Source organism: Rhinatrema bivittatum, chromosome 1, assembly GCF_901001135.1.
Source record: "Rhinatrema bivittatum chromosome 1, aRhiBiv1.1, whole genome shotgun sequence".
Classification (NCBI taxonomy): Eukaryota; Metazoa; Chordata; class Amphibia; order Gymnophiona; family Rhinatrematidae; genus Rhinatrema; species Rhinatrema bivittatum.
In genome coordinates, this window is record NC_042615.1 from 662213668 (window position 1) to 662443971 (window position 230304).

General features: G+C 45.0%; 3 protein-coding genes and 1 long non-coding RNA gene across 11 annotated transcripts; 3 read left to right on the plus strand and 1 right to left on the minus strand.

Annotated features, from left to right (window-relative positions):
* The first annotated feature begins 26019 nt into the window (after positions 1–26019).
* On the plus strand, positions 26020–30337 carry LOC115081909. Its single transcript, XM_029586179.1, has 2 exons — positions 26020–26192; positions 29734–30337. Exons 1-2 carry the CDS (start codon positions 26114–26116, stop codon positions 30306–30308), a joined length of 654 nt encoding a protein of 217 aa, XP_029442039.1. The 5' UTR covers positions 26020–26113; the 3' UTR covers positions 30309–30337.
* Positions 30338–35277: 4940 nt separating this feature from the next.
* On the minus strand, positions 35278–162250 carry POLR3G (RNA polymerase III subunit G). Of its 7 annotated transcripts, none has more exons than XM_029573464.1 (8): positions 161985–162250; positions 102111–102269; positions 82804–82933; positions 68459–68527; positions 66596–66649; positions 55278–55342; positions 44483–44602; positions 35278–36702 (listed from the first exon to the last, which is right to left on the minus strand). In XM_029573464.1, the coding sequence occupies exons 2-8, from the start codon at positions 102228–102230 to the stop codon at positions 36619–36621; spliced, it is 642 nt and encodes a 213-aa protein (XP_029429324.1). In that variant the 5' UTR covers positions 102231–102269; positions 161985–162250; the 3' UTR covers positions 35278–36618. The 7 variants fall into 7 exon arrangements, with proteins under 7 accessions (XP_029429324.1, XP_029429300.1, XP_029429316.1 ...); XM_029573440.1 differs by lacking the exon at positions 161985–162250 and adding an exon at positions 104325–104373; XM_029573456.1 differs by lacking the exon at positions 161985–162250 and adding an exon at positions 104217–104320.
* Positions 143621–145595, plus strand: LOC115074213. Its single transcript, XR_003852210.1, has 3 exons — positions 143621–143794; positions 144473–144938; positions 145239–145595. It is a non-coding gene; the product is annotated as an uncharacterized LOC115074213 (long non-coding RNA).
* Positions 162251–162322: 72 nt separating the features above from the next.
* On the plus strand, positions 162323–197769 carry MBLAC2 (metallo-beta-lactamase domain containing 2). 2 transcript variants are annotated; one of them, XM_029573413.1, is made up of 3 exons: positions 162323–162879; positions 177288–177589; positions 197205–197769. In XM_029573413.1, the coding sequence occupies exons 1-3, from the start codon at positions 162429–162431 to the stop codon at positions 197217–197219; spliced, it is 768 nt and encodes a 255-aa protein (XP_029429273.1). In that variant the 5' UTR covers positions 162323–162428; the 3' UTR covers positions 197220–197769. The 2 variants fall into 2 exon arrangements, with proteins under 2 accessions (XP_029429273.1, XP_029429265.1); XM_029573405.1 differs by lacking the exon at positions 197205–197769 and having other exon boundaries at positions 177288–178498.
* Positions 197770–230304: the final 32535 nt, after the last annotated feature.

A 230304-nucleotide genomic window follows, 5' to 3' on the forward strand; every position in this document is an offset into this window, starting at 1 on the left:
CTCCTTGCCCTGAAACATGAAAGGGTTGTTCCATATAGAACCCTCAAGGTCATGCTGCTTTGTGACCCCTGTTTCTGGAGGGAGATTTTAGGAAAGTGCTAGTGTGGGAAATATGCATTGTGGTATTTGTAGTCCTGCTTCTTCAATTGGAAAAGAACACTCTCTACCAAGATGCTTTTGGAGGGGTGTCAGAAAGCTAAGGCAGGTCTAAAATCTCCCTCCTGAAATGTAGACTTGAGTGCTGCACGGAAGTACTCTTCAATCATTTTTTTTCAATATATGTAGTTCCTTAGCATTATTCACGGTTGCTAAAACAAATCCCTCTGCATAAATGAATCCTATATTTAAAAAGCCATTAAATGTACTTCTGGTAAAGAAGAGCTTGAATGCATTATTAGAACTTTTCTGAATCTGAAATGCAATAATGCAACAAGCCATCTTTTCTCAAAACCTTATGCTTGTTTAATTACCTTCAGGAATGCTTAATCACTGTAACTGTCAGTAATTTTGTGACAATTTTAGATAGCTAGCTTGCATTGGCTCTACATACCCCAACTTTCAAACCTATCCATAGTACATCATTTGCACGTATAAGTGGATGCACATAGATTGATGCTAGTATTTTATAAACTCTGCAGTGGAAGCTGCACAGCTTATAAAATAACACACATTTCTGCTCAAAAAATGTGCATGTTTCCAATGCAAGAAAAAGCATACTTTCTTTTCCCATTTTATAAATGTGTATATATTTTATATGCAAGATAATTGAGACTGCACAAATAAACACCCAAAATTAAATGCAGAGGCAGAAATTTTGTGTGCAGGGTGGGACTTCAATGATCTCTACCTAGATTAAGATCGAGACAACCTGGGATGCCCCGTCTGACCCCAGTCCCACCGCAGAACCCTGCCACTGGGTTTTGACTGGTGGCCAGGGAACATAAGCCAGCCCTTTCTGCAATGTGTGGACTCCATGCTGGGGGGTCAGCTATAGCTATTTGCAGACTGATGGACTTCGATTACAGCGGACCTCTAGGTCCTGTCCATCGTGCATCAGTGCTACAAGTTGCATTTCCAACGTGTTCCACCCTGTTTGTCTCCGTCTCCTCCGTGGAGAGCAGCAGGGAGCTTACAGATACTTCAGGTAGAGCTCTCTGCCCTAGTACTGGCTCAGGCAGTTGAGCCACTTCCGCCAAGTGAACAGGGCAAAGTGTTCTACTCCAGGTATTTCCTGATTCCCAAGAAAATTGGTGACCTGTGGCCATCGAACCGATTTCTGGTCAGAGAAAAGTTCAAAATGGTCTCGTTGGGCACCTTGATTCCCCTTTTCAAAGTGAGTGACTGACTCTGCTCCCTTGATCTAAAAGCCGTGTACGCTGATATCCCCATTTCTCAGGCGGATCGACACTACCTGCAGTTCCTGGTCAATGGGAAACACTATCATTATTGGGTGCTGCCCTTCAGCTTTGCATTCACACCTCATGCTTTCAGCAAGTGCCTGGAACTAGTTATCTTCAGAGACGAGGGGTTAATGTTTTCCCGTACCTTGACGATTGGCTTATCAAGCTCGACTCCAGACAAGGGGCACAGAGTGCCCTGCGAGTCACGGTCCAAGTCTTGGAAACTCTGGGGTTTCTGATCAACTATCTGAAATCCCATCCCCAACTGTCCTTGTAACTGGAATTCATTGGGGCTCGGCTGGATACTGTCCAAGCAAGGGCTTTTCTGCCTTGAGACAGAGCAGAGACCCCTCACAGCTCTCAATCAAGTAGTCTCTGATTGCTCTCATCTCTTGGTGCACCAGTTTCTCCGGTTACTGGGCCATATGGCAGTGACGGTGCATGTCACACCATTTGCTTGGCGACATATATATAGGGCTTGGACATTACGTTCCCACTGCTGTCTGCCTACCCAGGACCTACGAGCTCGTGTTCTAATCACCATGCTGCTGTGCCAGTCCCTTGGGCAGTGGGTGACCCTCCTCAAATCTGAAGCTGCGGATGCCCTTCTGGAGACCACAGCCCTAAGTTATCCTTACCACAGACAGGTCTTGGACAGGTTGGGGAGCCCATATTGCAGGCCTCCACACCCAGGGGCTTTGGTCCTTGCAGGAATCGCAGACCCAGATCAGCTTCCTGGAGTTGCAAGTGATTTGGTACACCTTACAGGTATTCAGAGGACAACTTCTCAATGAAGTTGTCCTTGTTTAGACTGACAATCAGGTAGCGATTTGGTATCTGAACAAGCAGGGGGCAACAGGGTCGTTCGCCCTCTGGCAGGAGCCAGTTCAAATCTGGTTGTGGGCCATTGAGAACGGCATCCTCCTCAGGTCAGTGTTCCTCCCCGGGATGGACCATGCCCTGGCAGACTCCTTGAGTCATGCCTTCTGACCTCGAGTGGTCCCTCAGTCCAAGATATAGTGAACCAGATCTTTTGCTCATGGGGGATCCCAAATATAGACCTTTCCTCGCGTATAGCAGATGGACTCAGGACCAATGGGTATAGTGTACTGATAGCAACTGGAGATGGATCAGATTTCAATCTGACGTCAGCCCTAGTACATATACCCTTGCAGGAAGTGCAGCTCTTCAGTATTTTCCTTCTCCATAGCAGTTCGGGACTCTATGCACACTAGCACAGCATTAGAGTAATTTAGCAAAGAAAACCAAAACAAGAAGAAACCTTACCACTACAGACGAGCCCCGCTCTCCTGCAGTGACAGCCATTGGGTCCCTCCCCCAGTTCAGAATTCCCAAGGTGATTTCTGCGATCGCTTGGAGGTAAGCCTCGATCCGGCGTGTGACCCTCAGTGGGGACCTAGCCCCTGATATCGGGTGAGGCTGAGAGGCAGCGAGTGCAACTTTGAGCGTGGTGGTGAAGGTATTTTCCCTCTTCCCCCCACCCCCCTCCCAGCCGGAGACCGACCAGAATGAGACCAGGAAACACCGAGACAAGGTAAGGTAGAAATCTATTTAAAAGTCTCCGGTCTCCGAAGTTTGAGGAGTCGCACAAGTCACCAGCCAGGACCAGTGCCACCGGGTTGATCTGCCCTAGCAGGGCTAGACCCCGGTCAGATTCGAGGGTTCTCCCACATGGAGACCCTCTGAGGTGGTCGCCATATTGTCCGCAAGGTCGCCGTCCCAATCCGTGGGTACAGAGGGCGAGCCATGTGCACAAATACCTTGTGCGCACAACGACGCGTACCCAAGCACCGTGCGCACAATGACGCGCTTACTGGGCTGGGCGCATAACTTCAATCTGAGCGCACAACAGCGCACACATCTCCCTAAGCGCGTACCAAGCCTACGTGCACAACGTCGACATACCGGAGCGCACAACTAAGCCACCCAGGCCCTGTATTTTACGCGCACAAGCCATGGCAACACCTGAAAAGAAGTTCGGCCTCTGCACAACATGAGGCTACGGCCCTGTGTATACAGTATGAGGAGGCCTGGGGGGATCCAGCCCATGGCCCTCCCGAGTCAGTACTGTGCTCCAGCTTCTAGAACAGTATGCCAGACCTAGTGTCTCCCAGCGGGACCCTCCCTCAAACGGCGCTCCCCAGGGACACTGTGCCTCTTAATTTAGACCCAACATCTATCTCCTGGGTGGAATTCTTCAAAGGCCTGCATACCTTTGTCCACATGTAACCGATAATAGGGCCACAACCTCTGCCAGAGGACCCCAGCATCCCGGGACCCTCTATGCCCAGGGAAGTGATTCCAACGCCCAGAAGCCCCACCTTTGGGGTCACGGATAACTCAGATGAGGAATCAGAACCACTGGAGGAAGGGGAGCTCCCTCCAGGGACAGAGCACCACCGAACGATGAGGCGCTTCTTCACCAAAGACGAGCTTCCAGACCTGGTCACACTCAGCTTGAAAGAGCTCGCTATCCCAGGCACAAGTGCCTCAGGGGAACCTAAGACGAATCCCCTACTAGAGGGACTCCAACAGCCCTCCCATCATTTCCCACTATTACAAACCATCCAGCAGCTAATTGACATAGGATGCCCCGGAGACTAGGTTCAAAGGGGGGTGTGCCCTGGCAGCCATGTACCCTCTGGACCCAACTGCCAAAGATCTGGCATGTCTGAAAGTGGATGCCATGGTCTGTGTGGTCTCGAAGCGCACTACTGTCCTGTTTGAAGGAGGAGCAGCAAAGGGCAGAACTAGCTGCAGTCATTCTCGCTTTGCAATGTTTTATGAATGCTGATTTAAACATTATTCTGATAGCCAGTATGTTTGTAATGTTGCTTCTTCTCTTCTGGAGCATATGTAACCCCCTCGTTAGACAAGAATCTGCTCTCCCTTTTTCTGACGCTGCAGTCAGCCCTCCAACACTGCCTTTATATTGCCCATATCAGAAGCCACCAGCCTTTCCCTGGATTGATTTCTGAGGGCAAGGCAGTTGCAGATGCGGCCACTAAACAAGCAGTCCTTACTGTGACACCTTGGAATAGTCATACCATGTTTCATCAAAATGCTAAGTCTATCGCAAAACAATTTAATATCCCACTAGAACAAGCCCGAGCCATTGTGCAACAATGCCCCCAATGTTCACAAGTCACCTCTGCCCCTTCCATGGGCGTGAACCCAAGAGGCTTACGTGCTAATGAAATCTGGCAGATGGATGTTACCCAATACCCCTCCTTCGCCCCCTGGAAGTTTTTGCATGTAACCATATATCCTCTCTCACATTTTCTATGGGCCACACCCCAAAAAGGGGAAGCTACCAAACATGTCATTAATCACTGTATTAAAACTTTCTCTATAATGGGATTACCCTCTGTTCTGAAAACTGATAATGGCCCTGCCTACAGCAGCCATTCCTTTGCTGAATTTTGCCAACAATGGAACATTAAGCACATATTTGGCATACCCTACAATTCCACCAGACAAGCAATTGTGGAACGAGCCCATCACACTCTTAAAATGGCCCTTGACAAACAAACAAACAGCAGGGAATGCCATTGGACTTCCCCCTAAGCAGGACTGGCTGAACAAAGTATTGTTTACTTTAAATCATCTAAACATATCAAATTCAAATCAGACCACAGCCATGGATAATCATTATGGGAAAAGGGTCAGTCACCCACAGCCATCAGTTTTGTATAGAATGTTACCTAATCCTGTCTGGCATGGTCCCATTCCTTTGCTAACATGGGGACATTGATATGCAGCTATGCTTGCTCCCACAGGTCGACTTTGGGTACCGAGCCTTTGTATCAAGCCTTGGAAAGATGGCGTGGCATCAAGACCCACAGAACCCGATCCCAAACTTCTCCCTGAACCTCCACAACCCTCAGAAGGACAGAGACCGGACTCCCCACAAAAAGCAGCACCAGATGACCTGGTGACCGGTCAAAGCCCTATCCCACCAATCTGCACAGCTTCTGGAACAGCAAGTCTCTGAGAAAACTCCAGAGAACTTCTTATTAGCTGCCTTTTCTTGCCTGAATGCCAACTCATTAACAATTGTGTTCTGTATCCTCCTATTTAGCTTTATTTCTCCAGCTATGGCAATATCCGAACAAGGACTCTGGCGGGACAACATGTACATTATCGATGCACAGAACTTTTCACACCTCTTGAATCGAACAGTCTGTTGGATCTGCACACACATGCCGACTCATACCCGCAGAGGACTACTGATGCATGCCGTGCCATTTAATCTTACAGGATGGACTACTTACCCTTGGCCGAGAGGAAGGTATCCCCTTAACTCGCCAGTTGATAATACCATATTACCCATCGGTAGCCGTATTCAAGAGACTGCCGCTCTGTGTTGGGAGTATGATCCAGGGGATGGGGAGGGGCTTCAGGTGGGAAAATATCCATATTGTAGCCAAACCATTGTATTAAAAGAGGTCATGATCAGATCGTACTCTAATGTAACAGCACACCCAGAATTCTCACAAAATATCACAGAATACTTGCATAGCTTTACCCACTATATGTGCAATTGGCTGATCTCAGGATGTTCAGTGGGAGAGACAAAAAGGTGTGAAAGAGGAGAAAAATTCTCAGATGGGCAATTTAGCTTGTGTGAATATGTATCCACAATGGTACAACAAGTCAAACAGCCCCATGACTGGTCCACTAACCAGATAGGGAACATTTGGATGTTATGTGGGCGTAGAGCATATATGCACATTCCCCCCAGATGGAGAGGCAGATGCACTCTAGGCTACATCCTCCCCTCATACTATGCAGTCAACAATTTACCTAAAGCAAGACTCCGTAACAAAAGGGAGGCGATCAAGAGTCCCATAGATAAGTATACAGAAACTCAGGTAGCTAGAAGTCTGTTTCCCCCAATGGGAACAGCTATGAATTACAGAGACTTACACATCCTTGCTAACTGGATGACTGCCCTATTTAATCAGACAGTCCATGCATTAAAACTGCTCACGACAGAAGTTTCTCAGATTAGAGAGGTAGCATTACAGAACCGCTATGTTTTAGATACAGTTTTAGCTTCAAAGGGTGGGGTCTGTGCATTAATTGGATCTCATTGCTGTGTATACATATCAGATTATAAAGCAAATCTCACACATACCATAGAGCAGATAGAGACCATGATTGCTGACGCACCGCTCTCAGACAGGACATCAATATCTCCCTGAAACTGGCTATGGTTCTGGCTTCCTGATATCGGTGGTCTCAAACGAATCATTCCTATTGTAATAATTGTAATTGTCTTTCTTATTTGCTTGTGCTGCTGCATCCAGTGCAAACCCAATCTCGTGTCCATGCTGAAACCTCGCTTTCCACCTGGATACAAAGATGTCTTGTATGCTGCTTAATAGAGGATCATGAGCCCTGCAGTAGCTGGCACAACACGCTGCATAAGCTCTAGGTGATGTGGAGAATCAAGAGCTCTGCAGTAGCTGGCATACCACGCTGACTCAACTCTTCTCTCCATATCTCCCCTTGCCTATCTCCAGCCTACATGCAAAGCACAGCAGGTTCCAGTATGGGTCTCAAGCCTGGATACAGAGATATTCTTTATGCTGTTTAAATAAAAACAGAAAAGGTGAGTTGTGAGGATTATGAGCTTTGCTCCTGCTAGCTGATAGACCATGTCAGGGGTTAACTCTATCAACACATCTAACTTCCCTTTTCTTGGGCCTACGCTGAGCGCAGCAGAATTGCCACATACCAACCGCCGTGAAGCTCTAGCCTGCAAAGACAGGAAACCTGTCTGCACGTAGACGAGCTGCACCAGAAATACACATATATAGAACAAGCTGTAGCAGCCCCACTGCTCCTGGCCTACTTCCTCTTATGTGGCTGTCACACTTTAGTCAGTTAGGTTAACACATCTCAACTGCCTCATGTCCAGCTTGTGACCTTTCCCCTCCCTGCCTGAATACACTGCCAGCTTGCACACAGTCAGCAAAAGGCCAGGAAGGGGACATTTATGGTAGAAACGCTGTAACAGCCAATAATGTGCTGTATGTATTTGCAAGAGCCAATGATGTTATGGCACATCTGTATGCTATGTATTATGCACACTAAAAGGAGAGGCCCCCCCCCCCCCTCGGGGGAGCCTCAGAACACGCTTCACCACGAATCCTGCCTGATGTGTCTTCATTGCCGCAACACTATCCCTAACTAATTAAGCTAGATATGCAGTTCCAACACTGCTCTCTGCATTATGGCAGGGGTGGAAGGGATACAGAACCAAAAGGTTACTAAGGGCCAAGAGTAACAGATAAGTATGAGAGAGGAGAAAAAAAAAAAGAATGTGAAGGCTTGCTGAGCAGACTGGATAGGCCGTTTGGTCTTCTTCTGTCGTCATTTCTATGTTTCATTTCTATTTGCTGTTCCCTGAACCTTTTCCAGTTCTACTCCATCTTTTTTTTTTTAGATGCGATGACCAGAATTGCACTCTAGATGTGGTCACATTACCCAGCTATTCAGAGAGATTATGAGTAGAGGATTTCAGTGATTCTTCCACGATAACACTTATATGCTTTTCCTGGATGGTGATTCCCAGTATGGAACTTATCACGTAACTACAGTTAGGAAAAATTAAGCCAATGTGTATCATTTTGCACTTGTCCACATTACATTTCATCTGCCATTTGGATGCCCAGTTTTGTAAGATTGTCCTGCAATTTTTTGCAGTCCGCTTGTGATTTAACAACTTTGAATAATATTTTGTTGTCTGCAAATTTAATCACCTCATTTGGTCCCTTTTCCAGATCATTTATAAATATATTAAAAGGCACCAGTCCCAGTACAGATCATTGGGATCCTTCCCTCTTTACCACCTTCTTCTACTGAGAAAATTGACCATTTAGTCCTACACTGGTTCCGGTCTTTTAACCAGTTAACAATCCACAATAGAATATTGTCTCCTATCTCCTGACTTTATAATTTTCCAAAAAATGTCTTTCATGAGAGACTTTGTCAAATGCCTTCTGAAAATCCAAATACACTGTATCCACCAGCTCACCAGTATCCACTTCTTTATTAACTCTTTCAAAAAATGTAGCAGACTGGTGATGTAAGACTGCCCTTGGATAAATTCATCCTGGCTATTCTGCTAAAGCTAATAGTTCATATTGGATTCCAAACAAAGGGGTAGATTTTATAAATCTGCACCCGCGCGTACTTTTGTTCGCACACAAGGCGCAAACAAGATTACACGGGATTTTAATAGATACGCGCGTAGCCACGCGTATCCATTAAAATCCGGGGTCGGCGCGCGCAATGCTGCCCAAAATCGGCAGCCTGCGCACGCCGAGCCGCGGAGCCTGCCTCCATTCCCTCCGAGGCCGCTCTGAAATCAGAGCGGCCTCAGAGGAAACTTTCCTTCCACTCCCCCGCACCTTCCCCTCCCTTCCCCTAACTAACCCACCCCTCCACCCCGGCCCTATCTAAACTCCCCCTACCTTTGTTGTACAAGTTATGCCTGCTCGAAGCAGGCGTAACTTGCGCGCGTTGGGCCGGCCACCGGAGCATCATGGTCCAGTTCGGGGGCTGGTCCGGAGGCCTCGGCCACACCCCTGGAACGCCCCCGATGACACGCCGGCCGTGACACGCCCCCCAGGAAAGCTCTGGGACTTACGTGCATCCCAGGGCTTGCTCGCGCCACCAAGCCTACTCAACATAGGCTCAGCACGCAGGGGGTGTTTGGGCCAGGTTTTTGGGGGTACTCGTGTATCTTACGTGCATACCCCTTTGAAAATCTGACCCAAAATGTTCATAATAAATTTGATCAACATCATGATTAACATAGTAAAACATAATCACATATAAATCCAGAAATAAAATATAAATGTGCAAAATATGAAGTTAAAACACAACTATAAGTTAAGACATATTTAACAGCATATATGCACCTTCCCATAGATTTAAGAAACAGCTGTCATCATGTGGCCCTTCCCGCTAAGCCCTCTGGAAGATAACTTTTTAAAGCAGTCATGAACATTTTGAATCTGACATCAAACATAGTTGTTCTGGGAGAGAATTCCAAAAGGTGGGAGCTGGAAAAAAATGTAACTTGCTTCAGTTCGAATTTGGAAAAAAGGCAAGTAATTAAATTCTGTAATTTCTTCTGTCAAAGTATGTTCTACTTGGAGCTGGGAGTTGACCTCGATGAAATAACGGTTGCCGTGCTTGTCCACTAGGAACTCCACTGTGCCAGCATTTTCATAGTCAACCTCTTTGGCCAGCTTGAATGAGTCATGGGTGAGATGGCTGTTTAGAATAGTTTCTACTATTTTTCCCAGCACTGAGCTCATGCTCACTGGTCATTTGGTTCCCAGATCACCTTTGGAGCCCTTTTTAAAGATTGGTGTTACATTGACCACTCTCCAGTCTTTAGGTAGAATACATAATTTGTAATGTATTAGTAGCAGGTCTACAACTTCACTTTTTAGTTTTCAGAACTTTGGTCCGGATGATTTGGTACTCTTTAGTTTGTCATTTTGCCCTTTTACAGCTTCCAGGTTCACTGTGATTTGTTTCACTTCCTCTGAATCAACACTATTAAATACATTCCCAGCACAGCCTGAAGAAGAGAAGGCTGAGGGGAGATATTATAGAAGTCTATAAAATCTTGAGAGGACTAGAATATGTAAATGTGAATCTGTTATTTTCTCTTTCAGATAATAATAAGACTAGGGGGCACTCTATGAAGTTAGCAAGTAGCACATTTCAAGCAAACGAGAGACAATTCTCACTCAACACAAAATTAAACTCTAGAATTCATTGTCAGAGGATATGGTTAGGGTAGTTAGTGTAGCTGTGTTTAAAAAAAGGTTTGGATGAATTCCTGGAGGAAAAGTCCATGAACTATTAATCAAGTTGACTTAGGGAATAGCCACTGTTATTACTGGCATTAGTAATGTGGGATTTAGTTAATATTTGGGTAAGTGCCACATACTTGTAACTTGTATTGGCCACCATTGGAAACAGGATGCTGAGATTGATGGACCCTTGCTCTGCCTCAGTATGGTAACTTATGTTCTTTTGGTCCTTCTCCGTAAACACTTTTAACCATGCCAGCAGTTGTGGGCCTTCATACTGCCTTTTTTAATGCATGGACTATAGCAGATCTGGGTTCCAAGAAGGTATTTTTAAACAATGTCCTCACTGATGTAACCTGTTAACCATTGCAGTTGCACCTTTTAGTTTAACCCACTTGCTCACCCATCCCCTACTCCTTTTAGTTATTCCCCCCTCCCCCCCCATATCGCAGTAATAATCAGAGAAGAACACCACCTGCACTAGATGAACTCTTTAAATACAATAGAATATAATACACTTTGGTCTGATAATAAAGACTATCTAAACAGAGAAGGAATTTCTTAATAGGGATGATGAATATCAAAATCAGAGAGAAAACAAAACACATCAAATCTACAGGAGAAGAAAAAAATTCTTACTCCCTTTTGTTCTCTCTCAAGACTGCTGAAGCTTGCAAGAATGAAACAATGTCGAAAAACATTCATTACTTTGATATGCAAATTTTAGGTCATCCGTTTATTAATAAAATGTAAGGTAACTAATGCATGACAGACATCAATCACTGGTCAATACATCTCAATGGGAAAGATTTTTATTGAAGAGACATCAGTGGCGTACATTGAAAAAATGTCATGGTTTATAATGTAAATACAGGGACCCCGACACGGCTGTGTTCCGCGTTATGGGGACTGGATATTGAGAAAGTCTGTAAACAAAAAGACAAACATATGTAAAGTATTGAGCAGGATGGCTAGCACTAGAATTGAAAACTGTTCAAAAAAACAAACTGAAGGAGGAAAGACTGTTAAAAGCAAAAGGATTTTAGGAGTGAAAAAACATTTTAACAGGTAAATGTAAAGAGCAGAAGGCATCAATTCAGGCAACAAAGCAGGCACAAAACTAATTAACAACTGAAAAGCACTTATGGGGAGGAAGGGAAGTAAGGGAAAGGGTTGGGGGAATTTATGTATCTATATCCATACCTTAAAATGGATACTCATCAGATGTAGATAAGGAGGACTGTAAATGGTCTAGGGGAACAAAAAAAAAAAGGGGGGGAGGATTGAGAAAGGTTGCATGGCAAAAAAAAGGTTCTGAGGTGCTAGTAACCAGGGAGAGGTCTTCACTGTACTTGTGTAATTCGTAACAGTGTCAAGGAAGGAACAGGTGTGTAAATACTGAAATGCAAACATGAAAGTAAAAAAAAAGAGAAACAACATAGAACCAAAACAAATATGCTAGGAGAGTAAAGTTATCTTTTTGAAGCGAAGGAACGTTTTTTAAATAAATAAATAAATAAATAAATAAATAAGGCGGGTCGGGTTAGTGACTAATCCCAAAGATTAGAAGGAGGTGAAAGACACAATGATTAGCCGATACCCAACAGGAAAAAAATAAAAGCGGATGAGATTACCTTTGATCGGCAATTTTCTTTGAAGAACATAGGAGGTTTAAGGAAGATTTTTAGAAATGCCAACCCGATTGACAGAGCAAGATGTGTTTTTAGATCTTTGAATTGTCGAAAAAGAGCATATATAAGAAAGCATACATAGAAAGTCAGAAGACCGAAGCAACAAACTTTATGGAAACCGATGCTTACAAAAGTCTGATCAACCATTCATGAGGTAACAAAGTAACAGGCAGGGCTGTACAGTGAGATGAAAGATAAAGGAGAAAACCGCGCCAAAAGTGTTGTCTTTTTACTAGAGCAGGGCAAATCAGGGAGAAGGTGCAGTGATGGGAAGTGGGAAAAGAGGAAAAAGGGGGAGGAGAAGGTGGGGGAAGGGGTATAAAGGAAAGAAGAGAGGGGAGAGAGGGAGAGGGCAAAAAAATGTAGATGGGAACAGGGAAGGAGGAGAGAAGGGGGAAGGGGTGGGGATCTGGGGAAGAAAAGGAGGAATGGGGAGGGGGAGGGAACAGGGGAGGAGAGAAGGGGGAAGGGGTGGGGATCTGGGGAAGAAAAGGAGGAATGGGGGAGGGGGAGGAGGGATGAGAAGGGACAGGGGATGGGATACTACAAGCAGACAGCTAGGAAGGGTAAATGAGGGGACAAGGTAGTTGGGGAAGGGAAAGAAGGGGAGGGGAAGAGGTGGGGAAGGGGAAAGAGGAAATCGAAGGGGAGGGGAGGGGGAAGGAAGAAGGGGGTGGGTAGGTAGGAATAATGAAAATGGGGGAAGGGGGGATGAAGAGAAAGAAAAAATGTGAAAAGCCTGAAAAAGCAAAGTAGCTGAAAGGAAAATGTGGGCAAAAAACAATAAATAAAAAGAATGAATAAAAAGAAGACCATTCGATCTCAAGGTTGAGACCATGGGGAGTCAAAGAATCTAATTTGTAAATCCAGCATTGCTCTTTCTGGATAAGAGCCAATGAAAAGTCTCCACCATGCATGAAGAGCAGGGGCTGTTCAAGAGCAAAGAATTTGAGGGCAGTAATATCATGGTTGCAAGACCGCCAATATTCAACTAAAGGTGCTTCGGAGCAACCAGATCATAAACACAAATGATGTTCAATAATTCTGGCTCTCAACTGATGATGGGTTTTGCCTACATATATCAGTGGACATAGGCACAGAATAGCGTAAATAAATCTCTTGAATCTCCTCCAGGCCGCCCAGTCGTTTCAGGAATAGGTTCACTTTTAGAACCCCTTTTTAACACTGTTTTCTCTTCAGAACAGGTTCCATTTACCATCACATATTGCCTTCTATCCCTCAACCAGTTTGTAATCCATGCCACCACCTTGGTGCTCACTCCCAAGCTTCTCATTTTATTCATGTTTCTCTTATGTGGGACTGTATCATAAACTTTACTAAAATCCAAGTAAATCACATCGAGTGTTCTTCCCTGATCCAATTCTCTAGTCACCCAATCAAAAAATATCAATCAGATTTGTCTGACAGGACCTTCCCCTGGTGAATCCATACTGTCTCAGATCGAGCAACTTACCAAATTGTAGATAGTTCACTATCCTTTCCTTTGGCAGAGTCTCAATTAATTATCCCACCATCGAGGTGGTGGCTAACTGGTCTGTAGTTTCCAGCCTCCTCTCTGCTCCCACTCTTGTGAAGCAAGACCACTATCACTCTTCTCCTATCACTCAGTACCACTCCCATTTCCAAGGATCTATTGAACAGGTCACATAGTGGACCCGCCAGCACATCTCTGAGTTCCCTCAGTATCCTGGGATGAAACTCATCAGGCCCCATGGCTTTGTCCACTTTCAGTTTTCTTAGCTATTCCCATACATTTTCTTCTGTAAACAGAGTTTCGTCTGCTCCATCTCCTTCCACAGTCTTGTTAACTAGTGATGGTCCTCCTCCAGGGTCTTCTTTATTGAATACCAAACTGAAGTATTTGTTTAATATTTATGCTATTTCTTTGTCTCTGTCCACACATTGATCCTGCTCACCTTTCAATTTCACTATACCTCTTTGGACCTTTCTCCTTTCCCTGATGTATCTGAAGAATGTTTTGTCACCTCGCTTTACCTCTTTGGCAATCCTTTCTTCTGTTAGACTTTTTGCTTTCTTGATTACTTTCTTCATCTCCCTAAATTTTACCAGGTATTCTTCCCTGTTTTCCTCTTTTTGGGATCCTTTATAATTCTTGAATGCTGCATTTTTTGCTTTTATTGTCAGCCACCACCTTTGAGACACAGATTGGTTTCGTACTTCTCTTACTTTTGTTTACTTTTCTAACATATAGATTTGTTGCTTTTGTGATTGCTCCCTTTAGTTTGGTCCACTGTTGTTCCACCTCTCCCATTTTCTCTCAGTTTTCTAGTTCTACCTCCAGATATATCCCCATTTCGACAGTCTGTATTTTTGAAAGTCAAAACTCGGGTCTTCGTATGACTTCTCCATATTCTATTTGCAATGTTAAACCATACTGTTTGATCACTGGTGCTGAGGTGGGCACCTACTCAGACATTTGAGACATTACCCCATTACTGAGCACTAGATTGAGTATAACTCCCTCCCTCTTGGGTTCCATTACCAATTGTTTGAAGACAGCTCTTTGCAGGGCATCCACTATCTCTCTACTTTTAGTTGATTCTGCAGAAGGGATTTTCCAGTCTACATCTGGCATATTAAAGTCTCCAACAATCAACACTTATCACTTCTTTCCCACCTTTTGGATGTTTTCAACCAGATCTCTGTCTAGTTTTTCCATTTGAGTCGGAGGCCTGTAAACCACACCAATGAAAATGGATGCACCATCATCTTTTTTTAGGATGGCCCATAATGCTTCTTCCCTATCCCACATTCTTTGTAGCTCAGTAGTTTAGATATTGTTTTTGATATAAAGAGCTATTCCTCCCTCTTTTCTGTCCTCTCTGTCCTTCCTTAACAAGTTATAGCTCAGTATGGCCATATCCCAATCATGAAGGTGTCGCCTTAGCTAAGACCCTGCTGGAGCCTGACTTTTTTCCTTTTTTTATATATTGAGGACTTTAAATTTTCTGAAGCTTTGTGACTGATGGGGGGCTGGAGACATTTACTTAGGAACCCCACTGGTTCTGGAGCCCCTGCTTGGTAGTGGGGCTCCAGTGAAGAGAAAAGGATCCATCTCTTTGCCAGTTTCTTTTTTTGGGGGGTGCTCCTCCTGATTGAGGGATTGAGAGTTATGGGTGTTTATCATGTTGGGGGGTTTGTTTAGTGTGTGTGACTGATGCGTGTGAATAGGTGTGAATGAGGTTGTATGAATGTTGTGTGTGGAGTGGTGGTTGTGTGGATTATGAGTGTGTGTTTCTATGGGTGTGCATGGTGGTTGGTCTGTTGGGGTTTTCAAGGTTTGAAAGCTGAGTCATTTTGCTACTATCTTTACCAATAAGTGTGCTGTGGTTATTTTTCATTGATGATGTTTATTGTTCCTCTTGCATTTGACTCAATAAAAATGAATTAAAAAAAAATACAAGGAGGACACTTAAACAGAGACCTTAAAAGGGATGAAAGGAGAAATAGCAGTACAAAGCATTAAATCATTGAAATCAGCATCTATAAGACCAGTTATTAAAGAAATCTCAACCCTCTTAATTTAAAGAAATACTGCCCAGTGTCAAATCTTCCATTTCTTACTAAGGTATTAGAAAAAAATCTTAAGCAGTTTTAGGGTTTCCTGGACAAATATTCAGTTGTAGACATCCATTAATACAGATTTGCTATAATACTAGGACACTTTTGCTATCTATTTTTTACATTTTCAGAAAGGGGTTTGACAGTGGGACCGAATTTATATTGATACTTCTGGACCTAAGAGAAGCTTTTGATATGGTCGGCCATGGAATTCTATTGGAATGTCTAAAAAAATATTGGGATTAGAAATACTATTCATAAGTGGTTTGAGTCATTTCTATTGAGAAGAACACAGAGAATAGTGGTAAGAGGAAAAAGATCTATGTTTAATGTCAACACAGGAGTGCCCCAGGGTTCAGCGATGTCTGAATCTCTTTTTAATGTATATATTGTTCCCATTTGTAAGATTTTTAGCAGACTGGGATGTCAGGTATCATGTTTTTGCTGAAGACATTCAGTTTTTTTATACCCATTAAAGAGTCACATACTGAGGCTTTAATTAGGATTGCCAATTGTATTTCTACTTTGAAAGTATAGTTCCTAGACAATACATTGTTAAACATAAGCAAAATGGAAATTTTGTATTTAGTATGAATCCCCAGTAAGCTACTGGTGGATGGGGTTTTCATATTCATTTCAAAAGAAGCTCGGAACCTGGGCGTGATGATGGATACAAAGCTTACACTTTGACCACATGTAAAACAAGTGGTTAAAAATTCCTACTTTAAACTCCAGATACTATGTAGTTTACGTCTCTATCTAAGTGAATAGGATCTAAAATCTACTGTACACTCATTGGTGATCTCATCTATTAACTACTAAAATGCACTTTATCTTGGTCTGCTCTATAATACAATGAGTAACTAAATACACATAAAATAGAGAGATAACACATAACCAATGTGTATAACATTTATTTTGACAACAAAACACACACACACCTGTATAGACACTCTAAAAGCTAAGCTAACACAGCCACATCTTGTTAAAAAACATATTGCACAATACATGAATTATAATAATTCACAAACCTTATGTATTCAAATTTAAACTGCAAATCTCCATTAATTACAGATGTAATTCCAGTTAATAAACTTGTGCATATGAATTCAAAATATTTCAATTTTTTTTAAACATGAGTCCTAGGTCCAAAAAGCTGAACTATTTCTCAACAGGGGTCCAATAAAAGATATCTTCGTTTCATCTTCGCAGTCATATAACGACTTTTTTTCAATTTTGTTCACAGACGTGCGCTTTTTGAATATATTGGTATACATTTTTGACTGGTGTGTACTTATGAGAAGTTCTCTGCTAGTGTTATAAAAGTAACAGATTGGACCCTGTGTTATTTTGTATCTACATGAGGTAGGTTTAATGTACATTTTTGTGTATTTTCCAAAGAACATTGATACATTTTTAATTATGTAAGTAACTTTGTTACTTCATGATTCTAGTGAATGGACATGGAAGTGAAACAGCTTTGATAATATTGAGTCCCTGAGGAAGCCTTCTTGGAAGGTGAAACGAAGATATCTTTTGTTGGACCCATGTTGAGAAATAGTTCAGCTTTTTGGACCTAGGACTCATGTTTAGAAAAAATTGAAATATTTTGAAGTCATATGCACAAGTTTATTAACTGGATTTACATCTGTAATTAATGGAGATTTGCAGTTTAAATTTGAATACATAAAGTTTGTGAATTATTATAATTCATGTATTGTGCAATATGTTTTTTAACAAGATGTGGATGAATGGTGTGCATGTGTTAGCTTAGCTTTTAGAGTGTCTATACAGGTGTGTATGTTTTGTTGTCAAAATAAACGTTATACACATTGGTTATGTGTTCTCTCTCTATTTTATGTGTATTTAGTAAGGTGATTAATAGGGAGTTATTTACAAATTGTTTTCCCTCTGTATTATTTTACTATAATACAATGAGGGCATTGCAGTCCATTCAGAATTTGGCTGCACGAATAGTGCCAGGAGTACCTTTACACCACTGGCTTCCTGTATTTGGAGGGTTGAATTTAAAACCATCATGTTAGTTTTTAAAGGAATTAATAGCTTTGCCCTTCCAAGTTTTAATGCTGCTCTTAAATTATACCAACCAACTAGCACTTTAAGGTCTGCTTCTCAGACTTTGTTGGATGTTCTGTCCTTTAAAATTGTGTGGTTTGATGTACAAGGCCCTATGTTATGGACTGCATTGCCCGAAGCACTTCAAGAATGAGGTTTTAACCACTAAATTCAGTGAAGGCTATTTTATTTAAGCAACCTTTTAATCTTTAGGTGCAATTTATGTCTAAAAGATTGTCATTTTATGGATTATGAGTGCTATGTTGGATACCGCCTAGAAATGTCAATAGGTGGTTTATAAATGTTTAATAAATAAATATATAGTACTAGAAAAGTATCAGAATTTGAAGTCCTAGCATACCTCATGGATAGAGGGAAGGACTGAATAGCTGAGGTGAATAGTCACATCATTATAGAGCTTTTTACCTCTTACTATGCTGGTTTGAATCCTAGTCTATGACTGATGTGAACCTATCCAGGTCCAGGGCCATAGCAGAAGCATTCGCATCACAGCTCCTGTCACATTCCTATGACTTCTACTGCATACCTCATCACTTTCCTATGATGAGGACAGGAGAGAGCTCACTTATGTATGTAAATATCTGCACATACCTAGGAACCACTACCCAGATGAATTAAGCAGAATTACTAACTCTGAACATGTTTTCCCTAACTGGATCCTATCTCCTTAAAAGAAAATTAGGCTGCCTTGGATCACTGCAGTGGGATTCAGCTTTTTAAAGTGAATTGTAGTGTTATGAACATATGCTTCGATCTCCTGCTGGTCCAACATGCAGCAGTAGAAGTGATGCATAGGACAGGGTCTGTAGACCCAGGAAGGACAACCTTCTGTTATAACTTGTGTTTGGTAATTAAGTAAATGTTCCCTTCTATATTTTAATTTTATGTGCAGAAATACAGTTGTGTGCCTAAGTTTACATACCCCTAGCAGAATTTGTAAGATATGTAGCATTTTAAGAAAAGATGAGTGATCAGACAAAACACATGTATGTTATTTTTAATGTGTTTCAAATTAAACTATTATGCATCACAAAATATCACAATCATTAAACAAACCAGAGCAATAAGGGAAATAATAAAGTGGTCCTTTTTACATACCTTTGAATGTTTGGATTGATAATATATACTCAAATTGACCCACACAGGTTAAGATGTTAATGAAGGGTAGGTATCCACACCTGGGCCTTGTTTGATTGTAATTAGTGTCTGTGTATAAATAGTCAATTAATTTCTTAGCTCTTAAGAACTCCTCATACATGTCATCCAGGGATGCACTGATTTTGGTGGTTACTGAAGCATGGGGAAAGCAAAAGAATTGTCAAAGGATATGTGAGCAAAAGTAGTTCAACTTTATAAAATCAGGAAAAAGATATAAAAAGATATCCAAAGATTTGCAAATTCCAGTCAGTACTGTTCAAATGCTGATCAAGACGTGGATAATTATGGATACTGTTAATACCAACCTATGGTCAGAAAGATTTCAGATTTAACTGCCACAAAAATTTGTAGAGAAGCAAAGAAAACCCCACAAGCAACTTCTACTGAAATACAGGCTTCTCTGAAACAAAGTGGTGTGGGTGTTTCAGCATGCACAATAATGAGATACTTGAAAAAAATTGGGCTGAATGGTAGAGCTGCCAGAAATAAGCCATTGCTGCATCAATGCCACACAACAGCCCACTTACAATATGCCAAACAGTACCTAGAGAAGCCTCAGAACATCTGAAACAAAATAATTTGGAGTGATAAGACCAAAATTGAACTTTATGGTCACAACCATAAATGCTATGAAGAGAAGCAAACCATCCCCTACTGTGAACACTGAAGGTAGATCTCTACTATTTTTTTTTTTTTTTTTGGGGGTATGCAAACTTTTGAACAGGACCATTTCATTATTTCCTTTATTTCTATTGTTTGCTTAATGATTGTGTTATACTGTGATACTTAATAGTTTAATTTGAAACACAGAAATAATAGATGTGTTTTGTCTGATCACTCAATTTTTCTTAAAATGCTACATATCTTACAAATTTTGCCAGGAGTATGTAAATTTATGAGCGAACTGTAGCATTATATATATATATTTATTTATTTATTTATTTAACACTTTTTTATACCGACCTTCATAGTAAATAAACCTTATCGGATCGGTTTACATAAAACAAGGGTATAACAGAAGCAATAAATAAAAGTAATTAACAAGAAAAGAGAATAAGATAAAGTTACATTTAACAAGGAGTAAAAAACTTGGGAAGCTTAAGAGCTGGAAGGAAGTTAAAGGCCAAAAAATAATTAAAGAAGCATAGTCCAAAAGGAATTTGGATTAATGCAAAAGATGCTTTATTCAGTAAGTGCCAGAGTTCTTCGTTTGAATGGATGTAGGACTTTAATCTTCTACGTCCAAGTGAGGAAAAAGAAGACTAAGGGTTGTCTGGAGGATCATCGAAGGCTTGGTGGAATAGCCACGTCTTAAGTTTTTTTCTGAACGTAGTGAGACAGGGTTCTAGTCGGAGGCTTGAAGGAATGTTGTTCCAAATAGAAGGACCTGCTATTGAAAAAGCTCGGTCTTTGGTCGAGGAAAGGCGTGAGGCTTTAGTTGGGGGGTAATTCAAAGTACCTTTGTGATTATCTCTAATTGGCCTATTGGAGGAATGAAGTTTGAAGGGTATTTCAAGGCTGAGATGGAGTTGGTGATGGATGGATTTATGTATTAGGGTAATTGCTTTGTAAAGGATTCTTATATTATATATATATATATATATATATATATATATGAAAGAGAGAGAGAGAGAGAGAGATAAATAAATATGGCTTTCTTTTTATCTTATTAGAACCAAATGCACATTTTTGTACACATACAATATTTAAAGTTTGCACAATCAGGTACCAATTATCACAGAGGACTGAATCTCCTTGACTATTCATCATTTTTGAGAACCATCAGTTTCAAATTATTTGCCCTTCCCAGCCCCTTTAGTTTTTCTCTAAATACTGAAACACCCTAGAACTGCTGAGTGCACATTTTTGTGCATGTGACCTTGTATTTTACTATTTACTGTACTGAGCTGAAATCTAGTTTCAGTTTGTAATATCATATGACTTAAATTCTTTGCTACATTTACTTTTTATGATTGTCCTTGTGTTTTTGAGCTACTTATCTTCTTTTTTTTCCCTTTATGTCTTCTCATTGTTCCCTCGCACAAAAGAATTTCAGTGTGTTTAACATTCTGCTGAGAAACTGAGAGTTGATAAGTTTACTCTTATTTTCAGATATGGAACAGACTTATTAGAAACATACAAATATGCTACAAAGCTGGCCCAAAATTCTTTTTCTTTATGGTACAGTAGATGAACAACTGTTCCTGATAAAAACCAGGTGCCAAATTTTGCAGTTCATGGCTCCTAAGCCAGGTAAGTATGACAGAAATAGAAGTAGAAAGAGTGCAGATAGAATTCAAAGCACCTCAGAAGCTGAATCAGGTTGCATGGAAAGAGGGAAACATTCACTGGTTCACATATTCTAGGGCAGAGCTTTCCAAACTGTGTGTCGGGACACGTTAGTGTGTCGCCTGCAGTGTGCAGGTGTGTCGCGCAAGCCCGGTCAAATCTGATGCGAGTTTGGGCTTTTTTTTTTCTAGAGATTCACTTTTTTTTTTCAGTTTATGGGTTGCTTATTATTGGGTGATTTTTGCTGTCAATCGCGTTTTTTTTGGGGGGCTTGGTGGGTGGAACGAGCCCAGCCATCCTTGCATTGGCTGCTGCTGCCGATGAGGCCTGGCCATGAGGAGTGCTGACTGCAAGCAGCAGTGTCTGGTGATCATGGAAGGGAGTGAAGCACTTAACTGGCAACAATCAAAAAGACGAGGTACATGAGTGTGGGGGCCAGACATGTGCTGGGGGGAGAGAGATGAGTGAGTGGGGGGCAAACGTGCTGGGGGGACAGACATGTGCTTGAGGGGGAGAGATATGAGTGTGTGGGGGCCAGACATGTGCTGGGGGGAGGAGAGAGATGAGTGTGTGGGGGACAGACAATTTGTTTTATTATTGTTTCTCATAAATTATAACAATAACATGAATCTTGGAATATATATTTTTAATATAAATTTAAGGTTTTCATGAGATAGGTTGTGTCGTGAAACATTTTATTTATGTATATATTTAAGGAAACATACATAAATTGTCGAAATATGTTTCGTTCGTTTAACCTTTAACCTCTGGTTTACTAGTAGACTGAATTACCGTGTCGTGAAATTATGTTTGTCTAAAAAGTGTGTCACCAACATGAAAAGTTTGGAAAGCTCTGTTCTAGGGTGTGACCATATGTGCAGCAAAAACTGAATGGGGTGGGGGATTAAATTTTCATAAATTGAAGGTTTTCATATATTATTAGTGATGACATGCAATGTCCTGATTTCATGTTCCTGGGCAGTATTATTGAATATAAACAAAGGCAGGTATTTGTATAATAAAAATATTTTATATGAGGAATGCACGCCTATTAAAGTTATATTTCAGACAGAAAAGGAGGAATGTGTGATGAGTCAGAGGTGAGAAAGGTCTGTAAAGGTTTGAAAAGACTGCCTGTATCTGCCTTCTTGTTTACTGATTGTTCTTGATGGCTTTAGCTTTTTTTAGACAAAGGCTGTAATCAGGTTATTTAGTGTTTCCTTGTATTGTTTGAGATGATTGCATCAGTCTGACAGATAGTCAGATCAATAAAACTTTAGAATTTGTTCAGTGTCTTATCAAAGAAATACTTGCACCTCTACCAAGATCTTCTTTCTTGTGCAATAAATTTTCAGAAGTATCTGTTCAGGCCTGATTAGATCAAGTTAAGTATATGTGCACTATATCATACAGTACATGTAGGCCAACTTGAATCATATTATGGATATGTACAATACTGACAGTCATTTTTTTTTTTACTTTTATGGATCTGCAACCTGGTGTGATCATGTACACTGATTGTGTGAGTCTTTACACTTCTCAATTGTATAACAATGTGCCTATGGCAGTTCTAGTGAAATTGTACTTTAATATGAAAAATGTCATCAAATCCCTCTAAAAACACCTGTTGAAGTGTGAAAGATATTTTAATTTGTATTGTAATTCTTAAATTTTCTTTCAATTACAGAGTCTAAAACATAGTTGCATGTTTTCATGCACATAGCTGTTCTAGAATGTTAGCCATTCCCTGCAGTTTGTGGTATATTTTTAGATTTTACTGGTCATGCAGTGTTATTTTAACTTTTGTTTTTAAAGGTTTTGTTGGTTATTACATCTAATTTTATGTTCATTTTAAAAACATTTACTATCAACAAACCAAAGCCGTACAATGAGTTCCTTTATTGTAAGTCATATGATACTAACAGTAAAAAAAACCAGTATTATCACAGACTGTACCATCAAAATTTTGAATTTGACAAAATATTGAATTCTTGTCTGTACTTATTACAGAGCAATTTTTACATAAATATTTTTTCTTTCAATTATAGAGCCTAAAACTTGCATGTGGTGGTTCCAGGGTGTAGCCATTCTCACGGTGTTGGCATATCTTGACTGTCTATGTTTTAGTGCATAAGATATTGTGAATATCATGCTCTCTAATTTGTACAAGTTCACATCTTGTAATGTTTACAAAGGGCTTTTGATAACTCAGTTATCGGCTCCTCAAAATGCCTTTAAAGTCACTTTTTAAAACTAAGGCCTTTAATTGCCAGTGTAGTGATATTTTATAACAGGCATTCTCAAACCCATCCTTAGAGCATACTTAGCCAGTCACGTTTTCAGATATCTACAATGAATATGCAAGAGACAGATTTGATTACAATGGAGGTAGTGCATGCAGATATGTCTCATGTATATTCATTGTAGATATCCCAAAATCTTGCCTGGTTAAGTATGTCTCAATGAAATCGGAGTGGCCTCAAAGGGAACTTTCCTTTCACTTCCCCCCACCTTTCCCTCCCTTCCCTTATCTAACTCACCCCCCTACCTTTGTTCTCTAAGTTATGCCTGCCTGAGGCAGGCGTAACTTGCATTCGCCAGCCAGCTGCCAGCGCGCCATCCCCCAGCACGGCCGCTGTGCTGGAGAACTCGGGACCGCCCCTGGACCACCGCCATGCCTACGGCCCCACCCTCTTTTCAAAGCCCTGGGACATTTGCGTGTCCCGGGGCTTGCATGCGCTGCCGAGCCTATGCAAAATAGACTCAGCGCGCGCAGGGGGGGGGGGGGTTAAAGGGTTATGCGCGTAACCCTTTGAAAATCTACCCCACTGCCCGCACATCGTGCGTGGATTATAAAATCCGGCGCGCATGTGCACAAGGCCAACAGATTTTATAACATGCGAGTACCGGCACTCACCTGTTATAAAAATCAGCACGTCCTTGTGTGCGCGCTGGGTACCGTGTGCACATGGACGCATGAGCATATGTTTTAAAATCTACTCCTAAGAATACAAATATAAAAGCAGATAAACAAGAATCTAAATAATCTAAAATATATAAAACAGAAAAGAATCATCACAAAAACATAAAATCAACATGATTACATTCCCAAAAATGCCCATATCAAGTAATCCAGCAAATAGCACAGCTAACAAATCTAAAACCTATAGATCACTAGGATCTACAAATTAAAAACCTGTTTTAAAAAATGTCTTGATACATCTCCTGAATTTATCTTGCTTCTAAAAGAATTGCGTTCCACAAAGGAGAATGATATTTAAAGCCACACATCAAGTATTTTCTAATCTTATCTCAGATGGCAGTGGGAGACTTACTAAATCCAGCTGGGAAGAATTCAGAGTCCTAGTCTATCTATAGAAAGAAAGAAGATCTGCCAAGTATAAAGCTTGTCCCTCGTACAATGCTTTAAATGTCAAGTAGAGGATTTTAACTTTTTAGGAAGCAGCGCAAGCTTGTCTTGCGCTGCGTATTTTAACATGGGAGTAAGGGGCAGGGAGCATAGTCAGGGAAGGGATAGACGGAGGGGGGGGGGGGGGGATGGGGGGGATGACAACCAGGGCAATGGTAACAATTTTGAATTGGTGCATTGCGATTGGTTGTCAGGTTTTCAAAGTTGTGGGTAAGCGGGGAACGCTGGCAGTTGAGCAGCAACTACGAAGCGAGCAGCTGAATTTTGCTTCGCTGTGGGTGCTGATCAACTCCAGTGGCAGGTAGTGCGGTGGTACGGGTTTTCAAAAAAAAAAAAAGAAAATTATGAGCGGTTCGAGGAGAAGCAAGGCTGGGAGGCCCGCGGACGCGGCGATGTCGTTGGTGCCCCTGCTGTCCGGGGCGAGTGGTGAGTTTACCCGGGGCACGGGTTATCATTCCCTCCCGGACTTACCCTCGGCTGATGGCGCCGCTGGGGCACGTTCCGATGTCGTTGCGGCCGTTGGGGGTCCTATGCCAGCCTCCGCGAGGCGCAAGCCCTCCCCTGCGGGCTCCCCGCTGTTGGTATCGGAGTCCGGGGCGGAGCCTGATTTTGAGGCGGCTGCCCCGGCGAATTTTTCTAACATTCGTGCCCAGGGTTTCGTCCCCCGATCGCCACAGGCCCCGGCTCGCCCGGGTGTTTCAGGTTTCGGGGCTCTTGGGTGGACGGGGAGAGCGTGTTTCGGCGCCGAGTTCCCCGCGGCGGCGGATTTTACCTCAGCGGTGGGCAGGGTGAGGGAGGAGGTCGGCCCTGTCAGTCCGGGTGTTGGTGCGTATTCCAGGAGGCCCAGAGCGCGTGGCAGCGCCGCGCGGACTGTTGGTTCCCCTCAGCCTGCGGCGGTGCGGCGCGCGCGAGCTGTTAGGGGGAGGAGCCCAGAGCCTCTGCGTGGTGTCAGCAGGGCCAAGGGTCGAGCGGGCGGGAGGGCGGGGGGCTAGCAGAGCAGGGGCTCGAGCAGGAGTCAGTCGGGGTAGGAGCGGGCAGGCGGCGATCAAGTACCAGCACGCAGGGTTGGGTCAGCCTGGTGTTCCAGGGTCCTCGGCGCCTGTCTCGATCCACCCGAGAGCCGGTAGAGAGGGTGTGGGGTTCAGCAACCTCGCAGAGATGCCGACTGGGGTGGAAGGGGGGGAGGAGGTCTTCATCCCCATATCAGCTGTGGCGGACCTAATTAAAAAATGTATAGGCAGGGGCTTGGACGGTGCAGGGTTGCCCAGGTTCGAGCCCATTAAGGGTTCCTATGGGCCTGGCGGGTGGTCAGCTAGAGATCGTACGGGCCTTGGGGCAGGTAGGGGTCCTGCGGGGGGGGCAGAGCACGAGGTTGAGCTATATCATGAATTAGTCAGGGGCTTGGGCGCAGGGGGGAGAGGCATGGGGTATAGGGCGCAGAGGCAGGAAGGGGAGTGGGGGGGTTTTGGGTCTGTTTCAGGTGCAGAGGGAGACGAGGCAGCAGGACCTTCGCGGCGTGAATCATGGAGAGAGCGTGAGGTGGAGGCGAGGCGCGAGGTGCGCAAGAGAGGACAGGAGGAGATGCGGTCGAAGGGAGAGCCTGAACCCTGCGGGGGATCCCTGTTTAGTGGCGAGGCGGGAACAGCGCGAGCGCAAAGAGGTAAGCAAGGAAGGTTTACAGATGGTAAAGATCAGGGGCCAGTTAAGAAAATGAAAAGGGTGCGGAGCCCTAGTTCTTCTAGTTCTTCGACATCGTCCACTAGTTTAAGTAGTGGGCGCAGGGTAATTAGATCGGTGCTGGGAGATGGTCCCGGGCAGGATATGGGGCATCCAGCGTTGGCCTCGCTAACTGAATTGTGGGAGGAAGTGCCCAAGCGTTTACTAAAAAGGATACGGAGAAGAAAATTTGTGGATATCTTTAAATTGCTGGAAGGGCGTCGTGGGGGGCGTAGAAAAAACAGGAAAGGTAAGAAAAAAGGCAAGGGAGCCAAGAAAGGTCCAAAAATCTCAAAAAATATAGTTAATTGGGTGCGAGGTTTTTTGAGATTGGCGAGTGTAGTGAGCCACTTTGACTGCACGCAATACGGTGCTTTGCTGTCTTATGCGGACAGCATATTGGGTGCCTTCAGGGATTATGACGGTTGGGCTTGGCTCAACTATGATGAGAAATTCAGGGATAAGATGGCGGGTAATAAATTTATGTCTTGGGGTACGCAGGACATTCATTTGTGGTTAACACAGATGACCAATAAGGGGGAATGTCAGATGCAGCTGAGGTGACGGAGGCGATGGGTGTACCGATAGCTCACGATAAGACAGAGGGGCTGGTTACGAAACTCACCTTCCTGGGCATTGAATTAGATTCGGTAGACATGGTCTGCAGGTTAGCGGTAAAAGCGGAGTGTCAAGCGGCGTGGGGGGGTTGGGAGGCGGAGGAGCAGCGGTAGCTGGGGTCAAAGGGAATTCCTTTTGTAGCACCGGGGTTCCTCGACGAAGTGAAGGAGGTAGTCAAGCAGTGGGGACCATTACGGACGTGTGCTGGCGTTTCAACAAGCTCACTTGTTTGTTCCCGGAGTGTAAGTTTAGGCACGCGTGCTCCGCATGCGGTGGAGCCCACCCTGCCACAAAATGTGGGCAAGGCCAGAAACCAGCCGTTAGCAAGGGTGTTAAACAGTGAAGCGATACATCAAAAAGCGGACTCACCCATTGTGGTAAGGGTATTGTTAGAATATTTGCAAGATTACCCCAATATAAATGCAAGGATGTTGCTAGGAAAAGGTTTTATGGAAGGCTTTAAAATTCCATATGTGGGCCCGGGCTATGGGGGGAGGGCAAGGAACGCCAGATCGGCGTATAGGTTAGCGGACGTGGCAAGGGACAAGTTGAGGGAGGAAATAAAATTGGGCAGAATTATCGGGCCTTTTGGGGACAAGCCTTTTGAGGCAATGCATTTGTCACCGTTGGCAGTCATTCCGAAAAAAGCTATGGGTAAATACAGGTTGATATTGAATTTATCACACCCAAAAGGGTCGGCGGTTAATGATTTTATTCCTAGGGAGGAGTGCACGGTGAAATATGCGTTGTTCGAAGAGGCCATTGATTTAGTAAGAAAAGCGGGGGTGGGTGCGCTCATGGCTAAGGCTGATGTAGAGGCGGCTTTTCGATTGCTCCCAATTCATCCATCGTGTTTTCCGTTGCTGGGCTTTTATTTCGATAAAGGTTATTTCATTGATCGTTGTGCTGTCTCTTGCGCGTTTTTTGAGGCGTTTAGCACTTTTTTGCAGTGGGTCACAGCACAGCACAATCATTGTGCCAGATTGTTGCATTACTTGGATGATTTTTTGTTTGTTGGGTCCAGGGATTCTGAGGAATGTCAGATGCAGCTGAAGGGTTTTTTTGGAGGTGACGGAGGCGATGGGTGTACCGATAGCTCACGATAAGACAGAGGGGCCGGTTACGAAACTCACCTTCCTGGGCATTGAATTAGATTCGGTAGACATGGTCTGCAGGTTACCGGAGGACAAAGTATGCAAGTTGCATGAGTTAGTTAAAACGGTGCAAGGAGCAAGAAAGGTGACGTTAAAACAGTTGCAGTCCTTGATAGGCTCGTTAAATTTTGCATGCAGGGTTATCCCAATGGGAAGGGCTTTCCTTCGTAGATTGTCATATAGAACGGTGGGTGTCAAAGCAGGGCATCACTACATTAGAGTCACAAAGGACGTAAAAAATGAATTGGCGGTGTGGGACAGATTTTTAGAAGAGTTTAACGGGGTGCGGGTGATGCAGGCTGAGGAAATTTCAAATGAAGAATTAGAGTTATTTTCTGATGCAGCAGGTTCCTGCGGTTTTGGATTATATTTCCAGGGGAGGTGGTGTGCTGAAGCGTGGCCTGAGGCATGGGTTCAAGAAGGTGTAATAACGAACATCACCTTCCTAGAACTTTTTCCCATAGTGGTGGCTTTGACGATCTGGGGTAAGGAGCTGCAGAATAGGAGATTGATTTGGTGGTGTGATAATTTAGGTGTGGTGCAGGTAGTGAACAAGTTGGCGGCGAAATGTCTAAGGGTTTCAGGATTGTTGAGGGAAATGGTTTTTCTGTGTCTTTATTGGAATGTGACGATACGAGCGCGGCATGTACCTGGGAATGTGAACTTGATTGCGGATGCTCTTTCTCGTTTCAAGTGGGACGTCTTCAGGGCCGAGGCGCCCCATGCTTTGTTACGGGGAGAGATCTTTCTGGAACAACTGTGGCAGATCATCAAGACGACTCCTGGGAGATGATTCGTCGATCGTTGGCTCCGTCCACGTGGAATTCTTACATGTCTGGCAGAGGAGTAGTGGTTAGGTTTTTGCGGGGGAGAGGATGGAGGAGGGGGGCAGTGAAGGATACGGAGGTTGGGCAGTACATATTATGGGCTAGGAGAGCAGGATACACGTTGGGGTCTGTGCGTTGCCATTTGACAGGTTTCGCGTTTTTTCAGAAGCTGGCGGGAGAACAGGATCCTACTGGGAGCTTCCTAGTCAGGAGGATTTTAAAAGGGTGGGGGAGGGGGTATAGGCAGCGAAGAGACCGACGGCAGCCGATCCGATATGAGGATTTGGTTACTCTGGCGGAGTGTTTAGGTGAGGTCTGTCATTCGAAGTATGAGGTTTTATTGTTTCGTGTTGCCTTTTCATTTGCCTTCTTTGGAGCGTTGAGGGTTAGCGAATTGGCGGCTCGGTCAAAAACGACGGGTGGACATGGTTTAGGAGTTCAAGACGTGGGGGTGTATGAGGAACGGGTCCGGCTACGGATTTGGCATTCCAAGACGGACCAATGGGGTAGGGGGGTCTGGGTTTCGTTAGTTAAAGCGCGTGACTGGATCGTGTGCCCTGTGCGGACGGCAGTGGCTTTTCTCAGAGTCAGGCCGGGTAGGAAGGGGCAGTTTTTAATGCATGCCAATGGTGAAGCATTAACGATTTTTCAGTTTGCGCGAGTGTTGTATAAAATAGTGGAAAGGTTAGGGTGGGATACGAAGCGATACACAACGCATTCGTTTAGAATAGGGGCGGCGACAACGGCTGCAGAATTAGGTTGGTCGGATGGTAGTATCAAAAGGTTGGGACGTTGGAAATCGGAAGTTTTTCGGGCTTACGTGCGGACCTAAGGTTGTTAGGAGTGGCAAGTATCTGGGCGATTAATGCTGGTTTTTGCATTACAGACGCGGATGGGGTGGAGCGGCTCCGTGACTGTGCCTGGATCGTGGGCCACTCCGTGCACCAAGCGAAACGGAGAGCAGCAAAGCGACCTTACGGGGAGAACTTGAATCTGAATACAGATCGTTGGAGGGTGCAGTGGTTTGGAAAAGGGGGAATGGGATGGGAAGACTTGCTGCCTTTTCTTCAGGCAAAAGTGGGAATTATGGGACCTCCAAGTATCTTAATTATACACTTAGGGGGTAATGACATCGGCAAGTTGTCTTGTCGTAAGCTGATTGGAATTATGCGAAAAGATTTGGCGCGCATTATGAGTCTCTGGCCTGAGATGAAAGTTGGATGGTCTGAGATTATCATTCGCATCAAACATCGCACAGAGCGGGTGTGGAAGAACGGGGTGAAAAAATTGAATAGACAAATTGGGAAATGGGTGGTGCAGCAAGGGGGGTTTTGGATCCGACATGAGTGGTCTTGGGGTATGTTGGAGGGATTCTTTTTGGGGGATGGGGTACATCTGTCGGACGTAGGCATGGACCTATACAATAATGCCTTGGAGGAAGGGCTGGAGCAGCAAGTTTAGAAGAAAGGCCGCAGTTGGGGGGGAACAAAGGCAAAGCATTTTGCCTTTGTTAGTGGCGGAAAACCCGAGCCAATAGTTGATTTGTATTGTGGGTATGGGTGGGGGGGGGGAGCAGATGGAGGGGGGAGGGGAAATGCCTGTGTAGTTTTGGGGCTGCTACGCGGGAAGGCCTAAAGAGCAAGATGGGGCCGATGCTCAGGCCGAATGCTTACCCTCGCTGGAGACGAGGCGGGGTGAGCTGGGGGTGGGGGGTGGGAACAAAGTCTTACCATTCTGGCAAGGTGGTAAGTGAAGAGGGAAAGGTGGGGGTGTGGGGGGGGGGGGGGGGGGAGGATGGGGTAGGTTTTTGGTTGATTGTATTAATATTTAGTGGCTCGGGTTATTATTGTGTTGTTTAATAAACTGCGGCCTAAATTTCATGCCATTAAATTGTCAGAGTGGTTTGTACGGGGTATGTAGGAGGGGGAGAAGCGAAGGGCCATCTTGCTTCCTCATGTTATAGGAAGCAGCGCAAGCTTGTCTTGCGCTGCTTATTTTAACATGGGAGTAAGGGGCAGGGAGCATAGTCAGGGAAGGGATAGACGGAGGGGGGGGGGGATGGGGGGGATGACAACCAGGGCAATGGTAACAATTTTGAATTGGTGCATTGCGACTGGTTGTCAGGTTTTCAAAGTTGTGGGTAAGCGGGGAACGCTGGCAGTTGAGCAGCAACTACGAAGCGAGCAGCTGAATTTTGCTTCCCTCCCTCCCACCCGATTGAACGGAGTGTGTTTCCTGGTGCTACTGTTAATTGTCGCAGTTTGGCGGAAAACCCGAGCCAATAGTTGATTTGTATTGTGGGTATGGGTGGGGGGGGGGGAGCAGATGGAGGGGGGAGGGGAAATGCCTGTGTAGTTTTGGGGCTGCTACGCGGGAAGGCCTAAAGAGCAAGATAGGGCCGATGCTCAGGCCGAATGCTTACCCTCGCTGGAGACGAGGCGGGGTGAGCTGGGGGTGGGGGGTGGGAACAAAGTCTTACCATTCTGGCAAGGTGGTAAGTGAAGAGGGAAAGGTGGGGGGTGTGGGGGGGGGGGGGAGGATGGGGTAGGTTTTTGGTTGATTGTATTAATATTTAGTGGCTCGGGTTATTATTGTGTTGTTTAATAAACTGCGGCCTAAATTTCATGCCATTAAATTGTCAGAGTGGTTTGTACGGGGTATGTAGGAGGGGGAGAAGCGAAGGGCCATCTTGCTTCCTCATGTTATATCTTGTAACATAGCAGCCAGTGTACTTCTTGCAAGAGAGGGGTTACATATTTGGATTTAGACACTCAAAAATACAGTAGCTGTTGTACTTTGAAGGAGCAGAAGTTGTCGCAAAGAAATTTCTGGGCAGCCATTGTACAAGGCATTACAATAATCCAGTCATGACCCAACTAAATTATGCACCAATCTAAATAAATCTGATTTCTCTAAAAATGTTTTCAAATGGAAAATAAAATATCATTCTGTAAGCCTGAAATTTGGTTGGACATAGTTAAATTACAGTCCAAAGCCAAAACATCTTCATTCAAAAATTGGAAGAAGGATCCAACAGAAGAAAATAGGATAAAGCATAAGCGTTGGCAAGTTAAATATAAGACATTGATAAGACCGGCTAAGAGAGAATTTGAAAAAAAGTTGGCCGTAGAGACAAAAACTCACAATAAAAACTTTTTAAAATATATCCAAAGCAGAAAGCCTGCAAGGGAGTCAGTTGGATCGTTAGATGATTGAGGGGTTAAAGGGGCACTTAGAGAAGACAAGGCCCTCGTGGAAAGATTAAACAATTTCTTTGCTTCGGTGTTTACTGAAGAAGATGTTGGGGAGATACTCGTTCTGGAGAAGGTTTTCATGGGTAATGATTCAGATGGACTTAACCAAATCACGGTAAACCTAGAAGATGTGGTATGCCTGACTGACAAACTGAAGAGTAGTAAATCACCTGGACTGAATGGTATACACCCCAGGGTTCTGAAGGAACTCAAAAAGGAAATTTCAGATCTATTAGTAAAAATTTGTAACCTATCATTAAAATCATCTATTGTACCTGAAGACTGGAGGGAGGCTAATGTAACCCCAATATTTAAAAAGGGCTCCAGGGGCGATCCGGGAAACTAAGGACCAGTTAGCCTGACTTCAGTGTCAGGAAAAATAGTGGAAAGTATTCTAAAGATCAAAATCACAGAACAAATAGAAAGACATGGTTTAATGGAACAAAGTCAGCATGGCTTTACCCAAGGCTTGTCTCACAAATCTGCTTCACTTTTTTGAAGGGGTTAATAAACATGTAGATAAAGGTGAACCAGTAGATGTAGTGCATTTGGATTTTCAGAAGTCATCTGACAAAATTCCTCATGAGAGGCTTCTAGGAAAAGTAAAAAGTCATGGGATAGGTGGCAATGTCCTTTCGTGGATTACAAACTGATTAAAAGACAGAAAACAGAGTGTAGGATTAAATGGACAGTTTTCTCAGTAGAGGGGAGTGGGCAGTGGAGTGCCTCAGGGATCTGTACTGGAACCCGTGCTTTTCAATATATTTATAAATGATCTGGAAAGGAATACGAGTGAGGTAATCAAATTTGCAGATGATACAAAGTTGAGTAATTAAATCACAAGCGGATTGTGATAAATTGCAGGAAGACCTTGTGAGACTGGAAAATTGTGTTTCCAAATGACAGAATGAAATTTAATGTGGATAAGTGCAAGGTGATGCATATAGGGAAAAATAACCCATGCTATAGTTACACAATGTTAGGTCCCATATTAGGAGCTACCACCCAGGAAAGAGATCTAGGTGACATGGTGGATAATACATTGAAATAGCTCAGTGTGCTGTGGCAGTCAAAAACGTAAACAGAATGTTGGGAATTATTAGGATGGGAATGGTGAATAAAACAGAAAATGTCATAATGCCTCTGTATCGTTCTATGGTGAGACTGCACCTTGAATACTGTGTACAATTCTGGTCGCTGCATCTCATAAAAATATATAGTTGCAATGAAGAAGGTACAGAGAAGGGCTACCAAAATGATGTGGGGCATGGAACAGCTCGCCTATGAGGAAAGGCTAAAGAGGTTAGGACTGTTCAGCTTGGAGAAGAGACGGCTGAGGGGGGATATGATAGAGGTGTTTAAAATCATGAGAGGTCTAGAATGGGTAAATATGAATCAGTTATTTACTCTTTTGGATAACAGAAGGACTAGGGGGCACTCTATGAAGTTAGCATGTGGCACATTTAAAACTAATTGGAGAAAGTTCTTTTTCACACAACGCACAATTAAACTCTGGAATTTGTTCCTAGGGAATGTGGTTAGTGCAGTTAGTGTAACTGGATTTAAAAAAAGGTTTGGATAAGTTCTTGGAGGAGAAGTCCATTACCTGCTATTAATCAAGTTGAATTAGAAAAGAGTCATTGATATTATTAGTATCAGTAGCATGGAATATACTTAGGTTTTGGGCACTTGCCAGGTACTTCTAGCCTGGATTTTCCACTGTTGGAAACAGGATACTGAGCTTGATGGACGCTTGGGTCTGACCCAGTATGGCATGTTCTTATGTTCACACCCAGGATAGAGACCACATCTGCCAGGGAGATCTTGATCTCTGCCATCTATAGAGCTGATTTAAGGCTTCCATTCCTTCTATGAAACCTGATGGCCTCAGATTTAAGAGCATTGACTTACAGTTTATGTATTGAGATCCATTCTGCTGCTCTTTCCAGGCACTGAATTAACTCCTCAGTTACATCAGAGTTCAGATAAGCCAGCATCTGGATGTCACAGAGAGAGCAACTATATCTTAAAACCTTGGATACTAATGGTGTCATAAACAGAATAGGAGTGATCCTTGAGGAATGTCACATGTTACTAATCTAGGATTTGACAACTCTAAACTCCAACTCATTTGTGAAGAATGATCCAAGAGAAAAAGACTTAAACCAAGCTAGTACTGTCCTCCCTAAACCTATAGCACCAATTACTGAATAAGCAGACCATAATCTAGCTCAGTTATGGCGAACTCCAGTCCTCGAGTGTCACAAACAGGCCAGGTTTTCAGGATATCTACAATGAATATGCATGAGGTAGATCTGCATTTTCTATGCTATGATTTTTCCAGAACCCTGATTGTCTCAGATACAGTGCCTTGGACTTCTCTTAAAATAAAAAAAAAATCATCTAACTGAAGGACTTTCTCTAAACCTTCATAGCAAAAGGAAAGCTTAATATAGGGTGATATAAAGCTTAATTTCTATAGGATCAAGTTGCTCTTTATTTAGCAATGGCTGAACCGTAAATATCTTTAAATCAACAGCAATATTTTTTCTTAATCAAATTGTGGTTTTTTAGGTCCACCTAAAACTCATGCTCCCTCAGAGGGTAACGGAGAGATCACAGCTTCCAATGTACTATAAACATCTGGGATGCCTAAATACCAGGACAAAACCAGAACTACCTCCTGATATCAATATGTACCGTGTCAGCAAGTGATTTAAAAAGACTGCATTAATATAGGTCGGGTCACTAAAGTGCAGAACTGTATTATTATTAGTGAACTGCACATTATTATTAGTGAATCAGTCCATATTGTCCTATAAAGGTAAAAAAAAAAATACTGTTCTAGAAGTATAATACCTTTGTACACAAGATTTCTATAGTCACAGGTCTGTGTATAATTTTGTCAAATGAGGAAAAGAGACTAAGATACAAGCTGTAGCATGACATCAGCTGTAATGCTATTAGGCAAAAAAGAAAAGGATTTGTTGGTTGGTTGTTTTTACATGTGAAAAATCCAGACACAATTAGAATAGTAATAATATTAACGAATACCAATTAATGAAACTGAATATATCAGCAACTCAGTTCCTGTACTAGGGGTGCTGCAATAGAATATGCAAATATCAGCTGTAGCAAAATTAAAGCAAAAAACCCACTGTTCAACATTACTATTAGGTATAAGGGAAAACTTTATTGATACCGAAGCTTTTGGCAAAATTAGCATCAAAAGGAGTGCAATATAATAAAGAAGGAACACACAAATTACTATGCATATGTGGTTCATTCTATATTTTAACAGAAGTTGTCTATTATACATTCTTCACCTTAACAAAATAATTTATTCTGAATAAATTACACTAGCAGGCATTGTTGCTCCTGATAGCCATGAATGTAAAAAAAGACTTAAAACAAAATTTAAGAAATACCCGTTGTCCTCTGCATTAACAGTACATAATGTAAACTGGATAAGATTTGACACCATTACTGAGGTAAGTTTTCAGGCAAGTCTGTCTTGTGTTGCGAAACAAGTCATAAAGTAAGACATTTAAATCCACAGTGTAAAATACCTTTTCACACTGAATGTCTATTTTACATACTTGAAACCCACAATCAAGTAGATAACTAGCAAACTATGAGCAGCAAAGTCAGTGGCCAAAGAACTCACTGTGTTCTTCCTCTGTATACCTGTGTTTCTCTTATGTTGGTACAGCTTTTACATTTTTGCCCCATTTTGATTCCTTCCAACTTTTCACCCTGACAGTGTGAGGCTTTTCTGCATTAGTCAGCAGGCAGCTGCTATTAAGATTTAGACAGGACTACTAACAATGCCCCAGACGACTTGCTATAGAGTAGAAAGCAAGCTGTACCTATCATGCACCACTCTGGTTTCACAAAGAAACACATTCTGGTAACTGATTGGTCCACATTGTATGTGTGAAATCCACAAGCAAAATCATTGGTTCAGTGCGCCAACAAGTCATAGTCCATCTTGACCAATCCAATCTAGATGACACTGTCATCAGGGCTCCCTGTGAATGACAGCATAGTTGACTACATGCTGAGCACTGCTACTTACCATGTTTACTTTCAAAATAGGTCAGAAACACACTATATGGGTGCTCTCTTGTAGGCACAAAATTGTTTCTCTTTTGGTATATCCTGGGAAGTATGTGCTTTGGAAAATGATTCAAACATGATTAACAGGTAGCCTTTAAGAAACTTCAGTATGTTTTCTAAAGTGCCACGTTTCCCATCATACAAGGAACCAGTGATCACAGTTTTCCTGCATTTCTTGTAATTGTCAGGAGACTAGCAGCTTATTCTGTATGCATACATAGACTAAAGAGAGGCACACCACCTCCTACTTAGGCACTTTTCAGCTGTAGTGGCTATACACCCTTTGTCAAGTTTTGCCCTACTTAAAAAGAGCAAATTAAAAAAAAATAAAAAATAGTGAGCAGAATTTTTTTCCACCTAAAATATGAAATAACCAAAGCAATATCAAATTGAAAGCCCTAGTAGGTAGCTTCGTCCATGTTGTCATCACTGCCTTCAAATTCATCTCCGTCTTCAAAGTATGAAGCAATGTAGTCATTTTCCTACAAGAAGAAAACACAAATTAGAACAGGTAGAACTTAGCTTTCTCATTTATCCTGAGAACGGCACGAGTCCAGGCCTGCTACCAGTACCTGCAGGCATTAACCAATGCAAGATGTGGGGAAACCATAGCAATGCAACTAGTAAGATTATTCAGCATGCTTGATGAATAGACTATAAAGAAAAGGAAACATTCTCTCATAAATGCTACTAGTCCAGTCAGTATCTCTACTTTATCCCCATTACATTTGACTCTGCCAAGTCTTAGGCCTGATCTCTTCCAAGATAACTAAATGCATGCATGGATGCTGGCACTTCTGCTGCAGAAAGATAGGGCTTGATTTCCCTAAAGTTTGTTTTTCTACATGCATAATAAGAGTGGCCTCCAGAAAGCCTCCGTGGGCACCTCCAACTTCACCCTGAATGAATTTGAGACATTCTGCTAAATTGCCAGCAGGAATTTACAAAGCTGAGCTTAAGACCGCAGTAAATCCGGTCAGCTCCCCATGGACATCTATGGGAAAGGCATTGCTCTTCTTTCCTTCTTAAGGAAATAAAAATATGATGGGGAGTAAGGACCGCAAGGCCCATCTAGGCTATCCAATTGACTGCCTTTCACCATGCCATAGTCCCCCCTTCCTTCCTTGATCTTTTGTTTTCCCTTTACTGCTTTACAAGAAAGGTTTCCCTGTGCTTATCCCAGGCCTTCTTGAATTGTTATTGTTTTTGCTTCCAACACATCCACTGGGAGATTGTTCCATTCATTCACTGCCCTTTCTGGAAAGAAATATTTTCTAAATGTTACTCCCAATTCTACTTCTTTGTTCCCCCTATCATGGTCTACAACTTCTTTTCTTCTGAAAATTGTTTCTTGTGCATTATGGGCATGCCCCTCCTATCCTTTTTTGACACAGTCCAATCAGGCATGTCCCCCAAACCTTATGTGCCTCTCCCACCCACCCCCATTACTACCATCCTCCTCTTACACATCTCTTTTAAAAGTCAAAGGAGGAAAACAGAAGAGTGAGGAGAACGGATATAAAGTCATCAACCAGATGGGGAGTGACCTCTCATGTGTCCTCTAAAGCTGTTTCCCTCTTTCCTCATCTCCTTTTACCCCTCCCTCCTTTTCTTTGCTTTGTTTTCCTCCCCTTCCTAATTACCCTACCTAGATGATGCCCTTTCACCCTGTTCCTATCTGTCCCCCACCTCATCCTTTTCCTCTTTATCCACACCCACTGATCCCCTTCCCCCCAGAACCGGTCTTACCGATTATCCCCCTACCCCCTCAGACTCTCAGCATCATTACATCTCCCATGCCTATTTAATCACCCACTATTCCTTTGGGCTCTTCCATACATGACTCCTTTACTGTGTTTTCCTTTTGCTATTCTGTAAAGACTGCCATGCCTGTTTCACAAACACACACACTTCTCCTCAAAAGTTCCCATCATAGAATTCCTTTCTAGCCCTAACAGCTCTCCAATATCCACACACAGTGCCCTTATATAACACCACATTTGTACAACATAAACACAAAAAATATTTTGATTTAAAAACAAGAAGTTCCACCCAGGCCCGAGAGCAGACCCGCCGATCCCGCCCATCGCTGGCCTTCTTTGGACTCCGCCCACCTACGATCTCATGGCAGCGACGTGGGACCGGACTCTTTAAAAGCAGCGCCAGTGAGCTTTTCTCCCTCTTTTCGCCCGATTCACCGTTTCTGCCGCCGACCCGATCAGGCCACCTCCTCGCCAACTCTCCAACGAGGCCACATTTGGGACCAAGCCCAGCCCTGCCACCGCAGTGAAGCCTTTCTTCGCCACCTGCCTCTCTGACCAGCTGAGACCGAGAACCGCCGGCCCTTCTGTCGCCCTCATAAGGCCACAAACTCATCCCTCTGCCGCCTTCCTACCTTGCCAAGAGTTAGCCCTGCATCACAGTGCAATCGAGCTGGGGAGGTCCTCCGACAACACCTACAGGCCCGAGAGCGGACCCGCCGATTCTGTCCATCGCCGGCCTTCTTTGGACTCCGCCCACCTACGATCTCACAGCAGCGACGTGGGACCGTGGCAACGTGGGACAGGACTCTTTAAAAGCAGTGCCGGTGAGCCTTTGGCGCCACCATGCCAAAGGAGCGCGACAAAGGGGGCCTGCCCCTTAGCGTGCCCCTTTGCGCTTCCCCTTCAGCTACCACCTTCTCCCCTTCACCCTTTTCACTGCCCCCTGCCTACACTTCCTCAGCCATCATACCTCCCTCCGCCATTCCGCTTTTACGCTTCACAGTCCTGTTAATCCATCCCCCACCCACCCAGCTACTACCAACGCACTCTTCCATTTCATCCTCTGTGCTCTCAACCCACACACTGCTATAAAAAGATTCTATCTACCTCTTGCTTTTGCGATCTTCCTATACCACCCACCCTTACCCCCTGCTCTCATCAGCTCCATTATTCCACTGCTTATCCCCCCTCCTCCCTCATCTTAGACTCCCTTCACACTCCATAATATACCACACACACACACCCCCACAGCAATCAATATGCTGACTCACCCCATCCCTATGCTCAAATACCACTCTCATAACCTCAGGAAGCCTCTATCTAACATACCTACACCACGTCCCAGAGCCCTGCTACCTATCATGCTCTTCCCTTTCACACAGCTTCTTGGCCTTACTGCCTTAACACTCTTACTCTGCAACTCACAATCTATTTAAAAAAAAAAAAGCCCATTCTCAATTATATCCTACTAGATTCTAACCTTGACATATGTGCCCTAACAGAAACTTGGCTCAAGGACACGGACACTGTCCTCCTGTACCAACTGCCCCTTCACAGCTACGACATTTTTTCACCACCACGACCAAAAAGAAGAGGAGGAGGTCTCCTACTAGCAGTTAAGAAAGAACTCAAATTTTCTTCACACCCTGCGAATACAATACCCAAACTTTGAAATTGGCCTTTTCAAGTCAACACACCTACAAATCTGCTTAATCTATGCTCCCCCAGGCCTCCTTGAGAACAATCCCTCACCGAATTTCTAACACAAAACATAGATTTGGATAGCCCTTCCATTATCCTCGGGGATTTCAACCTCCACGTTGATGCCATCCCCCGCACATCCACATGCGATGCCTTCCTCTCCTCTCTTAAAACTATGGGTTTCAACCAAATTATTATTAACCCCACCCACAAAGCTGGCCACACCCTTGATTTAATATTTATAAACTCCCACATCCACTCCACTGAAGTCCCCTTCTGCACCCCTGTACCCTGGTCCAACCATGCACTTCTAGCAACCTCCCTCTCGATAATCAGCAAACACCCTACTCACCACACTAACAAAAAAACTATTCAATTCAGAAAACCATGCAGTAGAGACGATCTTATCACCACCCTTTCCAACGCCCTGGAAAAACTTGACATCACTAATACTGAAGCAGCAATCTCATCTTGGATTGAGAACACCTCTAACATTGTCAATTCCCTATGCCCCCAAACTACAAAAATTCTAAACACTTCCAGGAACCCAAAAAAACCCTGGTACACTATCGAACTCAAGAAACTTAAGCATGTCTTGAGACACCTGGAAAAGAAATGGCGCCAAGATCCCACCTCATCCTTCTTGGCTAACTACAAATCCGCCCTACACAAATATCGCACCACCATCCTTAAAACTAAAAAAGACTTCTACGCCATTAGAATTCATGACCTACAATTCAATGCTAAAACACTCTTCACATATGTCTCCGAGCTCACCAAGACTCCCACACCCACTCTGACAGATTATGACACACAATCCAAATGTGATAACCTCGCTCTCCACTTCAGCGACAACATTTCTAAACTCATACAGCGCTTTCTGTCCACATCCCAGTCCACCATACCCACTACAACCCCCACACCCCCTTTAACACCTTTGAACTGACCTCATCCACTGAAACGGAAGCTATACCTGCTCGACACCCCTCTGACACCATCCCCACTAAAGCCCTCCTGCCAATCCCCAGTACCATAGCAAAACCTATCACTGATATCATTAACTGTTCCCTTTCCTTGGGAAATGTACCTGATCCTTTAAAGCAAGCCACCATCAAATCCCTACTCAAGAAACCCAATCTCGACCCTAATGACCTCTCTAATTTCCGACCCATCTCTAACCTACCATTCCTAGCCAAAGTACTTGAAAAAGTAGTCAACACCCAGCTCTCAGACCACCTTGAAAAACATAACATCCTCTTCCCTTCTCATTTTGGCTTCCGTAGATTCTTCAATACTGAGACTCTCCTAATCTCCCTCACCGACACCATTCTAAAAAGTTTCGACAAAGGTCATTCATACTTACTCGCACTACTTGACATTTCCTCCACCTTTGACACGGTAAACCATAACATACTCCTAACCCGTCTCAAGGAAATCGGTATATCTGGAACCCCACTCCATTGGTTTAAATCATATCTCACTAATAGACTTTATAAGGTCAGAATAGATGATTCTGAATCTAAACCTATACACCTCCAGAGGTGTTCCCCAAGGATCCTCACTCTCCTCCACTCTCTTCAATATCTATCTACTGCCACTCTGCTAACTTCTCTATGATCTTGACCACTTTATTTATGTGAATGATGTCCAAATATTCATCCCCATTACTGACTCTTTAGCCACCACCCTTAAAACCTGGGAAAATGCCCTATCATCGATCAATAGCCTCCTCACCAGCCTAAACCTTGCCCTCAACACCTCCAAAATGGAACTGATTATCATCTCACCACTGCATAACCCATTAAGTACCCTCCCCCAAACCATTACTTTCTTACAGCAAGTACAAGACCTAGGCATCATTATAAATAATCGCCTCAACTTTCAAAGATTTATTGGCTCGACAATGAAAGAGTGCTATTTTAAACTTAACACCTTAAAAAAACTCAGATCGCTCTTCCACCTTAAAGATTTCCATACTGTCCTGCAATCCACTATACTCTCCAAAATAGATTATTGTAACTCCCTACTACTTGGCCTACCCAAAGCCACTATTAAACCTCTTCAAATGCTTCAAAATGCCACTGCCAGAATACTCACTAACTCTTGCAAAGTAGACCACATTACCCCCATCCTCAAAGATCTTCATTGGCTCCCCATCTCCCACTGCATAATCTACAAAACCCTCACTATCTTACATAAAACCCTTCAAAACCAGAACATGCATTGGTTGAATGACTCCATTCATTTCCACACCTCTGATAGACCTACCAGATCCTCTTATAAAGGCACTCTATACACCCCTTCTCCAAAACATTCCCACTTTCACTCCACAAAAGAACGTGCCATATCCATTGCAGGCCCTCACTCCTGGAATACCATGCCTCCTGATCTTAGACAGGAGCAATGCACTCAGAAATTTAAGAAAAAACTCAAAACATGGCTATTTAAACAAGCCTACCCTTAACCTCAGTGAAACCTAGTCCGTCACTCCTTTCGCACAATCATCAGCTAATCCCTCTCCATTGTATATGCCCTTTTCTATGTCGTCAGCCCATCACACTCCTCATGCTCGTTTGTTTTTAAACTGCTCATTTTACTCCACCACCCCTTTGTCCCCCCATTTTCCATATGAACATATTGTTACTTTCTTGCATTCTCCATATATCTTGAAATATCATTGTTATTTACTGATTTCTTACATATATATTGATATGCCTGTTTCTCTTTAACTCCCTTTGTTTCCCCGCCCTAGTTTTATGTAACTTCATTTCGTCTGTTAACTATGTTCGATGTAAACCGGCATGATGTTCCTATGAATGTCGGTAGATAAAACCTTAAAATAAATAAATGATCTGCACATATGCATGGATCTGAAAAAAAAACCCAAAAATACCCGTGTCAGATTCCTTATGACAAATCCTGACAAATCCTGAAAATTTGATGTGGATAGGACACCAAACACAGAAGTTATTATGGACACAGAACACAGCCATCTCGCAACCTTCTTTTCCTTTGGAAAATGGGCAGAAAAAGAGTTTTGATTACAAAAATCTGTTTGGTTTTGGGTGGAGGGCTTGGGAGGTTAGTATTTTATGGACCTACTTAAAATGAAAAAAGCATTTGTGGGCCAGATAAGAACATGTGACATAGTTTCCAATCGGAAAGTCAGGATGATGAATTGTGAGAGTTTTTCATAAAGTATATTCTGATGATGTAGTACAAGATGCAAGAGGCCCAAGATGCATGTTGTATGTCCCTTACATGCACAGACATGTTATAGAAATGGAACCGAATCAGTGGGTTGTGTCTTATTTTCAGATTTCATGCAAAAATTCTTGTAGAGCCATACATGTATGTGGTAACTTCAACAATATAATTTTGTAGCAAAAGGAGACATTTGTATAAGAAATTGAAAAGCCTGGCTGCTACCCTTTTTCAGTAATGTATGCTCCTTAAACTATAAACAGAAAATAAGAAAACAATCCCAATTTCTACTAAGCTTGGGCAGCCATTTTTAGCTTTGTGCTCTTCCTTGCCATTAGCAGTAGGGGAACACTCAGTAGCATCCTTTTACCCTAGTCCAAATATGCAGGAGGTGGGGAGCAGCTTAGAGGTCCATATTCAAAATCCATTTAGACAGATGAATTAATAGTTATCCACCTGACTTACCCGGCTATATTCAGCCTTTATCCAGCTAAATTCTATCTGGCTAATATGTTAGGTGGCTAGAATTTAGCTGGATAAGTTAGGGGCAGATCAGGGGTGTAACTGGGAGGAATTGAGTTAGTAGGTTAAATTAACTGGCTAACTGATATTCAGAATTAGCTGGATGACTTAGCCAGCTAAGTCTGGTCAAGTTAAAGAGCTGTCCTAAAGTTAGCTGGCTAACTAATTAAGACAGCTGGTAATATTCAATAGTTTGGCTGCACCTTTGAATATGCCTCCAAAGTTAGCCGAATAAGTTTATCTGGCTAACTTTGCTATCCAGACTGTGTCTGAATATAGACTTCACAGTGCCTCAAGAAAGCCAGGAGTTCAAATCCTGCTTTTCCCACTGACATTCCTGCTAACCTTGTCAAGTCACTTCACCCTCTACTGCATCAAGTAAAAACTTAGGGACTCATTTACTAAGCATTTTTCCCAATAGACACGGAATAGGAGAAAAGCTTTAGTAAATCAGGCCCTTGGATTGTAAGCCCTCAGAGGCAGGGAAATACCTACTGTATCTGAAATGTAACTCACCCTGAGCTCTGCCTGAAGTCACTAGTTACTGCATTTAAATCCAAAAAAATTAAAATGATATCATAAGGTGTGACAAAAAACATATTTAAATCAGGGATAGTGGATTGAGAGAGTGAAAGGAGGCCAATTTATTTGGCAGCCTGAAGGAGGGTGATGTGCCATATAAAAAGGAAGCTTCCATGAATATCACTGCATGTCATTTTTCACAAACCACTACAATCACACAATCACAAACCACTACAATCACACAAACCACTACAATCACAGGTTAAAGCACATTATGCTCTAACCTAAATTCCTTTTGTATCATGTTATATTTCCTCCTGCCTTTCTTTCTTCCAGCTTTAAGCTTCCCAAGTTTTTTCTCCTTGTTAAATGTAACTTTGCCTTATTCACCTCTCTGGTTAATTACTATTTTATTTATTTCTTCAGTTATACCCTTGTTATATGTAAACCGATCCGATATGGTTATTACTATGAAGGTCGGTATAAAAAAGTGTTAAATAAATAAATAAATAAAATTGCAGAGTTGAGGCCATAAGAAGCAAAGTGCTACCTCTTCTTGCTCCTCTTCATTGTACACCTCTGCTTCTTCCTCAGCTTCCTCCTCCTCTTTTTTCTCTTTCCCCTCTGTTTCCCCATCTGATTTTTCTTCATCGCCTTTCTTTTCCAGCTCCTGAAACAAAATGCATTCATTCATGCCTCTCCTTCTAGCTGTCCTTTTACTATTGTGTTTCCACCGTGAACCAGTAACTGTATCAGAGGATATCAGCATGCTGGTCCTCCTTCCTTCCCATGTTAAAAGCACAAAAAATGAAGGGGGAAGCAGGTATTCAACCAGCAGTTCAGTGGAGGTTTATGTTTTATCTTCTCCATGCCCTTGATCGCCAAATGTATGGCATCTCAACTATGATAAAAGCTGTCTCCTATAGATAAGGTTGCAGAGGATTGGCCTGTTTCAACAGAAGATTCCAGCAGAGCTAAAACCACAGAAAAGATTTTGAGGGTTCTCATGCCAAAACTGCACCAAAAGCCCTACGAGAATAAGATTTATGGATCCAAATATTTGTATGCCGTGAAAGTGGAGAGATAGGGGAGACAGGATACAGATATTCAAATACCGCAAAGGTATAAATAATGCACAAGATGCAAACTATTTTTTAGTGGAAAAAGGAACTTTTAAACAAAGGACATCATCATAGTATGAAGCCCCAAAGAGATACACTCGGGAGATAACATTAGGAAATGTCTTCACTCAGAGGGCAACAGATGCAGAACAACTTCCCAGAGGCACTGGTGGATGTAAAAACAGTAACAGAATTCACAAAAGCTTGGGCTAGGCATAGGGGATTCCTTCTTGTGAAGTGACAGGAAAACCAAAGATCAACTGTAGGCTATGGCACTGAAACAGGAAGTAAAATGGGAGAAACTAGAAGGGCCTTATGCTCCTTATTTGCTATCATATTCTAAGATAAATAGAAGAATTTGAGTCCAAATCCAATTGGTCAGCATACAAGGCAATAAACCTTTAGATTAGTAAATTATGTCTTAACTATGAACTTGACAAACAGCTCCCCCCCCCCCACCCCTCGACCTGAAAATGCTTAAAAAAAAACAAACAAACCAGAATCATTTTAGCTTAATTGCTTTCTCTTTGAAATTTTTTCTACTACATTTAGTGGTATTGAAAGGCTCTGGACTGACAATACTAGCAGCCAAAGTCCTCCATTTATCCACAGGCAGCAGCAATGCAAGCTCTCTCCCCATCCCCTGTCCAGTCCTGTCGATGTGCCATAATCCTACTCTGGAAGGATTATGGCGAGAGGGCAATAAGGATGCCAGACATGACAGGGGCTCTTAGTTCACAAGACAACACTAAAGCAAAACGTTTGGCTAGTACAGATATGAAACAATCACCTACAAGTGAGCGATTTTGTATTCCTGTGCCAATCCCTTACGCTATCCAAATCCTCCATCTTTGGCTTTTAATGGACGTGTTCTATCTAGACAGAGCATTTACTGGTAGTACACTGCTTCTCTTGATGACTAATTGCCAGTTAATGTCCCATCCATTAAGGGAGACTCCTTATATGAGGAGTTTATGATATTACTGGAGCCTTACGGTACAGGATCCTGGAATCAAAATGCTTTAGAGAGGGTCACAATCAAGTCCACTTTCCAACTCTCTGCATTATTTCTTGGACATTGTAATGGGAGGTATATCCCAGTGTCCCGGGAAAGGAGAGGCAAGGGCTTGTCTGAACTCAGTAAAGGACCCTCTCTAGGCAAGAAGAAGAATAGCAGAGACTGCAAACTAGAAATCATAGGAAGCCAAGGGGCTCTGGAAGGGGAGGCCCCCTGAGAGTAGGGAAGGCAGGGACCTCTCAAGCTGAGGCCATGTGCAAATAAGGGAAAGCAAGGCTACAAGAGCAAAGCAAGAGGAAGGGAAAAGAAGACATCTAAGGAATAGAGCCTGATCTATGGAAGCAATCAAACAACAAAAGGTAAAAGACTGCCAGTGGGTGGCTGTGGGGAGGATGTGAGGTTCTTACTCTAATTCAGTCCTTATCTACAAGCAGGAGGTGGCATGTTTCCTCCAAATTGCTTATTTGGAGTAACAGGCTGTGCCAAACTGTGCCTGAAGCCTGATTGCTTGAGGAGAGCTGCCTCGGAAACCAAGCTTGATTGAACTGGATTTTTGGACTGAAGTGCTAGCAATTATTGTGTAAAATTCCCAGGGACCTTGCAAAGAGTACCTGACTAGGGAAGTCCAGACTGTGGAATCAGACGGAAGTGAACACAAAATGTTTCAACATAAATCCATAACGGTCAGAAAAGAAAACTAGTCGCTGCAGGGATACATTACCCATCGCCGACCCTGGTCATGCTGCTTCTTCAAGATGATACCCTGTCACTCCCTGGTCTTTCTTTTTTCACACTCATATTACTTTTAACAGTCCCATTCCTCAAGACTGGGCACCGGCCTTCTGGCTCTGCTGAGGTCAGCCCTTCGATTATGGCACTAGAAGCCAAGTTCTGTATATTATTCATCACAGAGCTAAAGAAAAACAATTCTGCCACTGGAGAAGCTTTCAGAAAGTGAAAAGACAGTGTTTCTCTGCTTGAAAATTTGTGTGGTATAGGGACAGTGCCAAGTAAAATAAATTTAATACTATGCAAACATATTCTTGTTTAAACTACCAGGATATATTTTTTTATAATTTAAATTTTGTGTTATATAAGTGGAATACAAACAAACCAAAACATTCATGCAATTACATAAACTTCATAACACAGAACAGAAATTTTCACTTATTGCTCCCACCCAACCTTCCTCAGTAAGGGCCAATAAAGGCCAATAGATAGAAACCATCGCTATTAGGCAGTGGAAATGAATTTTAAGAAATTTATCAATCCAAAATTCAAGCAAAAATTCTGTTTTTAACACATGTATTCATAATAGATTCAATCCCAATAAGCAAACAGACTAGTACTTTTCAACTGTGACCAGCTGTTTGTAAGGTTTTCCAATGCACATATGGAGAACAAAGCTTCTCAAATTTGGAGATAGAGTGTCTCTTAAAAGCAGTAATCTTACTCAATCTGTATACACAGTCTAGACATCTAAGAACTTCCAACACAGGAGGACCTACAGGGTTCTTCCAGTAATAAGCTATATCACATCTAGCAGTCAGCAATATCTGGTGTAACAATATATGCAAGTGCTGATCACTCTGCAAAATTTGCATATGTAATAGAGACGTTTAGGAGAAAGGGCCAATTCTAAAACTATAATATTTTTTTTTATTAAGCCCAGATCTTGACCCAATACTCAGTTATAATAGGGCAAGTCCATTATATATGATAAAACAATCCAGCTATTCCACATCCTTTCCTGCATTTATCATCCACGTGTGGAAAAGCCAAATTATGTTTGTGAACTCGCTCTAAGGATGATATTCTATTTAACAAGGTTGCCCTCATGTTTTTTCCTCTCCACTTTATGTAAGACGCCCTTGAGATCAGCTTCCCACGGACCACAGCCTTCAAACACTCCCAGAGAGTCATCGATGATATATTCTCTACATTAATATGAAGATATTCAGATATTTCTCCCTGTAACTGTGTTCAATAACCATCATTAGACAATAAAGAATCATTTAATCTCCAGTTACGTTTCCCCTGTCTGAGAGAAAAAGAGATCAATTCAGATATGAGTGTTGTTGGACCAAGTTAAAGAGCCAATGTCAGAGCTCATCACTTGACTGACAATTGTTTTCTCTACCCAAATACAATCTATTCGGGAGCAGGAATTATGAGGTCTGGAGAAGAAAGTATAGTTCCTGACCTTAGGAAAACGCTGCCTTCAAATGTCAATGAGATTCCATCTGTTCATAAGAGCTTTAAAACTTACTCTGTTGTTTTGGACATTTTACTCCCTCCTGAAGAATTATCCAGCTCTGGAGATTTTGTAATATTAAAGTCCCCTCACAGAATTACTGTCAATATCCTCCCACCCAAAGCACTAACATTTCTGCCACCTTATCAAAAAAGCTACCCTGATCTTTATTTGAAGCATATAGGTTAACCAAAGTGTACAATTTACCACCCACATCTATTTGGACAATAATAAACCATCCAGAGGGGTCCTCATAAGTCTTTTTAAAATTAATAGATTTAAAGGTGAATTTTAAAAGCCAGACATGCACCAAATCTGGGTGATGCACGAATGTTGGACTGGTGCACGCCAAGCGGAATTTAAAGGTCGCTTGTGTGGAGGGCCTGAGGCCCCTTCATGCCACATGTCTATGGCGGTTCCCCAGGTACCTATATATGGATTCCCGCTTTCAGAACTTTCTACAGCAAAAGTGGGATGAATTCCTAGACCACAATACCAAACACCAAGACTCACATATTTTATTCTGGGAGACGGCAAAAGCCGTACTACAAGGAGAGATCATTTCCTTTGTAAACGCTCACAATAACTTATGTCTAATGAGATTTTGCACTTGGAAACGCAGATGAGAGCTGCCCACCAAGCCTATGTAGCTCATCCATCCCGGGCTACTAAAGACAGTTAATCTTATGACTCAAACTACCCTCAATGAGCTTTTACACCAAAGAGCCAAAAAATCTCTGACCTATTACAAAAGTTTTTTCATTTTGGCAATGTCAGGTAAATTCTTAGTTCAATTAGTAAGGTCATGCAAGGGACAGAACTACATACCCACCATGAAAGATACTGGGGGTAGGGTTTGTAAATTCCCCAGCAGATATCACTAATATTTTTCGCAGTTTTTAATCAAACATTATATACTGCTGAGGTGGTGGAATAACCAGCCATCGCACAGTACCTAAATACGGTCGGCCTACCAGGCTTAACAGAGAGCCAACAGGAGCTTCAAGAGATCCAAATTGGTATCCACCATTCCAACTTCTTAAAGATCCCAAGCCCTGATGGCTTCTTAGCGGATTTCTATAAATTACTGGGGGATAAGGCCTTACACCTGCTGCGGGAAATCTACAAGGCTTTAATTAAAGCGAGCGGATTTCCCCTTTCTCCCAATGAAGCCCTGATAACAGTAATACCAAAGATAGGAAAGGATCTCTTCTCACCCAGTGCTTATAGACCTATTTCTCTTTTAAATTTTGATACAAAGCTTCTGGTGAATATTTTTGTTGACAGATTGGCAAAGGTTCTTCCTGAGTTAATTGGGCCTGACCAATTTGGCTTTGTAAAAGGGCGGTACTCGGTGGTCACTTCCATGGAACTGAGTAAATGGCAGAACACTCCCTCTCTACTCCTAAGCCTAGATGCAGAGAAAACCTTCGTGTAAATTGGCTTTTATGTTTGCTGTATTGCGGAAGATGGGATTATTTGGGGGCCATTTCCTAAAGGCAGTGCAAACATTATACAACAACCCGACCTCCTCCATTCTGGTCAATGGAGTCAGATCAGAAAGCTTCCCCTTAACCAGGGGTACTCGACAAAGGTGCCCCCTTTCACCCCTTCTCTTTCTAATTTCCCTGGAGCCATTGCTGCAAGAGATAAGAAGTAATACTTCTATCCATGAAATCCCTTCCAGTGTCACAAAAGACTCTGTATTTAAGGTGGTGGCTTTTGCTGATGAACTTCTCATTCATATTAGTGAGCCAGAGTCTTCCCTACCCCTCACTTCTTCAAGAGTTTGCAGACTATGGCTTATTAGCAGGTTTAAAACTAAATCTGGACAAGTCGGAGGCCCTGCCCATGCATAATTCTGTGATCCAGAAATACGGACCCTATTTTCCGATGCACTGGGCAGGAGATTCGTTCAAATATTTGAGGATTCAATTATATCGAGACCCGTCTAAATTGAAAGATATCAATTATAGACTGCTTCTTGAGCATACTAGGCGTAGTCTGCAGACATGGAAGGATATTCCACTCTCTCTATCTGTTAGAATTGTGCTCTTCCAAATGATATTAATGCCTAAGTGGCTTTACCTTTTTCAAACCTTACCTATCTATTTCACTAAACAAGAAATTATCAATGTAGAAATATCGATAAGCTTATTCATCTGGCGAGGGAAAAAGCCAAGAATTGCCTTGACTAAATTGATAAGGAAGGGGAAACAGGGAGGTCTTGATCTCGCCAGTCTTCATGGTTATAATATGGCATGTAATCTTCGCCATATGGGAGATTGGGTGATGGGGACATCTTTCTATACTCCTTTGAACATTGAAAAGGAATTGGTAGCTCCCTATGACCTTAGATATATACTGCATGTTACCAAAGGCTTTTTTCCCCCACAAGCAAAAGAAAGTGTGATTGTTGTGTCAATTTGGTAGACATGGAAATGGTTTTGTTCCAGATTTGGGCTTAATTGGAAGATTGCACCTTATCTTTCCTTTCAGGGAAATAAGGCATTTACCCCAGGGATCCAAAACCCAATTTATAGGACTTGGGTTAGAAAGGGAATCCAGATTCTAGCGCACTTATTTAGTGATAAAGGTATGATTTTTATCCTTTCAACAATTACGAGACTTCCATGAGACAGACCATAAACATTTTTATGCATATCTTCAGGCCAGACATTACTGAAATCTTTAGACTAACAGGAATTAACCCAAGTATTTCAATCTGAAATAGCTGAGATCTTTGAGTGGGATGACCCCAGTAGGCATTTTGTTTCTTTTTTTTTTTTTTTATCAGAAAATACTGTTATGAACTGTGCTGCCCGTGGGTTCCCCCACAAGCAGACTCACTCACCATGCTGCCGCTGTTTCACCCGACGCAACGCCGCCGTCGGGCCTTCCCACGTGGCTGGAGCCACAGACTGTGATCTTTCTCGCGACCCGGAGGCTGCCCGTGCTGCTTGTCTTCACCGCGGCAGGAGCCGTGGACTTTGTTTCATCTCTTCGTGGGGCCGGGACCGCCCCTGACACTGATGCCATCTTCACGGCGTAGGCCGCAAGCCCCGGGATCCTCCTGGTGGCTGGAGCCACCCTTGGGGCTTCCTGTAGTGGCAGGAGCTGCTGCTGACATCAGGGCCTGCATCTAGGCCCAGCCCTGCCTCTTCCCACGTTGACATCAGTGCAGGCCGCTGTCCGCGGTCCTGCACAGCTCTCTTGCCTTCTCTTAGGCGCCGGCGCGCGCCTCTTCACTGAATTTAAAGGGCCAGGCATAGGAAGTGTGCTGGCCCCACTTAGGAAGTGAACTTCCTGCTTCAGCCCTATAAAGGGCTGCTCCTTCAGTCTGTCTGTGCCTTGGATCGGAGTTGCTTCTCTCTGGAAGCGCCTGCCTGCCAGAGCTCCATCAGGTCTTCCTTGTCTTCTCCATGGAGTTCTTGTTGCTTCGTCTAGTCATCCCAAGTCATGTTCGTGCCTGAGGTCCCTGTCCAGGTGTCCTCGTCTTGATCTTCTGTTCCTGTTGTTCCTGGTTCCTTGATGTCCTGTTCCTGCGTCTTCATCTTCAGCACTCTTGAGCCTTCCAGTACCTGTTAGGCCGGGGGTCCCTCGGATGATGTGTGCCCGAGCGTGGACTAGCCTACAGGTGGACAAGTGTCCTGTGCTCCTGAGCCGTCATGTCCTGCCAGCCGCTGGTGGAGCTTCAGACGACATCGGCTCCGTCGTGGAGTTCTGCTTCGACTGGATCCTTCCCTGGGCTCGTCCCGTTCTCAGCGTGGTCCGCGACCAGCCTTCTCGGGCTGTGTAGGGTGCGCAATGGGACAGGGTTGGTCCGTGACTCAGTCCCGCGGGTGGGCTGAGTAGGGTGCCCTGAGATACAGTGCCAATGTCCTTCCGCCCAGCTTCTCATCTGGACTTCGTCAGCTCCTCGTCTCGTCCTGGAAGCCGTTGCATCACTCTTGGCGTCATGTTTGTTCCTGATGTCGTTGCATCGACCCTGGTCCGGGATGCTGTCACATCGACCACTGGTCCGTGATGTCTTCGCATCAGCCTTGGTGTCAAGTCTTCGTCTGCGATGCCGTTGCATCGATCCTGCTGTCATGTCTTCGTCTGCGATGCCGTTGCTTCAATCCTGCTGTCATGTCTACATGTCAAGGTTTCCGTCTGCCCTCAACCTCAGGCCAGGCCTGCTGCTCCATGCCGTTCGCAGCAGGTCCAAAAGGGCTTGGAATGGCCGGACGACCATTCACATTCCAACATCATCTGTTGTTGGCCATGGGAGTTGCCGGCCTGGCAGAGGGTAAGACCGTCAGCCATGCGGGAGCATGCAGTCAACCCTCGGCTCGGCCCTGAAGATCTGAGCCTGGGCTGAGGCCCAAGGGCACACTAAAACACCCTGAACTCGACAAATACTACTGAAATCCCTGCCTATAAGTTTGGATAACATATCGTCAGGTTGGTTTCAGGAGCTGGGAGTTACCTTTTTCACTGATCTTTATACTAAATTTACTTCCAGGACTCACTCGATCACTACAAATATAGGCCTTCATGAGAGCCGATATGAGTTTCTCATGCGTGCCTATATCTCCCCAGAGCGAACTGCTAAAATGAAAATTTCAAACACAGACCAATGTCTCAAATGTAATGTTCCTAGAAGCACCTTGGGGCACCTATTTTGGAGTTGTCCAAGCATACAAAAGCTCTGGAACCTTGTTCAACAAATATACAGGACATCACAAAAGTCCATATCTCCTTAGAAGAAAGGACCATGCTTTTTGATGATCTGAGGAGTATCCAGTTTCCCAATCCACACCTTTGATTATGGGTCTGCAAAGCTCTGCTTTTAGTTAAAAAAGCCATTCTGCAGCACTGGCTTTTGCCAGAAGCTCCCACCCTTACACAATTGAAAATCACTCTTCTCAATCTCTGTACTATGGAATTTTATATTGAAAAAGTAGACCAGGTGATTAAGTACAAATCATTTCTTGTAGTCTGGCAGTCATATCTACAAACGTAGCTCATAGAACTTGAAGTTTCTATCTGAATTCTCTTTCATGAAAGATAACTTATTTTGCCCATGTGTACAGCTTATACTTTAATTCCCTCTTATGACAAGTAACCACAATTATACCTGTGCTTGGGTAGAAAGGGGGAGGGGGGATAGTTTGTGCTATTGGGGTTGTTCTGTATTATTATGGTTTGTTTGCTCTGTCTGTGGGTGAGGGCGTGCAGAGCAACCGCCCCCCTACATCTATTTCTGAATGTAAACTGTTTATTTTTGTAAAAATTCAATAAAAGTTTTGAAACAAAGGTTGCTCATGTAAGTGCTTTTCTCTTGCTGCACACATTAAAAAAAAAAAGATAAATAGATAGATTGGTGGGGTTGCAAGGATTGAGGCTAACAGGAGAGAAGGGAAGCTTTTAAGCTAGGAGGGGGTTGGAAGTCCTGTCTTTTACCTGGTGAACTGAGAATGAACTGGGAAAACTGGTAATGGCTTCAGCATGCGTGTCTATGAAAATCCATAAACTTACACGGTAGAAGCGGGATTTGTGTGCATAGGTGCACACACATTCAGGCTATTTTATAACATATGCAAATATATGCATGTACATTATAAAATGGCCGCATCCCTGGGCATGGGCAAATGAACGTGTGCATATGTACGCCTGTTTAAAAAACAAGATTCCTACTCCCATATATTTCTCCTTCCTGGAGGTGGCGACGAAATATCTATTTGGAAAATAGCATGATTCCATCACATGCTCATAATGTCTCTAAAAATGTGTTTCTTGAATAAACGCTATAGGACATTTATAGACAAAATTTCTCTATACAGCTGCCTCTTTTTATGTATATTCAACCCCTTCACATTGATTGAATATACCCAATATTTCTTGTTGCCTAGTCCTGGGGATAAGTGGTGTCTTTTCCCAAGTCTACCTAGCTAATTGTTTATGAATTTTTGTTATAGTAACTTGACCAAACTTTAACCCAGCTATGCTAGAAGCCTTGACCAAATTTGATTGTGCATTGAGTGAAAAAATACTTTCTCCAATTCGTTTTAAATCTGCTATCAGTTAGTTTCATGGAGTGTCTCCTAGTCCTAGTATTATTGGGAAGAATAAATAACCAATCCCTACTTTACCTGTTCCACTCCACTCATGATTTATAAACCTCTATCATATCCCCTCTCAGATATCTCTTCTCCAGGCTGAAGAGCCCTAACATTTTTAGCTTCTCTTTTATGAAGAAGTTATTCTATCACCTTTATCACTTTTTCTAGTTCCACTATATCTTTCTTAAGATGGAGCAACCAGAGCTGCACACAATGCTCAAGGTGCCAACACACCATAGATTCACATAGAGGAATTATGATATTCACAGCTTTGTTCTTCAGTCCTTTCCAAATAATTCTTAACATTCTATTTGCCTTTTATGTTTGCCACCACACACTGAGTCGAGGATTTCAATGACTCCAAGATCCTTTTTCTGGGTGATGACTCCTACTACTAAACCCAGCATTGTGTACGTAAAAGAAAGGATTATTTTTCCCTATGTGCATCACTTTGCACTTATTCACACTAAATTTCATCTGACATTTAGATGCTTAGTTCCCTAGTCTATGCAAAAAAACTGGGTATAACTGTGGTAAAAATATAACAACTTTTAAGAAAAAAAAAACACACATCATATGAAATGCCAATATTATTGAAAAGATGACAAAACCTTTGTTGAAGAGCCAATGTCCAGAAACGAAAAACGCATTGTCGTTTCTGGACATTGGCTCTTCAATGAGGATTTTGTCATCTTTCCATTAATACTGGCATTTCATATGATGTGGTTTGTTCCTTAAAAGTAGTTCCCTAGTCTAGCAATTAGTAGTTGAGTATGAGGTATCACAAAAGCTCTGGTCAAAATACAAATTCATCCAGTGAAACAAGAAAAATAGATGAAGCTTACCTCTATTTTTTTCATTATGTCCACATTAGTGTTTGGTGTTGGGATGCTTGCCTTTTTCTTTGCAACTGTGAAGACAACATGCATTTTAAATGATAACAATTTAACAGTCTATTTTATTTCTGGTGACAATTATTAAATGAGCTGGGGAGTTTTGGTAACTTATGATGGTACAATGATAGAAGAAGGCAGAAATTTAAAAAAACACAACCCAAAATCTATAATGAACAAGTCTATGAAGTGTGCCTCTGGTGTAAAATAATGGTGAATTAAGCCCAAAGAAACAAAAAAGCGTCAGAACTTACAAAATTACACTTGTTTGTTGTAAGTTATAGGCAGGGGCACCTTCAACTGATGTCCCATGAGAATTAGAAATGGATGGCTAAACTAATTTCAGCAGAAAGAAAACATTCAAATTATTTAACAGAAGTTGATAACCACCAACTAAGAGAAGGGCCACCTTTATGGTGCAGAATTTGCAACACAAATCTAATTGCATAAAACTTAAGCACGTAAATATGTATACTTTAGATATTTTTGCAGCTATTGTGGATTAAGGAATCAGCTAATATTAACTGAGTATTTTATGGAAAAATTGTCAGTTTGGCTACCAGCAAGTGTTGGTAACCATATTCCGCGGCCTCCAAAATATTTGTTGCAAGAATTCCTGTTCTAGAAGAGAGAACAACAGCTATTCAAATACCTCAAAATGTATAAATAATGCAGAAGAAAACTAGCAGCAGAAAGAAAATTCTAGAAAAAAAGGTCATATGAGGTTTCAAGGAAGAAGATACAGAAGTAACATTAGAAAACATTTCTTCATGAAAGGATGGTGGATACATGGAATAGTGTCCCAGTGAAGATCAAAATAGTGGCATAATTCAGACAAGCATTCAGTATAAGCACAGAAGCTCAGAAGATTAGAGAGTAAAGCTTGAGATGGAGTAGACTCGGCAATATTGCATCTGAAATGGGCAGACTAGGTAGACCTTGCTGTCCTTATCTGCTGAAACACTACGAGAGAATACCTCAGATCCCCCAATTGTTATACTAATACCTCAATAATGGGAATCAGCAACCATAAACACCATCTGGTTCTGAATTATAGCATTAATTGTATACAGTATCATATATAAAAATTTCATATACATACAAGCAAAAGATCTATTTTGCATACATTTTATATTTTATTTGTTCTATTGCACTTTTTCCTTCCCTACATAATGCATTTAAATAGTACACAACTTTATCAAAAAGGTACCTTGTTGGGGTGAACATCGTTGGAGTAAAGGGGGTAAACATCGTTGGAGTAAAGGAATGGAAACATCGAATTAGATGGAATGGAGTTATTACACTTAGGGGTAGATTTTTAAAAAATGCGCGTTCGTGTACTTTTGTTGGCGCACCAGTCGCAAACAAAAGTACGCTGGATTTTATAAGATACGCGCGTAGCCGCGCGTATCTTATAAAATCCTGGATCGGCGCGCGCAAGGCTGCCGATTTTGGGCAGCCGGCGCGCGCCGAGCCGCGCAGCCTGCCTCCATTCCCTCCGAGGCCACTCCGAAATTGGAGCGGCCTCGGAGGGAACTCTCTTTCGCCCTCCCCTCACCTTCCCCTCCCTTCCTCTACCTAACCCACCCCCCCGGCCCTATCTAAACCCCCCCCCCACCTTTGTCCATGGATTTACGCCTCCCGGAGGGAGAAGTAAATCCACGCGTGCCATCGGGCCGCTGGCGCGCCGAGACGCAACCCGGGGGCGGTTCCGGAGGGCGTGGCCACGCCCCCGGACCGCCCCGGGCCGAAACCACGCCCCCGGGCCCACCCCCGAAATGCCGCGCCCCGCCCCCAAAACGCCGCGATCGGCCCCGCCCCCGACAAAAAACCCCGGGACTTACGCGAGTCCCGGGGCTCTGCGCGCGCCGGCAGGCCTATGGAAAATAGGCGCGCTGGCGCGCAAGGCCCTGCTCGCGTAAATCCAGGCGGATTTACGCGAGCAGGGCTTTTAAAATCCGCCCCTAAATGTTCAATTGACAGCGAGCAATGATATATAATCCTGTATTTTATGTGGTATAGGTTTTATGAGTATGAATGATGTGTGAATGAATATGTAGTATTATTGGGGTAAAGGGTTAGGATATGTCCGTATGACAATATGGGGTAGATTTGTAAAGTTATATGTGGGTGTAGATTTGTTTCGCAACCTGGCGCGAACAAATCTACGCCCAATTTTATAACATGCACATGCTGCCACGCGCATGTTATAAAATCCAGGGTTGGCGCGCGCAGAGGGTGCACAATTGTGCAACCTGCGCGCGCCGAGCCAAGAAGCCTGCCTCCGTTCCCTCCAAGGCCGCTCCAAAATCGGAGCAGCCTCGGGAGGGAATTTTTTTCCAGCCCCTCCCACCTTCCCCTACCTAACCCACCCCCCAGCCCTAAATAAATCCTTCCCTACCTTTGTTAAGAAATTACACCTGCCTGAGGCAGGCGTAACTTGCGTGCGCCAGCGGGCTGCTGGCGCGCCATTCCCCGGCCCGGGGGCTGGTTCCGAGGCCTCGGCCACGCCCTCAGAATGCCCCCGAATGCCATGCCGCCCCCAACATGCCCGCTGACACTCCCCCGACCCACCCCCAAGCAAAGCCCTGGGACTTACGCGTGGTCCTGGGGCTTTCTGTCATTTCTGGAAGAATGGTTGCCAATACAATTGAAACTTTTGAGCTTGGAAGGTAATCTTATTATTGAAAGAGCGCACAGAGTCGAGCCTAAGACGGTGAGGTGGGTGGAGGGGGGCTCTGTCCGAGAATAGTGATCGCTTGTTTCTTAAATTTGGTTTAAAAATCACAAATTTATACTCATATAAGAAATCCAAAGATCTTAAATATAAAGATCAGAAAGTCTTGATGTTTCAAGATTTTTCAGCCCAGGTCTCGGCTCAGTGGAGAGCCTTCTCAGCGATATGTTGACCTGATTAATAAGAATATAAGATTTGCAATGCTATTTCCAGCAAAACTAAAGGTATGGAAGGAGGGCAAAACCTTTACTTTTGACTCGCCAGAAAAAGTCAAAAGAATTCTCCCACCTTAAGTTATAACTTGGAGTTTGGATATACGCTGGAAGCAAGTTGAAAATGCAGCTGGGAATTTAAGAAACCCACTATAGAGTTTTGCTTTTCGTTTGAACATTAGACCAGGAGTAGTTTTTACATTGCCAAATTGGATCGTTTTTTAGTTTGTTTCATTATATTTGCAAAACTCAATTGCAAATGTTGCTCTGAATGGAAATGAAGGTCTGTGCAGATCAGATAGAGATGGAGATTTTTTTTTTTTTTTTTAAGTTGAAAATGATGTACCAGAGTGATTAACGGCATCAACACAGATTGCACATTCAACTATGGCAAACGATTATATAAATTATCCCCATCGAGGGAACAAGATAGTCAGACTATGGGGATTATAAACATTTGAGCTCTAGTCTTTGTGTTAGTCACAAGCTCACCTCTCTGAAGTTGGGAGGAGTGCTTAAAATTTCATATCAGATGATTCATATTTCCCTAGGACTGTCTATAATTTTTTGAAGGAAAAATGGCTTGATGTATTTAACACTTATAATTGTGATTTTCTACTTTGTTGAATTGTTCTTGGTTGGAGATAAAGGTTGCGATGGGGGGGGGGGGGGGGGGTAGGGTGGCATCCAAACGCACAGTTCACAGATCTACTTACCCAACTAAGGGTAGTAGGAAATATGTTATTCTGGGGTATAGGAGGTAGAACTTGGAACGGGGGAGGTGATAATACAAATGATACCAGTACGGTATATCGGGGCAGGTGTAGAACATAGGGAAACGATAGGCTTAGAATGGTTTGGAACTCTCCAAGGAACAAAGAGGGATCAAAAGGAACGACGACTGAGGGGCCAGACTGGGAAATCCTCAGTCTTGATAATTTGGACAGGTGCTAGTTTTAAAGCTGACTCTATGAATGTTATTGATGGGTGATAATCGGTGTATATCATGGAATGTTGATGGCTTAGGATCCCCAATTAAACGAAAAAAATCTTGGCAGCAACAAAGAGACATAAAGGGCTCATAGTGGGACTTCAGGAAACCCACTTATCAGAAACCAAAAGTAAAAAACTTAAAAGGAGTTGGGTAGGGCAGTGCTTCTTTGCACCTGCTGTTGGGAGAAAAGCAGAGGTAGCAGTCCTGATTCATAGAAAAATAACTGTTCAATTAAGTCACCAGGTCAGTGATCAATGTGGTAATCTAATCTAAGTTGGTAAAATTCAAGGCCAAGAAGTCTCTATTTGTAATATTTATGGCCCTAATGATTATAGACATGATTATTTCACAAGAGTGTCTGCGAGTTTATTACCGATTATGAGAGGGCCTTTAATTTTACTTGGAGATTTTAACTGTGTACACAATCCTTTCCCTGGATAGATCTGGTCTTTACAGCAAATGGCAGCAAATAGAGATAAGGAGATAAAAATTTATATGTAAGGAATTGAATCGTATGGATATCTGGTATACATTGAACCCTACATCTCATGAATATACTCATGTATCTAGGGCCCACTTGTTGATGCCTAGAATTGAATACATCTTAATTTCTGATACCTTCTTCCTGAAAATTTTTAGGGTGGAAATTGGCCCCACAGAAATTTCAGATCATGCAATGATCTGGATTGATTTCCAAATTTCCTGGGAGAGTAAGGGGGATAAAATATGGAGATTCCCTAGTTATTTGTTAGAAGATAAAGAATTTAAATTATTTTTACAGAATAAATGGGAAGAGTTTGAAATTAATAATGCCAATGATAAGGACAATTCAGCTTTATTGTAGCCTTATTTGTTTTCTGTTATGGAATGATATGGTCTTAAGGGAGAAATCATTTAAAATATTTCTTTTCTATATCAGAAGCCTAAATCTGTGATTCTAGCCAATGGTCATGTCTCTGAAGACTTCAGACTTCACAGAGGGACAAGACAAGGTTGCCCACTCTCCCTCCTTCTTTATATTCATTCAATAGATCCCTTATTAGGGAAAATCAAATCTGACAAACAGGTGACGGGGTTCCACTTGCGATCTCAAGACTTTAAATTGGCTGCCTTTGCGGATATCGTCTTAGTTTTCTTATGCTCCCACAGGATTCATTAACAGGAGTATTGAAACATCAGGAAGCATTCAGAGTCTTCTTAGGGCTAAAAATTAATTTAGAGAAATTGGATGCATTGGAAATATATGGAAAGCTGCAGGAGAATTGGAAAGGAATATTTCCACTAAAATGGATGGAACATAAGATGAAATATCTGGGGTTTGCTTACCAGTGTCTTAGGACATATTTATGAGGTCAATATTGGGCCACTGATTAAGAAAATTAAATGGTTGGTCCTCTTTACCATTATCCCTTAAAGGGAGGATACAATTAATAAACATGATGGAACTGCCGAGATGGCTACATGTTTTACATCAACTCCCATTATAGTTAACTAAGCCAGATATTGTCAATATTCATAAAATCCTGAGAACATTTCTGTGGGGAAAACATAAGGCTAAGGTCCCTTTAACTATCTTGCTGGTTGATAAGAGTCAGGGAGGTATGGGTTGCCCCATCTGGAGACATTATGATTTAGCATGTGTATTGAGGCACGTAAAGGATTGGTTGCTGGGTACTAGTTATTTCTCCCCATGTGACTATGCAAAAAACTGGGGAATTTAGTTCAAGCATAGCTTTCAGAAGTTCCTGTGCAGTATAGGCAAAGTTTATTAATACAGTCAGGATGAAGGGCACAAGTTATCTATGTAAGCAGAAATTGCATATATCAAGTTTCTACACTCTTTGGGGTAGATTTTCAAAGGGTTATGTGTGTAACCCTGAAAACATACCCCTGCGCGTGCCGTGCCTATTTTGCATAGGCTCGGTGGTTCGCGCAAGCCCCAGGACGCGCGTATGTCCTGAGGCTTTGAAAAAGGGGCGGGAAGGGGGCGGGGTCATGGGCATGGCACCTATCCGGGGGCGGTCCAGGGGCGGGACCAAGGCCTCCGGCACAGCAGCTGTGCCAGGGGTTGGCACAAGATACACCTGACAGAGGCAGGCGTAAAAGTTAAAGAAGGTAGGGGGGAGTGGAAGAAAAGTTCCCTCCGAGGCCGCTCCGATTTCAGAGTGGCCTTGGAGGGAACAGGAAAAGCCACTGGGCCTCCCCTAGGGCTCAGCACACACAAGGTGCACAAGTGTGCACCTTGTGTGTGCTGGATTTTATACCATGTGTGAAGCAGTGCGCGCATGTTATAAAATCGGGTGTACATTTATGCGCGCCAGGTAACGCGTACAAATGTACCCCATGCGTGCTTCTCTTAAAATCTACTCCTTTATGACTTTGAGAGAGAATCCTCAATATTTATTCCAGCATTGGGAAAATAAAGGTCTTATAAATGTATTCAGCAATTTCTTATGGGCCAAACGAATATGATCAAGAGTTTCATGGAACTGAAGGAAAGTTATAATTTGGAGTTTAAAGACTTTTTTGCCTTTCTACAAGCACGACACTACGTGCACTCTTTGGGGTAGATTTTAAAAGCCCTGCGCACGTAAATCCTGCCGGATTTATGCGAGCAGGGCACTCGTGCGTCGGCGCGCCTATTTTGCATAAGCCGCCGGCGCGCACAAAGCCCCGGGACGCGCGTAAGTCCCGGGGGTTGCTAAAATGGGTGGTCCGGGGGCATGTCTGTGGTCCGGGGGCATGGCTGAGTGGCCTGTGTCGGGGTCTGGCCAGCCTGCGTGCACGAGTTACGCCTGCCAGCGGGAGGCGTAACTCCATTGAACAAGGTTGGGGGGGGGATTTAGGTAGGGCCGGGGGGTGGGACAAAAAAAAAGTTCCCTCCGAGGCCGCTCCAATTTCGGAGCGGCCTCGGAGGAAATGGAGGCAGGCTGCGTGGCTCAGCGTGCTCAGGCTGCCGATTTTGCACAGCCTTGCACATGCCAACCCCGGACTTTAAAAGATATGTGTGGCTACGTGCGTATCTTTTAAAATCCGAAGTACTTTTGTTCGTGCAACTGGCGCACTTTTTTAAAATCTACCCCTTTGTGCCTACATAATGAGGACTTCCATAATTATGCAGAGGTGAAAGAAGTTCTCTAATGGAAAGGAGGAAAACCTAATTAATGTTCTTCTTTTAGGAGGGCAATCCAAAATATAAGGGATGATAAAGTAGTAGACAGTACTGTGGTCAAATGGGAAAAACAGGCTGCTATTAAGTTGAATAAATCAGAAATATTAGCTTTTCTACATGATAATCTTAATGGTTTCAGAAAATGTCAATCTAAAGGAAATGAGATACAAATTACTTTATTGCATGTACATGTCTAGAACATGGTTATATGCTGCACTGTATTTTGATTATAACCAATGTGCAGGCCCGGGAGGATGCAGCCTTTGCACGTGTGGTGTTGACTGGACCGTGGGCAGCCTCCTATCCTGTTGGAGAGTAGCTTTGGTACATTCCACTAGTCCTGAGTCCATCTGTCTACATGCTAGGAAATGGAGAAATTACTTACTTGATAATTTTGTTTTCCTTAGTGTAGACAGATGGACTCAGCTTCCTGCCCTCAGCTGCCGCATGAGTGTTTCAATAGTCCTCCTGTGGGGCTCTGGGTCCCACCCAGTCCCTAGCTTGGGGTACCTGAAATCTTACATTAATTCAGTTTATGTTTGGTTGAGTAGTTCTGTTTACCTGTTGGGTTTTTTTTTTAATTCTTTATTAATTTTCTAATAAATCACAATAAATGATTTACAATAGAAACACAAAATTAAATGGCTTGATAGTTAGAAATTTCTCTCTTTAACTTACATTTCAAGAAATATATGTTAGCATCAATCAAAACCATTTTTTCAATTCAGTCTTGAGAGGAATGCGGAATAACTCAAAAATTAAGGGAGTATTTAAACACATATTATCCAACAATACCAGGGCTATTACAGAAACCTGCATTTCCATATATTTAATTAACATTGGACACAGGGGATGAAGTTGTTATTTTCCGTTGTTCTAAGAAATTCTTTAAATGTTCAGGTGTGGAAAAAATAAAAACTTCATCTTGCTTTACTATAAGACATTTACATGGAATCTCAAATTAAAAGAGAATCCCAAAGCAATTACCTCCTGTCGGTAGCCTAAAAAGGCTTTCCGTCTTATCTGCGTAGAAGCAGCTAAGTCTGGGAAAATTTTAACAGATTGGCCAAAGTGATTGATGGGGTATTTGGCAAAATACCTTTTCATAAGTGTATTTACATCATTAATTGAGGAAAAAATTGCCAACAACATCCCCCTATCAATCACTTGTGCTTGAGAGTCTTCCAGGAAGTTTGTCAAATTTCCTTGAAACATTTGATTAGCTTCTTGTGTTACTATATTTTTAGGTTTGGGTAAGAAATAACAATTAGATATGGTAGGAGACTCCTCAGCAGCAAATCCAAGGTTCTCAATTAGAAACTTTTTTAAGGAAATTAAGGGAGCTTCCCCTATTATCCTGGGGAAGTTCAAGACTCTTAAATTTAAACGCTTGGAATTGTTTTCAATGGCCTCAATTCTCTTAGCAATATTTTCTCTGTCCTTGACCACAGCTATATGAAAGTCTTGATGTTTCTTATCATTAAATTCAAGTACTTTAATTTTATCAGAAGATTCTCTAATTTGTTTCTGCATTTGAAAAATTTCCTGTTGATGTCCCATACTTAGTAAGTCCACTTTATTTTCAAAACCTTTAATATTTTCTAGCATCCCGGCCATCATCTCCCATAGATTGTCCAGTGTAACCACCGCTGGACGAGGAAATGAGATGGGGGGTGTCCTGCTGGTCAGTTGTGTCTCTAACCCCATAGGGGGAGGCAGCAATTCTATTCCTCCTTCTGCTCCATCAACACCCTCTGCTGATTGGGATGTCTGTCCTTGAATGCGGGTTTCATCCTTCCCCGCTTCCGGACTAGACAAACTAATCTCCACCTCAGCTTCTCCCATTGTCCCATTTCCTTCCCTCCGTGCTGGTGGAAGTCCTGTATTAGGACTGAGGGAGGTCTCCTCTGCAGGCACAATCAGTCCTCCCTGACTAATTGGCACACCAGATTCCTCGTAACCTGCCTTATTGAACGCAGGCGAGATCATAAAGCGACTGATTTCAGCTTGTATATGTGATGGTAATGGGAGGGAGGGAAAAACCTTCACCTTCCCCTTCCTTTTAGGAGGCATAGCTCAAACAAATTGTCCCACAAGGAGATCAGTCAGAGTCTAACTGTATAGCCAAATGTTCCGCAAAGTTTAACCCGTAGGAATGAGTTGAAGGAGAAACAAGAATTTTACCTTGAGAACTTCGCTTAGTCCAGTTCTTCCGGTGAAACCATGCGAATCCAGGCTAAGCCAGGCAAAGCCTAGCATGCGTGTGCCCCTTGGGTGACCGCGGCTTAGGCGGCGTGCCGGTGTCTGCTGCGCGCCGCTTTCTGCCGGATTTTATAGGGCTTCCTGCTTCCGCTTTCTGGTTCCGCCTTGTGATGTCAGCGGGGTCTCAGCTGTTTACCTGTTTTTAATCGTTTTGTAATCAAGATTTTTGCTAGTCTGTCCACAGTTGCTTTTGAAGAGAATATTGGCAGGCTAGGGTCACTGCAGGGTTATATAAACTGAGACATCAGCTTGTTCCATCTCCATCTACTAGCAGGGGAGCTTAAACCCACTGGTCCTGAGTCCATCTGTCTATATGCTAAGAAATTCATTATTTGGCTGAGTCTGCTTTGGTGGCCCCTCCTATCTCCTCTTCTGCTCTCTACTTGTTGACTGCTATTCCCACTTCCCTCTACTATCATCTCCCCACTCCTCTCTTGCTCTCCACTTGACCCCAATCTCTTATCTGCCAGTTAGAATGTATATGTTCTGTGGTCTAACTTCTACCTTTCCTGCACTGAATTTACAGTTACAACTCTGCAAATGCAGGATGTGCCAGTCCAACACTACTGCCCTTGAATTCTGCAAACCAGAAGACTGTATGTGCCACAGTGTTGGCGAGTATATGCAGAGACAAAAAGTACACGTAAGGCATTCCATATTACTTTGCAGAAGAATACCTAAAAGTGACTATTTTACACATTTGTGTATTTCCATTTTCAATGTGTTGAAACCAAGTCAGGATGTAACTACTTATTGCTAACATCAATCCACTTATGCTATCCAATTCTCCCATGGTGACATCAGTTAGCAGAAATACCTTCAAAGACCTGCAGGCAATCTTTATTGTGCAAGTTTAACATAACTGAAAGAACACTGTTCCAAATAAAAGAAAATCAATGAACTAGGGTCAATAGGAGCTAGATGTCTCAAAGCAGTCATATCTACATCACCTAAAGCCATTAGTTTTACACATTAACTTTATGGCAATGGAACACTAAAACAACTGAAAATAATTAATATACCAGAGAAAGAAATTAATTGTCCTAAAGGGGTCACTGGCCCAGTTCTACTATTTCTGTCTGCTGAATACATTTGGAAAAGAGTAATTGATGAAGCAATTCACAATATAGCATTACTATGCTTATCGCATGTACCAAATACTCTGCTTTTAGTACTGTATTATCCCCCTCTTGTGCTGCTAGACAACAATTAAGATAGCCTTGGAATGGACTACTGGAAACACATTCTATTCAGAAATTAAAATGATCATTCACGTGCCGAACTCTCTGGTTTCACCATGCTCGCCACTCCTAGCAGACAGAAAAGAACCGATACAAAATCTTATGCAAGTGCCTGAAGGCACTTGCATAAGAAGAAAACATTGATACCATAAGAAAAAAAATCTGAAAAAGTTGGGCCAGACAAAAAGGTTTATCGAGCCTTGCTTCACATCTGACAGTGGATGCTTAAAGAAAGTGTACAAGACATGGGGCACGTGCTGAGTTGTCAATCTTCTGTCACACCTTCCAATTTCGAGCAGTCATGGTTTAAGGCTGACCAGAACCCAGTGTGACATTGCTGACTGTTAAAGTTGCATAGCTTTATGCACACCAAATGGGGGAGAAAGCAGGAAACTAAATATCTGATTTTAGCTTGCCGCCTTCTTCTGAAAATGTGTTAGGAGGTTCCTGTCAAACAGCCCAACATCCATTTTCAGATCCTGTCATGGATAATGCAGGAATGTTTTAAGCAATTATCTGCACTTACCTTTGTTTCCTCTGTTATGTCTCCTGAAACCAGCACTTCTCTTTCTCAGTATGTGCACAAGTGTTAGCACTGAGGGGTTTTCACCTCAGGAATATATTAAGATACAGGTCAGAAGATAAACACTACCTTTCAATCTGGTCTTTTTCCTTGGCTTCATCTCTTTTGGAAGTTGACGCCAATCTACAGCAGAACATTATAGAAATAATATAAACTGCATTTTTTTCTCTAATAATCATACTACGCAATAAAACCTTTTAAGAAAAACAAATATGAGATTCTTCATGGATATATTTACAGTAATCATGAACTTGCCCCTTTTATAGGGAAACTTTGTTAAAGCACTTCCTTTTGCCCTTCTGACATGGTTAATTGCAGAAAAACAGTTTCTGATGGTATTAAAAAATTACTTTTTCTTCCAAAAAAAAAAAGTGACAGACAAGTCACTATGGAATGGACCATCACAGTCAGCAGCCAGTATGACATTCATTCAAGAACAGGAAATCTAGAGGAGTTGAGAGGATCCCTTTTCCTGTGGCCTTGAGAAAGGAGGAGAGAGAGAGAGAGAAAGCCAGATTCCCTTTCTGTGGCCTGATCACTCGCCCATTGTGCAGGCCTACCACTTCCACCCTCCATTCATGTGGCCCAAGTAGCTGGTGGTTAGAGGGGAGGGAGGGAGGGTTGAACAGTATTGTGGTTTAAACACAATGACTCCTTTCTATTGCACGGTGTACTCAAAGTTACAAAACCGAGCTGTGAGATATAGAGGAATTTAATATATTCATCATCTTCACTGAAACCATGCTTCCTCCATGCCTACTGAGCCAGGCAGTTACATTTATGGGTGCAACTAACTTAAGCTTTTATGTGCTAAAAATTGTATTAAAACGGGAAGTTTACCAGGAATAACCTTCCAAATTTAACATAATCCTAAACTGTCCTTCAGCATACTGTATACTAAGAATAATATGCATAATATGACACACAACATTTTGCTTGCCAGTACATATCAAGACCACATTAATACTTTATCAGTATGTTAATTATATAACATGGATATAGATGGAGAGGTGCAGACCAGAAGATAAAGCAAGCAGAGAGAATGAGAGGAGTAGTCAGCAGTAGATAAAGATCAGGACAGGAAGTTGAATTGGAGGAGAAGATAGAGAAAGCAGGTGTGGAGGACCAAGGAGATTACAGGAGAGAAGGGGGTCAGTTAGCAGTGGGTAGAGAGCAGAGGTAGTGGGAGGGGCCAGCCAAAGCAGAATATTGAGATGTACTAGAAATACATGACCACCAGGCAACCAAAGAATAAAGCATTAACTGCCCTTCCCCACCCAGAATCAACATGCTAATAGTAAGAGTAGAAATGTAGCCATCGTGTATATGGCCCTGACTGACTGGTGAAGAGGGGTTTGGGTAAGGCATAAAGTGGGAGAAGGGAGGGGATAAAAAGGGAGGTGATTTAAAAAAATGGTTTGGAGGGAGCAGAAGATGAAAAAGGAAAACATGGCAGAAAGCCAGAAGAGTAGAGCAAGGGAGATATGGAGGATGCCAACTGTGATGCAGGGAAAGAGGATATCTGGTAAGGCATAAGATCTACAACCAGATGATGGCGACTTGGTGTAGGACAAGAGATGGAGGTGTAGATTGAGTCTTGGGAGGTGGAGTACTGGGAAGGGAATGGTAGATAATTATAGAGAAATTGAAGAAGTGGTAAGGGCCAGCTGGAGATAAGAGGAGCTACAGTAATACTTTCTGCAAATTTTTGCAGGTTCTCACTTCTTCAATTATTAGTAAAGGCCACACCCTGTTTGCATGGACCCTTAGGGCATATCATTTTGCTACATACACAGTTGAGGTGTCTTTGAAAAGAGCAAAAGCCACAGATGTTCCAAAAAATTTGGTTTTTAATTTTAAAAAAGTGGCACGTGGTCTAATGAAGCAAAATTTCTATATATTACTTTTCTTTTTTTTTTTTTTAACTTTTACCTGGGATCCAGTCTGTGCTCAGTTTCTTCTGTTTCTCAATTTGATACTTGCTACTGTATTTTTCAGGTGCTGAAGAAAACAGAAAAATGAAGTTAGTGAATTTAATCTCCATTGCATACTATGAATAGAGTAGATACAAAATAGCACCAGCAATTCTGGCTTTGTGACACAGAAACTGATTTTGGCAGACAATTATTTTTTACACCCAGTCTGCCAATCTGTGCTTGTTTACTATGCTGTCACAGATCTTACTTGATCTGTGGTCTTTTCCCTTCCTCCACTACTAAGGTCCCTTCTCGCTATCCCATGCAAATTGAATTCTGCCACCGTTTTGGTTCCTATCACCTTCAATTTAAGTCTGTTCCTAGTACCACTCACACAGCATAAATATATTTTCTCACATTCCTTTTGAGCTTCCCTCTCTTCAGCTCCTTTAGTTTTTTGTTCTATGGAAATTACTACCTTCTGGTACCTTGTTGAACCCTGCTAGATATGTTTGCAGGCTCCTCTGTACGCAGCTTCATGTGTGCTTTCTGCTACCTGTTTCTTTTCCTTTGTGCTTGGGGCTCTGGGTACTGGATGTGATTTGTGATTCACCTCATCCTGTGTTTTTTCCACCTATTCAAACAACATAATTGTCTTGTTTTATTATGTCTATTGCAGATGAATTCTACTATTTGTATCAGTGTTTTTAGTTTTAGTTTATTTTATTATGGTTTAGGCATTTGCCCTTATGCTTTCTGTTAGACCTTCCACAGCCATTCCTGTTCTTTCATGTACAGGCAGATATGGGGACCTGATATTTAAGCAGCGAGCAAGATTTGGCATGGACCATGATTGATTCATATTCAAATTGTTTGCTCTCAGCTGTACACAGCCTCTGTCTTTTACTGACTTACAAATTTGCATGGTTAATAGGTTGGTCAGGACAAGTCAACTCATATGTTTGAATTAGTTGTTGCCCACTCTCCTGATATTTTTGGTGTGACAGAAACTTGGCTTTTGGAAACAGATCTGGTTGATTTGAACCAGTTATGCCCTCCTGATTATAAACTCTATTTTAAACTGCGGCTAAATAAGAGAGGAGGTGTCTTGCTAGTCATTAAATCTTCAGTAATTTTATATTTGACACCATCAATATAGAAATTGACCTCCAATATGAATGTTTGTTTTTATTTGGCTCTTCGTGATCAATTGGTATTTGCTATTGCCCTCCTGGTCTTATGTCCTGGAATTACTCTCCAATTGTTAAAGCACTAACTGCTTCGGATATCATTTTAAAACATATGATTTTGATGGGCAATTTTAACCTACTTTGTGACGAGTCCCCACTTTCATCTGCATATGAGGGAGGACTTTGCATCTTGTATGCAAAGTCTAGGCTTTACTCAACTTTTAGATACGCCTATTCACAGAGCTGGTCACTTATTGGATTTGTTTTTTGTAGAAGATCAGCTGTTAGAAAATGGTCAGGTGTTTTGATCCTTGGAAGAGGTTTTATGGTTAGATTATTTAGTTTTAAATGTTCATTTTAATTTTTTAGTATTGATGTGAACTAGACAGTCTGAGACCTCTATTAGAAGAACCAGAGACCATTTTGACTCTGAAGTTCTTTGCACTGAAAAGGTCCCCAAATTTATCCATGGTGTGACTAGTTCCGCCTCTTTAGAGTCTATGGTTTCAATTTGGCAAAAAACTCTAATACCGCCTCTTGATATTATGCACCCATGAAAGACAAACCCATGTTGCGAGCATGGTTAACAACTTGGTTTAATGAAGCTACTAGGGAGAAAAAGCATCAACTGCACATTGCAGAATGCTGATGGAGAAAGACACATTCTGATAGTGATGCTTTGATTTAGTCATCAAAGATTACTGATTACCAAGAGACCATGACAGCAGCAATGTTGAGATTACTTACCTGATAATAGGGATGTGCAGACCAAAAGTTTATGTTCATAAGTCCATAAGTCGAAAGGGGGGGTCATTTGCGGTCAATATGGACATATGGAGAATTCCATAAGTTGAGTCTATGTCCATATGTGCAAATAAAAATTTAAACCCCTCACCCTCCTTAATCCACTCCCCCCCCCCCAAGACTTACCAAAACTCCCTGGTGGTCCAGCGGGGTCAGGACGCCATTTCTGAACTCCTTTGCAAGGAGCACGTGACGTCGGCGCCACGTCGGAGTGACGCGGCGTCACGTGATTCCCCCCGGGTTCGCTCCGGGACCCTCGTTCGACCCAAAAGGAACTTTTGGCCAGCTTGGGGGGGTCAGCTATGTTGAATAAGTTGGAAATCCGATCGTTTTTGCCTCATCACTTTTTTAAGTTAAAAAAAAAAAAAAGTAGTGTTTTACATTTAAGTTCAAAACGAATGCACACCCCTACCTGATAATCTCCTTTTCCTTAGTGTAGACAGATGGACTCAGAACGAATGGGTATAGTATGCTCGTGCTAGCAGTTGGAGACGGATCTGACGTCAGCACGGGTATATATACCCCCACAGGAAGCATAGCAACTTAGTAATCTTCCTTGCAAAAGCTGTTATGGATGTGTGTACTGACGCTCAGTGAAATAGTGGAAATAGGATTCCCCTGACCGATTGATAGTAGCTGGAGACCGCCAGCATTCACAACCGGAAGGCGTTGACACCTGGTAGAGTGTACGCTCCTATGTAAACAAATGACATGGCTTACCTTGAATCGGTAAAACCCATGTACACAGGCAGCTGGGCGGGATGCTGAGTCCATCTGTCTACACTAAGGAAAAGGAGATTATCAGGTAAGTAATCTCAACATTTCCTGGCGTGTAGCCAGATGGACTCAGAACAAATGGGATGTACAAAAGCTTTACTCCCAGCCTGGGCGGGAGGCTGCCTGAGGACCATGTAGTACCGCCCTCGCAAATGCTTTGTCCTCCCTGGCCTGGACATCCAGACGATAGAACCTGGAGAAGGTATGGAGGGAGGACCATGTCGCCGCTTTACATATTTCTGCAGGCGACAGCATCCTGGATTCTGCCCAAGATGCCGCTTGTGCTCTGGTAGAATGAGCCTTAACTTGCAGAGGCGGAGACTTCCCGGCCTCCACGTAAGCTGCTCTGATAACTTCTTTAATCCAGCGGGCGATGGTGGGCCGAGAGGCCGCTTCCCCTTGTCTTTTCCCGCTGTGCAGGACGAACAGATGGTCCGTCTTTCGTACTTCTTGTGTCACTTCCAGATATCTGGGCAGCAATCTGCCAATGTCGAGATGGCGTAGTAAACGCCCTTCTTCAGATTTCTTCAAACCCGCCGTGGTAGGCAAGGATATGGTTTGGTTAAGATGAAACCACTTTAGGTAGAAAGGAGGGAACCATCCGAAGATGGATAGCCTCAGGAGTGATTCTGAGAAAGGGATCACGGCAGGACAGTGCTTGTAGCTCTGAGATACGGCGTGCGGAACATAGAGCCAGCAAGAATACCATCTTCAAAGTCAGAGAACATAGAGACAGGCCCCGAAGGGGTCTGAAGGTAGACATGTGGTTCGTTTATCTGCAGAATTTGAAAATCACAACGAAATTTCCTATTTCGTTGTGGTTTCGGCGACCCCGAAACCCGAAAAGAATTTTCCCCGAATTTCGGGGAAATTTCGTTTTTCGGGTTTGCATGGGGAGAGGGACACTTTTTTTTTTTTTAAAATTAAAAACCACCCCAAACATTAAAATAAGCTATAATACAACACCCCCCCCCCCGATCCCGATCCCTCCCCAAGACTTACTAAGTACATCCCTGGTGGTCCAGCGCGGTCCCCGGGTTCCATTTGCCGTGCCGTGCCCGTGATAATTCAAGCCGTGCTCTGTAAAATGGTGCCGAATAGCCTCTGTGACATAGTATGGGCAAAGGCTATCGGCGCCATTTTGATTACTGGCAGCCGACAGCGAAATCGCTTTCGGACCCCTGCTGGACCCCCAGGGATTATTGGCAAGCCTTGGGGGGGGTCAGGAGGGGGCTCTTGACCCCCCCAAGGCTTGCCAATAATCCCTGGGGGTCCAGCAGGGGTCCGAAAGCGATTTCGCTGTCGGCTGCCAGTAATCAAAATGGCGCCGATAGCCTTTGCCCATACTATGTCACAGAGGCTTTCGGCGCCATTGGTCAGCTCCAGTCACATGACAGGAGCACAAGATGGCGCCGATGGCCATGTGACAGGGGCTGACCAATGGCGCCGGTAGCCCCTGTGACATGGTAGTTCAGAGGCTATTCGGCACCATTTTACAGAGCACAGCTTGAATTATCACGGGCACGGCACGGCAAATGGAACCCGGGGACCGCGCTGGACCACCAGGGATGTACTTAGTAAGTCTTGGGGAGGGATCGGGATCGGGGGGTAGTTTGTATTTACGTAGAAAACGGATTTTAAATGCTTGGGGTGGGTTTTTTTTAAGTTTTCTTTGCCGTTTCGTTTTTTGGCCTGATATCGGGTTTCCTCGTTCCGGTTTTCAAAAACCGGAACGAGAAAACCCGAAATTTACCACGAGGTATCCGAGTCAAAAAACGACCCGGCAAAAAAACCGAACCACATCTCTATCTGAAGGTGGATCCCGCGAGGAAAACCAAAACAAGGTTGAGGTTCCATAAGGGCACAGGCCACTTCAGTGGCGGGCGAATATGCTTGACTCCTTTCAGGAAGCGAGAGACATCTGGGTGCTTGGCAATGGTCTTGCCATCCCTCCTGGGACCGTAGCAAGACAGCGCAGCCACCTGAACCTTGATGGAGCTGAGGGAGAGACCCTTCTGAAGTCCATCTTGCAGGAAATCCAACACAATAGGGATTGTGGTCGCATGTGGATTGGTGCCATGAGTGTCGCACCATGCTTCAAATACTCTCCAGATCCTTACGTAGGTGAGGGATGTGGAAAACTTGCGAGCTCGGAGGAGTGTATCTATCATGGGTTCCGAGTAACCTCTTTTCTTCAGTCTAGCCCTCTCAATGGCCAGACTGTAAGAGAGAATTGAGCCGGATCCTCGTGATTGATGGGACCTTGACATAGAAGGTCCCTGAGAGGAGGCAGGGGGAGAGGCTCCCCTGCCAGTAGTCTTCTCATGTCCGCGTACCAGGGTCTTCTTGGCCAGTCTGGTGCCACTAGAAGAACTAGGCCCCGGTGTTTCTGAATCTTGTGGATGATGGCACCCAGCAGAGGCCACGGAGGAAAGGCGTATAGCAGAGTCCCTGGAGGCCATGACTGAACCAGGGCATCGATTCCATGTGAGAACGGGTCGCGCTTGCGGCTGAAGTATCTGGGTACCTGAGCATTGGATTTGTCCGCCAATAAATCCATGTCCGGAATCCCCCAGTGATCCACAATCATCTGGAAGGCTGTGGGTGACAGCTGCCACTCTCCCAGATTTAGGCTTTCTCTGCTGAGGAAGTCTGCCGTGGTGTTGTCCTTCCCGGCAATGTGGACGGCGGAGATGTCCTGAAGATTCGCCTCTGCCCAAGCCATCAGTGGGGCGATCTCTAGAGATACTTGTCGGCTTCTGGTTCCGCCCTGACGGTTGATGTATGCCACCGTGGTGGCGTTGTCGGACATCACTCTGACTGCTCTGTTCTTCAGTCTGTGAGCAAATCGAAGGCATGCCAAATCGGACTGCCCGAGCCTCTAGACGGTTGATGTTCCACGCTGACTCTTCTCTGTTCCACCGCCCTTATGCGGTAAGTCCTTCGCAGTGTGCTCCCCAGCCGCTCAGGCTGGCATCTGTGGTGAGCAGAGTCCACGTGGGGGAGGACATCCTCAACCCCCTGCTCATGTGGTTGGACTGCAACCACCACCGTAACTGGGTCCATACTCTGGCCTGCAGAGGTAGGTGCGTGGAATAGTTCCGTAGACGGGGGCTCCAGCGGGAGAGCAGGGAGTGTTGTAGAGGTCTCATATGGGCCCTTGCCCAAGGTACCACTTCCAGGGTGGATGCCATGAGACCGAGAACCTGCAGATAATCCCAAGCTATGGGCCGACCGGCTCCTATCAAGTACTGAATACGCGTCTGAAGCTTCAACCTTCTCTTGGTAGTGAGACTGACTGTGTCTGCCTGGGTGTCGAACTGTACTCCCAGGTATTCCAGTGACTGGGAAGGCTGTAGGCAACTCTTGCTGAGGTTGATTACCCAGCCCAAGCTTTCCAGAAGGGCGATCACTCTGTCGGTTGTCCGATGGCTCTCTTCTCGTGATTTCGCCCTGATCAGCCAGTCGTCTAGGTAGGGATGGACCAGAATTCCTTCCCGTCTGAGTGCCGCTGCTACCACTACGACCACCTTGGTGAAGGTCCGCGGTGACGTGGCCAACCCGAAGGGCAGAGCCCGGAATTGGAAGTGGCGTCCTAGAACCTTGAAGCGTAGGTAGCGCTGATGATCCGGATGGATCGGGATATGCAGGTAGGCTTCCGACAAGTCTAAGGCCGTGAGGAATTCTCCTGGCTGTACTGCGGTCTTGACGGAGCGCAGAGTTTCCATGCGAAACCTCGGGACCCTTAAGTATCGATTGACTGACTTGAGATCCAGTACGGGCCGAAAGGTGCCTCCTTTCTTGGGTACCATGAAATAAATGGAATAGTGTCCAGAATTCACTTCCCAGGCAGGTACTGGGATGATGGCTTTCAAGGACAGGAGCCTCGCCAGGGTAGCTTCCAATGCTGCCTTCTTGTGTGTGGGACAGGAAGATTCCACAAACTTGTCCGGAGGGAGGTGATGAAAGTCCAGATAATACCCCTCTCGGATGATGGCGAGGACCCACTGGTCCGATGTAATCTCGACCCATCTGGGGTAGAAGAGGGTTAACCTGCCCCCTATGGCTCCGTCCCCCAGATGAATCGGCGGATTCTCATTGGGAGGCGCGGCCGGGACCTGAGCCCGGGCCTGCACCCCTCTTGCGCTGCTTGGTCCAAAAGGACTGATTCCGGGCCTGAGGACGTGGTGCCTGGTAGCGACTTCTGTAGGGAATGAAGCGCTGGGAGCTTCTACCCCTGGAGGGCCTTGGAAAGGCGCGCTGGTTCCTTCTGAACCGATCTTCCAGCAGTTGAGGTACTGGAGAGGCGCCCCATGTGCTGGCCAGTTTATCAAGATCGCTGCCAAACAGGAAAGAGCCCTTAAAGGGCAATCTGGTGAGGCGTGTCTTGGAAGGCGCATCGGCTGACCATTTCCGGATCCAGAGCTGCCTCCTGGCGTCTACGGAGGATGAGATCCCCTTGGCTGTTGTCCGGACTAGGTCTGATGCAGCATCCGTGAGAAACGAGAGAGCTGACTCCATGTCTCCTGCTGGAGAGTTGTTCCTGACCTGTGACAAACAGGAACGCGTCACCACTGTGCAGCAGGTTGCGATCCGCAAAGATAGAGCTGCCACCTCAAAAGTCTGTTTCAGAATGGCGCCCAGTCGCCGGTCATGAGGCTCCATGAGGGCCGCCCCCCCTCAACTGGAATGGTAGTGCGCTTGACCACAGCGCTAATCAAGGTGTCCACCTGAGGGCACGCCAGCAGGTCCTGGATAGCCGGTGCCAGTGGGTACATGCCTGTCAGGGCCCGACCCCCTTTGAATGAAGCCGCTGGTGTAGCCCATTCTAAATCTATCAGTTGTTGTGCCGCTTGCAAGAATGGAAAATGGCGGGCTGTAGGGCAAAGACCTTCCAGCAGGGGGTTCTGCGCAGAGGGTACCGTAGCGCTGGGACCTGTAATATCCAACTCCGCCAGGCACTGAGACACCAGGTCCGAGAGATCCTCCTTGGGGAAGAACCGCCTCATGGTTCTATATGGCTCAATCCCTGAGGGAAGTTCCCCTTCATCCGGGAGTTCGGACTCGTCTGGTGAAACCTCCTGGTCCGACTGATCCGGACTGTCCAGCGGCGGGAGGACCCGCTCACGATAAGTGCGTGAGGGTCCAGGAACAGGATCCGCTGGAGCCGCAACCGCAGCAGCAGCCGCCACAGTCGCAGCCACAGCAGGAACAGCAGAAACAGCAGGAACAACAGGAACAACAGGAACAGCAGGAACAGCAGGAACCGCAGGGCCTGGACGGGAAGCCGTTTGCATCTGTACAAAGGCATGAATCCCCTTAAAGAGATCCACCCAGGAAATGGAAGCGGTCTCTAATCGCCGGGGTACAAGATCCCCCGGGATTCCAGATTGGTCGAGACTGACCGCTAAATCCGGGGTAGCCCCTGGGGAACTGTCAGCAAATCGTGGCTGAGACTGATCCTAGCCAGAGGGTCCCACGGCCTCCTCACATTGGGCACATAGGGAGTCTGGCTCTTCACTGTGCGTGGCTCGAAGCTGGCATGCAGAGCAGAGGCCGAGGGCTTTAATGCCGGAGGCAGGAGGCGCCCCCGCTGAAGACGCTGAGGTGTTCTGTGCCATTGAAAAGTATGCGCTGAATGATATGCGGCAGCAATACAACAGGCGCACAATAATATGCGGCAGCAATATACGCTTAGTAGAACAGGCGCGCAATAATATGCGGCAGCAATATACGCTTAATAGAGCAGGTGCACAATAATATGCGGTAGCAATATGCGCTGAATACAACAGGCGCACAATAATAAGCGGCAGCAATATACTCTTAGTAGAACAGGCGCACAATAATATGCGGTAGCAATATGCGCTGAATACAACAGGCGCACAATAATAAGCGGCAGCAATATACTCTTAGTAGAACAGGCGCACAATAATAAGCGGCAGCAATATACGCTTAATATAACAGGCGCTTAATAATATGCGGGCAGCAATATACGCTCAATGATATTCAATATGCTCTCAGCAAAATGCGGTCAGCAATACACGCTCAATAGTATACAATATGCTCTCAGCAATAAGCGGTCAGCAATACACGCTCAATAGTATACAATATGCTCTCAGCAATATGCGGTCAGCAATATACACTCAATGGTATTCAATATGCTCTCAGCAATAGGCGGTCAGCAATATATGCACAGTGATGTATATAATATGCGCTTAGTCATAGACATGCGCCTATCACGGGTGCTCAATACCTGAACAAGGCCACAAAATGGCGCCCTCCACGGCGTGCCACGCCGCCGATCCTCGGAGACCAAAAGTAGGAGATGTACATCTTACCTGATCCACGGCGCTTCCCGGCTGGAACCCGGGCGGTCTCCGGCTGCGGGGGGAGAGGGCAAGTACCTTCACCGCCGCGTTTGAGGATATGCACCCGCTGCCTCGTCCACGCCGGGACCGAGGCGCCTCGCTCGCCACGCCCGGGGGCTACGTCCCTGCTGCGATTCGGCCACTGGACCGAGGTCTTAAACCTCCGGGGGATCACGGAAATCACCCTGGGAAACTCTACTGGGGGAGGGACCGTAGGGTATCACCGCAGGAGTGCGGGGCTCGATGGTGCTGTAGAAGTTTTAGTAAAAGAAAGTAGAAAGTAGAAAATTAGAAAGTAGATTTGGAAAACACGCTCAGCGAGCGTGCAGGCTCTCCAAACTGCTTTGGAGACGGAAATTACTAAGTTGCTACGCTTCCTGTGGGGGTATATATACCCGTGCTGACGTCAGATCCGTCTCCAACTGCTAGGACGAGCATACTATACCCATTCGTTCTGAGTCCATCTGGCTACACGCCAGGAAAAGAAGAATTTTTTTACTGTCAAAATAAAGACAGTTGATGGAGGTTTGATAGAACTTTTTTATATTAGTCATAATTTAACCTAGTCTCTCTAGTAAGTTTCATCACCATTCATCTTCTGCTGCTAGATATGAAATATTCATTACATTTTTGAGAGGAAGTTAACACTATTAGGTCGATTTTAAAAGGAGCATGCACACGGTTCCTGGCACATGTACATGGCCACGTGCACATGTGGGCCAGATTTTAAAATCCACGCACGCATGTGCAGGCGGCGCGAATTTTAGTAAACTATGCGTGGCGACTCAATCGGGCTTCCCCCACTTCCTCCCAGTCCGCTCCAATTAAGGAGCGGACTGGGAGGGATCTTTCCTATCCCTAACCTACACTTCCTACCTCTTCTCCTCTCCTCCTTAACCCAACCCTACTAACTATCCCCATTTTTTTGTGTTTTTTTTCTTACTGCTCTGTTGGAGCAGAAGCAACTTCCGTGCGCCGGCAGCCGGCCAACGCACGCTTCCCCGGGACAGCAACTAATGGTGCTGTTCCGGCCCTCTCGCTACCCTCCGGCCTGCCCCTTCTGACAGGCCTGGCATTTGTGCGTGTATTGGGGTTTACACGTGTGGCCAGGCCTGTTGTAAAATGCGTGTGGCGCGCATAAACCCCAAAATTTATGCGCACAGGACTTTGAAAATTTACCTGTATTATTGCTAGATTCTCCTCTACTGCACCAATTGATTATGGTCTAGAGTGCAAGTGGGATGAGCTTGTGAATGTTTCTAAACCTAAGCTACTACAAAACTATTTCTCACCTCAATAACTTCTGTCTGCTAAATCCTTACTCTATACTTACATTAAAAATGTTGGGAATTATTAGAAAAGGAATGGTGAATAAAACGTAACATGTCATAATGCCTCTGTATTGCTCCATGGTGAGACCGCACCTGGAATACTGTGTGTTTAACTGTACCATCCCTTAAGGACCTGTGCCTTAGAAGTATGAGAGAAAGGACCTTCTCAGGTTTAGTTACAACCTTGTGGAACTCACATCTTTCAGATTCTTCGCTAATCTAATGAATTTTTAGATAACTATTGAAAATATGGCTCTTTGAAATAATTCTCTCATGTGTTGTAATATTTGCTGTAATTCTTACACATGCAGCATGCTTTGAGGTCTTTGTTGGAAAAGTGTGAAATAAATAAACAATGTTGATGATGAATAAAAATAAACTGACTCTGCCTCCAAACCATAACAACCATTTTCTAACACACAGTAAAAATGTGGTCCAGGCAGGCCAGCCATTAAGCCTCCCCCTGACTCACACATGATAAAAATTAGGTGGGCTATGCAAGCCTGATGATGACATCCCCCCCACTCCATACATACACAAAAAGCCTCAACACTACAAACCTTCTCACTGAAACCTAGTTTAACTCTGGCATTCCCACACTAAATCTACATCCACAGTGCCCCCTCATTAAACCTCCTGCATACAAGACTCTTTCAGTGAAAGCCCCCTTCCATTGAAGCTCACCCTCACCCAGATTATTTTTAATTTATTTAATTTAATTATTTTTTTATATACCGATATTCGTGGGACATCATACCGGTTCACATAATTTAAGTGCATAAATAACAAAATTCATTAAAATATATCAGTTTAAATATAAAACATGATCACATAATACATAAAATATACAACAATAAAATAACAAAATTAATCAAATTAAAAAGATAATAAAAAAAAGAACATCAAATTAGACAAACAGAAATATGGCTGAGGGAATAACCAAGATTTCATGTGTGCTCACCAAATGCCTGCCGAAATAACCAAGTTTTTAGCTTCTTCTTAAATGTCTGAAAATTATACTTGAGCCTTAAATCAGATGGTAAGGAATTCCATAATTTGGGTCTGGCCAAAAACAGGGCCTCTCTCTCTCTCACACTGTTTAAATATGCTAATCTAGGAGACGGTATTGAAAGTAAACTTTTGTTAGCAGAACGCAAATTCCATTGTGGTGTGTGAAAATGGAATGCTGCGCTGAACCTGTCATTAAATAACGATTTGTGAATCAAAGATAAAACTTTGAATTTGATTCTATAAGTGATCGGTAGCCAGTGCAAGTCTTTTAAAATGGGTGTAATATGGTCATATTTTTTGGAGCTGGTTAAAACTCTCACAACTGCATTTTGGAGGGCCCTGAAAGTAGCTAGTGGAAGGCCCAACAAGAGAGCATTACAGTAGTCCATTTTTGAGAAGATCAAAGCTTGTAAAACTGTTCTAAAATCATTGGGGTAAAAGTACGGTTTTAGTTTCTTTAAAATTTGAAGCTTTAAAAAAACATCTTTAATCAGCTTATTTAAATTGAGTTCGCTATCTAAAGTAACCCCTAAATCCTTTACTTCTTTAACTATAGCATATATGTAAACTACTCTGAAGTACCAAAAAGCAGAACATAAAATCAAATAAATAAAAATGAAATAAACTTATCTCGTTAAATAGTGCTGAATGCGCTTTGAATATTGACCTCAGTGTTACTATATAATGTTGCCAAAACCCTGATGAAGATAAGCATGTGTAATTCACTCTTTGCCCTTTAAGTGTGGGTTGCCAGAGGCAGTGCACATTCAGTTAGCAAATTTTATCACACGCTGTCCCTGCCTGAAAGCCCTTCCCCAGCTTCCTGAGCACTCCTGTGGCCTGCAGACACCAGAGCAAATATTACAAGACCCAACTCAACAGACAGGCCGAAAAGGGACCAAACCATGGTTGGAAAGATCCCACGACAATTTTCAAAGAAGCACCAAGGAGACTAATGATGTTCTGCTGACTGAGTCTCTGTAATGCACAGTTTATTTTCACCCAGACTCTGAAGAAAAGATGAGGCCTCATTACAAACAAAGCATTCAAACACCGAGAGCACTTTGTACACATTTCTTCCATAGCCAGATGGATAAAGCCACATTTCCCTCTTCATCTCCTAAGCAACCGTGTCATTAAGCCTTAATCTGACTCAGTACCTGTCTCAAAACAGCTTTACAGACAGAGGGGAGCTGGGCATGATCTCTGGAAAGGCAGAAAAAGAGCCATTAACAGAGAGCATAAAAATCCAGTCTCCTTCTACCAAGCCAATTCACGAGAAATCTCCGCAGCTGCAGATGAGTCACAGGCAGCAGCAGGAAACAACTAAAGAACTACTGGGAATAAGCACTCAGTACAGGAGTCGAACAGCATACATCATTTGCACTCCTTGAACTTACTGGACGAGGTTGATATGCCAACTTTAGAAACATAATTGTTTAAACTTCTTATTTCCACAACTTTGAACACTTAATAATAATACACATCCATTACTTCTGTAAAGGGCTTTTCTTACAGCCAAGTGCACCAATTAATCTGAAGCACATCACTGGGATATCAGCATCCCTCTGTTTGGTTTTGTGCCGTTGCATTACAGAGCTTTAATGAAGGAGAACCTCCACTTAATTTTATTGTAATAATAATATTTTGACGCTGACATTTATAGCGTGAAGACAAGCATGGGGGGAAACTAGGTCCCTATTCTGACCACCAGCACTAATTCCTCCTGTAAGGAGAGAATTTGGATATTAATTTCTAGGGTGGGGGAGGGGGTTGGCAACATTTATTGTCTGAGTGCCAAAACTGATGCATCCTCTCTTTAGTGTTTCAACAAAAGCCTGCATCCTACCATCTTCAGGGCCATCCTGCAGCTTCTGATGGGGAGAGGGCCCCCTGATGAAATCCTGCAGGCTCTTTCCTCCAATCCCACTAAAGAGATCCTGCTGACTATAAGCCCTGCCCATTATACCATTTCTCCTGCTAGCCCTTTTGGTACCACAACCATTTTTAGGTTTTGCAGGCTGGCTGCACTGATTTCACGTATGGTAACATCAGTGCAACTGGTCCATAAACTTTTACTGTATTCAGATATTTTTATCAAATTCACAAACTTTTTTTTTTTCCCCCACACATAATATTTTACAGACCACCAGTCTGGGGTATGAGAATAATTGGAAAGTAAATTTCTCTTGTCAAGTACTTTCATATGGTGACCTTGTCATATAACATCTCGACCAAATCTCAGCAAGCTGACCACTAGTATTAAAATATGAAAGGAAGGAAGGAAGAAAAATTCATATTGACCACACTTTACCCGGGATAAAATGGTGCCCAACTAGGGCTAATGACAGTGGTAAAAAGAATCATTTGTCCTTCTAAGTAACACCTTTTGGACTTATCTGGCAATGTAAAATAGCCAGATAAGTCTAAAAAAAAAAAAAAGCACTACTTAGATGGATAAGTCTTAAAACACTATTTATCCAGCTATCTGATTTAACCAGATATGTAGCGCCTTTTAGACTTATCCAATTAAATATTGATTTTTTAGACTTATTCGGCTATCTTACATAGCTAGTTAAGTCCAAAAAGTGGACAAGTAGCACTTTTCAGACTTATCTGGGTAAGTAGGTGCTTTGCCACTACTTAGCCTGATAAATCAGAACTTATCTGGATAAGTCCAAACTTGGGCAGCATGTGGTTTTATATATGCGAGAATGCATATGTACTCATTTTATAACCTGTGCAAATCATTTACATGCAAGTTATAAAATATTGTAGCAACTTTGTGCATAACCATGTACGTTCATATATGGATGTGCGTACAGCTGTTTGAAAGTTATCCTCTAAGTTTTGAAATTTTGCTCCAATACACACACTTACTTTGTAGTTTTGCATCTTTTCCAATGAAGTATGGCATTCTTTTCATGGTTCCTCTCAGCTCTTGCTTTAAGGCCAACATGTAATCTTCATCTTCTCCTGTCTTCAATGGCACAGGCTTGAAGTCTGTGCTCTTTTTTTAAGACATACAAAAGCAGAGTTATAATCAGTGCAACTTCTGAAACAGAAACACAAGCACAATCATCCTTGCCTGCCTTTGTGCAGGCATTACTTTTAGATACCACCTGGTTGAACTATTGACTGCACAATAACAAATTATTTATTTAATAGATTTATAAATTGCCTATCAACCAATTTCTATGCAATGTACATAAAAACAAACATAATAAATAATAGTATTAAACAACAAGCAACCAAACCATAAAATAAAACCTAATAAATAATGCTATCATAAAATTAATTTATAACATCAATAAAATAACAGCCCCATGTAAAATAGTATTTGCTTTGTCACCTCATTGGGCAGCTTCTATACTAAGGACTGGGAAAATGATTTATAAACATACTAAAATAAAAGTACACAAAGGAAGTGTCTGATCAAATGGCCACATTGCACATATACTCTAGCTACCGGTACACTTAGTTTTTCTTAAATTGTCCAATTTCTATATACATGCAAACCCCTGAAAGGCTGCCTACACTAAGACTCTTCCTACTTGATCTGTCACGCCTATGCTTGCTGGACAAGCAAGGAGGTAACTGCATACATAAGGCGTGAATCTTTGCTATGGAAGCTAAGGAGAATGACCAAAATCCGGAGAAATGCTAGTAATAACTTGAGTTAGTTAAATGTGATATTCCTGTGAAAACCCACTGTTTGGCACTTAAAGAGGCCGATGCAATAAGCAGTGTGGTAAAATGGGCACTCCAATTGAGCGCCTGTTTTTTTAAATGCACACACCACCACGTCTCCTGGATGTGTGATGGCAAATTTTAACAAGCTGCCGCATTAAAAGGGATGCACTAGGGACAAATTGTGCATCCCTAGTGCGTCCATGGCACTGGGCACCCAGTAGACATGGCTGTGCGTGGGTTTGAAAAACAGATGCTCGTAAATTGAATGTCCATTTTCCTAATCTGACCGCCATCGAGAGGTTTTTTTTTTTCATGATGCTGTTTTCTGTGGTTCCTCCTACATAGTGGCTCTTCTCTGTGATGTAATGGAGAGATTTAGAGGAAGAGAAGAAATGAAAGAAAATTAGATGAAAAGGAAAGCAAGGTAGATTACCTGTAAACAAGGTTCTTCATAAACAGTAGGATGGATCAGCTATTGTGTGTGGGTAACACAATGATAATAAGTAGGAGGAACACAGAAAACAAGTATTTTTTTGCTTTTTTGTTGAGGCTTGGGGCGTGTCAAGAACTAATGCCAGCTCCGGGACTGGCATTAATTTTTGTGTGTTAAAACATGCACTTCGGGTGCACAGTGATTTTTTGCATCGAGGGTAATAGCCTCATCTACATGGCATTTACATATGATGAACTCTATTAGCTACAAGCTGGTTTGGATGGGCTAATCCCATTATTATATCAGAAGTTATTCTAGCATATCCAACTGCGTGTCAAGCTGTGCGCTAGGTTGAGCGTATTATATTGCATCAGCCTGAAAGTGTTAAGCAGTAGGGTGGTGAGAGGTAGTGACTGGGAGGAGAGATAGAGAGAAGTAATGTGGGGTTTGTGTGCGACAGCCATAACATGTGATGCGGAGAGAGAGAAAATATATTGGGGGAAGGGAATATATGCAAGGGGACAACTGGTGGTGAGAGTATATAAGAGAAGATTATGAGGAGAAGCGAGGGCTGAGGGAGTCACAGTGAGGATGGAAGAATGTGAGAGGAAGCGAGTGGAATGAAATGGTTTACAGAAGGCGACTGTGGTAACTTGGGTGATAGTGGCTTGGAAACAGTCAGAAGGAATAAAGAGGCAGACTCTGGCTGTTTCCCTTTTGTACAATGTATTTACAGTGAAAAACAAACTGCAAAGCAAAACAAATGATTCTGCTCACCTTAAAGTTGGGGTATCACAGAGACATCAGACATAACAGGTTTTCTCACACAGTGGCTTCTTGCATGCTTCCTGGGGCATGTTTAATCTGTATAGGCCCTGAGTTCTTATTCTCTGGTGAGGGGCTCCTCCCGTCACCCAGGATTCATTATGGGTCTGGATCCTAAGTAAGTCTGTGCCGGATCCCTTAAAGTAGTCTGAGGGAGTTTTCTATAGACTCCCTCACAATGATCAAAATGATAAAGGGGATAGAATGGCTCCCCTGTGAAGAAAGGTTAAAGACGTTAGGGCTGTTCAGCTTGGAAAAGAGATGGCTGAGGGGGGATATTATGGAGATCTACAAAATCAGAATAGGACTAGAATGGGTAAATGTGAATCAGTTGTTTTCTTCTTTCGGGTCATAGAGCTCCCTCTAGCCCTTCTATTAAGTTAGCAAGTAGCACATTTAAAAGTAATTGGAGAAAATAATTTTTCACTCACTGCACAAATAAGCACTGGAATTCATTGCCAGAAGATGTGGTTAAGGCAGTTAGCTTAGCTGGGTTTAAAAAATGTTTTGACAAATTGCTGGAGAAGAAGTCCATAAATTGCTATTAGTCAGGTTGACAGAGAGAATAGCACCTGCTTATTACCAACATTAGTAGCATGGGATCTATTTAATATTTGAGTACTTGCAAGGACCTGTATCTTGGATTGGCCACTGCTGGAAACAGGATTCTGGGCTTGATGGACCTTTAGTCTGACCCAGTATGGCAACTTCTCATGTTTTTAAAGTCAGCATGGAGATGATAGGGAATGACTGATGGGGGTGGGGTGACTATTGGAGGAAGAAGGAAGTAGATAGCAGAAGATGGGGGAGCATAAGAGCCATCTCTGTGGGTATAGTGGTTGCTTGAGCACCCCAATATTAAGCAAACTCCTTCACTGTATCCAAAGAGGGGCACTTGGTTAAGGGTGCTAAATTCAACATTTTGAAATGTTGGCTCCTATGCAAGTGAAAACAACTCAGAGGGTGAGAGAAACAATGAAGGAAAGAGTTGCAGAAATCCACTGCTTATTCTTGGGATAAACAGCTTGGAATCTATCTACTCCTTGGGATCCTGCTAGGTACTTGTGACCTTGCTTGGCTACTGTTGGAAACAGGATACTGAGCTTGATGGACCCTTGGTCTGACCCAGTATGGCAAGCCTTATGTTCTTATGACCTGGATAAATCAAATGTTGGAACAGAGAGAACTGGAGGCTAAGAGATGAAGCATAAAAAAAAGTGAAGAACTAGAAATGATAAGATCCAGATATGAAGTGATTGTGATGTAAGGGAGAGATATAGAGGCAGAGAAGAAATGAAGGAAAATTAGATGAAAAGGAAAGCAAGGTAGATTACCTGTAAACAGGGTTCTTCGTAAACAGTAGGATGGATCAGCTATTGTGTGTGGTTATCGTCATCTGATGGCATCGACATGGACCCAGCCTTCAGAAAAAGGGTCACTGAGCATGCACAGGAGTTTTTGCATGCACTGACTTGTGAACCCCTCCAGAACTTAAGGCTTTATGTGAGTATTAAGTATGGTGATTCATCCAGCTGTCTAACAAAAACCCAGTTTACAGGTAAACTAACTTGCTTTATTTGTGGAGAAGGTGGCATGAATCAGTCTTTTACGCGAGGGGAGTCCCAGGCTGAAGGCTGCATTGTAGAGCAACTTCTGAAAACAAGCAACTCAGACCCCACTAATGGAGAGTGAACTACTCTGAACAGGCTGCACAAAACTGCTTGCCAAGGTTAGTATCTTTTCGGGACATATTGTCCAGACAGTAGTGGGACATAAAGGGGTGAACTGACAACCAAGTAGCAGCTTTGCATATGTCCTCAGTGGAAGTGGCCCGGAGATGAGCCACGGAAGTTGCCATGGCCCTCACTTGATGAGCCTTAACAGAATCTGCAATCTGCAAGCCAGCCAGTGCATACTTGTGCTCTAAACAGTCTGCTAGGCAATTAGAAAAAGTTAGTTTGGCAACTGTTTTTCCCAGCTAATTAGGATCAAAGGATATGAACAGTTGAAAAGCTTGATGAAGAGCTTGAGTCCTTTTCAAGCAGTATGCCAGAGCTCTTACAGTCCAAGGAGTGAAGAATCCGTTCTCCTTTGTGTGCATGAAGTCTTGGAAAGATATCTGACAATAGTTTGATTGAGATATGAAGCAGTCAGCACTTTCAGAAGTAATTTAGGATGAGTAGACAGAACAATACTGTTGCGAAGAACTGCAAGTATGGCAAGTAAAACACCATAGCCTGTAATTTGCTTATTCTTTGAGCTGAAAAGATGGCTACAAGAAACAACATTTTTCAAGTGAGAAACTTCAAGTTGACAGATTCTAGATACTTGAAGGAAGGTTTCATGAGTTCAGAAAGACTGGGCATTTACAGACAAGGCAATGGAAATTTACAGGTCAGAGCTTGGAATGCCAGAGTCCATTCATGAAATGTAATACTAAAGGGTGGTAAGAGATCGGAGCCCCTGCCAAGTGCTGGTAATATACTGCAATGATGCCAAGATGAATTTTAACTGACGGGGTCCAAGGCCTGAGAACAAGGAAGAATAGATATTTAAGCAAGTCCTTTGGGCCAAAAAAGAAGGGATACAGTTGGCTGGTCAGTTTCAAATGAAAACCGCTTCCATTTGAAACTGTAGATCTTCTGGTTGAAGGCTTTCTAGCTGAAATCAGCACATTCTCCACCTCCTTTGGAAGAAGCAAGGAGAAAATTACTGCATGTTCAAAATCCATGCTGTGAGGGTTAGCAATGATAGGTCCATATATTCAGATGGTGGAGCCTGCCATCTTCCAGTGGGATCGGAGTCAGAGATATACCTAATGGAATCATCACTGAATTGACAGACAAATGAGCTAATGATAACACACTCATCATGGACGTGTTGGTGCTATCTGTGCCTTGACTCAAAGGACCTTCTAGATAATGAAATGAGAGCAACTTGCAGGTATGCATAAGTAGACCGATGCTCTAGTCTAGCATGAAAGCACTGGGAGCTGATCTGTAGTTGCTTGGATGCATGGAACAGATCTTCTCAACCTTCCTATTGTCTGTTTGCTCCTTGAATGACTAAGTCATCCACAACCCCTTAATCGAGAGACCACTTGTTAGGCTGCAGCACTCTGCTGACTGCTGAGACAGTCCACCAACATATTCTGGATTCCTGGTAGATATGCTGCCTGTAGATAAGTGTTGTGATGACTGGCCCATGACCATATCCTGAGGGTTTCTTCACAGAGGGCATATGAGTCAGTGTTTTCCCATTTATTCACACAGAACATGGCTATCTGGTTGTCTGACTGGATCAAGATTTTCTTTCCTGAGAGAAGGTGAGAGAAAGCCCTTAGAGTATAATGGGTGGCTTGTAACTCTAGAAGGTTGATTTGCAGGCAAATCTCATAGAAACATAGAAATGATGGCAGAAGAAGACCAAACGGCCCATCCAGTCTGCCCAGCAAGCTACGCACTTTATCCATTATTATTTCCCTTTTTCTCTCTCCCACCTGTTACTATTGGCTTCCAGTACCCTCCAGCCCTAATTCCCCTCCACCCCACCACCAATTTAGAGAGCAGCGCCGTATCTGCATCCAAGTGACATCCAGCTCAATTAGGGGTAGCAACTGCTGTAACAAGCAGGCCACACCCTTGCCCCATACTCTTACCCACCCCTGTTATTATTTTTTGTTTGTTTTTCTAATTTTTTTTTTGGAGATAGCAGCCCTCCATCCTTCCGCTCCGTGAAGATGGAACAATAACTACTGGCCACTGGCATTCCGCTCCGTGAATGCCTCTGTGGCTACTGCCGCTCCTTGCAGTGTTTGAATGCCTCTGTGGCTACTGCCGCTCCGTGCAGTGTTTTGCTGCCTCCACTTTATTCACGCCCTCTAGACTTGATGGATCCACAGTGTTTATCCCACGCCCCTTTGAAGTCCTTCACAGTTTTGGACTTCACCACTTCCTCCGGAAGGGCATTCCAAGCATCCACCACCCTTTCCGTGAAGAAATACTTCCTGACATTGGTTCTTAGTCTTCCTCCCTGGAGCCTCAGCTCGTGACCCCTGGTTCTGCTGATTTTTTTCTGGCGGAAAAGGTTTGTCGTTGTCTTTGGATCGTTAAAGTTTTTCAAGTATCTGAAGGTCTGAATCATATCACCCCTGCTCCTCCTTTCCTCCAGGGTGTACATATTCAGATTCTTCAATCTCTCCTTGTATGACATCCGATGAAGACCCTCCACCTTTCTGGTCGCCCTTCTCTGTACCGCTTCCATCTTGTCTCTGTCTCTTTGTAGATACGGTCTCCAGAACTGAACACAGTACTCCAGGTGAGGCCTAACCAAGGACCTGTACAAGGGGATAATCACTTCCCTTTTCTTACTCGATATTCCTCTCTCTATGCAGCCCAGCATTCTTCTGGCTTTTGCTAGAAGAGGAGCCACTTTCCTTGGGTCCATGTGATGTCTGAGTCTGCTCCCAACTGCCTGGTGGAGGCAAAGATAAAATGGGTTACTTGATGTGCCGAGATGCATAGCAAAAGACCCATCATTAGAACCTCTGGATTCATCTGCCAGGAAGAGATGTTCTCATTTCAGAAGCTACAGAGATTTGGAAAGATAATGGCTCAGAGCCAATCCTACTGGCCTTGAATGGGCCAATGAACACCCCGCATGCACAGAAGAGTCAGAGAACTTCATGATTCTCCACAGCTATTTGACCAAGAAGAACCAGGACCAACCATGCTGACATTCGGTCCTGCTGCAGAAGGGACCTCACCAGACCCATAAACTCTCTGGCAGGAAGAAATGCCTTCTCCTGAAATGTCTATCCAAGATCCTGTGAACTGAATCCTTTGAACCGGGACCAAATTGGGCTTGGAGAAATTGACCAGGAATTCCATAAATTAGAGAAACCAGATGGCCACTTTGAGGGACTTCAGGACTTCTGCTAGAAATGGACCCTGTCAACCAATTGTCCAGCTACAGAAACACACAGATACTCTGCCAACAAAGCTGTGCAGCTACAACTGCTAGACATTTTGTGACACTCTCAGGCTGCCAAGATGCCAAAAGAGAGTGCCTTATACTAGTAGCGTTTGTCCTTTACCACAAATCTGAGGAACTTCTGATGGGCGATGTGAATAGGAATGTATGCCTAAGCAATTTTGAGATCAAGGACACACATCCAATCATTCAGCATAAGTGAAAAGCAGAATTGTCTGGAGAGAGAGTTTATCTTGAAACTCTCCTGAACCAACAGTTTGTTTAATTTCTGAACATCCAAATCAGCTTCAATCCCTCTGACTTCTTGGGGAATAGGAAATACCAGTAATAGAATCCATAGTCACATTCCTGGGAAGGAACAAATTTGATTGCCTTCTGATGAAGAAGAGACTCCACTTTCAGCTGCAGTTGAGCACATTGAGAGGGGTCTGAGCTAAAGACTGATATCCATTGGGTTGAAGGAAGGTGAGAAAAGTGGAAGCAGTAGCCATATCCTACTATTTTCAGGACTTACTTGTCCTTGGTGATGTGGACCCACTCCAAAAAGGTCAGGTCGCAAGTACCTGGCAGATGCAGTAAAGTAAATCTAATACCTCTTACTCTTAGGGAGAGCAATAGCTTTCTTTAGTCTACCTGGCTGCCTGCTAATGTGTTATGAACATTTCCTCCAGGAACTTGTCCAAACCTCTTTTAAACCTTGCTATGCTAGTCGCCTTGATCATATCCTCTGTCAACAGATTCCACATCTTGAAAGTATGCTGAGTGAAAAAGTACTTTCTATGATTTGTTTTTATTCTGCTGGTTGTTAGTTTCATGGAGCCTCCCCTTGTTTTAGTATTATTTGAAAGGTAAATAACCATTCTTTATTTACCCAATCCATCCCACTCATGATTTTACAAGCTTCATGTTCTCTCTCAGCTGTCTTTTTTGCAAGCTGAAGAACTCTAGCTTGCATAGCTTCTCATTATAGGAGTGTAGTTCCATCCCCTTTATCAATTTTGTCTTCCTCCTCTGCACCTTTTCTAGTTCTGCTATATTTTTCTTCAGATGGGGTGACCAGAACTGTACACAATACTCAAGGTGCAGTCATACCATGGCTCAATAAAGATGCAATGATATTTTCTGTTTTATTCTTCATTCTTTTTTTCCCCCAAAAGTGTCCATGAGCCAAGACTCCTTCCCCGGGGCACTGAGGAATGAGTCTTCTGCCTCTTGGTTCTCTCCCAAGCAGATTTGGCCACTATAGACTGGTGTAGAAGCGGTCTAGCTCTGAATCTGGGAGCCTTCTGGATGAGGTAAATCATGTCCACCTTCTTGTTAATGGGAGCCACAGAGAAGGGGGTTCTCCCACATCCTCATCTGCACGCCCTGAAAGATTTCATGGAATGGGACTGCCACAACCTCCTTAGGTGGCTCCACAAACTGGAAGATGTCCAGCATCTTGGTCCTGGTTTTACCTTCTGTCTGCAAAGTAAAGGGAATGGGCTCTGCCATCCTCCAGACCCGTAAAGAAGAGGGAACTTCCTGCTCTCTAGGAGAGGAGTGCGGCAAGAGGGGAAACCCATCCACTCTCCTTCAGAGACATCCTTTGATCCAAAGCCATACCTCCACAAATACTCAGTCTGACAAATACTCAAAGTCTGACTTCCTATGGACTTTGGCGGTGCCCAGCCCTTAGCCAAGGCCTCAGAGAAGGGGGATGCTTGGCTGTTTTGGTTCAGACCCCAAGAACTCTGATGCACCAGAGAAGCTTCCTTCTCTGATGGGCTGGAGATCACCAACAGGGCAGCAAGCATGGATCCCAATCCTTTTCCAGGAATCAGCATCAATTCTGGCATCAGTGCCAGGTCACTGGGCAGTCGAAGGGACTTGAGCAGCAACTTAAAGATGGGCAGTGCTGGTCCTGGTGCCCTTTATACCAAGGCACTGAGGTCCTGTGGAGCCTATTCCAAGGCCTGCTGGATCTTCTTGTCCAACTGTTCCTCAAAAATAGCCAATGCCAACACTTGAGTGGAAAGCGGGAAGGGTGGCCACATCCTACTCAGAACTAAGTGGTATATTAGTGGTTGACACCAGGACCTGTGGAGGCTGTCATGAATCCCGGGATTGTTGAGAGGATGAGCTCTCCTTACTGTGGGATCCCTTTTTTTTTTTTTTTTTTTTATTTAGAGGGGGAATTCTCGGCAGGCTTCACTCGATCCCTGGCTTTGGAACTCCATGATGCCAGTGTTGAAGAGGTGTAACCCCCCTTGCCATTTTCATTTGGGAAGAGTCAGGTGATGGGTCTGTCTCTGGGTTCCCTAGCGGCACTGATGGTTTCCCCAATAACAATGATGCGTCCTCCATTGGTGCAGCTCCAAGATCCCTCAATGTTGATGCTGCTTGATGCGGGTGGATCAGATTTCCAGTGCCCGATGTACTTCTCCCTCAGTTCCATTTGAGACTGGCATCCTTTAGGGTTAAGATCATGCAATCATGACACTCCAGGACATCATGCAATGGCCCTAGGCAAAGGATGCATCTGTGACAGACATGAACCTGGCGTACAAGAGACATTGCAGGAACCCTCTAGACATGCTCTACTGAAAAACTAGAGAAGCAAAATCAAACTCGTTGGCAGCCACAATTGATGCCTGCCAGGAATAGATCACATGCTGACCCAACACCAGTGACAGAAACTTAAAAAAAAAACCACCAAAAAACCCTGCACAACAACCCTACCTAAGGAAATTATAGGGCTAGATGAAAAGAACTATACCATGGGGGCCCCCCAAGACAAATGATCCTGCTTCAAAACACTGCAGCAGAGGCCTATAGCAGGACAGTGAATCAAAACTGCAACCAAAGGCTCCACAGTAAAAGAGAGACTGAAGAGACCCTGCAAGGATGCGTGATATGTTAGCATGCGTGGGCATGCTTAGTGAAGCATTGTCACGTTCTAGAATCTCTGGAGTCAAATTTCTGTGCCAGGCTCCATTGAATGATGTCACCTTGCATGAGGACTGCCATTCTGCTTGTCTATGAAGAAAATAGAAATGACTTCCTGGAAAAGACTGACCAAGACCACAGCAAACAAAAAAAATACATACAAGGATAACAAAATGTAGAAAAAAAGCATTTTATTTTCATTTTAGTGATTGGAATACATAATGCAGTGATCTAGTATCTGTATTGCTTTGGAATAAACTGAATACTCTGCCTGCTGTAACGGCTTTTATTGGATCAATGTAGTATTACCCAAAAATGCTATAAATGTTCTGTCAAGACTTGATCTATTCCACTTACTCTGTAAGTTCTTTAGGAAAAGGATTTATTACACCCGAATCCTTAGCACCACTGTATAGCACTGCATATGTCCAATAGCACTATAAAAATAAGAATAATATATTTCTTGTGTTAAGTTATTGTATGTTCTATGTACAATTTTTTTTTATTGTTATATGGAGAGAAGTGGTGGAGGGTTCAATAATTTTGTGAAAACAAGGACTGCCTTACCTAGGAGTGCTTCACTGCACAGTTTTGAACTAAACTGTCTGGTTTTCAGTGGATTTATGCAGTGTTCAGTCAGAAGTACTAACTGGACTCTAAAAGCCCCATTCCTATAGCAGGTAACTCCTTTCCCCAACACAATTTCCTGTATACAGCTGAGTAAGGCACAAACTGTAGCTCATCAGCATGAGAGCTGGGGCCCCCCTCTCCCCATGCTGCGACTGGCAGCTGTAAGGAATGAGGATGGGACATCAAGCACACACTCCGTAACAGCTGTCCTATGGCCCTTCCCTTGCCTCCTCTCTCTGCTGCGATTGGAAACTGTAGGGAATTCAGTCTTCCACTCCCCGCCCCGCAGTAGCTCCCAACTGCTCTAACAGCTCTTCCTGCACATCTCATTCGAGGGGCTGATCATAATAATTGGGTGGGGGGTGGAGAGACTGTATGGCTTCCAGCACCCAAGCCTTAAGTACCTAGCAAAATCTCTGCCTGCAAATTCTCTTAAGTTTCTAGTGGCTACTATTTGCCATTTACAGTTAAATTATTATGATGTAGTTTACATATTTTATAGTGGAACTGCTTGTACCTCCCGAGGATGAGAAAAGAGTGAGATCTGTGCTAAGTCATCAGATATAGTGCTGCTGAAGCCTGTGACCCTATGTTGTTGGACCTCCCATCACCAAATCAACTCAGTGTGAACTTTCCAAGGATCTGCCAGGATCAGAGACAGAGATGTGCACCAACAATTGCAGAGTGAGTATAAATTCTCTGTTTTGCCAGATAGCCTGCAGGGATTTGAATTTAACTCTGTCTTAACTAAGGGGATTCTCCGACTCTGGGATCTGAGTTTAAAAAACACAAAAGGTAGTCTGAACCAATATTTCCCAACCAGTGAGCCACACAGAGTGGAAGAGGAGGCATACATGATTACACCTGTTCTCAGAAAGGAACTCCTACAGGTTTAAAAGCCACCACTGGTGATTCCTGTTGCTGTGAAGTGCTAAGGTCAGATCCCAGGTGCTGATCTCTTGATATAATTTGTCAACAATGCTTTGGAAAACCTTCCTTTTTGTGATACTCAACCAGCACTATAATTGCTGCTGTCCAAGACGCCGATGTTGACTTTTCGCCAATGCTGCATATAGTCCTGTTTTAGAACAGAGTTTTAGGGCTTGCTTCCAACATTGGTTCCCAGGCTTCCCATCAGATGATGATTCAGACAACCCAAAACTCTGTTCTAAAGCAGGACTATATTGCCCTGACGCAGCACTGGCAAAACATTGTCATCGTCGGCATCTTGGACAGCAGCTGTTATAGTGCTGGTTGAGTATCACAAAAAGGAAGGTTTTCCAAAGCATTGTTGACAAATTCTATCAAGAGATCATCACAATAAGATAAGTTTGAAAAGCAGTTTCTATCGGGCGATTACGTTGCTTATACCATAAGGCAGTGAATCTGGTTTTGTGTTTTAAGCTATGACCAATGAGAGATAAGGTACATAGCTATGTATAAACAGACAATACAGAAACCAGTCTAAGAAGAATTTTAATAAAATTAAAAAAATACAACTTTTTTTCAGAATTAAACAATAAAAAAAAGAGAGGTTTTTTTTTATGACACATGATTGCAACTACTGATTTCCATAAAATCTGATGGCACAAATTCAGTCGGTACCAGTGTTGAGGTCTTTTTCCTCTCTGATACAAAGTATTAATGTTAAAGATCAATAGTAAATAACCATTAGCAACTATTCATTGTTGCACCAGCTAGCTTTTTTTTTTTTACACATTTTTAATAAGATACTGGTGTTCCCTTTGTTTTGAGTTGATTATTCATTCTGTAATGATCTTGACCAACCTCCAATAAAAAAGAGAGAGGCAACCTCCTATCTCCTATTCATGGAAGTGGGTTGGCACACCTTCATTGGGAGGCTCGGGGTGGTCAACTTCCTGAGCCTGCTCCCTGTCTGGGCTGCCTGGGACAAAAGGACTGAGATCTACCCAAAAGTCGAGTCTTCTGAAAGGCTGTACCTCGGTAGGGCCAAAAAAGTCTGAACCCCCTAATATGACATCTCTAGCTGAAGGATCCCGGCACTTGTTTCTTATCTCTGGCAATCGAGGAGCTGGGGACTCACCCCACTTATTGCCATTTTCTGCAGCTCTCTCCCAAAGAAGATCAAACCTTTAAAGGACAACTTTTTAAGGTTAGACTTCAAGGTTGTATTGGCCGACCGATTTGTAGACTATAGCTGATGCCTAGCCACAAACTACCAAAGCCACCCCTTGGCCAAAGTGCAGACCAAATTGCAGCTTGCATCTGCCAAAAAAGCAGCTACTGGTTTCATCACTGCCCTGGAATTTACACCAGACTCACTGACCTCCTGAAAGAGCAGCAAACAAGAGCGAGCCACCAGGGAACAACAAGAAGCTATCTGCAAGGTCACTGCCATTGCCTCAAAAGCCTGCTTAAGGATAGCCTCAATTCTTTTATCTTGTGCATACTTCAAAAGTTACTCCCCCTTCAATGGGAATAGTCGCCCGCTTGGTAACGGCACAGATGAGGGCATCCACCTTCGGAAAATGCAATTGCTCTCTTGCAATCGGATCCAAGGGATATATAGTCCATCCAAGACTCCCTTTTTTAAATTTCATTCCAGGGCACCCCATTCAAGATCAATTAATTCTTGAATAGCCTCTATAATAAGAAAGAAACATAAGGCTTATGCAAGGAAACCAAAATGGGATTTTTCTTTGACTCAGTCATGGATTCAGCCCCAGGAACTCCCAGCATCTTCAATATCTGGGAAATGAGATCTGGTAACTCATCTCTATGAAAGAATTGCAACATAGTTCTATATGGTTCCAATCCCAGAGGAATCTCCAGGGAGTAAGGGTCGGTCTCAACATCCATGCCATCTGGCTTCCTATTGGGAAAACCGGTTCAGGCATACTCCGATGCTTACCCACAGCACCAGGCATGTTGGATTTCACTGTCTGTGACTGGATAAGATGGCCAGGGCCGAGGACTGTGCCTGAAGAAAAAAAATGCAGTCCTTGAAAAAATTCCAGCCAAAAAAAGGCTGAAGGATCCATGCCAAAGCCCGGGGGCAGGTGTCCTGTGCCCACTGAAACTATCTTCCTCTGCTGACAAACCAGATAGTGGAGCCCCCAAGATCGGGATACTCTTCTGGCAGCTCTTTCTTCATTTGTGTACCAGGCTGGGAAGAACCGGGCATAGTAAAATCATAGGGGGGCAATTCCCCAAGCCTCCAAACAGCGCCGGCACAAGTTAGAAGAAACACCAGGCTGAGATGCCCGAATATGACACGTCACATATAGGGCAAGGCACTTAGGTTTCTTCGCTATAGGCGCCATCAGATAAAGCGCGCAACACTGTGCTGAAATAAGCACCCAACTTGAGCTCTGACAGTATGCTCAGGGAAGGCATGTAAAAACAAGCACATGCATGCGAATGCATGTAAAATAGGTATGTGCACAAATGGGTGTCCTCGTAGGCACTCCTATGCACCCAACTAGGCGCCCAGCTATGCGCTCAACTAGGCAACCTAACGCACAACAGGCTGTACAGCCAGGTGCACAAGGCATCATCCGAAGGAATTGAAGAGGGCAGTATATGATGCACTAAAAGTGCATGAAGGCGCCACTGTGGCCTACCACTTGGCGAACCAGCTGAGTCTCAGAGTGGGGCCTAGCTGCAAGGGCTTTCTCAACACGCCAGGCTTCCCCGACTCTCAAACACCACTGGAGGCAGGAACGGCAAGTCAGATCGCTCACCCAGCATGGAGACCGGGGGGGAGGGGGGGGGCGGCGGAAGGAATCCACTGAACTCCCTTCTCATCTCAAAACATTTTTTTTTAACTTTACCTGAGTAAAGCCCATCCCAACTGAGTACAAGCATGGTTTCCGTTGCAGGGGCAGAGTATAAACCTTCACTGCCACATTTGGCTTCCTGCACCTGTTTGCCTTTCAGCTGGTTTTTTTTTGGGTTGTGTTTTTTTTTTTTTTAATAGCTGGTTCGCCACACACCAGCTAAAAAAGCCAGCTACTGGACCAAGGCACTCCTCTGAAGGACCATGGTAATCATGTCAGGAATTCTCAACTGAGAGAGGGAACCTTAAGGTATCACCACAATGAGCGGGGAAATTAATTCCTTCTTTTCTCCTAAACTTTAAAGCAATCCCCAGTAGGGAGATGCATGTCCACCATCTGCTGGAGACAGGCTGATGTCACTGCAGGGGTATATGTACTGTGATGTCAGCTTTGCTCTGTCTCCATCTGCTGGTAGAGGTGCATAACCCACTGGGTTCTGGATTCATCTGTCTAGATGCTAATAAAAATAAAAATATCCATCGCTGGTCCAGGCCTCTCCAAGAAATCCTGCCGGAGCCCAAAACTGCCACAGACCCCTCCAACCCCCTATTGAAAAACAAATTGCTGGGGCCTGGCTCTCTCTGACCACCCCCCCCCCCCGCTTCCCATCCTGAAATAGTTGCCATGACCAGGGACTGCCCCAGCTCCCACTTACCCCTTCTGTGAATTAATGAAAATGGCAGGAGAGATGTCCACTCACCTCCTGTCCTCAGATTTCCCTTTAAAAATAGTGCCAGTCAGCCCTGAGACTAGCACTATAGTGGTCTTAAAAATGGTGCCAGTTTTCAAGATCAGCTGATGACATTTTTGTTATACAACTGTACAAACATACAGCTGTACAACAAAATGGTGCTGGCTGGCCCTGAGACTGGTGCTAGATGTCACTGGTCTCAGGGCTAGCCTGTTCCATTTTCAAGTGACATACAAGGACAAGAGGCAAGTGGGGATCCCTCCTCCCCTTTCATTGGAAAGGATAAGTGGGAGCCAGGACAGTATCCAGCCCTGGCAACATTTTCAATGGGGTGCGGGAGGGTTTTGTAGGGGCCCAGAGAGGCCTTGTTTCTTTTTTTGGGGAGGGGGGATGGGTAAACATTAAATGAACTGAAACTCCACTGGCTCCCAACATCCTACCACACCATATTCAAATCTTGTTTCTGGATTTCAAAGTACTTAAGAGGCTGGCATCATTCTACCTCACAACCAACTCTCCTTGTACACACTTTCCCATCCATTGTATTCAGTGCCTTATTTTTGCCTGTTAGTACCAGCCCCCAAAGAAATATGCCTCTCCAACATGAGGAAGTACCTTTCGGGATCAGTTCACACTCTCTGGATCTCTCTACCTCTGAACATCAGCCTTGCACCTGACCTCCTCATCTTCAGAAAGAAAGTAAGAATCTGCTTATCTGTAAAAGACTTTTGCCCACTGCTGGATCCCTCATCTGCAGAACTGACTTCCTCAACTTAAATCTCACTCCACCCTACACTGTAATACACGCCACTATTTCACTTCCTAAATCTACTTCAACCTATTCCACTGTACTTTGTACTAGTTCTGCTCCATACTTACTACTTTCTTTCTATCCTCCATATAATTACTACTCCCTCCTATTTATTATAATCTGATATTTTACTACTGAGGTTCCCTTCACCTATCCCCAATTCTTACTGATTTGACATTATATTACTGATGTACTTTATGTCTATTTATATAAGCCTAGAAGTTATTCTATAGATAAATAAACAGATATAACAGCAGAAAAAGACAATTATGGCTTATCTAGTCAGCCAATCCACACTAAATATTCACTTTTAAAATCTCTACCACTTCTTCAAAGATCCCTGTTTATCTCCACCACCTCTACAGGGAAGCTGTTCCATGAATTCACTACCGTCTCTATAAATAAATACTTCCTTAGTTTACTCCTGAATCTACCCCATTTCACCCCTCATTCTAGAGTCTTCTTTTCCTTGAAAGAGGCCTGCCTCCTCTGCATGGAAAGCTTGGAGGTTATTTTAAATGTCTCTATCATATCTCCTCATGCCACCTTTCGTCTAGAATATATGTTTAGATCTTTAAGTCTGTCTCCATATGCTTTAGAACAAAGACCACTGACCATTTTTTTTAGCCACCCTCTGGACTGACTCCAATTGGTTTATATCCTTTAGAAGATGTGGCCCCCAGTATTATATACAGCGTTCCAAGTGAGGTCTCACCAGAGACTTATCAAGGGCACCTCCTTTTTCCTGCTGACCATTCCTCTCCCTGTGCACCTAAGCATCTTTCTGACTTTTGCTGTCACCTTATCTACCTATTTGGCCTCTCTGCTTTGCAATATCCACACTATACTGTAATATGCTGTATTGCTGATGTACTTTATGACAAATGTAGCCCTCTCTACATGTTGTAACATGCTCTGAACTTATCTGCTGGAAGAGCATGAGATAAATACACGATAAGGATGATAATGTGTCCCACACGCACCAGTATAACTTGCTTGGGTGAGTGGTCTGGACTGTGGAGGATACTCATGAAATGTGAAAACAGAGTGTTAGAAGGCCTCCTTTGAAGAAGGTGAAGTGATAGACAGTTGACACCATCAGCCAGAAAAGGTCTGCTGGAGCAGATGACACAGTATGTCATCCCAGTTCGGCAATCACACGTCCTCCAGAACCAATCAGAACAGCATACAAAGGTACCCTTTATGCATCTCCCTCCAAGTCCTCGCTTAGGAAACGCCGCCATTCTCCACCACCACAAGGTCCGCACAATGGAACGCTCTTCCCCCTGACCTTCGCCAAAAACCCTGCCAGCGGACGTTCAAGAAAAAGCTTAAGACGTAGCTTTTCAAACAAGCATTTCCCTAAAGAACTGATGTTTCTCACGGACACTATATGCTACATGACACTTTTCCTATCACAGTTATGAATGCTCATTACTCAATGGTTTTCTGATTATGTGCTGGCTTTAACCTCTTCTACCTTTGTTTCATGACTATCCTTTGTGGTTGATGTAACCCTCGTTCGAAATAACCCTGTTCGATGTAATTCTAACCTGGTTCTGTGTAAACCGATGTGATACGTCTTTTCATGAACATGGGTATAGAAAAAAGTTTAAATAAATAAATGTCCAAAATCAATTAAGAAGAATTAGAGAAACCCGCTGGAAAATCCCTAGTGCACAAGTAAACAAAGCATTTCCCAAAAAATAGTCACACCAAGGCCTTGATCTGCTACTAACCATCATTGGGGCCTCTACTATCACCTCCTCTTCCTAGCCACTTCCTCATCCCAGCTACAATGTTCCTTTTTCAGCTGCTAGCTGCTCTGGGTGCTCTTGCCTGCCCCACAATGCATGTCTCCTCCCACCTATTACCTGTCCTGTGCAGGATGATGGCCAGGGACCCCAATGTTTTCTATCAATGCTGTCAAAGGAAATGGACTTTTTTTTTTCTATTTTACTTTTTGTGACATTTTAAAATCCCTCTGCTCTCCTCTCTCCCCTGTGTCTCTCCTCCTGTCATGTTTTCACTCCTCTGCCCTGTGTGCAGGACCAAACGACTCTTGGCCAGCTTTTCTTCAGAATCCTCTGGAAATATAAGGGGTGGGAAGAGACTTAACAGATATATATATTGATGACTCTTCCTTCTGTTTTTCTGGCCAGCTTCACCACAAGTAGGCACCTCACTGACACAAACCATGCCATCTTAATTATTATTCCTGGATCAGAATCTCTGTCCCTCATCCTCCTTAACAATGGGAATATTTTTTTTTTGCTTTTTTCTATTAACAAGGTAAACTGTGTTCCCCCACATTACCCTCAATGTCAAGACTTAATTTCAGGTGTCATGCAATCTCCACAATAGTGCTGTTCATAGGAAGACACTAATTTCCAAATAATTAAGAAATGCTGCTAGTTTTGTAGAAACTGTATTTTAAGGGGAGCAGCATTGAGAGCAAGCATGGAAAAAACAAGCATTTTCTCGGGGGGGTTTTTGTGATGTGGAAAGGAAAACCACCACAAAATAAAAAGGATTGTAATGACTGTTTCAACTGCCAATGTTAAGCATGTAAATAAGGAATATATTAGTATTGCTGTTTTAAACTGGAAGAACTAATTATCAAAAGTAACTAACATTTTTAAAACTGCCAACTCCAATTCTTAGATATTTGAAATACTGATGCTGGGGTAAACATCCCATGAGTTAATTAGAGGCTGAGCAATAGTAAATGTCCTGGGTAAACCGAACAATGTGTCTTTCAGATGATTCAATTGCTATTCAAAATGATCAGATCACTTATTTTCCTTAAGATCTACAAATCATCCTTGAGATATGGTGGTACTTTTTTTTTTTTTTTTTTTTTTTTAAACAGTCCTACTTAGACACTCCCACAATCAAGAATCTAGCTATATATCTCTATCTACATAATTCATCTCCCTTCCCCTGTATCACTGCATCCCAACAGCTACAGCCCCTTCTGAGCCTAAGCATTTCCTCATATCTTTTCAGCCTGTAAACTGGCTGGGAGCTTGGGGGTGGCAGAACTCATTTCAGCAACTGTTCTCCTAATGATAAAAAAAAGCCAGAGCTGCAGCGTCCTTTTCTGTAATGGAGACATAATTTAACACCACCAGAACTCGATTTTCTTGCCTCCCAGCCCCACACATGGGAACCCGATTAAAACTAATAGCAAACACTCACAGCATCTCAAGGCAATAAAGGCAACGTGAAACGGTATTTTCCCCAAGAGTTGCTGGAGGTTTTCTTTTTGCGGTTTCTTATGAGCATGCAAGGAGGAAATGTGTATGATGCAAACATGCTTGGTTAGCCTGAAATCAGAAGAAGAAGCGTTCAGCTACTTACAGGAAAGAGTGGTGATGGCTGAAATGCCGACTCAGGCAGCGCATCGCCTCGGGAAAAGCCAATTTCCCCAATGTCAAAGGTGAAAGCAGCTCGGCCTCTTCCTTTACCCTTCGCTGACATTTCAAATTACTGCAGAGGTGGTGAATCTCATCACTTACACTTGAATAAAAAAAAAAAAGCAAGAAAATATATACATTAAATGAAGATCTGGAAAAAAAAAGGGCAAATCACTATGAAATCACACAGATCCTCACTCTCCAGCTCAAGAAAATAAATTGAACAAAGTAAAAAGCTTGGATGTTGAACCAGAACATCTACAGAAAAAAAAAGACAAGGGGCCATGGGACACAGGGTCATAAGCCCCAACTCTACCAATGCTTGTAGTTATGGTCCAGCCCACATCGAGGAAGCAGGCAGGGACAGATGCTAATGCACACTCAGTGACATCACTCCCCCAGGCAGAGGAGGCTAATGCACATTCAGTGACATCATTCCTCCATGTGGGACAGACACTAATGCTCACACAGTGACATCATTCCTCCAGGCAGGGACAGACACTAATGCTCACACAGTGACATCATTCCTCCAGGCTGGGACGGCAGCAAATGCGCACTCAGTGATATCATTCCTCCAGGCTGGGACGGCAGCAAATGCGCACTCAGTGATATCATTTCTCCAGGCAGGGACGGCAGCTAATGTGCACTTAATTAAATCTCCCGGCAGGGACAGACTAATTTACAGTCAGTGCCATCATTCCTCCATGTGAGTACAGACACTAATGTGCACTCAGTAACATCATTTCTCTAGGCAGGGATAGATGCTACTGCACACACAGTGACATCATTCCTCCAGGTGGGGACAGGCACTAATGACAGGCACTAATGTGAATATGAATACATTATAGACCCCGATCCCTTCTCCTGCTGTACATATGTTTCTTAATAGTTCTACTTTGCAGTTTAATCAGGCCTTTGTTTGTTTTCTGTAAATTCTTTAAATTCTTTTTTGTTATGTGTTTCAATGTAAGCTGCCCCCGAGGCAACAGTTATTTCCTTGTAAACCGGTGTGTATGTTTTTATACAGGAACCTCGATATATAAAAATTAAAAATAAATAGTAAATAAATAAATAAATAATGGTGCGTCCGTGACATCATTCCTCTGGGTAGAATTAGGCCTCAGGCTGATGTCACCTGGTGGTAGCATCAGAGCAGTATATCAAAACTAGTATCCCATAAGAACCAAGAGAAAAAGACCAATTTAAACTAAAATTCAACATAAATCAGTAACATGTGCCTGTACCGGGTGGAAGCAGGACCCAGAAAAAACTATATAAAAACATAAGACTTGCCATACTGCATCAGACCAAAAGGTCCATTAAATAGTGGCCAATCCAGGTCACAAGTACCTGGCAGGATCCCGGACAGTTAATAGAGTGCATGCTGCTTACCCCAGGGATAAGCAGTGAATTTCCCAAAAGACCATAATAGTTTATGGACTTTTGTTCCAGGAATTTGTCCAAATCTTTTTTACTCCTCAGTTATACTAAAAGCCAGCTAGCTCCCTGCGTCCCCCTTCCTTATGCCTTTCCTACCCTCTTCACTTGGGAAGCCCTTTCTTTTAGTAGTTTCTTCTTCTATTTTTTGACTTTTTGCTTTCCCTGTTTCCACCACCACCTCCTCAAGCAGGCAAACATTACCGTCTGCTGCTTCCTTCTCATCCTGCAGCCTTCTCCCAGGTGTGGGGCCTTTTGCTGTCTGGATTCCTGCTGCTCCAGGACAGAAAAGTAACAGGGTTTTTTTTTCCATTCTTTGCCCCACCTAGGCAGCTTTTCTGGGAGGCAGCAGGGATAGCTATGGGCCCCTTCTCATCTGGCAGAAGGGGGAGCAACAGTTGAGATGTTCTTACCCCTAGGAAAAGTTTGTAGGTTTTTCCTTACCAGCAGCTTCCCTCCTCTTCTTGTTCAGGTTATTGCTATCAGCCACTACTAAGCTACTCCAGCCCAACTCCTGTTGTTTCTTACCTCCCAAGCAAGCTCTGCTTATAGGACTTTCCTTTTGGCAGAACTTTTTTTTTTTTCTTGTGACTGCTTCTGTGCCTGACCTCACCTGTTTTTTCTCCACTTTTTAAGCCAGCTCTCTTTCTAAAAGAAGACTTTTACCTCTGGGTGTGTGAGTGGAGGATTTGTGAGTCTGACCCCACCTGGCTCTCCTTACCTCTTAAACAAGCCCTGTTGGTGGAAGTTTGTTTTTTCTGGCAGAAGGGTGGTTTTTTTGTTCCTGCCTGTGAATGTGTATTTGTTTGATCCCACCCATCCTTCCTGGCCACCACGTTTATTCCCCATCCCTCCCCACTGCACTGTTACCTGGCTGAAGTCTAAATCAAGGTTGGTAAGATTTTTTTTTCTCAACCTTTTTTGTGCTGCCTGTCTGTAATAAGACTGGACTAGCTTTTTCTTTGCTTTTTCACAACTTGTTCCCCCCCCCCCCCCACTCCCTGAATAAGCCAGGATTAACCTTTTTCATTTTTTCCAGCCCACACCCTCAGTGTGTGCCCTTCGGCGTATGTCCTATCTCAATAAATGGTGCATGGCGTTCCCGAATTTCAGTATGGGAATCCTTTAGATCCCCACTATCCATTTAAAGCTAAGATTAGCTGGGAGGTAGGAGTTTGCAGACCATCCCATGCAGGCACCTCCTGTGAGGTATAAAAGCAAGCAAAGCATGAGGAGCAATGTGGCAGTTTCAGTTGGCATTTTTGGTAGAGTTTTCAGGAAGCAGAAGAGTACTGTAGGCTAGGGATGTGCATTTGTTTTCAATGAATGTGCAATCCACAACAAATAGGTCCCTGTTCGTTTGATTTGTGGGTTCGTGAAACACATGGCGATCCCCCACGAATGAAACATACCATATTAGTTTCATTCTTTTGGTTCGCAGTGCTTTCTTAGCGGCCGTTTGAAATAGGAGAAGGCCATGTGGGAGTATCCATAGCAACAACCAGCCCTTTCCTGTGAGTCATAAGTGACCTCACAGCCCTGTCATAGAGCGGGCACGGGGAAAGGCGCTAGGTACCTGTAACTCGTGGAGGGACAGGTGCTCTGCTGGATGGCTCCGCATCCCGTGCGGCGGGGCGAGGAGAAAGGTGGTGCCTGCCTGCCGATTTCCCTGCCCTGTGGTCGTCGATCTGTCTGGGGCGCCAGGCGACCCACCCGCCCTCTTTCTCCCTTTCGGGGTAGCCGGTGTTCCCTCAGCTCCTGGCTCCCCAATGGGATGAGAAAAGGAGGAGGCGGGCTCGCTGGTTGAACACGCCATGCGTCCGGACATGCGCGGCGGTCGCCGGTGCGAGTTTGTCCCGGCGCCGTGGAAACATGAGGACGGCGGACTCCTTCTCTCATGCCCTGCGCTCACGAAGGGTGGCATCGAGGCGAGGTCTTGTGGTGTTCTTGCCACTATCATGGTTCCTCAGTGTGTTGGTGCTAGTCTTTCTGCTGCTTTGTCCCTTTATCCGCGCCTTGTGTTTTTTTCTGACACTCTTTCTGCTTGCTATGTTCCCCCTTCATTGTGCTGTAGGATGTTGATGCCACTTGTCTTGCCACTTTGCCTGTCGTGCTGCCTTCGAGGGTTCATGCTACTGTTATCGGTGCTCTCTTTTGAAGCTGTGGTGTGTTTTTGACATTCTCAGTGCTGCTTTGCACCTCTGTTAAAGCACTCTTGCCACTCCTGGTACCCCTTTGCCCCTTTATAGTGCCTTAGGCTATTCATGCCACTTTGGTGCCACTTTGCTACAGTCTAAGTATCTTGGAGCTCTTTTCTCGTTCTGATGATTGCTCCCCAGAAGTTTCATCAGAATTGATAAGAAAACCCCAATTCTGCAGCCAAAATTAGGCTGCAAATACTTCCCCCATTGACTTTAATGGCAAGTGAAAATGAATGAAACTAATGAACACATTTGTTTTTTCCCCTATGAAACTAATGAAACAAATTTGAGTCCCAGCGAAACGAAAAACAAAATGAAACAAATTATTTCCTTCTGCACGTCCCTATTGTAGTCCCCACGGCCTGATATAACCGGCCTTGGTATATTTCTGACCAATACATCCTTGGTCTGTCAGGAAATGCCTCTGGGAGTGAAAGAAGAGTTTTTGATAGTCTGTTTTTATGTGGAGTCTGGTCCTGCCTCAAGAAGTTTTCCTTCTGCCTGGAGGAGGTCAGAACTTATTCTGTGGTTCCCTGCCTCCAGTACAAAGGCAGTGATCATCAAACGGTATGGTTTAATATCACTAAAAGAATAGGGAAAAGAACCACAAAGACCCGAGTTTTACAGTTCAAAAACACAGACTTTGAGGAAATGGGGAAGTACCTGGAGGAAGAACTTAAAGGATGGGAGAACGAGAGAGATGTGGATCAGCAGTGGACCAATCTAAAAGGAGCAATCACCAAGGCAACTGCTCTATATGTTAGAAATGTAAAGAAAAGCAAAAGAAAATTGAAACCTATCTGGTTCTCAAGGAGGTGGCTGACAAAATTAAAGCTAAAAGAACAGCATTCAAGACATATAAAAGATCCCAAAGGGAGGAACACAAGAAGAATATTTGTATCAACTGAGGGAGACAAAGAAATTAATCAAGTTGGCAAAAGTCAAGCGGAAGAGAGGATTGCCAAGGAGATAAAGAATGGTGACAAAACATTTTTCAGATACATCAGCGAAAAGAGAAGATCCAAAGTGGTATAGTGAAATTGAAAGGTGGTAATGATCAATGTGTGGAGGGAGATGAAGAAATGGCAGAAATATTAAACGAATACTTCAGCTCTGTGTTCACTAAAGAAGACCCTGGAGAAGGACCATCTCTACACAACAAAAAACTGGTGGGAAGTGGAATAGATGAAAATCCTTTTACAGTAGAAAATGTGTGGGAAGAGCTAAAGAACCTGAAAGTGGACAAAGCCATGGGGCCTGATGGGATTCATCCAAGGATATTGAGAGAGCTCAGAGATGTTCTGGCAGCTCCGCTGTGTGACCTGTTCAATAGATCCCTAGAAACGGGAGTGGTGCCGAGTGATTGGAGAAGAGCGGTGGTGGTCCCGCTTCACAAGAGTGGGAACAGGGAGGAGGCTGGCAACTACAGACCGGTCAGCCTCACTTCGGTGGTGGGAAAAGTAATGGAGTCACTACTGAAAGAGAGAATAGTGAACTATCTACAGTCCGGAGAATTGATGGACCAGAGGCAACATGGATTCACCAGGGGAAGATCCTGTCAGACAAATCTGATTGACTTTTTTGACTGGGTAACCAAGGAATTGGATCAAGGAAGAGCACTCGATATCATATACTTGGATTTCAGCAAAGCTTTTGACACGGTTCCGCACAGGAGACTGGTGAATAAAACGAGAAGCTTGGGAGTGAGTGCCGAGGTGGTGACCTGGATTGCAAATTGGTTGACGGACAGAAGACAATGTGTGATGGTAAATGGAACCTTCTCTGAAGAGAGAGCGGTTTTTAAGTGGTGTACCGCAAGGATCGGTGTTGGGACCGGTCCTGTTCAATATCTTTGTGAGCGACATTGCGGACGGGATAGAAGGCAAGGTTTGTCTTTTCGCGGATGACACTAAGATCTGCAACAGAGTGGACACGCCGGAAGGAGTGGAGAGAATGAGACGGGATCTAAGGAAACTGGAAGAGTGGTCGAAGATATGGCAGCTGAGATTCAATGCCAAGAAGTGCAAAGTCATGCATATGGGGAGTGGAAACCCGAATGAACTGTATTCGATGGGGGGGGGAAAGGCTGATGTGTACGGAGCAGGAGAGGGACCTTGGGGTGATAGTGTCTAATGATATGAAGTCTGCGAAACAATGCGACAAGGCGATAGCAAAAGCCAGAAGAATGCTGGGCTGCATAGAGAGAGGAATATCGAGTAAGAAAAGGGAAGTGATTATTCCCTTGTACAGGTCCTTGGTGAGGCCTCACCTGGAGTACTGTGTTCAGTTCTGGAGACCGTATCTACAAAAAGACAAAGACAAGATGGAAGCGGTACAGAGAAGGGCGACCAGGAAGGTGGAGGATCTTCATCGGATGACGTACGAGGAGAGATTGAAGAATCTAAATATGTACACCCTGGAGGAAAGGAGGAGCAGAAGCGATATGATACAGACTTTCAGATACTTGAAAGGTTTTAATGATCCAAAGACAACGACAAACCTTTTCTGTAGGAAAAAAATCAGCAGAACCAGGGGTCACGATTTGAAGCTCCAGGGAGGAAGATTCAGAACCAATGGTAGGAAGTATTTCTTCACGGAGAGGGTGGTGGATGCCTGGAATGCCCTTCCGGAGGATGTGGTGAAGACCAGAACTGTGAAGGACTTCAAAGGGGCGTGGGATAAACACTGTGGATCCATAAAGTCAAGAGGCCGCCAATGAAGAGTGGGTGACTCGCCAGAATGATGGCTACTGCCTGGAGACAATACCCTTATTCAATAAATGTACACATGCTTACTGTGACTCCAACATCATTCTAGCTTCAACAGCAAGAGGAAATGTGGAATAAAGGATCTGCACTCACAAAGGGGGGAGTAGCTGGCTTGTTACGGCGGTTACTACCCCAAACCAAATAAGCCTGTTACTTCAATTTCTATGCATATACAGCAGAGCTCTCTGCTTCAACGGCAGGAGAGAAGAAAAAAGAGTTCACACTCATAAAGCAGGGAGTAGCTGGCTTGTTACGGCGGTTACTACCCGAAACCAAATGTGCCTGATACTTCACTTTCAATGCATATCCAGCATGGCTATCTGCTTCAACAGCATGGGAGAAGAATAAACTGATACTTCAAGCATATCCAGCATAGCTCCCTGCTTCAACGGCAGGGGAGAAGAAAAACAACCAATAAGGGCTGTATAACATAGTCTGAGTAAAACAAATAAGCATGGGTGTAGCTTGCTTATTGCGGCGGTTACTACCCCTACTACCCCTAACTAATCAAGCTAGATATTTCACTTGGATGCAGCTCCATCACTGCTTTCTACAATAATGGTGGGGGTGGAAGGGAAATAGAACCAAGAGCTAAGAGAACAGATAAGTATGAAAGAAAAAAGTGTGTGAAGCTTGCTGGGCAGACTGGATGGGCCGTTTGGTCTTCTTCTGCCGTCATTTCTATGTTTCTATGTGACAGCACTGTCTTGCCAGAGGAAAGTGAATTGTAATTTTTTAGATTTGAAGTTACTGTTCAGTTGTGAGGAGAAAGATTTTGATTTTTGTAGTTTTGGGACTTTCTAACTCAGAGGACTGAGAAATATCAGGAGATCTCAATCCCCACTAGGGGCCCACTCTGTCACTCAGGAGTGCTGGGTTTGTTTTCCTAGTGTTTGCCCTCTGAAGAGACACTTACTCAGCTGTGCAGCGCTGAGACAAGCAGTACTTTTGGAATTTTGTTGAAAAGATCAGTTGTAGAATTTTTGTTGCTAATTGGATTGAAGATATATTTGGTTGCAGTAAAATTTTGTTAGCACACAGCCTGTCCAGTGTCATTTGTGAGAATACAAGGTGCCTCTAAAGCAAGGGTATCCCAACTGTGAGTATATCTGTAGAGAAACAAACAGAGAGACTGTGTTTTTCTCCCTGGTTTGCCTTGGAGGTTTATGCTTCTCTGCGCCCCCCGCCTTCCATGCTGGAAAGTTCTGTGGCACCCAGTGCCTGTGGACTGTGTGAGGAGAGAGAGAGAAGAGTTTGTGGCCTTAAGATAACCATGTACCTCACTGTGGGGGATACATCAAGCTCTTTCATGCCCTCCCCCCCCCCCCCCCCCCGGAAGCATGGCCCACAAGGGCAAAGACAGGGAAGTCTCTGATGCCTCAAAATTCTGCCCTATATTGCCACCCTGCTCCTCATGCTCTGCCAGCTTTTATACCTCACAGAAAGTCTCTGCATGGGATGGTCTAGAAACTTCTACCTCCTACCTAATCCTAACTTAGGCTCTAAGTTAAAGGCACAAATGGATAGTGGAGACCTGAAGAGCTCCCATACTAAGGTTCGGGAGCTCTATGCATCATTTATTGAGATTTGCCAAACATAGATGGGCACAAAGAGGTTGGGGTGCTGGACACCTGCGGCTTTGGTGTTGACACCCCGCAAAACATCACTGGTGGATGCTTATTCACCACAGAGGCCCAGGCCACTATCTCTCAGACCAGAAACTCCACTCCATTCTCCAGAAGAGCCTCTCCAGTCTCCAGAAGAGCCTCGACCATGCCAGCTGTCCAAAGAGTGACTGGCATTTCAGAGGACCCTCAACATGTTGTCACTGGGAACTTAACTGGTCCTTTTACCTTAGGTGAAACTACAGTTGCCAACTTGGTATATACTGTATCTGCCCCAGGAAGAACCCCCAATAATTGCAAGGGTCCCGATGTTCCAGAAAAGCCATATCTTCACACATGAGGGAACCCCTTACATCATAGTCTTCATGAGGGAGACTGCCTCCAACCCCCAAGGAACATCCTGCCCGCCCAATTAGTCACAATGACACCAGAGGGAACCATCATGAAATACCCAGAAAGTGCTATATTTACTTAAGTCTTTGCTTATGTCAAAAGCCCAAGGTGTACCATTATGTGTTCGAAAGAGAGCAATGTAAGTACCCAGGGAGGGAACCTAGTTGCCCCACTGGCCCTGGGAGGGACTATTCAGATTCCCCCAAGCACCAGACCTGCCCTTGTAGAGACTATTGTTGCCCCAATCACTCATGGGTGCACCGTACCTGTCCAAGGAAGGACCTTAGCGTCCCCAGAAGGGGCTGCTGTATTCACCCACGGATGTGACAGACCCGTTTAGGGAGAGAACTTAGCTGCCACAGTGGCACTGGGAGGGACTGATGTGTTCACTCAGGGATATGCAGGACCTGTCCTGGGAGGGAACACAAGTACCCCAACAGCCCCAGGAAGGTCTGTATTCTTCCCCAAAGGAACACTGTACTTACCCAGGAAGGGATTGCTGTATTCACCTAGGGATCTGCTGTACCTGCCTTGTGACAGAACATAGTTGTCCAACTGGCCCAGACAGGGACTGCTATGATTCCCCTAAGAAGAGTGGGACCTGCCCTGGAAGGTTTCTAGTTGCTCCAGTAGGCTCTGGAGGATCTGCTGTGTGATGAAACGTACCTGGGAGGGACTGGGGATTGCAGCTGATCTGCATACTTCTCCCAGCTGCCTCAGTGGTCAACTTTGTAAGTCACCACAACCCACCTCAGGCCTGACCTGCTTCCACTCCGTACTCCTTGAGCATCCAGCCAGGTAGTGGGGAGATTGCAGCTTATTAACATACTTCTTCCTTGGGTTTCCACCAGCTGGCCAGAAGGTGCACACCACAGCATTACTTCAAGTCAGTACATGTTTTCCCTCTCTTTATTTCCTACTAGCGGTACCCGGCCACGCGTTGCAGTGGCAGAGTCAGGTTCTTTACCCTTCCTCCCCCTTCCCCATTTACCTCAGTCACTCATCCTCCTCCCCCTTGGTCACTCACCCCACCTTCCCTCCCCTGTCCCCACTCCAACTCTCTCCCCTCACACTCACCTCCCCCCTCATTCTCCCTCCCCTCACTGTCACCTCTCCCGCCTACTGCCTACCCTTCAGAAAGGCTGAAGAGGTTAGGGCTGTTCAGCTTGGAGAAGAGACGGCTGAGGGGGGATATGATAGAGGACTTTACAATCATGAGAGGTTTTGAATGAGTAGATGTGAATCAGTTATTTACACTTTCGAATAATAGAAGGACTAGGCGGCACTCCATGAAGTTAGCAAGTAGCACATATAAGCAGAGAAAATTCTTTTTCACTCAACGCACAATTAAGCTCTGGAATTTGTTGCCAGACAATGTGGTTAGTGTAGTTAGTGTAGCTGGGTTTAAAAAAGGTTTGGATAAGTTCTTGGAGGAGAAGACTATTAACTGCTATTAATCAAATTGACTTAGGGAATAGCCTCTATTATTAGTGGCATCAGTAGCATGGGATCTTCTTAATGTTTGGGTAATTGTTAGGTTCTTGTGGCCTGGTTTGCCCTCTGTTGGAAACAGGATGCTGGGCTTGATGGACCCTTGATCTGACCCAGCATGGCAATTTCTTATTTTCTTATGTTCTTATTGAGTCATAGAAACAGCTTTTGAGACCTTGGGATACTTTACGAATCGGGTAATCTGACAGATCTATCAAATTTATAAGGGAATTTAAAGCAAGCATCTCAGTTTTATGCCAATTAACCTTATAACTGGAAAGTAAAGAATAAGATGAGATAAGAGCAAACAAATGGGGAAGGGATGTAGTAGGGTTCATAAGGAATAATAACACATCAGTACATGCAGACAATTTATACAATTCAGATCCAATGGGGACACCTTCAGTGTTGGAATTCTATCTGATAGCTAGCAATAAGGGTTCCAAAGCCAGGTTAAACATAAAAGGGGAGAGAGGACACCCCTGTCGAGTACCTCTATGCAAAGGAAAGCAGGGGGTGGTCCAATTATTAAGAAACAAAAGGCAGTCGGAGAATGGTAAAGGAAATGTACCCATGCTAAAAAGGTAGGGTCAAAATCAAACCAGTGGAGCATGTCAAATAAATACCTCCATTCCACATGATCGAAAGCTTTTTCAGCATCTAAAGAGAGGGCCACAACTGGAGAAGAGAAGGAGGAGGCCTGTTCCTGCATATGAAGGAAGAGGCGAGCACTGTTGGTAATGAACCTATTTTTAATAAACCCAGATTGATCAGAGTGTATGAGAACATAAGAACATAAGAAAATGCCATACTGGGTCAGACCAAGAGTCCATCAAGCCCAGCATCCTGCTTCCAACAGTGGCCAGTCCAGGCCACAAGAACCTGGCAAGTACCCAAAAACTAAGTCTATTCCATGTTACCATTGCTAATGGCAGTGGCTATTCTGAAAGTATTTGTTGAACCTGTACATAGCGTTTTCTCGTTGTTACTGTTATTTATTTATCCTCCTCTCCCAACTTATTGTTACCCCCATTTCAAACCCAACAACCATTTATTCAGTTTTCTGCTTGTTATTTTGACTGTTCTATGTTCTTTGTAAAGGCTATGCCTAATTATACCGTGTTTTAAGTTATCTGTAAACCGACACGATGTGCAAACGGTTGTCGGTATATAAAACCTTTTAACTAAATAAATAAATAAATTTTTAAATAAATAAATGTTCTCTAGGTGAACTTAATAGCAGGTAATGGACTTCTCCTCCAAGAACTTATCCAATCCTTTTTTAAACACAGCTATACTAACTGCACGAACCACATCCTCTGGCAACAAATTCCAGAGTTTAATTGTGCGTTGAGTAAAAAAGAACTTTCTCCGATTAGTTTTAAATGTGCCCCATGCTAACTTCATGGAGTGCCCCCTAGTCTTTCTACTATCCGAAAGAGTAAATAACCGATTCACATCTACCCGTTCTAGACCTCTCATGATTTTAAACACCTCTATCATATCCCCCCTCAGTCGTCTCTTCTCCAAGCTGAAAAGTCCTAACCTCTTTAGTCTTTCCTCATAGGGGAGCTGTTCCATTCCCCTTATCATTTTTGTAGCCCTTCTCTGTACCTTCTCCATCGCAATTATACCTTTTTTGAGATGCGGCGACCAGAATTGTACACAGTATTCAAGGTGCGGTCTCACCATGGAGCGATACAGAGGCATTATGACATTTTCCGTTTTATTCACCATTCCCTTTCTAATAATTCCCAACATTCTGTTTGCTTTTTTGACTGCCGCAGCACACTGAACCGACGATTTCAATGTGTTATCCACTATGACACCTAGATCTCTTTCTTGGGTTGTAGCACCTAATATGGAACCCAACATTGTGTAATTATAGCATGGGTTATATTTCCCTATATGCATCACCTTGCACTTATCCACATTAAATTTCATCTGCCATTTGGATGCCCAATTTTCCAGTCTCCCAAGGTCTTCCTGCAATTTATCACAATCTGCTTGTGATTTAACTACTCTGAACAATTTTGTGTCATCTGCAAATTTGATTATCTCACTCGTATTTCTTTCCAGATCATTTATAAATATATTGAAAAGTAAGGGTCCCAATACAAATCCCTGAGGCACTCCACTGTCCACTCCCTTCCACTGAGAAAATTGTCCATTTAATCCTACTCTCTGTTTCCTGTCTTTTAGCCAGTTTGCAATCCATGAAAGGACATCACCACCTATCCCATGACTTTTTACTTTTCCTAGAAGCCTCTCATGAGGAACTTTGTCAAACGCCTGAAAATCCAAGTATACTATATCTACCAGTTCACCTTTATCCACATGTTTATTAACTCCTTCAAAAAAGTGAAGCAGATTTGTGAGGCAAGACTTGCCCTGGGTAAAGCCATGCTGACTTTGTTCCATTAAACCATGTCTTTCTATATGTTCTGTGATTTTGATGTTTAGAACACTTTCCACTATTTTTCCTGGCACTGAAGACAGGATAACCGGTCTGTAGTTTCCCGGATCGCCCCTGAGCCCTTTTTAAATATTGGGGTTACATTTGCTATCCTCCAGTCTTCAGGTACAATGGATGATTTTAATGATAAATTACAAATTTTTACTAATAGGTCTGAAATTTCATCTCTTAGTTCCTTCAGAACTCTGGGGTGTTTACCATCCGGTCCAGGTGATTTACTACTCTTCAGTTTGTCAATCAGGCCTACCACATCTTCTAGGTTCACCGTGATTTGATTCAGTCCATCTGAATCATTACCCATGAAAACCTTCTCCATTACGGGTACCTCCCCAACATCCTCTTCAGTAAACACCGAAGCAAAGAAATCATTTAATCTTTCCGCGATGGCCTTATCTTCTCTAAGTGCCCCTTTAACCCCTCGATCATCTAACGGTCCAACTGACTCCCTCACAGGCTTTCTGCTTCGGATATATTTAAAAAAGAAAACACATGACATCTGTCAGCCTAAGAGCCAGGATCTTAGCAAAAATTTTATAATCTGTATTTAAAAGAGATATCAGTCAGTAATTAGAAATCAGCTTAGTGTCCCGCCCTGGCTTTGGAAGAACCACTATACAGGCTTCAGAGAAAAAGGAATCAGATAAAGGATGAGACACCATATCAGAAAAAAAGGAATGTGAATGAGGTAGAAGTGCATCCTGAAAAGCCTGATAGAAGTCCACGGTGAAGCTATCAGGTCAGGGTGCTTTTCCACAGGAAAGATGAGATAAAGACACTGCGACTTACTCTGGAGTGATTCGTCCATTCAGGGATATTCATTGCTCTGCAGTGAGAGAGGGATGAGATACCTGCAAAAGAAACTGATTAATATCCACTGTGGAAACAGTGGGTTCCGACTGGTACAAATTAGAATAGAAATCACAGAAAGCACATAAGATATCATTATCCAAGAGAAGTGTATCATCTGATGGAGTCTTAATCATGGAGATACGTTTCTTATCTTTCCGATGCTTAAGATATGCAGCAAGCAGGTGGCCACACTTGTTATTTTCAGCATAATAGTGAGCATGCTGAGTAACTTAGGAGATTATTATAAACATAGTGAGCTTTTAATAACTGCAGTAAAGTGGTAGAGGTTGGTGATGAGACGTGGGACTTTTCTAAAGTGGCCACCTCAGCATGAAGAGACTCAAGGGCAGCCTTCTGTTCCTTCCTGTGTCAAATGCTATAACTAAAAATCTCGTCACGAATAGGGGTGATATTATACAAAAAATAATCAGTAATCTTCTTTTTAAGAAAAGCTAAAAAAGAAGAATTTGCTAGCAAAGCCGGATTAAATCTCTATTGGTGATCTTCAATGAAAGGAGAGGACAAAGTATATCTAAATGAGGTTGCTGCATGATCAATCACCATGATAGGGTAAATAGTTGCAGAATGAATGCGAGGCATCATAGACCCAGAAACCAGAAAATAATCAATACGAGAATTGGTGGAGTGAGGAGGTGAGAAAAAGGTATAATCTTTATCAGTAGGATACAATAAATGCCAAGGGTCAGCCAAACCAAAAGAAGCAATAAAATCATGTAAAACCTTATGTGACTTGGTGAGAGATATTCTAGCTGTAGACCTTTTGTCTAAAAAAGGTTTCTAACGGTTAGTTGAAATCCCCCCATAACAAGATTCACAGAACCGATTCCTAAAAGCTGAGAAAAAACAGCATGAAAAAAAAACAGGATCAACTGAGTTAGGAACATATAAATTAAAAAAACCGAAAGAGTCATTGTGAATAGAAGACTTAGAGACCCAACGGCCATCAGGGTCAGATATGTGGTGTGAGATTTGCACCCCTTGTTTCTTGCAAAATAAAATGGCCACCCCTCTCTTATGCTGAGCAGGACCAAAATACACCTCGCCTACCCAAGCTTGCTTCAATTTGAGAGATTCAGAGGGAGAAAGATGAGTCTCCTGTAGCAGGGCAACATCAGCATGTAGAGATTGCAAATGCAAGAGAATCTTGGGTATGAAAGCCCATTAACGTTCAATGAAACCACTTAGAGTATAGAGATTGTAGAAACCATAGCAAAAATCTAACAGTGAAAACCAAGCACAACTGGTGTCTCAAAAATGGCATTGCTGAAAAACCAGTTAAAAAAACACAGAAGAGCCACATCCCTGGAAAATAAAAAAAAAAGCAAGAAAAAGCAAAAAAAACCCAACCCCAAACAAGGACAAAAATACAAGTGAGATGACAAGAGGATCAATCAAATCCATAAAATGTTGGCATAAGAAAAATGAGCCTCAGGGCAGACCAGTGGTATAGCAAGATCCCGCTAGAAAGAAAAAAAATATGGAGAAATGTATATAGAGCCTACGCCCACAGGAAATAAATTAAAAAAAGAAGGCCCATCGTTAACCAATGAGTCCAAAATGAGCAAAATAAATCTCTCGAAGAGTACCTGCAAAGGTTCCAAAAACTAGAAATGTCGAAAGATAGGTAGCCATCATCCAAGGGAGATGTTAGGAATGACTCCTGGCAGAGAAAAAAACCTTGATAAACCAGTAGGACCATTCCTCAAGTGAACATGCTTTGAGAATGCTCAAGGGAGATAAGAAATGTGTCCAAGTCTTCTGGGAGATCGAAAAGCTTGGTTTGATTATGACAGGTTACCTTCATTTTCACCAGATATAGAAGGCCATAGAGAGTGTCCAATGCCGGCAGACATGGGTGCATAGCAAGAAAGGCCTAGTGCTTGGCCGCGGTGGTTTTTGCCAGATCAGGTATAAACAAAAGTGAGTTATCTTGAGGGGTGACTGGCGATTGGAGCATGCCGTTGCCAATATCAACAGAGCCTGCAGATAGCGAAGAACCTTAAAAATATTAGGCCTGGGAAATTTGGAGTTCCGTAGTGGCTTATATGAAATCCTATGGACACACTCAATCTCAAAAGGATGGCCGAAAGAGATTAGAAGGCATGCAGGAATCAAGGTAGTTAGATATCCGATTATATCAGAGCCCTTGGCCCCCTCTAGAATGCCGAGAATACTGATGTTATTTCGGCGGTTTCGATTAGCGAGATCCTCCAAGTCATGCTGCTAGCATTCAACCTTGTGAGTTAGCTGGGGAGAGGGCCGGTAACTAGAAGTAGAGATGACATTTGCAATTCCAGATCCTCAAGCCTTGCTTGAAAAAAAGACAATTGTTGAGACATAACTGAAAGATCTCCCCAAATCGCCGAAGTCGCATATCATCTCTTTAAGCTATTTGAGTTCGTGAGAACCAAATCGGCCGACACCATTGATTTAGCAGGAGTCTCCTTCTCCGGGGTTGGTGGGTTTTGTTTTGCACTCTTTGAGCCAGAAACAACTGCGAATGCGGCTTCTATCTTTCCTGGTTAAGGGCCAGACATTACCGAGAAAGGAACGAGAGAGAAAAAGCCAGTCACTGCAGTAAATTGCAGGAATAGGAGAAATTAAGCAAAGGGATCTTGCAGAGGAGTGGGATCAAGTGGTCATCTTGGTCGCTGTTCAAGAGAGCCCCCTCCCCTCTTTCCAACTTTTTTAATGCATGGGATACATCTGTTCTGGGCTTCCAATGAGGGCGAGACTTCTGACTGTCACCTCAGCAATGGGTCTCCTACTTTGCCGTGCAGTACGTGTTGCCTCATTGTGTTTCTGCTTCTTGCCTTGCTTCATCCAGCTTACCCTACCTCATCCAGTCCACCTTGCTCTGGCCAACCTCTCCAGCCTCTTTGCCCTGTCTACTCTACTTTGCTACCCACATTACTTCTGCTTGCCTACTCGTTTCTGGCCTTTGCTTCGGACATAGACCTCTCTCTCGCCTGCCACTGACCATTGCTAAGGACCTGAAATATGCCTTGCTCGTTGCCTGCCCTGACCCTTGGCCTGAACCTCAGCCTGAACCCAGAGATTGCCTGACTGCTGTCTGCCCTGACCTCAGCTTGCCCTTTGACTCTCTCTTTCTGTTTGCCCTGTGGGACTATCACCTAAGCCCTGTCAGCTCCTGCAACTCAAGGGCTCAACTTGCGGGGAACAGGGCTGGTATAGGTGAAGCTCCAGTTCTGTTCTGGCCCATGGCGAGTTTGCCAGCTGTCGGTGTGGGCCTAGTGAGTTTGCCTACTAGACTGGGCCTAGTGAGTTTGCCTACTAGACTGTGCCAACTATGCACAGTATAAGAGTCCACTCTCCTTACGAGTTTGCTCAGGCCATAGCCTTGGCCACTCGTCAAGCTATTCCAGGGTTGACGCAGCAGCAATAAGGAATCCTAGACCAAGTAATCGGGTTGCTTGAGGGATTGGCAGTAAGGATGAAAGCCATGCAAGCTCAGCTCCCAGCACTGGCCCTGGCCCCTTTGGCTCTGCCTCCACGCGAGTTGGCACATCTCCTGGGACCCATGCTGTACCTGCCACTGCCTCCCAGATACTTTGGAGTGCCTAAGGATTGCAGGGGATTTATAAATGTGTCAGATGCACTTTGAGTGACAGTCAGCCCTGTTTCCTACCGACCATGCTAAGGTGATGTATATGCTCTCCTTGATGGGTGGTGCTGCTCTTGCTTGGGCTTCCCCGTTATGGGAACATGATGACCCTGTCATGCAGAACCTGGAGCTTTCTCCAACAGTTTTGCATGTTTTTTGACGAGCCTGACTGTGCTGCCTCCACTCCTGTGGAACTACTATGAATCTGCCAGGGCACACATACAGTTGGAGAATATGCGATACAGTTTCATATCCTGGCTTCAGAACTCTGATGAAATGTAGACAGCTAGATAGCCATCTTCTGGCAGGGGTTGTCTGGTCAGATTAAGGACAAGCTGGCTGACCATGATATTCCTCCCACCTTAGATGGTCTGATTACCTGGCCATTCAGGTAGACCTGAATGCATCGATTTGTTGGACTTCAAAGGTTTGTGATTTGAGTGCCTCAGTCATTTGAGCCTCATTGAAGTATGCATTGACTTAGTTGCCTCATCTTGCTTTGATCCTCTCAATGCATCCTGCGTTGATGCCCTTATTATTGTTTGTATAAAACTCCCTGAACAGCTTGTATTGAGCTTCCCAATGTATCGTGTCAACTGTATCTTGTATAACCTGTATCTTGTATAACCTGTACAACTCACCATGTGTTGATCCTGTTGATGCATCATGCGTCGATACTTTCGATGCATCTCACGTTGGTCTCACCAACGCAACATGTTTGGATGACTTGCACCTTGTGTGTCAAGGGCTGCATCGACCACATTGGTAGGCTCAATGAATCTCCAGAAGGATGTATCTCTGCATCAATTTCTTCTTTTACATATAGATACATAGAAATGACACAGAAAAAGACCAAACGGCCCATCTAGTCTGCCCAGCAAGCTCCCACACTTATTTTCCCATACTTATCTGTTTCAGTGATTCAAATTTCCTGCCACCCCCTGCCATTGATACAGAGAGTAATGTTGGAGTTGCATCAAAGGTGAATCATAAGGCTACATGGTTAAGGGTAGTAACTGCCACATCAAGCAAGTTATCCCAATGCTTGTTTATCCAGACTGCACAGATCAATGCCTTGTTGGATGTTGTCTGAATGTAAATCCTCTTTTCCACATTTCCCCCTGCCGTTGAAGCAGAGAGCAACGCTGTATATGCATTCAAAGTGAAGTATCAGGCTTAATTGGTTTATGGTAGTAACCGCTGCAATAAGCAAGCTACCCCCACGCTTATTTGTTTACCCAGACTGTGTAGTTCAGTCCTTGTTGGTTGTTGTCTGAATGCAAATCCTCTTTTCCACACTTCTTCTTGCCGTTCAAGCAGAGAGCAATGTTGGAGTTGCATTAACCGTGTGAAGGCTTATTGAGTAAGGGTAGTAATCACCAGGTAGTAGCCACCATTCCAGCAAGTCACCCCAATGGCTCTTCTCTTCATTCCCATACTCTAGACTTTATGGATCCACAGTGTTTATCCCATGCTCCTTTGAAATCCTTCACAGTTTTAGTCTTCACCACTTCCTCCGGAGGCATTCCAGGCATCTCCGTGAAGAAATACTTCCTGACATTGGTTCTGAGTCTTCTTCCCTGGAGTTTCAAATCTTGACCCCTAGTTTTACTGATTTTTTTCCAACGGAAAAGGTTTGTTATTGTCCATGGATCATTAAAACCTTTCAAGTATCTGAAAGTCTGTATCATATCACCCCTGCTCCTCCTCTCCTCCAGGGTATACATATTTAGGTTCTTCAATCTCTCCTCATAAGTCATTTTATGAAGATCATCCACCTTTTTAGTCGCCCTTCTCTGAACCGCCTCCATCCTGTCTCTGTCCCTTTGGAGACACGGTCTCCAGAACTGAACACAGTACTCCAGGTGAGGCCTCACCAAAGCCTGTACAAGGGGATCATCACTTCCTTTCTCTTACTAGATATTCTTCTCTCTATGCAGCCAAGCATTCTTCTGGCTTTAGCTATCGCCTTGTCACATTGTTTCACCGACTTCAGATTGTTAGACACTATCATCCCAAGGTCTCTTTCCTGCTCCATGCACATCAGCCCTTCACTCCCCATCAAATACAGTTCTTTCGGTTTTCCACACCCCATATGCATGACTCTGCATTTCTTGGCATTGAATCTCAGCTGTGATATCTTCAACCACTCTTCCAGCTTCCATAAGCCCGTCTCATTCTCTCCACTCCTTCCAGCGTGTCCACTCTGTTGCAGATCTTAGTATCATCCGCAAAAAGACAAACCTTACCTTCTATCCCGTCCGCAATGTTGCTCACAAAGATATTGAACAGGACCGGTCCCAACACCGATCCTTGCGGCACTCCGCTTAACACTGCTCTCTCTTCAGAGTAAGTTCCATTTACAATCACACATTGTCTTCTGTCCTTCAACCAGTTTGCAATCCAGGCCACCACCTTGGCACTCACTCCTAAGCTTCTCATTTTATTCACCAGCCTCCTGTGCGGGACCGTATCAAAAGCTTTGCTGAAATCCAAGTAGATGACATTGAGCGCTCTTCCTCGATCCAATTCCCTAGTCACCCAATCAATCAAGTCAATCAGATTTGTCTGAATCTGATTGACTGGTGAATCCATGCTGCCTCTGGTCCAGCAATTCTTCTGACTGTAGATAATTCACTATTCTTTCTTTCAGCGATGGCTCCATTACTTTTCTCACCACCGAGGTGAGGCAGTAGTTTCCAGCCTCTTCTCTGCTCCCACTCTTGTGAAGCGGGACCACCACCACTCTTCTCCAATCACTCAGCACCACTCCCATTTCTAGGGATCTATTGAACAGGTCATGAACGGACCCGCCAGCACATTTCTGAGCTCCCTCATCAGGCCCCATGGCTTTGTCCACTTTTAGTTTTCCTAGCTCTTCCCATACATTCTCTTCTGTAAACGGAGTAACATCTACTCCCCTCCCCTCTAGTTTCTTGTTAACTAGCAACTGTCCTTCTACAGGATCCTCTTTATTGAAAACCGAACTGAAGTATTTGTTTAATATTTCTGCCATTTCTTTGTCTCTTTCCACACCTTGATCCTTTTCACCTTTCAATTTCACTATACCACTTTGTACTTTTCTCATTTCTCTGATGTATCTGAAAAATGTTTTGTCACCTCGCTTTGCCTCTTTGGCAATCCTTTCTTCTGCTTGATTTTTTGCTTTCTTGATTACTGTCTTCGTCTCCCTCACTTTTATCAGATATTCTTCCTTGTGATTCTCCCTTTGGGATCCTTTATATTTCTTAAATGCTGTTCTTTTAGCTTTTATTTTATCAGCTACCTCCTTTGAGAATCAGAAAGGTTTAATTTTTCTCTTGCTTTTCTTTACTTTTCTAACATATAGATTAGTTGCCTTGGTAATTGCTCCTTTTAGTTTGGCCCACTGTTGTTCCACATCTCTCTTGTTCTCCCAGCCTTCTAGTTCTTCCTCCAGGTACGTCCCATTTCAACAAAGTCCGTGTTTTTGAACTGCAAAACTTGGGTCTTCGTGCGACTTCTCCGTATCCTATTTGTGATATGAAACCATACTGTTTGATGATCTCTGGTGCTGAGGTGGGCACCCACCTGGACATTAGAGACATTATCTCAGTTAGTGAGCACTAAATTGAGTATAGCTCCCTCCCTCGTGGGTTCCATTACCATTTGTTTGAACAGAGCCCCTTGCAGGGCATCCACTATCTCTCTACTACTATTAGATTCTGCAGAAGGGAATCTCCAGTCTACATCCGGCAAATTAAAATCTCCAACAATCACCACTTCCCCTTTCTTTCCCATCTTTTGGATGTCTTCAACCAGATCTCTGTCAAGTTCTTCCATTTGATTTGGAAGCCTGTAAACCACTCCAATAAAAATGGATGCCCCTTCATCTTTTTTTAGGTCGGCCCATAGTGCTTCTTCTTTGCCCCATTTTCCTTGCAGCTCAGATGCTTGAATATTGTTTTTGACATAAAGAGCCACTCCTCCCCCTTTTCTGTCCTTCCTTAACAAGTTATAGCCCGGTATGGCCGTAACCCAATCATGATATTCCGTGAACCATGTCTCCGTGACAGCAACAATGTCCAAGTCCGCCTCCACCATTAGGGCTTGCAGATCTGAGATTTTATTGCCCAAACTACAAGCATTTGTGCTAATAACTTTCCAGCTTTTCTCGTTCAGGTTACTGCTTTTCTTGGATTCCTTTTGTGACTTATTTAGCTGTCTTTTGTTATCCACTTCACCCTTTTCCATTGCATTTGTTTTTAGGGGGTGACATTCTAATTTCCTTCTGTCACCCCTGGCATCTAGTTTAAATGTGTTATGGCCGCCAGTTGTGGCAAGCCGCAACCGGGGCCAGTCACTCACCGGCGCGGTGGGCCGAACCGCCGACGTTGAGGTCCGGCGTCGGCGGGCTTTTCCTGCGGCAGTGACTGCTGCTTACCAGCATGGCCGCGGCGTCCTCTCCGCGCGGCTAGCTCCACCCCCTGGGGTTCCCTAGGGCCGCGCGCGCAGCAGTAGCCTGGAATTAAAGGAGCCTCTACAGCAGGGGTTGGGAACCCATGGCTTGCGAGCCAGATATGGCTCTTTTGAGGGCTGCATCTGGCTCGCAGACAAGTGTCGCCACACTTTCCCGCTGACCCAGCTGCTCCCCGGTCCTCCTCCGCCCGGCCTTAAAATGCTGTCAGCCCGGGCAGAACGCGGCAGGACAGCTGGAGTCAGCGGCACCGGCGTGCTCTCTTCTTCCCGACCCCCCCTCCCCCCCGTGGCCCGGAAGAGGAAGTGGAGAGTATCGGGTGCGTGCGCGGCAAGAAGAGGCCACGCTAGTGCGCTCGGCATCGGCCCGAAGAAAAGAAGACTGCAGCGCGGCTCGGAGGAAAATGAAGAGGTTCAGCCGCGGTCGATGGGACTCCGCCTCCGCGAGGGCTGAAAATGAAGAGGTTAGCGTTGGGAGGAGGCTGCTGCTGCCGCGAGTTCCCGGGGTGGGGGAGAGAGAGAGAGTGAATGAGCGATGTTTGCTCGCTCATTCACTCACTCTCTCCCCCACCCAGGGAACTCGCGGCAGCAGCAGCCTCCTCCCCCCAACGCTAACCTCTTCATTTTCAGCCCTCGCGGAGGCGGAGTCCCATCGGCCGCGGTTGAAGCTCTTCATTTTCCTCCGAGCAGTCTTCTTTTCTTCGGGCCGATGCCGAGCGCACTAGCGTGGCCTCTTCTTGCCGCGCACGCACCCGATACTCTCCACTTCCTCTTCCAGGCCGCGGGGGGGGGGGGGCTGTGTGTGTGAGTGAGAGATTGCATGTATGTGAATGATTGAGAGCCTGTACATGTGAAAGAGAGTATGTCTGTGATTGAGAGCCTGCCTGTGAGAGAGAGAGCATGAATGTAAGTTTACCATTGGGAACCTGTATGTGTAAGTTTGTGATTGAAAACCTGTTTGTGTGAAAGAGTATGTGTGTATGATTGAGATCCTTTGTGTGTGAGAGAAATCATGTGTATGTATGATTAAGAGCCTGTGTGTATAAGTAAGAGAGAGATCGTGTGTGTCTGTGTGTGATTGAGAGCTGGTTTAGGTGATGGAGCATGTGAGTATGTGATTGAGAGCCTGTGTGCAAATGAGAGAAAGAGAGGACATGTTTGTAAGCATGTGAATGAGAGTCTGTGTGTGAGAGAAAAAGACAGCATGTATTAATGTGATTGAAAGCCTGTGTGTGTGTGTAAGCGTGAAAAAATAGACAGCATGTGTGTAAATGTGTAATTAAGAGCCTATATAAGTGAGAGAGAGAAAACATGTGTATATGTGAGTGACTGAGAGCATGTGTGTATAGGTGTGTCATTGAGAGCCAGTGTGAGAGAGAGCGCTGGTATGTGACTGAGAGAGGAGAAAGTTCCAGGCAAACCACCCCGCCTCCTGCTAATTCAGAACAATCTCAGGACACCTGGATATCAAACGTTCCCAGGTATGCAGAGCAAAAAAAGTTTTGTATCCTTATTATTTTTCATTACTGGTCTTTGTGTCTGCTATTTTGAAATATTTTGTTGGTATCTGGAAATGTTTTATATGAGTTTTTAATTATTGGATATTCCACTCATCAGCTGTTTCGAAATAGGTTCTTTTTGTTAGTACAGTTTTACTGCTGATGATTTTATATTTCTTGATTTGTTTTATAAGGATGGGTGATGTTTCTTTTTCCTTTGTTACACTGCATACAGAGACTCTGGCTTGTTGCAGTTTCCAATTCAGTTTTTTCTGCATGCTTCTTGTTATGCGTTTTGGTCTCTTTATTCTATGTTAGGTGAGGGACAGCATGTGATTCAGGTGAGGTTTTCTGCTGGCGTGTAGTTTGTGTAGGACTCTATAGCAGCCTGACTTGGTCCGTTTTCCTAATAGGAGATGTATTGGTGTCTTAAGGCCTGGTGTAATATTTTCAGAGACTTATTGTACTTTAAAAGTGTGATCTTACATAAAATGCACACATTTACTTGTATTTAGTTTTAAACATATTGTATGGCTCTCATGGAATTAAATTTTAAAATATGTGGCGTTTATGGCTCTCTCAGCCAAAAAGGTTCCTGACCCCTGCTCTACAGGAAATAGGTTGGGCTCCTTCCTGTAGGCTCCATCTTCAGGAAACTATTTAAGGCAAGGTCTGTGCCTTCAGACCTTGCCTTGGCTTCTTGGTTCCTGTGGTCTTATGCCTGTACTCCGTTCCTGTGATTGACCTCCCATGCTTGACTCCCGGACTGGCTGCTGTTCTTCCTTGGTACCTGATCCTGGACTGGCTTCTGACTTTGTTTGGTTCCTGATCCCTGGACTGGCTGCGGAGTATCTTCTGATTCTTGATCCCTGGACTGGCTGAGGAGTATCTTCTGGTTCTTGATCCCTGGACTGGCTGCGGAGTATCCTTTGGTTCCCGATCCCTGGACTGGCTGCGGAATATACTTTGGTTCTTGATTCCTGGACTGGCTGCGGAGTATCCTTGGGTTCTTGTTCCCCTGGCCAACCCTGGACCACCTGTATCGACCTGCTGGAGGCGCCAGCTCAGCCTTTGAATCGTATGACCTGCAGGAGGCATCAGCTACCCGAATCACACGACCTGCTGGAGGCGCCAGATCAGCCTTTTGAATCGTCGACCTGTTGGAGGCGCCAGCTATCTGGACCACACGACCTGTAGGAGGCGCCTGCATCCAGATTGCCCTCGTCCGCCTCTCGAGATCTTCTGAGTTGACCTCGCCTTCCGACGATAGAACATTGACACACTACATCGGATCAAGGGTCCACCTCCCGAGTCATAACAGTAAGCCAAGGCCATGGACCCGGCAGAGGCTTCAGCAGTAAGAGCAATTCCTGGCCTAGCTCAGAAGATAATGGAGCAACAGAGTATGTTGGAATCCATGGCAGCCTCCATGGAGCGACTCAATGCTCGGCTGGACGCCGTAGTTGCTACGCACTCTGGCACTCCAACCGCAAACCCTCCGCCGGCACCAGTTCCGCCAGCAACCTCAGGCTACATTCGACCAGTTCTTCCATTACCAGCTCCACCCCGATACACCGGGGATCCTCGCTCATGTCTGGGATTTCTAGACGAGTGCAGTATGCATTTCCGACTACAAGCATGCAATTCCCGGATGATATAACCAAAACTACATACATCCTATCTCTACTGGAAGGCAAAGTGCTGGCCTGGGCTTCTCCGCTGTGGCAGCGCTCGGACCTGGTATTGCAAGACTTTCCACGATTTCTGGAATTGTTTCGGACGATCTTTGAGGAACCTGGGAAACAAGCAGCTGCCGGCTCTGACCTCCTTCACCTCCGTCAAGGAGGGCGATCCCTCTCGGATTATAATATTGAGTTCTGTACTCTCGCTACAGAACTTCATTGGGAGGAATGTGTCCTGAGAACCATATACCTGGAGGGACTATCGGCCAGAATTAAGGATGAGTTGGCCACTCGGGAACTTCCGTCATCTTTAAATTCTCTCATTGAATTAGCAACCAGAATTGATCGACAGTTACAAGAAAGAGCTCGCGAGGGCTTAGGATCCAGGAGACGTCCGACAATTTCCCATGTTCCATCTTCCACCTCCACGACCCCTCGAGTATCCTCTACCAACGAAGGGACGACAGAGGAACCCATGCAACTAGGCCGAGGTCCTTTATCACCCGAAGAACGTCAGAGACGCCGAAAGGCAGGCCTTTGTTTATACTGTGGAGGTTCCGGCCATCGCATAGCCGGCTGCCCTATCCGTCCGGGAAACTACAAAGCCTAGGGTCCATGGGGGGAGTCTCCCTAGGCCTCACATCTCCAGCTCCCCCACTCACCTTACCCGTTACTCTCCATATTGAAGGACAGGAATTTTCAACTTTGGTGTTAGTGGACTCCGGAGCAGAAGACTTCATATTACAAGAAATCGTGGATAAACTCCAGATCCCTACCAGTCCCTGCCCTAAGCCCTTGATCATCTCTTCTATTCACGGCAAACCCTTACCTGGAAGAATAACTCACCACACGGAACATCTGGATTGCCGCATTGCACCTGACCACACGGAACAAATCACCTTTTACGTCCTCAGCAGAGCCATTCACCCAGTGGCCCTTGGCATTCCCTGGTTGCAACGCCACAATCCACAGTTTGATTGGACTTCTTTACGACTTACTCACTGGGGACGAGAATGCCGTGAGACTTGCTTGAAAAGTACGAATCCTGCTTCTGGTTTCATCTGCACCTCAGTCCTGAAGGATTTACCTTTTCAGTACAAACAATTTGCGGATGTATTCTCCAAGAAGGCCGCAGACACACTGCCCCCGCATCGAGATTTTGACTGCACCAGTAAGCTGATTCCAGGATCCATCCCACCGCGAGGGCGAGTCTACCCTTTATCTGCCGCAGAGACTCGGGCGATGTCCGAGTACATCCAGGACAATCTACAGAAAGGGTTTATTCGACGATCCACCTCTCCAGAGGGGGCTGGATTTTTCTTTGTCGGGAAAAAAGATGGGACATTACGGCCTTGCATTGATTACCGCGGACTCAACGCTATCACCATCAAAGACTGATACCCTCTGCCCCTTATTGCAGAATTGTTTGATCGCCTGCAAGGAGCCTGAGTATTCTCCAAGCTAGACCTGCGAGGAGCTTATAACTTGGTCCAGATTCGGGAGGGGGACAATGTTAAAAGACCGCTTTTAACACCAGAGATGGACATTATGAATACCTTGTTATGCCATTCAGGTTAACTAACGCTCCTGCTGTTTTCCAACACTTTATTAATGAAATCTTTAGAGACTTGTTTTATATCTGTGTGGTGGTTTATCTTGACGATATTTTGATTTTTTCCAAGGATTTACTAACGCATCGCCAACATGTTATGCAAGTTTTGCAACGTTTAAGGGAGCACCGATTATATGCCAAACTAGAGAAATGCATTTTTGAAACAGAATCCTTACCTTTCTTGGGATATATTATCTCTAAACAAGGTTTCCAAATGGACCCGACCAAAGTAAAATGCATACAGGAATGGCCTCAACCCAACGGATTACGTGCACTTCAGAGGTTTCTTGGATTTGCTAATTACTACCGTCATTTCATCAAGAAATTTTCCAAACTGGCTGCACCACTTACTGCACTCACATGAAAAGGAGTTAATATCAAAACCTGGCCTGCAGTAGCGATAGAAGTGTTTCAAGCCCTCAAAGACTCCTTTCTCCAGCAACCTTGCCTTCGCCACCCGGATCCTAGACGCCCATTTATAGTGGAGGTCGATGCGTCCACTGAGGGAGTTGGAGCGGTGCTGAGCCAGAATGATGTAAGAGGAACATCCCATCCCTGCTCCTACTTTTCGAGGACATTTTCACCCGCAGAACGCAACTATTCCATTGGCGACAAAGAATTGTTAGCCACTAAACTCACCTTTGAGGAATGGCGACAGTGGTTAGAAGGGGCTCAACACCGTATTACAGTTTTTACGGACCATAAAAATTTAATATACGTACAGCAACCTCAACGCCTGAACCCACGCCAGGCCTGTTGGGCTCTATTCTTTACGCGTTTTGATTTTGAACTAAGATATCGACCAGCAAGCAAGAACATTAAAGCTGATGCATTGTCCCGGTCTTTTGTCAGTGAAGATGTGGAGGAGCCTATACAGAATATTATTGATCCAGCCCGCATCATCCTCTCGGCAACGTTTATGGTCCCAGTCGGCAAAACAGTGGTAACTAGGAGGCTCCGCAATAAGGTACTGAAATGGGGACATGATTCCCAGTTGGCTGGGCACCCAGGACGTAGTCGAACGCAAGATCTTCTTCAGCAATATTAATGGTGGCCGGAGATGCACAAAGACATTTGTGCATATGTAGACTCCTGTCCTGTTTGTGCACAGCATAAGAATCCTGTGGGGAGACCCTGGGGACAGTTACAACTACTTCCGGCGCCAACAAGACCATGGACTCACATCTCCACTGACTTCATTGTCGATCTCCCAGCTTCAGAAGGACATACTGTAATCTGGGTAGTGGTTGATCGATTTTCCAAGATGGCTCACTTTACACCACTACCTGCCCTTCCCTCTGCTCCCCTTCTGGCTCAATTATTTATGTCACATGTGTTCCGACTGCATGGACTACCCCAGCACATCACATCTGACCGAGGACCGCAATTCACAGCCCGATACTGGCGGAGCCTCTGTGCCAAGTTTCACATTGCACTAGACTTCACCACCGCCTTTCATCCTCAAGCCAACGGGCAGGCAGAACGGACTAATCGTGCTCTAAAACAATTCTTACGCTCCTATGTTAATGCTCGGCAGGATGATTGGGCGGCATTGCTGCCCTGGGCGGAATTTTCTCATCATTTTCACACCTGTACCTCGACTGGGTCTTCTCCTTTTCAAATTGTTTCCGGTCAGCAACCTACGCCACCTGTGCTGCTACCCCTGTCTGTCTCCTCTCCGGCGGCCCAGCTTACTGCTACACAGTTAAAGCAACTTTGGATACATACCCGACAGATGCTACTAAAGGAGGCACATACTGCAAAGAAATTCGCTGATTGACATCGGAGACCTGCACCACAATTTCATCTAGGAGAGAAGGTGAGGCTCAGCACCAGACATATCCGCTTGAAGGACCCATCGATGAGACTGGCTCCTCGTTATATTGGCCCTTTTCCTGTGACTAAGCAAATAGGTCCTGTGACCTATCAACTACGCCTGCCCGCCACACTACGTATCCACAATGCCTTTCACGTATCTTTGTTGAAACCCTTGCTCCTCAATTGGCCCTCTCGGAAGGTTCTTGTTTCTCCCCAACTGCAGGTGGAGGAAGGCATGACTTATCAAGTCCGGGAGGTCCTCGATGTTCGGAGACGAGGTCGTAGATGGGAGTATCTCCTAGCTTGGGAGGGATTTGGGCCAGAAGAGAATTCTTGGGAACCTGCTACTAACATCCTAGATAAAGATCTTCTCAAGAACTTCCACATCACTCACCCAGGGAAACCCAAGCCTTCTAGGGGGAGGCCTAAAGAAGGGGGTACTGTTATGGCCACCGGCCGCAGCAAGCCGCAACCGGGGCCGGTCACTCACCGGCGCAGTGGGCCGAACCGCCGACGTTGAGGTCCGGCGTCGGCGGGCTTTTCCTGCGGCAGTGACTGCTGCTTACCAGCATGGCTGCGGCGTCCTCTCCGAGCGGCTAGCTCCACCCCCTGGGGTTCCCTAGGGCCGCGCGCGGCAGTAGCCTGGCATTAAAGGAGCCTCTACAGGAAATAGGTTGGGCTCCTTCCTGTAGGTTCCATCTTTGGGGAACTATTTAAGGCAAGGTCTGTGCCTTCAGACCTTGCCTTGGCTTCTTGGCTCCTATGGTCTTGTGCCTGTACTCCTTACCTGTGATTGACCTTCCGTCATTGACTCCCGGACTGGCTGCTGTTCTTCCTTGGTTCCTGATCCCTGGACTGGCTGTGGAGTATCTTCTGGTTCTTGATCCCTGGACTGGCTGCGGAGTATCCTTTGGTTCCCGATCCCTGGACTGGCTGCGGCGTATCCTTTGGTTCTTGATTCCTGGACTGGCTGCGGAGTACCCTTGGGTTCTTGTTCCCCTGGCCAACCCTGGACTACCTGTATCGACCTGCTGGAGGCGCCAGCTCAGCCTTTGAATTGTACGACCTGCGGGAGGCATCAGCTACCCAAATCACATGACCTGCTGGAGGCGCCAGCTCAGCCTTTTGAATCGTCGACCTGTTGGAGGCGCCAGCTATCTGGACCACACGACCTGCAGGAGGCGCCTGCATCCAGATTGCCCTCGTCCGCCTCTCAAGATCTTCTAAGTTGACCTCGCCTTCCGACGATAGAACATTGACACACTACGTCGGATCAAGGGTCCACCTCCCGAGTCATAACAAAATGCCTTATGACATAGGATTTGAATTTATCTCTTAGGATCCTTTTTCCTGCCACATACAGATGTATACCATCTTTGACAAAGAGCTTTTTACTGTTCCATACACGGTCCCAGCCCCCAATATATCCAAAACTTTGTTCCTTACACCAGGATTTGAGCCATACATTGAAGTTATCAAAATGGCTTAATTTTTCTCCTTCCCCTTTCCATGAACAGGTAACACTTCTGAAAAGGCAATGTTTGTCGCCATGTGACTAATCTGCTTCGCTAGAGACTGGAAATCGCTCTGTACCTCTTGGGTGCTTTTTCTGCACGGAGCGGCAGTAGCCACAGAGGCATTCAAACACTGCACGGAGCGGCAGTAGCCACAGAGGGCTACTGCCGCTCCGTGATGGAGGGGGAATTGGGGCTGGAGGGTACTGGAAGCCAATAGTAACAGGTGGGAGAGAAAAAAAGGGGAAAAAAATGGATAAAGTGCGTAGCTTGCTGGGCAGACTAGATGGGCCTGGAATGCCCTTCCGGAGGAAGTGGTGAAGTCTAAAACTGTGAACGACTTCAAAAGGGCATGGGATAAACACTGTGGATCCATCAAGTCTAGAGGGCGTGAATAAGGAGGAGGCATTCAAATACTGCACGGAGCGGCAGTAGCCACAGAGGCATTCAAACACTGCACGGAGCGGCAGTAGCCACAGAGGCATTCACGGAGCGGGATGCCAGTGGCCAGTAGTTGGTGTTCCACCTTCACGGAGCGGAAGGATGGAGGGCTGCTATCTAAAAATAAATAAATAAATAAATAAATAAATAAATAAATAAAAACAGGGGTGGGTAAGAGTATGGGGTAAGGGTGTGGCCTGCTTGTTACAGCGGTTGCTACCCCTAATTGAGCTGGACGTTCACTTGAATGCAGATACGGCGCTGCTCTCTAAATTGGTGGTGGGGTGGAGGGGAATTAGGGCTGGAGGGTACTGGAAGCCAATAGTAACAGGTGGGAGAGAAAAAAAAGGGGAAAAAAATGGATAAAGTGCGTAGCTTGCTGGGCAGACTAGATGGGCCGTTTGGTCTTCTTCTGCCGTCATTTCTATGTTTCTATGTCATTGGTCCCCAGATGGCCCTAGCTGGCCCTAGCTCTGAATGCGTTGATTGGGTTGATGTAGATCAATGCTTTGCTTTCGATGGTTTGGAAAAGAGTGCCCTTTGTGTACTGGAAAGTACTGGATTTAAGTCTGGGTCAGTCCTGTGTGAAGAGGGAGTTGAGGATTTACTCCTACTTCTTGTCGAATAAAATGATTAGCAGTCTTTTTTCATATTGATTTGCTAGGGCACAGATTTTGAATTTTTGCTGCTCTCGACCTTTGTGAGTATGAGGACATTTTATCACAGGCCTCACAGCTGGGCTGGTTGTGTTCTGGACCAAGGCAGCAGTAGCAGCTGTCATGGCTGACCATGATGGACATGACCTGCTAATAGGCGCAGGTCTTAAAACCACCCACTTAATATCATCTTTTTTTCAAGTAGCACTTAAAACTGCTGTTGTGGGTTTGCTGTAAGGTCAGCAAAGGTTCTTTTTTTTTTTTTTTAAATATGAAAAGAAAATATGAGAGAGAGAGACTGAAATCCACCTGTGTGAAGCACAGACAAAAATAGAATGACGAACCTTGAGGGCACAGCTTGTGCAGGAATTCCCACACATACTTAGTAGAGCTCAAATGCTCTACCAATTTTGAGAGACAATTTCATTCAGTGCTGCCTGATTACATCACCCACAGATCATGTCTAATTCAGCCCTGCTTATTGACAGAAAAATATTCAAATTATGATGCCATCTCAGTAATTGTGACAAAAACTCCCTCCTCTACCAGGGGCATAGTAAAGTATATATAATATAAAACCCTGCAAAGGAAGACACTCTGCAATCAGTCCCTACTGTATATAGTAAACCTACCATACCAGAATGGTACAGACTTCCAGGTCTCAAACAGTAACAACCGTACCTATGAAACGTTAGCACTGCAAATATTACAGTAAGACGTAGAACATCAATACACCTCCATTTGCAAAAACAGAACAAGCAGGACTGCTACAGATACCTATAGTACATAGAAACTACACACTAGCCGAACTCTTCTCGGTCACATACAAAGGAAAAGAAAGACCCTCACGAAATAGAGAATAAGTAACCAGAAATTAGAAATAGAAACGTGTAGACAAAAACTGAAATGGAAACCCCCATGAAGCCAGACGCCACATGCAGTGCAACCCTGAAGAAATAGAAACAGAAATACATTTTCTCTTATAATTAGTAAATTATAAAAGTATCAGAGATGCAAATTCCAAAAGCTGATGTAGTTCAATCACTAAAATGAAACTAAAATGCTTTTTTCTGCTTTCATTGTATAGGACTTTCATTTTTCAATACATGTTGGTCCCAGGTTCTTTTTTTCCACTTTCATTGTTGATCTTCTAATTTCTTTCCCATTTCCACTTCCTCCTCTGACATTGATCTTTCTTTTTCATTTGATTTTTCATTTCTCTCTTCTTTGCCTTTCTATCTCCTCACAGATTTAATCCAGCCTGTCTCTCACTTTCCAGCTCTCCCTGTCCCAATCTTTCACCTCTCCAGTTCTCCCCTCTGAGCCCTGAGCAAACAGAATGTTAGGAATTATTAAGAAGGGAATGGAAAATAAAATGGAGGATGTCATAAAGCCTCTGTATTGCTCCATGGTGAGACCGCACCTTGAATACTGTGTGCAGTTCTAGTCACCCCATTTCAAAAAAGATATAGCTGCACTGGACAAAGTGCAGAGAAGGGTGACCAAAATGATAAGGGGCATGGAACAGCTGCCCTATGAGGAAAGGCTAAAGAAGTTATTTGGAGAAGAGATAACGGAGAAGGGATATGATTGAAGTCTACAAAATCATGAAACAGCTTAATGTAAATTGGTTATTTACTCTCTCAGACAATAGAAGGACCAGGTGGCACTCCATGAAGTTAGCAAGTAGCTCATTGAAAACAAATGAAAGAAAATTCTTTTTCACTCAGCGCACAGTTAACCTCTGGAATTCATTGCCAGATGATGTGGTAACAGCATTTAGTGTAACTGGGATAAAAAAGGTTTGAATAAGTACCTAGGTGATAAATCCATAAACTTCTATGATGGTAATTAATAAGCAGTAGTAGCTTGCGATCTAACTAATGTTTGGGTTCTTGCCAGGTACTTGTGACATGGATTGGCCACTGTTGGAAACAGGATACTGGGCTTGATGGACCCTTGGTCTGACCCAGTATGGCATATCTTATGTTATTATGTTCTCTGTTCCGCTCACTAATCTCCAGCTATCTGGCTTCCTTATCCTTCCCCTCCCTATCTGGTTGTATTCCTCCCAACACCCCATCATCCCTATGCTTACACCATCTCTCTCCAACCATTCTCTTTCATTCTCATCCTTCCAAGCTCTCCCAATCACCCTCTCTCATGCTGTCATCCCATCTCCATCTCTTTACCTTTCCCTCTTTGCCATCTCATCACTTCTTGAATGTCTAGCATCCTCCCCACCCACCTCTGTCTCTTACCCCCATCATCCTTCCCAGGCATCAATTTCCCTCTTTTCACCTTTTGCTTACCTACCAGATTTCCATCCCACAATCTTACCCTACTTCCTTACTCCCCCTATACCTTCCCCAACCCCCCTTCCTAGCCCAACTGCCTATTTCCCCCCTCTTTCACTCTCTAGTTCCTCATTTCCACTCTCTGAACTTATCCCATTCTCAGCCCTCTTCTACTTTCCACCAACTTCTCATCTCACCAGGCCCAGCTCTTTCCCTGTTGCTTACCATCTCCCCAACTCCAATCCCTTTCTTCTGCCTCCTACTGACTACGCAGCCTGTCATTCCTCTTCTTTCATCCCTTCCCCAAACCCTCATTACCACCCTCTATCACCTCCTCCCAAGCTCCATCCCTTTCCACTGCCTCTTACCTCCTCCTTAGTCCTCCAGGTCTTTCACACTATTGCTGATCCCTCTCCTTATGCTCAGCCTCCATCTCACATCCTCTACTAATAAACCCCCGGCCCTGCAACATGACCCCACTAACTATCATCTCTCTGTCCCACACATATACCTACTCATCCCTTCCAGCTCCCAGTCTCACACCCACATGCTCACATTCTCCCAATTCCTATCTTGCACCTCTCTACTCCTACCCTTTATCCCAATACGTGCAGGTATCTCTAGCAGTCACAGCACTATGGGGATAGGAGTACAAAGCGCCTGCGTGCTCCTGTCTCCATAGATGCTCGCCTTCTCCTCAGTGCGGTGCTTTCTTTCTAAATTAGAAGTATGCTATGTGGAAAAGGAAGTGGGTGCCCCCATAGACAATGAGCATCTACACGTTCTCTATTCCCTAGCTCCATGTTGCCATGACTGTCTTTCGGGGAAGTGAAAGGGCCTATGGCTGTGATAGTTAATGGGAAAGGGGAGGGTCACGCATGCAAGGCCGCCTAGTACCTTTGTACCAGTCCTGGCTGATATTATATTAAGATATGAACATGATCAGCTGCCCTGCAACTTTAAAAAATGCTTCTGGTGCTACCCAGCAAAGAGACACTCTTTGGCAACCCAGGCAGTACTCCAACATCTGCCTGGGTTTCCCTTCACTCCTCAACAGCTTGAGGGATGGACTCTCCTGTCTGCCTTGGGCTTCTCTTCCCCTTTTTGTTGGCCAGTGGAATGGGCTCCTTTGACTGGTTAGAATCACAGTCACTGACAGGGGCCCTTTAGGGAAGCCCACCCTGTGGTAGACCTGCCCTTAGCACTATAAGATCCTGTAAGCTAGTAGGATCAGGGCAAGCTTGTGTGTGACCTGTGTGATCATACAGGGCACCATCCACTAGAACAGTGGTTCTCAACCTTTTATCTGTCGGGACACACCTGACAGATGGTTCTCTCATGTGTGACACACTGAACACATGACCATCATAGGGCTAAATGTAAAAGTACAGTTTGCATCCACAGGAATCCCCCTGACCCACAATTATGGATGTAAAGCAGAATTATGACATTCACTGTAAAACTCACCTTACAAAAACTATATTCTGGTTCTAGTGTCATCTTAGTAACAGCCACACAAACTCCAACTACCAGGCTCAATAGCCCTACTTATGAAAAGACAGCAGTTTATCACTAATGCATGTTCTCTTGAGAAAATACAACAAATAAGACTGATACAGTAAAATACCTCATCTCGGTCACATACACAGAACTGACCTAACATACTCCCAGGATCTGCAGTAATGCACATAAACTAATCCGCACACAGTTACGCTTGTATTATGGAATGCACTCAGACAGTAACAACCTTATCTATGAAAAGGCAACACTACAAATATTAAATCAGGCCCTAAACACCAATACACCTCCTATTAGGAAAACAGAACTAGCCAAGCAGCTATAGATCCCAACACAGAAATAATTGTATAATTATACTAATAAGCAGAATAAATGTTTCACAACAACTATGAACAGAATAATATCCAACAATTTAAAACTCATAAAAATTATTTAAAATTCTCCAAACACCAATAAAATATTTCAAAACAGCAGACACATCACATAATATTCAGTAATTAAAATGCCAGTCAATCAAGAAAAATAAACTTAAAAAGTTACCTTTACTAACCCCCTCCAGCAGCTCTCCTACTCCTCTTCCATGCAGGCCAGTAGCACACAACAGAAGCAGTAGTGGCTGAAGCTCTGTACTCATGGCCCTCTTCCTTAGTGCCCACGACCAGTCTCTCTGTCTCTCACACACACACATACCAGTTACACCCCCATGACCAGTTTCTGTCTTTCACACACCAATCATCTCCCGACCAGTCTTTCTCTTACATATACACCAGTCACCTTCCTGAACAGTCTCTCTCTCTCTCATGCGCACACACACACAGGCTTCCCACTCCCATGTTCTATCTTACATATACAGTCTTCTCACTCCCATGCTGTGTCTCACACACACCCATGTTTCTCACTCCTATGCTAGCTCTCTCCACATGCACAGGCTTCTCATTCCCACAGTCACTTTCTTTCTCTCACACACACACAGACTCCAGTCATCTCCCTGACCAGTCACTCCTATTGTTTCTCCTATATATACACATCACCTCTCTGACCAGTTTCTCTCAATCACACACATGCTCTCTCTCACACACTTTACATAGATGATCTCAATCAAATGCTCTCACTTACACACAAGCTCTCATCACAGTTACACATGCACACTCTCACACATACATTCACTCACAGACAGACTGGCTGGCTGTCTTTCTCTCTCTCATTTCCTGCCTGCAACCCCAGGCACAAATGGTAGCTGCAGCAGTCTCCTCCTCTAGCCCCCGCAGGCCAAGAAAGAAGAATCCCATCAGCCACGGGAGGCTAATTCTTCTGTCTCCTGTGCCAATTTCTGACTGCTTCTGATTTTGCTTCGGGCCCACACTACTGCTCGGGGCCGCCACTGCTACGTTTTGGTGCAGCATGGCTCTTTCTTCTTCCAGCGCACCCGACTGCACATCACTTCCTGTTCCGGGCCAGGGTGGGGGCAGGTGCGGGAAGAAGAAAAGGCCCAGCCGCAGTTGCCAGCCTCCACTAACACTTCTCCTGGTTCGCTCACTTCCTCCACTCCACAGTAAGTTTGTTCTCTTCCCTCCACCCTGCAATCTCAGGTTTACACTCTACCAGCCATCCCCATGCCCATGGACCCCCTCACTCAGAGAGCACTATCGGCAAACCAGGAAGAGGACAGTGACTCTGCAGTGTTCATGATACATCCTCCCTCCTCCCTTACTGCACCTAAGCATCCTGCTCTGAACCAAGGGGTTCAAACTGCACTATTCAGGTCTCAGCGGGGGAGGAGGGAGCTTGCACTGAAGGATCTGCAGGGGAGGGGAGCGGGGAGATTGTGCTCCATTGCCACCAATATGTCTCTTGGGGGCAGGTGGATGGGTGGGTAAGAGAGGGTTAATGCAGCATCCACCTACATCAATGTTTCTCCTCTGGGCTGGGCAGGGGAGAGTAAATGCGCTATTTCACTGTCACCAATGTTTTTCCTTTCAGAAGGTCCTTAGTCTCCCGCTGCTGTTTGCCCAGGACTGGCCAATTCTATGGTAAGAGCTGAATTTTGTGGTCCTTGCCACGGCAATAGAATTGTAGGGGAGTGGGGACCCTGGATGCATTTTAACTCTCACCAGAATAAAACAACTTTCCTACTCAGGTTTTTTTTTTCTGCAAACAGGAGTGAATTCCTGAGGGTGGAGGCTATTCCTACTGCTACAGTAAAACAAACTTTCTTATGGCAGAAGTAACTGGAACGCTGATCAGGGATATGGAGAAGTTCTGGAAGCTTTATTTATAGGATATTATAAAATATTTTGGAAGTAAAACAATCCTCCAGGCCAGCGAGTCTTCAGTATTCCAGAGATTGCTTTCTTTAATCTGACAACAAATTACAGGACTGAGATGGGCTGGAGAGCTGTGTACATCTAGAAGTACTGTAGACTGATTAGCAACAGCATCCAGAACCATCAGTTAACTAAGATTCCACTCAGTTTAATGTCTGACTGTGCCACGATTAATCAGAAAGTTCAGGTCCTGCTAACAAGATCAGATTTCTGCTTTCCTCTCGCTGACACCATCACTGCATTGTGTTGTAAGCAAAGAGCCTGGGCTGTGCAGACCTGGAGTTACAGGTCAGGGAGAGGCTGAGCTCAAACAGGAAAAGAGAGAAAAATGCAGTACAGAGAGGATCAGGGGCGAGAGACAGGCATTTCATGGATCATTCATTCCACCAGCAGTAAAACCAATCCAAGGACGGGGAAATACTGTGAAGTGTAGGAAGTGCAGAATCTCACCCCCATCCTCTCTTTTTCTTATCCCCCTTCCAAAGCCCCTTTCACCCCCAAACTCTTCCTCTTTCACTTCCTCCTCCCACCTGATCCCCTCACCCTGGCTCATCCCCCTTCCCCCCTTCCCATGAACCCCTTAGTTATTCTGGTTTATCCACTCCTCCCAAACCTCTCACTCACCCTGATACATTACCTTCCTCCCTCCCTCCCTCCCCCCCACAAACCCTTCACTTACTCTGGTTCACTACTCTCATCCCCAGTTCACTCCACCATTTCTCCTGGTTCGCTCACTTCCTCCACTCCCCAGTAAGTTTGTTCTCTTCCCTTCACCCTGCAATCTCAGGTTTACACTCTACCAGCCATCCCCATGCCCATGGACCCCCTCACTCAGAGGGCACTATCGGCAAACCAGGAAGAGGAAGAGGACAGTGACTCTGCAGTGTTCATGATACATCCTCCCTCCTCCCTTACTGCACCTAAGCATCCTCCTCTGAACCAAGGGGTTCAAACTGCACTATTCAGGTCTCAGCGGGGGAGGAGGGAGGATGCACTGAAGGATCTGCAAGGCCTCAGTCCTCCTCCTCCTGTTTGTCCGATAGAAGCCAGTGAGTGAGGGGATGCAGAGGAGGGGAGCGGGGAGATTGTGCTCCATTGCCACCAATATGTCTCTTGGGGGCAGGTGGATGGGTGGGTAAGAGAGGGTTAATGCAGCATCCACCTATATCAATGTTTCTCCTCTGGGCTGGGCAGGGGAGGGTAAATGCGCTATTTCACTGTCATCAATGTTTTTGCTTTCAGAAGGTCCTTAGTCTCCCGCTGCTGTTTGCCCAGGACTGGCCAATTCTATGGTAAGAGCTGAATTTTGTGGTCCTTGCCACGGCAATAGAATTGTAGGGGAGTGGGGACCCTGGATGCATTTTAACTCTCACCAGAATAAAACAACTTTCCTACTCAGGTTTTTTTTTTCTGCAGACAGGAGTGAATTCCTGAGGGTGGAGGCTATTCCTACTGCTACAGTAAAACAAACTTTCTTACGGCAGACGTAACTGGAACGCTGATCAGGGATGTGGAGAAGTTCTGGAAGCTTTATTTATAGGATATTATAAAATATTTTGGAAGTAAAACAATCCTCCAGGCCAGCGAGTCTTCAGTATTCCAGAGATTGCTTTCTTTAATCTGACAACAAATTACAGGACTGAGATGGGCTGGAGAGCTGTGTACATCTAGAAGTACTGTAGACTGATTAGCAACAGCATCCAGAACCATCAGTTAACTAAGATTCCACTCAGTTTAATGTCTGACTGTGCCACGATTAATCAGAAAGTTCAGGTCCTGCTAACAAGATCAGATTTCTGCTTTCCTCTCGCTGACACCATCACTGCATTGTGTTGTAAGCAAAGAGTCTGGGCTGTGCAGACCTGGAGTTACAGGTCAGGGAGAGGCTGAGCTCAAACAGGAAAAGAGAGAAAAATGCAGTACAGAGAGGATCAGGGGCGAGAGACAGGCATTTCATGGATCATTCATTCCACCAGCAGTAAAACCAATCCAAGGACGGGGAAATACTGTGAAGTGTAGGAAGTGCAGAATCTCACCCCCATCCTCTCTTTTTCTTATCCCCCTTCCAAAGCCCCTTTCACCCCCAAACTCTTCCTCTTTCACTTCCTCCTCCCACCTGATCCCCTCACCCTGGCTCATCCCCCTCCCCCCTTCCCATGAACCCCTTAGTTATTCTGGTTTATCCACTCCTCCCAAACCTCTCACTCACCCTGATACTTTACCTTCCTCCCTCCCTCCCTCCCTCCCCCCCACAAACCCTTCACTTACTCTGGTTCACTACTCTCATCCCCAGTTCACTCCACCATTTCTCCTGGTTCGCTCACTTCCTCCACTCCCCAGTAAGTTTGTTCTCTTCCCTCCACCCTGCAATCTCAGGTTTACACTCTACCAGCCATCCCCATGCCCATGGACCCCCTCACTCAGAGGGCACTATCGGCAAACCAGGAAGAGAAAGAGGACAGTGACTCTGCAGTGTTCATGATACATCCTCCCTCCTCCCTTACTGCACCTAAGCATCCTCCTCTGAACCAAGGGGTTCAAACTGCACTATTCAGGTCTCAGCGGGGGAGGAGGGAGGATGCACTGAAGGATCTGCAAGGCCTCAGTCCTCCTCCTCCTGTTTGTCCGATAGAAGCCAGTGAGTGAGGGGATGCAGGGGAGGGGAGCGGGGAGATTGTGCTCCATTGCCACCAATATGTCTCTTGGGGGCAGGTGGATGGGTGGGTAAGAGAGGGTTAATGCAGCATCCACCTACATCAATGTTTCTCCTCTGGGCTAGGCAGGGGAGGGTAAATGCGCTATTTCACTGTCACCAATGTTTTTGCTTTCAGAAGGTCCTTAGTCTCCCGCTGCTGTTTGCCCAGGACTGGCCAATTCTATGGTAAGAGCTGAATTTTGTGGTCCTTGCCACGGCAATAGAATTGTAGGGGAGTGGGGACCCTGGATGCATTTTAACTCTCACCAGAATAAAACAACTTTCCTACTCAGGTTTTTTTTTTCTGCAGACAGGAGTGAATTCCTGAGGGTGGAGGCTATTCCTACTGCTACAGTAAAACAAACTTTCTTACGGCAGACGTAACTGGAACGCTGATCAGGGATGTGGAGAAGTTCTGGAAGCTTTATTTATAGGATATTATAAAATATTTTGGAAGTAAAACAATCCTCCAGGCCAGCGAGTCTTCAGTATTCCAGAGATTGCTTTCTTTAATCTGACAACAAATTACAGGACTGAGATGGGCTGAAGAGCAGTGTACATCTAGAAGTACTGTAGACTGATTAGCAACAGAATCCAGAACCATCAGTTAACTAAGATTCCACTCAGTTTAATGTCTGACTGTGCCACGATTAATCAGAAAGTTCAGGTCCTGCTAACAAGATCAGATTTCTGCTTTCCTCTTGCTGACACCATCACTGCATTGTGTTGTAAGCAAAGAGCCTGGGCTGTGCAGACCTGGAGTTACAGGTCAGGGAGAGGCTGAGCTCAAACAGGAAAAGAGAGAAAAATGCAGTACAGAGAGGATCAGGGGCGAGAGACAGGCATTTCATGGATCATTCATTCCACCAGCAGTAAAACCAATCCAAGGACGGGGAAATACCTTGAAGTGTAGGAAGTGCAGAATCTCACCCCCATCCTCTTTTTCTTATCCCCCTTCCAAAGCCCCTTTCACCCCCAAACTCTTCCTCTTTAACTTCCTCCTCCCACCTGATCCCCTCACCCTGGCTCATCCCCCTTCCCCCCTTCCCATGAACCCCTTAGTTATTCTGGTTTATCCACTCCTCCCAAACCTCTCACTCACCCTGATACATTACCTTCCTCCCTCCCTCCCTCCCTCCACCCCACAAACCGTTCCCTTACTCTGGTTCACTACTCTCATCCCCAGTTCACTCCACCATTTCTCCTGGTTCGCTCACTTCCTCCACTCCCCAGTAAGTTTGAGAAATGCTCACTGCTTGCTGCCATCCTTTACATTTATAGATACTCTGGCTGCTTTGCCTTTTATTATGTCACCTCTCCCCTCCCCATCAGCCTCACATTGTCTCCGCCCCCCTCTTGTGATGTTATGATGACAGGAGGTGACAGGATAAAAGGCAAAGCTGCCAGGGTGTCTATAAATGTGAAGGAGAGCAGCAAGCAGGGATCATTTCTCCTGACTGGGGCTCTAGATAGCAAGAGAGCAAAGGTCCTGACTCTTTCGGAGCTAAACTACAAGCAATAGAAGAAAGAGGAGGGGGAGTCCTGCTCCTAGCTCAGAACAAGAACACAAAGTCATCATGGCCTACAGAAGACATCGAAGCAGGAGCAGAAGTGCAAGGAGGAGGAGGAGGAGAAGGTCTCCAAGAAGGAGATTTAGAAGGCAGAGCAGGAGGTAAATGGTTATAAATGTTTTTTTTTTTTATGGAAAATTATTTTTATTTATTTCAAAAACCGTATAGGAAACATAGTGGAGATAGAATAGGAAGTAGCATGTTTAAAACACATTGGATAGGGTTGGGGTTTCAGGGTATATCATGTGATTAAGTTGTTTGGTTGCAATAAATATTTATGTAGTTTTGTCTGTTTTTGACGCATAGCACCGATGGATGCGTCAAAAACAGACAAAACTACATAAATCTTTATTGCAACCAAACAACTTAATCACATGATATACCCTGAAACCCCAACCCTATCCAATGTGTTTTAAACATGCTACTTCCTAGTCTGTCTCCACTATGTTTCCTAAACAGTTTTAACAGATAGCTTAACTTTGTCTTTACTCCTCGTCAGGATATCTACAATGAATATGCATGAGATTGATTTGCATACAATAGAGGCAGTGCATGAAACTCTCTCTCACGTGGATATCCTGAAAACCCAGACTGGCTGGGTGTGTCCCGAGGACTGGATTGAAAGTCTCAGCACTAGCGTGGCAGAGGGCCAGGAGAGAGGTTAGTGTGAAACTCCCCCCTCACACATTCACCCCTCCCTGCTCTTCAGCTTCAGGGGGAGCAACCCCTCTACCCTTCAGCCTCAGGTCCCTCTCCAGTCAATCTGTTCTGGGCCATGTCTCCCCCTTCCCTCCCCAAGAGTCAGCTCTGGTTTTCCCTTCAATTTCTCACTTATCCCAAGGCTTTCTTGAATTTTGTTACTGTTTTTGCCTACATCTCCCCTTGTATACTCTTCCATGCATCCACCACCGTTTTCCTGAAGAAACATTTCCTAATGTTTCTTCAGGAGATAAATATGGAATTGTTCTTAATCATATAATCATGTTTTTGGATCCTTTATTTAATCTTATATACATATATTCATGTTGACATACATATTACCATGTTATTTATTTATTAACTCGCATGTTTATTAGCTGTTTAGTATTATACACTAATTTGTTACTTCGATTAACCTGTTCAATGTAAACCGCTAAATGAAGCGATAGTTACTGTTCCTTGTAAACCGGGGTGATATGTATATTATACAGGAACCTCCGGTATATAAATCCTTTAAATAAATAAATAAATAAATAAATAAATTTAAAAAAAGCCCCCCAAATGACAGCAGACCTTGTTTTAATTCCAACCGCTGAGTAACCAAATTCCACCTTGGCTCTCTTTTTTTTATCCGCACAGGAAACGGAAACGGATCCGGATACAGACGATGCAGACAGTACTCTAGGAGAAGGTAGATGCCAAGCCAGACAATTCCTGCTGTCATGCTATCTGGGCCCGTCAAAGCCTCTCCGTCCTCACCTGAACTCCGAACGGCAACCTCTTCAAAAGGCACTGTGACCAGCTAGCGCACGAAACAAAAAAGAGCTACCACCACCCCAGAGAGAAAAAAAAACAAAAATCCAGAGCTACAGCGCTGCATTCAATTGAAACTGGAACTAAACTAAAAGCAAAAGAAAGAGGTGGAGCATTGCAGCGCTGGATTCAACTGAAACTGGAACTGATCTGAAAGCAAAAGAAAGAGGTGGAGCATTGCAGCGCTGGATTCAACTGAAACTGGAACTGATCTGAAAGCAAAAGAAAGAGGTGGAGCATTGCAGCGCTGGATTCAACTGAAACTGGAACTGACTGAAAGCAAAAGAAAGAGGTGGAGCATTTATTTATTTAAGGGTTTTTATATACCGCAGTACGTAAAGAAATACATCACCGCGGTTTACATTTAACAATAACTTAGCAACAAGCTTTACATTGACATTAGTAATAGGTATTAATAAAATAGGTATTAAATAAAATAGGTATTAAATAAAATAAATTCCATATAACAGTTTTGACGGAAAACAGGCTGTACAGACTGTGGACCATCCAATTATGTATAACATACAATTAAAATATTGATGTAACTATTTAACAATATTTAAATTAAATATGTAACTATTTAACAATTTAGCATTGCAGCGCTGGATTCAACTGAAACTGTAACTGATCTGAAAGCAAAAGAAAGAGGTGGAGCATTGCAGCGCTGGATTCAACTGAAACTGGAACTGATCTGAAAGCAAAAGAAAGCGGTGGAACATTGCAGCGCTGGATTCAACTCAAACTGGAACTGATCTGAAAGCAAAAGAAAGAGGTGGAGCATTGCAGCACTGGATTCAACTCAAACTTGAACTGATCTGAAAGCAAAAGAAAGAGGTGGAGCATTGCAGCACTGGATTCAGCTCAAACTAGAACTGATGCGCAACGCATCGCGACTTCCAACTTATTCAACATAGCTATGTTGAATAAATTCAAATTCAAATTCAAATTTCAAATTCAAAAAAAAAAAAAAAACACCCTCCTGACCCCCCCAAGACTTACCCGACTTCCAACTTATTCAACATAGCTATGTTGAATAAATTCAAATTCAAATTCAAATTCAAATTTCAAATTCAAAAAAAAAAAAAAAAACCCACCCTCCTGACCCCCCCAAGACTTACCAAAACTCCCTGGTGCTCCACCGGGAGTCAGGAAGCCATCCCTGCACTCCTTTGCGATTTCCTCACGGCGCCGATAGCCTGTGTCACAGGGGCTGCCGTGCCATTGGTCAGCCCCTGTCACATGCTCACGGCACCATCTTGTGCTTCTACCACGTGACAGCTAGGTCACGTGGCAGGAGGTCGCTCCGGGACCCCCGTTGGACCGAACCGGAACATTTGGCCAGCTTGGGGGGGGCCTCCTGACCCCCCAAGCTGGCCAAAAGTTCCGGTTGGGTGCAGCGGGGGTCCGGGAGCGGAGGCGCGGAGGAGCACGTGACACTGTGCAACGGGGGTCCGGGAGCGGAGGCACGGAGAGCACGTGACGCCGACGTCACGTGCTCTCCGTGAACCGGAACTTGGCCAGCTTGGGGGGGCCTCCTGACCCCCCCAAGCTGGCCAAAAGTTCCAGTTGGGTCCAATGGGGGTCCGGGAGCGGAGGCGCGGAGGAGCACGTGACACCGTGCAACGGGGGTCCGGGAGCGGAGGCACGTGACACCGTGCAACGGGGGTCCGGGAGCGGAGGCACGGAGAGCACGTGACGCCGACGTCACGTGCTCTCCGTGAACCGGAACTTTTGGCCAGCTTGGGGGGGGTCAGGAGCCCCCCCCCAAGCTGGCCAAAGGTTCCGGTTGGGTCCAACGGGGGTCCGGGAGCGGAGGCGCGGAGGAGCACGTGACGTCGGTGTCACGTGCTCCTCCGCGCCTCCGCTCCCGGACCCCCATTGGACCCAACTGGAACTTTTGGCCAGCTTGGGGGGGTCAGGAGGCCCCCCCAAGCTGGCCAAACGTTCCGGTTGGGTCCAACGGGGGTCCCGGAGCGACCTCCTGCCACATGACCTACCCCTCACGTGGTAGAAGCACAAGATGGTGCCGTGACCATGTGACGGGCTGACCAATGGCACAGCAGCCCCTGTGACACAGGCTACCGGCGCCGTATGGAAATCGCAAAGGAGCGCAGGTATGGCTTCCTGACTCCCCGCTGAACCACCAGGGAGTTTTGGTAAGTCTTGGGGGGGGAGATTAAGGACGGTGGGGGTTTAAAGTAAGTCTTGGGGGGGGAGATTAAGGACGGTGGGGGTTTAAACGTATGGACAGATCCACAACTCATAGATTTCTCCATACGTCCAAATTGAACGGAATCGACCCTCACCTTCAACGTATCAACGTTTCAACGAAAACATTTTGCCTGCATATCCCTACAGATTAATGCTTAATATTATTTGTTTGATTTGACATTGTTAAATAAAATTTGCTATGTATATATTTTCAATGCAGCCTTGCCTTCTTTTTATTGTATTGATCTACGTTGCTAGGTTTTTGGCCCATTTGCAAGTTTCTTTTGCCACACCCCTGCTCTCTCCTTTCATTGAATGTGTTTGCTCACCTTTCCACAATTTGGGTGTAATATTATTTGTCTACCATGTAAAATTCCCTTTTTTAAAATCTTTTTTTTCTGATCTTGAGCTGGACAGCAGCAGCAGTATAACCATGCACCCCAGCCCTCTATAGACACCAGCACCTGGAGCTGACCTGGGGGGGGGGGGGTGTCCCAGAGTCAATACAAGCTGAGGACGGATACTGCTGCTGAGTGTCCCTGAGAGAGACAGAGCTGTGAGCTGACAAGGACAGACAGATAGAGTTTTTAAAGCTGACAGAGCAAGTGGTACCAGAGACAGTCTCAGCTCTGTAGCCCAATGTTAAGCAGCCGCAGCCAGGAGTACAGTCTGAGCTGATCTTAATACTCTCACAGCCGACTGAGACAGATGCAGCATTCAGCTCTGCAGAACAGAAGAAATTGCCATGCTGGGTCAGACCAAGGGTCCATCAAGCCCAGCATCCTGTTTCCAACAGAGGCCAAACCAGGCCACAAGAACCTGGCAAGTACCCAAATACCAAGAAGATCCCATGCTACTGATGCAATTAATAGCAGTGGCTATTCCATAAGTAAACTTGTTTAATAGCAGTTAATGGACTTCTCCCCCAATAACTTATCCAAACCTTTTTTGAACCCAGCTACACTAACTGCACTAACCACATCCTCTGGTTTAAAAACCAGTTGGCGTTACTGTGAAATTCCTTTTCTTCGTCCCCTGCATGTTTTGCAGTTTATTTAAAATCCTTTATGTTCACTGTTCTACCTTCATAACAAGCTCTGGTTTAGCGCTCTGTATCCTAGGTAAGTGAGTTGCTCCCTGATTCTTGTATTTTTTGGATGAACAGTCTTTATTTTTCTGGGTACTAAGAAACCCCATGTTTGGGGGTCACACTGTCCCCAGAAAACCCTCATGAAGGAGCAGGTGATACAGACTTGCCCCAGATCCAAGTGGAAACTCAGTTGATTGGGGTGGGTGGGAGGTTGTCAGGAGAGAGGCACAAGTGCAGGAGCAGGCAAGGCCTCTGCAGGGCTTGCTGGGACCCTCGAGTGATTTAAAGTTTAACCTCTGAATGTAAGGGGGAGCAGCTCTTGCTGTGCTTCTGCTATGAATGTTTTATTCCGAGGAGGTGGAAGAAGAGATGTGACTGTGTGTATTTGTGGCTTTGAATGGCTGTATGTGTTTAGGGGGTGTCTGGGACAGGGGGAACTGTTGAAAAGATGGGTCATAATGGTTGTTTAATTAGCCAATATGTTGCTATGGCTGCTTTTGATACTAATAACGTGTGTTATTCTGCATCTACTGATTCAATAAAGATGAAATTAGAAAGAAAAACAATACCCCTGCTTGCTTTTTGTTTGGGCACTTTAAGGGAAAACTCTGCATATAGTTCCCTACTCTGTCCTAACCCTAAACCAGAAATATTTGCAAAATTACACAGGGAGGCATGCCTTTTTGTATGCTCCTACTTTTACTGGTGTAGAGAATGGACAATAATCAAACAGGCCATTTCTGTGGATAAAAGAGCGCTTTACCCCCGGAAATGGCTTTCATTATTGTCCTAACTGTATAAAATGGCGATGTGCATTGGGCCTTACACATTTTAAAGTCTGAACCTTTCTTTAACAGATCAAATTAAGAAATGAGCCATCAAGAGGACTGAGTGACCTCACCCCTTTCCCTCCCTCATTTGCAACCCCTCCTATCCCAAGCGTTCTCCTCCTCCACTTAACAACACCCTGTTCCCTTCCATGTGCTGATCCCTCGGCTCCCCTGCCCCCACTCCTCTTACCCCTCCCATACTTCCTCTTGCCCCTGTCTCCATGTGAGCCTTCCCTCACTTTCACCCCTTCTGCTCTAATCTCCCATTCCCATGAAAGATGCTCCCTATTCACTTTCTCACGTGTCCCGCTCCCAGGCCACTTCCATCCAGGATGCCCTTCCCTTTGTCCTTTATTGATAAGACAACATGATATAATCAGCAAATAGTATTAACATAATACATGTCCTGCATGTAAACCTGTCGTACATCATGGATAACCGATAAGTAAGAGTGAGAACAAAGTGTAAAAGAACGTACGGTACATTACAACAATGAGGAGGTGGATTGCTAAAACTGAATGCAATAAAGTAGCATATGATAAAAAAGGGATGCTGTGTCAATTTTTCCATTTAGTCTACAACCCGGGTTCAAATATTTTTTCCCCCTATTTCTTCCCCTCCTCCCCCCCCCCCCCCCGTTAAACTGCAAACCCCGCCACTAAAGGTGGACAGAAGAATAAGATTAAGAGCTGGGTGTTACCAGAACGCAACAACAAATGATAACCCTTTCTCAACGTGCAGAGACCCCGCTTCCTCAAAGATAACGTCCCAAGGAACCACGATCAGAGGGAGTTAGTGAGCAGCGTGGTAAGGCATGCTACGTATCTCTAGCCCACGGTGTTTGACTGGCCCCTCTCTTTCCAGGTTAGGTAAGGCTGCCACACTTTTTCAAAACTATGAAAGCAGTCACATCTGATAGCTGTTAACCTCCCCATATAAAATACTGTTTCCAACCAGGACAGAAAGTGGGTCAAGGATGGCGCGTCAGCCTTGCGCCACCAGAGAGCAATTTGGCATGTGGCAGCAGAGAAGACCTGTTGTATCCATCTTAACACAGGTTTAGAGCTCGTAATAAACATACTTTGGATCTGCAGGTATAGTTAATCCTGCCGCCTGGTGAATAAAGTCTCGGACATCCTCCCACAACTCTGACACCTTCGGACAATCCCACCACATGTGCAGGAAAGTCCCAATTTGTCCGCACCCTTTCCAGCAGTAGAGGCGCTGTAAATCTGTAAAGGGTAAAAGTTTCTGTCTATCCCACAATTGTTCCCATTTATAGAGGCCTTGAGTTCCCCATCTGGTAACTACACTTAAGAACATAAGAACATAAGAAAATGCCATACTGGGTCAGACCAAGGGTCCATCAAGCCCAGCATCCTGTTTCCAACAGTGGCCAATCCAGGCCATAAGAACCTGGCAAGTACCCAAAAACTAAGTCTATTCCATGTTACCATTGCTAATGGCAGTGGCTATTCTCTAAGTGAACTTAATAGCAGGTAATGGACTTCTCCTCCAAGAACTTATCCAATCCTTTTTTAAACACAGCTATACTAACTGCACTAACCACTTTCTCTGGCAACAAATTCCAGAGTTTAATTGTGCGTTGAGTAAAAAAGAACTTTCTCCGATTAGTTTTAAATGTGCCACATGCTAACTTCATGGAATGCCCCCTAGTCTTTCTACTATTCGAAAGAGTAAATAACCGATTCACATCTACCCGTTCTAGACCTCTCATTATTTTAAAAACCTCTATCATATCCCCCCTCAGTCGTCTCTTCTCCAAGCTGAAAAGTCCTAACCTCTTTAGTCTTTCCTCATAGGGGAGTTGTTCCATTCCCCTTATCATTTTGGTAGCCCTTCTCTGTACCTTCTCCATCGCAATTATATCTTTTTTGAGATGCGGCAACCAGAATTGTACACAGTATTCAAGGTGCGGTCTCACCATGGAGCGATACAGAGGCATTATGACATTTTCCGTTTTATTCACCATTCCTTTTCTAATAATTCCTAACATTCTGTTTGCTTTTTTGACTGCCGCAGCATGTCGGTGTCACGTGCTCCTCCGCGCCTCCGCTCCCGGACCCCCATTGGACCCAACCGGAACTTTTGGCCAGCTTGGGGGGGTCAGGAGGCCCCCCCAAGCTGGCCAAACGTTCCGGTTCGGTCCAACGGGGGTCCCGGAGTGACCTCCTGCCACATGACCTACCTGTCACGTGGTAGAAGCACAAGATGGTGCCGTGACCATGTGACAGGGGCTGACCAATGGCACGGCAGCCCCTGTGACACAGGCTATCGGCGCCGTGAGGAAATCGCAAAGGAACGCAGGGATGGCTTCCTGACTCCCCGCTGAACCACCAGGGAGCTTTGGTAAGTCTTGGGGGGGGGGAGATTAAGGAGGGTGGGGGTTTAAATTTTTATTTAGGGAACCGGGAAACGTATGGACAGATCCACAACTTATGGATTTCTCCATACTTCCATATTGAACGGAATCGACCCTCACCTTCAACGTATCAACGAAAACTTTTTGCCTGCATATCCCTACAGTTTAATGCTTAATATTATTTGTTTGATTTGACTGATTGTTAAATAAAATTTGCTATGTATATATTTTCAATGCAGCCTTGCCTTCTTTTTATTGTATTGATCTACTTTGCTAGGTTTTTGGCCCATTTGCAAGTTTCTTTTGCCACACCCCTGCTCTCTCCTTTCATTGAATGTGTTTGCTCACCTTTCTACAATTTGGGTGTAATATTATTTGTCTACCATGTAAAATTCCCTTTTTTAAAATCTTTTTTTTCTGATCTTGAGCTGGACAGCAGCAGCAGTATAACCATGCACCCCAGCCCTCTATAGACACCAGCACCTGGAGCTGACCAGGGGGGGGGGGGGGGGGTGTCCCAGAGTCAATACAAACTGAGGACGGATACTGCTGCTGAGTGTCCCTGAGAGAGACAGAGCTGTGAGCTGACAAGGACAGACAGATAGAGTTTTTAAAGCTGACAGAGCAAGTGGTAGCAGAGACAGTCTCAGCTCTGTAGCCCAATGTTAAGCAGCCGCAGCCAGGAGTACAGTCTGAGCTGATCTTAATACTCTCACAGCCGACTGAGACAGATGCAGCATTCAGCTCTGCAGAACAGAAGAAATTGCCATGCTGGGTCAGACCAAGGGTCCATCAAGCCCAGCATCCTGTTTCCAACAGAGGCCAAACCAGGCCACAAGAACCTGGCAAGTACCCAAATACCAAGAAGATCCCATGCTACTGATGCAATTAATAGCAGTGGCTATTCCATAAGTAAACTTGTTTAATAGCAGTTAATGGACTTCTCCCCCCAATAACTTATCCAAACCTTTTTTGAACCCAGCTACACTAACTGCACTAACCACATCCTCTGGTTTAAAAACCAGTTGGCGTTACTGTGAAATTCCTTTTCTTCGTCCCCTGCATGTTATTCTGCAGTTTATTTAAAATCCTTTATGTTCACTGTTCTACCTTCATAACAAGCTCTGGATTAGCGCTCTGTATCCTAGGTAAGTGAGTTGCTCCGTGATTCTTGTATTTTTTGGATGAACAGTCTTTATTTTTCTGGGTACTAAGAAACCCCATGTTTGGGGGTCACACTGTCCCCAGAAAACCCTCATGAAGGAGCAGGTGATACAGACTTGCCCCAGATCCAAGTGGAAACTCAGTTGATGGGGGTGGGTGGGAGGTTGTCAGGAGAGAGGCACAAGTGCAGGAGCAGGCAAGGCCTCTGCAGGGCTTGCTGGGACCCTCGAGTGATTTAAAGTTTAACCTCTGAATGTAAGGGGGAGCAGCTCTTGCTGTGCTTCTGCTATGAATGTTTTATTCCGAGGAGGTGGAAGAAGAGATGTGACTGTGTGTGTTTGTGGCTTTGAATGGCTGTATGTGTTTAGGGGGTGTCTGGGACAGGGGGAACTGTTGAAAAGATGGGTCATAATGGTTGTTTAATTAGCCAATATGTTGCTATGGCTGCTTTTGATACTAATAACGTGTGTTATTCTGCATCTACTGATTCAATAAAGATGAAATTAGAAAGAAAAACAATACCCCTGCTTGCTTTTTGTTTGGGCACTTTAAGGGAAAACTCTGCATATAGTTCCCTACTCTGTCCTAACCCCAAACCAGAAATATTTGCAAAATTACACAGGGAGGCATGCCTTTTTGTATGCTCCTACTTTTACTGGTGTAGAGAATGGACAATAATCAAACAGGCCATTTCTGTGGATAAAAGAGCGCTTTACCCCCGGAAATGGCTTTCATTATTGTCCTAACTGTATATAATGGCGATGTGCATTGGGCCTTACACATTTTAAAGTCTGAACCTTTCTTTAACAGATCAAATTAAGAAATGAGCCATCAAGAGGACGGAGTGACCTCACCCCTTTCCCTCCCTCATTTGCAACCCCTCCTATCCCAAGCGTTCTCCTCCTCCACTTAACAACACCCTGTTCCCTTCCATGTGCTGATCCCTCGGCTCCCCTGCCCCCACTCCTCTTACCCCTCCCATACTTTCTCTTGCCCCTGTCTCCATGTGAGCCTTCCCTCACTTTCACCCCTTCTGCTCTAACCTCCCATTCCCATGAAAGATGCTCCCTATTCACTTTCTCACGTGTCCCGCTCCCAGGCCACTTCCATCCAGGATGCCCTTCCTTTTGTCCTTTATTGATAAGACAACATGATATAATCAGCAAATAGTATTAACATAATACATGTCCTGCATGTAAACCTGTCGTACATCATGGATAACCGATAAGTAAGAGTGAGAACAAAGTGTAAAAGAACGTACGGTACATTACAACAATGAGGAGGTGGATTGCTAAAACTGAATGCAATAAAGTAGCATATGATAAAAAAGGGATGCTGTGTCAATTTTTCCATTTAGTCTACAACCCGGGTTCAAATATTTTTTCCCCCTATTTCTTCCCCTCCCCCCCCCCCCCCCGTTAAACTGCAAACCCCGCCACTAAAGGTGGACAGAAGAATAAGATTAAGAGCTGTGTGTTACCAGAACGCAACAACAAATGATAATCCTTTCTCAACGTGCAGAGACCCCGCTTCCTCAAAGATAACGTCCCAAGGAACCACGATCAGAGGGAGTTAGTGAGCAGCGTGGTAAGGCATGCTACGTATCTCTAGCCCACGGTGTTTGACTGGCCCCTCTCTTTCCAGGTTAGGTAAGGCTGCCACACTTTTTTAAAACTATGAAAGCAGTCACATCTGATAGCTGTTAACCTCCCCATATAAAATACTGTTTCCAACCAGGACAGAAAGTGGGTCAAGGATGGCGCGTCAGCCTTGCGCCACCAGAGAGCAATTTGGCATGTGGCAGCAGAGAAGACCTGTTGTATCCATCTTAACACAGGTTTAGAGCTCGTAATAAACATACTTTGGATCTGCAGGTATAGTTAATCCTGCCGCCTGGTGAATAAAGTCTCGGACATCCTCCCACAACTCTGACACCTTCGGACAATCCCACCACATGTGCAGGAAAGTCCCAATTTGTCCACACCCTTTCCAGCAATAGAGGCGCTGTAAATCTGAAAAGGGTAAAAGTTTCTGTCTATCCCACAATTGTTCCCATTTATAGAGGCCTTGAGTTCCCCATCTGGTAACTACACTTAAGAACATAAGAAAATGCCATACTGGGTCAGACCAAGGGTCCATCAAGCCCAGCATCCTGTTTCCAACAGTGGCCAATCCAGGCCATAAGAACCTGGCAAGTACCCAAAGACTAAGTCTATTCCATGTTACCATTGCTAATGGCAGTGGCTATTCTCTAAGTGAACTTAATAGCAGGTAATGGACTTCTCCTCCAAGAACTTATTTATTTATTTATTTATTTTTAATTTTTATACCGAAGTTAGGGACTACAAATCACTCCGGTTTACATAAAACAAAGAACTGCTCAAACAGAGAGCGGAGCTTTACATGGAACAGTAGAACATATGGAAAAGTTATGCCTGTCAGAGGCACGCGATTCCCCAGCCCGGGAGCTGTTTCGGAGGCCTCGGCCACGCCCCCAAAACACCCCTGGACCGGAACCACGCCTGCGGCCCTGCCCCTGAATGACGCCCAGCCGCGACATCCCCCCCCCCCCCCCCCCCCCCGGAAAGCCTCGGGACTTACGCGCGTCCCAGGGCTTTCGCACGCCGCCGAGCCTATTCAACATAGCCCCTGCGCGCGCAGGGGGAACTTGGGGCATGTTTTCGGGGGGTATTCGCGTAACTTACGCGCGTACCCCTTTGAAAATCTGCCCCTAAGTCTATCCCATGATACTGATGCTAGTAATAGCAGTAGCTATTCCCCAAGTCAACTACTTGATTAATAGCAGTTAATGGACTTCTCCTCCATGAACTTATCCAAACCTTTTTTAAACCCAGCTACACCAACTGTGCTAACCACATCCTCTGGCAACAAATTCCAGAGCTTAATTGTGCATTGAATGAAAAAGAATTTTCTCCTTAAGTCTCCATGGGCAGCCTGAATTTGATTGCTTTTCTAGAGTCTTCTTTTGCAAATGTTTCTGACCATGCTATGTTGTTGATTTCTTTTGAATTCAGTCTGATAACGACCCTTTTATGAGATTATTTTTTCCATAATAAAGAAGCTTTGCTAAGGGTCAAAGAGTATGGCTTATCCCAGATTTGTGTACACAAACACAGAATAGGAGGAATTTATTTCTTCAAATGTATCAGATTAGAGATCTGGGGAGGGGGGGTGGAATTTTCATCTGTGCTACCCTTCTTAATATTTGGTTAAGATCTCTAGTAAGAGGTATTTTCTGTGATCCTAAGCAATTGATAATGGAATGCCTTTCTAACTACACCAGTTTCTAGGAATATGGCTGTTTGAAGCGACATGTTTTTTTATGGCAATGTGGTTTCCTCCATCCTTTCTTTTTCTTGTCTTTTATTTACTGGGGAGTAGTCTTTTGTTTTGTTCCTGGGTGTTGTCTGGGCAGGGCATCGGTGTTCCAGCACATGCTGATGCAATTACCAATTTCCCCTGTCCATTCCCAGTTCGCTCAGATGAAGGACAGGACTTCCTAACCCCACTAGGCTAATTAGCCTCCCTTTCATTCTGTGAGTCCCAACTCTTAAATTCCCGCTTACGTGTTCAGCTTTTTTTTGTTTTAGAACTTGCACGGCATCCATGGCAGAAGTAAAGTTACGTGCTAGGGGACCCCGGCGAGTGCTTGTGTGCATAAATGTTTATGCACTGGTTTCATTCATAAATCCTGGAACACCGATGCCCTGCCCAGACAACACCCACCCCGTCCCTTTTTATTGATAGCTCAAGGCAAGTTACATTTAGGTACAGTAAATATGTTTTAGTCTTATTAAAGGTACATTTTAACTATACTGTGCTATTGTTTCTTATCTCTGTACAGCTCAACAGGATGTCTCTGGAAAGACTTTGTCTCGTGAGTATTTTCCTATTAAAATAATTTTAATTAACTAAAAAAGTCATTTGAGAGTTGGCTATGGTACAGAAGCTTTTTTTTTTTGTCCATTCTGCCTTGTGGAGAGACAAAAGAGTATAGTGACATTAACAGAAGGCTTCTCTGCATATTCCATGACCTCTCCAACTATTCAAGCATATGACCAAAACAAATCTCTCATTATGTAGTTACAGAAGCTATTTTTATTTTTTGGAGAGAAAATTCAGTCTCAAATGAATGAATCACTTGCCCCATATGTGCCTACATTCAAGATGAGCCACTGATGCTTTCTAATTAGAGTTATGGAATACCAAAGTCCAGGCATCAGAATTAGGACTTTCTTTACTGGAAAGACTGTGTACAAAAAAGATAACAAATGATGCATATTGACTTCAGTCTTTTGGTTGTCTGTAGTAATGACTATTTTAGAAGATGGCATAATATGTACTGTAATCTGTGGTTAAAATTCATAAAGGTTAAAATATGAAAAAATGTGTATGCCTACTTGGCATGTGCAGAGTCAAAAATATTTTTGGTTCATTCACTTGTTTGCTAGATCACAGTCATTCATTCAGTTTATCATTTGTTTATCATTTGTTCCTTTGTTTATCATTATCGTCAATGGGGGAAGAAGCAATGCAGACTATTTTTGGCTCCTAAATTGGGTTTCTCTAATAATTTTTAATAAAACTGGTGAGTATACCTCATCAGAATGTGAAGGCAATCATCTGCATCAAGAATATGTCAATGTTGCACCAAAGGTGGCATGAGGAATGCACTAACCCACAATGAGGCAAGGAATATCAGTAGTGGCAGGAGTTTTGCAGGGCACCATCAGAGGAGCAAAATAGCATCAAGAGTGGCTGAAACACCTCAAGGCTCCAAAAGTAGGACAAAGGACATCAACAACAATGGCATGAACCTCCAAAGCTGTCAAGAGTGTCAAAGCAGCAACAAGTGTGGCGTGAAGAGCTTAAGAACATAAGAACATAAGAAAATGCCATATCGGGTCAGACCAAGAGTCCATCAGGCCCAGCATCCTGTTTCCAACAGTGGCCAATCCAGGCCATAAGAACCTGGCAAGTACTCAAAAACTAAGTCTATTCCATGTTACCATTGCTAATGGCAGTGGCTATTCTCTAACGCAGTGGTTCTCAACCTTTTTTCTGTCGGGACACACCTAACAGATGGTTCTCACATGCGTGACACACTGACCCATGATCGTCACAGGGCTAGATGTAAATGTACAGTTTGCATCCACGGAAACCCCCCTGATCCACAATAATGGATGTAAAGCAGAATTATGACATTCCCCATTCAACTCACTCTACTAAAAAGATATTCTGGTTCTGGTGTCATCTCAGTAACAGCAACTCAAACTCCTTCTACTTTCAGGCTCAATAGCCCTACTTATGAAAAGACAGCAGTTTACCACCAATGCATGTCATCTTGAGAAAACGCAACAAATAAGACTGATAAAACACTTACATGCTAGTAAAATATCTCTGTAACAGACACAGAACCGACCTAACATACTCCCAGGATCTGTAGTAATGCACATAAACTAATCCACACACAGTTACACCTGTATTATGGAATACACTCAAACAGGAGCAACCCTATCTATGAAAAGGCAACACTACAAATATTAAATCAGGCCCTAAAAACCAATACACCTCTTATTAGGAAAACAGAACTAGCAAGCAGCTATAGATCCCCACACAGAAATAATTGTAAAACTATACAAATAAGCAGAATAAATGTTTCACAACAACTATGAACAGAATAACATCCAACAATTAAAAACTCATAAAAACTATTAAAAATTCTCCAAACACCAATAAAATATTTCAAAAAAAGCAGACACATCACATAATATTAAATAATTAAAATGGCAGTCAATCAAGAAAAATAAACTTAAAAAGCCACCTTTACTTACCCCCTCCAGCAGCTCTCCTACTCCTCTTCCATGCAGGCTGTAGCACACACCAGAAGCAGCAGTAGTGGCTAAGCTCTATACTCATGGTCCTCTTCCTTAGGGCCCATGTCTCTCACACACACACACCATACCAGTCATGCCCCCATGACCAGTTTCTGTCTCTCACACACCAATCATCTCCCAGTCTTTGACAAACACACCAGTCACCTTACTGAACAGTTTCTCTCATGCCATACACACACACACAGGCTTCCCACTCCCGTGTTCCACTTACATATATGGGCTTCTCACTCTCATAATCACTTTCTCTTTCTCACATACACTCACCAGTCTCTCACTCCCATGCTTGTTCTCTCCACATGCACAGGCTTCTCATTCCCATAATCACTTTCTTTCTCTCACACATACACACACCAGTCACCTGATCTCTCTCATGCATACACACACACAGGCTTCCCACTCCCATGTTCTCTTTCAGATATACAGGCTTCTCACTCCCATGCTGTATCTCACACACTCCCAGGTTTCTCACTCCCATGCTCACTCTTCACATGCACAGGCTTCTTATTCCCATAATCACTTTCTTTCTCTCTCTCACATACACACAAACACACACCAGTCACCTGATCTCTCTCATGCATATACACACACACATAGGCTTCCCACTCTCATGTTCTCTTTCAGATATACAGGCTTCTCACTCCCATGCTGTGTCTCACACACACACAGGTTTCTCACTCCCATGCCCACTCTTCACCTGCACAGGCTTCTCATTCCCATAATCACTTTCTCTCTCTCTCACACACACCCGTCACCTGATCTCTCTCATGCATACACACACACACAGGCTTCCCACTTCCATGTTCTGTCTTACATACACAGGCTTCTCCCTCCCATGCTGTGTCTCACACACACCCAGGTTCTCACTCCCATGCTCACTCTCTTCACATGCACAGGCTTCTCATTCCCATAATCACTTTCTCTGTTACACACACACACACACACACACCCAGTCTCTCTCTCATTTGCATGCTCGCTCTCCACGTGCATAGGCTTCTCATTCCCTGAATCACATTCTCTCTCTCTCACATTCACAAACACACCAATCACACCGTCACCTTACCAACCAGTCTCTCTCATATACATGCACACACACAGGCTCTCTATCACATAATCAGGCTTCTCACTCCCATGCTTTCTTTCACATACACCCCCACAACACCAGGCTTCTTACTCCCATGCTTTCTCACATACCCAGATTTCTCACTTCCATGCTTTTTCTCTCTCTCTCACACACACACACACATCCCTGACTGTCTCACACTCTCACATACACATCAGTCATCTCCTTGAGCAGTCACTTTCATTGTCTCTCACATATACACATACATCAGCTCTCTGACCAGTTTCTCTCAATCACACACATACTCTCGATCAAATACATTCTCTCACTTACACACAGGCTCTCAATCACACACATTCTCTCACTTACACACAGGCTGGCTGGCTGCTTCTCTCTCTTTCTGTCACTCACTTCCTCTCCCCCCCCCCCCCCCCCCCCCGAGCACAAACGGTAGCTGCTCCTCCAGCCCCCGCAGGCTAAGAAGGAAGAATTCCATCGATCGCGGGAGGCTCATGCTGCTCTCTCCTTTCCCGATTACCGTCTGCTGCAATAGCTTGGGGGCCGATGCAGTGGCGTAGCCAGAATTGATTTTTTGGGTGGGCACAAGGTTAACATGGGTGGGCTGTAGGCATGCAGGTCTACTAGTTGTTTTTTTACTGATAAATAATGCCAAATTATGCAGCATAGCATTCACATCTACGCCTAAGTATGAGGTTTACTTAATGATACAAACATAATTCACGGTGATTTGTGGTACTTTAGCCTTCTTATTATTACGATTTTATACACGGCTCCTACCTGTCCATAAATTTTGAGAGAGCGGTTGTGTTGCTTATATTTAAATTGCTAACATCTCAAAATATAGATATATATTTTTACCTTTGTTGTCTGATCTTTGTATTTTTCTAATCAGTTGGTCCTGGTCTCTTTTTCCCATTTTTTCCCTTATAGCTCATTTCCTAATTCCTTTTCAGTGTCTTTCTTCTATTACTGTCTTCTTCCCTTCCACACACACACACACACACACATACACGCTTTCTCTCACAGACTCCCTCTCACACACTCAAGCTCTCACTCTCATATGCTCTCCCCCCCCCCCCACAAGCTCACATTCTCTGCAGACACACATACAAGTTCTCACTTTCTCACCCCTCCCCAGGCTTATATTCTTATGCACACACAGACGCACATCCAGGCACCCATTCTCACCCACACACATAAACCCAGACTCCCATTCTCACCCACACCCATGCTCCCAGTCTCACCCACACATATTCAAGCTCCCATTCTCATCCATACATATACACATTTAAGGTCCTATTCTCACCCACACATACACACATTCAAGCACCCATTCTTATCCACACATTCAAGCTCCCATTCTCACCCACCCACAAACCCAGGCTCCCATTCTCAACCACACATACACACATTCGAGCTCCCATTCACCCACATATTCAAGCTTCCATTCTCACCCACATACACACCCAGGCTCCAGTTTTCACCCATACACACTCCCATTCTCATCCACACATACACATTCAAGCATGTGCACAGCTTCCGCTTTCTCCCCCAAAGCAGGAAGATCAGCTGCCTCTCCTGCTGCCACCGGACTCCTGCTATCTTCGGGCGTCGGGCCGTACGGCCAGCCGAACTTCCTGTCGGGGGGGGGGGAGCGGAAGCGCAGCGCACAACGTCCGCTTCCTCCCTCCCACCCCCCCAAGCAGGAAGATCGGCGGGCCATACGGCCCGACGCCCGAAGATAGCAGGAGGCCGGTGGCAGCAGGAGAGGCCAGCTGATCTTCCTCCATTGGGGGGAGGAAGCGGAAGCTGCGCGCGGCGCTTCCGCTCCCCCCCCCCCCCCTCAACAGGAAGACCGGTTGGCCATACGGCCGCAGCAGCGCTTCCCCATGTGTGCGGTGATGGCGCGCGAGGCGTGGGTTCTCTTGTTCGCTGTCGCGGGGATGGGATCCCGCGACAGCCTTGCAGTTCCGGTGCCAGTTGGGTGGGCACCTGCCCACCCAGGCCCACCCGTGGCTATGCCACTGGGCCGATGCTGCACCAATGAGGCAGTGGCCCCACTGCCAAAAGCACTGTTTCAGTCCCATGGCCCTGTTATCATTAGGCTACCACCTCCTTTCCCAAAGCAATGGTGGGCCCAAATTTAAAAAAAGCCAACACTGTTGACCGCTCTGGAGCGATTCAAGTACGGCCAAAGCTAAGCCCGAGGTCAGGATCAGGGAGGTAAGCCACCTTGCTCTTTGGGGAGGGGAAGACTCCCTGTACCTGGTAACCATCATGCAATCTTGTCCCCCTGTTAAGGGGCTGTTATGCTATACCCTCTTCCCACGGAACCAACAGCCCAGTGCTTATAGCCTCTTCCTGGGGCTGTAGCCCCTTCCTCGGCAGTTCAGTTTACAGAACCTGGCGAGCGAGAGGACCTGGCAGCAGAAAGAGGACAGAAATGGCACAGCACCTGGCACCGCTCTCCTGCCGCTACTGCCTACCAGGCTACAGGGAATGGGATAGAAGATCATGCCCTGCATCCTCCTATCTTCAATCCTGGTCACCCCTATTGCAGCCTGCCCCTCCATTTAAAACATCTATCTGAGCAGTTTTCCATGAATGGATCTGCATGAATTTTGGTAGAAAAACTGGAATCTTTGTAAACGTTTCTCCTACCAAATTTCATCAAAACCTTCCAGCGTGCAGTCGCCTTTCTCCTCCTCCCCCGGGAGGGAATGGGGGACACGCCCCCCCTCCCCCAATAGGCTTCGTTTATGGCTATAGGTGCAGGATTCATGTTGTAGCTCAAAAGTGTTTGTTGCCTGTTGGGTGTGTTCATGAGCGGCGAGGCAGAACGCTAGAAGGAGCCTCCTGTTGCTGCTGACAGCTGTTAACCTCTAACCCGAGGCAGCGCCTTTCACTTTGGCAGAACTGTCAGTGACGCCACACTCCAATAGGTCGGAGGAGCTGTCAGTCAGCGAGACGGCCGCTTATTGGCTCGCTGCGCTTGCTAGCGCTGTCCTAGGTGCTGTGTGTCGCAGATTGGGCGAGTCGGAGTGGTGGTGGAGGTTGTTTTTGTTTTGTTTTTTCCCGCCGCTAGTGTTCGGGACGCTCGCTGTCATGTCGGCCTTGGAGTGGTACGCGCACAAGTCCTTGGGCGACGGGGTGTACTGGATCCAAGAGCGCTTCTACGAGTCCGGCAATCGCGCCAACATCTGGCTGGTGCGCGGCTCGCAGCAGGACGTGGTGATCGACACTGGTCTGGGGCTACGCAGCCTGCCTGAGTACCTGCAAGCGGCCGGGCTGGTGTCGCCGGCGCGCAACGGGGGCCCCCCTCGCCGGCCGCTGCTGGCCGTCGCCACGCACGTGCACTTCGACCACGCGGGCGGGTTGCACCAGTTCGAGCAGGTGGCCGTGCACCAATACGAAGCCGACGCCCTAGCGCGGGGCGACAACTTCGAGACAGTGACGTGGCTGTCCGATAGCGAAGTGGTGCGCGCGCCGAGCCCCGGCTGGACCGCGCGCCAGTTCTGCGTGCGCCCAGTGCAGCCCACCCACGTGCTGCAAGACGGTAACTGTGTGTGTGGTGTGTGTGTGTGTCTCAGGGTGGGGAGACCCTAATTTCATTAAAAAGGAGAGAGATTACAAAAAATGTATTAACCTCTCCCCTTTATTTATTTGTGCCGCTGGTAATGTAGATCGCTGTATTCTCTTGAGGTTCCTCCTGGTTTACGGTTTCACATTTATCTTTTGGCATCATTCGGAATTCAGTAAATCAAAAAGATGGCTAGTGTATTGTATTTATATAATACAATAACTTCTTTATCTATTCTTTAAAACAATTATGTAGAGAGAGGAGAAAACCTCAGTACTGGAGGAAACATGAAATACTGATTCCAAATCCGGTTGGTGCAATCTCTGATCTACAATTGTAAAAGACCCATAATCTTCTTTTATTCCATCAATATGCCGTGTCTCTTATTTGAATTAAATTAAGCAAAAGTATGCCCCGCAGCAAATACAAAATTCCTCTTAATTCAAAATCATCAGTGTTTACTTATCTTAGATTTCCCATTATCCTCTCATATAATGATCATGGGTCTTTTTCAACGCTGGAACTGGAACTTGCAAAAAAAACGCTGACATTGCCAACGTTTCGCAAATGCTGCATCAGGGCAAGCGCCGTACTGTAAACAGCATTTCATAAAATACAATTCATTACTTTCTCATGTTAGAAAACAATGCTTTTACATAAAGCAATTTAACATTCACTTTTTAAACATCACAAATTCTTGCTTGCTTCTCCATATTCTGTAGGGCTATACTGAACATTCTGTGGCTTCTGCGTCCTTTAAGAATACTCCCAAGGATTTCAAAATGACAATCACTTTTCTTCAAAATTGCATTCATTTTCATAAGGTCATGAGGTAATGACACATGTCCTATAGCAATGGAGAATCCGGCATCTCTATTACTAGCAACCAGGCTTATTGAAATCTATATTTTTTAATAAGACCGTGTTGCTGCCAATAATGTGCTGAAATCTATTTCTATTTTCAATTTTTAACAAGCTACTGAATTGCGAATCACACACTTTCACCGTATAGCTCTTTGTTTTTCATATTGTGCACACGAATTGATCTTGCAGGCTTAGGGCCTCATTTATTAAGCATTTTTCCCATAGACACAGAACGGGAGAAGAGCCTTAGTAAATCAGGCCCTTAATCGACAAAAAAAAATTCATCTTTTCCATAGTAAAATGAAAACCGTAATCATCATTGCATTACATTCTATTTATTCTAATCTAAATCTTTAGTCTATCAATTACTCTACATTTATTAATATTGAAATATGTTTCCAATTTCACTTGTTGATGTTTTGATTTTTTTTAAACAAACAACTTACAAATTGTGCACTTACAGTATGAAGCTCTTTATTCTAGTTGTTTCAAATCATGCATACTAATCAAACTTATATGCTTAAACTGTTTTTTGCCGAATCCATATTTTTTGATTGACAAAATGATAAATCCAAAAAAATGTTTATACTTCCTAAATTTTAAATTAGACTGTTCCATTTGATCAGCAAAATTATTCATCTTAATTCTTTACCAAAACAATGGTATTTCTTAGCATATTAACAAAATAAAAGAAGATTGTGGGCCTTTTAAAACTGAAAAATTGAAAAATAAAAAAGAAAGGTTTTTTAGATCAGTGACTGTACCAACTGTATTTGGAATCAGTGTTTCCTGTTTCCTACCAGTACTGAAGTCTTTTCCTTTCACTAAATAATTGTTTTAAAGAGTAGATAAAGAGCAGAAGTTATATAAATACAATATACTAGCCATCTTTTTGCTTTTACATATGATCTGACACTCGTGTTTCCCTAAGGGGGTAGATTTTCAAAGGGTTACGCACATAGGTTACGCGTGTAACCCCCGAAAACCTACCCTAACCCCCCCCTGCACGCGCCGAGCCTATCTTGCATAGGGTGCCGACGAGCGCAAAGCCCCGGGACGCGCGTAAGTCCCGGGGCTTTCCTGGGGGGACGTGTCACGGCCGGCGCATCATTGGGGGCATGTCAGGGGGCGTCGTGGAGGCGCATCATCGGGGGCGTGTTGGGGTGTGTCGTGGCCGGCGCGTTATCGGGGGCGTAGCCACGGCCTCCGGACCAGCCCCTGGACCGGACCATGGTGCGCCGGCGGCTGGCCCGGCACGAGGCAGGCATAACTTGTGCAACAAAGGTAGGGGGGATTTAGATAGGGCCGGGGGGTGGGTTAGGTAGGGGAAGGGAGGGGAAGGTGCGTGGGGGGGGGGTGGTGGAAGGAAAGTTCCCTCCGAGGCCGCTCTGATTTCGGAGCTGCCTCGTAGAGAACGGAGGCAGGCTGCGCAGCTCGGCGCGCGCAGGCTGCTGATTTTGGGTAGCCTTGCGTGCTCCGACCCTGGATTTTAACAGTATCTATTGAAATCCGGCGTACTTTTGTTTGCGCCTGGTGCGCGAACAAAAGTAACGTGCGCGTAGTTTTATAAAATCTGCCTCTAAGTGTTTAATCATTCGGAATTCTGCCTGGCTCTAGGGCCGGCGGAAGTTATTAGGCGACCTAGGCACTAGAAGTGGAGCGGCAGCGATCGCAGTTACTGTAAGCAACGTTTGGGAGGGGGAACGAGAAAGAGAATTATAAGAAGGAGACTATGACTCTATATGTCACTGTAAGAGGGGGCACATTCAAATCAAGGCGGGTTTTGGTGTTGGTTTCGTGAGGGGGCAGTGTTACATTGGTCTGCCTAAGGTGCTGTAGACCCTTGCACCGGCCCTGCCTGGCTCTGTTTCAGGTGATTGCCATAAATGGATTTAATGTTGGTGTGGTCATAGCAATGGAGGCCGAAACATTTCTGTTATTTGTTCTTTCCGTACACATTGTTTCCTTACCTTCTGGAGTAGAACGTTTGTGTCAGGAGAGACTCCATTGCCAGTAAGCGAATGAGTTTACTTACTTTCTCAGAGTAACTGAGGAGAATGATACTCTAATTTGTTCACAAGAGAAAATAGTGATTTTATACCAGAAAATAACAAGAGGAGGGTGGCTCCTTATAGACTAACCAATTTGTTGAGGTATGAGCTTTTGAGGATGCATGTAGATGGTTAGTCCATAAGGTGCCACCTGCCTCTTGTCATTTTTTGCTACACTAGACTAACATGGCTATCCCTAAGATCTGATTTTATACCAGATATCTATTGTAAATACTGGCTGATTGGCTTGGATTTTAGATTTAGTTACTCATCTTTTCCAAATCTGAGCTGAAGGCAAATTACAATTCAGGTACTGTAGTTGTTCCCAGTCCGAGAGGACTTATCGTCGAAGTTATACCCGAGGCAGATGGTGATGTGACTTGCCCAAGGTCACGAGGAGAATCTGTTGGAGAAGCAGGATTCATTACTCTGGTTTCACTGCTCACTGCTTTAACCACTAGGCCAGGGTTTCCCAACCTTTCAGGGAACACAAACCTCTTTTCAGTTTCAGAAAGTTTCACAGACCACCACCCACTTCTCTGTAATCTTTGCATGCTGTAATAAAAGAAATAATGATCTGCATTCCAGAATCGTTCATATTGTATAAAGCTTTGAGCTGAACGGGAGGGCAGTTTCCAATGCCATTGAAGGCCCATCCTTTTTTCAGTCCAACTGCAGTGGGGAAAAGGAATCAGGTTCCAAAAAGTTCCAGTTGACAATTTGGTGTGGCCTGGCAGAAAATCAGCATTGCTACCTGCATGGAGTTTCCTTTTGAAAACTCGGTCTGGCAGAGGAAAGCCAGTACTTTTTGTTCCTGCACACTTTTCACCTGCTTTAAAGCATGTGCAAAGTATATGCATGAAAGTATGCAGGAGGATTTCAAAATGAAATCCCTGTATGTATTTTCCCTTCCCGGTCTAGCCCTGCTCCTGGTCTAGCCCTGCTCCTTCCCCTCTCCTTCCACAGGAAGTACCTACACTGTGAACAGCAAACTTTATGTTTACTGTTCACAGTGTAGGTACTTTTACTGTCAGTGGCAGGGAATAGCAGTTTTCAAAGGGCTTTTTACCCACTCTCAGGCCAATTCAGTAAAAGTCATGGGAGAGCAGGCGAGTGCCCATTCTCCCGGCGCGCACAGGCCACTCTCCTGTGCGCGTGATTCAGGGGGGAAGAATATGCTGATGAGGGCCCGCGGTAAAAAGAGGCGCTAGGGACACTAGCGCGTCCCTAGCGCCTCCTTTTTGACAGGAGCGGCGGCTGTCAGCGGGTTTGACAGCCGACGCTCAATTTTGCCTGCGTCAGTTCTTGGACCCGCTGACAGCTACGGGTTCAGAAAATGGACGCTGGCATAATTGAGTGTCCGTCTTTCGACCCACGGGCCGTTGGCCGATTTACATTTTTTTTTTTTAAATTTTTGATTTTTTTTAAATTTTGGGGCCTCTAACTTAATATCGCTATGATATTAAGTCGGAGGGTGTACAGAAGCAGTTTTTTCTGCTTTTCTGTACACTTTCCCGGTGCCGGTAGAAATTAACGCCTACCTTCGGGCAGGCGTTAATATCTGAAAGTAAAATGTGCGGCTTGGCTGCACATTTTACTTTCTGTATCACGTGGGAATAACTAATAGGCCCATCGACATGCATTTGCATGTTGTGGGCGCTATTAGTTTCAGGGGGGGGGGTTGGACGCGCGTTTTCGACGCGCTATTACCCCTTACTGTATAAGGGGTAAAGGCAGCGCGTCGAAAACGCGCGTCCAAACGCGGGCTAACTGTATCGGCCCGTCAAAAAGTTAAGAAACTCACCCTGCCTGAAAATTGAACCCCTTTTAACCTGCTTTTCTATTATACTTAGTTTTGTTTATGATTCTTACAAAAACATTCATAAAATGATAGTCACAAAGAAAACATATTCAAAAGCCATTTAGAGTTGGTCTCCAGGATTGCGGTAACCTCCTCCCTTGCCAGACAACTGCAATGGAAGCGAGCGCCTCTATCGCAGAGCTAACCAACTTCAAATAAAGGTATGGGGCAGAGCAGGGAGTGAAAGGGAAAGGGTTGGGGTGGGCGTTGCGGGGGGGGGGGGGATTTGGAGCCCACAGGATTTAATTTTTCAAGTATAAGGAGAAGTGGGAGCAGGGGGTGGGGGAGGGGGGCTTCTGTCCTAAATAATTTTTTGTTAACATTAAATGGGCCGTCTTTTTTTGGGGGGGTGGCAAGTTTGGCACAGTAGGGCCTTTACAACTTGGGTGGGAGGGAGGTGAGGGACAGGCTGCGATGGGAAGTTTTGGGTTTTTTTTAAACGGAACCTTACTAAAGTTATATGGCTAATCATAGCTGAATAACTTTATACATAACCGGCAATATTCAAAAGAATATTCAGTTATGTTTAAAGTTATCTGGCTGTGGTTAATTGGATAACTTTAATCGGGGATATTCAGCGAGACCTTTATCCCACTGAATACCCAGGACAAGTTATCCGGCAAACTAAATATGTACCCCAAAATAATTTAGATTTTGATGTCTGTCTCTGTGTCCCCCTAAATAACTTTTGTGTTTAATGTCAGATCCAGACCTGGGTGTTGTCTCATCCTCCCTCCTCCTCGATCCTTGGCAGTCATCTTTTCCTTCTTCCCTCCAGGACCATGGAGGCTCTCTGTCCCCCCCGTCCCCCCCTCTCTCTCTGATTCCTAGGGGTCCTTTCCTTCATTCCCGTGATAGGCTACCATTTATTCTCACTCCCCTTAACTTGGTCAATTGTGGATTCCTGTCCCCTTCTTTAGTCTCCATTTCTTCATTCTGGTCTCATTCCTTGTCCCCTCTGTCTTTACCCTCATACTGTCAACCCCAGTCCTGTTTCCTCCTTTGAGCCATTCTACTCACTTTTATTTATTTATTTATCGAGTTTTATATGCCGTCGTTCGGGTTCGCCATCACAACGGTTTACAAGTTTCGATCGGAGACAGACAAATTAAATGGGGCAAACAAAGATTAAGATTCTTGTAAATACTGTTAATGTTACCTCGATCTTTACCATTATCTGACTTTCTGATACCGGCCTCTAAATGTACCTGCTCCCATACTTATGTTTCAGTCTCCATCCAGTGTGGATTTTGTGATGTAATTTTAGCTTATATTTACTAATTAAACTTTTCCTCCGCTCACTGCAGGGGAAGGGTGTCTCTGGTTTATGAATGTTTAGGAGCACTTTTAGATTTTTCTCCTGCCTGAAGCTTTCTCCACATTTATTGCATAGAAATAGTGTTTGGAGAGGGTGGGATTTCTGGTGCAATATTAAATGCGATTCCTTACCAAAGCTTTTACCACAGGAGTCACACAGAAAGGATTTCTTCCCTTTCCCCTCCCTCTGGTGAAGACCAGAAGTCTCGTGATCACTGCTATTACTCTGGAAGGGTCTCTCTGAGCTCACGTGTCTCTGGTGCTCAGGGATGACTTTGACCTCCATCTCACATGCAGTGACTCCATCCCGTGAGTCTCCTGCAGGGTCTCTCTGCTTCTTCTCCGACTCCTGCTGACTATTCCTTATGTTGCTCCTCTCAGTCCCCTGTGAAACACTCACAAAGACATTTCCTGATTCTCTTGGGATCAGTCTTTCTCCTCCTTTATGTACTGTGTGACCTCATCACACAATGGTGCAGCTCTGCTTTCCTCTCTCTCCGTCAGGCCAGTGGCAGTAGTGGGAAATGTTTCTCACTGCTGTGATATCCAGCTTTCCTCTGCTTTCCTCAGTGTGCAGCAGAGGCTGAAAAGGTTCTGACAACTGCAATCGGCCCCACTAGTCCCACATCCTCAGGTAGTGCAGCAGTGGGGTTTACAGTCAGTCCCTCTCTTCCTCACCTCTACTAATCACGCAGCAGTGTGTTATGAGGCTTTTCAGGGGTGTGAACGGCCCCTCTCTGTCCCTCCTCCTGATCTATAGCAATATGGGTGAAGTTTTCGGGACCATAATAGGCCTCACTCTCACTCTCCTGGCCTGTAGCAGTAGCTCAGCTAATCACAGGGAACAGCAGTCTACTCATTTTCTCCCTCACTAAACTTCCTTGCATCTCTTCTGGAGAAACCCCCCTGGGTTGGTCCACAGTCCACAAGCTGGGAATTACTGCACTAAGCTATTAAATGTGATTTGCCAGCTGTCGTCACCATTTTTAAAATTTCGACATGCAGTCAGAATTGCTTAGTTGTACAGTGCTCAATATTAAAAAAAACACTTTGAAACCATTCCATGTTTTATTAACATGTACAAGTCAGTGAACTCTTCAGCCAACTCATGCCATTAACTGAACTTCCCCTGGCATTTTATAATTACGGTACCTAAGCTCAGCATTAGCGTGTGTACTTAAAGGGTAATGTGATCACCTTTATTTCACCCTTTCAAGCAACCTAGCCTGTTGCATGCGCATGGAATAATGGATGGGATGCAGTGAATTACAGAATATCATCATCTTGGGGTTCAGACCATTTATACCACTACAGAAATAATCAATCCAAGTTTCTTTTCTGTAATTGTGTCGATTCATTTTTTATGCTTTCCATCATAGGATATTGGAAAGAATCATATAAAAGGGATCAATATCCTCTGATGGTGACAAAATAATTTTTTATAAAAGGGCTGAAAGTTCACAGAATTTGACATGCAGGAAGAAAATGTGAATCTCAGATGAGTTTGAAAACCAGAAACATCAAACCAGTATTTTCAGTGAACAGAGCCTCCAAAAGAAAAACCCGATTGCTTTCTATGGGAAACTATGCAGACTGTTGGAATTCACTTCATTTCAAATACCCCTCTCCCTTTTCTCTACCCTTCCAGCTCTTTGAGAGATGAAGCGACACAGGGAGAGACAGAGAAAAAAACTGAAGCAACTGACAAAAGATGGCACAAAAAGGTGCTTCCAAAGTATACACAGCTTCCATACCATCCCTGTACACATGCCCCACCGCCACACCCACATACAGCATTCTACACACTCTCACCCACAACCCCACAACCAGACACATTAACTGCCACCCACATACCGCTGCACATCCCACACCCTCAAACCCACCCAGCCATACCTCTCATACACTCTACCACAGGTACCTACCATGTACACAAACAGTTGTCTGCCCCAATTGTCTCCACACACTCTCCTCACATATGCACCCCCTCAGACACACACGGCTGCTCCCAGCACACCCATGTCCACCCACGCGTACACACACACTCAGAAGCACCATTCCTTTCTCACATACACACCACACACACACACACAAAGCATCTTCCCTGCCTCATATATACACCACACACACACAAGCATCCCTGCCTCACATACACACCACAGCATCCTCCCTGCCTCACATACACACCACACGCACATAGAAGCACCCTCCCTGCCTCACATACACACCACACACATACAGAAGCACCCTTCCGATCTCAAATACACACCACACACATACAGAAGCATCCTTCCGATCTCAAATACACACCACACACATACAGAAGCACCCTTCCGATCTCAAATACACAAAGGCCCCCAGCTGAACAACTTGTCTTTGTCCTCGCCAGTCTGGTCTCCGGTGGCAGCAGCCAGCGGCTCCGATCTTTGGCCCCGCCAGCTGCGAGTAGGACACGACACACCTGCCGTGCATGGCAACACACACCAGTTGAGAATCACTGCTCTAGAGTGTTCCAGAATCACAAGCAGTGAAAGTCCGGGTTGGATTTCAAAGTGGGAGCAGTTTTTTTTTTTTCTCTTTTTCCCCTGCGTAGGCTTGCAGGAGAAACACCAATAATGTAGGATCTGTGATGCATTTTTGAAAAAGCTACTGGCCCAAAGGAAGGGCTTAGTGCAGGGGTAGGCAATTCTGATCCTCAAGTGCCCCAAATGGATCTGGTTTTCAGGATATTCATAATAAATATACAAGAGATATATCTGCATACAATGGAGGCAGTACCTGCAAATGAATCTCATGCATATTCATTGCGGATATCCTGAAAACCTGGCCTGTTTGTGGCACTTGAAGATTGGAGTTGCTTACCCTTGGGCTAGTGAATTGTTTCTCCTTATTTTTGTTTCAGACTGCCATTCAAGAGAAGAAGGTCCCGTAGCTTTCCATCCCCAGTTCTGGAATCATTGTCCTAAGATTGCATACTTGTTAAGCAGTAAAGGCTTCCAGTCTCTGAATGATAGCCTTTATCCTTTGGACTTCTTAACCCTTGTAGGACTGAGTCCTGTTTTAGAGATCAGAAGATTGTTTTTTTTTTAGTATTCGCTGGAGGTTTGCCAGTAAGGAGACTGGGAGCCTTTCATTTGCACCCTAGGTTGCTCAACATGACCCAATGCCACCCAGGCACTGTTCCTCAGGACAGTGTGCCCATCTGGTACATGCCTGAAAGAGACAAAAGAAGTGTGTGCCCACTTGGTACAGCAAGGAGGCATAAGGAGGTCCAAATAGATCAGACCACTGGAAAGCAGGTACAGGGGGTATTTATCTCGCAGAGATGAAGAGCCCTTCCAGTCATTCATTGGGAAAACCAAGGGGGATCTTCAGAGTGTGAATTTGAAGTCTAAGAGGATGGATTCATCTCCAAAGTAATGTGTATTTTATCAGATTATTGCCACTGAAGGAGTTGCTTATTAAGTAAAATTTATTTTGTTGGAAAATCGAAACTGGAGTGGCGTGCATCACATTGGAGTCCATGTGTGATTGACTGTGCAGGCTTCCCCTCCCTCCCCACCTGGTTGGGAACGACCTCCAAGTCAGGTTTCATCAGCCCACAGTAGGGCCCCACCTCGGTGGTGAGGACATGGAAGGGGAGCTAGACAGGTTTGTGCACCTGCCCCACTATTCACCGTTACAACGTGCTGCTGGCACCAGTTGCCCTCACCTTTGATGTCAGGTGTCGCAGATGTGCAAACCAAAAACAGTACATTTTTATAAAAAGCGCTGTTGTTTGGCTATAATTGTTGGGGCACCTTTGGGATGTCATTAGTAGAAGCAGCTGGGCTCTGTCCCAGTACCATTGAATTGATGAGAGGTGGTCTGTCGTATTACTGCATTCCAGTTCCACAGTACAGCTTAAAGTTCTCTAAACAAAAATGGCTTGCCATGCAGTCCTTCCTGGAGGTTTATTTGTAGTGGCTGTCTGATGAGAGAACCCACTGCACAGAATAGTGCTTCCAGAAGCTGACAGCAGCTGACAAAATGACCATTATCCAATGATGTCAGATCCTGACTGAATCATCCTAAGATTCTTAGTACATTTACAGTAACAGTCTGTGCAAACAAGTGATTTTTTAAGCAGAAATCTTAGGCTGTCCTGCCTGTGTGTCAATGCTGCCACTCATGGATTCATTTTTTTTTACAAAGAGATTTATGACAGCATAAATCTCTTTGTAATTATTTTAACAGTGACTCAATTAAAGATTTGTATGAGGACTACTGAGCTCTTATATAAGGTAGAAATACAAATACATGAAGGGGTTTTTTTTAAATGTTCCTTTGTACTTCCAGCTCAGTCAGAACCAGAGCTGAAATCTAGTGCCATGAGCCTTTATTTCCAACTACCCAGGGATTTTTTTCTTCCTTTTTTATTATTTTCTCTCCCACCTCTGCCCACTAGTCTGGTCACTGCAGCCAGGGGCCAAGTGCAAGGCTCTGTCCGGAACCCTGCAATCAAGGTGTCACCCTTGTAATGAAAAAGTTTTACCAAAGGACAACAGAGACAGTGTATTTCTCATAGTCAAAAGCCTTTATTTCTTATGCGCATAAGGAAGTCAGCTCCTAAGCCTGAGAGACTGACTTGATTAGATATTCAATTGGTTAGCCTTAAATACAGTTTTGCCCTAGTAATTAAAACAACACTCCTTTGATATAAGGGCACAAGGTGAAAAGAAACATTTGCTTACATCTGACATTCCAAAGAGTCCTGGGAAACTAACTAACCTTGATTTTATAACTCTTCATTGTGTTGCCTAAAAATACAAAGAGATACTTGTGTTTTTTCTGTTATCTAAGTGTGAGACAGCTTCAGAGACAGTTTCAAGACCTAGCAGTGCCTCCTGGAACCCTTTTGGTACATTTCCACTAAACAGATCGCCGCGTAGCCTGCTGCTGTTCCCTCCGAGGCCGCTCCGAAATCGGAGCGGCCTCGGAGGGAACTTTCCTTCCACCCCCCTGCACCTTCTCCTCCCTTCCCCTACCTACCCCCCCCCCCCCAGCCCTATCTACCCCCCCCCCCGCCTTTGTTTTAAAAGTTACGTCTACCAGAGGCGCGCGATTCCCCAGCCCGGGAGCTGTTTCGGAGGCCCCTGGACCGGAACCACGCCTGCGGCCCTGCCCCTGAATGACGCGCAGCCGCGACATGCCCCCCCCCCAGAAAGCCCCGGGACTTACGCGCGTCCCAGGGCTTTCGCACGCCGCCGAGCCTATTCAACATAGGCGCAGGGGGAACTTGGGGCATGTTTTCGGGGGGTATGCGCGTAACTTACGCGCGTACCCCTTTGAAAATCTGCCCCTAAGTCTATCCCATGCTACTGATGCTAGAAATAGCAGTGGCTATTCCCCAAGTCAACTACTTGATTAATAGCAGTTAATGGACTTCTCCTCCATGAACTTATCCAAACCTTTTTTAAACCCAGCTACACCAACTGTGCTAACCACATCCTCTGGCAACAAATTCCAGAGCTTAATTGTGCGTTGAGTGAAAAAGAATTTTCTCCTTAAGTCTCCATGGACAGCCTGAATTTGACTGCTTTTCTAGAGTCTTCTTTTGCGAATGTTTCAGACCATGCTATGTTGTTGATTTCTTTTGAATTCAGTCTGATAATGACCCTTTTATGAGATTATTTTTTCCATAATAAAGAAGTTTTGCTTATGGGTCAGAGAGTATGGCTTATCCCAGATTTGTGTACACAAACGCAGAATAGGAGGAATTTATTTCTTCAAATGCATCAGATTAGAGATTGGTGGGGGTGGAATTTTCATCTGTGCTACCCTTCTTAATATTTGGTTAAGATCTCTAGTAAGAGGTATTTTCTGTGATCCTAAGCAATTGATAATGGAATGCCTTTCTAACTACACCAGTTTCTAGGAATATGGCTGTTTGAAGCGACATGTTTTTTTTATGGCAATGTGGATTCCTTCATCCTTTCTTTTTCTTGTCTTTTATTTACTGGGGAGTAGTTTTTTGTTTTGTTCCTGTGTAATTCTCCTTTATATTGAGGGCTTATAGTGAGTGAATTGATGTTATGTTTTCATAATTTGTTTTTTCTTTCTCATTTTGTTTCTGATGTTACATTCTGTTTTCTGGGATATCACTAGATTACCAGGGACCGAGTCTAAGATATGGTGGGGGGTGCAGAGGGTGGGCTAGGGAAGGGGCGGGGTCTGGAGAATCCCTTCTACTTGGTGGGATTAGATTTGGGGGGTTGGACTGGGGGGGGGGGGTTACCTTTGTTGACAAGGGTGGAGTTTGGGAAGGGGGGCCTTGCCCATGACTTTTTTAAATTCTATTTTTTTATGTTTTTCCCCTGCCTCGACAGGGGTCTACCCAGAACCCCAGGGAGGATTGTATTGGGGCATTATTTTGGGCCGCTAGTGGCCCTTTAAATTTCAGCGCCAAAGCATACTCTGAGGAAAAGTTAACTAAAGCTCCTGAGTTGTAGTTAACTTTATGGGAAAATAATGCTGCTTGCATTATTTAAGACAAGCCTCGTTATGTCATTTGCATGAAATTAGGTAGGAATGAGCTGCTTTGCATGCATTTGCAAATTCTATGCATACAAAGCAGTTCATTAATGACATTGATGGATTCCCTTCATTGCAGCATGGACAATGGTGGTTCTGTTGTCCTTGTTCAGCCAGACATATCCACTGCTTTTGACATGGTTTGTCATAAGATATCATTTATGTGTCTCCAGTTATTTGGGATAAGAGATGTTCTTGCATGTCCAAATTGTGGACAGGTGCTCAACTTGGAAAGCAGTGTCTTCAGGGGTCCCTACGGGTTCCGCTCTATCTTCCATGTTGTTCAGTATGTACCTTCAGCCCCTGAGATTGTATTGAACTTGTTGGGAGTATTTTACTATATTTATGTGGACTATATTCAATTTTTCATCCCTTGTTTTTCTGATGGGACCCTTCGAATAGCTAGTCTGAAAACAATACTTAAATCAATTAATAATTGATTGTTTGAAAACAAGTTGGCTTTGAATGTTCTGAAAACAGTTATTCTTTGGATTGGTAGGAATGTTCCTTCTGGGAATTTGCCCCAAAGAGACCTAGATAATTTTTCCTTACCAAACACAGCAGAAGCTAGAAATTTGGAAGTGATGCTTGATTCTAGGATGTTGTTAAAGACTCAGATTGTTGTGATTCCTCTCATGGGAGGGCCCTGCGAGCGGCTCACTCACCTTGTGGTGCGGCCGTATGCTGCTGCTCTCCATGGACACCAACAGGGGCACGAGGGGCAGACACAGGATCCAGAGATACTTGATTACAATACTGAGGTGAAGAACCATTCTTAACAAGCTGGACGAAGACATGGCAGCAATATTTGGACAAAGACATGTTTTATGTCATCCCAAGTTATTGAGAATGTTAATTTTGTAATCAGCTCTGAACACGTTTTTTAGAGACAGAGGAATATAAAAGATACAAAATAAATAATAACTATTAGTATACTTTTTTTTTTAACAGCAGTGGACCTATACAAAAATATTTCTGTAATGTTTGTGGGTTTGTGGACCCTTGGCCCGAGGTGAGAGTTACCACCTGTGGGGAAGAGTCCCACAGGTCCACACCGTTGGGAGGTGAGGTCAAGTATAGCAGGAGCTCTGGGTGAGAATCTGTGGAGAGGTTCAGAGGAGCGGGGTAAGAGACACAGCAAGGAGGGAGCCCCACAGTGAGCAAGTAGGCTGGAGATCAGTACCTGGGCAGAGACCTCCGAGGAGGGTGGCGCTAGGCAGACCCGAGGAGTGGGAAGCGTGAGAGAGAACGTGCAGGAGGTATACTGTAGAGGCAACCCCGAGGGGCGGAGCTGTGTAGCGAGGAAGGTACTGATGCGATGACGTAGGCTAACCCGCAGAGCGGGGAAGCCCGAGTCAGGTCTCAAGGTGATGACGAAGCAAGCCAGAGGAGCGGGGGAGTACCAGCAGTCACCGGTGGTTGAACAAGGGTACTGCCCCGAGGAGCGGGGAAGCACTGACAGTCTCTGGTATGGAAAGGACAAACAAGGGTGATGACAAGATCTAGAGCAATGTAAGCAGACAAGTCTGTAGATGGACAGTGGGGAGATATCTTTAGCTAAAGCAGTGAAAGAATTTCAGATGATGCTCATCTACTGATAGCTTCCATGTTCTGTCTGGACTCTTCTGTTGTGACCAGCTGTGGAGTGCATGCAATTTATATCGTCATTTTTAGATTCTCCAATACTTATAGTTATACTAACCTCTATTCCCATTTTTTAGGTGATATCATCAGTCTTGGTGACCGGCAGCTGACAGTCTTGCATATGCCAGGGCACTCTCGCGGAAGCATATGCTTACATGACAGGGATCGCAAAGTGCTCTTCAGCGGAGATGTTGTGTACGATGGATCGATGATAGACTGGCTTCCTCACAGCAGCATAAGAGATTATGTTGGAACCTGTGAGCGTCTAATAGAACTAGTGGACAGAGGTCTGGTGGAGAAAGTGCTTCCTGGGCACTATAACACTTTTGGAGCTGAAAGGCTATATCGGTTAGCTTCCAATTATATTTCGAATGCTGGGGTATGTCATAAAGTTTCCACGTGTGCCATGAGATTAACTGCAAATGTGGCTCTTCGTGTTACAAATTTGAGAAGACCAACTACTTAGTGCTAGATTGTTTCATTGTGCAGGAGCTGAAAGTCAGAACACATGGCCTGTGATAGCTTTGAGCAATTGATAGTCATCTGTGAGAATTAATGAGCCATAAGCAGATATTTTCACCAATCTTATTTCTGCTAAAGGGCAGAAGATTGCCCAAACTGCCCAAGCTGCCATCATTTGTATTATCAAGAACAGATAATGTGGTGGCTGTCAATACTCGTAACATTATCATAGCCCAAAATTAAGGGTTTTTTTACCACGCCCAATATGCCATAATGAAGGGGCTAAAATAAATTTCAGAAGCTTAAAACGCTGGGCTATGCAGATTGAGGAGAGACTGTGTCATGCTCTTGCTCTCTTTTTCACAGCTGTTTGCTATCTCCACCAGTCTGCAGAGCACTCTCGAGCACAGTCTTAGGATTGCTGGAGCTCTGGACAAGAGTCATTCGGGGCCCCTTAAGAGGCTTAATTTTGATAATCTATAAAAAAAAAATCACATGTTTTTGATTTCAAGTTCACTTTGCCCTAGATGTGAAAGTGCAATTAAAGATCTTTGTAGTATTCTTGGGGGGAATTAGATAAATAGTCCAGTATTAAAAGGCCAGTAGAGCCCTTCCTTGCCAAAACTTCACACTCCCTCCTAAGACTTAAGCCACTACTGCAGCCATAATGTGCAATGTATTTTTTTAAAAGAGCTACCAAAACATGCTTGTTGCCTTTTAATCCTGTATATGGAGGCTGTAAAATTCTGCTGCTGATTTTAAGTGCTGGACTGTTGATTTGACATGCAGTACTTTCACTGTGTAAAATAAAGTAAATGTAAACCAATAATTTATTGAGTAGGGTTTATTTATGATCTGGAAACAGTATATTGCTGCTCTTAGGGAAAAGGTGCATTCTGTTTGATTCCAGCATCCTTCTGCTTCAAAAAGTCAATTTTTTTAAAAGTTGATTTAAAAATGTATTCATGTGTTAAAAGTTAATTAAAAAGAATATTTATGGTATGTTGAAATGTTAGAGTTTAAATAGGAATATTTTCTTTATATTTGAAATTAAATATCAATATTTAAATATATGCTGAATTCTAACTGGTTATATTTTAGGTGATTTGACGTATTTACAGTATATGCTCTGTAACTTTGTCTCAGGTGCTGTATCTGTGGCAATTCAGTTTTTTACATGGTTGCTCTTTTTAGTGGTTCTCCGGCAGTGAGGAGAGTGAGCCAGATCTGGAGAGTAGTACAGCTCCTGGATCAGTCTAATGCACTGAACAGAAATTTTACTAATGTGTTTTGAGTTTCTAAGTATATTTGTACAGTATCTGTAATTTGCACAAACTAAACAGTAATGATAATAAAATTGTTACATGCCATATGAGTCAGTTGTCATATTAAAGAGACCTAATTAGCATTATAGTTCTAAAATGAAACTGTTTTGCACAGTGTGATTGGGGAATTGATGAAAAAGGAAGCTTGCTTATAGGTGAGCCATGAATAAAAATATTTTCCGGTAGGTACTGAAGGGAGAAATGCTCTTTTGGAGGGTACTTTATGTGGTAAACGGGTGGTTCCTTGTAGTGTATATGCACCCCATTATTTATTCACATACCTTTTTTATTAGCTTGGTTCACTTAATAATGCAGTATGCAGGCACTACTGTGGTTTTGGGTTGTAATTTGAGTTGTGTTCATGATAGGCAGGAGTCCCCTTATCTTGGGAAACTAAAATAGTACATCTAAAGGTATCCTATATTTATGTCAGAGTATGGATTTGTGATGCGGATGTGGACCCTTGGGCCGAGATGGAGTTGGCATAGGGAGGAGCCCTGCAGCACTATCGGCAGGCGGAGCTGGCTGGAACAGAGGCCCTACTGGAACTTCACCAATACCACCCCATTTTCCCCTTAGGTTGAGCCCTTGGGTGCTGGGGCCAGCTGGTCTTAGGTGAGGGCTTCTGTGAAGGTGATGATCTGTTGTGATGAAGACATTGTAGGCCAACACGAAGAAGGAAGCAAAGTCAGGACAAGCAGTGATCAGGGCAGGCAGCGGTCAGGAATGGTCAAGTTCAGGCTGTGGTTAGAGGCAGGCACAGTTCAGAGAGTGTCATGGTCCAGGCAGTAATCGAGGCAGGAGGTGATCAAGCAGTGTCAAGGTCCAGTCAGAGGGTCAAGCCAGAAATCCAATCCAGGGGGACAGAGAATGAAGAGGAAGACAGAAGACCACAGGAGCAGGGGTTGCTGAAGACAAACAAGGGAAGACTGTCCATGAAGACAAGTGGCACCATTCTCCTAGGGCTAACTTAATCTCAAGGAACTTCCTATGGCCAATTCCATAATTGCGTTCAGCCGGGAAGAATTTTTTAGAGAAGAAGGAACATAGGGAAAGAACACCCTTGGTGGAGTGCTGACTTAAGAAAGCCCTACCCCCACCAAAGAGGCATCCACTTCGACGATGAAGGGGCACATAAGGTCTAGATGGAGACATAGTTCTCGCAGAAAAGCATTTTTCAGGTCTCGTAAGGCCATCATGGCCTCATGTGGCTAGAGCTTGGCATTAGCCTCTTTTTGCATGAGGGCAGTGAGAGGAGCTGAGATCTTTGAATAGTTAGCGATGAAATGTCTATAATAATTGGCGAAGCCCAGTAACCTTTGTAGGGCCCATAACCCGCTTGACTGGGGCCAATCCTGGATACTCTTGACTTTGTCTGGGTCCATGGTGAACCCTTTAGAGACAATGCACCCTAGGAAGGGAAGGCTTTCTTTTTCAAAAAGACACTTCTCCAGTTTGGCATATAATTGATTGCCACGGAGGTGTTGAAGTACTCAGCGAACATCCTGGCAATGTGACGTGAGATCCTTAGAAAAGATGAGGATGTCATCAAGATACACCACGACACAGACGAAAAGAAGATCCTTAAATATTTCCTTCATCATCTTTTGGAACACTGTCGGAGCATTACATAATCCAAAAGGCATCACAAAGTACTCATAATGCCCGACCCTCGTGTTGAACACCATTTTCCATTCATCATTATCATGGATACAGAGTAGATTTTAGGCTCCCGGAGGACTGGCTTAGTGAATATCTTTGCCCCTTGCAGTCAATCAAACAGATCTGAGATTAAAGACAGTGGGTAGTGGTCCTTTTTGGTAATCACATTTAAACACCTATAATTGATGCAGGGGCAGAGCAACCCATCCTTCTTAGAGACAAAGAAGAAGCCAGCACCGGCTGAAGATGTGGAATGGCAGATGAAACCCCTCTCAAGGTTCTCGCAGATGTACTCAGATATTGCCTTTGGCTCTGGGAGTGACAACGGGGATACCCTGCCATGAGGTGGTTTGGCATCGGGTAGCAACTTGATCACATAATCAAACTCCCTGTGAGAAGGTAGTAGACTCTGCTTTTTTCTTGGAGAAGAAGTCAGAGAATTTGGCTTATGGTGGAGGAATGCCTGATGTGACTGTCATGGGAAGGATTTGTGGGCTCTCCACTTTTCCTAAACAAGAACTGTGGTAGTTGGGACCCATTTGGAGAGCTGCAAGGAAGTCCAATCAAACTGAGATGAATGGAGTTGAAGCCAAGGTAGCCCCAGAAACATGGGGTGGATCGCTTCGTCGATAACGTGCAACACAATATGTTTGATGTGGAAAGTGGTAATGCATAACGTCACTGGTACTGTGGTGAGTGTAATCGTACCAAGTAATGGGTCTCCATGAATGGAAGAACTTATTAGTGGAAACTCCTTGGAAACTGTCAATATGTGAAGGTGGTCCATCAAGGCCTTCATTAGAAATTTCCCACCAACACTAGAGTACATAAGAGTCAGAGTGGAGAAAACCTGATCACCTATGGTGATTGTTACAGGAAGGGTTGAGAGTTTGTCGAGGAAGATGAGGCATAGGCAATCCTCCCTCCAATTGAGTTCAGTAGCTAGGGTCTGGAACTCTATTGCATAGTCCATTAGGGGCCGGTTCCCCTAGTGTAGGTGGAGAAGATCCATGCTCAATGTAGCCTAGTGGCCAGGGTCATGAAAGACTGTTTTGAAGGCTGCAATGACTTGCTGAAGGTCTCGGAGGATTGGGTCAGTTTGTTCCCAGAGCAGGGATACCCATGCTAGGGCCTGGCCATCGAGACAAAAGAGAATGAACGTGGTCTAGATTGAGTTCTCTGGGAACAGTGCTGGTTGGAGGGAAAAGTGTATATAGCATTGATTAATAAACCCCCAACATTGTTTTAGGTCCCCGGCATACTGGGGAGAAACAGGCAAAAGAACTGTGGGATGACTCATAGCTGCTAGAATAAATGGAGCTGCCATGGGCAGCATTGGTGCAGCTTGGACCGCCGTGGATCCTAGTCAAGCATTGAGATGATTCATGGAGGCTGCCAGGACCTCGAGGAAGTGCAGTTGTTCCTGGATTTTGTGGGCCAAGCCCGGAATAGCCTGAAGGACAGTGGCCTCTGTCGGGTTCATGGCCTCGGCAATCTGTTGCGGATGTGGACCCTTGGGCCAAGGCGGTGTTGGCGAATCATGCAGGTCCCCACTCAGCAGGTGGAGCTAGCTGGAGCAGAGGCCCTACTGCAGCTTTGCCAATACTAGTCCACGTTTCCTTTAGGTTGAGCCCTTGGGTGCCAGGGCCAGCTAGTCTTAGGTGTGGACCACTTTGAAGGTGATGATCTATCATGATTAAGATGTTGCAGGCCAGCACATAGAAGGAAGGAAAGTCAGGGCAAGCAGTGATCAGGACAGGCAGCGGTCAGGCACAGTCAAGTTCAGGCTGTGGTCAGAGGCAGGCAGAGTTCAGAGAGTGTCGTAGTCCAGGCAGTGGTTGAGGCAGGTGGTGATCAAGCAGTGTCGAGGTCTAGTCCAAGGGTCAAGCCAGAAATCCAATCCAGGGGGACAGAGAATGAAGAGGAAGACAGAAGACCACAGGAGCAGGAGTTGCTGAAGACAAACAAGGGAAGACTGTCCATGAAAGCAAGAACTAAAGACAAATCAGACTGCCAGACAGGAACAGGAACGAGACACAGGAAACCAGGAACATGCAGCAGGAACAGGAACCAGGACCAAGAATCAGGAACATGGAGGTAAAGCACTTTTCAAAGCGAGATGAACTATTGCCGAGGCACTGTATGGGATTCAGCCTCAGCATTTTATAGGGCTGGTTGGGTGATATCATCAGGGAGCACCACCTGGCCTTTATATGTGGGGCCACTGGCGGGAATCTGCTGCACGTGCCTAGGAGGGGTTGGGTGATCAGGTGTCGCAGAAGGCAGACTAGGCCCCGGTGTCCTGCCACGGGTTGCTTTGGGTGCACTGGCGCGGCTGACAGTCACACAGAGGAGTGGGGCCTCAGGCCAAAGAGAGCAGGGGAGCACAGCAGACAGCTGCATTGAGAAAAAGAGGGGCCAGGCTGGAGTCTGGGAGGCAGGTGAGAGCGGTGGTCCGCAGCCTTGCCACGTGGACTGCCAATCGTAACAATTTTGTGGATATTTGGAGTCTACAACTAACTGAAAAAGATTATATACATATTTCCAGAGCTTATAATTGCCAGTCCAGCTTGATTATTTTTTTGTAGATAGGATTAACTTTTTTTTTTTTTTTTTTTTAAGAGCAATTGGATGTAACTTGATCCATTAGAAATTTTGGATCATACCCCAGTTTGGCTAGGTTTTGAAGATTTTCAACAAGGAGCTGGGAAAAGAAATTAGATGGTTCCAGTTTATTTCATGCAAGACTGCATTAGGCTCCTTGGTTTTCCAAAGAATCTTCATTCTTAAAAAGGAAAATGTGTCAAGCAGAATGCAAGTAGTGAAAAAAATAAATATGAAAGTAGTAAAAATTATTATAGGTTTGTATCTTTGCATTATAGAAACCTATTTAGACAGGCAAAAAAGGCCTGTTTTGAACAGGTAGAATTCAGAATTCTCTAAACCAGCCTCAAGAGCTCTTTAGAATCACTAAAAAACTACTTGAAAAGCCTGGGAATAATTTGGATCCCTGTCCATTGGACTACAATCTACATCTACCTCCTTCCGCTCTGTCATCTTCTCTCAGACCTCGGCCTCAAATTCTACATCTATGCTGATGATGTTCAGATCATCATACCCCTCCACAAAACTATCTCCGCTACCCTATGCTACTGGGAGGAATGCCTTACCTCCATCAACTCTCTACTCTCCTCCCTACAGCTTGCCCTCAACGCCTCCAAAACCGAGCTCCTCCTCGTCCACAGCCATCAAACCTTTAAGCTCCTACCCCCTAACGACCCTAAGACCCTCTCCTTAACTGCTCAGCCCGCTGTCCGAAACCTCGGTGTCCTAATCGACCCCCTCCTGAATCTAAAAACTCACATCAGCTCCGTCCTGAAAGGAGGTTTTTACAAACTCAATATCATCAAAAAGCTCAAGCCTCTACTTCACACCCATGATCTTAAAACAGTTGTCCAAGCCACCCTCTCATCCAAGCTGGACTACTGCAACTCCCTATACCTTGGACTCCCTCACTCTACCATCAAACCCCTCCAGATACTTCAAAATGCCACGGCGAGACTCCTCAGCAACACATGCAGAACAGACCACATCACCCCAGTTCTTAAGGACCTCCACTGGCTCCCCATCTCATTCCGTATCCTTTTCAAAACCCTCACCATCGTTCACAAATCTATTTACAAGAGTGACTGCTCATGGCTCAGCGAACCTCTTCAACTCTCACAATCAGCACGTCCCACTAGAGCAAACCTCGCCTGTACCCTACAAGTCCCACCCCTCAAGAAGGCCCGCCTCTCCGCAACCAGGGACCGCGCTCTATCCATCGCTGGTCCAACCCAATGGAACGCCCTACCTGCCCACCTCCGCCTTGAGTCATGCCCCATGAAGTTCAGAAAAATGCTCAAAACCTGGCTTTTCCACCAGGCCTTTCCGGACTAGCCCCCCCTCCCCCCCCGCCCCCTCTATTCACCTTTGATTCCCCCACTCTTCACCTTGACCCCCCCTTTCCTTCTATGTAAATATGTTTATTCTCTTACCTTCCCTGAATTATTTTTTGTAAATATGTTATATATTATGTAGCATCATTTCCATTTTTTGTAAATATGTTCATATCCCTCTCCCCCCCCACCTTCTGTAGTTTCTCTAGCTTGATATTTGGCTCCTCCTCATAGCCCCTTTTCTATTGTTTATTGTTCTCTTGTTTCCCCACGCCCCGTTCGTTGTAATTTCTACCTTTCGTTATGATGTAAACCGATATGATGTGTATTTTAATGTCGGTATAAAAAAAGCCGTTAAATAAATAAATAAATAAATACAAAACAATGGCAGACTTCAGAAATTGGCTTATTGCAAGCCAGTTTAAGACATAAATCTGTCATAACCTAAGAGACTGCTTCCACAAAGCCAATGAGATATGTTTGACACCATCTAAAGTAGAGATATCACAGGTCCTTTCATCCCTTAAATCTTTATCTGCTCCTTATGATTCATGTCCATTCTGGATTGTTAGAAGTTGAAAACATATATTTGTGGAGCCCATTACAGATATAATAAATGAGCCCTTGATAGAGGGAGTAGTGCCTGCATCGCTTAAAAAAAACATAGTCCGTCTTCTTGTAAAACATTAATTGAATGTTGCTGCTAATCTAACTATAAGCTAATCTCAAATCTTCCAGCATTGACCAAGACAGTGGAGAACTGTGTTTTACACCAACTGCAAGATTATATATATGACTACCAAACCTTAGACACACATCAATGTGGTTTTAGGCCACATCATTGTCCTGAAACATTAAGAACATAAGAAATTGCCATGCTGGGGCAGACCAAGGGTCCATCAAGCCCAGCATCCTGTTTCCAACAGAGGCCAAACCAGGCCACAAGAACCTGGCAAATACTCAGAAAACTGGAAAACAAAAGAGCAGTAATGTTCATTCAACTTGATGTGTCCACAGTCTTAGATGCAATATCTCATAACTTCTTGATCTCGTAGAAGACATTGGTATTGGTGGATGTGTATCACTCACCCCCAACACCACTGGCTCCACTGCATGGCCTGTACTGCGCCTGACACTAAACATCGTCATGAGTGGCCAGGAATACTGCCGCATTGCTATCAGGCTGGCTTCCCCTAGGCGTGCACATGCCCAATTGACAGCCTCTTAAAGGGCTTGCAGCGGGAAATGCTCTGGCGGCGCCCTCTACTAACATCACTGGATCTCTTTACTTAAGCGAGCCCAGATTGGCTCTATGATGGCTTAGCAATGGGTCTCTTACTGCTAGTAGTGCGTGTTTTTTCTGCATCCTGATTGCCCTGAATTATTCTGCCTAACCTTCTCCAGCCTTGTAATCTCCAGCCTTGCCTCATCCAGCTTTGCCTTTTCCAACCTTGCCTCGTCCAGCCTTGCCTTCTCCAGCCTTATTTTATACAGCTTTGCCTTGTACAACCTGTCTTGACCAGCCTTGTCCCCTTCTTGTCTTGTCCAGTATCTTTGTATGCTTTTGTCTATTCTGGCCTGATCTCCTGGTGACCTCTTGCTTTGGAGCTAACCATGTTTACTTGCTGCCTGCCCCGACTCTTGGCCTGTCTTCGCATCTCCAGCTTGCTGCCTGTCTTGACTCTCACTCTCTCCTCCACCCTAGTGACTGACCCACCTAAGTTGGATGTGAGAGAGTTTGTCAGATGTACGTAATGGTCTTGTTTGGCAAGTGCAATAGCTTACTGGAAAGTGGTCAGCATGAATCTGAAATGTATGAAGTCTGCATGGGCACAAGATTTTAGCCAGAGACATTCTGCAGAGTGGGCGCAGGAACATAGGTAGTGAATTGTAGGGGTAAGCCATGGCTGGGGTTTATTGTGCATTCAGGATGGGTAAGAGGAGGGGGAAAAGTGTCTAAGGCTGAAGAGAGTATAGTGTTATAAGAAGAAACTGCTTCATCAACAGATTCAGACAAAGTTGTGGAGGAAAGGAGGGATGAAACAGCAGTGGAAAAGTTGCAAGGGTCAACAGCTTGGAGATTCCTAAAGGTGTAAATGGTGACTGGATGAGTCTGTGGGGGAGGGTGGTTTAATGTGAAAGTTATCAGGTGATGGTCTGAGATTGGAAGAACTAAGTGGCGAAGTCTGAGAGACAGCAGTTGGAAGCAAAGTCAGTGGCCATGCTGGTAAGTAGAGGTGGCAGAGCAGAGTCGGAGATCAAATGAAGAAATTAAAGAAAGAAGTTTTGAGGCATAAAAATTAGAGATGTCATCAACATGAAGGTTAAAGTCACCAAGGATAAGGGAAGGGAAAGATGGGTCAATGAAGATGGAAAGCCAGGAATCAAAGTCGTGAGAAAGGAGGAAGGAGATTTATAGAGGATCGAAAGATGACAGCTACCCAGAGAGGTAGTGGAGTGAATAGGCGGATGGAATGGGCTTCAAAGGAAAAAAAAAGAGTGGGATTGAGGTGGGAGAAGGGGTTGAAATCTGCAGAAGAGGAGGGATCGGCCCTGTCCATGATGCTTTTTAATATTTACATCCCTGGGGGGAGTTGTAAATTCTTTGGCGTACTCTTGAAGACTTACGCAGAAGGCATCCAATGATACAGACCCTTCAGTCACCTTATCTGTAATAACGAATTATATGAGAGAGGTAGGAAAATTGGTGCAAGAAAATAACTGATGTTGAACTTGAAAAATAATTAAGTAGTTTAGATAAGGAAAAATGGCATTCAAATAGATTTAGATAGTCTCATTTTAAATTATCAGGTTTATCCCTTCCTACCAGCAGCTCATAACCTTGATTTTATTACTGATGCAACTTTTACCATGTGGCCACAATTTAGTAGAATCTTAAAATCTGCTTTTGTATAGATTAAGACTTTAGCAGAGACTTAAATATTTACCAAGTAAGGAAAATTTCTGTACAGTGATGCAGGCTTTGGTATTGATGTTATTAGATTATTGTAATACACTTTATATTGGTTTACCCAAGGGGCATTTGTAGGCATTGCAATTAGTTCAAAATGACTCAGTGTCTTTGATAACAGGATATCAGATGGGGCGTATATTACCCCACAATTAAAAGTTTTTGTTATGCTCAGGCTTGTGAACCCTTGGGCCATCGGGAGGATGGTATACCTTAGGAGGAAGATCCATAGGTTCTCCCGTCGGGTGGCGAGGCAGTAACAGAAGACATGACCAGCTGACCCTCGGCACTGGAGACAGAGGCGACTGTGGAAGCAGACGAAGAGTCGTGACGTCGAGGAAAGGAACCGTGTCTTCGCCACTGGAAGCCCGCGGTCCCCCCAGGAGGAGCCCGTAGGGACCCGGACCACTGGGAATTAGGTGGACCTTTGAGAGGTCAAGGAGTCGAGCGTTCGGTGCAAGGGCTAACTGGAGCTTCACCCCTGGAAGCCCGTGGTCCCCCCGGGAGGAGCCCGTGGAGACCCAGGCCGCTGGGACTTAGGTGGGCCCTTGGAGACGATGGTCAAGAAGAAGTCCAAGGTCAAGTGCCAGAGGGTCGTCGCTTACCAGTCCGAGGTCACACACCGGGATCGCCGCTTGCCAGTATGAAGTCATACACCAGGAATCACCGCTTGCCAGTTCGAAGTCAGGAACCAGGAATCACCGCTAGCCAATCCGAAGTCAGGAACCAGGAACACCAAGACAAGACAGGAACAAGGATCTGGGACCCGGACCACTGGGAATTAGGTGGACCTTTGAGAGGTCAAGGAGTCGAGCGTTCGGTGCAAGGGCTGACTGGAGCTTTACCCCTGGAAGCCCGCGGTCCCCCCGGGAGGAGCCCTTGGAGACCCAGGCCGCTGGGACTTAGGTGGGCCCTTGGAGACGATGGTCAAGAAGAAGTCCAAGGTCAAGTGCCAGAGGGTCGTCGCTTACCAGTCTGAGGTCACACACCGGGATCGCCGCTTGCCAGTATGAAGTCATACACCAGGAATCACCGCTTGCCAGTTCGAAGTCAGGAACCAGGAATCACCGCTAGCCAATCCGAAGTCAGGAACCAGGAACACCAAGACAAGACAGGAACAAGGATCTGAAGTAGAAGAACTCACCGAAGCAAGCAGACCTGACTAACCCAAAAGTTGCCAAGTCAAGGAATGAGCAGAGGAAGCCTCCTTTTATACTTCCTCTGCTGTGGCTCATTGAAGACAGCTGGAAGTAGTTAAAAGGATCAGGTCCCTTTAAATCTAGTGAGGAGGCGCGGCCTCGCGCCTAAGATGGTGGCGGCCATCTTGGATTCTGGCCACGGGGGAGAAGTGCAGGAGGAGCAGGGACAGCTCCCAGCCCTGTGGTCACCCCGGGGGCCTGCACCGACGCGCAGGAACAACGGCACTGAACCATGGCTCTACACCTGGTGCTTGCCGCGGTGGGTCGCCGTCGTGGTCAGGTAGGGGAGCATGCTGGAAGGCCATGATAACACCAGAGGCTTCAAGAGGGAAACATGGAACATGTTGTGTATCTTGAGAGAAGGTGGAAGACGGAGCTGATATGAAACGGCACCAACCTGTCGGATGATAGGTAATGGCCCAATAAATCGCGGGGCCAGTCGCACTGATGGCAGGTTCAGGCGGATGAACTGTGTGCTCAGCCATACCTTTTGGCCCGGCCTGAGAGGCGGGTATGGTCTTCTTCGCTGATCGGCATACCTTTTTGCTGCCTGACTGGCTTTGATAAGTGCGCGTTGTTTGGAGGTCCACAGGCGGTGTAACTCGTCTGCCGAGAGTTGAGCTACCAGGGATGTAACTGAAATGGGAACTGGCAGCGGCAGGCATGGCTGCTTCCCATACACTATCTGGAATGGCGAGGATCCGGTAGTCATGGAGAGATGAGAATTAAGTGCAAATTCTGCCCAGGGTAGCAGGCTAGCCCAGTCATCCTGTTTCTCATTGACGTAAATACGGAGGAACTGCTTTAAGGTTTGGTTCGTCCTCTCCGCAAGGCCATTGGTCTGTGGGTGGTAAGCAGACGTATAGTCTAAGGTAACGTCGAACTTCTGGCAGAGGGCCCTCCAAAACCTGGCAGTAAATTGAGGCTCTCGATCTGAAAGGATACTTCTAGGTAGGCCATTTAGTCTGAAGATGTGCTGGGCGAACAGCAGGGCCAGCTGTGGTGCGGACGGCAATCCTAGGAGCGGCACAAAGTGTGCCATTTTACTAAACCGGTCGACGACCACCCATATGGCCGTGTTGCCACTGGATGGTGGCATATCGATCACGAAGTCGGTTGCAACATGAGTCCACGGTTCCGAAGGCGCTGGTAAAGGCTGAAGCAAGCCCGGGGTTGAACCGGGGAATCCTCTAGTGGCACGCACATGACTGGCAGGACTCTACGTAAGCCTGGATGTCTTTGTTGACCTTTGGCCACCAGTAGTATCGGCGCAGGGTCTGTAAGGTCTGGGATTGTCCTGGATGACCGGAACAATGGGAATCGTGAGCTCACGCCAGGACTTGTTTCCGCAAGTGCAGCGGGACCAGAGTATTCCCGGGAGGGATGGTCGTGGTGGCAGACAGAAGGATGCGTGACGGCTCGATGATGAACTGCGGTTCATCAGAATTCTCCGAAGACTGGAATACACATGACCGGGCGTCGGCCTTGATATTCTTCCCGGCAGGTCTGTAACGGAGAATAAAATTAAATCGGGTGAAGAACAGGGCCCAACGTGCCTGCCGTGGGTTGAGTCATTGTGCCTGATGCAGGTACTCTAGGTTTTTATGGTCTGTGTAGACCGTAAACTGGTGTTGTGTCCCCTCTAGCCAGGGGCGCCACTCTTCCAAGGCTACCTTAATAGCTAAGAGCTCCTTGTCGCCTATGGCGTAGTTCCTCTCTGCTGGAGAGAATTGACGGGAGAGGAAGGCACACGGACGCAACTTATGACCTTCGGAAGTCTGGCTCAGAACGGCCCCTACGTCTTCTGAGGACGCGTCCACCTCGATGACAAACGGACCCTGTGGAGCCGGATGCCGAGGCACAGTTGTTGCAGGAACGACTCCTTGAGGCGACGAAAGGCGGCCTCCGCTTCCGGAGGCCAATTCTTGGGGTCCGCGCCTTTCCGGGTCAGGGCTATCATCGGGGCAACGATGGACGCATAGTGAGGAATAAAAGATCGATAGTAGTTTGCGAAGCCCAAAAACCTTTGGAGTGCTTTTAGTCCTGATGGCTATGGCCATTCCCGAATGGCTTTCAGCTTCTGGGGGTCCATACGGAATCCCTCACTGGAGACTATGTACCCCAGAAAGGGAAGGGTCTCCTACTCAAAAAGGCACTTTTCAAGCTTCGCATACAATTTATGTTCTCTGAGGAGTTGCAAAACTTGGACGACGTGCTGACAGTGAGCAGTCAGAGTATCTGAGAATATCAAAATGTCGTCCAAGTATACGACCACACACTGATACAAGAGATCGCGGAGCATCTCATTCATGGTGTTCTGGAACACCGCTGGAGCATTACAAAGCCCGAACGGCATCACTAAATACTCATAGTGGCCGTCTCGAGTGTTGAAGGCCGTCTTCCATTCATCACCCTCCTTGATGCGGATCAGATTGTAGGTTCCTCAGAAATCCAACTTGGAGAAGATCCTCACACCTTTCAGCCAATCGAAGAGCTCAGAGATGAAGGGCAAGGGGTAACGGTCCTTGACCGTTATGGCATTCAGGCCCTGGTAGTCAATGCAAGGGTGAAGGCTTCCGTCCTTCTTTCTGATGAAGAAGAACCCAGCCCCTGCTGGGGACCTTGACTTCTGAATGAAGCCCCTCTCCAGGTTCTCTTTGATGTACTCTGTCATGGCCTGCGTCTCTGCAGGCGAGAGGGCATAGGCGCGCCCCCGAGGAGGCTCAGTGCCAGGGAGGAGGTTGATGGCGCAATCGAACGATCGATGGGGTGGAAGTATCTCGGCTCTTTGTTTTGAGAACACATCCGCGTACGAGGCATAGGGGGCCGGCAGGCCTGGAAGACTGGTGGAGGTAATGGAACATGAGACTGGGATCACTGTTTGGAGGCAATTGCCATGACAGTTTGGCCCCAGTGAGATAGTTGCAGTGTCTTCCAGTTGAACTGGGGAGCGTGCTCTTGGAGCCAGGGAAGGCCCAGGATGACCGGATGTATGGAATACTCCAAAACATAGAACGGCATCTGCTCTTGATGAAGGACCCCAGATCTCAGCTGGACGGGAACCGTGGTGTGTGTCACACGTTCCGGAAGAGGTTTCCCTTGGATCGAGGAGATGACCAAAGGAACTGGAAGACGAACTTGTGGGATCTTTAAGTGTTCCACCAGGTTTTTCACAATGAAATTGCTGCCGGCGCTGAAGTCCACCAGGGCTAACGTGTGGAACTCCCCATCCGTAGAGGTTAACGCCACTGGCAGTGTTAGTGGAGGTGCAGGTGAAGTACGGCCCAGGAAGAGACCTCCTTCAGGTCCTAGGCCCGGGAGTTTCCTGACCGCGTTGGGCATGCGGCTATTTGATGGCCGGCTGCTCCACAGTAAAAACAAAGTCCTTCCTTCATTCGCCGCCGGTGCTCTTGTGGAGAGACGCTCCCATGGCCCAACTCCATGGGCTCCTCGGCGGGTGTTCGAAGGACTCCTGATGCGCCCTTGGGGGAAGGCGAGGGCCTTCTCGCTGCCTTTACTTCTGGAAGGCGAAACCGCATACGAAGATCCACTCGATTGGCTAATTCTATCATGCCATCGAGGTCGTCCGGAAGTTCCTTCTCTGCTAATTCATTCTGGAGGCGCGAGGCTAGCCCTTCCAAGAAGATCCCATGAAGGCAATCCTCTCTCCAATTTAGCTCTGCGGCTAGGGTGCAGAATTCTGTTGCATATTCGGCCACTGTCTGAGTACCCTGTCGCAACCAAAGCAATTCCAAGACCGCAGTGGGTTTACGGACAGGCTCATCAAATATCTGTCTGAAAGCGGATAGAAACTGGTTCAAGTTTCCAAACACCGGGTCTCTTCTCTCCCATAGGTGAGAGGCCCAGATCAAAGGCTTCCTGTTGAGCAGGGACATAATGTAGCTGGTTTTGACCAGGTCACTAGGAAATTGAGCAGGCAACAAGGAAAAATGGACTTGACACTGGCCAAGGAATCCCCGACACAACTTCGCGTCTCCCGCGTATCGAGAGGGTGCCGGGAGTTGTGTGGGAGTTGCTTGTCCAAGACTGCCCACGGTGGCCTGCACGGGGCCCTGAGGAGTAGAGCAGCCCCCCGGAGCCACAGGCGGGGACATCAGAGTGGGGTTCATGGTCCCTAACGCTTCAATGCGTTGGTTCAGGCCCTTCACTGCAGAGACAAGGGCATCCAGGGTCTTTTGTTGGTCCATCAGGTGCTGGGCCATTCCCGGAATGGCCTGGTGGGCTGGATATCTCCGCCGGGTTCATGGACTTGGCAATCTGTTATGCTCAGGCTTGTGAACCCTTGGGCCAACGGGAGGATGGTATACCTTAGGAGGAAGATCCGTAGGTTCTCCCATCAGGTGGCGAGGCAGGAACAGAAGACGTGACCAGCTGGCCCTCGGCACTGGAGACAGAGGCGACTGTGGAAGCAGACGAAGAGTCGTGACGTCAAGGAAAGGAACTATGTCTTCGCCACTGGAAGCCCGCGGTCCCCCCAGGAGGAGCCCGTAGGGACCCGGACCGCTGGGTCTTAGGTGGACCTTTGAGAGGTCAAGGAGTCGAGCGTTCGGTGCAAGGGCTGACTGGAGCTTCACCCCTGGAAACCCGCGGTCCCCCCAGGAGGAGCCTATGGGGATCCGGGCCGCTGGAACTTAGGTGGGCCCTTGGAGACGATGGTCAAGAAGAAGTCCAAGGTCAAGTGCCAGAGGGTCGTCGCTTACCAGTCCGAGGTCACACACCAAGGGATCGTCGCTTGCCAGTCCGAAGTCACACACCAGGAATCATCGCTTGCCAGTCCGAAGTCACACAGCAGGAATCACTGCTAGCCAATCCGAAGTCAGGAACCAGGAATCACCGCTAGCCAATCCGAAGTCAGGAACCAGGAACAGCAAGACAAGACAGGAACAAGGATCCGAAGTAGAAGAACTCACCGAAGCAAGCAGACCTGACTAACCCAAAAGTTGCCAAGTCAAGGAATGAGCAGAGGAAGCCTCCTTTTATACTTCCTCTGCTCTGGCTCATTGAAGACAGCTGGAAGTAGTTAAAGGGATCAGGTCCCTTTAAATCTAGTGAGGAGGCGCGGCCTCGCGCCTAAGATGGTGGCGGCCATCTTGGATTCCGGCCGCTGGGGAGAAGCTGTTAGATGCCGCGCAGGAGGAGCAGGGACGGCTCCCAGCCCTATGGTCACCCCGGGGGCCCGCACCGACGAGCGGGAACAACGGCACCGGACCATGGCTCTATACCTGGTGCTTGCCGCGGTGGGTCGCCGTCGCGGTCAGGTAGGGGGGCGAACCTGCGGACGGCCGCAGGCGCAGAACACAACAGTTTTGCATTGGCTCCCAGTCATATGGAGAACAAAATATAAAATATTGATAATATCATATAAAGTATTACAAGAACATGATCCTCGTTATTTAAAGGATATTATACAATTTTATCATTCTGTAAAACCATTGCAATCTGTGTCCAAAAAGCACCTGACAATTCCAATTCTTATGGTTGCAGATTAATCAAAATCTGCCTTTTCCATGCTAGGTCCCTAAGAAGTAGATTTTATGAGCCGCACACGGGCGCACGCACATGGATGCAACAATTTTAATCACAAAACAAAGGAGAGAGGAGACTCAACTCACTCAGTAAATCTAACGAACAATTTATCAAAAGATTTTTATACAACAATTAATTACCCAACAAATGACAATATCATCAAGATTGTTGCTCTAATGGTATAATCTGCAGCCTCTCGCCACGCAATGGGCCGCAGGCTGTTAACAGCTTACAGAGCTTCCTTTTTATAATCATTTATTGTCATTTGTCCACCCACCAAATACCTTTATTCAAACCAATTCTATAACCATATAAATTTTTAAATTTTTGAATATTCAACCTTACTTAGAACTAAACGTTCTTTAAATGTCAAATTCAAAAAATTGAATACTTAGCCGTAAATGTTTTCAATCAAGCAGCTACAGTGCATCGCTGTTCAACCATCCCAACATGAATCCCAACATGAATCATGTTTCAACATGATTCATGTTGGGATGGTTAAATTGAACAGCGATGCACTGTAGCTGCTTGATTGAAAACATTTACGGCTAAGTATTCTATTTTTTGAATTTGACATATAAAGAACGTTTATTTCTAAGTAAGGTTGAATATTCAAAAATTTAAAAATTTATATGGTTATAGAATTGGTTTGAATAAAGGTATTTGGTGGGTGGACAAATGACAATAAATGATTATAAAAAGGAAGCTCTGTAAGCTGATAACAGCCTGCGGCCCATTGCGTGGCGAGAGGCTGCAGATTATACCATTAGAGCAACAATCTTGATGATATTGTCATTTGTTGGGTAATTAATTGTTGTATAAAAATCTTTTGATAAATTGTTCATTAGATTTACTGAGTGAGTTGAGTCTCCTCTCTCCTTTGTTTGTGATTAATTCAGGAGAGGTAGTTGCTTGCAACAATTTTAAAACATAATACGCATATATGCATGTGTGTTTTAAAATCGGCTATTCACACGGACATGTGCGCACAATTTTATATTGTCGTGCGATCGTGCGTGCAATTGCCGTCGTGCTCGTGTAAGTGGGGGCATTTTACTAGACACACGCCCTGAGGCAATTATCTCTATTCCCAGTTTGTCCCCAGTTTGCCGCAGTAAAGGAAAGGATTTCCTAACACGCCTAGCTAACTAGCCTCTCTTTTACCCTATTAGGCCCGAGCCTGATAACCCCACTGACTACCCTATTTTTCTTTGCTTTACAACTTATATGTCGCCCACAGCAGAAATAAAGTTATGTGGTAAGGGACCCTAGTATGTAATTGTGCATGTAATGACATAGACACAGACTTCATTGTGCAGTTCCGGCCTGCCCAATGCCCACACGCCGCTCCTTTTGGAAAAAATTATTTTTGTGTGCTTGCCTGTGTGGGTCTTAAAATCCGCAAGTCACATGCATATCTCCCAACTTTGGCGCATGTAGGGCTTTTAAAATTGACCAGAAATAGCAATAGAGTAATATTATATGGTTGCTTAATATGCATGCTTTTAACTTTAACCCACCTAGAACAATTGCTGTTGCAGTAGACAGGCTATACATTTTTAAATGAATTAAATATTTGTACAAAGATAAAAAATGTTGTGATTATATTTTCCAAAAATGTGAGGAGTACATCACCTTTAATAATCAAAATTCTCCAATATTGTTTTGGGAAATGATTAAAGTAGTTTTATAACAGCCTATATAGTGTAAAGGAACAAAAGGATATAGCAAGACAGATTTTAGTTCTGGAAACATAGGATAAAGCCAATTATGGAATGGTTTCTTCTAACAGAAATAAAGCAAAATTGCTAGACTTTCAGACTGCATTAAATATCTTAATATGTCAGAGTACAAAAAAAAGATTTGCAATATTATCAATATAAAATGTTTGCATATGAAAATAATTCAGAGAGGATGTTGGCTAATGTAACTAGGTCTTGGATGAGTCCCAAATATATTAAGGCCTTAAAAAATGGAAAAGTCAATATTGTGAATTCAAATGAGAATTGAGAAATGTTCAGGCTATTTTATGAGGGTCTTTACAAGACTGAGCCAGTAGATCAAGCTGAGCTACAAAATTACCTGAATGTCTTTAACTTGCCTAGGATCACAGATGAGCAACTGTAAAAGTTAAATGCTTCTATTAGATCAGAGGAGCTACAATATGGGATTACTCAGGCCAAAATGAACAAAGTGCCTGGATCAAATCGACTTCCAGGAGAATTTTACAAAATATTTATTAGCAAGTTTATTTCCCTTTAGGAAGTATATATGAGGAATTTATCCCCAATGAAAATGTTCATATGGTGCAAACAAGGCAATAAGTGCTTTCAAAGCCTAAATTTTCAAAGTGCTGCCCACGCAAAATTGTTGTCTTACGCACGTTTGTAATGCCGGCGCATGTGCATGTAATTTTGCGTAGCCGGTAGTTGTGCATGTCAAAAAGGGACCTGTCTGGGGGAACACTAGACCTATGTGCATTTGACATATTTTATAAGGGACGTGCATATAAGGGACATGTGTATATTTGCTACTGCATGTATACAGGAGCGAGTGCTAACTTTCTGGTTTGCTCGGGTGTTTTCTATTGGTTTGGCTGCTTGCTCTGGGTCACTGGTTGCAGGAGCAAGGCAGAAGGTGGGAGGGAGTGTTTCTGGGACTTACTGGTGCTAATTGGGAAAGTGTCAGCTAATAGCACATGGCTAGCAGGTTTACAATGTGGGTTTTAAAGGGCTAAGGAAGGGAATCTGATTTTCATGTATGCACTGGTACTTTAAGTATAACAGAGGGAAGAGACAGGAACAGGAGGTAAGAAATAAGTATTGTACCAACTGCTATTGAGGGGGATATTCATATTTTGTGTTTCTTTTCAACATTATGATTACAATAGATGCATGGGTACTGAGATCAATACAGCTCAGAAGAAAAAGAAAGAAGAGAAGAAGAATGCAGAAGAGGAGGTACCCCTTACACAGAGTTTACAGGACTCGGGCAAAGTTTCTGGATCTGTCCGAGGAGGAAGTAATGTGCAGGTTCAGATTTAACAAGGAAACCATACTGTACTTATGCCAACTGTTACGAGCCTGAACTGCAATCTACCATCCAAAGGGGCTATGCCTTGCCAATACACATCAAGGTCACTATCACCCTGGCCTTTTTTGTCATGGGCACCTTCCAAACCCCTCTAGAGATCACATCTTGAATCACTCAGTCTGCCACCTCAAGATGTCTACAGCAAGTCCTGGCTGCCTTGCTCAGGAAAACCCAGCACTTTATCTTCTTCCCCTCCTGAGGAAGGCCATCAAGAGAATGCATAAGAGGAGAAAGAGCATCTGACTCAGGATGAATTGCAGGAAATATATTGCTTGAGTAAAAGGCAGGCTATACAACAAAGGAGCACTCTCATTGAAAGATATTTCAGAAAGTGATAATGCATTTATTTACAAAAAAGTGCAGCAAAATAAAGGATAACAAAGTAAAGCATCACTTCCTTGGCAGCCTCTTTTTCTGGCTTCAGGAAGCTTAGGCTGCCCCAACCTGGAGCTCCTGCGCGTGGACTCCTGCCACTGCTCTCGCTGTCCTCAGAGGGCAAAAGAGGTTGTGGTAGTTCAGGTTCATGGCTGCAGGAAGATACAGCCGGAGGCAGCAGTGGCTGTGGTGGTGCTAGTGGTGAAAGCTTGACAGGTTATGCAGGCAGGGGTGCTACTTGCGGAGGTGCTATCCAAGGATAGCCTGGTGCAGGTTGAGGTGCAGGTGGCTGGGGCACAGTGGAATCTTCAGCTCGGGCAGGTGCCATCCATGGGTATGGTGGCCCATAAGGTGGAGGGTCCTGCATCCAGGGCACCATAAAAGACCATGGAGCCACTAGTGGCTATGGCTACAAGGGGGGCATCTGCTGCAGCATCTCTCTCCACATTGAAGTTTGCTCATCTGTTGCCTGGCAAAGGTCCCATTTGCCTGCTGAATCCCCTGCCCTTCCTCCCTGATGGCATCATGAAGGCCTTGTGCTTCCTCCCTGATGGTATCACGGAGGCCTTCTGCTTCCTGCCTCACCACATCATGCAAGCCTGAGATAACCTTCAAGAGGCTTGTGCTTTTCTGTATTATCTGCCTCTCAGCCTGACTGGCAACCATTTTAGGTTCGGGCTGTTCAGATGCACTGCTGTCCTGTGGGTGAGCTTGTAGTAGATCAGCCAGTGTGTCCTCCAGCTCCTCTTCCTGACGCTGCTGCTCCTCTTCCTTCTCAGGCTGTTGCAGCTCCTCACAGGCTCCCTCTCCCTCCTCTGAGTTGTCAGGGATTACCTACAGGTGCCGGTACTGCCTTTGGGGCTGTCTAGGTGCAGGTCCTGCTTGCTCATCTTCTGGCTCCTCTAGAAAAAGAAATAGGTAAATGTCAAACACTGCATTCGGTGTTTTGTATACTTTGATTCATATGCCCTGCATGCTCCACTAGATAGGCCTAATTATTAGTCCTTTGGTACAGAGCTATAAATACCATAGCATTCAATATTGCCCCTACCCTGATTTACACTCCAGGTGGGAGTCCCTGAGGCAGAAGAAGGGCTTAATCCAGGCTGCAGAGCGCTTGGGTATTATGAATTTCTAAGAAGACAGAGCTTAAGTGTGCTCTACATATTTGGGTCACAGTCTACCACTGACATAAAGACAAGGCCCTGTCTTTTTAAGAGTAATGAAAGGGGAGGGAAGCAGAGAAAGTCACAAAGACACCCCAAATGTAATTTCCACTGCTGGGACACAAGACACAGTCAGGATGGACTTCTGGAGTCACCGTGTAGGACAGTTACTTGGTGAGGGATGCATTCACTGTTAGCTGATCCCACCCCACACCATGGAGGCTAAACAATTGCACATCCCAAGCCTTGAGGAACACATGGTTAGGAGATAGAAAACCAATACATCCTAACTTGTTTAAATCTTGGGGCCCTGCTTGTACCTGCACACATATTTTACACACTCATGCTTTAAACACCCATCCTGTTTTTGCATGTTGCTTTGTAAGGATGCCTTTTCCCTTAAATTGTAGGTAAGCACAGTAAAGACACACAATAGATGTTACTTCTGCCATTGGTATAGCAGGTTATTTTTGTGCCCACATATGTTTGCTATCCCTTGGGGAACATTGATGGGGAAACTGACAGAGGAGATAGCCCCAACAAAGAACATTCCTTATGCTCCTTAATATTCAGGCTATGCAACAATGCATTAAACATTTTGCCATTAAAAAAACAAAACAATTGTATTATAGCTGACAGCATATCTTCGTACACAACAGAAAGACCACTGCACCGTTTCACATGATGAGTGAAATCAACAAAGCCGCAGCAGATATAAGGAGTATGCTGTCTTTTTTTTATTTATATTTTATTAATTTATATAATTATCATGACATATACAGTCATAAACAATTCAGATATCTATTGACATAAAGATACATCACTATTATCAATCGACTTTCGTCTTAACAAGGGAAAAATATTTGAACTTAGATATCTTAGTTACCATGAAATCTAACAGATATCCAACTTCCAATATGGAGCAAATTTAAGGAAATATGTTAAACAAAAATTGAAAGTGTAAGCTTCTCATCTTTCTAAAATCGACAACTAATTCTCAATCGACTTTATTCCCCAATATCTTTTTTGCTTCTAAAAAAGATTTCAGATCGTCTGGCTCATAATATATATACCTATTATTTTCATACCTAACTAAGCATTTGCATGGATATCTAACTAACAAATGGGCTCCCACGTGTTCAGCAAGTGCTTTCATGTCTAAAACCTGCTTCCGTCTAATTTGTGTCGCTCTTGTTATGTCTGGAAAAATCCAGATTTGATGATCATGAAATTTTACTAATCTATTTCTAAGGAACAATCTTAGAACAGTATCCCTATCGGAGGGGAATACAAATTTATCCAAGGCCATCCCTTTTTTTTTCTATCGCATCTTCATTAGAAGATTCTAATACCTGAGATATGTCCAAAGGAGATATCTGTTCCTCCAATAAGTTAGTTGATTTTATAAAGTATATCTTAGAAATAGGAGGGGAGGCTTCTGATGGAATTTTTAGAACTTCTGACATATACTTCTTGAACTGGTCCTGCAATGAGGAAAATCGAATTAATGGAAAGTTGATGACCCTTAAATTTAGATACCTCGCCTCATTTTCTAATCTCTCTTGGTTTCTAATTTGTATCTTTTCCCCCTGAATTAAATTAACTTGTATCTTTTGTATTTGAGACACCTTTTGTTCCATATCTACCAATTTTTCATTATATTTCTTTACTTTTTCCTCACTAAGCTCGACTCGCTGGTTCATCTGTAAGGTAATTATAGTTAGTTTTGAAATAGCATTTTCAAGCGTAACAATGGCTGTCTAAACTGAGTCCAAAGTTATTACAGATGCTTTCTCTAATTTCTTCATGGGGGATATTGAAGATGAGTCTATCAACCCAGAATTCACCACTTCTACAAGTGTACTGGGTTGTCCATCCAATCCTCCCTTCAAGGATCGATCTTCCCTCTCTACTGAAGACAAGTTGGAAGATTCTTCCAAAAGTCCAGTTGGAGTACTAGCAAGTGATGTTTTAATTTGTGACATATCCTGACAAGGAGGAGATGGAGTTGTCGGAGCTCCCGGACTTAGTGATATTGGTGAAGCTGGCAGATCTATCCCAGGCTCCTCTGGGTGGCCTGCAGCGCTTCTCTCGGGAGATTTTTCCGAAGCTGATCTGAAAAATTTCTCAATTTTCCCTTGGGTTGGGGGTGTCAAGGGAGTTGCAGCCACCATCTCCCTTAATCACCCTTTCCTTTTGGTATGAGGCATTGATTTAAAGCAATATACTTTAAAAATTGAGAAAAATATCAGCACTTTCTCTAATAATGTTCAGTTGGATACTGCTTCAGAATGCCTGATTACCCTAGTCAACTACCGCATTTACCTAGCATACTATAAAAACATACTAAATAAGACCAAATGAGAATACTACAGCAAAAAAATTCAAAAATGTTCCCGTAATCCCAAAACACTATTTGATATTGTGAACAAGCTAATCATGGATACCAACCCAACTTCTACCTTCTCAAGCTCCAACTGTTGCGGTCCATGGCCGAGCCCCGGTCCCTCCACCTACCTCGGGGATGGCCCGGGCCGTTTCGAGGCCTCCTCGGGCCTGCATGGCCTCCAGCGCGTCTCTCCCTCCTCGGGAGAGACGCCAATGATCCGCCGCGGCTGGCCTCGCCCCCTAGACGCGCACGCGAGGAGGAGTCCCTCTTAAAGGGACCAGCGTGGGAAAACCCTAGCCCTGCATCGGATGACGTCAGATGCTATCAGGGTATTTAAACCCTGCTTCTGGACATCTTCAGTGCCTTGCAACGAGGTTCTCTCAGTCTTCTGAGCTACTAGTTGCTGCGTCCGGATCTTGGATCACTTCTTCAGACTTCTGGCTTCTGACCCAGCTTCGTCTCCTGCCTTCGTCTTTAGCTTCCACCCCTGGTTTTGGTTTGACTTCTGACTTTCGACCCGGCTCCATCCTACGACTGATTCCAGCTTCCGCCCCTGGCTTTGGCTTCGTACCTCTGGCTTCTGACCCGGCTTCGTTCTTGGACTCCGTCTTCGGCCTCTTCCACCTCCTCAGGGATCCGGTACCTGCTGGTCGGAGGATTCTCCTAAGTCCCAGCGGCTCGGGCTCTCACAGGCTCCTCCCGGGGGAGCCGCAGGCTTCCAAGGGTGAAGATTCTTCCAGCCTCCTAGGCCCAGTTGGCCTCATTGTCCACCTCTTCGGCCTCTGCCCAGATCCTTGGTCGCATAGGGTCCCGCCTAAGTCCAAGAGGTCTGGGTTCCTACGGGCTCCTCCTGGGGGGACTGTGGACTTCCAGTGGTGAAGTCTTCTCTGCAGTATCTTCAGGACCGCCTCCCAGCTGAGACGCTTCCTGTGGGGTTCCACAGTATACCTTCTACAGTCTCAACCGGCTCAAGGGTCCACAACCGTAACACCAACTTGTGCCACGACTTACCCAACTTCTTCAAACAAAAAATCTGCAAAATAACAGAGAACCTAAACATCATACCGCAAAAAACCTTCTCAGCCATCATCAAAACACCGCACCTTGGTCTACATTTGAAATTATCTCCTGCACTGAAGTGGAGAATCTAATTAAAACACTAAAACCCGCCAACCACGATCTCGACAAAATACCTACTCACACCCTAAAAGAAATCACACAAACCATCTCACCAACACTAGCAACGATCATCAACAAATCACTGGAAGAAGGAACCCTACCCGACATTCTAAAACTAGCCATAATTAAACCTATACTAAAAAAAAAAGAACCTTGACCCATCTGAACTTAACAACTACCGTCCAATTTCCAATTTATCATTTCTTGCCAAATTAACTGAAAAAGCAGTTCTCAAACAACTTAACCAGCACCTAGAAAAGGATGACATCCTCTACCCAACACAACATGGTTTCCGAAAACATTTCAGTACTGAGACCCTTCTCCTTACCCTATCTGACACGGTTATAAGGGGCTTTGACAAAGGCCAAAGCTTCCTTCTTATACTACTTGACCTGTCTGCAGCCTTTGACACAGTCGACCACAAAAGCTTAATCAGTATACTCTCCGAAATAGGACTCATGGAAACAACACTGAAATGGTTCACCTCCTTCTTAAGCAACAGATCTTATCAGGTAAACATCAATAACAACAATTCCGATTCAACCACACTTGACACAGATGTTCCCCAAGGTTCGGCATTGTCAGCCACACTGTCAAACATCTATTTCCTTCCACTATGTCAATTTCTCTCAAGTCTCAGCATTACATACTTTATGTATGCTGACATTCAACTACTAATACCCGTTACTGACACACTAGAAACTACCCTCAAGCTATCTACCACATACCTAAACTCCATCAAACAACTCCTAAACAACATGAAACTCTGCCTAAACATGGATAAAATGGAATACATCCTACTGGAATGAAAAACCACAATAAACAACACAACGAATACCAGCAACAACAATACCTGCATCAAAATAAATGATAAAGTGAAAGATCTTGGGATCTAGATTGATCCAGAACTTAATCTAAAAAAACAAACATTTCCGGGGGGGGCAATATGGCGGCGTAATCGGACGCATAAACGCTGAGCTCTGAGGTTTGGAGAAATTTCTTGCAAAGATGCCGGCGAAACGAAAGGGCAAGCTCCGTGTCTTTCCCTCAGACACGGAGCTAATGGCCGCTCAACGTTTAATCACCTCTTATGCGTCCTTGAAGGAACCTGAAGAAGGGGGAGCAGACTCCATTGAGGGAGCTATCGAGGAAGCGCTAGCCTCTCCAGGAGATGTTACTCTTAGCCCCCCTGTTCCGAGGAAACCCGAGATAGCCTTCTCCCCGATCCGCCCGGAGACCGCCGAGTCGCAGGCACATGACGTGGCACTGGACAGCCCGGCGCAGGGAGGTCAGAGGGCGGTGGATGCCGAGACGCCGAAACAAGACTCTGAAGTCCTCGGAACATCAGGGGTAGAAAGTTTGGTTATGCCCCCCGTATCGACTCCAATTGGAAATGAAGACAAAGGAAACTTGTTTGAAGCGGCTCTGGCACCATCAAGGGAGAGTCAACCAGGCGGAATATCACCGGTATTGAAATCGGGTGAGTTTTTAAGACCCCGTTTTCAAATGCCTACTAAACCTGAGAAAATAACTTTAGAAGCTATCTGGGACATTTTGGCTGCGCTAGTGAATGTGATTGGAAACTTTCAGGAAAACTTGGAAAACGTAGAACAAAAAGTAGAGCTGTGTGAAAATCAACTAGAAGAAATCAAACCGAAACTCGTAGTTATGGAGACTGAGTTAAAGAAAAACCAGGAATGTAACGTTAAGATAATAAAGGATATTACTACTATCTCTAGGAGGTTGGAATCTATGGAAAACTTCTCTAGACATTTAAATCTGAGGTTCTTGAACTTCCCAAAAATTGTTGGTGAACTTCCATTTATTACGTTAAAAAAAATATTTTGTTGAAAATTTAAAATTTCAAGAAGGAGAAATTCCGCTAGTCAATAAATTATATTACTTGCCTGTTACAAACAGAAATAGAAATTTCTTGCAAAATGTAAATGTTGATGTTAATGAAGGAAATTTAACAAGATTTTTGGAGGACTCAACAATGGAGAACATAAGAACATAAGAAAATGCCATACTGGGTCAGACCAAGGGTCCATCAAGCCCAGCATCCTGTTTCCAACAGTGGCCAATCCAGGCCATAAGAACCTGGCAAGTACCCAAAAACTAAGTCTATTCCATGTAACCATTGCTAATGGCAGTGGCTATTCTCTAAGTGAACTTAATAGCAGGTAATGGACTTTTCCTCCAAGAACTTATCCAATCCTTTTTTAAACACAGCTATACTAACTGCACGAACCACATTCTCTGGCAACAAATTCCAGAGTTTAATTGTGCGTTGAGTAAAAAAGAACTTTCTCCGATTAGTTTTAAATGTGCCCCATGCTAACTTCATGGAGTGCCCCCTAGACTTTCTACTATCCGAAAGAGTAAATAACCGATTCACATCTACCCGTTCTAGACCTCTCATGATTTTAAACACCTCTATCATATCCCCCCTCAGTCGTCTCTTCTCCAAGCTGAAAAGTCCTAACCTCTTTAGTCTTTCCTCATAGGGGAGTTGTTCCATTCCCCTTATCATTTTGGTAGCCCTTCTCTGTACCGTCTCCATCGCAATTATATCTTTTTTGAGATGCGGCGACCAGCATTGTACACAGTATTCAAGGTGCGGTCTCACCATGGAGCGATACAGAGGCATTATGACATTTTCCATTTTATTCATCATTCCCTTTCTAATAATTCCCAACATTCTGTTTGCTTTTTTGACTGCCGCAGCATACTGCACCGACGATTTCAATGTGTTATCCACTATGACGCCTAGATCTCTTTCTTGGGTTGTAGCACCTAGTATGGAACCCAACATTGTGTAATTATAGCATGGGTGATTTTCCCTATATGCATTACCTTGCACTTATCCACATTAAATTTCATCTGCCATTTGGATGCCCAATTTTCCAGTCTCACAAGGTCTTCCTGCAATTTATCACAATCTGCTTGTGACTTAACTACTCTGAACAATTTTGTGTCATCTGCAAATTTGATTATCTCACTCGTCGTATTTCTTTCCAGATCATTTATAAATATAGGGGTAGATTTTAAAAGAAGCGCGATCAGCCTACTTTTGCTTGCGCATCAGACTCAAGCAAAAGTACGCTGGATTTTAGTAGATACGCGCGGAGCCGCGCGTATCCACTAAAATCCTGGATCGGCGCGCGCAAGGCTATCGATTTTGTATAGCCTGCGCGCGCCGAGCCGCGCTGCCTCCCCCCGTTCCCTCCAAGGCCGCTCCGAAATCGGAGCGGCCTCGGAGGGAACTTTCCTTTGCCCTCCCCTCACCTTACCCTCCCTTCCCCTACCTAACCCACCCACCCGGCCCTGTCTACACCCCCCCCCTTACCTTTGTCGGGGGATTTACGCCTCCCGGAGGGAGACGTAAATCCCCGCGCGCCAGCGGGCCTGCTGCGCGCCGGGCCGCGACCTGGGGGCGGGTACGGAGGGCGCGGCCACGCCCCCGGACCGCCCCGGGCCGTAGCCACGCCCCCGTACCCGCCCCCAAAACGCTGCCGACACGCCCCCGAAACGCCGCGACGACCGGGCCCGCCCCCGACACGCCCCCTCCGAAAACCCCGGGACGTACGCGAGTCCCGGGGTCTGCGCGCGCCGGTAGGCCTATGTAAAATAGGCTTACCGGCGCGCAGGGCCCTGCTCGCGTAAATCCGCCCGGTTTTGGGCGGATTTACGCGAGCAGGGCTCTGAAAATCCGCCCCATATTGAACAGTAAGGGTCCCAATACAGATCCCTGAGGCACTCCACTGTCCACTCCCTTCCACTGAGAAATTTGCCCATTTAATCCTACTCTGTTTCCTGTCTTTTAGCCAGTTTGCAATCCACGAATCCACAAATCCATGAATCCATGAAACAGCTACATTAATGGTATCCTTTGTTGTTGAAAAAGATCTCAATGAGATAATGAAACGTTACTTTAGAAATATCCAGACTCAATTTCATGGGGCACCAATACGGGTGTTCCCAGACTATGCACCAATTACACAGAATAGGAGACGTGAGTTTCTGGTAATGAGATCACAATTCTCCTTTGTTTTAAAATATCCATGCAAATGTATAGTTAAATCTGCGAAAGATGTCTACGCCTTTCAATATCCTGAACAGTTAAAATCCTTTCTCAACGCTAGGAGGGTAATAGTTCCCTCCTAAAATAAGCCTAAATTTGGAACAAGTAATATATAGGAACCTTATTACGTTAAGCTTGTTACATGCACGTAGTTTTTCAGTTTTGAAACTTCCCTGTCCCCTACCCTAAAATTTCTTATTGGAGGAATGCAAAGTGTAACTTGAGAAGTTTAAAATAATAGGTTTTGGTATTGGAAAATTGGAGATTTCTTTTCTTTCTTTATGTTATTATATTGTATTCTTTTACTGAAAGTAAGATAATTCTTGCTGTATTTGAAAAATGAAAAATAAAATAAAAAAAAAACCCAAAACCATTTCCATGAAGATAAAAGAAGGATTCAACAAACTGCTAACCTTAAAACGTCTTAAACCCCTCCTAAATCCACAAGACTTTAGAACTCACTGATATTCACGAGTTTTGACTACTGCAACTCCCTCCTATTAGGCCTTCCCAAATCTTCGAATCAACCACTTCAAATTCTGCAGAATGCAGCTGCAAGAACCCTATCCGGACATAGTAAATCCAAATGCATAACGCCTGTACTAAAAGCCCTACACTGGTTACCCATCGAAAAAAGTTCTATCCATATTACATAAATCAATCTACGGAAAAGAAATCGATTGGTTGAACAAAGCAATCCAAATATACACCCCACAACGCAACACAAGAGCAACCAATAAAGCATTACTAACAATACCCACACCCACCTCCGCCAGACTTACATCGGTCTGGGACAGAGCGTTCTCCCTTGCGGGACCACGCCTTTGGAACACCCTACCAGAAAGCATACGAAAACAAGGCAACATAAACATTTTCAGAAAACTCCTAAAAATCTGGCTCTTTAAACAAACATATAAAGACGGTATCGGATAAATACATTCCCTCTGATATAGATCTACCTTCCCCCATACCAAACTTGGACGTTCCTTCATGAATAGCGTTGATCTATAGCAATGAACTAAAGCAATAACTATATTAACTAAGTCTCTCTCAACTGTTAAATTAAATAGTCTCTGTCTCCACTCTACACCCCTCACACTACTATCCTCAGAATAATAAGCACCCCCCTGCTATTCCCCACCTTATAGCTTAATATCAATCTGATTTATCTTCCATTATTACCCTACTTCACATCCCTATGATCTCTTGTTTCTACGTTCCATATCATGCCCCACTTGAGGTAATAAGTTATAGAGATGTGAATCGGAACCGGAATCGGTTCGGATTCTGGTTCCAATTCACGTGGGTTTTTTTTCATCGGGCCCGATCGCGGTTTGTTTATTGGCTGCGCCCGAGCCGATAAACAAAAAACCCACCCCGACCCTTTAAAATGAATCCCTTTGCTTCCCCCACCCTCCCCGACCCCCCAAAAAAACATTTTACAGGTACCTGGTGGTCCAGTGGGGGTCCCGTGAGCGATCTCCCGCTCTCGGGCTGTCGGCTGCCACTAATAAAAATGGCGCCGATGGCCTTTGCCCTTACCATGTGACAGGGTATCCGTGCCATTGGCCAGCCCCTGTCACATGGAGGGAGCACTGGATGGCTGGCGCCATCTTTAAAAATGGCGCGGGCCATCCAGTGCTCCTACCATGTGACAGGGGCCGGCCAATTGCACGGATACCCTGTCACATGGTAAGGGCAAAGGGCCATTGGTGCCATTTTGATCCAGTGGGGGTCCCTGGAGCGATCTCCCGCTCCCGGGCCGTCGGCTGCCACTAATCAAGATGGCGCCGATGGCCCTTTGCCCTTACCATGTGACAGGGTATCCGTGCCATTGGCCGGACCCTGTCACATGGTAGGAGCACTGGATGGCCCACGCCATCTTGTGCTCCTACCATGTGACAGGGGCTGACCAATGGCACTGGTAGCCCCTGTGACATAGTAAGGGCAAAGGCTATCGGCGCCATTTTGATTACTGGCAGCCGATAGCCCGAGTGCAGGAGATAGCTCCCGGACCCCTGCTGGACCACCAGGGGCTTTTGGCAAGTCTTGGGGGACCCTCCTGACCCCCACAAGACCTGCCAAAAGTCCAGCGGGGGTCCGGGAGTGACCTCCTGCACTTGGACCGTCGGCTGCCAGTATTCAAAATGGCGCCGATAGCCTTTGCCCTTACTATGTCACAGGGGCTACCGGTGCCATTGGTCAGCCCCTGTCACATGGTAGGAGCACAAGATGGCACCAGCCATCCAGTGCTCCTACCATGTGACAGGGTCCGGCCAATGGCATGGATACCCTGTCACATGGTAAGGGCAAAGGGCCATCGGCGCCATTTTGATTAGTGGCAGCCGACGGCCCGGGAGCGGGAGATTGCTCCAGGGACCCACACTGGACCACCAGGTACCTGTAAAAGGTTTTTTTGGGGGGTTGGGAGGGTGGGGGAAGCTAAGGGATTAGTTTTAAAGGGTCGAGGTGGGTTTAGGGGTTATTTTTGTGTGCTGTTTTTCCCGCCCTCCCCCAAAACGATAAGAGAACCCCCATGATCAATATCGTGGGGTTTTCCTATTGTTTTGGGGTGACGATTTTGAAAATATCGTCCAATATTTTCAATCGTTCGAAGCTCGATTCACATCACTATAAGTTATAATCTCAGTTATCAATTATGAAAAATTCCTCCTCTCCCCCCCAATATGTTTGTTATAACGTTTTCAATTTTGCCCCTTTGATTTGTAATATGTGGTCCCGTCAGTAATCCTCCTTTATAATGTATTCCATATTTGACTATGTTATATGTAATAAGTTGTTAAGTATGTAAACCATTGTGAAGGCTTGCTACAAACAATGGTATATAAAAACCAATAAATAAATAAAAAAAATAACTTTGGAGGCATATTCAATAGTGCAGCCACACAATTGAATATATCCAGCTATCTTAAATAGTTAACCAACTAACTTTAGGACTGCTCTTTGACCTGACCAGACTTAGCCGGCTAAGTTAACTCTTCCCAGTTATGCCCCCAGAACACTCCCGATTTTTCTGGCTAAATTCTAGCCTTCTAACTTAGCCTGCTATAATTTAGCCGGGTAAAGGCTGAATATAGCTAGGTAAGCCATTTAGACGGATACCATTTCAGTTATCTGTCTAAATGGCTTTTGAATATCGACCTCTATATGTCTCTATCATATATTCTCTAACCCACCTTTCCTCTAGGGTATACACGTTTAGTCTGCCTGCATATGTTTTATAACAAACGCTATTGTTAGGATTTGTGAGTATGTGAGCCCCTGGGCCGAGGTGAGAGATGGTACTGCCCACGGGGAGGAGCCCCGTGAGCCTCACCATCGGGAGGCGAAGTCTCAGCTTTGAGATGTGTAGAGCAACAGGTTCTGGAGAGAGAGAGATGAGAGGCAGAGGAAGCTAGGGAGAGTGACCCCAGGTGGTGGAGTCACAGAACGTCAGCGCAGGGAGCTGACGTAGTACTAGCTTGAGAGTCCTTGAAACTTTATTAGAGAAGCAGAGTGGCACTGCCCATGGAGCGGGTAGTGTGGCAGAAAGACACACAGGCACTGGGGAGCCCCAGGGTCTGTGAAGTGGGGTATACCCACAAAGAAGTCCTCTGTAGTGATGATAAGACAACGGTCCGCAGAGCGGGGTACACTGGTGAGTGTCCTCAGTAACGATGGTATGGCAATGGTCCACAGAGCGGGGTACACCGATGAGGGTTTCTCAGTAGCAATGATACGGCAATGGTCTGCAGAGGGGGGGTACTCATTGTAGCAGAGTGAAAGTTCCAGAGAAGGCCCCGGGGAGCAAAGCAGGCAGAAGTCCTAGGCGGAAGGCCCTCCGAGGAGTGGATAGCCAGAGACAGGAAGGGCCCCTGAGGAGCGGGTACCCGGAACGGCTTACGCCATGGAGCAAGAACTGGAACAAGCGTCTGTAGCGAACAAAGTGGATTCCGCAATGAGGGAACTCGTTGCCAAGTCGTAGGTAGGCAGGGCCAGTGGGCTTAAGAGTCCTTCATGAATGACTTCATCTGAGGGGGATGCCCCCGAGGTTCCTGCCATGACGTGCATAAGACTGGCCAGGTAGCATGCATGCGCGCCTAACTCCAAGGGCAAGATGGTGGTTGGCAACGTCCATGCCATCCAGGGGGGCCCGGGAACCAGAGCATGTAGGCTAGCGATAGCTGGCGGAGGCCGCGAGTTGACCCAGAGGAGTCAGAGTAGTCAAGCAAGAAGTGAGCAACAGCGTTTGCAGCCATATGCGACCAACGGGCGTAACAGCTATTGACCATTTTAATAACCACCCTCTGGACTGACTTCATCTGTCTCATATCTTTTTGAAGTTGTGTTCTCCAGAACTGATCACAGTATTCCAAATGAGTTCTCACCAGGGACTTAATACAGGGGGAAATATCACCTCATTTTTTTCTGCTGACTATTCTTCCTATGCCCCCAAATATAAATGTTGACTTTTCTCCCCTCAGCTATCAGTGACAGCTGACACAGCATCCTTTTCTCTCATCTCGCTCTACATTCTCTCATCCTTTGCCAAATCCTGCATCCCCTTCTTTGTGTCCTTTGTCCACAGCGCTAAACATCCCTTCTCATTATTCTTCTGTCCAGCATCTCTACTCTGTTCTCCCATCCTCCTCTTTTCCCCTTCACTTCCTGCTCAACACACCAGCATCAACTCAATCTCTGTCCTCTTTCTGCAATACCCAGCATCCTCTCTCTCCACTCCATATCTTCCTGGAATCTGCTTTCCACTCCACCCTCACCTGTCTAGCACCCTCTCTCCACAACTCCCCCATCCACCCACCCAGCTTCCTCTCTGTCTCCACCCCTACTTCTACCCATCATCTAACCCCTTTTCTCTTTTGGTGCCTTGCCTTAAAAGTGGGCACCTGGAGTTTTCTAGGGTTTTGTCTGCACCCTTCTCCCCAAAATTTCAGCACCCTAGGTGACCATCTAGTTCACTTAATGATAGAGATGGCCCTGACTCCCCTCTTCATGTGCCTTTAATGTTCCATATACTTGAAAAAGCACTCAGGGTTCTTCCCTACCTCCATATCTTTTGCCTACAACTCCCTCATATGCCTTTACCACTGTGCTCTCTATCTGTCCCACAAATGCTCTGATTCTGCTGGTTTTGGTTGCTAGTATCTCTGCTAGTAAGCTATTTCAGCTGTATTAAACACAAGGAGTACTACACTTTTTTTAGAATAATGTGCAAAACTTTATTAATTCTATCTAGACAATAAAATTCTCACTACCACATTCAAACACATTCACACACACCTAAAATCATGTTAAAAACATTTCCAGAACATAGTGATTGCGAAAAATGCTTATTAGTTTTTAACAATCAATGTCTCCAAATACAGTACTTTACATGTCTTAGATTACAAAAACTTCATTTCCATTGCATCATAATTATTATATCGTATTCGCCATGATCGTTGTTACATTCCAAATTGAATTTATCCGACAAAAGATCTTTGTTTCTCCCCTCATGGGGCTTCCTCAGGGACTTATGTTCTAATTATACGAAAGTCGAATCTCCCAATATGATTCATCAATATTCATATCTGGAATATAAACGTAAATCACCTTCAACAATCATGTCCAATATATACCCATATAACGATTACTCCCTCCTCTCTAGATAGATACACACCCAAGTCCATCAATGGAGTCTATACAACAGCTTTTTCTTCAATTTTCTCATTACTCGAAATTCCCCAAAATTCCTTTATACCATGATTTATATACCGGGTATGTCAACACATACATCCCTGCAAGACTGCAAGCACAACGTACCACATAAACTAGCATTTCTTATCAAATTACCTACCACATTTCAAGAATACACAGACCGCCACCATCTTCACTACTCACGTAAGTCGAACTGGCGTACATGTAACGTAATGTCAATCACATGTTACAACGTGGTGACGAAAACCTCTACCACCCAAACCATTATAAAGAACCAGCATACTCAATTATCCAATCAAATTATATAAAGAATATCAATAAACTATTTAAAGAATGCCTGCCATTCAATGGGTCCGTTTAGTCCATAAGGACTCATCGTTCTCCATTGAAAAATCAAGCGTTGCTCTAGTCTCCGCAATTTCGCCGATATATCACCCCCATTAGGAGCATGTAAACATTTAATCACAATGAATTTTAAATCACTCACAGAATGTCTTTGTTCCATCCAGTGATCGACAAGCGGAGCGTGTTCCACTTGAGCATTAATTCTACTTCTATGTTCGATAATACGAACCCGAATCATTCTAGTCGTTTGGCCAATGTAAATTAAATTGCATGGACACACAATTAAGTATACAACTCCTTTAGAATTGCAAGAAAATAACCCTGGTAGGTGGTAAGGAGTATTTAACGTACGATGACAAAATTCCGTACATTCAATCATGTGGCAACATACCGAACAGGTTCCACACCTAATTTGTCCTGTTTGATCATCATCCATTCTTTTCAAAGATCGATATTTTAATTTTTCTTTTAAATTTTGATATTTTCTTACTGCAAAAACTGGTCTATCCGCAAATCCTGGAATGGATGACAATATATGCCAATGTCTAAGAATACTAGATTTAATCCCAGATATTTTAGGAGACATTTGGAATTCTTTACCCTGTGTGTATATTTAGTAAGCTATTTCAGGCATCTACCATCCTCTTAGTGAAGAAGTATTTCCTCTGAATTTTCTTCCCTCCAGCTTCATATCATGACCCCTTGCTTTTGAATTTCTTTTTGTTTGTATAGAAAATTTCTTCTTTCACTTTTTTCAGGCTTTTGGTTATTTCTAGCCTGGACTACTGCCATGCAGTATATGTTGGTGTGCCTATATGAACAATACAAGCTCTTCAGGTGGTACCGGATACTGCAGCAAGAGTGTTAGCAAGGGTTGATAGGAATGAATATATCTCCCCAATATGATATAGATTGCATTGGCTACCAGTAGTATGGTGAGTAACATTTAATATTTTCATACTGATCCATAAAGGGTTGAAATCAAGAGCTCTATAGGTAAAAATTTGCTGGAGACATGTTCATTGAAAGCTATTCATTTATGTGAAACAAGAGAGCAAACATTCTCAGTAGCAGGACGAAAGATGTGGAATGCTTTGCTAGAGTTACTGAGGGCAGAGATAGACATGAAGTGCTTCCAAAAAACTGAAAGTTCTTTTTACTGAGGCATTTGCCATGCTACAGGCATAATGGAGTAACTAAAATAGGAGGGCTAAAGCAAGGCAGTTTAAAATTGATAAAAATAGATTAAGTAGAGATTTAGAGAGAATCATTGTATTTGTTACTTTATGTTTATATTTTATCTATAGTGATTGTAACTTGCCTAGTATTTAAGACAGAGCTTGCAATAAATATTTTAAAACTTTAAACATTTAAGCCTGCTAAATGTTTGAATGTTCTGATCATATCACCCTTTCAATTCTGTCTTCCAGCGGTCAGACTAGAAGTGCTTTGTGGACAGTATATCTGCCATTATATTCTCAGTTTCCTTGGCTTTGAAAAATGTCTGCATCTCAATCCCACAGGAAGAATCTAGGGTGTACAGAATGGAAACAGACTGAGGAACAGAAGGAAGATGGAGAAAAACGACACACTGTCTGTTTTCTATAAGGGTAAAAGCTGAAGGTGCATTTAGTTAAGATGATCTGCAAGAAATGCTTGCAACAGTGGCAGGATCAGCTTTTTCTGCACCTGGGACAAATATTCAGAATTATGCCCCCTTTGATTTACCAGTGGCTGCTCTAGCATAGCTCTCCCTCTCTCTCTCTCTCTCCTTTGTCAGTGAAGGCACAGCTGTCCCTCTGGTGGTGGTGGCTCCAGCAAAGAACCTCCCTCTCCTTCCCCTCCTGCCTAGCATTTCTCACTTTCTCTACCCACTTCCTTGATAAGCATCTTGCTTTCTCCCTAAAACACTCTGTGCCTTGCATCCCTCTCTTTCTCCTTTCTCTCTTTGCCCTGAATCCCGCTTTTTTTTCTCTTCCCCCATCTGCTTGCCCTGGGTCCCCCTTTGTTTTCATCCCAACCACTATTTGTCCTGTATCCCCGTTTCGCCCACACCCTCACCCATACCTTATCCTGCACCCCTCTGCTCCTTGCCCAGCAGCATCCCTCTCTTCTACCCATCCCCATCTCTCCTCACCAATGATCTGCCGAGCAGAAGCAGTCACCTCGCTCTCTGCACCCCAGCCTCCTACCCAACAGCAGTCTCTTCTCACCTCCTGCCCAGCAGTGGCCCCCGCCTCCCCACTTTCTTTCTTGCCCTTCCTATGCTCCTAAGGCTGCAATGCTGTAGATCTTTGCACAGCAGCAGTAGCAATAGCTGCAGGATCTTGAAATAAAGTCAGCATGAGGCCTATGAGCCATCATGCATCTGCAGGCCCCGAGGCAGCCCTGAACTGTCTTCCATACATATTCATTGTGATATCCTGAAAACCTAACTGGCTGGGGATCCCTCAGGGCAGGTTTGGAAACCACTTTCCTAGGTCCTTCAGGCTTGTGCACCCTGCCTCTCAATTAATTCAAGCCTATAGGTTCCCAATGAGATTTTGATAATTAAATTCAACAATCATTAAGTTCCCACAACCACCAGTAGCAATGATACAAAGTCCTGCCATCACCAGGTACAACTAACACAAAACCCTGCAAAAAGTCATTCAAAACCTACATAGCAAACTTGTCATACCAAAAAAATGTTAACTCCCATAACTCAAACAGCACCAAGCCTTTATAAAAAGGCAACACTGCAAATATTCCACTGATCACTAAAACACTAACATACCTTCTAGTAGGAAAAGAAAACACGCTGGAATACTATAGACCCTACACTCCAGCAGAATATTTCACCTCAGTTACAAATACAGAACACAGACCCCACTAAATATATATTTATTTATTTATTTATTTATTTTATTTATTTATTTATTTATTTATTTAGGCATTTTATATATCATTGTTCCAAATGAAGATCATGACGGTTTACAATATCAGCATTCATATTCTTGGTTAACAATCATGGGCTGTGTGCTCACATTCACATTCTGTATCTGTATGTGTATGAACTGTATGTTCTAGTTCATATTATATATATTCTAGGACATCGCAGTTGTCAGGATCTAATCAAGTTCATATTTGTACATTTTTAGGTCAAAACCCCCCCCCAGATTCTAATTCAACTAATTTCCTCTGCTTGTCCTCCCCTTGCTCTCTAGCCCAATTTCATTCGATGCATTCATCTGTTAGTTAATTTTTAATGTTAATTCTCATTGGCTTTTTGCAAGGCATCCGTTTAAGATGATTTTCAATTACCATGTTGTTTAATGTTCTTATATGTTCTTCGTTCTATGTAATGCTCTCAGGCAAGTTTAATTGTTCAATGTAAACTGATTTGATTTGTATCCAATGCAAGAAGATCAGTATATAAAAACCCAAAAATAAATAAATAAATAAACTAAGAAAACACTTTACATCATTCACTACTTATTGTTCTCTCCACTAACATTATCTCTGGTACAGAAGAATTATAAATTAGAAATATGCAGACAAAAAGAGAATTTTTCGTTGTTCTGCTGTCCACTCCAATTTCATCGCCCTTCCTTTCCTATTCACTGCAGAAGGAGGTGGGGGAGAACAAAAACAGAGGAGGGACTAGATTAGGGAGCAAAGGACTCTGCTTTGCTGAGCCATTTCTGCTTCAGGCTCACTTCCCACCCCCGCATCTCCTCCTTGCATGCTGCTTGGGAGAGGAGGGGCTGGAGCAGGAAGCAGAGGGCAGTTCTCTGTTGCCTGAGATTGGGCATTAGCCAATGTAGTCATCAGTGCAGAGTCCATGTGCTCATGCAATGGGTCCCCATTTTGACCATAGTGAAAAGCAGCCCTGCTGATGATGCCCCCTTGCGCTTGACACCCAGTGCAGTCACACCCTACCCCCCCCCCCCTTACCCCCGTCCTGTCCCTGGCCTGCAATTAGGAAAGGGATAAAAATCATGAGTACTTTGCCATTACTTTCCAGATTTTAAAGGTTCTTTATAAACTTTTCTCATTTCCAGCTGTAATCATTGAGAAAAATGATGATCAGACTGCAGGGGCAACGTAACCACGAGTACATACAGCTTTTAAATGCTTGAATATTAAGTCAATTTTTATATTAAAACTCCTATTTCATGCTCACCTATGGTTTTTAGAGCTCAATAGAATTAATCACAGATATCGCATACTATTCTTCTGTGCAACACTGTAGAGAGAACTTTGTTATTGAGTGGCACAGAATAACTACATACAGTGAATCAAATAAATGGAAAAAGAGATTTCATTACATCATACAAGAAAGTGTAATATTTTATGCAAGATATTTATATGCCAGCACTGCAACAAAACCATTTTTCTGCTTGCCATTTTTTGTATCTCTTTCACATGATTGCCCCCTTGTGTTGATTACATGTATTACAAATCACTGAAATAACTAGCCAAAATTTAGGAAATAAAGCTAAAATAGAGTCTTCAGGCTTCTTCTGGGGAGCTCACCCAGGGAATTTGGTCAGCTCAGGAAAACTTTCATCAGACAAATTTCATCAAGTAAAGAGCAGCATAGAATGCTCTAAAGATTTTCAGGAATAAGTTGTCATACAAAATTGTCCTTGTCCAAACAGAGAATCAGGTAGCTATGTTCTACATCAACAAAGGGTAAGGAACAGGATCATACCTCTTATGTCAAGAAACTGTTCAGATGTGGCACCAGGCCATTTTCCACAGAATGGTTCTGAGAGCCACATATTTGGAGGGAGAGCAGAAGATCCTGGTGGACAGACTAAGTCGGGTACTGGAACTCCATGAATGGTCCTTGAACAGGGGAGTAGCAAACCAGATATTCCATGAGTGGAGCACATTCATGGTAAGAACATAAGAAAATGCCATACTGGGTCAGACCAAGGGTCCATCAAGCCCAGCATCCTGTTTCCAACAGTGGCCAATCCAGGCCGCAAGAACCTGGCAAGTACCCAAAAACTAAGTCTATTCCATGTTACCATTGCTAATGGCAGTGGCTATTCTCTAAGTGAACTTAATAGCAGGTAATGGACTTCTCCTCCAAGAACTTATCCAATCCTTTTTTAAACACAGCTACATTAACTGCACTAACTACATCCTCTGGCAACAAATTCCAGAGTTTAATTGTGCGTTGAGTAAAAAAGAACTTTCTCCGATTAGTTTTAAATATGCCCCATGCTAACTTCATGATCTGATTGCATCTCCTGTGAACAAAATGGTCTCAAGTTTCTGCTCCAGGGGCTCACAGCAAACCAGCATGGGTGCCTTATGTACGCATATCCTCCAATTTCTCTGGTGGCAAAGACTTTGCTAAAACTCAGAAGAGACTGGGGGACTATGATCCTCATAGCTCTTTATTGGCTACAATGAGAAATATACATCAGGAATCAATCAGGTTGGGTGATTCCTCAACTCTCATCACTTGAGATCAGGAGCTGCTACATTACCCCAACATTGCGTCCCTGGCCCCGACAACCTAGATGTTGAAAGGATAGTCCTGCAACTCCTGAATCTGTCTGAGGATGTGTCTCAAATTTCGGATAATAGAAGGACTAGGGGGGCACTCAACACACAATTAAGCTCTGGAATTTGTTGCCGGAGGATATGGTTAGGGCAGTTAGTATAGCTGGGTTTAAAAAGGTTTAGCTAAGTTCTTGGAGGAGAAGTCCATTAACTGCTACTAATCAAGTTGACTTAGGGAATAGCCACTGCTATTACTGGCATTAGAAGCATGGGATCTACTTAATGTTTTGGGTACTTGCCAGATACTTGTAACCTGGATTGGCCACTTTTCGAAACGGGATGCTGGGCTTGATGGACCCTTGGTCTAACCCAGTATGGCAACTTCTTATGTTCTTCTGGTTTCCAGAAAGGATTCCATAAGGAAATGCTATAATTTAAAGTTGAGGAGGTTTGCCATGTGGAATGAAGGATAGTCCCTGGATCATTTCTTTGGTTCCACACAAAACTACTTGAATACATTTATACCTCTCCAACTCCAATTTGAAGACCAACTCAGATATGTTCACCTCAGTACAATTGTGTTTATCACCCTGTGATGGACTAGACCTAAAGCCACTCCTTAACCTATGCAGAAGCAGGCATCCAGCCTAGTCCACCTTAAATCCTTCAGGAAGACAGAGCTCTGTAGGTGGAACCCTGCTGGGAGGGGATAAGTGTTTAAGCCCAGCTGGGATCAGGAGGCCCCTTGTCTCTAGGAGTAGGAGCTCCTGACCCTCTCTGGAAGAAGGTAGTGTAAAGTACATTGCTAAGAAGGTAGGCAGTCTACTGACATTTGTGACTGAATGTGATAATAAACATTAAGTTGCATGAAGAAAGGATGTAGTCAGCGTACTTCTGTTATGCTCGAAGAAGTGGACCCTTGGCCCGATGATGACTGATTAGGCCACCGTCGGTAGGCGAGGCCGATCCTCGGAGTTGAAGGTAGAAATGAAGAAGATCTGGATGCAGGCGCCTCCTGCTGGTCGTGTAATCCAGATGCTGGCGCCTCCAGCTGGTCGAGACAACAATAGCTGACGCCTTCAGCGGGTCGAGGAACAAACCCCGAGGATCTCTTAAAGAAGTCCAATCCAGTAGTCGTGAGCCAGAGGGGTCCGCAGCCAGTCCAGGGGTCAAGAGCCAGAGAAGTCCGCAGCCAGTCCAGGGGTCGAGAGCCAGAGAAGTCCGCAGCCAGTCCAGGAGTCGAGAGCCAGAGGAGTCCGCAGCCAGTTCAGGAATCAAGAGCCAGAGATGGTACGTCGCCAAGCCAGGGAATTGAGGGACCAGAAGAAACGTCAGCCGGACCAGGAACCAACAAAGGAAGACAACCAGGAACCAGGAACAAAATAAACACAGGAGCCAAGAAGTCAAGGCAAGGTCTGGAGGTCCAGACCTTGCTTAAATAGTCCCCAGCCAATAGGAGGACCGCAGGAAGGAACCAGCTCACATCCTGTGAGTGTTCCTTTAAATTTAGGGCCAGAGCCGCCCACGCGGCTCTAGCAGAAGTCAGGGGGCGGGGCTAAGCCGCGCGGGGAGAAACGCCGCGGCCATATTGAATTTGAAGCGGCAGCTGCCGCTGAGGAGCCCAACAGATCCGCCTCAGTGCCGGCGGTCCGACTGGCCCCTGGGGATGGCGGTAAGTCCCGGTCGCGGCTTGCCGCGGCCGGCATTCATAACAGCTTCCTGCTCCAGCTTATGACAATTTGCTTGGCTATCCTTACATATAGTGTCAGTTTAGGGATTTTTTTCTCTGTGCTTGGCACAGAGAAAAAATAAGTCTCCAAAGGGAGAAAGAGAAGAAGGAGAAAGGTTATAGTGTGTTCCCTACCTAAAGAAGTTCTGCTAACACGGCAGAGCACTGAAGAATTGAAGCACTGTGGCTTAGAGAAGAGCACTGAAAATTAGAGATGTGAATCGTTTTCCATATCGTCTTAACGATAGAAATCGTGTGGCAGGAGAAGAAAATCGTGTTTGGCACGATTATTTCGTTGAAAAATCGTTAAAAATCGTTTTTTCCGATTAGTGCGCACTAACTCGAGTTAGTGCGCACTAACTCAAAATGATACAAATAGACACTTTCCAGGTCACTGAAGGTCAGTTAGGAATGAATATGTGTTCCTATTGGCTGGCAGCCCTCTTATCTATTGATGTTACCAAGGTTACCACTGAGGTGATGGTTGGGGGGATGGGAAATGGAACTGGAAACTCATGAACACCAACAGAAAATGAAACAAAGTGTTCACACTTCCCAGGTCAGTAAAGGTCACTTAGGAATGAATATGTATTCCTATTGGCTGGCTGTGCTCTTATCTATTGATGTTACCAAGGTTACCACTGAGGTAATGGTTGGGGGGATGTGAAATGGAAACAGTTGGAAGCTTGACATGTGATGATCAGCACTCACGTGACTAGAACTTCTTTGTTTATTATTTTTGTTAGCAGACACGTGCATGTTGAATTTGCCAATCACTGTGCATTTTAGAAAGGTGGTCCTGGCTGGAACTGTACACAGTTCAAATATATGTAATTGATTGTTGGTAAGTGTATTTTTTAAGTAGCCACACTGGCACAAGTATGTTTACTTTTCCTCCTACTTAACTCACTAGCTCAGCTTTGTAAGAAGGGCTTCTCTGCTTGAGTGAGGGTCAGACAGCTCCCCCCTGTCTGTGAAGCCAGCCTCTCACTAGTAATGCAGGGAGGGAGCTGTCTCAGACTTCACCATCCTCCCCCCCCCCCCCTCACCCACACACCATTCACTAGCTGGGACATGGGGGAAGTCAGGACGGTCAGGCAGCTCCCCCCTGTCTGTGAAGCCAGCCTCTCACTAGTAATGCAGGGAGGGAGCTGTCTCAGACTTCACCATCCTCCCCCCCCCCCCCCCCTCACCCACACACCATTCACTAGCTGGGACATGGGGGAAGTCAGGAGTGAGGGTCAGGCAGCTCCCCCCTGTCTGTGAAGCCAGCCTCTCACTAGTAATGCAGGGAGGGAGCTGTCTCAGACTTCACCATCCTCCCCCCCCCCTCACCCACACACCATTCACTAGCTGGGACATGGGGGAAGTCAGGAGTGAGGGTCAGGCAGCTCCCCCCTGTCTGTGAAGCCAGCCTCTCACTAGTAATGCAGGGAGGGAGCTGTCTCAGACTTCACCATCCTCCCCCCCCCCCCCCTCACCCACACACCATTCACTAGCTGGGACATGGGGGAAGTCAGGAGTGAGGGTCAGGCAGCTCCCCCCTGTCTGTGAAGCCAGCCTCTCACTAGTAATGCAGGGAGGGAGCTGTCTCAGACTTCACCATCCTCCCCCCCCCCTCACCCACACACCATTCACTAGCTGGGACATGGGGGAAGTCAGGAGTGAGGGTCAGGCAGCTCCCCCCTGTCTGTGAAGCCAGCCTCTCACTAGTAATGCAGGGAGGGAGCTGTCTCAGACTTCACCATCCTCCCCCCCCCTCACCCACACACCATTCACTAGCTGGGACATGGGGGAAGTCAGGAGTGAGGGTCAGGCAGCTCCCCCCTGTCTGTGAAGCCAGCCTCTCACTAGTAATGCAGGGAGGGAGCTGTCTCAGACTTCACCATCCTCCCCCCCCCCTCACCCACACACCATTCACTAGCTGGGACATGGGGGAAGTCAGGAGTGAGGGTCAGGAAGCTCCCCCCTGTCTGTGAAGTCAGCCTCTCACTAGTAATGCAGGGAGGGAGCTGTCTCAGACTTCACCATCCTCCTCCCCCACCCCCTCACCCACACACCATTCACTAGCTGGGACATGGGGGAAGTCAGGAGTGAGGGTCAGGCAGCTCCCCCCTGTCTGTGAAGCCAGCCTCTCACTAGTAATGCAGGGAGGGAGCTGTCTCAGACTTCACCATCCTCCTCCCCCACCCCCACCCCCTCACCCACACACCATTCACTAGCTGGGACATGGGGGAAGTCAGGAGTGAGGGTCAGGCAGCTCCCCCCTGTCTGTGAAGCCAGCCTCTCACTAGTAATGCAGGGAGGGAGCTGTCTCAGACTTCACCATCCTCCCCCCCCCCCCTCACCCACACACCATTCACTAGCTGGGACATGGGGGAAGTCAGGAGTGAGGGTCAGGCAGCTCCCCCCTGTCTGTGAAGCCAGCCTCTCACTAGTAATGCAGGGAGGGAGCTGTCTCAGACTTCACCATCCTCCCCCCCCCCCCTCACCCACACACCATTCACTAGCTGGGACATGGGGGAAGTCAGGAGTGAGGGTCAGGCAGCTCCCCCCTGTCTGTGAAGCCAGCCTCTCACTAGTAATGCAGGGAGGGAGCTGTCTCAGACTTCACCATCCTCCCCCCCCCTCACCCACACACCATTCACTAGCTGGGACATGGGGGAAGTCAGGAGTGAGGGTCAGGCAGCTCCCCCCTGTCTGTGAAGCCAGCCTCTCACTAGTAATGCAGGGAGGGAGCTGTCTCAGACTTCACCATCCTCCTCCCCCCCCCCTCACCCACACACCATTCACTAGCTGGGACATGGGGGAAGTCAGGAGTGAGGGTCAGGCAGCTCCCCCCTGTCTGTGAAGCCAGCCTCTCACTAGTAATGCAGGGAGGGAGCTGTCTCAGACTTCACCATCCTCCCCCCCCCCCCTCACCCACACACCATTCACTAGCTGGGACATGGGGGAAGTCAGGAGTGAGGGTCAGGCAGCTCCCCCTGTCTGTGAAGCCAGCCTCTCACTAGTAATGCAGGGAGGGAGCTGTCTCAGACTTCACCATCCTCCCCCCCCCCCTCACCCACACACCATTCACTAGCTGGGACATGGGGGAAGTCAGGAGTGAGGGTCAGGCAGCTCCCCCCTGTCTGTGAAGCCAGCCTCTCACTAGTAATGCAGGGAGGGAGCTGTCTCAGACTTCACCATCCTCCCCCCCCCCCCCTCACCCACACAACCATTCACTAGCTGGGACATGGGGGAAGTCAGGAGTGAGGGTCAGGCAGCTCCCCCCTGTCTGTGAAGCCAGCCTCTCACTAGTAATGCAGGGAGGGAGCTGTCTCAGAATTCACCATCCTCCTCCCCCCCCCCCCCTCACCCACACAGCATTCACTAGCTGGGACATGGGGGAAGTCAGGAGTGAGGGTCAGGCAGCTCCCCCCTGTCTGTGAAGCCAGCCTCTCACTAGTAATGCAGGGAGGGAGCTGTCTCAGACTTCACCATCCTCCCCCCCCCCCCCTCACCCACACACCATTCACTAGCTGGGACATGGGGGAAGTCAGGAGTGAGGGTCAGGCAGCTCCCCCCTGTCTGTGAAGCCAGCCTCTCACTAGTAATGCAGGGAGGGAGCTGTCTCAGACTGGTATCAGGGTTAGGGCACTGTGTGCAGGAAGATCACAACACTCCTGGTATTAATAGGGATAGGGCACTGTAAGAGATGACTGTAGTAGATTGAATAAAGATCTGATGTTTCTGCTCTCCTCACACCAAACAAAAACAACACACAAGCAGAGAAGCCCTTCTTACAAAGCTGAGCTAGTGAGTTAAGTAGGAGGAAAAGTAAACATACTTGTGCCAGTGTGGCTACTTAAAAAATACACTTACCAACAATCAATTACATATATTTGAACTGTGTACAGTTCCAGCCAGGACCACCTTTCTAAAATGCACAGTGATTGGCAAATTCAACATGCACTAGCATTTCAGGTGCCTGCTAACAAAAATAATAAACAAACAAGTTCTAGTCACGTGAGTGCTGATCATTACATTACTTTTTTTGTCAAGCTTCCAACTGTTTCCATTTCACATCCCCCCAACCATTACCTCAGTGTTAGCCTTGGTAACATCAATAGATAAGAGCACAGCCAGCCAATAGGAATACATACATACATATTCATTCCTAAGTGACCTTTACTGACCTGGGAAGTGTGAACACTTTGTTTCATTTTCTGTTGGTGTTCGTTAGTTTCCAGTTCCATTTCCCATCCCCCCAACCATCACCTCAGTGGTAACCTTGGTAACATCAATAGATAAGAGGGCAGCCAGCCAATAGGAACACATATTCATTCCTAACTGACCTTCAGTGACCTGGAAAGTGTTTATTTGTATCATTTTCAGTTAGTGCGCACTAAATCGAGTTAGTGCGCACTAACGGGGAGTTAGTGCGCACTAACTCCCGTTAGTGCGCACTAACACGATTTAACGATTTTTAACGATAAATCGTTAGAATTTCTATTGTATCGTGTTCTATAACGATTTAAGATGATATTAACATTATCGGACGATAATTTTAATCGTTGAAAAACGATTCACATCCCTACTGAAAATATTTTTCCTTTAATACAAAGTGATCTTTGGGACATGTAGGGAAAAGCAGGTTTAGGTTTATAATGAGTAAGGGGCCAAGCTCCACTTGCTTGAGTCAGTGGAACTAAGTAAGTGGGTGTTGTGGGAACGCTGGTGGCGGTCCCATCTCTGGGATTTCGTGTACCCTTGGGCCACAACACCGCCGCAGAGGAGCTCTGGCAAGCTTGGTTCAGTTCAGGGTCGATCCATATTCCTAGATCTTTGAGGTTTTCTTTTGGTTTGATGATATTGTTGTCTAATACCATGGTATTGTTGGAGGGTTCTTCTGAGTTTTTTCTTTCAAGCAGAATGTATTGTTTTGTCCATGTTGAGGCATAGGTTCATTTGATCTAGGAGGTTCTTTATGTTTTCAAGATAGTTTGCTGCTTGTTTGAGGGTGTTTTCTAGGTTGTTGGATATAGGGATGATTAGTTGTATGTTGTCAACATACATGAGATATGAGACTCCGAGATTCGATAGTAGTTGGCATAAAGGGAGGAGGTATATATTGAATAGGGTGGCAGATAGTGCTGACTCTTGAGGTACTCCTGTTTCAAGCGGGATTGTCTCTGAGTTGATGCTGTTGATGTTTACCTGGTATGATCTGTTATGTAGGAAGGAGGTGAACCATTTTAGAGTTATGTCGGTCAGACCTATTTCTTGTAGATGTTCGATTAGGCTTTTATGATCGACCGTGTTGAAGGCCGCAGATAGGTCTAATAGAATTAGTATGAAGCGTTGTCTGTTGTCAAAACCTCTTAGGATTGTATCTGATAGAGTTAGTAGAAGGGTTTCCGTGCTGCAGAGTTTTTTGAAGCCGTGCTGTGTTGCGTGTAGTATGTTATTTTGTTCTAGGTGTTCATTTAGTTGTTTGAGAACTACCTTTTCTGTTAATTTAGCTAGGAAGGATAGGTTTGAGATGGGTCTATAGTTGTTTAGATCTTTTGGGTCCAGGTTCATTTTTTTTTTAAGATAGGTTTGATAGTGGCTACTTTTAGTTTGATTGGGATTTCCCCCTTCTTCCAGGGATTTGTTGATGATTGCCATGATGGTTGGGGTGATAGTTTGTGAAATTTCTTTTAGAGTTTGAGTCGGAATTTTGTCAATTTCGTGGCAGGCTGGGTTTAGTGTTTGTAATAGGGTCTCTGTCTCTTTGGATGAGACTGGTTCGAATTTGGACCATGATGATATGTCTTTGTTGATTAGATTTTTGTTGTGTGTCTTGTTATTATTTAGGTTTTCTTTTATTTTGATTATCTTGTTTCTGAAGAAGTTTGCTAATTCACCACTTAGGTTTTTGTTTTGGCATGCATTGTTATTGTTGCTGTCAGAGGTTAGGTTTTTCACTATGTTGAATAGTGTTTTTGGGTTGTTTGAGTATTTTTGTATTTTATTGCTGTAGTATTCGCGTTTTGATTTGGATAATAAGTTTTTGTAGTGTGCCAGGTGTGTGCAATATCTTGCTAGTGTTAGAGGCATTTATTTTTGCGCTATTCTTTCTCCTTTCTTCTTAGGGTTGATTTGATGTCCTTCAGTTGTTTGTTGAACCATGGGTTTATATTTTTTTGTCAGTTTTTTTTTGTTCTTTCAGGGTTTATTTTGTTGGCGATATCTGCTGTAATTTGAAGCCATGATTGTGTGGCATTATTGATGTTGGATAGATCTATGTTCTTTAGTTGAATCTCTAGTTCTTCCTGTAGTATGTCTATATGAAATGGAGGTCGGTATTTGAAGGAGGTTTGATTGTTGTTCTTTAGGATGAGGTATGTGTTGAATGATGTTTGACATTGTATGAGATAGTGGTCTGACCTAGGTATTGGTGAGTAGGAGACAGAGGGGTCAGGTGTGAATTTGTCGTTTGTGAAGATGAGGTTGAGTGTGTGGCCTGCTTTATGTGTTGAGTCTTTTACTAGTTGTGTGAAGTTGAGGGCTGATAGTACTTCTATCAGGGTTTGGCTGGAGTGTGAAAGGGGTGTTTCATCGATATGGAGATTGAAGTCTCCTAGTATAATTGCGGGCTTTTGTGATTTATTTTTGATGTTAGGAATTCTAATAGCGGTGAGATGTCATTGTCAAGTAGTTTGGGGGGGCAGTAGATTAGGCATACCTGTAGGTTGTCTGAGTCGAATAATGCTACCTCATAATATTGTGGGAGTGAGTGCAAGGTAAGTTTCATGGCGAAGCATTTCTTGACGATTAACGTTAATCCTCACCCTCTCTGTGTGTTTCTTGTTATGGAGAATATATCGTATGTGTTGTTTGAAATCTGGTTTAATATTACTTGGTCTGTTTTTTTGAGCCATGTTTCAGTAATGGCTATGAAATCAGGTTTGTTATCTTGAAGGATGTCAGATAGCAGTATGAATTTTTTTTATATCGCTTGGCATTTATGAGAAGGAAGAGCAAGAAAAACATGTTGAATATTGAGTCTTTGATTTGTATATTTACCAGGTGACGTTTTCTTTCAGTTTGGTGTTTTGCTGTTATGTGATTCATATGCGATTGTTTGTGGTTAGGGCTGAGGTAGGACTCGGAGTTTCTTGGATGTAGGCTGTTGTCCACGTGTAGCCTGTTGGGGGTCTTGGTTAGAGTTGGTGTGGCTGCTCAGGTGTGCTACTCGAAGGGGCACTCAGAGGTACGGCTCCCTGCATGAGAATGCCTGAAGCTCAGAGACACGGCGCGCCGAAGCGATGGCCACCAGGACGATCTTCTTGAGAGTGAAAACTTGAGACTAGTGGTCCGTAGAGACTCGAACAGAGGGCCTCCCATACTTCTGAGTACTAAGATGAGGGTCCAGGTGGAACAAGGCGACTGCTGCGGTGGACTCAGATACCTCACCCCCTTGAGGAAACGACCAACATCTGGGTGAGAAGAAATGAAAGTCTCATCCTCCCGATAACATGGGGCTCCCTCGGCAGCCACCTGAACCCGCAAAAAGGTGCAAGCTAAGCCTCTGTCCAGCCCGTCCAGCAGGAACGAAAAGACCAGAAAAAATCGTGGCGAGAGTCGCCTGTGTGGAAAGAGCAGAGCAACAAGACTCACAAACCTTCCATCCCCGACGTAGGCCATGGAGGGGAAAAGCAAGCGTGCCCTCAGCAAACCGAGAGCCCAGTCTCTGGATATCCCCGGCGTGACAACTTGCGCCTCACAGAAGCCAGGCCGCAAGACAAAGCAATCTGCCCCCTCGAAAAATATTGGTCCTTGCCGGAAGAAGGCGTGGGGAAAGACCTAGCTGTAAGGTTTCTTCCATCGCCAGATTGAGGTCGGGAAACCAAAGGCGTCGGGACCACCCCGGCGTCCCCCAGATTGCTGGTCCCCGGTGGCCCACTAAACTTCTCTGGACTCTGCCTATCAGAGGCTACTGAGGGAACACATGGAGGAGGGTATGACGAGGCCACGGAAACACCAGAGCAGCGACTCCCTCCACGCTTCATTCTGCGGCTGAAGAATCGGGGAGCCTTGGCCTTGGGAGACGTGGACATGAGAACCACATGGGGAGACCCCCACTGTTGTGCGATCCGGTGCATCGCCTTCCCCGAGAGCTCCCGTTCCTCGAGCTCGATACGTTATCGGCTTAAAAAATGTCCGTCGGTACAGTGTCCACCCCTGCTATGTGGGAGGCCGCTATGCGGGACAGGTGAAGTTCCGCTCGTTGCATCAGGCTGTCCGCTTCCAAAGAGACGTGATGGCTCCTTATGCCCCCCTGACGATCTCTGTATGCCACCGAAATCGCTTTGTCCGAGGGGATCCGAATCCCCCGATGGAGAACGAGAGGGAAAGAAAGTCCAGCAAAGCCAAGCGGACCGCTCCGGAGTCTAGGGGGGTGATTGGTCATTGTGCTTGATCTGCTGGCCACTAGCCCCGCAGGGAGTTGGGCTGATCAAGAATGCCACCCCCCTCAGTCCGAGAGGCCGGTATCCATGGTCACCACTATCCAGTCGAGAACAGCCAGGGAGACTCCCTGGACCCGGGCCACGGTCCCAATTACCAGAAGAAACTTTTCTCGCCAAAACGAGGAATCGGTAGAGGTGCCTGGGAGTCCCGTGCCACCGGCTTCCAGCGGGATTCAAAGGGCCCGCCAAAGTGGGCACATGTGCGCAACCGCCCAGGGTACCCGAACCGTAGAGGCTCCCATGGCACCCAGGACCTGACGGTAGTCCCAGGCTGTGGAGTCCAGGAGGGCCGAGAAGTGTTGAATCTGGAATCTCAATGCCTGGACCCTTTCTGGTCGGAGAAACCCATTGTCCTCCGCTGTGTCGAACCTCGTAACCAGAAGATCCAGCGACTGAAGCGGAGAGAGGTTGCTCTTGAGATAGTAGAGGACCCCGCCGGGGGACTGGAAGAGCTGTACCACTGTCGACCGCCTGTCAACCTTGGGAGAGATTTCGCTCGGATGAGCCAGTCGTCCAGGAAAGGATGTACAAAGATTCCCTCTCGTCGCAGGACCGCCGGCACCACCGCCCTGGCTTTCGCAAAGATGCGTGGGGCTGGTGTTAGCCTGAAAAGCAGGACCGGAAACCGAAAATGTCCTATGATCATGATCCGGAGGAAGCGCTAATGCGCTTTGCGAATTGTGATGTGCAGGTACGCCTCCGTGAGGTCCAAGGAGGCCCAGCACTGTCCGCAGTGTACTGCAGCAAATTTCGAGCGGAAGGTTTCCATTCCGTACCTTGAGAGACTTGTACCCCGACTTGAGGTCCAGGATTGGTGGAAGAGTGTCATTCTTCATGGGTACCACTAAATAAACAGAGTAGTGACCCCTGCTCACCTGGAAGATGGGCACTGGGCCTATCACCCCCAGGTCCAGGAGACGGGTTTGCCGAACCGCAGTCTGCTTCCACAAGGGGAGATGAGAAATCTGTCGCTGGGGGGGGGGGGGTTCAGACAAATCCAATGCGTGGCCGCGCTGTAGGATATCTAGGACCTAATGCTCTGACGTGATTCAGGCCCACTCCCCATAGAAGAGGGAAAACCGGCACTGGGCGGACTTAGTGGGGGCGCTGTGTGCCTGGTCATCCTTGCCGGGTCTGCGCCCTCGAGAGGACTGGTTCCAGGAGAGCGGAACGCCACCCTCCCAACAGGAACAACCGGAGTCCGGGAGGTCTGTTGCTACGCCGGAGTGCGATAAACGGCTTCTGGCGGTAATGGAGGACCTGGAGGAGCACGGTCTGTGTTCCGGAAGTCTATGGACCGTATTCTCCCCGAGCGACTTGATGATCCGATCCAGGTCTTCCCAAACCGAATCTTGCCTTTGAAAGGAAGTGAGCTTAGCCGAGTCGTCGAGAAGGAATCTGCCGACCAGATTTGGGACCAGAGCGGGCGACAGGCGGAGATGTCAGCCACCATTGAAACGGGTGAAGGCTCGCAGGATGTCATATAAAAACGTCCGCCCCGTAGACCACCACGGCCTCCAAGCTGTCTGCCTGAGGAGCTCCCTCCGGAGGGAGTTCTTGAGAGGGGAGAGGCTGTTGTGTCCCTCACAGGTCTACCCTGTGCACCAGGAAGCTGCAGAAAGCTGCCCGGACCCCCAGCGCGGGCACCTCAAACACCGTCTTGCGGTAGACCTCGAGCTTCCCATGCTGGAGATCCTTTATCGCTGTGCCCCAGAGGGTAGCTGGAGAGAAATGGTGTGAGTAGAAAACGCCGTCGCTGGTGGTCGGAGTCCCGCCAGTAAGGGGTCCCCTCTCCTGAGGGTCCGTGCTCGAAGATTCTGGCGGGGCGTGTAAATCCAGCTCCCACCAAATATGGGGGACCGAGTCAACTAGTCCGGTGCGCCTGAACTGCGAAAATACCCGAGGGTCCTTCCCT

What these genes read in the sequence shown, in the direction of transcription:
- LOC115081909 (XM_029586179.1), top strand. Translation starts at nt 26,114, where the DNA reads ATGCGGTCGAAGGGAGAGCCTGAACCCTGCGGGGGATCCCTGTTTAGT. An exon ending in AACAGCGCGAGCGCAAAGAG is followed by an intron (nt 26,193 to 29,733) that starts GTAAGCAAGGAA and finishes TTTGCATTACAG; the next exon opens with ACGCGGATGGGGTGGAGCGG.
- POLR3G (XM_029573464.1), bottom strand. Translation starts at nt 102,230, where the DNA reads ATGTCAGCGAAGGGTAAAGGAAGAGGCCGAGCTGCTTTCACCTTTGAC. An exon ending in GAGCACAGACTGGATCCCAG is followed by an intron (nt 66,650 to 68,458) that starts GTAAAAGTTAAA and finishes GTTCTGCTGTAG; the next exon opens with ATTGGCGTCAACTTCCAAAA. An exon ending in GAAAAAGACCAGATTGAAAG is followed by an intron (nt 55,343 to 66,595) that starts GTAGTGTTTATC and finishes TTGTCTTCACAG; the next exon opens with TTGCAAAGAAAAAGGCAAGC.
- MBLAC2 (XM_029573405.1), top strand. Translation starts at nt 162,429, where the DNA reads ATGTCGGCCTTGGAGTGGTACGCGCACAAGTCCTTGGGCGACGGGGTG. An exon ending in CACCCACGTGCTGCAAGACG is followed by an intron (nt 162,880 to 177,287) that starts GTAACTGTGTGT and finishes CCCATTTTTTAG; the next exon opens with GTGATATCATCAGTCTTGGT.